This window comes from Heloderma suspectum, chromosome 13 (genome assembly GCF_057233095.1).
Source record: "Heloderma suspectum isolate Gila_16-S chromosome 13, 16-S_ref, whole genome shotgun sequence".
Lineage (NCBI taxonomy): Eukaryota > Metazoa > Chordata > Lepidosauria > Squamata > Helodermatidae > Heloderma > Heloderma suspectum.
This window is the reverse complement of record NC_139470.1, coordinates 10,177,663-10,466,020: the sequence shown is the minus strand read 5'-3', so window position 1 is coordinate 10,466,020 and position 288,358 is coordinate 10,177,663. Positions and strand designations below refer to the sequence as shown.

Sequence of the window (288,358 nt, the reverse complement as noted above, 5' to 3'; positions counted from 1 at the left end):
CTTTTACTCTTTTCACAGAGGAAACTGAAGCAGAACACAGCAGGGTAATTTGATAGCTCATTATCTGCAATCTATTTAAAAACAGAATAAAGGGCATTTAGTGCAGGAGACGCCTTGAATGATCACGGCGTCATGTAAAGAGCCCACAAACTTCCGTGAAGGAGCGATCTCTATCACAGGATAAAAGCTCAGTGTGAAGGAGCCCTTTATCTTTGTGCTCTGATTTTCCCTCACCCCTCCTTGACTTCATTGGCCACTGCTTGCTGGGGAGCAGACAGGGCAAGGAAACTGGGGGCAATGATGTTACGCATTTTCTCTTACTGGATGTTACTGCGGGACTGCTGATTTTGCTGGTAGACACGTGGCCATTATAACATCTTGTTCGGATCTTAGAACAGGGCTGTCGCCCGCTTTAGACAAGTCACCACAAAAAGTGATCAGCCAATCCAAAGTCAACTTTCCAGCTGCTTGACCAGATGTGGGGAACCTTTTCCACTCCAAGGGCCAAATTCCAATCTGGGAAAGGTGTTAGGGACCACATTCCATCGGTAGGCAGGACCAATGGCAGAGCAGGCAAGGCCAAAATGTGATTCTTACCGGTTTTAAGCCTGCTCAGATGTAAGCAGGACAGAAATAAGCAGGGCAGCTGATCAGAGATAAGAGCTTCTCCCTGCCAGGAGAAGGGGTGGGGCCCAGGGAAGACATTGGTGAGCCAGATGGGGGACCCCCATGAGCCATATCCAGCCCATAGTGCTTGAAACCCCCCATGTCTTTAGGAACATAGGAAGCTGCCTTATACCAAATCAGACCATGGAACCATCTAGCCCAGTATTGACAATAGCAACTGTCAACGGCTCTCCAGGGTTTCAGGCAGGATGTTTTCCTGCCCTACCTGGAGATGCTGGGGATCAAACCTGGGACCTTCTGCATGCAAAACATGGGCTCTACCACTGAGCCACGGCCCCTCCCTTTGTCATTCCAGACAGGCGGTGAAAACAGGCTTGTTGAAGACCTGGTTGCATGGTGGGCTGTGTTCACCTTGGCGAGACACAAGTTGCTCAGAACTGACTTCCGGAATTCACTGCAACAGGATGTGGTGATGGCTGCCAGCTGAGGACCAAACTAGGTGTGATGTTAAATACATTTAATGTGCATGTGTTTTGTTAGATCAACAGCAGCCTCAGGGAAGCTTGACTGGTCTTGGGACGTTGAGGGTGTGGTGGTGGTGGGAGAGGCTGAACTATTTCTCTGCCTATCACAGTCTCAGTCAAAATCACCTGTTGGAAGCTTCTCTTGGTGCCAGTGGAGGCTTCCCTTCAAATGACAATGGTAGCTTCCAAGAGGCCATTTTGTCAGGGCTGTAACAGGGAGAGAAAGAGTTAAACTTCCCCTCCCCGCTCCCCATGGTCCCAAGGCTGCTCAGGCTTTCTCTCAGCTGCTATTACATAACAAAATCCTGACACATTAATTGCATTGAAGCAATTAACTTCATGCCTAGTTTGGCCCTCCAGTGGCTTTTAAAAAGGATTGGACAAATAGATGTAGGACTTCTACTAACCATGATAATTATCACTTGTATGTGCCGGGGACACCTCTGAGTATCCCGTGCTGGAGAAAAACAGGACCGCCATCACAGGGCTCCTGTGACTTTTAACAGCTGTTGGACAAATTCAACAGCTGAATTTTCCCCAGCACTGCATTTAGGGGTGGAGCTGTATATTCACCTGTGACATTTTAGGAAGAAAATAGTTCTTTTTTGCAGAGATTTCACCTCAACTTCCCCTTGCTTGCCTCTTTTGTTGCTGTTCACTGCTCAGTCATGAGCAACTTTAAAATAACAGCAACAGAGCTTAATAGTGATTCCCCAGTTGGCTATGTCGCCGTGTGATGATGTCACAAAATAACTAAGCTAATTCAGAGCGAGGTCAATGCCTGTATCACATTGCCCTTGCCTTGAATGGATACTGGGGGGGGGGAAGGGGTGCTTGGGGGCACAGGAGTATGGCCTACCATGCTACAAATACTTCCCCCCCCACCGCACCCTGAAATCAATAGGGTTTAGGGTTTGTAAAGCCAGCCTGATACGCTTCTTAGGTCTTGATTGAGTATGTGCGTGTGTAGACAGACGATGAAGGAGGTTGTGTGGAGTCAGGCATCTTTGTAGGCAGAGTTGGATGATGGGGAATCCTGATCCTTCTGGTTTCCTTTCTCACAATGTTGTTTGTGCAAATAAGGGTCCCTGTAAAACCTTTCACCTTGTGGTTGCAGAGCTTCCCTGTAAATATTTAAAATCACAGCTCAGCTTTCAGCCTGACTATACCAATGACAAGAGAGCAAACATTTTTGACCTTTTGTTCATCTTCATTGTGAAACCTGATTGAGGCCGTTGCTCTACTTTGATGCTTAAAGAAAGACCTGGTATGTTGGAGAGGGGGGTGGCCTGTACTGTGGCCAAGGCAGCTTTCACACAAACAAATGCACAGAGAGCATTAGGTGATCCAGAAGTGGACGCACCTAGCTTCTGTAACCCAAGAAATGCAACCCGGTTTGGTTTTTGTTGGGTGTTGGTGTCACCAGATTATCTGTATGGAATCCTTGTCCCATAACCTCATAACGCTTTGGTGGTTTTTGGTTAGAGCTCTTCTCTTTGTGTGTGAACTTCTGCCTTTAATTCCTCCTTACATCCTCTTGTCCTCCTCTCAGAGCAGAAGCAGAAACCCCTTCTTAAGAAAATGCCTTGCAAAAGCACATTCCATCTCTCATCTTGGGGCCAAACGAGATGAGAGGAGAAATATGTGATTGCATATCACATGTCCTGTGTGGTTGTTGTGGTTAGCTTTAAAGAAATGGCAGTGTGCATTGGGCAGCAGCGGTTAAATATTCTGCGCCATGCTGCAGGCCTCATGAAAATCACCCCCTTGTCTTGGAGAGGGTGACTTTTATTAGGACTACTGCCTGAGGCAGAATGGTTCCCACCCCTCCCCCAGTGCAACACAGTCCTGATACTGCCCCCCCCCCCGGCCCCATTTCCTGCTATTTCTTTGAAAAGAAAAAGACCATGGATATGTTGTTTGTTTGTTTGTTTGTTTGTTTGTACATTCAAAGCATTTTTATCCCACTCTTTAACCAAGGGTTTCCAGAGCAGCTTACAAAGATCAGAAATAAGACAGTGCCTGCCTGCAGGCTTACAACCTTAGAGACATGACACAAAATGAAAGGGGATTGGGAGAAAGGAAGAGGGAGAGAAAAAAGGCAAAGCACTAGAATATTAGTTACAAAGTTCAAAGTTATGTAATTCTGCTTTAGGTGTACCCCCCCCCCCCGACACACACATAGACACCTTGTCTAGACTCGGGGTCTAACAGCATGCGGGTGCATTTATATGAGTCCATTCTAGGCACTGATTCTTTATCTAGGTGCTAAAAATGCTCCAGAGAGTTCTAAGCATATTTGACCTGGCTGATTTTCATGGTGTGTGATTACAATCAAGGAGAGTGAAATGGAGAAGGAGCAACTCTCATGAATGGAATGATGCAATCTGCTGAGATCACTGGAGCTTTGTGCAATAGTATGAGATGTGTGTACATCTGATAATGGTAGCTTAAGACTATCCTTGCTTAGCCCTTCTCTTAAGAAGATGCTAGACGCTCACTGATACCAATGGAGCTTAAGCGTATTGTTAAAATAGGTGGGTCAAGACCTTTGATAAATAGAGAAAGATTGCTGAACTGGTATCTCTGGAACTAAATTTATACATTTGTTCCTACGGAATATCCTTTTTACACTTCTAGTGTAATGCTGATGCTAGTGTTTTATAGCTATCGATGGCCAATTCTAATACATTTTGAAGTTGTGGTGAAACCTTAATCTTTTATGTCTAAAGTAGTCATAAATAAAAACCTTGCCCTGATAAACAGGAGATAATAAGGCTGACCTATCTTCCAGGGCTGGTGTGAGGATTACTGAAGTCATGTATTTGAAGTGCTTTGAATACTTCGAAGTGCTTTATACATGCTAAATATTATTGTTCAGTGACAGACTTATTGAATGTGCATTCAAATTTAATTAATACAATTGTCTCCTATTCCTTTGCATACTCTTGGTATTTGGTGTTTAACATTTCCAGAATGAAAAGTCTGGTCCTTGCTGTAGAATCTCAAATATTTACATCAAGGGTGTGCAATGTGCAGCCCAGAGCAACATGTGCCTCCCGCCCATGGCCTTGAATGCGGCCCCTGCTGCCGCCCCCACACTCCTACCACTGGACGGCTGAAATTCTGCAGTGCAGCAACAAAAAATTTGGCATTTTGCTGCCCCCCCAAAAATTGAAAACAAGCTATATTTGGCACTTTTGAATCTCCGCAGTGTTTTGCTGCTGGTTTTTTTGTGGCAAGCTGCCGATTTTTTGCTGCTATGGAACTCTGCTCCCGTGGAGGTACATGGGGGCCTGTCGTTGCAGGACTTCAAATGGACCCTAAAGACCCTCTTGTTTACTTTGGTGTTCTCTTTGTAAGGCTTTTACTGGTTTTACCTGTAATTTTGCATTTGATCTTGTTGTTCTTTTTTTAACTGGGCTACATATTATTTGCTTTATTGCTGGTTCTTAGTTGATTATGATGATGATAATGGTATTTTATGCTTCCACACATTTATTGCGTTTATATATTGTACATTTTGATTCTGGAAGCTGCCTTGGGAGGGCTTTACCCTAAAAGGTGGCCTACAGATATTTAAATCAGATAAATAAATACCATAAGATGTAGTGATAGCTCTTAAAAGCAAGCAAGCAAGCAAGCAAGCAAGCAAGAAAAACAGATCTATCAATGGCTATTGGCTGTGACAGTTAGATGGATCTACTATTATTACTAGAGCTGTCCCCTGATTATTTATTTATTTATTTCATTTATATCCTGCCTTTTTCCTCCTTAAGGAACCCAAGGCAGCATACATAATCCTCCTCCATTTTATCCTCTCAACAACAACCCTGTGAGGTGGGTTGGGCTGAGAGTCTGTGACTGGCCCAAAGTCATCCAGTGAGCTTCCATGGCCAAGTAGGGACTAGAACCCAGATCTCCTGACTCCCAGTCCAACACTCTAGCCACTGCACCACACTGGTTCTCAATTAAAATGGATTAAATCTGCATATGAGTATAAAGAGTGCCAGGTCTAGATGTGCCCAGCTGTTCTTCCTCCTCCTCCCCATCTGCCCCAATCCCACTTCTGCCACTGACCATTCACTTGCCCAGTCCTCACCACCTCTCAAACGGAGAGGACAAGGCTCCTACCATTGCTTGCTCACTTGGAGAGGGCAGGTGAACAGGTAGGAGCTGCATGGAGGAGTAGCAACAGCACCGAGAGGCTTCATGGACTGGCAGTGGGGAAGGCTGATATGATGTGTCCAAGACTGCCGACCCCTTTTGCTGGCCCTGAGTAAAAGCAATAGTCCCTTGTTCTTAGATGATAGATGCTTGTGACAGAGGAAGCATCTTAGAAGAGCCATTCTCTTGTGTATGGAAGGGGAGGGGTGGATTTTTAAAGAAGGGCTTTCCCACCTGCACTTTTTTTGTATAAATAATTTTAAGAAAACTGTATGAAGATAAGGAAACTGCTCCCCCCACCCCCTGCAGCTGCCACCATAAACTACCTGGTTAATCGATTAAATGTTGCAGCTTTAATTTTACCCAGGCATTTCTAAGTGTTTAGTTGCCACCGCAATCCATCTCGCTGTTGATCGGTTTTATTACATCGGCCTTGCCCCACCGGATACCCTTTAGTTGTTTTGGATTCCTGGTATTCCTGATCATTGGCCATGCATGCTTGCTAGGTCTGACGGGAGCTGAAGTCCAAAATGTCTGGAGGGCACCAGGTTGGGGAAGGCTGATTATATGCTTTTGGGGGGGTATTTTTTGTATTTTAGTGCTTTGGTTTTAACGCTTTTGTTAGCCAACTTGGTGTGTGTGTGTGTGTGTGGGGGTGTATATATAATGAAGGGTGGGATATAAATAGACTTGAAAATAACTAACTATGACATGTTTATTTCACTGCCGAGCATGTCTGCAGACAAGTGACCCACCAAGTTGGATGGAGCTCACTGAAGTGGCTTGCGTGCGGCCTGCCAGCGGATTGACACCCCACTTCATTTTTGCAGTCTCCAGTAGGTAGCAGTTTGTGCAGATTTACTTCTGATCACAGAAAGCACTTTACTGCTCATATCCATTCTCCCAACTCCTGTAGGCTAGACTGAGGGTGGTTTTGCACAATAGGAGATAGTGAATGTCCCTTCCTCTTTGGGGCATGTCGGGCTTGCAACCTGCCGTGGCCCATGGGCCGCATGCACTCCCTCCTGGCCATTTTTGGGGCCCATGCCACCACTGCAGCTTACGCTGTCAGGTGTGATGTGCAGTGGGGTGAGGGGAATCCATGCAGTTTCCCCACAGTGAGATGTGGCCCTGCCAGTTGAGAAAACCACTTGGTGCGACTCCCTTGCGCTTTTTTATTTATTGCATTTATATCCCACCTTTTTTCTCCTTAAGGAACCCAAGGTGGCATACATAATCCTACTCGTCTCCATTTTGTCCTCACAGCAACAACCCTGTGAGGTAGGTTGGGCTGAGAATCTGTGACTGACCCAAAGTCACCCAGTGAGCTTCCATGGCTGAATGGGTACTAGACCCCGGATCTCCCGAGTCCCAGTCCAACACTCTCGCCACTACACCACACTGGCTCTCTTTTTGACATCGGCGAGTGTCTTCCTTTCTCAGGCTGTCTTCACAAGGCCACACAATGAGCTTGCTAGTTGATCTGGGATTGGAGCAATCACCATAGACCGAACCCTGTATCTACCACATTCTCCTGGGGAAGGGCCATAGCTCAGTGGTAGAGCCCTTGCTTTGCATGCAGAAGATCCCAGGTTCAGTTGCTGGCACCTCCAGTTAAAAGGACCTTCAGCAACCGGGCTGAGAAAGGATTTGGAGAGCTACTCCTGAACTATTGGTGACAATGCTGGACTAGATGGACCAGTGGCCTTACTTGGTAGCTCTGTGCAGATGACCATTCTGGAGATAATCACTGGATGGAGTGGGGAGTGGGATCATAGTCACTAGCCCCACCACTGGCCTTTACACGTTGATCACCTCTTTTGCACAGAGCCTCCACTTGATCACCACTCCACATTGTATGTGTATGTGCTTGAGTTTTATGCAGGAGAGCCTATAAGTGGGTACAGTCCTGCTCTCTGTTCCACAGTTCCCAAGAATTGTTATCTGCACTGCGCTATAATGTAAAGCGGATTCATATATCTTGGCTGGCACCAGTTTCATGGGTGTGATTCAATATCTGGAGAACGTGAAAACAAAACTCTGAATGATTAGTTTTCAAGTTCTCCCTTGTACATTTGATTAAAAGTGTGAGAACGTGCCCCATTATTGTCAAACTAATGCTGCTTCTGTCTTTTAAACCTCAGGAACCTTCTTATCAGCCAGAGGGAATGTATACTTTGTAATGCAAGTTCTGCCTGTGTGTTTTTGGTTTTAGCTTGAAAACATTTGCTGAGTTCATTGAAATGAAAGGGCTTTTTTTGAGGGGGGGGGGAGTCACGAAAATGCTGCTTGAAATCTCTTAGCTATATGCCTCCCAAGGATAGTGGGCTCTTTCATCCATTACTAGTGGATTTTCACTTGCCCTTTCTTTATTTTTTTTAAAGGAAGGGAAAAATGATCTAGATGTAATGTGAAACGTGTAAACAATTGCTTTGTCTGAAAATGGCTTTTCTGTCTCTGCTCTTCCTCTTTTTGTACTTAATATATTGATACTTTTGCTTAAGGGTAGAAGAGAAATAGGCATTGGATTGGTGGCAGTGCTGATCTGGGGTTTGCAAAAGATGAGATTAAATTTGGGCTTTTCTGGCCAAAGGATTGAGGTCAGGATTTATATAGAAGCAAAGTGATATTTTTTTTTTAGGAAGGCATCCATAATAGGTTTGAAAAATGCCAAGAACCATGAGCAATGCAGACTGCATTCTAGCATGTGTACAGAGTGGTAAGCAAAAGACTGGACCATAAGAACGTCTCGCCAGGCTTGTAAGACTCGGGACCCACCATGTCACAAGACGCACAGTCGTCAGCCCTCAGCAAGGCTCAGGACCCAGGCAGTTGGGTTTTGGGAATTAAGGGATGCAGACTCTCGATCCAAGTGGGCTGGAAGCAACCGAGTACTCTAAAACAGGCAGGGGTCAGGTTCCAAGTCAGTAATCAAGGAAAGGAGAACAGGAACCTACGTGGTGTCCTCATACCAGAGACAAGTTAAACAGAGGAGTGATCTCTGAGGCTGGGGCTTTACAGAAGCTGGTGGGCAAAGATTGATCCTTGTGGAGTGGGGCTCATCTAATGGAATGCTGGAACTGCGTTCCTCTTGAAGAACCAAGCTCAGTCTGCCAGGCTCGCAGTGGTAGCGGGGCGCCGGTGGCACAGGAGATAAGGTACTTCAAAGAGTTACAAATGGGACCTGCAACGAAGTGTTTCAAACAAACCTCACCCCCCATGAGCATGCTCAGTCCTCACTGAGCTGTATTTCTCCCCCCATCCCCCATCTCCGCTCTGCATATTTAAGCAAAGCAACCTCACCTCCACTTCCCAGATATGCAGATTGGAACCCAGTTATCCTTTGAATTGTGTACTTGGAGGAGCCGAGGAGGGCTTCAGATGTTGATCACCTTCTGGGACTCTGCTAATTCCTTTACCAGTGGGTCAGTCTTCCCCAACCTGGTGCCCTCCAGAGGTTTTGAATCTCACCTCCCATCACCCCCAGCCACCATGGCCAATGGTCAGGAATGCTGGGAGCTCTAGTCCGAAACAACTGGAGGGCACCAGGCTGGGGAAGCCTGTGGTAGGTGATAAATTCCAGGTTCCAGGCTCTTCCCTCCAGAGACAGCAGGAAGATGAAGCTGCAGATAGATGCAGGAGCTGGTTGCTGGCAAAGATACCAACACAAAGAATCAACCCTTCTGCATTCAGGTGGCCCCTGGTCCCTGCATAGGTTAGGGATTGCATCCTACCTCTAGGACATGGGTGCAGAACGTCTGGCCCATAGGTCTAATCTGGCCCTGCAGCCTCTTGGGGTTCCTTCAGGGGGAATCCCCTCAGAGACACACACCCCGCCCCCGCTTGGATTCCCAACCCCTGGAAGAATCCCCTCAGAGAACATGCCCCCATGTGCCAGTGGAACCCCCACTATTATCTCCAACCAGAGAAACCAGCGGGGATGTGGGGTGCCTGGCATTGGGATTGGACCGCACTGGGGAGCGTCTAGGAGACGTGCCAGACATCATCAGGGTGTGTATTTTTTGGCTGCATATAGTGACATAAAAATAATAATCAGGAAGGCCTTTACAAAACACGATCAGCTGCTTTAATTAGGATTTGCTTGTTTTAAATTTACCAGTAAACTGTTGTGTTAAACCCCAGGTGTCTGGAGTGTCGATCACCCCACATCTACAGCCTAAACCCCAAGTGACGGGAAAGGGGAAATTTAAAAGAAGGAAGGTGGGACTCTTAAGGAGGCAAGAGATCCATAAGGAATTGCTCAGGGCGTCCAGCTCATAAGGGGAACCCTGACAGAACCACACAAATAATATTTATCCTCCCCCCCGACACACACACACACTTCATTCCATGCTCTACGACTGCTTCTAGATTCCTGATATGTTAGAACAAACAAACAAAAAAGAACTTTTGCTATGATTTTTTTTAAAAAAGAAATGGTCTGAGCATGTGTAGTTTCACATTTTAAACTCACTTAAATCTTAGCAGCACCATGACTGCAGGAATGTAATGGAGTTTGTTTCTGCTGCCCTGATGCTGAGCACATTTTGTTGCACCATTTTGTTGCAGAAATGGATAATATATATTTAAAGTAACAACAGTAACATGCTCATCTGTAACCAAGTACATGCCTGGACACCTACCCCCTGAGTATAAAATGGCTTTTAAAAAAAAAGTAGAAAGAAAGGATGCTGTGGTGAGCAGCATCAGCCCTAGTGTGGCAAAGGCCTGTTTGCCACTTCCCCATCACCTGCCACTCTGTGAGTGATCATTGAGGGGCGTGGGGTGTCCCTGGGCTGTAGGGCCTGGAATTCTACCCCGTGGCCCAGTCCCAGCTGTACCATTGTGTTTGTTGTGTGTGTTTGTTCTTTTTAGTCACAGAGATTTCTAGCCAAGTCCTGACCTGAACCAGGGGTCTGCAGGGTTTGGGTTTTAGCCCTGGATTCAGTCCTGAATGGGGTGATAAAGACACCTTATGCTGGTGTGCAGAACATGGCATGTGGCTGGTAGGAGATGGTGCCATTCTCGGTTTTTGAGGGCCCTTGGGCAAGGCACCCTCATGGGCCCCTACTTGCTCATCACCATGGTCCCCAGCTGCTCTTCCTCCTCCTCCTCTCTCTCATCATGGCTCCCACTTGCTTGCTTGCCAGGCAGAGAGCCAGGGAGAAAGCAGGCCATGGCATCTACTGCTCCTCCTTCTCACCACCAGCATGGTCTGGGCCAGAGTGAGAAGCAGGTGAAGAAGCAGATTGCAAGGGTGAAGAGGAGAAGCAAGTCCAGGGGGGTCTTGTCAGCGGGCCCCTGCTGGTGTGTGGGCCCTTGGCAGGTGCCCAGCTGTGCCTACCCTTGACGCCGGCCCTGGTGCAATGTGCAGTTCACTGTGGAGAACTGAGTTTCAAGACAGCTGGGGACAGCAGAAGGATTTATCAGGTGGGAAGCTTTGACTTCCAGGCACATTTAAACCCCAGCACATCTCTCTCTCTCTCTCTCTCTCTCTCTCTCTCTCTCTCTCTCTCTCTCAATTAAGTAGAGCTCCCAGGGAAGGGGATTTGGATAACAGCATTTCCACCCAGTATGCATTCATTTCCCTTACGATGGCACCTTTTCACAATGTAATCAGTTTCTGCCAGTAGCCACAGCTGTTTGATTTGTGAGCTTTAACTTGCGGTTCAGAGGCATATCCCATTAGTATTGGGAGCAGAAAACACACTGTCGAATGTTGAACATGGTTGGGTGGGAATGAAAGTGCCTGACTTGGATCAGTCATCTCTTCCCTTGGTGGCTTGTGGGGCTTTAGTCAAATATGTATGAAGATGACTCCACTCCTGGCTGCTCCCCTTCCCTGAAGGCTTTCAGAAAAGGTTTACAGTCAGGTTTAAGCCTTGCCTCTGTGGCTTTGGTTGTGTAGTTGTAATTGCCAATTGTGGTGGATTTCACACAGATGGACAGTGGAAGCCCATGGGAGTTGAAATGTGGAGCCCTCCCAGCTAGGATAAAGACAGATGGCAAAATCCAACAGGTGCAAAAATATTTTATTGCTAAGCGAGCACCTGACATGTTTTGGATGTGACAGATATTCCTTGGGGCAGGTGGGGAGAATTAAAGCAACCTTAGGTTTAAACTCTTAGCCCAGGCTTGTAGGAAGCAGCTTCTGTGTAAACAGCAACGTGGAGCAGAATGCTGTCCTTGAATTTACTCCATTATCTGTCAAACTAGTTTATCTACTTGGTGGGATTTGGCAAACAGTAAAATCAGACTAAGGTGATACTCTACAGCAGGGATGGGGAAAAGGTGGCTCTCCAGATGTTGCTGGGCTACAACTCCCATCATCTCACTTGTCGGCTGTGCTGGGTAGGGTTAATGGGAGTTGCAGTCCAGTGGCATCTGGAAGGCCACGCCTTCCCACCCCTGTTCTACAACCGGGGAACCAGAATACCTCCAGAATTGCCTTCGCTTATACGGACCTGCCTGAGTATAATGGTTTAGTTTGCTCTGTGCCTGGACACAGTCAATTGTTTGGTGGGCAGGCACAGAAGAGTCATGAGGGGCAAGCAGCCTGCTGCTCCCCCACCCCACCCTGCAAAAATCAGTCAGGCTCTTTGAGTGGTCCTCTGTTGAAAACACTTGAGGGGGTTATGGACCATTCACAAGCACACCTGAAGTATTATTCTGCCACCTGCTACCCCATCCCTCTCCCCCCCAAGGGGAAAGCAAACTCAATTTGGCAGAGGGGAGCAAGGTAGCAAATGGTGGAGTGAAACTCAGGTGGTGCCTCTCTCCTGAAAGCATCTTTTCCTCTGTGGATCTTGCAGTTCAACTACAAATCCCATGGCTCATAGCAAGCAATGATGCTGTCAGATCCCAAGAATTCAAGCACCCCTGTTTGATTTCCCATCATACCCCTACAAGAGTTGGGACCTGTTTTTGCAGTGGCACCTGAACTTTGGAACAACGCTCCAAGGGGAGTTTTGCAGAAGTACCAAAAACAAAACAAAAAGCCTATGGGGGCAATCCCTCCCCCAAAAACCTCCAACCAATTGAGGACTGAGCATGCTCAGTCACCACGCAACACTGAGTGTCCATTGGAAAAGAAAAGTGGAAAATCGGTCGTGGGGCTGGAATGGAGTATTTTGGAGGAGAGCATGGCTGGCTTGCTGGCTGGAGCCCTGAACATGAGCACGCCTATTTCGAGGTGAGGACGGATGGCAACAGTTTGTTGCAGGTCTCTGGTCTTGCCTGCCTGCCTGCCTCTATGAAGAACTAAAATCTCGAACCAATGTGATACTTATACCTCAAACCAAACCCATAGTTCTTCTGAGTGGTTCTGTGACATTTATTATTGGTATTGGTTTTGTTATTTCAGCTTATAAGTTGCCCTATGGCTGAAGCTCTCAGGGCAACATATACAATAAAAACAAATACAACAAAATCAATAATAAAACTTATCAAAGGAGTTTTAAAACAGTTTTAAGAGCAGCAACAATATTTCCAAATAATTTAAAAAGAAGAGACAAATATGCAAGCAGCTTAAACATGGGAAAAGAGTATTTTAAAGCAAAGCATTAAATGTATCATTAAAAATAAAACAAGCAGCAGTTTGAAAATCTTTTAAACAGCCTGGGAGTATCCTTCTGCAACCTGGTGCCCTCCAGATGTGCTGGGCTGCAGCTCCCATCATTCTCAGCTAACATCGGTAGTGCTGGCTGGGAACTGCAGTCTTCCACATCTAGAGGGCACCAGGTTGGATAAGGCTGATACGGCATGCATATATATAGCTACTGCTGTCATCCGTTTTCTGAAAACTGGAAGTGCTGTATGTGATGATAATACTGTGCTATCAGTTAATTATGATTTGGCATTAGTGACTGTTTTTAATTTAATTATTAAATATGGAGTCAGCAATGTTACGAGACAGAGTCATGTTTACACTTGGTCGCTACGGTTCCTTCTTTCATACTGTACCTGCTTTGCCCCACTGTTGTGGGGAATGGCTGGATGGTAGCCAGGCTTAAAGGTAACACCATTTCCACTTCTAATCTCAGAAGAAGCCTGGCTCTGGGAAGATACAGATCCTTTTGTCCTACTCCAGAGGCAGTTCATGAGGCCCCACCAGTACATGGTATTGGTTGCTCCTGGATCTTTAGCTGGTAGGACAACCGTGAGCTCTGATGCTCCAAAATAGGCACTGGAGCTCACAGGGGTTGTTTTGAGAGAGATCTGTGGTGTGCTGTCTTACCTGTTACACTGCTAGCCTGAATATACGACTCTTTCATTGAAAGATATTGTTGTACAAGGTAAAGCATGAATTAGTGCTTCTCAACCTCACTCAGATTTTTAGCTTCACAGTTCAAATGGTTGTGGGGTTACCGGGCCAGAGGGGGGAAGCCCAAAATGTGTACAAGCAATGTGTTTATTTGTTGAAGTTTGCAATATCAGTTGGGTTTTGTCTGTGTGTGACGTCCTGAAAAAGCAGGGTTTTCTTTTTTTTAAATGGCATTGGCATGTTGCTGTAAAACAGTAACTACAAAGTGCATTTCATTCAGAGAACCAAAAAACAAACAAATTGCTTTCAAGTTCAATGTATCTTTCCCTTTTGATGTGTTCCTCAATGATGTGTGAGATCTGTGCTTTGGTCTTCCCTTTTTTCTTTAAATCTCTCCCCCACCCAGTAGCATGTTGGTTCAGAAGTGTATTAATTCTTAACATTCCTTTTAGTTGCTGGGATCAGACAGGAACCAAACGTCATGGGAGGTGGGGTAGTACAAACCTCAGCCCCCTCCAAAACTCATACCATAATGACATAATCTCATTCCACAGATGCAGTCTCATGATCTGTACTTTATGCTGAACGTATGGATATTTTTGGCTGGTTGAAGAGGGTTTTCTTGTGTTAATTCCGCTGTTTTAATGTATTTATCTGTTATATATGTAAATATTCTGCTCAAGAACAAGAGTTCTCTGGGAGGATGGCATCATACTGAAATAATAAAATGCACAATAAATAACAATAATCCGCACAGGAGATAAAACAAAATATAAAGCACATAAAAGCAGCAATCCTACGGGCACATAAAAATTCTGTTAAATCTAACATCTAAAATGGCTGGTGTTTTTATTGTGTTTTATGGTTTTGAGGTTTTAAATTTTGTATGTTGCCTTGGGTAGGTTTATTCAAAAAGGCAGCTTATACATCTTTTAAACAAACAAAACATAATGACACTGTTGCTGTTTAATTTTATGCTTGTACACTTCCCTGGACTGGCTTCTGTGGATGAAGGGCGGCCTAGAAAGTTTAAAAACAAATTATTCAGCATGACTCTTCTTATGTCATTATTGGAACCTAAACTTGTGAGTGAACTCCACTTAAAAGTGCTATGTGTGAAACTATATAAGTGGCCTGATCTGCAGTATTAGATGTGTGATTAGCCTGTTCACACATGCAAGTTATTGCTGGATGCACGCATTTGTGAACCAGGCTAAATTACTCCATGCATAGGAGACATGGAACACAGTAGGACATGCAATATATCTTTCAAGTCAAGTTTAAGGTTTAAAAGTTTAAAAAACAAACTCTGGGCCTTAATTTTAAGCAGCAGTTTCAGCAAAGGCCACTCGTTTGAATGATCACTTCCAGTATTCAAGATAAAAGATAAATGCAGAATAAACCCAATAACTGGCACCTGCCCCATCATCCCAAACATTTTGAGACACAACCCTGACAATGTAAATCCAAGTGTCACAATGCACCAGCTCCAGTCATACTTATTTAAGGGACCAGCTCCTCCAGAAAAGTTTACACTCAAAAATGGCTGCCCTGATGGGGAGACTACAGGGCAAACATAAGTTGCTTCCACACTAGCACTTTTTCCTCACTCATTTTTTACGTGAAATCCAGACATCGTCATTGTCAAATTGTTGCAATCTAGTGTTTTCTTCATTGTTATTTCAGATCTGATTGATGTTGATTTTTTGTTTGGTTTTTTTGGCAACAACAACAAAACTTGAAGTACACCAGTCTGCTCAGTACGGGCAGGCAAAAGCACTATGGTGGTTTTAAAAATGTCCTGTGCCTTTGGTTAAAAGCTTCCTGTTTTCAGGTTGTGGAATTTTTTTTTTGTCCTGTCCTTGATGAGCAGCCCAGTGGCTACAGCACTATGGGCGGCTTCTAAGTGAGCGATTTGATCTGGCGAAGTCTAGGGGGAACTGAAGACTTTTAGGCTCCCAGGCTCTCCCCTGTCTGTGAGGAATGGTAGGCTTAATGGGGCAGGCCTCTGGCTTGGAGCCTAGCACTCCTCCTCTGTGCTGACAGGTGCCAACTCAGGCATGTTGGCTGAGTTGCTGGGATGACATGGGGATGCAGGTCCATGGCATGGACTGGTCTGGTTCCTCAGGGGTTGTAGGATCCATACGTACGTACCCCAGAGGTCCTAACTCAGGGTTCTCATCTCAAGAACCCCTGATCCACTGGTCTTAGGCTACTGCTCTGGATTGTCCTCTAGTGCTGCTGGACTGAGAGATTGGACTGGCCTCTCCAAGTCAGAGTCAGAAGCCAGACTGCTACACTGGGAAGAGATCCTGACATTTGCCTCCATTACCACTGGGTGATCAATCTGCCCAACCCGTCCTTGTCAGAGGCAGAGGGTCATAACAAATGTATTGCTTCCTGCGCAGCTGAGAGATTAGTAATGAGTGAGCTCTTAATTGCCCCTTGAGCACCCTCTCTTAATTGCCCAAGAGTCCATTTCAGTTCCCTCAGGGGAGACAGAAAACCTTTCACTATGATTTCCGGTATTTTTTTTTCTTGTTTCTTTCTTCTTCTTCTTTTTTTTTTTTTAAACAAAGCACTGTTTCATGACAAGAAAGGTTGGGGGATGAATTAAGATTCTTAGGACAATAATATATTCTTCCCCTGTTCCTGATAGTGCCACATTCCTTCTCACATTTTAACATGTATAGTGGTATCCCACACATTGTATTTTGTACAGTTTGCATTTTGAATGTTTACAGCATAGACTGTGGAAATTAATTTGAGCCTGCAAAATAGATCTCTTGAAATAACAATGCCTCTAATCCCACCCCACCCCTGTTCCCCTTCCAAAATATAAATCTGATTTTAATTTTTTGTTAAGCTACTTGAAATGGATTATGCAAGTAGTCAGTGACATGTCTTTGTTTTCATGTTCAATTGTGTCTTAAATGTTCTCTGTGCATCACCTAAAGAGCTTATGAAGTGTTCTTCCGTGCTTGTTTATTAATTTTTTAAAGACATATTGTTGTTGTTATCAACATCAACATTATCGCTTCTTGCATTTGTATCTTGCCCTTACTCTAAGGAGTACAGTGCAGTAGTTTTAATCTCACAACAACCCTGTGAGGTAGGTTAGTCTGAGAGGTGTCAACTTGTCAAAGGCTATCTAGCATGGCTGAGTGGGGATTTGAACCTGGGTCTCTTTCAGTGCTAGTCCCAGGATTTGGGGGTCCAGCAAATAAGACAAATTAGTGTAGTCCCTTAACTGGCAAAGGATGGAGGTGGAGGAAGAAAACAATCAAAACTAGTGTGGTGTAGTGGTTAGAGTGTCAAATGAGAGAGTCAACAGTTAAATTCCCCATTCAGCCATAATGCTCACTGGGTGAAATAGTCATATTCTCTCTCAGTCTAACCTACCTCACAGGTTTATTGCAAGAATAAAATGGTGGGGGCAAGAACTTTGCATACTGTTATGAGCCCCTCAAAAAAGGGAGGGATAAACATGAAGTGAATAAATAAACCAATGGAGTGCCTTAATGTGCTTTCCCCCAGCCATTCACCTGGGCCTGGTTCCAGTAGGATGCGAGAAATCTGCACACTTTTCAACACCGCAAAGGAATTGGAGGAAGGAGTGTGTGTGTGGGGGGGAGACCTTGGAGCTTGAAGAAACCATATCTTGCCTCTTCCCTCTCTCCTGGACTCTCAAAAGATCAGAGCAACATGAAGGAATTTTATTCTGCCTTTGACATCGGAGGGAACCTAGTAAAAATGGCTGGTTCAGTGAGACCCCTGCAAGCCTTTGGGCCTTAGCTAATGTCTGCCCTCAGCACGATACTCCAGCCCAGACTTCCCCAACATGCTGCCCTCACGATGTGTTGGCTGGAAATGATGGGAGCTGCAGTCCAACACATCTGGAAGGCAGCATGTTGGGAAAGGCCATTCTAGCCAATGCACCATAATTGTTCCCTTTTTATATTTCTCCTAGGAACTTGAAGCACAGGAGGATTCCCAGGTGTCTCCCCTAAAAACCAGGAGCCAGGTGCAGATCTGCTTAGCTTCAGAGAGGTGGTGATGGACAGGCAGATACAGGCAGTTGGGTCTAATGTTACTGTTTGGTGTCCTGTCTCAGCCATCCAAGCCAGGCAGGGGAGCTGTCCAGCAGTTTCAGCAATCGAAGCTTTCCTAGTATTGAGGAGGGAAGGAGCTGTCCAGAAGGTAGCTAGGCTAGGAGGAGGCCAGGAGGAGAGGCAGTTGCATCAGCAGCTTGCCCAGAGAAAGTAAAGGTTTAAGTACACAGCCTGGCTGCCCCACCCTTTGTGGTAGTGAGTACAAGTGGGGCCCTGATCCTGATTATACTTAAGGTCATGGGTCCTCTTCCCAAATAGGACTCTGTGCCAAGTGGGCATTTCACTGTTGGGACCAAGCTTCAGTTCAAGTTCATTACCATCTCTTTTCTTGAGGACCTGGTGGCAATGGTTGTGGAGGATTCAGAGTCAGGGGAGTTCAGTTAGTGTACATTAGGTTCCCCTTTAGGTTCCTGGGTGGGATGTTGACTTGGGGCAGGGTCTCAGGGGTTCCCTCTGGATGCTCCATCTCTCCTGGTCCTGATTCATAATGGGGATCATGGTAGGGTCTTCTCTGATGAGAAAGTCTTATCTGACTCCAACTGTGAGAGCTGGTAGGAAGCAACCCATGTCCGCCCTGAAGTCCCATGTTAATGGAACTATTTTTGAGAGTCATATTTTGCCTGTAGAGGTGTGAGTGGAGGTGATGCATTGTGACTGTGGGATTCATATTGCCTGTGATGTATCTTGGAATATTTGGGATTATTCCAGTTGGCAAGAGCCAGACAGAGATAACTGTGTTTATTTTGAACTTATCATTTATCTGGAATATTGAAAGTGATCAATAAAAGGAGTGGCCCTTTGCTGAAGTTGCTGCTAAAATTAGGACCTGAAATTTTGTTTTTGAAGAGGACTTTAAACTTGAGTCGAAAGATTTATTATATGTTATATTGTGTTCTTGTACACCATTAAACAACTGCATGAGATGCATATTTTCCATATCACTCTACCTTCCAGTCTGTGGAAAGCCGCATTTGTTGAATATATGCCTGCCATGCTGCTGGAAAGCACAGGAAGGAACCACATCAGAAAAAAGGGTGGAAACCCTCTGCAGATAACACAGTTCCTCTTCATAATTGTGTGACTTGTTTTAGGTCGGATGTGTGGTTCTCCCCACCCCCCCTCAACACGCAACATTTTTTTCCTTTAATGTACCTCCATAATGAGTGGGTTATAGTCTGTAAAACAGATGAGAGATAAGAATTAATTAAGAGTTACAACAGAACCGGGGGGAAGAATTTGTATCGGAACAGGGATTGTGATTTGAAAATGAGTTTTCATGATGTTAATGGTGTTTAGGAAATTATCTGGATATCCCAATTGGAATTTCCAGGCTAAAGAAACCTTTCCCTTTATGCTCTGCATTCAGTGCTCGAATTTTGTCATTTTGTGCCATTGTGGGCTCCAATCCAAATCCTTTGGAACTGCCTGAAGAATGCTATAGTTGGTGCCTCCCAGACACTAAGGGTGAGGGCATTCCACAATGTGGGTGCCACCGTGGAGAAAGCCCGCTTCCGTGTTGCCACCAGATGGCAATCTGCAACACCTCCTCCAGTGATCTTGGCAGTCCCATGGAACCTTCTGCATGCAAAGTTCATAGTGCTTCCAGTAGCAACAAAGGCTTAGTTGGCATCATTCATTCATTTTAAGTGTGTGATCGGGGTCCGGGTCTGGGGGTGCAGGGGTGGGGAATAATTGAGGTGAGCTTTGGCTGTGCTTTGCAAAGCTCAAGAGAGGTGATACAAGCAAGATTCATTCCCATGTCTTGTTTTCCTGCAGACGCAATATTTCCAGAAGTGCCTGGTGGATTGATAGCTTTGTAATTGCTGACATTTTTTGCCTGCTTGGTTGAACATTGTTCTCTGTCTTGTTCTCTGGCTACCGATTTCCTCAGCTGCGGTGCATTTGTCACTGTAGGAAGAGCAAATGAAAACAAAAAAGGCAAAGTGCTCCCCGCTAAATTGTATTGGAGATTGCCCAGTATGCAGCAAGATGGCAGCACTCTTCTATTAAATTCCAGGGCACTGTGCTGTAACACAGCCCCCTTTGAGAAATACTGCAATTAGGGTTTTTGGGGAGCTACGTATATCATTTTGTCTTCAGAGTTTCCAGAAATATTCCCCTGGAGACTTCATAATTCAGCATGCCAGAGAGTAGGGATGGGGGAGAATTTCTCCCTGAAACTTCGTGGGGCAGAGTGCCAATGCATTTGGTCCTCCGAAGGTTGTTCGGGGAGAAATTCTCCGCCCCCCCGCCCCCCGCGCCCCCCGGGATGGGACTTACCTTTCACGAATGTCCCTCCCGGCGGCGGGTCCCGGTGGCGGTTCGGCAGGTCTTCGTCAGGGGCGGGGGCAGCAGCCGGTCTCTCGACCGGCTGCCGCCGCCGCCATTACCAGAAAAGTAAAAAAAAACAAAAACGCCCCTGTGATAGGCTACGTAACGATTAACGTAGCCTATCACGGCTAGATTTGCAAAGTCAGCCGTGATAGGCTATGTTAATCGTCACATAGCCTATCAAGGGTGACTTAAAAAAAAAAAACGCGTACGGCTAATGGCGGCCCCCATAGGGAGCCGCCATTTGCGTTCCTTATTTGGTCCCTGTAGTCTACGTAAAGATTTACGTAGACTACGGCGAAAATAAGGACAACGCAAATAGCGTTGCCCTTATTTTCGCCGTAGTCTACGTAAATCTTTACGTAGACTACAGGGACCAAATAAGGAACGCAAATGGCGGCTCCCTATGGGGGCCGCCATTTGCATACGCGCTTTTTTTTTTTTTTTCCAAAGTCACCCATGATAGGCTACGTGACGATTAACGTAGCCTATCATGGCTGACTTTGCAGATCTAGCCGTGATAGGCTATGTTAATCGTTACGTAGCCTATCACAGGGGCGTTTTTTTTTTCTTTTGAAGTTCGCGGCCGGGGAGACGGGGCGCTTCTACCCGGCCTGAATTTTGGCGGGGCGAGGCAGGAAACCTCCCCCCCAGCCTGAATTTCGGCCGGGCGAGGAGGGAAGCCTCCCCCCCCCCGGCCTGAACTTCGGGGGGAACAGCGAAGTGCCTCCCCCCCACCGCGAAGCAAGCTGCGAGACCAGGTAAGTGACTTTCATGCATCCCTACCAGAGAGAAAAAAAGCAACAGATCCTCCCAAAAGAAAGAAAAGTCCCTGACAGATACAATAATCTGCATGGCAGTGGTGGCCCCATCGCAAAGAGAGGTGAGGTGGCTACCTCTGACAGTTTTTGAGTGTCATTAAAGATGCTAGAATAAGGGACAAACAGATCTGGCCCATACTCAGGGCAGGGCTGTCACCAAGGGTAGGCATGGTTGGGCACATGCTAAGGATCCACACCTCAGCAGTGGCCCACTGACAAGAGCCTCCTGGAGTTGCTCCTCTTCACCATTGCAACCTGCTTGTTCACCTGCCTCTCACTCTGGCCCGAGCAATGGTGGTGGTGAAAAGGAGTAGCAGGAGATGCCACTGCCTATTTGCTCACTGGCCCTTTATGTATCAAGCAAGCAAGTGTTAATGATGTTGAGAAAGAGGAGGAGGAGGAAGTGCAGTTGGTGACAATGGAAATGAGAAGGTAGACTCACTGAGAGAGGTGATTCATTGTGGGTGTCTGTATTGGCCCCAGGAGTGTAACCAAGTCACCTGTAGTGTTAGAGGGGCCTAGAGATCCATAATGCCTTGCTTAAGTTCATTATTAGTGCAATTCCCTTGCTAGTAAGCCTCTGAGCATGTGAAGATGAGTCGAAGGGACAATAGCGCAGCCTAGCACATTCCATACTAATGAGGAGAGTATCTAATCAAGGTGTGCCTGGGAAGTGAAGTTTGTTTATCTTAGGTAGCTGTGCTGAGAACCAAGCACTGCCGGTCTATGCTGGGAATGAACCATAGTTGGCGCTTGCTGGTGTCATGCTGCCTCATTGTTAACATGTATTGTATAAAACCCATTGTACTCCATGGCTCTGGGTTCAGAGAAGCTGTCTGATCCAACCATTGAGTACACCTGTGTTCTGTAAGTTACTCAAAGAAGTACTCCCTGTAAGTAAACCTGAGTCTGATTTATCACTATATTGGTACCTCTAAATTAAGTGGTCGAAGCCCACAGCCGGGGCAATGCAGTGTCTTCCTCAAAGGCCCTCCAAAACCTGGAGTCAGCACCGCCCAGCCTGGGCACAATCCATCATTGAAATGATGGGGAGCTGTGTCATAACAACATAAGAACATAAGAAGAGCCCCGATGGATCAGACCAAGGGTCCATCTAGTTCAGCATTCTGTTCACACAGTGGCCGACCAGCTGCCCATGGGAAACTCACAAGCAGAGCTTGAGTGCAACAGTACCCTCCTGCCCTTGTTCCCCAGCAACTGGTGTACATAGGCATACTGCCTCTGATACTGGAGGTAGCACATAGCCATCAGGACTAGGAGCCATTGGTCGCCTTCTCCAGTAATTTATCTAACTCACTTTTAAATCATTCAAAATTAGTGGCCATCACTACATCCTGTGGTACTGAATCTCATAGTTTAACTATGTGCTGTGTAATAAAGTCCTTCCTTGTATATGTCATGCATCTCTCTCACCAGTCAGCTTCATAGGATGACCCTGGGTTCTAGTATTTTGAGAGAGGGAGAAAAATGTCTCCCTATCCACCTTCTCCACACCATGACCATGCATCATTTTGTAGACCTCGATCATGTCTCCCTTCCCCCCCTCCTTTCTTCCAAGCTAAAAAATCCCAGCTGTTGTAACCTTCTCTCCTAGGGGAGATGCTCCAACCCCTTGATCATTTTAGTTGCCCTTTTCTGCACATTTCTGTGTCATTTCAGTTAGGTTTGCATAGGTGAGCTTCTCAGTTCATTGTGCCCCATATTCATAATCTGCCCAGAGAACATTTGTTATCAGGTGGATTAAAAATACAATCTCTCTCTCTCTCTCTCTCCCTCCCCCCTCTCTCTGTCTGTGCGCACACGCGCGTGCACGCACACATATGTGTAGGGAAGAACAGCCTCAGGCACCACAATATCTTGGACATTCTGTATATGCTTGTGTGTGTGTGTGTGTGTGTGTGTGTATTTTGATCCCCCCCTTTCCTGGCACTCAGATCTCTCGGATTTGCCCTGCTATGTGGAATGCTAACTTTAGATTTGGGGATGAGTTTGGCTTTTAGAGAAGGCAGAAGAAGACAGCAAAGAGTACGGGAGTGGATAAGTAATAGAGCTCTGCCAGCTGGGGAACTGTGGACCAGAGTTCACAAAATCCCATGTGAAAAGCAGAAGGCTGCTGTCTCCTGAATCAGACCCTTGGTCCATCCAGCTCAGTATTGTCTCCACGCATTGGCAGTCGCTGTCCAGGTATTAAGACAGGAGCCTTTACCTGTCCTTTCTGGAGATGAAAGCAACTGAACCTGGGACTTTGGGCATGCAATGCTTGTACTGTACCACTGCGCTACAGCTCAATACATCTGGTACGAACATAGGAAGCTGCCTTATACTGATTCAGACCCTTGGTCCGTCTAGCCCAGTATTGTCGACACTGGCAGCAATGGCTCTCTGGGGTTTCAGGCAGGATTCTTTCCTAGCCCTACCTGGAGATGCTGGGGATCAAAATGTGGACCTTTTGCATGCAAAACATACTCTTCCTCAGAGCTACAAGGAGCTAAGTATCATGCATTGAACGAAACAGCCAAACATTTGCCTATCAATGTCTAGTTTCAGAATATTTAATATCACCAGCTCCTGTGTCATCGGAGTTCCTTTGGTGCTGCATCTGCCTCCCCACCCCCCTAATGTTTCAGGTAAAAGGACACTATTATTGCTATGAAAGTAGTGTATCTTTATCTGAATGTTTCATTAGGCCTGAATGGATCCTGGAGATCGGATTATGGTCTTTATTAGAGGACACAAAAGCAGCCAGTGGTACGCCAATGAATAAATGAACAACCTTGCCATCCCATGTTTACTGTGGAGATGGAACAATATTATTAGAGGAGCTGATCAAAACTTGGCAGGGTCATCCAAACTCAGCTGGAACCAGGGAAACGATCTCACATGGCCGTTGGGTGCCAGGGTGTAAGGTCACCAGAGCGATGGAATAGGGATGTTGTTGGTGGTGGTTTTGCTAACTAGCTACGATTTATGGAAGGAGATATCCAACGTATGTGTTTTTCCTCTGGTGGTCATAAACCTCCAAATGTTCCCAATGTTTCAAGTTTTTCTATGGAATACTGATGGTTATGGGCAGACTGTTGGTCCCTTCTGGACTTGTAAAATCAAACCCTGTTCTCTTTTGTGGAACTCTCTATTACTGGTTACTTCGGATGCATCGAGGCCAGCATTTTTATTTGTTCGTATGCTCTGTTGTTTATAAAATTTGGCAACTGACTTTCAACAGGGGCCACCTTTTGAACTGAGCAAAAGTTGAAGGGCTGACAGCATTGGCTCCACCCACTTACTTGCTCATCAGGACCTATGTAGACATTCCTTCCTGGTAAAAGCAATGTGTAATATGCCGTCATTACACTCAGCATTTCCCTGCCCCTGCCCAAAATATAGAGCAGAGGGCAGGGAAATTTGGAGCATGATGCCACCGCATCATGGGTTTTCTTTACTAGATGTTACCAGGGAGACATAAGCAGGGCAGATGTGGGTTGTCAGCAGCCACATGACCCCCCTCCCCAACACATGTAGTTTAAACTCTCAGCTGCTCAGTCCAAGATACTCCCACCAATGCTTTCCTCTTCCCACAAACTACTTCTCCCTACTTCTTTTTCTCCATAAGAAGCTGCCATTAGTCCATCTAGCCCAGTATAGTTGACTCTGATTAGCAGTGGCTCTCCTGAGTCTCCAGTGGACAGGGAGAGAAGCATAGAATCATAGAGTTGGAAGGTACCTTGGAGATCATCTAGTCCAGCCCCTTGCTCAGTGCAGGCTCTGCACTGCATGGTGCAGCTACAGCATCCCTAGGATCTTTCCCATCACTTTCTACCTGATACTTTTAACTAGAGATGCCCGACGTTGAATCTGGGGTTGTCTGCATGCAAAGCAGGTGCTCCCTCCCCAGAGGTAAAATGTCCCTTGTCATCCCCCCCTGCCCCCGCTAGCAGTTTCACAGGGATTTGAGCCAGCAGTCAGAGAACATAAATGGCCTGATCATGTGCCACCAGGGATATTGTGTAAAGTTGGACAACCCCCACCAGGAGAAAACACTGCTGGAGGTGAGCATTTTGGAGAAGGGAAGCATGGGCAAGGAGAGGCACCTTCTCCCCACTCATACTTTTAAAGGGCCCCCATTCTCTTTTATGGTATATTGGCATAACTTGCATGTGTAACACAGGATGTGCCATCATAACATCTAGTTTGGCTTCCAAGTAACTTGTTTTTTCACCAGAAACTAAAACCAAAGTGCTTTATGATCCCAGAACCCAGCAGCTTTACCCAATCCTGCCTTTAAAATATTCATCTAGGCTTCCCTGACTTGTATATTGTCACCCCCCACCCCCCGCCCTCTTCTTCATCTTTCGGATAGAGACACACATGGGTGCAATGGTGCAGATTTAGCATCATTTTGTAAGGGCGGAAGGAGTTGAAAACTCAGGGTTGCAATTCTGGGAGGGGGAAATAGGTAAGAGTAGCAAATGTCAGAAGATTTTGGGAAGGGGAGGGACAGCAGGAAAAAAAAAAGAAAGAAATATGACAGGAGTGCTGATTGCAACACAGCCTAAATAGCTAAATACCTTTGACAGTTTAAATGCCATTTTTTGTTTTTAGGGGAGATAATCACCAGGTCTCCTAAATATCAAGACAGTGACCTAGACTGCTTGTGCTTGCTTGCCTAGAGGCTGTGAGGCCCATACCAGGCCATGGGTGACTGCTTGAAGAAGTCGATGTTTGCAAACTCCATTATGAACTGACCTGATCCGTGCCTCCCACTTGGACATAACTATCCATTCGATTTTGCACTTCTCTGAATGTTGCGATGCAGTTCTCTGCTCAAAGAACCTATTGAAATGCATTTAAAAATGTGTATTTTGAGTTAAATTGTGTTTAAACCATGTATTTATTTAACTCTGAATTTGTAAGGATTAAAAAACAAATACATTCACAGAATAACGCATGGAATGGATTTAGGACTGAACACATTGGGAAGTAACACACAATGGAAATAGACTGATTTGTCCTTCCCAACTGGTTGTCTATACCAGGAATTTGGAGTTGGGATTTGAGGTGGAACAGGAGATAGAGCTGGAGATGAGAGGTCATCTGGCAAGAGCATATACTTCGACTGTCCCAGTTTACCAGGGATTGTTCCTTTTTCTGGTCCCCATCATGGTAAATTGCTGCCCCTATTTTTGCCTTTTAGGGGGTAGGGAGATTCCTTATACAATCATAGAATGTAGAATCAGAAGGTGCTTCAAAGATCATTTTTTGGTCTACAGGTAGGCCCAGCCATCAGCTGGGCAGTGGGGAACAGATCACTGTTCTGCCACTGCTATTAGGAGTGGGGAAACAGCAAAAGAATAGAGATTTTGATGAGGATCACTGGGAGGGAGAGTCTTTAACTTACCCCCCCCACACACACACACACACAGCGATCCCTGGAGGCTAGGGTGTATTCTTTTTTATTCAATTTTTATTGTGAATTTTAACCAAAACAAACAAACAAACAAACAAACATTAAAAACCATATATATATACACACACACACACACATACATACATACACACACACACACATTCTAAAATCCTCAGTTTCAAATATTACAATATTCTAAGGAGAGAAAAAGAGAAAAGTGGTTATACATAAACTTCAATGAAAGCAGACCAGATATCCAAATATAAGTCAATTTGGAAGTTACGCCTAGATACCACTCTTTCAAATGTTGCTTAAGTCTTCAATCCATTGCATTATAGGCAGTGAGCCTTTATCCTTCCAGTATCATAGTATCAGTCTTTTAGCAACCACAAGGGTGCAAAAGATCCATTTAGGCTGACCATGTGTCACGTTCCAAAAAACAGGTGAGTAATTTAAGAGAACATTTACATCAGTGAATATTAAAGAGCTTTCCAATACAAAATGTATCTGTATAATAACTTCCTCCCAAAATGAGGCTACTATTGGGCGTTTCCAAAACATATGAATCGGAGGAGTGTTGACTACATTACACCTCCAACAATTAGCCAGACTTGACAAGCCTTTGTTAAAGAGACGTGGCCTCCCATAGACCCGAAACAAATGTTTTTGCTTAATAAGGCGTAACTGAAGATCCACAGAAATATCCTATACAGACATCAAAATGGCGGTCCATTGATTAAACAAAACAGGACATCCCAATTCCCTATTCCTGCTGTAAACTGCATGTATCATATTTATTCATTGATAATAAATATTTATAAACATGAATCATAGGTCGATATATCTGGTCAGCTTCAATAAGTATTTCCAGTAATGAAGGAGATTCCAAAGCAGTAAAAGGAGCAGGACTGAATCTAGATACTAACAAATGTTTCAATTGCAAATACTGCCATTGTTGGACTGGGAGCCGGGAGATCCGGGTTCTAGTCTCCACTCGGCCATGGAAGCTCACTGGGTGACTTTGGGCCAGTCACAGACTCTCAGCCCAACCTACCTCACAGGGTTGTTGTTGTGAGGATAAAATGGAGAGGAGGAGGAAGATAATGTAAGCTGCCTTGGGTTCCTTGCAAGAGGAAAAAAGGCGGGATATAAATGCAATAAATAAATAAGTAAATAATTCCGCTGTAGCAGGCAAACCAAATTTATCTCACAAAGTTGAAAATAGCAAAAACTCATCATCAACACCCACTAATTGATCCAGGGTAAAGATCTTTTTATCTGTCCAGGTCCGCCATAAAAACATTTTCTTTCCAATTCTTAAACCTGGATTTCCCCATAAAGTCAATTTGGCATAGGAAAATGGGTCAAACTGTAATTGGCGTGGCATTATACGCCACACATCTCTGACTGCCAAGATTCTGGGAGGAGATCTGTCTGCATTAATATGCCGAGAACCTAATGCCATCCATTTAAAGAGAGGCCCCTGATAAGACGATTCCAACACTGACCAAGGTGGAAAATCAAATCTGACTGGAAAAGACCAAAATTTAGTACAGGTCAGCAAATAAGCCTGATGGTATGTAGGTAGATCCGGAAAACCAAATCCACCTTCGTTAATTGGAAGTTGCATCCTTTTCAAAGATACTCTTGGTGGAAAGGAACCCCAAAAGAATTTACGAAACAAAGCATTACGTTTTTGGAAATATTTGCCAGGTATTAGTACAGAGATCCCACTTCTAACATAAATAATTTGAGGTATGGAACGTAACACAAGGCTAAAATAGATGACACTGGAAGATGAGCCCCTCAGGTTCTTTATAGACCTAGTGTAAATTTATTCAATTCATTTTTTACCCTGCCTTTTCACCCAAGGTGGCTTAGGACAAAAAACCTACTACATCTAAAACAGTCCAAGTTAAAACCAGTAACAACCTATTAAACCATTATGATTATGATTAGGATTTCATAAGCATCATATATAATTTGTTTTTTTGTGGTAATGTAGAGGGAGGGAGCCCCTTAATGGATCACTGCCTTGTTGTGGTGAAGGTGCTTGAGTAACTCAGTGAAGCCATAAGCTATGCCGTGCAGGGCCCCCCAAGACGGACAGGTCATGGTGGAGAGTTCTGACAAAATGTGGTCCACTGGAGAAGGAAATGGCAACCCACTCCAGTATTCTTGCCAAGAAAACCCCATGGAACGTATCACAAGGCTAAAAGAGATGACGACGGAAGATGAGCCCCTCAGGTCGGAAGGTGTCCAATATACTACTGGGGAAGAGCAGAGGGAATTTCCAAGTAGCGCCAGAAAGAGTGAAACGGCTGGGCCAAAGCCGAAAGGACACTCAGCTGTGGATGTGTCTGGTGGTGAAAAGAAAGTCCGATGCTGTAAAGAACAATATTGTTTAGGAACCCGGAATGTCAGATCAATGAATCAAGGTAAGCTGGAGGTGGTCAAACATGAGATGGCAAGATTGAACATCGACATCTTGGGAATCAGCGAACTAAAATGCACAAGCGTGGGCAAATTTAATTCAGGTGACCATTATATCTACTACTGTGGGCAAGAATCCCTTAGAAGAAATGGAGTAGCACTCATAGTCAACAAAAGGGTGGGAAAAGCAGTACTGGGGTACAATCTCAAAAACGATAGAATGACCTCAGTACAAATCCAAGGCAAACCATTCAACATCACAGTAATTCAAGTCTATGCCCCAACCACTGAGGCCGAAGAAGCGGAGGTTGATCGGTTCTATGAAGACCTACAACACCTTCTAGAACTAACACCAAAAAAAGATGTCCTTTTCATCATAGGGGATTGGAATGCTAAAGTAGGAAGTCAAGAAATCACCGGGATAACAGGCAAGCATGGCCTTGGTGTACAGAATGAAGCAGGACAAAGGCTAAAAGAGTTTTGCCAAGAGAACACGCTGATCATAGCAAACACTCTTTTCCAACAGCACAAGGGACGACTCTACACATGGACATCACCAGATGGTCAATATCGAAATCAGATTGATTATGTCCTTTGCAGCCAAAGATGGAGAAGCTCTATAGAGTCAGTAAAAACAAGACCTGGAGCTGACTGTGGCTCAGATCATGAGCTGATTCTTGCAAAATTTCAGCTTAAATTGAAGAACGTAGGGAAAACCACTAAACCATTCAGGTATGACCTAAATCATATCCCTGATGAATACACAGTGGAGGTGAGGAATAGATTTCAGGGATTAGACCTGATAGACAGAGTGCCTGAGGAACTATGGACGGAGGCCCGTAACATTGTTCAGGAGGCAGCAACGAAATCCATCCCAAAGAAAAAGAAATGCAAGGAAGCCAAGTGGCTGTCTGATGAGGCTTTACAAGTAGCTGAGGAAAGAAGGGAAGTGAAAAGCAAGGGAGAAAGGGGAAGATATATCCAACTGAATGCAGAGTTCCAGAGAATAGCAAGGAGAGACAAGAAGGCCTTCTTAAATGAACAATGCAAAGAAATCGAGGAAAACAACAGAATGGGAAAGACTAGAGATCTCTTCAAGAAAATCGGAGATCTCAAGGGAACGTTTTGTGCAAAGACTGGCATGATAAAGGACAAAGAAGGCAGGGACCTAACAGAAGCAGATGAGATGAAGAAGAGGTGGAAAGAATACACAGAAGAACTATACAGGAAAGATCTGAATGTCCCTGATAGCCATGATAGTGCGGTCACTGAACTTGCCGGACATCCTAGAAAGTGAAGTCAAGTGGGCCTTAGGAAGCATTACTAACAACAAAGCTAGTGGAGATGACAGTATTCCAGCTGAGCTATTTAAAATCCTAAAAGATGATGCTGTTAAAGTGCTGCACTCAATATGCCAACAAATTTGGAACACTCAACAATGGCCGCAAGACTGAAAAAGTTCAGTTTACATTCCAGTTCCAAAGAAGGGCAACGCCAAAGAGTGTTCAAACTACCGCACAATTGCGGTCATTTCACATGCCAGCAAGGTGATGCTCAAAATCCTACAAGCTAGACTTCAGCAGTATGCGAACCGAGAACTACCGGAAGTACAAGCTGGGTTTCGAAGAGGCAGAGGAACTAGAGATCAAATCGCCAACATTCGCTGCATCATGGAGAAAGCAAGAGAATTCCAGAAAAACGTCTATTTCTGCTTCATTGACTACGCTAAAGCCTTTGATTGTGTGGATCACAACAAACTGTGGCAAATTCTTAAAGTGATGGGAGTACCAGACCACCTTACCTGTCTCCTGAGAAACCTGTACGAGGGTCAAGAAGCAACAGTAAGAACCAGACATGGAACAACCGATTGGTTCAAAATTGGGAAAGGAGTACGACAAGGCTGCATATTGTCACCCTGCTTATTTAACTTATATGCAGAGTACATCATGAGAAATGCCGGGTTGGATGAATCAGAGGTCGGAATTAAGATTGCTGGGAGAATTATCAACAACCTCAGATACGCAGACGATACCACCCTAATGGCAGAAAGTGAAGAGGATCTAAAGAGCCTCTTGTTGAGGGTGAAAGAGGAGAGTGCAAAAGCTGGTTTGAAACTCAACATTAACAAAACGAAGATCATGGCATCTGGCCCCATCACTTCCTGGCATATAGAAGGGGAAGAAATGGAAGCAGTGATAGATTTTACTTTCTTGGGCTCCAAGATCACCGCAGACGGTGACTGTAGCCATGAAATTAAAAGACGCTTGCTCCTTGGGAGGAAAGCTATGGCCAACCTAGACAGCATAGTAAGAAGCAGAGAAATCACCTTGCCGACAAAGGTCCATCTAATCAAAGCTATGGTTTTCCCAGTAGTAATGTATGGCTGTGAGAGCTGGACTATAAGGAAGGCTGAGCGCCGAAGAATTGATGCTTTCGAACTGTGGTGCTGGAGAAGACTCTTACGAGTCCCCTGGACTGCAAGGAGGTCAAATCAGTCCATCCTAAAGGAAATCAACCCTGAGTGCTCATTGGAAGGATAGATACTGAAGCTGAAGCTCAAATATTTTGGCCACCTAATGCGAAGAGAAAACTCTCTGGAAAAGACCCTGATGCTGGGAAAGACTGAAGGCAAAAGGAGAAGGGGACGGCAGAGGATGAGATGGCTAGATAGCATCACCGATACAATGAATATGAACTTGAGCATAGTCCGGGAGAGAGCGCAGGACAGGAAGGCCTGGCGTGCTATGGTCCATGGGGTCACGAAGAGTCGGACATGACTGAATGACTGAACAACAACATTCATCTTAAGTGTATTAAGCTTACCCCATAAACTCAACTTTAAAGAGGTGTGGATGTACGTGTGTGGATGTGCGTGTGTGAATCATGTGTGTTCCACTGTCAGACAACTTGTACCATGAGGAATCTCTTGCTAAGGTTAATTCAAATCCCCTTTCTTATAATTTGAACCCACTGGTTTGGATCTTTCTCTCTGGAGCAGCAGAAAACAAATGTGCTCCATCAACCATGTGACAGCCCTTTGGATATTTGAAGATGGCTATCATATCACCTCTTAATAATCTCTTCTCCGAATGTGAGTTGTTAGCATTGTTCTACAGGGTTCAGCTTCCTGCCACCCCGCCTGGTCTCTGGAAATTAAATTTTGGAGTATGGATGCATCTAGTCACGAGCGCACATCTACATAAATGCATGCAAGGAAGAACGCTAAGGGCACAATCCTATACATGTTTAGACAGAGAAAAGTCCTACAACTGTCTAAACAGAGACTTTTCTCTGTCTAAACATGCATAGGATTGTGCCGTGAGGCACTATCCCCTGCCATTTTTATGCTGTCATACGTGGCTGGTGGTAGGCTGTATGAAGCTCGCTGAGTACCCAAGCTGAGCAGGCCGGAGCTGAGGAACGGCATCTCTGCATGCTTTCAATCTTGGCACATAATCCTTGGTGACTGAGGAAGGAAATCTCTCCCGTATTACTTAACAATATTACGGCTTAGTCGGCTAATTAAAAAAGCGTACCCTTAGTGCTGCACCGTAGCCACCCTATCTTGTATGAGATAATTACACTACATGGTTGGTTGTGTTGTATGCTAGTTTTTAATTTGTTGGGGATGCCTTGCAAATAGTCATGTAAAACATCAGAGTCAACTCTGCCTTCATTAAGGAAGGTATCTTACATTTGGGAGGAGTCCTATCGAAAAATGGATACATTTGGAGACACACGTGAACTTCAGGTTCCTTTGGTCATCAACACTTATTCAGGTTCTCTAGATTTGTCCATCTAGCCTTGTATTGTCTACTCCAGCCTGCCCCAATTTGGTGCCGCTTAGATATGTTGGACTACAACTCCAGGCATCCGCCTGGCTGGAGCTAATGTGAACTGTAGTCCAACACATCTGGAGGGTTCCAGGTTAGAGACAAACTGGTCTACTCTGGCGGGCAGCAGATCTCTAAGGTCTATGGTGGAAGTATTTCTCATCACCTGTACCTGAATATATTTTTAACCAGAGGTGCTGGGGCTTGTTGAAACTGGGACCTTCTCCATGCAAAGCAAGCTCTCTACTGCTGAGCTATAGCACTTCCCTGCTGTAAGTTATGAGGTTGTGGTCATATTTTGCCTAAAGCAATATTCAGAGTGAGCTCCTTGGATGAAATAACAGGAATCTCTGGCGGGGGGGGGGCAAATGAGTAGCCCCAGTTCTCTAGGGAAGGGGGCACGTCTCACGTGTCACCACTGGAAAGGCTGCCCAGCCGATTCCAAAGCATTGGAAACAAATGCTTTGTTTCCAACAAAACATCCTTCAGAACTTGTGAATTCAGCAGATGTTCTGCACACCTTTTCAAACCTGTCATTGCAATCTTCAGGGATAGAAACTTGATATTTTTACTGGGGCGGGGAGGTGAAGGGGGATTTCAGACATGGAATATGAATCAGTTTGAGTTTGTTTTGTTTTCTTAGATAGGTGCAGTGTGAACTGTAAATCTTCGATTGGCTAGAATGTACATTTGATATCCATCCGCCTCGAATGTATATTTGATATCTTCACTTTTGCTCCCACATGAACATCATTTACCAGTGGCAGAAAGCAGGCGAAAGAGGCACAAATAGCTTTTTAGCATTATGTGTGAAAATAGCGTAAAAGTGCATCCAAACCAGCCCTTTTCTCGGGTATTGACCATACGCTCGTTCAGTTATTCCTGCGAATCCAGATGACGTGTTTCCAAGAGAGTTGATTTCCATTCCTCTCCCCAGGTTCCCCCCTCCCCCAGTTTACTTATTTGTTTGTGGCACTTTCCTTGCTCTTTTGGTGCTTCTAGTGTGAACTGACACAGCCCCATTGTCGTATCCAGTTTGCCGAACACCATTTTTGATCTGTTTCCAATGACGTACACATGTGTGATGCCAAAGCAGCCTCTTCTGCCACCTGAGGCAGGAGAGCACATCATGCACGCCAATGTCCTCCTCCCGTTGCCACTGCTGCTGCTTTACCATTGCCACCCCATCATCCCTGTTGCAACCCCCCCCCTCACTGCTGATGTGTCCGGCCCCTCACCCAGTCCCCAGGTATTGCTGCTGCTTCCGCTGCCTTCTGCCCTATGGCTCACCCTGAGAATCCTCTCAGAGCGAGCCAGAGGGCAGGCTCTCTGAAGAGCCGCACATCACCTGCTCCGATCAACAGGTTCTTCAGAGAGCTGGCCGCAGCCAGGCCCAAATGCTCGGCTCTGAGGGGGTCCTTCCTCAGAGCCAGGCATTGTGGGAGGGGTGTCCCAGGAGATTGCCTGTATCATGGGCAATCTCCAAGGACAGCCCTCCTCCCACAATGCCTGGTGCTGAGGAAGTTCTCTCTCAGAGCCAAGCATTTGGGCCTGGCCAGCTCTCTGAAGAGCTGTGCCGGCTGCTTCCTCAGCTCTGCGGAGAGCCCACCTTCTGGCTCAGTGAGATTCTCAGAGTGAGCCTGAAGGTGGGTGGGTGGCTGCTTCAGAGAGCCCCACTGGTTGCTCTCCTTCAGTGGCATTTGCAGCAGCAGGAGAGTGGGGACAGAAAGGCTCTTCAGAGCTGCTGCCCACCCAGCTGTAGTGCTGCTGGGCAGGTGGCAGCTCCAGAGAGCCCTGCTGGCCCCACTCTCTTGCTGTGGCAAATGCTGTAGTGCGGGTGGGTGGCACTCCTGGCAGGTGCAGGGGGGCATGCAATTTGCTGCTCCCCTCCTATGCCATCACCTGAGGCAGGGGGTTCACCCCACCATATGAGAGGGGTTGGCCCCGCACATGCGCATTGATAAAACACTGAAACAAAATGATCTTGATGTGATCATACACCTGATTGCATCCAGATAGATCCTTTTTGTGCGGTGTTTTTACTAATGCACATGAACTCAGTGCAGATTGCTTCTGAGTAAACATCATGCGTAAGTTACAATCATATACAGACTTTCCCTGGAGTAAGTCCCATTCAACTCAGTGGGGCTTACGTCCGAGTACAGCAGCCTTGTAAATGTCTACAAAAATTACTAGCCAGCAAAATGTGTTACTAGCTTGCTGGGGGATAGCAGCTGAGAGATGGAGAGTTGCATTTCTATGCTTGATGTGGAGTAGGAGCTTCCCTCCTCTTGTAGCCCACTTGGTTTCTATGCTGGGTGAGCACTCCATCCCTCCTCCACCAGCCCACTTACTCAGCTGTATATAATTCCTGGTTGCCTGTGGCTACCAGGCTAATGCCTAAATACAAGTTTGATCTATAGCAGGTGAGGCAATTTGTGGCCCTTCAGATGTTTTATCCTACACCTCCTAGCAGCCCTAGGCAGCATCACCAATAGTGAGGGATGATGGGAGGTCTAGGCCAAAACATCTGGATGGCCACAGTTGTCCGCCCCTGACCTGCAGGATTTCACTGTCAGGTTTGCACTGTTAATGGAATAATGGAGGATCCTTAATGCATTTTTTTTTTACATTGATATCCTACCTTTCTACCATCACTCAAGGTGGCTACATGTGGTTCCTAGGTGGTCTCCCCTCCAAGCACTGACCAGACCCAAACCTGCTTAGCTTCAGCAAGGTGGCTGCCTCTTGTGCCTTCAGACTATGCCCTGGGACTATGTCATGGGATGCATTTCAGAAACAAGATCAAAACTTCCAAAACATGGGGAGAAATTTTGTATGAGGATAACTTGTCTTTTCATGCATAGTTGATGAGAACATTCCCCATCCCCATTGCTTGTAATATATTTACAAGTACACATGGTATTTAAAAGCACTTTATGAACTATACTGTTGTTAACCCTGCCCCTGAAAAGACAACACAATGTTCAAGGTTATTACAATTTCTTAAACTGAAAATTTGACTCTTATTTCCCCTTCCTTCCTTCCTTCCTTCCTTCCTTCCTTCCTTCCTTCCTTTCTGTCCCTCACAGTTTGGAAATGAACTTCTACACTTACAACCTGCAGCACCACAGAAAACATTTGGTCGGATCTGTTTTTTAGAGGAGAAAACTCAGGCTTTTCAGTCTAATGTCACCGCATTAAGCCAAGAAAATCATCAGTGGAGCTTTTTAGTAAGTAGTTTAAATGTTCTTTCCCAGGTTTTTGTTGGCTTGCTTAGAGGTAAATGTGATTTTCCAGTTCAGGAGCAAACTGTCAGAAATCTTACTTCGCGTATACCTTTCTGCCCCCAACAGAAGTGTACAATCTTTTGATTCCTTGTATTTCTACTAGAGGGCATATAAAATGGAAAGGTTTAAGGCTGAAATATTGTTTTATTGTGTGAAAGAGCACCTCGAATGCTGAACTGTAGCAATTAATCTTTTCCAGTTTTCAAACAAGCTTTCCTATCACCTCTACTTCACAATATAACATCTGAATTTGGGATATAATTCAAGCCAATGTAGTAAGAGTGGAGTTTTCCAGGTTCAATTTGCCACTCAATTTACCCTATGTGAAATCTGAACATTAACATGATTTTACTCATGGCAGAAACCAAATGAAAGAGGACCAATAGCCTTTTAGCATCATGTGTGTAAATTGTATAAAAATGCTTCCACGTCAGTCTTTCTCAGCTGGAAGACTCCCGTTTTGACTATGGAGATTTTGGGTATAGCATGTAGTTCTGCCCTGAGGGATCTTGCCCCAGATCTGCCAGTGGATTTTGCCACTGTCAAGTGCATTGGCTTCTTGTCTTTTGAATATCTGTGCTGTGATTTAAGTTCTCTGCGAACCTCAAGACTAGTTAAGTGTATTGGTAGGTTGCTGTTCAACCATGAAATTGGTGAGAAACCCCATTGATTTTGGCATGGTCAGGATTCCTCTTACCTATGGTACAGTTTTATGGAGTTCAAGAATTTGGGAGAAGAAGTGCCTTCCTCCACGCCACCCTGCAATCAGAGTAATCAGAAACTTTGGAGAAACCGAGGTGCTGTTTGCAAAGGAACTGAAAGTGGCCACAGGCTGCCACAGTTGGAGAGATGATGTTGTGTAGGATGGACAAGTGGCCCACTAAGAGTTCTGTTGGGTTACTCATTGGATGGGGTTTTTTTCATGTTGTGGGGGAGGCTAAATAAACCATTATATGCAGAGTCAGGAAGATACTTTCTTCCACCATAGTTTGGGTAGTGACTTAAAAGTGAGAAGGTACACTTGCCTTCTGCATGTGGCTTGTCTCATTGTCTTGGGGTGATGTGCAAGAGTTGTGATGGGGCACTCCTTATTCACTCCAGCTTTCTGTTTGTTGTATGCTATAGTTTGGCCAGTCAATTTGGAGATATTACTGATGAGTTAAGTGACATATGTGCTTTGGGCTGAGGTGTTGGACTGGTCGATGAGAGTCCCTTCCAGTTCCATTTTAAAGGGTCTAATGAAATGCCCAACAAATGGTCAAAATATAGAGAGAACACTTGTGCTGATCACTGATCCTTTCTGCATACCAACACTGGTTCTTGACTTTTCACTTCTAGGTCTGTGCAAGACTACCATAATTGCCTCTTTATGTGAGGTATGTTGATTGCTAGACAAGCAAATAGATTTGAGATGAGGGTGGGGATTGGTCATTCTGCTGATTACTTACTTCTTTATAAAGGACATTTTTAACCTGCCTTTCTCAAGGCAGCCAACACAGATAGTAACTTTTTTAAACACAATACAAGAAACAGTTGCAATAAAATTAAAATCACGGTACAATTCATAGCAGAATAAAAACAGTAGCAGTAAAACTTTCATTTCAAAAACCAGCATCTAAAAAGTGTACTGCAAGATCAGAAGGGGAGCAGTGATGCAGCCAGGCTAACTTCCTTGGTGCCATCACAGAGAAGGCCCTGTCCCTCATCCCTATCTGCGACGCTCCCAGTGGTGAGGAAACTCAGGGGATGATACTAAGCGTTGGGTAATTTTAGACTCTAGACTTAATGGTCTTATGCCACCCCCCACCTACTGCACTGAACTTTAGCTGGTAATATATATTACTTCACTTACTTCAACATGTGGTAGCCCAGCAGTGCTGCATTTTGAGTCCCCCATTCTGCTGAGTGGGAGCCTGGACTTCTGTCCCAAAGTCCCATCCTGACAGCACCACTGAATTCCATATGGATGAAGGGAACTCTTAATATGTTACAGGGCATTGATAAGAACATAAGAAGAGCCCTGATGGATCAGACCAAGGATCCATCTAGTCCAGAATTCTGTTCACATAGTGGTGAACCAGCTGCCCACAGGAAACCCACACGTAGGACACAAGTGCAACAGCACCTTCCCACCCATGTTCCCCAGGCACTGGTGTACATAGGAATACAGCCTCTGATACTGGAGGTAGCACATAGCCATCAGGACTAGGAGCCATTGATAGCCTTCTCCTCCAGGAATTTGTCCAACCCCCTTTTAAAGCCATCCAAATTGGTGGCCATCACTCCAACTTGTGGTAGCAAATTCCATAGTTTAACTGTCCACTGTGTGAAGAAGTCCTTCCTTTTATCTCTCCTGGATCTCCTACCAATCAGATTCATGGGATGACCACATTGGATTCTAGTATTATGAGAGAGGAAGAAAAATGTCTCCCTATCCACATTCTCCACACCATGCATAATGTTGTAATTATTTTTGTAATTATTTTGTAATAATTATTTTTTTGTAATTATTTTGTTATTTTGTAATTATTTTGTGTTATTTTGTCATTATTTTTTGTAATAATTTTTCATGGATTTTGTGCACCTCAATCCTGACTCCTCTTACCCTCCTTTTTTCCAAGCTAAACAATCCCAGCTGCTGGAACCTTCCCTCATAGGGGAGATGCTCCAGCCCCTTGATCATTTGAGTTGCCCTTTTCTGCACTTTTCCAGCTCTACAAACCCCTTTTTTTCGGTGTGGTGACCAGAACTGGACACAGTGTTCTATGTGTGGTCACGCCATAGATGTTTTTCTAAGTGTGGTCTAAGTATTCTAAGTGTGGTTGCACTGACGTTTTTCTTGAGTGTGCCATTTTCCCCTTCAGTTCCTAGGATGAAGAGGCTGTAGCTCAGTAGTAATGCTTTGCATATATAAGGTCTTTATGCATGCAAGCCTTGGCACTTGTAGATAAAGAACCCCAAGTTAATAGGACTCAGAAAGACCTGAGATTCTCAGAAGCGACCACCAGTCAGGATAAATAGCACCACCCGAGCGGCAGCAGTGGTCTTGCTCGGTATAAGACAGCTCTGTATAAGACAGCTCCTTATATTTTATATATGTTACCACTACCAGCACCAGAGGCAGTAAGCCTATGTTCACCAGTTGCTGGGTAACATGAGCGGGAGGGTGCTGTTGCACTCATACCCTGCTTGTGGATTTCCTGCAGGCAGCTGGTTGGCCACTGTGTGAACAGAATGCTGGGCTAGATGGACCCTTGGTTTGATCCAGCAGGGCTCTTCTTATGTTCTTATGTTCTTATACTACACACCTCCATGTGTGTTGTGGGTAGATTGAATGAAGTCTGGTTCCATTGTAACATTTGACATTCACATGATGATGATAGTATTTAAAATTGACCTTGTCGAGTGTAGACGGAAAGCAGTTCCCATACATTATCAGATCGATCAGGTGGATGCTTACTCAGTAAGTTGTATTGTCTTGAGTGGGACTTGGCCCCAGGTAGCTGTGCATGACTTGCCTTCTGTCTCATAAGGTACTCCTCCTTCTAACAACTCAGTAGCCTACTATTATCATTGTCCCAGCTGCAGATTTGGGGGCTGGGCTGTGCCTAAAACAGACTGGCCTTCCCAAGACCACCTAGAGCAATCTGGTGTCCCTCAGAGGCTTTGGACTGTGACTCCCATCAGCCCCAGCCAGGATGGCTGGTGCTTGGGGATTATGGGAGTTGTAGTCCAAAACCTCTGGAGGGCACCAGTTTGCCTACCTCTGACCTAGAGATTTTTGTGGTGGAAGTGAAATTTGAACTGGTGACTTCCTGCCTAATGACCCTATACCACACCAGCCCTCATTGCTCTCTTTTTCTACTTTTTAAGTGATCCCTGATCATCTCATGTGGTAATGTTGTGGTGGCTCCACTGCACCCATGTGGTGAATTTGCCCTCCCCTTTTAGCTGTCCCCTGGCATTGGCTGGATATAAGTGCATGGGGTCCACCCTTTCTTCCACTTCTCCTCGTGACAGCAGCCAAGCATTGTGATGTGTACAAACTGATGCTGCGGCAGGCCACAAGACGCATACTGAGCGCTTCTCCCGCCCCCACCCGCCCACCTCTGCCTGCTTCTTTCCAAGTAGAGAATAAAGCTGAATGAATGCATATTAAATAAGCTAACGAGGCAGCCTTGAAATCAAAATCAGCAGTTTCCCAAGTTCCAGATGCAGCTCAATATGAATAGCTTCTCTCTTTCTCTATCAACTTTTGCATTTTCTCTGCAGAAAGCACTATTTCTGCTTCTGATTTTGTGTGCGTGAAAGAACCTTGGCAAATGACACCTTTTGGCTTGATGTTGGAGGAGAGGAATACAATTTAAGTTTGGGGAAATTATATTGCAGCTCCAACCCTAATTGAACAAGTTGACTTAGCTGAAATTCTACATGGTCAACTTTCCAGCAGTCAGTGCAGCCCAATGCCTGGGGAATTAGGCTTTCCACACTCAATAATAACCCTTAAAAACTTGCCACTTGCCAGAGATAATGGAGGCCTGTGATTTTGTAGGTAGCCTTGTGTCAATGGGGCCATTACATTACATGGGTCTGATTGCTGTTTGAGGGAGAACAAATGAGTATGCCTTGTACGGGAACTTAACTCCTGGTAGTTTGCAGGGCTGTTTAGCTTTTTCGACAGGCAGATGGAGGAAAGTGGAGCAGAAGCCTGAGAAATGAGGATTAATGCTTTATATTTCTTGGATAAATCTGAAAGGCTTTGAAGAGAGCTGCTGCTGTGGGCATGATTTGTTGTCAAATATCATTATATGCCTTCTGCAGGTTTCTATAATTCATGTATCTTTGCTGAAGCGTGAGGCTACTTTGCACATCAGATTTAACAAAGGAAAGTTGGGATTCTCTCTCCCTCTCCCTCCCTTTCCCTCTCTCTCTTGTGGACTTATTACACACATACTCAGCATGTTATATGCTATATTAAGGCTGCAGTCCTATACACACTCTCTGGAGACTAAGATCTACTGAAATATAAATATATAGATATGCGTATATGCCTTCAGTATGCATGGCATCTAACAAAATACAAAAGGCCTGGAGATACGTTCCTATCTTGAGCACCTTGCTATCTACATTATGATGCAGGGGAAACAATAAGGGGAGGAAGGGCAGACATTAGAACATAAGAAGAGCCCTGTTGGATCAGATCAAGAGTCCATCTAGTCTAGCATTCTGTTCACACAGTGGCCAACCAGCTGTCGACCGGGAACACACAAGCAGGGCATGAGTGCAACAGCACCCTCCCGCCCATGTTCTCCAGCAACTGGTGTACATAGGCTTACTTCCTCTGGTACTGGAGGTAGCACAAAGCCATCAAGACTAGTAGCCATTGGTAGCCTTTTCCTCCAGGAATTTGTCTAACCCCTTTTAAAGTCATCCAAAGTGGTGGCCATTACTACGTCTTGTGAAAATGAATTCCATAGTTTAACTATGTGCATGTGAAGAACTCCTTCCTTTTATCTGTCCTGAATCTCCCACCAATCAGCTTCATGGGATGACCCCAGGTTCTAGTATTATGAGAGAGGGAGGAAAATATCTCCCTATCCACCTTCTCCAAACCATGCATAATTTTGTAACCCTCCATCATGTCTCCCCTCCTTTTTTCCAAGCTAAACAAGCCCAGCTGTTGCAACCTTCCCTCATAGGGGAGATGCTCCAGCCCCTTGATCATTTGAGTTGTCCTTTTCTGAAGTTTTTCCAGATCTACAATATCTTTTTTCAGGTGTGGTGACCAGAACTGCACACAGTATTCCAAGTGTGGTCGCACCATAGATTTGTATAGGGGCAATGTGATATTGGCAGCTTTATTCTCAATTCCTTTTCTAATTATGATTCTCCCCACTACCACCCCAATTACACATAGTTAGGTTAAGTTATAAGGCAGCCTTCCTCAACCTGGTCCCTCCAAATGTCTGGGCCTACACCTCCAATTAGCCCCAGCCAGCATGGCCAATGGTCAGGGATTATGGGAATTTACTACAAAGCACCTGGAGGACACCAGATTTGTTTGTTTATTTCTATGCTGCCCGGTAGCTGAAGCTTTCTGGGCAGTTCATAAAAATTAAAACCACAAAGTACAACATAAAACAATATAAAATATGAAAGCTTAAAACTACAGTATAAAATTACAGCCAGAATAAAACCTAGCCGCATTGCAGAGATTGAAAATACAGATTGAAAACAGCAGAGCTAAAAGACTAGAGTGCTAACATGCTGAGAAAATAAAAAAGTCTTCACCTGGCACTGAAAGGAGTACAATGTAGGTGCCAAGTGAACCTCTCTAGGGAGCTCATTCTACAGCTGGGGTGCCACAGCAGAAAAGGCCCTCTTCCTTGTAACCACCTGCCTCACTTCCTTTGGCAGGGGCTCCCAGAGAAGGACCCCTGAAAATGCAGGTACAAGTCTGGGCAGGTAACCAGGGTGCCTACCCCTGCTGTAGAAATATGGTGCCTGTGTATGGTGTGCCTACTGCAGACTGCACTTCAAGCTCTTACAGCATTTACAGCCTCCAATTCTAGCAGCTGGCCACTCTCAGGGATCCTGGCCTGGAGGATGTGGCCTCCCAGTTCAAATCTGGGTACAGCTGCTTATGATCCCCATTTGGCCCCAACAATCAGGTTATCTCCCTGCATGGGCAAGTCAGCTTTGCTCCCTTGGCTGTTGGCCTTTTGAGGTTGTGCTTTTAGGTTGCAGGCAGCAGAGGTGAAGTGATCTCTCCCCCCATCTGGTTGAGCTTGGCCAGGGTGCTGAGTGGCCGTCCTGTTCTGTGCTGAGGAAAGAAGCATGCTGCTTCCTTTCCACCTGCATTGTTGTGGGGAAAGTAAAGTGTGGGGTGGAGGGAAGAGTTCCATTAACCAGCCACCCCTTCAGAAGAGTCTAGCATTACAACTGATTTAAGAATGAGGGGCGGAACTTTCCCTGTCCCTCTGTTGTAGCATTGCCCAGCCCTGTCCTTTGGTCAGACTGGAATGTGACCAAGAGATGCTTAGGCGCCAAGTACATAATAACAATAATGAAAATAATAATGAAAATGGTATTACTCATAGTAATATTAATAATACTAGATTCCACTCGCAAATATGTATACTTACCTGCGTGACCTATTAATTCTGATTACTTACACAGAAATGTGTCTCATGTTGCATCCTTACTCACTGTTGTCCTGCTGGTCAAAGATATCCTTTGTAATTTAATGCAGACTAAACAAATACTGCTTTCTACAGTGAAAGCAGGATGCAGGGAAGAATCATTTCAAGCTTTTCATGTAGGATGACCTTCTTCTCTTTTGTTGATAGGGATTCTCTTGTCTTTAAATGGTCTGGAAAGGTTCTCTAATGTTGGAGTTAGGTCTATGCTGTTACAGAACATTTGCACTGTCTCTGGAGAGGATTCTGTTTCAGTGGTGTCTGGCTGAAGAGAGGTGGTTGTATTTGTACAGATCAACATCTTCGAGACTGCCAGTCCTTGCCTACTTGTTGCAGAATCCCTGAAGGCTTCTGTGTTTGCAAAACAGGAGCAGGAGTGCAATCCAGGTTCATTTACTTTTAAAAAGTGTATTGTATTTTATCCTTTTAAATATTTGTATTGTATTTTATGTTTGTATGGCATTTTTGCTTTTTAACTTTTAAAAAATCTGCCCAGAGAACATTGGTTTGGGGTGGATTAAAAATAAAATAATAAACAAGGGCATTCTGCCATTGGACATAAGAAGAATCCTACTGGATCAGACCAAAGGTCCATCTAGTCCAGCATTCTGTTTCTGACAGTGGCCAACCAGATTTCTCTGGGAAGCCCACTCACAGGACATGAAGTCAACATCTCCTGTCAGGGTCCTAGAGAAACCTCTTGAGTGGAAGAGGCTTGGGACTCCACAGAGAAACCCTCTTCAACTGAAGACCGGGGGTAAGCTGCAGCAGCCCAAAGGCAGCCTGAAGAGCCCCATCTTGTTATGCTCTCTGGCTTTGATCCCCCCTCTGGCTCAGATAAGGGAGGCTTCACCCAGTAGCCCATCATCTGCTACTCCTGAACCTTCCAGGTCAGACAATGTGGCTTTACCAGGCCCCTCAGAGGGCACCCCTCTGATGCAGCCCTTACCAACCCATGCCGTAGGAGCCAGTAGCCACAGAATTGGGCAATAGATCTTTAAGAAGCCGACAGCTCAGAAGAGGGGGCAGGTTTAACAGTAGATCCAAACCAGCAAGCCTTCATAAGGCTTCAGATGGCCTCTGCATGTTGCTCAGACAGCTGCTCTTCTTGAGTGATTTCCACCCATACCTGCCACAGCAATCTGTCCAGGGTCCTGACAGGCCTGGCTTATTGGATGAGATCTTACAGAATCATAGTATCATAGAATAGTAGGGTTGGAAGGAGCCTACAAGACCATTGAGTCCAGACCCCTGCTCAATGCAGGAATCCAAGTCAGAGCATCCCTGACAGATGGCTGTCCAGCCTCATCTTGAATGCCTCCAGTGTGGGAGAGACCACTACCTCCCTAGGTAATGCCTCATTGGATATTATTTTGCCTCATTGGATATTATCTTACTTTACAGAGGTGATCTGGCCCTTCCGGTACCACAGCTGCAACCCATTCTTCCCTGGGAGCTGTAACACTGGCATTGGGGCAGCAGCATCTGCCATCACACCTGAGAGCAGCAGGCTAGCTTTGGGAACCCACAGCTCTGTCCTCTAATACCCTGCTGTAGCTCCCTGCCACATACCCCTATCTGCCCCCTGAGGCAGCTGTATCATTTTGCCTAATGGTAGGGCCGGCCCTACGCAGAGACACCTTTCAGGCCCATAGTATAGCTCACTATGCATTCTCAAGGAAAGTCAACTATTTAACCTTTAGTTTCAATGAACTGTAAAAAGCTGTAGCTGCAAAGGCTGGTTTATTCTCCAAGATTGGTAGGTCAGAAGGTCTGAGTACGGCATGTCCCTCTTTCCCGTGGCTTTTTATTTATTTAGACACCTGTTCGGAGAAAAGCAACTGTGCTTTATCATGATAAGGAACGCTGCCGCACTCACTCTGAAGGCAAACATCCTCTTTGTCCTCGGCCATTACGCATGCAATGTGCATAGATCTGTTCCTGGCTTTTGCAGCCCTTACCTGTCAGTTACTAAGCAACGGTGGCATTTACCACTGGCTACAGCTGTCGGTAAATGGCACGTAAGTCTAAGCGTAAACTGAATCGCCCTGGGTTTGCAACAGATGCTGATAAAAAGATCTGTTAATGTGTGAGTAAACGCTTCTTTCATAACCGGGAACAACTGGGAGCAGTGATTATGTCCTTGAGGAGACTGGACAGAGCACTACACCATGCTTTGTCCTCCTCCAGGACAATTCTCTACTTCACAGCCCTGCTACTTTCCTCTGACTTCTAAAGGCTAGGCAAACTGTTTCACCTCTCTACAGGGGTGTCACCCAATCTGTTCCTTTATCATTTCATAGGTTAGCTCTGCCATGCATTCTATTCCTCACAAATTCCTGTTGAATTGGAATTTCAGAAATTCCAGATAGACTTTCTAAATGTAATTCCAGAATTGGAGCATGCACAGTTTTCAGCTCTTCACTTCATTTGTATCTTCTCCCTCCCTCTTTTGTTCAGTCGTTAAGTCATGTCCGACTCTTCGTGACCCCATGGACCATAGTACGCCAGGCCTTCCTGTCCTCCGCTGTCTCCTGGAGTGTGCTCAAATTCATATTCATTGCATCGGTGATGCTATCTAGCCATCTCATCCTCTGCCGTCCCCTTCTCCTTTTGCCTTCAATCTTTCCCAGCATCAGGGTCTTTTCCAGGGAGTTTTCTCTTCGCATTAGGTGGCCAAAATATTTGAGCTTCAGCTTCAGTATCTGTCCTTCCAATGAGCAGTCAGGGTTGACTTCCTTTAGGATGGACTGATTTGACCTCCTTGCAGTCCAGGGGACTCGTAAGAGTCTTCTCCAGCACCACAGTTCGAAAGCATCGATTCTTCGGCGCTCAGCCTTCCTTATAGTCCAGCTCTCACAGCCATAAATTGCTACTGGGAAAACCATAGCTTTGATTATACGAACCTTTGTCGGCAAGGTGATGTCTCTGCTTCTGACTGTGCTGTCTAGGTTTGCCATAGCTTTCCTCCCAAGGAGCAAGCGTCTTTTAATGTCATGGCTACAGTCACCATTTGCAGTGATCTTGGAGCCCAAGAAAATAAAATCTGTCACTGCTTCCATTTCTTCCCCTTCTATATGCCAGGAAGTGATGGGGCCAGATGCTATGATCTTAGTTTTTTTAATGTTGAGTTTCAAACCAGCTTTTGCACTCTTCACTTTCACCCTCAACAAGAGGCTCTTTAGATCCTCTTCACTTTCTGCCATTAGGGTGGTATCGTCTGCGTATCTGAGGTTGTTGATAATTCTCCCGGCAATCTTAATTCCGACCTGTGATTCATCCAACCCGGCGTTTCTCATGATGTAGTCTGCATATAAATTAAATAAGCAGGGTGACAATATACAGCCTTGTTGTACTCCTTTCCCAGTTTTGAACCAATCGGTTGTTCCATGTCCAGTTCTTACTGTTGCTTCTTGTCCCTCGTACAGGTTTCTCAGGAGACAGGTAAGGTGGTCTGGTACCCCCATCTCTTTCAGAATTTGCCACAGTTTGTTGTGATCCACACAATCAAAGGCTTTCACGTAGTCAATGAAGCAGAAATAGACTTTTTCTGGAATTCTCTTGCTTTCTCCATGATCCCGCGAAAGTTGGCAATTTGATCTCTAGTTCCTCTGCCTCTTCGAAACCCAGCTTGTACTTCCGGTAGTTCTCGGTTCACATACTGCTGAAGCCTAGCTTGTAGGATTTTGAGCATCACCTTGCTGGCATGTGAAATGAGCACAATTGTATGGTAGTTTGAACACTCCTTGGCATTGCCCTTCTTTGGAATTGGAATTTAAACTGACCTTTTCCAGTGTTGTGGCCACTGTTGAGTGTTCCAAATTTGTTGGCATATTGAGTGCAGCACTTTAACAGTATCATCTTTTAGGATTTGAAATAGCTCAGCTGGAAGACTGTCATCTCCGCTAGCTTTGTTGTTAGTCATACTTCCTAAGGCCCACTTGACTTCACTCTCTAGGATGTGAAAGTAATTTTCAGAAAGTAGAGGAAGGAACTAGAGGATCGGCTATCCTTGACTTGATCCTAACCAACAGAGATGACTTAGTGGATAAAGTAGCAGTTACAGGAACTCTGGGGGAAAGCGACCATGTTGTACTTGAGTTCTTGGTTCTAAGGGAAGCAAAAGCCGAGTGTACTCAAACGCGTACCCTGGATTTTAGGAAAGCTGATTTTAATAAACTCAGAACAATGATCAGTAAGGTCCCATTGCAAGCAATGCTAGCGAGAAAAGGAGTCCAAGATGGGTGGGAACTTTTAAAAAAGGAAATTCTCAAGGCACAATCACAAACAATTCCAACAAGAAGAAAAGGTGGAAGACAACAGAAGAAGCCAATGTGGCTTCACAAAAAGCTTAGGGATGACCTGAAAACAAAAAAGGACACATATAGGAAGTGGAAAGAAGGCCAAGTAACAAAGGAAGAGTACAGGCAGGTAGCACAGAATTGCAGGGATGGCGTCAGGAAGGCTAAAGCGGAGAACGAGGTGAGGTTAGCGAGGGATGCTAAAAACAACAAAAAGGCTTTCTTCAGCTACGTGCATAGTAAAAGGCAGAGGAAAGAAATGGTTGTTCAGCTATTAAATAAGGATGGCAAAATGATAACAGATGACAAAGAAAAGGCAGAGGTGCTCAATTCCTACTTTGGCTCAGTCTTCTCCCAAAAGAGGGTCTATGACCCCCCTGGCAAAGGCGAAGTACAGGCTGAAGGGGCAGGATTGCAGCTTGAGATCGACAGGCATATGGTCAAGGAACACCTCATTACTTTGAATGAGTTCAAATCTCCAGGGCCAGATGAACTGCATCCTAGAGTCATAAAGGAACTGGCAGAAGAGCTCTCAGAACCGCTGTCTATTCTCTTTGAGAAATCATGGAGGACCGGGGAAGTGCCAGATGACTGGAGGAGGGCTAACGTTGTCCCTATCTTCAAAAAGGGTAAAAAGGAGGAACCTGGGAACTACAGACCAGTCAGTCTGACATCAATCCCTGGGAAAATTCTGGAGCAGATCATAAAGCAATCCATCTGGAAGCACCTTGACAACAATGCAGTGATTACTCGAAGCCAACATGGATTTGTCAAAAACAAGTCCTGCCAGACAAATCTGATCTCATTTTTTGATCAAGTCACCTCCCTTGTAGACCGTGGGAATGCTGTAGACATCATATACCTCGACTTCAGCAAAGCTTTCGACAAAGTGCCCCATGATATCCTGATGAGCAAACTAGCTCGAAGTGGGCTAGATGAAACAACGATCATGTGGATCCACAGTTGGCTACAGAATCGGACTCAAAGAGTGCTTATCAATGGGACCTTCTCAAGCTGGGGAGAGGTAACGAGTGGGGTACCGCAGGGCTCAGTCCTGGGCCCAGTGCTCTTCAATATTTTTATTAATGACTTGGAGGAGGAGGTGCAGGGAATGCTGATCAAATTTGCAGATGACACAAAATTGGGAGGGATAGCTAATACTTTGGAAGACAGAAACAAAATTCAAAGTGATCTGGATAGACTGGAGTGCTGGGCAGAAAACAACAGAATGGCATTTAATAGGGACAAATGCCAAGTTCTGCACCTAGGAAAAAGAAACCAAATGCACAGTTACAAGATGGGGGATACGTGGCTCAACCACACTACGAGCGAGAAGGATCTTGGAATTGTCGTCGATCACAAGCTGAATATGAGCCAACAATGTGATGTGGCTGCAAAAAAGGCAAATGCTATTTTGGGCTGCATTCATAGAAGCATCGCTTCCAAATCCCGGGAAGTACTAGTTCCCCTCTACTCAGCACTGGTTAGGCCTCATCTGGAGTACTGTGTCCAGTTCTGGGCACCACACTTTAAGAAGGATGCAGACAAGCTGGAGAGGGTTCAAAGGAGGGCAACAAAGATGATCAGGGGACTGGAAACAAAGCCCTATGAAGAGAGACTGAAAGAACTGGGCATGTTTAGCCTTGAGAAGAGAAGACTGAGGGGAGATATGATAGCGCTCTTCAAGTACTTGAAAGGTTGTCACAGAGAAGAAGGCCAGGATCTCTTCTTGATTATCCCAGAGTGCAGGACACGGAATAATGGGCTCAAGTTACAGGAAGCCAGATTCCGACTGAACATCAGGAAAAACTTCCTGAGTGTCAGAGCAATACGGCAATGGAACCAATTACCTGGGGAGGTGGTGGGCTCTCCCACACTGGAGGCCTTCAAGGCGAGGCTGGACAGCCATTTGTCAGGGATGCTCTGACTTGGATTCCTGCATTGAGCGGGGGGTTGGACTCGATGGCCTTGTAGGCCCCTTCCAACCCTACTATTCTATGATTCTATGATTCTATGTCTGGCTCAAGATCAGTGACCGCACTATCATGGCTATCAGGGACATTCAGATCTTTCCTGTATAGTTCTTCTGTGTATTCTTTCCACTTCTTCTTAATCTCATCTGCTTCTGTGAGGTCCCTGCCTTCTTTGTCCTTTATCATGCCCGTCTTTGCACAAAACGTTCCCTTGAGATCTCCGATTTTCTTGAAGAGATCTCTAGTCTTTCCCGTTCTGTTGTTTTCCTCGATTTCTTTGCATTGTTCATTTAAGAAGGCCTTCTTGTCTCTCCTTGCAATTCTCTGGAACTCTGCATTCAGTTGGATATATCTTCCCCTTTCTCCCTTGCTTTTCACTTCCCTTCTTTCCTCAGCTACTTCTAAAGCCTCATCAGACAGCCACTTGGCTTTCTTGCATTTCTTTTTCTTTGGGATGGATTTCGTTGCTGCCTCCTGAACAGTGTTACGGACGTCCATCCATAGTTCCTCAGGCACTCTGTCTATCAGGTCTAATCCCTGAAATCTGTTCCTCACCTCCACTGTATATTCATAAGGGATATGATTTAGGTCATACCTGAATGGTTTAGTGGTTTTCCCTATGTTCTTCAATTTCAGCCAAAATTTTGCAAGAATCAGCTCATGATCTGAGCCACAGTCAGCTCCAGGTCTTGTTTTTACTGACTGTATAGAGCTTCTCCATCTTTGGCTGCAAAGGACATAATCAATCTGATTTCGATATTGACCATCTGGTGATGTCCATGTGTAGAGTCGCCTCTTGTGCTGTTGGAAAAGAGTGTTTGCTATGATCAGCATGTTCTCTTGGCAAAACTCTATTAGCTTTTGTCCTGCTTCATTTTGTACACCAAGGCCATGCCTGCCTGTTATCCCGGTGATTTCTTGACTTCCTACTTTAGCATTCCAATCCCCTATGATGAAGAGGACATCTTTTTTTGGTGTTAGTTGTAGAAGGTGTTGTAGGTCTTCATAGAACCGATCAACCTCCGCTTCTTCGGCCTCAGAGGTTGGGGCATAGACTTGAACTGTGATGTTGAATGGTTTGCCTTGGATTCGTGCTGAGGTCATTCTATCGTTTTTGAGATTGTACCCCAGTACTGCTTTTCCCACCCTTTTGTTGACTATGAGTGCTACTCCATTTCTTCTAAGGGATTCTTGCTCACAGTAGTAGATATAATGGTCACCTGAATTAAATTTGCCCATGCTTGTCCATTTTAGTTCGCTGATTCCCAAGATGTCGATGTTCAATCTTGCCATCTCATGTTTGACCACCTCCAGCTTACCTTGATTCATTGATCTGACATTCCAGGTTCCTAAACAATATTGTTCTTTACAGCATCGGACTTTCTTTTCACCACCAGACACATCCACAGCTGAGTGTCCTTTCGGCTTTGGCCCAGCCGTTTCACTCTTTCTGGCGCTACTTGGAAATTCCCTCTGGTCTTCCCCAGTAGTATATTGGACACCTTCCGACCTGAGGGGCTCATCTTCCGTCGTCATCTCTTTTAGCCTTGTGATACGTTCCATGGGGTTTTCTTGGCAAGAATACTGGAGTGGGTTGCCATTTCCTTCTCCAGTGGACCACATTTTGTCAGAACTCTCCACCATGACCTGTCAGTCTTGGGGGGCCCTGCACGGCATAGCTTATGGCTTCACTGAGTTACTCAAGCACCTTCACCACAACAAGGCAGTGATCTATTAAGGGGCTCCCTCCCTCTACATTACCACAAAAAAACAGATTATATATGATGCTTATGAAATCGTAATCATAATCATAATGGTTTAATAGGTTGTTACTGGTTTTAACTTGGACTGTTTTAGATGTAGTAGGTTTTTTGTCCTAAGCCACCTTGGGTGAAAAGGCAGGGTAAAAAATGAATTGAATAAATGTACACTAGGTCTATAAAGAAACAGTGTTCACCAAAAATTCATGAAACTGACACAGTAATTAAAAGATGAAATTGTATCCCACCCACCTCAAGCTTTGCTGAATCATTTTTGATGATTCATATACACGTTTACTTGGGAGTGGGTTTCATTGAACTCAGTAGGGCTGTCTTCTGATTAAGCATGCATAGGACTGCGCTTTTAATCTCTGATTCCCTCTCCTCCCACCCCTACAAAAGAAGCCAACGTGGGACATTTTTTTAAAAAAAATGCTTGGGTGTGCTTTCAAATAAAGCACTGTGGGTTTTTCCAGGAACTTCTTATCTATTTATTTTTAAATCCATATGAAAAAAGATAAGATTTTCCTAGTAGTTCAGGTTTAAAAACAGGGTTGCATGAAATGACACTCTGTGATTTTACATTTTTAACAAGTCTGCTTCAATCACTGCTCTTCCTTTGGAAAGGTATTTAGCACTTGAATAAAATGACCTCAAGGGGGAACAATCTATCCACTCCCTAAGTATTTTTCTGTTTATATTGAACTGAAGTCCACTGTAATGGTGACTCTCAGACAGTGGGAAAGAAGGCAGCCATTGTTGTTCATGGTGGTAGCCATTTTAATGCTGCCAAATTCAAAAAGCATCTCTGAACAGGGTTTTTTGGTGGGGGAACAAATGGCGGCTGCTCTAATTCTCTTCCTCGTAAAAAGAATTTCACCTCTGCCTCCTGAAATATATCTAGGGGACACCCCCCGCTGCCAATTCAGTACAGGTGAAATGGCTAAGAACTTCTCTTTGTCAATTCAATATAGCCCTAATGCAGAAACAGTCTTGTTCAGTTGGCCTCCTTGCTAGATGGTGGAAGGCTTGGGCTGTTAGGTTTCCCTTTCCAAGCAAGCCATCAAGGCTCAAAGTCCATGCACACTTATGTCTGTGTTTATTCAAGATCGTTTTTGGCTTCTGTGAAATATTGTACAATAGCAGATGTGTTCTGTGTTTACTCTAGCACATAGTAAATATTTGGTCCGTTCAGTTGGATGTATTGAAGCAAACCCAAAATAGAGTCAACCTGTAAACACTTCTTTTAAAAATGTTTACGCACACATTTCTTTGCCAGATTTTCAGAAAACAGGACTTGAACGGCCCTGTATAATTTCAACAAGATGAGTATTTTGGACTGGCACGTCTTCAGAACTCTGGGAAGTGCATAGCCAACAGCATTATGTGATCACAGGTCCTGTGGCTCACCCAGCAGCAGAATCTCAGTTTACTCCCCTCATAAATAATAGGGGATATTCACATAAGTGGGACTTCCATGTGACCAGCTGTTTGCACAGAGGCCCCACTTCACGTAGGACATTAGATCTTTGTGGCCTTCTGCTCTTCCACCATAGAATTTCAGCACCATCCCCAGCAGAATGTGTGAACATGGGCACTGTGTCGGAGGCACACCCATGGCACAACACCTCTGAATTTTGTCTACTTGAGCCATGTCTGTCTGACTGTGACTTGCTTTGCTGTTCTGCCTCCCAGCTGCTTCATCCTTGACCTTCTTGGGGAGGGAACATAATTCAGTGTTAAAACACATACTTTGCATGCAGAAACTCACAGATTCAGTCCCTGGCATTGCCAGTTAAAAAAAGGATCAGGTACCAGATGATGAAAATGGCCCTTGTCTAGATGAGCTAGATGGATGAACAGTCTGACCTGGTGACCTGCTCTAGTGATTCCTTTTTCTCCTACATATCTGTTTGTCATGTGTTGGAATAAGTCAGGGCCAACTCTACCATTAGCCAGAGTGAAGGGGCTGGCTGAGGTGACAGATGCTAGGCAGCAGCTCCCTGCCCAACCCCCCTGACCGCCTATCCCAGGTGTTCACATCCCTCTAAGCTTCCCAAGCAGTTGCAGAGGTTGCTTGTAGCTGGCCTTGATCCCAGCCACGTGACCTGTAAGATAGCCTGTGGTCATCGGGTCTGGCAGAGGATGCTGTTCTTTTTCCAGCGTCTAAGTAAAGTTCAACTACCAGTTGTGGAATGGGGATGGCCGCCATTTTGACCTTTGCCTCAGGCAACAAAATGTCTCTGGTCAGTCCTGGAACAGGATGAATTTTAATCATGAATGAGAGCTGATTCACTTAGGACTGGACACACTCCCCCCCGCCGCCCCAAACACACATCTCCTCACTTGACATCTCTCTGAATGGGAGAGCTGTTTCCATCGGAAATATTGTGTATATGGAGATGTCTGGTTGGTACAAAAGCTCTGTCAGTGGCGTTTGTTTCTGGGATGGCTGTTTGATATATGCTAAGCCTGACTTCAATGGTGGCCTCCCATGGGTCCCAAGAAGGTCACGCCCCCTTCCCTAGACTCACCCCATTCCCCCCAACCACCAATTATTTGGCAGTCTCTGGCTTATGTGCACCCCCCCCCCCCAATTCTAAAAGGTTCAAACACCTCTCCTAAGACTTAGTTACTGGGAATATGAGCTTTAAGCTAAAATACATGGGTACCTTTTTTTATATTTTTGGCCCCACCACTTTTGCCTTCATCCCTGCCCACAACTGGAATGCAGCCCCTGAGAGAGTCTTTGAAATTGAATTTGGCCCTTGGCAGAAAGAGGTTCCTCCCCCCTGCATTAAATGATGACAGATACTGAGGGATGTGAAAGTACAACAAATCGGGAAACCGGTCCATGCAGTGTGAGTAAAAACTTTTTTAAACAAAAGTCTAACGTGCGCACATTTTAAACTATACTTGTCTTCAGGATACTTTGAACAAATAAGGGAAATGTATGAACTTGGCATTCTGGAGAAAAGGTTTTAAACTTAATTTTAATTTGCTAGCCACTTCCTTCACAAAATGGCCACAGATGCTTCAAAAGTTTGTCTTTCTGTCAGTGTCAGATAAGTTGCCCGGGCAAAGACAATTTATTCTCAGTTTGTATGCTGATGTCATGTTGGATGTATTTATTCAGCTTTGGTAAGCTGGCTTTTCTTGCATGCACTGATTGCAATGAGTGGTGATTCTGTGTGTGTGTGTGTGTGTCTGTTTACTCACTACAAGTGTACTGAAATACTGAGCTTTTTCACACATGAGGCTTAAATTACCATTTATTTTATTTATCCATTATTCTTCGTCCCATTGCCTTATATCCCATGTTTTCTCCATGAAGCTCAAAGAAGTATACATGGTTCCTCCTCCATTTTATTCTCACAGTGACCCTATGAAGTAGATCAGATAAAAGAGAGTAAATGGCCTAAGTTCACCCAGTAAGAGCCTCAGGATTGAGTAGGGATTTCAACCTGGGTCTTCCCTAGTCCACTACTTTAACCATGATACTATACTGGCTCTCTGAATCTGACTTGCAGCCACAGGATGGGGGGACTGACTCGGGACACTTGGGGACGGTGGGGAAGCTAACCATTAGACCCTGCTCCATTTTCTTGGTGGAAATTCCACACACACACTAAAGCTGCTAATAGATTCACCAGTGAAAAAAGGCAGGCCCAATACAGGAACCAGTTTCACCAGATGGTGAAGGGTTTCGATTGGGAGAATTGAAAGGGGGGAAGAGTTAAACTAGATTGCATTGTGTGACGTTTGGCCCATATGCTGTTGACCTCAACTTTGGATACTTGCTCATGTGGAAGACTACAAGTATGTAGAGCAGGAATGGGCAATGTGTGGCCCTGCAGATGTTGAGCTGTAACTCCCAGCATCACCAGGCAGCATCGCCAATAGTGAGGGATGATGGGAGTTGCAGTCCAACAACATCTGGAGGGCCACACCTTCCACATCCGTGATGTAGCGGATGAGGATGCAGAGGGGACGCCATTGTGGCAGTCAGAATAGCTGGGACCATTGCGGTGTGTTGTGGAGCATGGCCTTATCTGTCTTCCAGCCCCCCCCCACATGTTTTCCTGCTTTAATTTCTCACCAAGTGGATATGTATCGGACTTGCTTTATTTAGAATTTTGTCTCTCTCAACAGGCCTCAGAATAGATCTGGCTTCCACCACTGGTTCTTCAGGAAGTCATCTGTTTGAGGAAACACTTTTTTTCCCTTCCTTTTTAGTGTTGCTAGGCTGGAAAACTGTGAACAGATTATTTCTGAGTTCATTTGCTAAATCTGGAAGGAGAGAAAATGTGTCCAAGCAACTGGATAAAATCCTGACAAATGGTTGTAATTCGGATGATGATTAGAAACAGTCCCCTATCTTTACTTAGAATAATATTAGAAATATATTTCTGAAGGGTGTTATGCCTTTTCTCTTCTTGCCTCCCATCATCCCCCCCCCCATGGATTGAGACAGGCCCCCATCATTGCAGGCTTTTAGGAAGGGTCTTCCCCTGCTTATGTTTTATTGGACTGGGTTGTGGCTGCTTTTGTTATGTGGTAGGTTTTGTTTTTATGCTGTTTTCTTCCTGTTTTCTTGCTATTTTTTTTAGAAAGTTTGCTGTTGTTACTGCTCTAGCTGTTTTTATCACTGTATCAATTTTTATTATGCGGGTTTTATTGTTGTACTGTTTTTAATGTTTTTAGTATCCTATCGGTTTTTATTAGTGCTGTGCCAGAAATGTCTCCCACATTTTTTTGGACCCTTCTCATTCAATTTGATAGGAGAGAAGTGGCTCCTGAAAAGAAATTCAATGGTGAAGAAATTTCAGAGATATTCTCATGGATTAGGTTTGAGTTTCTTGGGTTTACCTTACGTAGGAGGTGGCCGAGGAGTGAGCACAAGTGTCCTGTTTTTCATTGTACAATCATCTCTCTGGGAGCCTGTACCCTCCTTAGCTTCCTACACTTCAATTAAAGCCCAACGGAAGGCAACATGAGGCAATTCCTCCCATAGGGCTTTTTCAGATCAGGACGTGCAGGCAGCTTGGGAGGCCGGCTGTGATTAAGTTAGCTCAAAAACACCACAAAAATAAACTATAAAACATCCTTAATGAGGCAGAACATTTGATGCCTCTTTCACGGGAGGAGGAAATTTGGAGGACAGCACTATCTCCACCTCATCCCTGGAGCTAGAAACAAGACTGCCCCTGCACTGCCATGGATCCAAACTGGGGGCCAGCCTGCCAAGACTGCGGATGCTGTTGCAGAACGAAAACACCCCAAACCCTCACCAAAAACGGAAGAAGCAGTGCTACAAGACCTGCCAATGGGGAGCCCTAGCGGGGAGAAATGGTTGAGAATTTCTCCTCCCCCTGGAGACATTAGGTGAAGTCATCTCCCAAATTTCTCTGCCCACTAGTGAGGTGGGGAATCTCAAGAGGCTGTCTGTGCACAGCTCTAGTTTTTATTATGTGAGTTCTATTGTTGTATGCCGCCTTGGGAGGGCACCTTGCCCTGAAAGGCGGCCAGGAAATATTTTAAATAAATGAATGAATTGAAGCTCAGACCCACAGGCCAAATCTTCCTGGGGTCCCAATCCAGTCTTTCAGGATTGCCCTGGCCCCACCCTCTTTCTCCCGACTGCCAATCATTTAGTGGCTTCCTGACTTTTGCACAGTTCCCTCCGCACCCAGTTCTGAAAGGTTGAAATGCCTCTCCTAAGGCTTAGTTACTGGCAGTAAGGGCTTTAAGCTACAATATGCTGGTATTTTTGGCGCTACCCCTTTTCCTTTCAATCCCACCCATCACTGGAATGCAGTCCCCAAGAGTTTCTCTGAAATTTAATTCAGCCCTTGGGCTGAAAGAGGTTCAACACCTCCAGATTAGGATAATAATTCAGAGACCAATTTTTGAAGGGGTTTCGATGAGATTTGTGCAAAATTCGGGAAAGTTAGAAAAATGGTCTGCAAGTCTGCAGAATCCATCTGATGGGGGCAAAGCCAGTCTGCTGTGGAATGCATGGGTTGGATTCATCAAAATCCGAACTCATTTGGTCCCATTGCAGATTTCTTTGACATCCTGCAGGGCTAAGACTGGAAGTGGCAGGGGCCTGAGGAGGCAAGAGCAAAAGAAAGCAAGTGGGTGGGGGGGAGGACACCTCAGGGTTGTAAGGTGGAGTGGACCAGAGGAATGTAAGTAAGAAGGAGTGTTCTTGAAAGAGAAAACAAGTCTGGAAGACAGAATGAAGAGGGACGGAGAAGTGAGGAGCCAAAACCCCAGCTGAATATTTTGAGGGCAAGTTGCATATATAATGGCCTAAAATTAGTATTCTTACCACTGCCATCCCTTTCTACCTCTACATAAATAGTTATTCATATAAGAAATGAAAAACCCACCGTTATGTGGGCAAAGGACATGCAAAGCAACAAGCCGGATCATCGGTCCAGCCTGCTGTGGCATACTGATGTGCAGTATGGGCCACTGCACATCAATCCTATTATCCCGAGGTTTATTAAGCTGTCTTCCTGATAATACAAGGTGTGTGTGTGTATGTGTGTGTGTGCATCTGTGTGATGTATGTATAATGTCGCTCAAACTCTATTCATTGCATTCTGTTTAAATAATCAACACTCATCCATGCCTGTTATTGAATTTGCTCCTTGCATAAACCAGGTCAAAACACATCCTGCCCTGCCTCGAGCAGGAGAGAATCAGATTAAATTATTACAAAATGTAATTGTATGTATTTTTTCATCGTATGCACATTTAACAGGATGCAAGGACTTGCATCTGCAGATTTGGCTGTTCGCTGAGTTGCAAAACAATCATTCTTTCAAAGGTTAGCAGCATTCATTTGTAAGGGGTAGCTCTTACCTAGAATTTCTTTTCTTTTTGAAGTGGCTCTTATGTTCTTTTGATCTATAACAGAAACAAGTGGAAATGGAATGGTGTTTGGCCCTGCTGGGAACCGCATCCATGTCTCCTGCCTGTCCATCTTATATGGGTCCGGATAATTTTATTCTGGCATTTAATCTCTGAGATGCCCACTTCTTACCAGCTAAGTTCAATACCATACCTACACTAGGGGTGTTGAATTTCAGGCTTGTGTGCCAAATCCAGGAGACCCAGTCCAGCCCTTCGGTGTTCCCCTTGCAACACATTTAGTGTGTGCATGGAGGAAAACACCGGAAAGTGCTCATGAATGAGTCTGTGTGTCCAGAGGCAGACTGCCATATCCTCCAGGATTTCAAAGGTATAAAGACAGGGGCACTGTTGTGCATTTGCAATTCCACTATGTATTCTCATCTCAAGCATTTCTGTCTGTGCATCCCCTCCCTCCCACACAAACACCATCTTAACACATGCCAACGACTCTCTTTTCACCCACCATATGCTGTGTTCATTTCCTCTGAAAGTGCCTGTTCTGCACTTGTTTTCAAAGCAAGGAGGATGCTTGTTCATTTGCTTCAAAATTCCAGGGTTAGTCCAACATAGTCCCAGAGGGAGAGGAATACAGGAAGCTGCCTCATATCAGGTCAGAGTATTTGTCTACTTAGCATGGTAGTCTACTATTGTCTACTCTGATGGACAGCCGCCCCCCTTGGTCTCAGGCAAATCAAGATCTTTCTCGTTACCTACTACGTACTCCGTGTAACTGGAGATGTTGGGGATTGCCCCTGGCACCTTCTGCCTCTGAAGCGTGTGCTCTATCGCTTAGCAATGGCCCCATCCCCAAGCACTGATTCATAGGGGCATTGTATGTATGGCTTGGCCCTTCGATTGGGCAAACATTTGTCTGAGCACTGTGTGTGCATATACAGGAGGGTTATTGAGTAGCCAGCCACTTCCTGGCTCCAGTGACATTAAACTGATTATCCTGTCACTGCCCCTCAATTCTGTCAGTAAATCCAACCTTAATTATTATTATAATTATTTATACACAGCTGCAGTTAAACAAAGAGCCTTGTGTGGTGCAGAGTGGTATTTGTTTAATCTGTACAGTCCATAGCCTCAAGAAATGTGCATGGCAGTGCTGTGTGCATCACACAGTGGAAAGACTAGACATAACAGTCAAAACAAAGCCCTATGGCTGTACGCTTTCAATCAATGTGAAAATAAAGTGCATCTAGCCTAAGGATTGGATTAGCTCTTTCCAGTAACCCATTAAACAATTTTCAATGAAAGATTGGCCCATAACTTCCTTGAATGCGTTTGATAAACCTTGTAAACCATTCTCTCTGTATACTAATAGCAGTCTCAGTTGTGCATATGCTGGTCCTTATGCAGCCAAAGCAACACCATCTACACACAAGGAGGCATGGACAGGCTTGGGGGGACCGCAAGGTTTTCAGGAGTACCAAAAAAAGCTTTAGGGGAAAAAACTGAAGGGGTGGCAGTGGAACCCTAATAAAAACAGCTCAGTGAGGACTGAGCATAAAATGTTGACTGGCTGTCAGGGGGCGGGGGGGGAGAAAACTGGAGTGGGGGAGGGAGGGAGAATGGAATTGAGTATTGTGACTGGAGGAGTGAACAGGAGCATTCCACGCTGCGATATTTCATTGCAGGCCCCATTTCCCCTTCTATTTCTGATGTTCAGGATGTGAGTGCCATTGCTTATCTAGTAAAAATGGCACCACCTACGCGCAGGAGGGACAGTATTAGCAGGCTTGGGGAAACCCCAAGATTCGCAAAACATGCAAAAATGTTTTTAGAACAATGCTGAAATGGAGAAACCAGCCCAAATCGATGACGGAGCATCCTCAGTGGCCTCAAAAGGCTGACTGACTGTAGTACAGAGGAAGGCATAGCTGACTGGAAGAGTGAAGAGGAGCACTCCACACTGCAACATTTTGTTGCAGGCCCCACTTGTAGCCCCACTTGTAGCCTTCGAGTTTCATTCCATAGTTTTTTCCCTACGGACGACTTAAAACAAAATGTTCTGTAAGAGCTGCGTGCAACAGAGATTGAATTGGTGGGCAGAGCTGCTTGGTTCCCTCTGGAATGGTGGTTTTAGATGGAGGATTCCTAGTGCTACCAGTCAAAAGGCATTGTGCAGCTATTCCATCTTTTCCTAAACATCAGATTTTTTTTTTCTTTGTAGGAAAAAAGATGAAAGAAGTGGTTAGAAAACGGGGGATAGTTACAAATGGGAAGGTGTCATCATCTGGACCTCTCATAAAATTTCATAAGTGAAGCCAGATATAGGCACAATAAAAGTCTCATCTGGAAGTGCCGGATGGGTTTTGGAGGCATCCGCTTTTTGCATCTGGATGTGCAAAAATCTGGGATGGCCTTGATTCCACGATGGACCTCACAGAATGACCATGAGACCTCTCCATGTATGTGAGAGCTCTGACATGAAACACAGGTTGGCAGCCCTATTTGGTGTTGCTGGTAATTTTGGAGGACCACACAGCTCTCTAAAGCAGGTGTGGGGAACCTTTTTCCATCTGAGGGCCAGATTGCCACCTGAGAAGCCTCTCAAAGGCCGCATGCTAGCAGTGGGTGTCTCTCACACAGGCACCATTCATGCACACACGCAAACACACCCACACGCCTTTCTCAGCCTCCCTCCTCAGTTGATCCATGCAGATCAATTAGTAGGAGGGGACAGTATTTTCATCCCCATTGCAGCACACTGGATAGGTGTCAAAAATGGATTGTCCTTTCCCTTTGCAATCAACACCACAATAGACAAAGCTTCAGGTGAATATGACTTTATTCTGCTAGAGCCTAGCCTCTCTACAAATGCAGATTCAAGGAAACTCTCAAACTGCCCCAGCCCCTAAACAACTAATCAACAATCTCTAAGCAGAGGAGATGAACCAGAGGGTAGAGCGGTTTGGGCGTGAACCTCATGGCCAAGCTTGCTTCGCAGTGATGCCCCTCCCTTAGGGTGGCTCCTTCCTACGTTGGTTTCCAAGTGTGGCTATCCGGGTGGAACATCTGAGCCCTGCTCCCAACTTTTCCCACTTTGCCTTGCGATGTGCCCTAGTGTCTCTCAAGTCAGTCCCCTCTTCCTCCTCCTCCTCCGAAACTTGACTTCCGATGGTGGAGGGAGAGGGCAGGGACTCAGCCTGGCCCATCTGCTTGTCAAGGCCTTTGGAGGAATCCCTCCAAGTGTCTAGGTGTTCTAGGGAGGGTTCCTCCCCCAGGCTTTGATCTAGCAGTTCTAACTCTGACTCAGAATTGGAGCTGTCAGACATCTGAAAGGGCTTGGACTCATCCCTGACATCAGGAAGGTTTAAAACTCCCCCATGCAGCATGCCATGATGGGAATGAAGACCATGCTGAGGGAGGGGGCATGGTTGGGGGTGTGGCCTGGGAGAGTCCTGCAGGCCAGATTAGGGAGGATGGTGGCTGGCGTTATGCCTGCAAACCAGATGTTCCCCACATTCCCCATCCCTACTCTAAAGAGTCCATACCTACATTACTGTCCCATTGTGGGTATTTCCCCCCCTCTTAACATCTGGTACGATGGGACAAGGAAGTGGTGTCCATATCAAAGGGAGTGAGTGTGCAATCCCAGACACGCCTTCCTTATACACAGCTAGACAGTTGCACACTCTGCACCTTTTTCTTCAGAGCTATCTAACTGTTGCTTTTCATCGGAGTTGCAACTGCTTCATTTATTTTTTAAGTGCGTGATTATCAGTTGTCCTCCATCTGACGTGAAAACACTTTTACTTGATGAGCCCATCAGCCGCCTAACCCCTTCTTTTACGGATCACACCATTAGTCTGTGACATGTTGCTGTCTCCAGTGGGACGCAAGAGACTACTGAGCCCAAAAGAAGCTGTGATTAACACATTTTAAAGTTTTTTTTCCACCCGGTGCTTGGCTGCTTAAATAAATTTGCATTAATGAAAAGATCAAACCCTTCACACAATCCTCCCTGGGTAAACTAAGGCTAAAAATATATTGCTTAGACTTTTGGCTATTTTTTAAAAAAATGAAATCTGACATTTTTGGAGGGAGTGGTGGGGGTGGTGGGATAATGTTAGTTAATGAGTACAATTTTAACTTTTTAAAAGCCATATGGATTGGGAGCCTAGAATAGGCTCAGTTGACATATTCTAACCAGGATGTCTGTGCATATTCAGTCAGGGAGGGAGAGGGGAATGTTTACTGTACATGATCCTTGGCCTTGGGCTGTAGAGGCTGCTGGCCCCGATGTCAGTGGGGCAGTGAACCTGCTCCAGGTTTCAGCCAGAACCAGTCAGAACTCTAAAGGAGCTATCCAACGTGCTTCTGCAACTTGGATAGCTCCTTTAGAGTTCTGTCTGGTTCTGACTGAAACTCGGAGTGGATTCACCACCACGCTGGCATCAAGCCACCAGCCTCTGCTGGTCTTGGGCATGTCCTATTGGACTCCTGTCCAGGTGGCACTGAGGCACATGTGAAACAACATGAAGGCAAAGACAGCTTGTAGCCATTACAAGCAACTGCAACAGCAGAGCCTCCCTGTAGCTCATACTGATGAACATGTCTGGCCTTCCCTTTTATGGTGGCTCTGTCTTTATCACACAACCTTCTCTGGTCTATTGCTGTCAATGATGATTCTTTGCTCATGTGACTGGCTGCCCCATAGTTCCCTGTTATGGTCCCAACGTGGCGATGTCATCTCACATTCCACATACTCCATGCTCATGAGACCTACTTGTGGGCTCGATTCTCGGTACCTGGAGATGTTGGTTCCTGCCAGCACTGGAATGCGGACCCCCCCCCCCAGCTCCATCTGTTTTTGACATTTCTCGCTTGCATTCCTCTCACCTGCTAAGCTTTTATTGCCCCCTTAGTTTGGACTGCAGGAGAAGGAAATGCTGACAGAGTTGAGGTGTCTATTTAGAAAATGGTGCATCAGGAATCGGACGGAAGCTACAACTGTAGGGGAAATGGCAATTAACTGGCCACTTACCTGAGTGGACGTTAGTTGTCTCCTGAACCAAAGGCTTGGTGAGTTCAGTTTAAATGAAATTAGTCTTGATTTATTAAATCTCAGAATCATACAGTAATTTTCCTGCATATCTTTCTTCTTTCTAAATGAACTTATTTTGTGGGGCTTCATAATGAGAATTCTTGACATCCAAATCTATGGTGCAGGCTCACACCTATGCTTCTTAAAAGATTATCTATCTATCTATCTATCTATCTATCTATCTATCTATCTATCTATCTATCGATCTAGAATGTAAATTTGCTTAGCAGGAGACTTACTCATTCAATCAGTTCTGTTTGGGTGCTATCTGCATTTACAGGGATCTTTGTCATTTGTGTTGTTTTTGCTAGAACACAGTGTGTATATTTGCACAGAGGTAGGACTGATTGCTCCTTCTTAGGTAATCTTTGTAGGCCCTCTTCTGAGTACCCCCACTGAAGGAAGTTACGCCGGTAGATATAGGAGAGAGAGCCATCTCAATTTGTAACACCCCATTTATGGAATGCCTTCCCCATGGTGTCTGTTATCATTTTTGGTGCAAGGCAAAGAACTTCCTTTTTTCCCAGGCATTGTAGAGTTTAGTTTTGTTTAGATTTTATGGCTGTTTTTATATACTTTATATTTATTCCTGTTCTGTTTGTTTTGTTTTGTATTGTTTTAGTTGTTGTAATCTGGCCAGAGAACATCTGTTAAAGGGTGGATTGAAAACAAAACAAACAATTAAACAAATCCTTCCACACAGAAAAGTAGCTTCCCCCTGACATTCTAGTTTGCATGCTAGTGCAAAAATTGGGGGTGGGTGGGGGTATGGAGAAACATTCAATCATGTGAGCCCTGACTTGGTCTGAAGTGGTATACCCCAGGCAGAAGGTTGACTACCTCTCTGAGACGGCCACCCCAGGCAGAAGGTTGACTACCTCTCTGAGACGGCCACCCCAGGCAGAAGGTTGACTACCTCTCTGAGACAGCCCTGGTCCACAACTAGTTTTTAGGGCAGGGCGCTTTGAGGAGAAAATGGAAGGTGGGGGGTCCCACCTTTTCTGCTACTTCTCCAGAGTGGACTGCCAGGAAGACCTCTTGTCCCTGATTCCCTCCACATACTTCTCTGCCTCTGATTTGACAGCTGGCAGGAGAAGGTTAGGCATTCTCCAAGGGGATGGATTTGGCCCTGGTTTCCCCCAGTTGCTGATCTATACTACACTCATTATCCAGCTACGTTTGTTATGCACATGGGAGCGGGGACCTATGTGTGTAAAAGGGCATGCACAGTGGAAATCACTATAGTATACTTTAGGCAAAAGCATACTCTCAGGACAGTGGTGGCTGCTATTTTTAGTACTCTTGTTAACTACCAAGGTGGGCAGACTTCGTGTTTGTGGGCTCTAATTTGTTTTTTATTCTAACCCTGATCTCGGCCACCAATCGAGAATCAGAAACACTTGCTGATCTACTGCAAATCACCCAGAGTTCCACTGGTAGATCCAGATCTATCTTCTGCCCACCTCTGGTTAGCAACAGCAGCAATGTGTTTTGGGAGGAAAAACGTGATTAATCTTCCTCCCCCACACACTCCCTTAAGCAGGATTAAGAAATTCCATCACACATACAACGTTATCTCTTGGTGTGTGTGTTTTTTTCCTAAGTTGGGTTTCAGCATGGATAGCAGCTTTCGCAAACAGCAAGGTGTTCGTTTCTTGGCTGTTTTCCTCTTGCCGCTAAACAGTGTAACAGCTGAGCAACTATTAGCAACATCCTGGCTCATTAACAGCACTTTGGTTAATGTTCCAAGCATGGCAGGCCTCTAAGAGCAGCAGTCGGGAGCCCTGATGGTGCGAACGCCCCATTAGCTTGGTCTAAAACGAGCAGTCAGCAATTGGCACCAGAACACAGTATTGTAATGTTTTGGAATGCAGGTGGTAGATCAGATGATCAAATGTTTTCCCCCATATCATTATAAATTAAATTGAAATGTGCCCAGCACATAGAAAATGAACATGTCAAGGAGAACAGTCCTTGACTGTTCTCCCTGAGAACACAGCACAGTCCTTGCCATGATGTGTTAGCTTTCCATGTGCAGGGAGCCTTTGATGCACAGAGCTTTTGTCCTGCTGTTGAGGTTGCTCACTCGTGGAAGTTTGCAGGGCCTTTAGATGACGCCGTGAACCTCCTGGGCGTCTCTTGCACTAAATGACCTTTATTCCGTTTTTAAATAATGAGGTATCTAGTTACCCTGCTTGCGTTCCACTTGAGTTCCCTCCATGAAAAAAGAAAAGCCGCAAGACGAGGACCGAGATCAATGAAAGATAATGGAAGACTCAATAAGGCAAAGAAGGAGGGGGAAAGGGGAAGGGGGGAAAGAAGGGCATGTCAAGGGAGTCCGCTGTGATCCTGTGTTTAAACAGAAGCAGAAAGACCCATTTTAAATGCGGGATTATAGGCTGGTGTAGAGATGCTCTGACAGCTCTGCCTGTCAAGCAAGCAAGTGGTGGTAGTGATGAGAAAGTGGATGAGGAGCAGGAGCAGCTGGGGACCATGGCAGCGAGAAGGTGGACGCTGAGGGAGAGGGCCTATTGGGGGCGCATTGCACAAGGGCCCTCCAAAACCTGGAGCCGGCACTCTGCAACACTGCCTCCCGTTCTCTAAAAAGCTATTGTCTGTACATAGCCATAATCCTATTTATTTATTACATTTATATCCTGCCTTTTCCTCTAAGGAGCTCAAGGTGGCATATATGATTCTCTTCCTCTTCATTTTATCCTCACAACAACCCTATGAGGTAGGTTAGGTTGAGAGTCAGGGACTGGCCCAAAGTCACCCAATGAGCTTCATGGCTGAGTGGGAAGTAGAACCTGGATCTCCCGAGTCCCAGTCCAACACTCTGACCACTACAACACACTGGCTTCTGCCTTCTCCATGGCAGAAGGGGTCTTGGAGTCAGATTTTCTAGCTCAACCTGGGGAAGGTCACTAAGCAGAAAAGAAGGGTGATGAGCAAGCGAGTTTAAGGCCCCGTGAGCATTTTGTCTCATGAAATGTTGTCTGCGTTTCCCAACTGATGTCTCATCCGCATTGTGTCGCTCCCCCCCCCACACAAGTGTTATTAAAAATTCAGCTGCCTCTTCAACTGAGGCACTTTGTCATTTTGAAAGCCATGGTAGCTGTTAATAATTGAAGGCAATTAAAAAAGTGCGTTAAAAGTCATGTAATTTTGATAGACTGGTTTTGACGGAATAACGGATGCTTCCTAGGTTGTCTTTTGGCTCACCAGGAGGTTACTAAGGAAAGCTTTCTGTGCTCTTTGGTGGCTTGCAGGCAACACATTTCTTTCTACCCATCCATCCATTTTGGAGTCGGGTTTATTCATTTATTTCTTTAGAGTATGTTCATTCTGCTCCTCAGCCAAAAAGGTTCCCAAAGCGGCTTACAAGAAATCAGTAGTATATTGGACACCTTCTGACCTGAGGGGCTCATCTTCCGGCATCATCTCTTTTAGCCTTGTGATACATTCCATGGGGTTTTCTTGGCAAGAATACTGGAGTGGGTTGCCATTTCCTTCTCCAGTGGACCACATTTTGTCAGAACTCTCTGCCATGACCTGTCCATCTTGGGTGGCCCTGCACGGCATAGCTTATGGCTTCACTGAGTTACGCAAGCCCCTTCGCCACAACAAGGCAGTGATCCATGAAGGGTGCGACGGATCCTAGCATTCCTCAAGTCACGCTCCTCACCCTCCTCCTTGTCTGCAACTTGAGTTCTCAGGGTGGAAGAATGGGGGAGCAGTTCACCCTGGGCCATCTGTGTGTCAAGGTCCTGGGAAGAAAGTCTCGCCATATCCGGGCTTGCAAGGGAGGGTGCCTCCCTCTGTTCTGACTGTTCCCATTCTGATTCCGAATCTGAGATGCCAGAGATCTCCACATGCTCAGATTCATTCCTGTCAGATTTGGCCCCCACAATGGTTGGATTTGGCCCCTGGGCACTCAGTTTCCATCCCTGCCCCAGCGTAACAGCCCCAATTGGTTCTTTCCCTTCTGGGATGCTTTTAAGTAAGTAAGAAATAAAGAAACCTGTGGGCGATTCAATCATGGATTTTGTGTGGTGTGTGTGTTTTTGTATGTGAATAAACAGCCTACATTGAGGGGTTAAGAGGGCAAAGTATATGTGAACAGCTCAGTTTTTCTGCTAGGTATCCCCCCCCACCGCTATTTTTGAGCTTGTGGGATTTGATACAAGCTCCTCTCATATACACAGATGCCTTATGTTACTTTACCTGTAATCTGCTTGCATGTTTCCCCTGCCCCCTCCCTCCCTCCCTCCCACTGTGTGTCAAACAGATGTTTCAAATCCTTCTTTATTCTGTAAAACTGCAGTAATACACAAAAGCCAGGAGTTTCTTTTGTTGAAGACCCTTTTTGAGGGATGTCTGCCCTCAGCAACTCCCATGCTTTTGATATAGTGCCATATCAGCTTTCCTTCATGAGTAGATTTCTCTCATGCAGCATGCCTGGAGACCACTGGAGAACAGTAGCAACTTTATTACTTCCTGTAAATATGGCTTGAGTATTCCTCCCTTTTTAAATCTAAGCAGTGTCAACCCGTAACTCCGAGACCAGAGGCAATGGGTGATTTCCGCCCCACACCTTCCAGGAACGTAGATGCTTTTATTCAGGGCACCCGACCCACATGTGTTGCACAGAACCACAAGTGTAGCCACATTGACCTGAAGAGAGGTTGGATGGCTACCTATCAGTGATGCTGTACCAGTGGATTTCCTGCATTGGCAGGGGCTTGGACTAGAAGATGAGGTTCCTTACAACTCTGTGATTCGATTAGTCTTCCTAGCTGTTAAGATCTACATCTGAGGCCCTGCTCATGGTCCTGGCTATTTATGAGATCAGGGCCTTTTCAGGGGTGGCCTCAATATTGTGGAATACCCTCCCCTTGAATATTTTCTGGTCTTTTAGCATTTAGGACACAATCTTATACATGTTTAGTAACAAAAAAGCTCTGCAACTTCAAGCATTGCCCAGCTCACCTTTTTTTAATATCTAAGCATGCATAGGATTGTGCAATGGCAGCCCAAGACCTTTTCCTGCCGGAGGCAAAGGACAAGATGGCAACCCTCCCAATCCATGTGCAAAAGCTAGCTGGACTGGCAGATAGATCTGTCTTCAACACTGATGATGGGACAGTTTCCTCCACTAACCCTGAAGGCTGCAGGCTAACTTGGGGGGGGGGGGAAGCAGGCCATATGGCCCATAGCTGTCTCCTCCAACACCTTGCTGCCACTGCCCAGCATCTCCTGCCTGAGGTGATGGCTTCACTCTGGCTAATGGTAGGGCTGGCTCTGGGATAGTGCCCTTAGGCACTTATTTTGACAACCTGTTTCAGCACGGCTTCAGCATCGTAGTTTTCTGCTATTGAGGTGCACTTGCTTGGCTTTCAACCTGGTTTTGTCTGCAGCGATTTCTAACTTGTTGAATTCTTAGGATCAGTGGGGGTTTTATTGTTTAAATGGTCTTTTGTTTTTAACTTTGTAAGCCGTTTTGTGTATCGGTGGATGGGCAAATGCAATAAAGTACGAGGGAAATGAAGTCATGTATCTCCAGAGTTTGCTTCCGTCCCTTCTCTCTCTTTTTAAAGAGCAACTGAGATGGAAAGATAAGGAGGAAACCGTGGGGGGGGGGCAGAGATCTATATGGGGATAAGGTAACAGTGTTACAGACTAAGGCAGGAGTCCCCAACATTTTTGGACCTGTGGGCACATTTGGGAATTTGAGAAACTGCTGTGGGCACCACCACAAAATGGCTCCCAGAGAGGATGTGGTTAGTCACATAATGGCTGCCATGGGGGCCTGGCTAGTCAAAAGTGAGCTGAAGAGGTACGGTGGTTGGGAGAGAGAGAAATAGCAACGCTAGGGGCTGGGGGTGTGGGGCGGGGGGAAGCAGCCAGGTAGAGGGGAGAGAAAGAGCAAGGCTAGAGGCTAGAAAGGCAGAGAAAGAAGACGGCTATGGATATGGAAGGGAGAGAAATAGCAAGGAAAGAGGATGTGGGAAGAGAAATAGTGAGACTAGAGACTGAGAGTGGGGAGACATTGACCAAAGGGAAAAGTATGTGTGGGTGGGAAAAGATTGGGCAGGGCTTCTCTGCTTGCCCACCAACAGCTGATCTGCAGCAGGTGCAGGAACAGGAAGGAGAACTTGGCACCCTAATCTTTTTCCAAGTTTTTTATTTAAAATAATTTTTTGAAGGGGCAGGGAGTGGAGAGCTTCATGGGCACTGTTGGAGGTCCCCGTGGGCGCTGCATTGGGGACCCCTGGACTAAGGGTTAAAAATGGCTCCTGCAGCTACAAAGGTTCAAGGTGATAGCAGCTATTGTTTCTGATCAGTTGTGCACATAGGTAATGTTAGACTCTGGATGTAATGATCTTATGCGTCTTCAGATAGTAATGTGTGTGTTTCTTCCCTTTCTTCCAAATGTGCCAATCCAGCCTGCTGCATTTGGGGGCCCTCCTGCTCATTCTGGGGCCCAGGACACCTGCCCCAAAGTCCTGCCCTGGTAGCACCACAGTTTCTCATGTATACTACAGTCAGCTTGAGAGCCGCATTCCAGCCCCTGCCTCAGCATTGATGCCACCCCACCTACTCATTGGCTCACTCATTCACCCTTCAACAGTGCAGAAATTCTTCTTGCAATGGCAAGGTGTTACACTTGGCTGGAGGCATCTGACCATGTGGAGATCTTTTGGGGCCTCCTGTGTGAGCTAATCCTTAAAAAAGGAGCCCTCCCTATAGATGGAGTGGGTGTGTTTACCTGGCTACGATGTTTCTGGAAAGTAACTCACAGAAGTGTTAAAGGCACCATTTTGTCTTTGTTGGGGTGGTGGTGGTTTTGTTTTTGTTTTCAATGTACTCCACCCTTCCCCTTCCCGGTGCCCTCCAGATGTGTTGGGGTGCAAGTCCCATTCTCAGCCACCATTGGGCCATGCTAGGCACCAGGTTGGAGAAGGCTGATATATGCCTGTTGCAAGACAATGTGTGCTCTGTTTTGGCATTGCTGCCTGTGACAGCAAGTTATTTATTTTTTTGCTGCTGGGCCAAAATCTGGACTTGAGGCACACCCCAAATTGGGCCCGAGACTCTCTCTCTCTCTCTCTCTCTCTCTCTCTCGGGCCTGAGACTCTCTCTCTCTTTCTCTCAGTCTCTCTCTCAGCAAGTTGCCTCTCCATCTCTAAGCCTTTCCTCCGAAACCTTTCTGACACTTTGCATCTGCCCTGCTTCCTTAATGGCATGCAGTTCAGAAGAGAGCTGAACAGAATGGCAGGCCAAAATATATTGCCCAGTGAGAGTTCTTTGACAGGCACTTAATCCCATCCTTTCCATAATGTAAGCAGTGCCCCCGGACAACCTCATTTCAGAACATTGCCTTGTAAACTGTCACAACCAAGGACTGATTCATGCAATTGTCATTCCTTGTGCATAACTGTGATTCCCAAGTGGCAGATGGGATCCTCCCTACCTGTCAATGACAGGCCTCCTTCCTCTGACCTGGGTGGTCTCACAGGACCTTTGGAGTGGTTGGTTTTCCTCTCCCTCTGTCCTTGGTGGCTTCTCTTTTTCATTAACTGCAAAGAGAAGATAAAGAACTTTTAAAAAGTGTACAGTGGAAGCCGAATTGGTGTATTTACAATTTTAGTAAGAAAGGGGGAAGTGAACAACAGCCATCCACAGCGCAAAAAGCCTTAATGTTATTCAAGCTTTTCTTTAAAGTTCAATGTACAAATGAACATTTTCAGGGAAGTAAATTCTCAGGGGTGAGAGTTCAGACAGAAAGAGGTTACACAGCTTAAGAAAATATGACGCGGCCATGTACCAGGTCAGACTATTTGACCATCTAGCCTGACTGGCGGCAGCTATTCTCTGGATTCTCAGGCAGATAATCTTTCCCATCACCCAAGACCTGATCCTTTTTAACTGGAGATACTGGGGATCAAACCTGGGACTTTCTGCAGGCAAAGCATGGTCTCTACTCCTGAGCTATGGTCCCATGCTGCTGGGGCTTTCTGTCTCATGCAATGACAGAGGGGCATGTGGTTTGGAGGAGGAGGCAGCTGGGGAGATGATGGGGAGAGTGGGAATGGTGATTGATCAGTATTCAATTTGCAGATATGCTAGAGGCAGACATCTATGTAGAAACAGGGCTTGTAGCACATTAACAGGCTTGTGAGATCTCTCTTTATATGAACATGCATCTTCATCCTATTCATTTATTTTAAACTTCTACATCCCATTTTCCCATTTCTTTCAAAATGGCCACCATGGCTAACGGTGATGACAGCATCAACAAATAAGTAAAAATAATAGCAAATTAAAACAAATTTAGGCATCACAGACAGAAGCAGTAGATCAGGGGTGTTGAGCCTCAGGCTCATGGGCCAAATCCAGCCCTCCTGGGGCCCCCAGAGGGCCATGTCCCTTTCCTCCAACCACCAATCATTTCCTGGTTTCCCAGCTTTTGTGCATTTTGTCCCCTATTCTAAAAAGGTTGAAAGGTTGAAATAAAGCCTCTCTTAAGGCTTAATTACTGGCTGTAAGAGCATTAAGATAAAATACGCTTTAATTTTTTTGGTCCCTGCATTTGCCCCATCCCTTTAAAAAAATAAATAGCCCAAAATACTAGTATTCAATAGGGATGTACGGATTGTGTAAAATCCATCGTGTCTGTATTTTGCAGATTGTCAGGCACCTTCTGTTCCTCAGCCCACCCATTGATGGAATCATATTTTTTTAGTTCCCGAATTTGCAGAAATCCACATGTGCAAAAATGCTCAATTTCCCCCCAAATTTGCATTTTTGCACTTTAGCCTATGGGGAAATGCACATTTTTGGCCTTTTAAAAAAATGTGCATTTTTCAATGGCGAAATTTGCATAACATCGAGAAAGTTAGAAAAAACGTTCCACAAGTCCACAGAATCCACCCAACAGGGGAGAAGCCAGTCCGCTGCAGAATCTGCTGGTCCAATTAATCAAAATCTGAACTCATGTGGTTCCATTGCAGATTTCTCTGACATCCCTAGTATTCAACAATGGGATAGTCCAGTAGGGAGGAAGCCAAATGGATTTCCGAAGGTAGGGAGCTCCACATCTTGGGTGCTGCCACCGAGAAGGCTCTGTCCGGTGTTCCTGCCAACTGCAGCTGAGGTGGAGGCAGAATGAACAAAGGGGCCTCTCCTGCTGACATAAATGGATGGGCAGAATAGTACTGAAGGAGATGGTCCTCTAAGGATCCTGCTTTGAAAACAGGGCTTTAAATGTAATAACCAGCATTTTGAATGGAGGCTAGAAGTGAAGTGGCAGCCTGTGAAGTCAATGCAAAGGAGGAGTCGCATGTTCCAAGAAAGCTGAAACCATATAAATATGCATTATATGAATATTTCTTTCCTGGAACCAATAGACAGACACTTTGAAACTGTGTGTTGAGGTTTGGAGTAAAGAGGAATCATTTTGGTGGCGAGAAGTTGTGGCTCGGTGTAGCTGCAGATACACTTCTTCTAGACAGATTTGTATTGCCTTTTGAAAAATGTGAAGGACAATAACTGTTTGTTGTTGCTGTTTTTAAAAAATCCTTAAGGTAATTTAGTAGCTGGTGCAAAACAGGTTTGTGCGAAATGAATCGACCCAGCGTAGAGCAGTTGGGAAAGAGCCTTCTACAATATGTAACGGTGTGGCAGGAGGGCGAGCGTTTTCAGCCCTGATCCTCCAAGTGAAAATGGAGATGGTGGGAGGAGCCACAGCTCAGTGACAGAGCACATGTTTTGCATGCAGAAGGTCCCAGGTTCGATCCCCGGCTTCTCCAGGTAGGGTCAGGAGAACCTCCCTGAAACCCTGGAGAACTTTTGCTGCCAGTCAGTGTCAACAATACTGAGCTAGATGGACCAATGGCATGACTTGATGTAAGGCAGCTTCCAGTGTTCCTGTGTATACAAGCATGTCCATATTTTACTCTGTGAAATGCTGGATTCGTTGGAGATGGCACAGATTTGAAAGACAGAATGATTTCAGTGGAAACCACTGCAGTGCAGTAACATTTTTGTGAGCTATTTCTGTAAGTGACACACATACACATGCTCTGCAACTAAATGGAATTGCTGGTCAATGGAGATTCCAGTTCTGCTTTGTCAGTGTTCCCATTCAGTCAGTGTGGAGATGGCGAATTGACCACAGGGTATCTCTCTTGGCCGCTATTTAACGAAGGCCAGTTCTTCACCTTGTGTCTTGTTATTACGGTCCCAGTCATGGTAACGCTACATTCCTCTTGCGCATTCATACATCGTAGGACACACAGTGACATTTGTTGCAGTATTTTGGATAATGTGGAATAAAAAGCAGGAAATAATACTACTGTAGTGGTATATAGAATGTGTAATGTGTCCCCACAGTTATCAGAGTGGTTCAATACTACTATAAAGCAGTAGCGTAGATCTAGCTGAAGTCTTGTTTTGTTGCCATGAGCTGGATTTCAGTGCAGGGCTCCTCCTTTGGTTACAGAGAGATTGTTTTGGTATTCCAGTTGGTGCTCAGATTCAGAGGGTGGTAAATTTGCACAGCGGGATTCCCCGGGATTTTTACTGAGCCATGCTTGTGGATTATTTCTACAGTTCTCTTCCATACCTGTTTCCTAGCCCCCCTTGGCCCGCTGTCTTCCAAAGCCCCTGCCTCCTCCTCCTATCTTAGGAACTTGCTTCTGCTACCCCTCTCTCCATAGGTCTTTCCATGGGCCCTGCCTCACTGTAGCATCAAAGCAACTCAGCTAATCACAGTCAGAGTCCCTTCTGCTCCCTGCCCCACTTTTGTCATGCCCTTTGGCCTCAATTTCCCCTCTGGCTCAGAGGAGGATTCAGAGGGGGAGGAGGCATCATCTGGTGAGCCATCGCCCGCTACTTCAGGGCCTTCCAGGCCAGAGGATGTGGCTTTACCCAACTCCTGAGACTTGGAGGACACCCCCACCCAATGTAGTCCTCACTGCTCCCATGCCATAGGAGCCAGCTGCATTAGGCAATCATCCTTTAAGGAGCGCAGACAACTCCTCAGAGATTGTGGACTTAACAGCAGGTCCAAGGCAGCCAGCCTTCAGAAGGCCTCTGTATGTTGCTGAGACAACAGCTCCCTTTGGGTGATTTCCAGCAATCCCAGTGATCTGTCAAAAGTCCTGACTTCCCCTACCTGGCCTTGTCTTACCTTGCTCTTTCCAGTAAGTGCCAAACTAGGATGGGACAACTTTCTGTAACTTAAGGGCAGCTGTGCCAGCCAGCACCACCATCTGTATTTCTGCCACCAGCTCAGAATCTCTTACTACTACACAACATAGATTCTCAATTACTGTGTAATTTCTCATTAGTTCAGGTACATGGCTAATAATCTCTCCTCCTTACTCCCCATCCACCTTTCCTCCCTCATAGTTTAGAAGTTAGGAAGTGTTATCTGATCCTTTCATTGATCACTGCTTCTGAGTATTTTAAAGAGGCAAACAGCAAATTCTAAATGTGCTCTCCCTTTTGAATGTTGCATATTTTTGTACTTGGGCAGATGAAAAATAATATGTGCAAAGATGAAAGGAGTGTGTGTGTGTGTAAATGCCTTTTCCACATATGGTTTACTAAGCTCAGTAAGGTCCTTTTGGAAATGTGTGTCTCCTTGCCTCTTGTACTGACAGCCCTTTTTTCCTGAGTGCAGTAGACATCTTTTCTGCTGTTTTACATCCACGTGGGTTTCTAAATAGATTTGCAAATGTTGAACCCCTTTCATTATCTGCAAATTGGATTTTTTGTTGCGAGAAACACAGTAGTAGCATCGGCAACAACATTGGAGATGGATGGCTGGTGAATGTGCCAAAATTTGTTCTATGTGACCCACCATCTGTGCTGGTACTGTTTTCAGGTTTGAGCTTAAGCCTGTTGTCAGGGATAGGAAGTTATTTTTTTGTTAATGAAAGCATTGCAGCATAAAGCAGTGGTTTTCAAAAATTTTACTGCTAGGGAACCCTTTTTGCCTGTTGGAGAACCCCCTGTACATCCAGTGTGATATAGTGGTTTAGAGAAGCCTTCCCCAACCTGGGACCCTCCAGATGTGTTGGACTACAACTTCCCCCATCCCCAGCCAGCATGGCCATTGGGAAATACAGGAGTTGCAACAGGGTAGAAGCTGAAGCATTGGAATTAACTGCATTGTGTGGGGGCTTCTGTTGTGTTTCTGCTTTAGGAGGATAATTGTGTTTGGCTGTGATTACTGGGGATAACCAGATTGCAATTTTAATGTTACCGTCGGCTCTATGGCAGGAAATGAGAATATTGATTTTTCAATTACCAGCCAGGGAGTTGGTGCTGGATGAGTAGAATTTTGAAGCATTTGTTCTGACAAATTGGCTAAAATTTGTTCCTCCCAGTTCTCTCTCTCTCTCTCTCTCTCTCTCTCTCTCTCTCCTGGTTTGGAGCTTTTGTTCTGGGAAAAGCAACAGGAGGTTCTTGAGGGACTCATTTGAAGAAAAATGATTATAAGCTGAAACACAAGGGGTGAGAGTGGCCAAACCTTTTCTAGCTTCTCAGTGTGGGCATGAGATACGATACGATACTTTATTGCTTAAAGCCATAGATCACCACAATGTACATTAAAAAAGAGAGAGCGAGAGAGAGAGAGAGAGAGAACGAACAGTACAGTCACATATTTGTATATACATAAATTCATACATCCAACAGAATCATCCCTAGTAGGCTGTTCGGGCTTTGGCACATATTTTCCTTGCTGCCAAGGCAAATTTTGCTACCTGGGCAGTGGTGAAAGCATCAGTGCCAGAAAGAAGGACACATATATGTTCTAAAGGTGTTCTATTTAGGAGGCTCTGGGAAATAATGGCAAGAAATTTATGCCTAGGATGGCCATAGAGAGGGCATCTTAGTAAGTAATGAGAGACATCCTCAACCTCCCCAGACCACAGATACAGAATCTCTGATGGACTGGGGTATTGTCAAATCTTCCCTCCAAGAAGGCAGAAGGCATGCATTGTAGACGCAATGCTGTAAATGATTTCCGTAAGTGAGGCACAGTCAGAGTTGTAAAGTAACTCTCCAGACCAAATGATGTCTTATATAATGGGTACCAGCAAGAGTAAGGCATTTGTGAGATTGTAACCAAATCCATCCACTTAGAATAAAGATATTTTTTTTTTCTTTAAGCCTCTTCTTTACTCTATCAGAAGGGAAAGGAGGAAAGGACTCAGTATCAATTCCATAAGCTTGCAACATAAGTTTGGTCAGGTTTACCCAAGACTTTTGGGATGGGGTCTGAAGTTGCTCTTGAAAGCATTTTTTTGGAAGGCGGGAATCGCTCATATGGGCGATTACAAACCGCTCATATGGGCCAATACAAAGTGAGAGCAGCGTAAATAGATGTTTTAACTGAAATCAATCCTACTTCTGCCCTTAGAAGGGCGCCAGGTGTACTCCGGGGGACAGTTAAGAGAGATCTCATAAAAGAGTTCTGATGAACCACCTCAAAAATAGAGGCATTCGTGTATCCCCATACCTCAGCCCCATACATCAATTGTGAAACTACCTTCTTCTGAAATAACTGCAGGGGCAACCAAACTTCCCCCTTGTGATTGAGAGAACTGAAAGAGAGATTGAGTAGACTGGGTTGATTTCAGCTTAATTACATCTAGATGTTGTCTCCACGAAAGTCGGGCGTTGAAATTAAGGCCCAAATATCTAAAGTTGTTCATTTGTTCAATGGATTTTATGTGTCTTAGCATCTCAGTTTCAAGAAAATAGACAGAATGGATTTTCTGTGTCTTAGCATCTCAGTTTCAAGAAAGAGAGGTGTGGGAAAGAGAATGAGATTGCTTCTGTGGGTTGCAAGTGCATCAAGCCCAAAGGATTATATATATGGGAAAACTCATTTCAGTTAGTTTGCACTCAGAACTGTTTATTGTTACGTGATAAAAAGAGCTGCCTGGACACTTTACTTGGAAATAAATTCAACCCCTGATTGGTTTGCAGCAACCCATGTGCCACGAATGCACTGCTCATCTGGTACAAGAATAAATGAATAAATAATCCCCAAGCTCAATGAGACTCATCCACAGGGGAGGTTCTCTGCTGTATCTCTGCATGATTAACACCCTTGCCTTCTTCTAATCAGCCTCTGTTGACAGCAGCTAATTTGCTGTGTGTGTGTTGGCTTTTAATGAAAGAAGTTGGAAATAAAACTGCCAGTATCCCAATGCCCTTATACATACATACATACATATATATATATATATATATATATATATATACACACACACACACACACACACACACAGTTTATTGCTTTTTAGCCAATCAGGCCATCCGCACACAAAACAAATAGAATTCTCACATCAACCCAAAAGGGAGACCGAAGTACAAATTATTAATAAAATAACTAACAAGAGCAAGTTAAAAACATTTTAAAATCCTAAAACAGTATCTGCCAGAATGTTATTACCATGTTTACGGATTTAGTTTTTTTATAACAGTCAATGACTTTCGCCTCTCCAGGGCTTGACTGACAAACTTAGCAGTCCTATATGATGTATAATGATCTGTTCCAGCTAATAATAATCGAGTTATGCTTGCACCAGAAGTATCCTCAAGCACAGCTAATAGGGGTTCAAGGTATTGCTTTCTCAAATCGATATACAATGGGCATTCTGCTAGAAAGTGTACCATGTCCTCTACCTTGGGGCAACCAGCTGGGCAACCTGCACTCATGCCACGATGGGTCCTATAACGTGCCTTCACCTCCATCAATTGGAGTGAGTTCAGTCTACACCTCGTCATGAGCCATCTCAATTCATATGAGGTGATGGAAATCAGATACGGGGGAGCCTTCCCCGGCGAGGTCATGATGCTTTTGTAGATCTTGTTAGAGTGACTTTCAGCAGCAACAGCCATTGTTGTTTGAATATCAACATCCTGTAACCTCTTTGAAATCTCCTCCATAGCCCCTCGCAAGCAAATATGATTGTGAAAAGCCCAACTCAGAGATAGATGTGGTTATCTTGTCTGCCCATGAGCCCCTTCCCATAGCTTCATATGCTAATAAGACCAAGGGGGAGGCCAGTTGGAACACTATCTTTAACCAGAAGAAAGTGGCAGCTTTTTGGACAAGCATTCCCACTGAGTGACAAGCTGTTTCTAGTCAGACAATGGCCTTAGAAGTGGATCTGGGAACCCCAAGTACTCTGGATAGAAATTTATGCTGCACTGACTCCAATGAAGCAACGTTAGAATGGGCCCAGGCAGGTGCCCCATATAATATTTGGGGAAGTAATTTGCCCTTGTATAGCTCTATTAAAGGGGCCACCTTCTTACCACCTGGTCCAGCAGCAAAACGAAGAATGGCATTACTAGTTACATTAGTTGTCAGGACTATTGCTTTCAAGTGCTCCGACCAAGATCCTGAACTTTGAAATGTCACTCCTAGGTATTTATATTTGTTGACCTGATCAAGCAGGTGGTTATCCAGCTGCCATTGGTATTTTTTCCTCCTTTTGCCAAAGACTAAGATTTTAGTTTTTTCGTAGTTGACCTGAAGGGCTTCTCTCACACAATATGAGCTTAGGGCTCTTAAAAGCCTACATGCATCCCCACCTGGGTGTATGACAGGAGAACAGCATCATCTGCATATAATAACACTGAAATATTCCTGTCTTTTAAAAGAGGTGGGAAGAAGTCTGGATTAGATAAGTAGGGAACCATATCATTAAGATATAGATTGAATAACAGAGGTGCAAGCAAACATCCCTGGAGCACTCCTTTGTTAACAATAATGGGGCCTGAAAGATCCTCTCTCACACGCAAGATAGAATTCTCATACAGCCCCTGTATTCTCCTGAGCAATTTATGATCCACATTTAAAAGTGTAAGCTTCTGCCAAAGGCGGGGTCTAGATATAGAGTCAAGGGCTGCTCGAAGGTCTACAAATGCAGCAAAAAGTGAGTGATAAGGGGGAGATGTATATTTCCCAGCCAAATATTTTAGTAGAAAACGATCGTCTACTGTAGATCTGCCACATCAGAAGCCTGCTTGTTCTTCAACTAGGAGATTCTCCCTGAGCACCCAATTTTCCAGCTTATCTAAAAGATGTCTTGCATACAACTTACTTATAACATCCAGGAGACTTATAGGGCTATAATTCTTAGGGTCTGACCGACTGTCCTTTTTTATAAATAGGCACTACAATAGCTACATCCCAATCTTGGGGAAATTTCCCAGTTCTATCAATAAGTGTAAATAAGGTTGCTAACATTGGGATCCACCAATGAGGATAATCGATCAAGAAATCTGGTGAAATGCCACTCCTTCCGGGGGCCTTTCCGTGCTTCAACTTCCGTATCAGCATAGCTATTTCCTCACAGGTGACTGGGGGCCAACTAGATGATTCTGGGTCTTCCTCCTGCAATGGGGGAAGACAGACCATCTCATCATAAAAGAGGGAATGGAAGTGTCGTTCCCATTCATGTGTTGTAATAACAGAGTCAATGGATGGAGTCCCAGAGTATCTTAAGTCTGAAGTAAGGTGCCAAAATCTAGGTCTATCATTTCTTTCGAGTGCTGATGCTAGTTCCACCCATTGCAATCTAGCATGCTCTTGCTTTTTTTCTTTAATTGTATTTTTATATAATTTACACAGTGCCAAATAGGACTGTGGTAAAGGGACTATACCTCTGTCTCTTAGGAATTTATGTTGTCTTTTAATTTCCTGCTTAAGTTGCCTACAGTCCATGTCAAACCATGGATTGCCCTCTTTTGGCCTCTGGTTCTTTGACTGGCCTTTCCAAAATAAGAGAGGTTCGACTGCTGCTATAATCTGGGCATAACATTCTAGTACTACTTCCGTCTCTTTGGAAGAGGACAGGGTATTCAGCAAGAGTTGTACGTTCTCAGAATGCCATAAGCATTCCAAAGCATTTAAATTCACATTTGCCCATTTATGGTGGTATGTTGCAACCCTCGTGCTTGGAACTGGGAGCCTATTTTCTTGATTTGCCTGGGCATTTTTAAGACATTCTAACTGGACAATCAGTGGTTGGTGATCACTACATGGATATGAATCTACTCTAAAGAGTGTAATCAGCCCAAACACAGCTGGAGGAACTGCAATATATCAATTACACTAGCCTCAAGATGGTTGATAAAGGTAAATTCCCCTGTCAAATCCTCAGACAGAGAGCCATTCAGAATGAGAACTCCAGATTGAAAGATCATTTGAATAAACAGCTTCCCTTGGGTGTTAATTGTGTGATCCTTTGACTGTCTATCCTTTATCAGTGGGAAGTCATCCAGGGAAAAATAGGAGACTGGCTCTATTGCATTCTAGTTTGGACCAATCCGGGTATTAAAATCACCAACTAATATCAAATGGGCTCCAGATAGTTGGGTCTGCAGGCCAAGTATGTAATCTGTAAGGCTTTCCCAAACACTTTTGCTGTGATGAGTTGATTTCCAAGGAGGAATATATACATTTACCATGATATATTATGTTAAATTAATTTTGAAAAATATAGCCAAAGCCCAGGACTCCAAATTACTGATGAGATAGCTTTCGCCTTTCAATGAAGTTGATATACAACAGGCTAATCCCCCCCACGGGCGTCCCATGCCTCTGGGGATACTTGCAGGGACTTCATAGGTTTTGTAATCACTCAGAAAAATTTCCCCCGTGCACCATGTTTCCTGTAGGAATATGATATCAAAAGATCTAAGGTACCTTCTGAATGAACCATCTGCCCTTTTATTAGACCATCCAGAGATGTTCCAGGAGACACACTTAAGTGAACTCCCCAAAGCCTTATTTTGTCAAGAGGAACAATCTAATGTAATTTGATCTATTGAGGGGTCAAGCTGCACGGCACCATTTAAGCGGGAAGTGGAGTTCTGGATCATGTGTTTCCTTTGAGAATTATTTGCTGTTGGGACTACTGTGGTGTTGATTTCAGCCACCACTGTTTTCTGTTTTTTTTTGCGGTATCAACTGAAAGTTGTCAATATAAGAATTAATTGCAGTATTGGTTAAGAGAATTTCAGTGTCTAACAAAACATCGTTTTTGAGTGGGGGACTAGAGGGACACAAAGACCTAAAGTTTGTTCTCTGAAGGCCCTGATCAGTGGACTCTATATCCATGGTCCCAACATCTGTCTCCTGAGTTGTAAAATCAATGAGCATTTCAGTGTTAGACTGCTTTAGAACATTATGTAGTCGACTTGCTTCTGGGGCATACTGATCTATGGGTTTCCTTCTAGATATCTGCTTAAATAGTGGTGTTAATGAAGAAGTTTTAAAGACCCTTCTAGCCCTTACTCCATATTTACCCAGTTGGAGCCTCGCAGCAAAGATTTCTTTAACCAACATTGGTGAGTTGAAAGTTATTATACATCTCTGTAAATACAGAGAGCCTGGAAGTGTGTGTACAGATCTAATATTTCTTATATGAATTCTTAAGTTCAACAATGCATTAAGATTATACACAACTCAGTTTTTCCCCCACCAACTAGGCAGAACCTCATTTGATAATGGTGATATTTCAAAGGCCACTTGGTCTGGGACTAAAATTAAGTTCCCCTTAAAGTCCCAATTCTTCAGTTCAACAAGTTCTCCACAGTCTGCAAGGTTCAAGAAATTTGAACGCTGGGATACAGTTGAAGGAACCAAAGCCTGTACAGGTTGTAAAACTGAAAGTGTCATGTCTTTCTGATTTACTTCTGGATTCACGTCTTGTTTTGTTCTGGTATCCTGATCCCTGAGAAGTTGTATAATCTCATCAAGTTGCTTTGTATATCCAGTGATAGGAGTTAGTTTATCATTTATAGCTCCGACTGTCCAAAAAATATTAATTAGAGTTTTAAAAATTAACAAGCACTGTTCTGCCATGGTATCAATAATTGCCATGTTCACATCTTCAGGCTTCAGCCCGATAGTTGCCTGTTTCTCCTCATTTCTCCATTCCTGGGAGTCCTCAATTTTTCCTTCCCAGGACTCATCATTTTCCCCCAAAGGGGAGGCCAGGATTGAATATCGATTAGTAGTAAGGATTGGGAGTCCTCCAGGGGTATCAGAGCCACCGAACATGAAGCTATCAATTTTAGATTGTTTTGAAACAGGGAAAGTTGGAGGCTCTAGTTGGTCTCTCTGTCTCTTTTTCTTACTACACCTTGCAAACAGAGGGTAGAAAAATCAGGTAGCACCGCTCCGCAAGCTCCTCCACTTGATAAATGCTTACAGAAGTCAGCAAAATTGGCATAACAATGAGGCAGGCGTTCACATATGCTTCTACGGCTTGTGTGTGTATGTCAGGATATTACCTCAGGAGAATTCAAATCATAGTCCAAACACGGAGAGCTCTCGCATTGCCTCCTCACAGCTGGTAAAAACTTGAACAGATTAAACCTTAGGGCAGCCAAAACATTACAGTTGCCTGGCGTGCACTACAATAATAGAGGTTTAAACTGGCAAATTAAAACTTAAAACACATTGTGACAATTTAAAACAATTAAAATTTAAAACAAACAAACAAACCGAGGAGCCATGAAATCTGCCGCTGCTCGTGCTGACTGGAACCGGAACTCAAACTCTTATACAAATATATGGTGTGACCACATCAGGAATACTGTGTACAGTTCTGGCCACCACATCTCAGAAAAAGGATATTGTAGAACTGGGAAAAGAACAGGAAGGGGCATCCAAAATAAGCAAGTCCCCTATGAGGAAAGATTATAATAATGTCTGGGCCTCTTCGTCGTTTAAAAAAAGCCGAGTAAAGTGGAGGGGGGTAAGATAGAGGGAGTAAGGTAGATAAAATTATACATGGTGTGGAGAAAGTGGATCACAAGACCCTTTTCCGCCTTCAGTCATAATATTAGAATTTGGCATCATCCAAACAAAATTGATTGGTGGGAGCACACGTCACTCCTGCAGATGGTGGAACTGGAACAGTTCATCCTAGTGGAATTTTATTTAACCGGCATTTCAGATACACCTTGTCTCTTGGGGTGCTCTTATTATCTTCAGGCAAATCCCACTCTGCATAAATCCATTTGTGTCTGTGAAATGGGTGGGTGAGGAGTCTTACTTGGAGTTACTGAAAGGGCTGGATGCGCCCGATCTCTTCTGATCTTGGCTGCTAAGCAGGGTCAGCCCTGCTTAGTACTTGGATGGGGGACCGCCTGGGAATCAGGCTTCCTGTACTGAGCAGGGGGTTAGACTCGATGGTCTCGTAGGCCCCTTCCAACCCTATGGTTCTCTGATTCTGTGTATGAGAATGTTGTTTCTCTTCACAAATCATGTGAACGTGTCCCCTCCACAATCACAAATGTGAACACGAAGAGGAGTGCTTTCTTTTTTTTTTGTAAGAAATGTTAACAAATTTCCAAATTGGTGCTTGTTTTTGAAAAATGCATATTTTTTTAACAATGCACCCTTTGAAATGCACATTTTGCAAAAAAATAATAATAATACACATTTGGAAGTGCACACTTTTGAAAAATATGCACAGAAATGCACACATTCCCTGTGCAAATGAGCTGAAAGAGAGGTAAAAAATGAAAACAAGAGTGAGCCAAAATGAGATTCAAAGTGATTTTTGGAGAATTTAGGCAAGCTTGAAAATAGCTGTTTCTCACATTCCTAGTCCTATCACGTTGAACTCTTGGCAGGTATAATAATCCAATTATTTGGCCCTGGGGGTACTGCTGCATGCTGATCCTCTAGTCCCACTATCTGATAATGAGAGGAATAAATATATTTTAAAAACAGAGAAGCAACATTTCTCCCCACCCTTCTTTTCTGTATTTTTCATATCTATCAGCCACCTGCATTTTCAAGTGCGAAGGGCAAAGATCATAGACAGAAGTCTGTTGCTGATTGTCAATTGTTTTAACAGCCTGTTTTTTAAATTGCTTTGTGGTTGAAATATGTTGTCCCTCCTTGGATAACTGAGGGTGGCTGAGTTGTGAGTTTCAGCTGGGGATGAATCTGTGATTGTTTTCTACACAGAGAGAAATGTTATATGAAAGACTAGGGAGAATGACACCTTTTTAATCTGTTCCATTTCGTACAGCATGTTGTTTTGGTCAGACATGACATCTTATATCATATTTTTATTCTAGGCTGACTAAAAAGAAACAGTCTTATCATTTATGACGGGGTTTAATTTAATCTGTTCTATGTATTCCTTTTCTCGTTTTTCGTAATTGCCTCTTTATGTCTATCATGATTAGCTGTGATGGAGATGAAGGGAAGAAGAACCCACTGGAAGGAACAACTTCTTTATACTGGGGATTGCCATAAGCTTTATCATCTACTTACATACAAACAGTGTGATTTTTTTCTTCCCACATCACTAGTAGTAGGAACACATTCCTACTACTAGTGTGGTGTAATGGCTAGAGTGTTGGACTGGGAGTCAGGAGATCTGGGTTCTAGTCCCCACTTGGCCATGGATGCTCACTGGGTGACTAAGAACATAAGAAGAGCCCTGCTGGATCAGACCAAGGGTCCATCTAGTTCAGCATTCTGTTCACACGGTGGCCAATCAGCTGCCCATGGGAAACCCACGAGCAGGAAACGAGTGCAACAGCACCCTCCCGCCCATGTTCCCCAGCAACTGGTGTACATAGGCTCACTGCCTCTGGTACTGGAGGTAGTTCATAGCCATCAAGACTAGTAGCCACTGATAGCCTTCTCCTCCAGGAATTTGTCCAACCCCCTGTTAAAGCCAACCAAATTGGTGGCCATCACTACATCCTGTGGTCGCAAATTCCGTAGTTTAACTATGTGCTGTGGGCCAGTCACAGACTGTCAGCCCAACCTACCTCACAGGGTTGTTGCTGTGAGGATAAAATGGAAAGGGGGAAGATTAATGGATTCCTGCATTGAGAAGGGGGTTGGACGCGATAGTCTTGTAGGCCCCTTCCAACCCTACTCTTCTATGATTCTATGATTACATGTTCCTTAAGGAGGAAAAAAGGCAGGATATAAATGTAATTAATAAATAAATAAATCATGCACGTTATTCACACACAGGTCATCCCAGGTTCAATCCTGGGCATTAGCTGTTAAAGGATCTCAGATAACGGGGCTTGTGGAAAAAACTCAACCTGAGATGAGGGCCAAATTCATTCTTTGAGAAGTTCTCAGGGGCCGCATTCCAGTGATGGGCAGGGGCCAAAGGCAAAAGGGGATGGAGTCAAAACATCAGAAATACCAGCATATTTTAGCCTGAAGCTCTTATTGCCAATAACGACGCCATAGGCATGTCAACCTTTTACAATGGGGAAAAATGCTGCAAAAAGCCAGGAAACCATCAGCTGACTGGTGGTTGGGTGAAGGGGTGGGCCAGGGGATTGGGGTGGTCTCCAGTGTGGGAGAGCCCACTGCCTCCCCAGGCAATCAGTTCCATTGTCATATTGCTTTAGGTTAGATTCATTTCAAGTGGGAAGAGCTGCCGGTAGCAAAGCAATTCTCCCTCCTCCCTCTAACACACACATACATCCCACCCGCGCAATTTAGCTTTCAAATTATTAACGACTATAAGGCACTAGAAGTGATTGAGCCAAGAGAACTTTCCAAAGAGGCTGGTTCTCTTTGTGTCCATTTCTCTGGCTTGTATAGCAATCATTTCCCTAAATTTAGAAGCTATCCCCCATGAGATCATTATTATAGCAGCCCTTAGACAAGCTGTGTTCGGCCTTTTGAACTACTCCTGTAGGTTCTTTCTCCTAGCCCAAAATACAGCTGTTGAAATAACATGGTTTGATGTGAATTTGTGGAGAGGCATTAAACGCACACACAACCAAAGACATTCTTTATTCCACGAATAGAGATAAAGAAGAAATTGGCAGATTTTCGCAAAGCTTCTACAGGGAAGGGAAATGTTTGATTCCACACCTATGCTTTGCAAGATAGGTTTTCTTCTCCATTGGCTTGACTATTGATAATAGGCAGGAGCCTTATGGGGAATGGTATCCTCTTACAGCACAATCCTATACATGTTTACTTAGTTGTAGTCCCATTGAATGCAGTGAGGCAGATACCTGAGTAAGGATGCATAGGATTGTAGCCCTAGCCATGGATTGCAGGTTTCCACACTCAGGCACCAGACACCAGATGAGCAGTAAACCTGTGTGTCTGCACTGTAGCCCATTCGAGCTCAGGTGGGATCACACAGGATGGACTGTTCCCCCATCAGGGGGAAAAAGATCCCTAGGCATAGGAAACCATCATGTCAAGGAGAAGTCTAGGATCTGCATGAAGGGATTTATTTATTTTTGAATGGAGGAGCACGGGGTCGTGTGAACCCTAACCTGCATTCAGAAGTGATTAACTGCTTGCGAGAACTCTATGTCTTTAAAGCAGGGGTGGGAGAGTCAAGGTGACATCTGAAATCCTGGTCGATCTTGTACCCTGATTCTTCCTAATGCAAAATCTGGAGATTGAGATTGTCAAGACAGAAGCACTTTTCAGAACCATCCTTTTGTGTGTTTTTCTCAATCTGGGCTGCCTTCATTCATACTATCATGCTCTTTCTGTGTACTGCAGTCTACAGTTGTTTCAATGATGTAACATTTTACTGATGTTGACATTCTTATTTTCATTATGTTACGGTTTTGTTGTTTAAAATTGCTGTGCACTGCCTTGGTGGCTTTTTAGCAAATAAAGTGGTATATAAATGTTAATAAGAAAAAAGAAAAAGAAAGAAAGAAAGATCTTACCTCTATTGCATAGGTCGAATTTTAGATTGTGAGCCTGCAGCTAGCGGATCATCTTACAGTGCCTAGTAATTTTAAGCACTGACAAAGTATTACAATGATGCAGTGTGACTGTGACTGAAGCAAGCATGCACAAGAACACCCAGGGCCTTAGACACAACATATTATTGGCCAATATAACTAAAGAGAATGTGAATTAGTACTATACATGGTTTAACTGTTCTGACACATATGTACTTTGCTCATAGTTGTACTGCATCATAGGTACTGTAGTTTCCCTTGGAAGGGATGGAAATGTGAAGCAGGCCATTTTTGACATTAGGGCTGCAATGGAAAACATGCTTGGGGCCACATCCGATGAGACAGAATTCCTACACCGAAAGCATTTCCATGCAACGAAGAGGGTGCAACCCTCGTTTAGATTGTCACAAGTGGCAGTTGCACGTGTATGTATTCAGCTGTATGAAGCAAGCTGGGCAGTGGAGGCTGAAATGGCAGCTGATCTCATGCACCCTGTGTACATGCCATAACTGCATGTGACATTCCATGTTGAGATTGCATGCCATTTTCTGCACTGAGGTGCATCTGTTGTAAGTTCATAATAAGTAAAATTTAGGGTAGCTCTTTCAAGTGTTCAAGGAGTTTCACATGTGTTATCTAGTTGTAACTCTTATAACAACCCTAAAAGGTAAGCCAGCATTGTTATTTGCCATATTGCAGGCAGAGGAATTGGGGCTGAGTGGCATTCATATGGTCAGCTAGTGAGTGTATGTTGTTGTTGTTCAGTCGTTCAGTCGTGTCTGACTCTTCGTGACCCCATGGACCATAGCACACCAGGCCTTCCTGTCCTGCGCTCTCTCCCGGACTATGCTCAAGTTCATATTCATTGCATCGGTGATGCTATCTAGACATCTCATCCTCTGCCATCCCCTTCTCTTTTTGCCTTCAATCTTTCCCACCATCAGGGTCTTTTCCAGAGAGTTTTCTCTTCGCATTAGGTGGCCAAAATATTTGAGCTTCAGCTTCAGTATCTGTCCTTCCAATGAGCACTCAGGGTTGATTTCCTTTAGGATTGACTGATTTGACCTCCTTGCAGTCCAGGGGACTTGTAAGGGTCTTCTCCAGCACCACAGTTCGAAAGCATCGATTCTTCGGCGCTCAGCCTTCCTTATAGTCCAGCTCTCACAGCCATACGTTACTACTGGGAAAACCATAGCTTTGATTAGATGGACCTTTGTCGGCAAGGTGATGTCTCTGCTTCTTACTATGCTGTCTAGGTTGGCCATAGCTTTCCTCCCAAGGAGCAAGCGTCTTTTAATTTCACGGCTACAGTCACCGTCTGCGGTGATGTTGGAGCCCAAGAAAGTAAAATCTGTCACTGCTTCCATTTCTTCCCCTTCTATATGCCAGGAAGTGATGGGGCCAGATGCCATGATCTTCGTTTTTTTTAATGTTGAGTTTCAAACCAGCTTTTGCACTCTCCTCTTTCACCCTCAACAAGAGGCTCTTTAGATCCTCTTCGCTTTCTGCCATTAGGGTGGTATCATCTGCATATCTGAGGTTGTTGATAATTCTCCCGGCAATCTTAATTCCGACCTGTGATTCATCCAACCTGGCGTTTCTCATGATGTACTCTGCACAGAAGTTAAATAAGCAGGGCGACAATATGCAGCCTTGTCATACTCCTTTCCCAATTTTGAACCAATTGGTTGTTCCATGTCTGGTTCTTACTGTTGCTTCTTGACCCTCGTACAGGTTTCTCAGGAGACAGGTAAGGTGGTCTGGTACCCCCAACTCTTTCAGAATTTGCCACAGTTTGTTGTGATCCACACAATCAAAGGCTTTAGCATAGTCAATGAAGCAGGAATAGACTTTTTCTGGAATTCTCTTGCTTTCTCCATGATCCAGCGAAAGTTGGCGATTTGATCTCTAGTTCCTCTGCCTCTTCGAAACCCAGCTTGTACTTCCAGTAGTTCTCGGTTCCATACTGCTGAAGCCTAGCTTGTAGGATTTTGAGCATAACCTTGCTGGCATGTGAAATGAGCGCAATTGTACGGTAGTTTGAACACTCTTTGGCGTTGCCCTTCTTTGGAATTGGAATTTAAACTGACCTTTTCCAGTGTTGTGGCCACTGTTGAGTGTTCCAAATTTGTTGGCATATTGAGTGCAGCACTTTAACAGTATCATCTTTTAGGATTTGAAATAGCTCAGCTGGAATACTGTCATCTCCGCTAGCTTTGTTGTTAGTCATGCTTCCTAAGGCCCACTTGACTTCACTCTCTAGGATGTCTGGCTCAAGGTCAGTGACCACACTATCATGGCTATCAAGGACATTCAGATCTTTCCTGTATAGTTCTTCTGTGTATTCTTTCCACCTCTTCTTCATCTCATCTGCTTCTGTGAGGTCCCTGCCTTCTTTGTCCTTTATCATGCCTGTCTTTGCACAAAATGTTCCCTTGAGATCTCTGATTTTCTTGAAGAGATCTCTAGTCTTTCCCATTTTGTTGTTTTCCTCAATTTCTTTGCATTGTTCATTTAAGAAGGCCTTCTTGTCTCTCCTTGCTATTCTCTGGAAGTCTGCATTCATTTGGGTATATCTTCCCCTTTCTCCCTTGCTTTTCGCTTCCCTTCTTTCCACAGCTACTTGTAAAGCCTCATCAGACAGCCACTTGGCTTTCTGGCATTTCTTTTTCTTTGGGATGGATTGAGTTGCTGCCTCCTGAACAATGTTACGGACCTCTGTCCATTGTTCCTCAGGCACTCTGTCTATCAGGTCTAATCCCTGAAATCTATTCCTCACCTCCACTGTATATTCATAAGGGATATGATTTAGGTCATACCTGAATGGTTTAGTGGTTTTCCCTACGTTCTTCAATTTAAGCTGAAATTTTGCAACAAGAAGCTCATGATCTGAGCCACAGTCAGCTCCGGGTCTTGTTTTGACTGACTGTATAGAGCTTCTCCATCTTTGGCTGCAAAGGACATAATCAATCTGATTTCGATATTGACCATCTGGTGATGTCCATGTGTAGAGTTGCCTCTTGTGCTGTTGGAAAAGAGTGTTTGTTATGATCAGCATGTTCTCTTGGCAAAACTCTATGAGCCTTTGTCCTGCTTCATTTTGTACACCAAGGCCATTCCTGCCTGTTATCCCGGTGATTTCTTGACTTCCTACTTTAGCATTCCAATCCCCTATGATGAAGAGGACATCTTTTTTTGGTGTTAGTTCTAGAAGGTGTTGTAGGTCTTCATAGAACCGATCAACCTCAGCTTCTTCGGCCTCAGTGGTTGGGGCATAGACTTGAATTACTGTGATGTTGAATGGTTTGCCTTGGATTCGTACTGAGATATTCTATCATTTTTAAGATTGTACCCCACCCTTTTGTTGACTATGAGTGCTACTCCATTTCTTCTAAGGGATTCTTGCCCACAGTAGTAGAAATGATGGTCACCTGAATTAAATTCACCCATGCCTGTCCATTTTAGTTCGCTGATTCCCAAGATGTCGATGTTCAATCTTGCCATCTCATGTTTGACCACCTCCAGCTTACCTTGATTCATTGATCTGACATTCCATGTTCCTAAACAATATTGTTCTTTACAGCATCGGATTTTCTTTTCACCACCAGACCTATCCGCAGCTGAGTGTCCTTTCGGCTTTGGCCCAGCCGCTTCACTCTTTCTGGCGCTACTTGGAAATACCCTCTACTCTTCCCCAGTAGTATATTGGACACCTTCCGACCTGAGGGGCTCATCTTCCGTCGTCATCTCTTTTAGCCTTGTGATATGTTCCATGGGGTTTTCTTGGCAAGAATACTGGAGTGGGTTGCCATTTCCTTCTCCAGTGGACCACATTTTGTCAGAACTCTCTGCCATGACCTGTCAGTCTTGGGTGGCCCTGCACAGCATAGCTTATGGCTTCACTGAGTTATGCAAGCCCCTTCACCACAACAAGGCAGTGATCCATGAAGGGGAGTGAGTATATAGCAGAGGTGATATTCGAACCGGGGATTTCCTGATTCATAGCACAGTCTCTTAGCTGCAATGCTGCGACAGCTCTTCCAAAGTTCTGTTGAAATCACAGGGACTTTCTTTTTCCCCTCTGTTCTGCAGAGAAATCCAGTGCTTGTTTCTTCGTTCTGTTTTGTTTAAGTTGAACAAAGTTTTGCCAGAAACACATGGGCAATAAGGACTGCATTAAGCAGATAATCTCTCCCTGCTTCCACTTCAGAAAGATCAGAAGCACGGGACGGCTTGCTGAAATTAAACAACAGCAAAGCAGCAGCTTTGTGCTGGAGAATTTCAAAGAAAGCAAAGGATGATCTCCTTCCTACTTGTTTGGGCTTACAATGGTAATTCATTTTTCAAGTAACACATCATGCTAGAATCTCCAGGTTAAGACAGACATGGTACTTTAAGAGCAGTAAAGTCAGTTTCAAAACACTCTTGCTGTGTTCCATGCACATGTATCTTTTTCTGACCCAGAGCAAACTCTGAAAACCAGGTTTTGCAAGCTTTTAGCACAGTTCAATTTGAACCAGGGGGAAAAAATCAGCTGTATAGGGGACTGATTGCCCAGCGCCTGTGGTGTGTTAAATGCAACTTTGCAGTTTTTTTTTCTTTTTTAAATGCAAATTGCATCAGCTTGAGAGAAGGGAGTGATAATTAATGGGATCAGTGCAGGTAAAGCGAGGGAATTTAAGCCTTCCCTCCCCTGCTGCAGTTCTGAGGAAATTATTCCTCTAAAGCTAGTATTTGGGGGTTTCTTGTGTGTGCATATGTGTGTGCTTGGGGAGAATCCTCCATTGGTGCCAGCTGATAAAATTTGCAATGAAAAAACACTGCACATTAGGGAGACTGAACTCGACATGATGTTAAAAACAAAGATGCTTGTAATGTCATGTCTCATTTGCTCCCCTCCCCCACATGCACATTAGAATGTACATTTTTCACAATTAGATGCTACAAGTTTCTCCATTTTAATTGTTGTGGTACATCTCACAATGCGCTATCAGGTCCAGAAGAATTTAGGATGTGTTAGTGGAGCTGTGTATAGGTCAACCTTCCCCAACCTGGCGCCCTCCAGATGTGTTGGACTACAACTCCCATCTCAGCTGCCAGCATGGTCAATAGTCAGGGATGATGGGGGTTGTAGTCTGAAGCTTCTTGGGGATGCCAGGTTGGGGAACAGTGATGCAGATATTCCATAAAGTATGTTTTTATAGCCACTGCCTGCAAACCAGCCGTGTTGAGTAGGAGGCAGTGGGCCATGCTTGTCAGCACGTCTTCCTGATCCATTTTCTTCCTCTTATTTGAAGTGGCTGGTGATCTGGGGAGGAGAGAGGGGTTGGCAATTGTGTGTGTGTGTGTGTGTGTTTGCTACCCACTCTTTAAGGTCTGGATTTCACCTGGAGCCATCTGGTTGCTGACCCCTCCTTTTTAAACCCATACATCACTTCTCATTCTTACCTTTCTAAATCTGGTAAAAGAAAAATGGTTAAAAGAAAACAGAGAATTCCCCCAAAGGAAGATCAGTCATCCAGAGAAGACAACAATAAACTGGAGCAGAGACTGTTTTCTCCATGAAATACAGCAGTAATCAAAGATTACATAAGAGAGAAGGGGAAAGGGGAACTGTAATGCTGTTTTCTATCAAATTCAATTTCATATTCCTTTAGGAGGAGCTGTCATTAGGGAGGGGAAAGGATGCTGTAGATTCCCTCAGGGTGAGGAAGAAAAATTGGGGTGAATGTGGAGGTAGTACCTGAACAGTTAGTGGTTTACATATTGTGCCAGAAGTCCCATAGCTATAGTAGTACTCCTAAGCTTAGTAAAATAGTTCTGGTGCCCCGTACTTGCCCATTCCTGTCTGCCTTTGCCACTGGGAGCAAAGTTACATGATCACCAGCTTGATGTGACATATCTGATGTGTATCACTTCAGACTGCATATAGATGGCTGAATGGTTGAATCGCCAAAATGATAGGCAAGACTTAAGAGGACTGTATGGAGGGTGACGGTTGAAGGCAGCCTCCCCCCAAGCTAGAGCCCTGCAGATGTCTTGGGCCACAACTCCCATAATTCCCAGGCAACATAGCCAATTGCAGTTCAACGCATCTGGAGAGCACCAGCTTGGAGAAGGCTGGTTTAAGGCAAACAGTGTGCCTTCAGGAATTTTTTTTTTTTTTTAATCCTGTGTCTTGCAATACTGGTCGGCTTAATTACGATGCCAGTCAGCCCATCGACAGAGAAAAAAGTCTATGAGCAGTTTGGAAATGTGAACTGTGAATGAACAAGAGAAGATTTCTGCTGGATCAGACCAAAAGTCCATTTTATTGCCTTGTTTCTGCCACCACTGCTTAAATTCCTGGTGTCATTAGCACAGCCAAGGAGCTGTCCAGCAGAGTAAACAGCAGATCCCTGGCAAAGCTGAAGCAGCGGAAGGGGAGCTGTCCAGCCAGGAAACCAGAACTAGCACACAAAAGGCCAGGGCATCCTTCCCCAAGCTGGTGACCTCCAAATGCTTTGCCTACAACTCCCAGGATTCCTGGCCATTGGCCGTGCTGGGTGGGGCTGATGGGAGTTGGCGTCCAAAATATCTGGAGGGCACCAGCTTAGGGAAGGCTGCACTGGGAGCAGGGCAGAATCAGCTCTTGCAGAAATGAGAGTAAGTGAAGGGTTTTACAGCTGGCCTTGTTGCTCTACCTCTGCCTAGGACATCAGTCAAACTCACCTCAGGCAGTGATACTGCCTCCCGAGTAGGACTCAGAGACAAGACTTGGGGCTGCCAGCTGTGGACTGCACTGTCTGGTTTTGGCTTCCACTCAGAAGCTGTCTCCGCCTCTGGGTTCTTGGGATGATTGTGGAAAGTCAGGAGCAGGGATCCACCAGGATATGTTGGGTCTCCCAACTCCATAGTGTCCTGCAGTGGGGCTTCTTTTAGGACAATGGACTCAGGATGCTTGTCAGGGTCTGCAGCGTCCCCTTGGTCCAAAGACATGCTGGGGCCATTAGTGGGCCTTCCCCCTCCAAGGAGGCCTCATTCAGTTCTGGTTCTGGGCTGGTCCTGATAAGGAGAGATTGGGACATGACTTCTCTAGCATTCTATACTGAACAGCACCCAGTGAATCCCACATGTTAATTGTGTGCTGTGTGAGACAGACAGTGCTTCTTTTCATTCACCCCAACTTTTGGCGACCCTGAATTTTGGCATTTGAGAGGGAGAAAAATCTGTCTACCTCTCTCCCCACCATTCTTAATTATATAAACCCCTCCCCTATCATCTCTTAGTCATTGTTTGTGCTTTAGCCTTCCCTCGTAGAGACAGCACCCCTCGATCATTTTGGTTGCACCTTTTCTGAACCTTTTCCCAGCTCTATATCTTTCTGAGATGGGACAACCAGAACTGTACTCTTCATTCCACTGGCTTTGTGATGAACTGTCAAAGTAAGCCCTAGCAAGTTTTTAATACTTTCCATTTGCTTTACCAAGGTCATGAATCTACCTTCCTTCCTTCCTTCCTTCCTTCCTTCCTTCCTTCCTTCCTTCTTTCCTTTCTTTTTAAATGTATGTATTCATGCTGGAAGCAGAGTTTGCTGAGAAGCTGTGTTCTGCCCTGCACTCTTTTCTTTTTCTGTCCCCTGCTCGCGCATGGATATCACTTACTGCAAGGACCTTCAAAACGGTTCTCATAAAAGTGCATTCTTGTCAAAACATTTATATCAAAGACAGAAGCTGGTTCAGCACTGGAGGGAATGAAAATGCCTTAAATAACAGGCCGGCATCAGGAAAGGTCTGGAGAAAAATTCGCGTTGTAGGTGTAAGTGTGCTGATTAGAGTGACAGACATTTTGATTGCCGGTGGAGGAATGGGATATGCACACAGCACCCCCTTGCATATCTACAGGGGTGGGAGAGAGATGAAAGAAGCTTCCTACTCTTTCATTTACATGTCACTCCTCATTAGAATTGAGGCTCTCATTTGAAACTCCTACTTATGAGTAAATCCTATGGCATCCAGTACAGGCTTTATGAGATGGGAGAACTCCTGTCAAATTAAGCATGCCTCAGTCAAGAATAAATGTGTACAGAATTAGAAATTGGAGACTGGGTCAGACATTACTGGCCCTCCTATGCATAGTGGGAATGTGTACAATGTGCAACATCTTATGCATTAAGGAAGACAAACATATGTACATACCGATGTGTGCATGATTTTACCAATTTTCTCCATTTCTTTCCCTTCCAAAAGGAGTGGCAGGAAAGCCAGAGAATCCCACATATGTATCTCTTTAATGCAGTGGTGGGGAAATCTAGCCCTCTCTAATAGCAACTCCTCCAATAACAGCCACAAGCCAGGATATCCATGCAGGATGCACGCAAGTCCCACAATTTTCTAAGGGGAACTCCCCAAAAGACTTATCTGAGGATCAAGATGAGTTCCCAGATCCTGGACCCAAGATTAGCAGCATAGCATAGGCAATGAGTTTGAATGAGCCCATCAGCCTCTCCAAGGCTGTTAAGCTCTCCCAGCTGGAGTTGGGAGAGGACACATTCCGTAGGCAGTCAATATTTCAACAGTGCTCATCTCTCAATCTGCCCCCCTAAATTCCCTGCAACTTCCACCGTAGAGGCTGTGGTCATCATCTGGCTCTGGTTTTTGATATCACCCCCCACCCCTGCTGAAAGACTGCTGTCCCCCCTCTATTTTCCCCATCCCCTTTTCCTTTTGTGTCATGTCTTTTTAGTTGTAAGCCTACAAACAAGGACTGCCTTGTTTCTTTTGATTGTATGTAAGCCAATTTGGGAGCCTTTTGGCTGGGGAGCAGGATAAAAAATGCTTTAAATAAAGTATTCAGTTGAGCACTGAAACTTGTCTGCTCAGTATTTGCCTCCCCCTGGAGCTCTTTTAGATCCTGTAGGCCCTGACTGCTGCTGCTTCAAACTGCTGTCTGAGTCCCCTCTAGGACAATTCCTTCAGAAACTCAACCAGGGCTTGCTTAGTGTACCATGGGCTCACAGCTTGGCTGGAATGGATCATCCACAATCCACTACGTGTAGGAGGTCCACCAGGCCAATAAGAGCTGGGACTTCCATAGTACAAAAAGGGAAATGCAACATCATAGTGGGGTGTCTCCCTGAGTCTAGAGTAAGAAAAATAAGCAGATTTTGTGAGAAATGTGTTGTGTGAGTGCCACTTTGCATGTGTGTGTAGAGGGGGAGGTGGGCTTGTGCTTTTCCTTATTGACGTTCATCTTCTCTAAGTCTCTTTGAGTCATGTTAGGCTGGAAAGTCACCAAGAAGGGAGGTGGAGGATACAACTGTCTAGCCTGTATTGTCATCTGGAAGGTCGTCTGAGGAGGAAAAGGTTGCTGAGCTCCCATCCCACTGGAGGCTCATTACTTTTTCTAAACTTGGCAGTGAGAAATGTCAAGTTGCTGTGCTCCTAGCATTTTTTTTTCCTATTGAGGATGGTGTGGCTGAGTGGGAAAAACATTGACATCTTTAGGTGCACTCCCCTCAACATTGTACTGAGGACATGTGGGGGTGTTAGATCTGGCTTCTCTAACCTGGTGCCCTCCAGATTTTTTGGATGACAACTCCCTGCATTCCTGACCATCAATTTCAGCAAAGCTTTCGACAAAGTGCCCCATGATATCCTGATTAGCAAACTAGCTAAAAGTGTGCTAAATGAAACAACCTATCAGGTGGATCCACAGTTGGCTACAGAATTGGACTCAAAGAGTGCTTATCAATAGTATCTTCAAACTGGGGAGAGATAATGAGCAGAGAACTGCGGGGCTCAGCCCTGGGCCCAGTGCTCTTCAACATTTTTATTAATGACTTGGATGCGGCAGTGCAGGGAATGCTTATCAGATTTGCAGATGACACAAAATTGGGCAGTATAGCTAATACTCTGGGAGACAGAAACAAAATTCAAAGTGATCTTGATAGGCTGGAGTGCTGGGCTGAAAACAACAGAACAAAATTTAACAGGGATAAATGCTAAGTTCTGCACCTAGGAAAAAGAAACCAAATGCACTGTTACAAGATGGGGGATACTTGGCTCAACAATACTACAAGAAAAAGAGACCTTGGAATTGTTGTAGATCACAAGCTGAATATGAGCCAACAATGTGATGTGGCTGTAAAAAAGGCAAATGCTCTTTTGGGCTGCATTAATAGAAGTATTTCTGCCAACCTAGCAGTTCAAAAGCAAGAAATTGCAAGTAGATAAATAGGTACCGCCTCGGCGGGAAAGGTAGCAGCGTTCCATGCACCTTGGTGTTCAGTCATGCCGGCCACATGACCACGGAAGCGTCTTCGGACAGCGCTGGCTCTTTGGCTTAGAAACGGGGATGAGCGGACACGACTGGTTGGGGACACCTTTACCTTTTACCTTTAATAGAAGTATAGCTTTACATGAAGTACTAGTTCCCCTCTACTCAGCACTGGTTAGGCATCATCTAGAGTACTGTGTCCAGTTCTGGGCACCACACTTTAAGAAGGATGCAGACGAACTGGAGAGGGTTCAGAGGATTGGAACAGAGATGATCAGGGGACTGGAAACAAAGCCCTATGAGGAGAGACTGAAAGAACTGGGCATGTTTAGCCTTGAGAAGAGAAGACCAAGGATAGCACTCTTCAAGTACCTGAAAGGCTGTCACAGAGAGGAAGGCCAGGATCTCTTCTCGATCATCCCAGAGTGCAGGACACGGAATAATGGGCTCAAGTTACAGGAAGCCAAATTCCGGCTGAACATCAGGAAAAACATCCTGACTGTTAGAGCAATAAGAGAGTGGAACCAATTACCTAGGGAGGTAGTGGGCTTTCCCACACTGGAGGCATTCAAGATGAAACCATCCGTCAGGGATGCTTTGACTTGGTTGGATTCCTTCATTGAGCAGGGGGTTGGACTCGATGGTCTTATAGGCCCCTTCCAACCCTACTATTCTATGATTCTATGGCCCTACTGGCTGGGGCTGATGGGAGTTGAAGTCCAAAACATCTGGAGGGCACTAGATTGGGGAAGGCTGTGTTAAATTGTTAAAGCTAAGCAAGTCTCACCTGGGCTGTGCCTGGATTGGAGATCCTTTGGGAATGAGGTGGAGAACAGCCACAGCTCAGTGGTAGAGCAAATGTTTTGCATGCAGAAGATCCCAGGTGCAGTCCCTCACATCTACAGGTAAATCAGAAAAGACCGCTCCCTGAGACCTTGGAGAGCCAGTGTCAGTCAGTAGTATAGACAACCAAATTAGATTTACTGATGACCTAAGGCATCATCCCATATTCCATGTACCAAAGCCCAGTTTTCAGCAAAATCTTTTTCTCAGCTTAGGCTGATATACTAATGGTGACCCTATCTAGTAACTTCTCCATGCTCTGATAACCTCTCCTTTGGATTACTGCAACTGAATATAGATGGGACTGCATTTGGAAATGGTCCAGAAATTTCAGCTGGTTCAAACCTGAGTGGCAAGATTGTTCAGAGGAATAGCCAGTATGATCACATTACACCAGGGCTTTGATATTTGCAGTGGCCACCAGTCCATTTCTGGACCCAATTTGAAATGGTGGTATTAAGTTTTAAAGCCCTAAACAGCTAACAGGTTATTTGAAGGATAATCTCCCCACATATGTATATACCTATCCAGACACTAAGAACATCTTCAGAGGCCTTTCTTTGCATCTCCCACTCCCGCATCAAATGAATTGAGGCAGGTAGCTACTAAGGAGAGGGCCTTTTCAGTGGTAACATCTCAGTTCTGAAATGCCTTTACCAGGAAAGCTTGTCTGGTGCCTAGGCTGTGGTCCTTTCAGCATAAGGTGAAGAGATTTTTATTTTCCCAGGTTTTTAAGTTTTAAAAACAAGTTTTAGTGCTTTTTTTTAGATCTTTGCACTACTGCTTAACTTGTTTTTGATTTTACGTTCATGTTGTATTTTTATACTTTAGGGTTTTAAAGTGAATTTTGTAGACAGCCTAGAGAAATTATTGTTAATGGGTGGTATAAAACTGCTGCAAATAAATAAAAGTTGAGCCTCTCACAGGAAGAGTGAAATAAAATAAATAAAAAGAAATGAGATTGGAAACTATTTGTGGAGTTGTAGCCCCAGAAGACTCTAACCATTTCTATCTTGCCTTCAAAATGGTATGATAAAAAATGAAGAGGATGTTGTCATGTGATTTCAAAAAAGTGTTCTTTTTTGTTGGTTATGCAGTTTCAGTTTGTAGCAGCTGTCTTTTTCTGTGTGTGAACTATACATTCATGCTCATTATAACGTCTCATTAAAATCCTGACTCTCTTTCACTAGTATTTGTCACTTTCCTTTTTAGAATGTGCTTTCATAGACCACAACTACCATTTGTCCCCTTGGGTTTCATCTTGTCAGAAATGGATTGTCCTTCCCCCTTCACAATCAACATAACAAGGAGACAAAGCTTCAGGCTAATACTACTTTATTTTGCTAGAAACTAGCCTCTCTACAGATGCAGATTCTAGGAAACTCTCAGACTGCCTCAGGCCTCTAAACAACGAATCTGTGATCCCTAATTAGAGGAGACGAACTGGAGGGTAGTGAAGTTGCCAACAGTTTGGGCGTGAACCTCATGGCCAGACTTGCTTCACAGTGATGCCACTCCCTTAGGGTGGCTCCCTCCTATGTTGGCTTCCAAGAGGAGCTATCCTGGCTGAGTATCTGAGCTCTGCCCCTAACTTTTCCCGCTTTGCTTTGTGACATGCTCTAGTGTCTCTCAAGTCATGCTCCTTTTCCTCCTCCTCCTCCTCCTCCTCCTCCTCCTCCTCCTCCTCCTCAGAAACTTGAGTTCTCATGGTGGAGGGAAAGGGGAGGGACTTAGCCTGTGCCATCAGTTTGTCAAGGTCTTCAGAGAATTATTTCCCAGCATCTTGGCTCTCTAGAAAGGGTCCCTCTCCCAGCCCCTGATCTAGCTGCTCCAACTCAGAATTGGAGCTGTCCGATATCTCAAGATGTGTCATCCTTGACCCATCTCATAGCTGTATTAGTAACTGGGCAATATTGAGTGAATAATACCCTGAGTTCTGGCCGAAGACATGCCATCATTTAGCTAGGTTGACTGGTCTTGGTAGATTTGAGCATGTGTTAAGTACTGGGCTGGCCAGTTGGGCTCCACTGCTACCGACTGGGGAAGACCCGCTGGAACTTTGCCAGGCAAAAATGGGTAGAAGTAAAGTGGCACCAGCTGTTTGTAACCAGCAGCAGAAACAAGTAACATATTTCAGTAAGATACACTCTTGCAGAGAGAGTCTCTGGTCAGGCACAGGATCTTACAGGACCATGGACAGCTCCACGATGCAGCCAGCCCACAACTTGTTGGTATGAATCAAAGGTCCTGGATTAACAGGCCATTTCACATATTACATTTCACATATTACATTGCATCTTTAATGAGATTCCGCCATGCATTGAAAACTTGGTTGTTCAGGAAGGCATTTGGGGTGGGTTACCATATTTTTAGAAAATGAAGTTTTAATGTTTAATTTTACTGTTTTAGATTGTACTGCTGTACATCACCCAGAGTGGCTGGGTGACTGGCCAGATGGGCGATTATTAAATTTAATAACTAACTAACTAACTAACCAACCAACCAATCCAGTATCCCCCTGGGTGTAGGCTCAAAAAGGAGCGGCAGCCAATCATAGCTCTCCAATTCCACAATTATGAAATTCATTACCACAAATTTGTGGCAATGGTTGTGGGCTTAGATGGCTTTAAAAAGGCTTTATACAAACACATGGCAGAGGAGAGGTCTATGAATGGCTATTAAACATCTGTCCCTCTAATAACAAGCTTGGGTGGTGAGTGCTGACAGAACGGGGTTCAAACCAGGGCCACTAAGAAAGAGGTAACAGCATGCTCGTGGGGAGGTTTCTAGAACTATAAAAAGAAAACAGTTAAGGTAACAAGCCCCCTGCCCCCAACACTCCAATGGGGGCTAAGAATGCTCAGTAACAGCAGAATGTTAAGTGTCAAAAAAGAAAAACTGGAAGGGGGGAGTTGAGAGTGGAACACTTGGAAGGAATGGTTGACTGGAACCCTGAACAGCAGCACTCCTGTTAGGATGGAGTATTGTCACTGAAACATTTTGCCACAGGTCCCACTTGTGATCACTAAATGGAACCCCCAGCTTCAGAAGCAGTCTATCCCTGAATACTAATTTTTGGCAGGGGACGTGCAGCAATGAAGGAGGGCTTTTCCCTTCATGCCCTGCTTGTAGGCCTCTCAGGAGCATCTGGCTGACCCCTGGTGGGAATTCAGAATCTAGATTAGATGAACCCTTGGTTTAAACTCCCAGGGCTTTCTTTACTTTCTTAAACTGTATGAATACAGCTGTTTTCAAGTGCATGTTTGTTACATTAACTTCTCAGTAATCTCAAGCCCCAACTTGGTGCCCTCCAGAGGTTTCGGACAATGTCTCCCAGCATTTCTGACCCTTGGCCATGCTGGCTGGGGCTTATGGAAGTTGAAGTCTAAAATTCTGGCAGGCACCAGCTTGGAGGAGGCTGCCCTAAGCTCTGCCGAGCCTTTAAGATGGCATTACAGAAGTTGCTACCCCACAAACATTTCTACTAGCCTGCTTGCTCACACACTGTTTGTGATCTAAAGTGGTGTGTACAGCTCACCAAGATGTGATTCCTACTTGCCAGAGGCAACCGGGCAAGCGATTCATTTACAGCCCTGCTTCCACCCCTGTGTTTTGTCTGGTTTGACCCTTGGAATGTAGGATGCTGCCTCACATCGGACCAGACTGCTTTGTCCATTTAGGCCAGTATCATCCACCCTGATTGTCAGTGGCTCTCCAGGGTTTCAGGCAGAGTGCCTTTTCCCATCCCCTGCTACCTGATCCTTCTAAATGGAGATGCCTGGAATTGAACCCAGCACCTTCCACATGCAAAACCTGTGCTCTACCACTGAGCTATGTAACCTTCCTAGCACTTAAAGGTGACAGACTTAATCACTGGTCCATCTAGCCCAATGTTGTCTACTCCGACTGGCAGCAGCCCTCCAGAGTCTCAGGCAGAATCCTATCACCTGCTACCTCACCCGTTACAAGGGTGTGCATGTGCTCTATGAATGAGTCATGGACCCTTGTACCTCCTTTGACCCTCCAACCCTGCATCTGGCTTACCCTTGCAATTCCATGGCCTTAGCATTCCCTAGATCAGCCTCTCCCAACCTTGCACCCTCCAGATCTTTTTGACTACAGCTCCCATCCTCCCTGGCCATTAACCATGTTGGATGGGGCTGATGGGAGCTGTGGTCTGAAACACCTGGAGGGTACGAAGGTTGGGGAAAGCTGCACTAGGATCACCCATAACTGGGTCAGCCACGGATGCCTGAAACGAGCCGGAAGGAAATGATCTCCCTTAAGTTCCCATTGCCTTCAGTGATATTATTAGATTATGATGCTGTGGAAACAAGTTATTTGATCAGTCTTTTTACCCTGAGTCCTTAATTCTTTCAGGTTGATGGTTTTATTTTATTTTTAAACAATTAACACTTGACAGTCTTTTCCCCGGGCATTTTTCATTACCCATTTGTTTCTGTGCTTGCAGTTAAACTGGAGAAGGTTGTTAGAGAATTTCAAGAGGGCTCCCAGTTTTGAGAACGGACTTGACAGTCTCTATGATGCAAGGAATGCAACCAAGCACTAAATTTGGTGACGCCTCCCTAAAGCCAGATGGAATTAACCCCAGAATCCATTTATTTTCTCTTTGAGCTTTAACTCACTCTGAACAGCAGCAAAAACTCTTATTGATAAAACAAAGTCTAGAGGGCTACTAAATAAAACTAGAGCCTGTCACCCAATTAAAGACCGATTAACTGATTAACTGTAAGAGCCTAGTTGCTTCATTGGTTATTTCATCTCTTAAATCTGCACAAATTTGCATAGGAGATAAATAGTTCAAAGGGGAAGGGAAGCATACTTTGTTTTCAGATGATGCACACACGTGCTGTACCCAACAGACACTATCAATGGCTACTAGTCATGCTATGGCTATGTGCCACCTTCAAATTCAGACACAAGACCCCTCTGCACAGGGATAGATGAATCGGTCCATTTTGCTTTCTCCCATATTTGAATTCCATCCTGTTTATGGAGAAACGTGTGACTATTAGTAAGTTCTCTTCAAAAAACAAACCAAAGGAAATCCTCATCCATCTGCACCAGATACATTCTTTAGGTAGAGCTGTTTGCATCATGGAGAGGGTCATGTCATACCTGCCTGCCATATTGCTGTTAAGGATGAGGAGCCTGTCAGAAAAAAGAGGTGGTAACCCTAATTCAGCACCACCACAAATACGGCTGAATAGGAACATAGAAGGCTGCCTTATACTAAGTCAGACCCTTTGTCCATCTAACCCAGTATTGTCGACAATGACTGGCAGCAGCTCTCCAGAGTTTCAGGCAGGACTTCTTCCTAGCCCTACCTGCAGATGCTGGGGATTGAACCTGGGACATTCTGCATCAAAGCATGTGCTCTCACCAATGAGCTACAGCCCCTTCCCAAATACACAGGGATTCAAACTCAGACTTTGAAGAAATATGCACCTAAAGCCTTTGCCTTGATGATCAAATCATTTGTTTTCTCCCACATCCCCCTTTAAAAAAAACCAAACACTCAAGTTCTTTCTGTCCTGTTTGTGACAAAAATTTGTGAATTAAAAAATGAGCCCAGCAAAATTCTCATCCTTGCCTACCACCTTGTGCGTTGGAGGTGTGTGTGTGTGTGTGTGTGTGAGTGAGGAATAATGGGGGAGGGCTGTGAGATCCATGGTGTGCAATGTCAGAGGGTATGCAAGGTTGTGGCGTTGCAATGGTGCAGGACTTCAGAAGAGTGCAGCTCTATCTGTATAAGATTGTGACTTCAAAACCTGAGGACTAGGGCCTTGAATGGTAGAAAAATATGTAATCCTGCAGGCCTGAAAGGCAAATATCTGCCGAAACAGAGAGGAAACGTTTATCGACATCCTTATAGTTGCCACACATCCTCAAAGAAGCAGGAAGCTGTATACAGTGTCTGCACTCATGCAAGTGCAATCAGTTGTAGCACCCCAATGTTTTAGGGGTGCTAAGGAAGCAGCATCCTGGATGAGAGTTGCAGCCCAGAATTATCTGTGGCATTACAAGGGATGTTGTGCGGCACCTGAGTCAGATTTATGGGCAATGCACCTGCTTGAGCCAGCCAGATGCCTGGGAACTGTTGCTTTTAAAAATGTCTCTTTTTCGTGTGTGCTGGACATCTTGCTTCGACTGGTACAGAGGCTCAGGAGGTGTTGCTCTCTCTCCAAGGCCCCACCTCTCCTTTCAGCCCCCAGGGGAGTGATGTTCTGTTTCCAGGCACTCGCTGGAAAGGTCAGCACCAGCCAGCAAGGAAGATTAATTTTAATTGAACAGCGTGAGCACAACACAGGAGGAGGAGGAGGATGGGACTCTGACACTTGGGTGCCTGTTTAAATGGGGCAAACGATGTGGGCAGCAGTGCTACGGATGTGGGGCTGCTTTCAGAATGGGTCAGCACTCTGGGTGTGAGAGATTATTTAATGCCCTGATCTTCAGGACCCTGCTCATCTGACACGTCATGTCGGCTTGGTATGTTTGGGGATTCATTTTAAGCATATAATTTCTCTCTATATATTTGGGGTTGGATCCAGGATCTGCCTTCTGTGAGAGGAAGAGCTCTGCTCGCAGAATGTCTTCTCTGCTCAATTTGGGGGGACCCCCTCCCCCCACACCACAGCTCACCACATTCAGCAGGGTCTCCTAACTCTCTGTGTGGCATTTTTCAGGTGGTGGGAGGGATTGATCTGGGAAGGAGGAGGGAGGGAAGTCCACTTCTGCCAGCACCATTGATCTACCTCAGACCTGGATCCAACCCTTGAAAATGTGGTGATAGGTCAGTTGATAAGTCTGCATCATATTTATCCATGTATTTACCTACCTGGACAGTAAGATAATCATCTGAGGCCTTCCCCCAGGTGACTTCACCCAATAAGGTGAAGCATGTGGCTACAAGAGAGAAGGTCTTTTCAGTGGTGGCTCCCCATTTGTGGAATACTCTCCCCAGAGAGGCTCATTTGGTGGCTACATTATGATATTTCTTGCACCAGGTGAAGACCTTTTTATTCTCCCACACATTTTAAGAACGGTCTTTAGTGCTTTTAGTACTCTGTTCTGCTGCTGGTCTTAATCTGGTCTTCGGATGTTGTAATAGTTTTATTCTTTGTGGCTTGTTTTGTCTTGGTTTGATTTTGCATTGTTTTTAATTGTTTTAATATTTTTTTAATTGTTTTAATATTTGTACTGTATATTTTTAATGTATTGTACACCGCCCAGAGAACTTCAGTTGTTGGGCGGTTTAAAGGTGTAGGACACGACTGAACGACTGAACAACAACAACAACAAAGTAAATACATAAATAAATGTTACATTTAGGGTCTGCCTTTCCTCTGTGAAACTCAAAGTGGTGTTTACAGGTTTCCCAGGCAGTCTCCTATTTGGGACCTGCTGCCCAGACCAGCTTAGCTTTCGCATGCTTGCTGTGTTGTCTGCCCTCAGACCATGCCCTGAAGAGTTCTCCAAACTGTTGACCATGTGAGTAGTGTTTTCCTTCTTGGATCCCCAGCCCACCCCATTTTAAGGATGGTGAAGAGCTCAATATGCTTTCTTGGCAGCATTGTGGATAAGCTTGCCTTCTACTACTACCTGACCCCAAAGCCCTAAGGAGCCATTTAGATACTGTTCTCCACTCTCTCTCCCTCTCCCCCATCCCTCCCCACAGATACATACAATAGTCCATTTATTTCAGCCACAATGGCTGACTCTCTGTGGATCTGCTTTGGAGGAAAAGTATAATGCACTTACTTAACACTGTGTTGGATTTCCCCACGATGTGGAACTATGCCATGCTGATAGTGCTGATGGATAAGAAGAATAGGCTCAGGGGAGCAATGGTCCAGCAGTTGAAGTTTTGGGGGGATTGGACCAGTTCTCTGTCTTTATTCGCTTGGAAGACCAAGGCAAGTCTCTCAGCTAGGGAGGAGGCAGACTTCTACCCTGAACAGAATCTAAGCTGGCTGAGGCAGAAGCATTTTCAAAGTAGGGCCAAAGTTCTGGAGGGATCCAGGCTGTTCCAGAAATATACAGAAGGTGGGTGTAGTATGGCCTGGGGTGTCCCAACCCCTCACTGTAGCCATCTATCACATCTGGAGAACTACAGTGTTCTGAAGGGATAGCAATTTCATGGCCCCTAGGCCATACTAGACCTTCATGCCCACTTTGAGGCCTCCAACATGCCAAGGTGATTGCCTTCTTGGTGCATTGGAGGCCTCAGAGGTGACGGGGGGGGGGGCTAGAATGGCCCAATGGATGTCCCCAGGCTGCGTTAAGGCTCCCCTTGTCTGCTTTGAGAGATGGCCCATTCTGTATGCGGGATGTCCCTGGGCAGGCACAGAGCAGCCTAACTGTGCTCAATCTCCCTGCACCTGCCCTGAGCGGATTGCGACTCTGTTCTGCATGCTGCCACCCATTGGTTAGGTTCTCTGCCAGAACATTTGGGAATGAACTCAGCAGTTCTGCTTATCCATACAGTCAGCCCTCAGGGTGCCATCAGTAACTTGAAAAATGTGTTTGAATGTTCCTCTGTATATTAAAAAAAAGGTTTGTGTGCATAAAAAACTAGAAGTTAGGGAGAAGTAGCCTGGAGAATTAGCCCAGGCATCTCTCTTTGGCTATGCCATTGCATTATGGAGTCCTCTACTTGCAGTCAGGAAACGTTTCACTTCTTCCTCTGCTGTTCCCATGAATGGAGAGCCAAATTATGTGGAGCTTTACTGATGCAATTTGGCCCTTAACTGCAAAGTTGTTTTTCACAATTACCAGCCCAACCCAGATTGGGGAGGGTGTGTGTGTGTGTTTTTAACTCTTTGCCACCTACTGTGGTCACAATATGTATTGCGGGGGGGGGGATACCTGCAATTTGCATTGCCCCCCCCCCAAAGTCCCATTGAAGTCACCAGTGCTGGGAAGGGGGGACACAATTTGGATTGAGACTGCAGGTGGCAAAGGGTTAATGCCCATTCTTTCTTCCATCCTAGGGTCCCGATCTGGTGACAATTTGTGAAAAACAACCTTGTAAAATTCCATGATTACATATAATTTGACCCTGAGCCACAGCACACAAGTATGTGCTAGGTTCTCCACTCCAATATGAGAGTTGCTTTGACAATTTTTGGAGCTTTTCAAAAAGTTGTAGGGTAAGTAAAAACAACACCCAGCCTCCAAATTCCTTCAATAAATTATGAGTCTGTGTGTTCATAAGTCTTCCGATTGTTGTTGCGTATTTTACCAGCCATTCTTACAAAGAAAAACTTTAACTTGCTGAGAGAGTGGTCTTTGGTTTAACTGAACAGGCTTCCTTCACAAAAGTCATCTTAAATTTAAAACAAAATGGAGGTGTCGGTGGTACTTTTGGAAGTGGTCCATATTATTTTGAATGAAAGTGATTCAGGTGTTCTCTCTCTCTCTTTCACTTCGTGTGTGTGTGTGTGTGTGTGTGTGTGAAACTATCTTTATATCTTGAGGTTTTAAAACATCTTTTATTAATAAAATATTAGTCTGGATCCTCACAGCTTGCTCATTAAGTAAAGGGCAAGCCACAAGTTTTCATCCCTAGGTGTGCAATTGTTGAACATAGCAATGAGGAAATGCCACACAGCAGCACTCATATTTTGTCTCCGAAACAAGCCAAGAAGCTTTGGCTGCCATATATCTCAATTCAGAGTTTTTAAAGGTCTGTATGAAAATCTGTAGGTATTTTTGTGTGCATTTCTTCTAATATTTGCCATTTTGTGTGCACTTTTCTTAGCGTGTGCACTTTTTGCAAGCAGCTTTACCCTGATACAATACATTTTTGTGCATACTCCCCCCCCATATGCACATCTTTGTATATGTGCATACATTCTCCTTTAATACATACATTTTTCTGTGCATTGTTTTACTTGAGGGATCTAGTACTAAAGTACAACCAGAGAAACAACAGGGCCAGGAATTAAGATGGCCACTTGGGCAAAGATAAGGAACATCACCCAAAAAGAGGACATAGATTGGCATAAAATGTTTATATGTTGTTTTATATGCATATATGCAAATTTAGAAATCATTACTATAATTTACAATAGAAATACAATACACCCCACTGTTGTGAGGAAGATCATCCCAGAGTGCAGGACACGGAATAATGGGCTCAAGTTACAGGAAGCCAGATTCCGGCTGAACATCAGGAAAAGCTTCCTGACTGTTAGAGCAGCATGACAATGGAACCAATTATCTGGGGAGGTGGTGGGCTCTCCCACACTGGAGGCATTCAAGGTGAAGCTGGACAGCCACCTGTCTGGGATGCTTTGACCTGGATTCCCGCATGGAGCAAGGGGTTGGACTCAATGGTCTTCTAGGCCCCTTCCAACCCTACTATTCTATGATTCTATAAGACTGTAACCAGGTTTCCTGCTCAGTCTGCTGTCCAGGACCTGCTATCTCTGGATGGACAACTCTTCCTCACACTCTCTTCTTCTAGTTATCTGTCTGTAAACCAGCTTTGGATTGGACAGCCCTTCAAATAAAAATATGTCTTCAAATAGAGGACTGTCCTCTGTACAGTAGGACACTTGACACCCTACCAGGAATGGGGACTGTGGTATGGCCTGAGGAGCACTGCAAGAAAGGCCTAAGTAGGCTGCTCCCCCCGCTTCCCCAGAGCATCATGGGAAGGCCACTGTGTCCAGAGAAATGACCAAAAACTATTCCAGCCCTATGGGAATCGAGCTGTCACTCTTCTCATGGTCCTACAGAATAACCAATGCGTTTTTATTTTACTTAATTTTTTGCTCTTTATAAATGTGCTACAGGATAGATATTCCTCACCTGCTGGGCCGCGTTGCCATGACAACTGCTGATCTTCCCCGTTTGCTCTCTCTCTCACACCCACCCCACTCCTCCTTTGTGTATTGCAGTAAGGCGGACTTGTTGGGAAATATTCATAGATGCTGATTCTCTTAATTAAAACGTTCACTCTTTGCAAGAAGAAAGGGTATGGGGATACAGTATTGAATCAAGGCTGATACAACTCTGGTTATCATGCCAGCCTCTGCAGTTTTAGCGGGTGGTATTTTAATGCACACTGTGTTATGAATTTATTTTTAGTGTGAAGGAAGTCCCCCAATACATTCACTGTCTTTGGTTGGCTGCTTCGTCAGAACAGTGGCTTCTAGTTAGCACCCAGCTTCAACATTTGTCACATGAAAATAAGATATATATTTCTCTCTCTCTCCCCCTCCCCATGATACAAATGAATAGCTCCTCATAGTGGGATAGAAGGCAAATAGCAAGAACAAAATGTGGACTTCGATGGTTGTTGACTGGCACTGAAGATGTTTGGGAATCTAAATTTCCAAGTATACATTTTCCCAATTCCATTTAGCACATAATTTTAACATGTTTCGGGAGGCTTAAATGTATGGTTCCACAATAAAATCATAGAATAGTAGGGTTGGGTCTATAAGACCATTGAGTCCAACCCCCTACTCAATGCAGGAATATAAGATCCGAAGTTAGCCCCCCTCCCCCATGTTGTTCAATGTAGAGAATTACAGTACAACTGTTAGATTCAAAGCCAAAGCAAGAAAGTAGGCACTCTTTCAGCCAAATAAGTGGGGTTGGGTGGACTGCTCCAGTCATGGGCAGCCCATGTGTGACATGGGAGAAATAAGTGGTGTACAAGGTGAAGTCTGTAGCACAGGTGTGTGTGTGTCATGGGTTGTGTAAATAGCACCATTGTCGACTCTGATAGATGGACATGTTTTGGTGCAAATTAGAGGTGTGCACCAACCCCCAGCTTCAACTCAGACCCTGACTCAGCTCGGACTGTCCACTTCGACTCACTACCAAACCCAAGTTGAGGTTCAGAAATTCGAGGCTTCAAGCTTCCCATTGACTATCATGGGAAATAAAAACAAACAACTATAACTTTCTCGCCACCCACCCCAGTCAAAATTGGATGATGGTTGCAGGCATAGTAGTGCCTTAGGAGGGGATTGCACCTGCCAAATGTCACACAAATAGATGCAAGGGTTTTTATGCTATGCACCTTTATATTTTGATTTTTATTTTTTTTTAGGGAACTGCTGGTAACTTTATTTTGTGGCAGAATTAGATGAAAAATTGAATGCACATCCGTAGCGCAAATTAAAGTAAACTAAACAAGATCAGTGTTCTCAGCTTCAGTAGCAGTTCAGTGGAAATTAGTCTGGACATGAGTGATCATTTGTTGTTGTTACGATTTCCCATATTGTTGAAGACAGCCTGAAAGAGAGATTGCTATTATTCATAAATATAGGAAGCTGTTTTATACTGAGCCAGACCAATGAACCATCTAGTTCAGTATCAGACAGATGGGCAGCAGCTCTCTAGTGTTTCAGAGAAGGGTCTTTCCCAAACGTACCTGGAGATGCTGGGGATTGAACCTGGAACCTTCTGCAGGCAAAGAAGGTGCTCTACCACTGAGCTACAGCTGTTCTTGAGGGTGGTGGGTTGTTGGGTTTTTTTGGCAAGTCTGTGCATTCTTCTTTTTAAATAAGCAAAATCCCTTTGACCAGAACTGTCAGTGGGACCAAAGAAACACATCTCTACACCATGAGAAGTGATGCCTCCTCTTGGACCGCTTTTAGCTCTCTTTATTGTTTGCTCCCCCAGCCCAAGGAAGCCTTCGGATTGGCAAATAAAAGCTAAAACAATTGTCGAATGAGCCTCTGCCATGGTTGGATTCACATTTTGACCCATCATGTTTTGGTGCTGTTTCTCCAGGGACAGGTGGAAGAGACAGTGCTGATGGCTGGGAGCACAGTGTAATTACTTCTATTCATCTGGGGTGGGGGGAATCGTTGGAGTTTTCCAGAGGCAGCAACTTCCGTCCTTCCTTACCCAACAACAGGGAATATGGGATAACTTCTCTTTTTATTCTAGGCAAGGGCTGAGGTGGGGGGGGGGGTAGAGAAAAGGAAAGAAATACAGCACTTGCTTAATGCCCACCGTGTATGCAGTGGCCTAATGCTGGGGAAATCGGCACACAATTTGTAGCAGAAAAGACTTGAGATGTAAATGAGAAAGCTTATGGCTCACTTCTTGCCTCTGAATTGGATTCACTCACAGCACAACCCTATTCAGGTCTACTCAGACATCTCTCAGGTGAGTGAGTATCGGTGACCCTGTGCAAGCCTCTCTCTGTGTCTTAAGGCTAATCCAGTGGATATGGAGAAAGATGTTAGGGAGAGGCTTTTCCTCCTTCTTCTATAATACTAGAACCCAGGGTCATCCCATGAAGCTGAATGGTGGGAGGTTCAGGTTCAGGACTGATAAAAAGAAGGACATGTTCACACAGCACATAGTTAAAATGATGGAATTTGCTACCATAAGAAGTAGTGATGGTCACCAGCTTGGGCAGCTTTAGAAAAGGGTTAACCTGATCCATGTAGGATAATGTTACCAATGGCTACTTGTCATGATTTATTTATTTATTTTTGTTGCATTTCTATCCCGCCATTTTCCCTCCAAGGAACCCAAGGCTGCGTACATAATCCTCCTCCTCTCCCTTTTATCCTCACTTCAACAAACCTGTGAGGTAAGTTGGGCTGAGAGTCTGTGACTGACCCAAAGTCACCCAGTGAGCTTCCATGGCCGAGTGGGGCCTAGAACCCTGATCTCCTGGCTCCCAGTCCAACATACCAACCACTACACCACACTGGCTCAAACTACTACACTACACACTGATGGCTGTATGCTACCTCCAGCATCAGTGGCAGTATGCCTCTGTGTACCAGTTACTGGCGATACAAGTGGGAGGGGGCTCCTGCCCCCATGCCCTACTTGTGGATTTCCCACAGGTAAGCTGGTTGGCCATTGTGTGAGCAGAATGCTGGACTCAGTAGTAGGGATGCTGGAGAAATCTGCCACAGACTCAAATGAGGCCAGATTCCAAAGAATCTGAGCTGGTTCACTCACCTCCATGACTGCAAGAGTTCCCATGGGGCAGCCCTCCAGCTTTCTAAAGAACACGATACGGTAATGGCAGCTGCCCATAGCTTATTGCAGGAAAATTACAGCTGTAAATGGCGTATTGTACACCATTTGCGGCTGTAAAGCACTTACTTTTACATAAATCCTGCCATAAACAGCTGCAATTTATGTAAGAGTAAGTGCTTCATGGTCTCAAATGGCATACAATATGCCATTTATGGCTGTAACTTTCAGCCGCCATTAGCCTATTTGTGTCTTTTAGAAAGCTGGAGAGCTGCTCCACCAACTCTGGAGGATGTGGCAGGGCTCTGGAGAAATCTGCAGGGCCCCAAGCAGCCTGAATTGCCCCACAGTGGATCCCTCCCCGGACCAGATGTTGGGGGATTTGCCCATCCCTACTCAGTAGGCCTGGGTTCTTAACCACATATGATATGGGAGACCAATGCTAAGTGTCCTGAGCTCTTTGGCTATGTTTGTTTGTTTACCTGAAGTGTATCCTTGAGGGGAAGGACTGTGAATTAGATGACAGCTATGGCATTGGGTGAGAGAGTACTTCACCTTTCTGCCATGGGCCATTTTTTTATAAACAAAAATACCCCCCCGCCACACACACACACACACCAGCTGCTTTCCCTCCCATTGGAAAAAGTTACCAAGTCCTGCATCTCCCCCCCCTCCCCAAAGAGTGATAAAGCAGCTCAAGCATGAGTGATGTTGGTCATAGGAATTACCCCCAAATTAAGTACCCTCTTCCCCACTACTCCTGCTGCAATCAGATTCCCAGCCCACACTTTGTATTTCAGATTTTTTTTATGTTTGATTCATTGATTGTATTTCTGTACCACTTTTCTGAAGCCAACCAAGGTGGTTTACAAGAATATCAGAAAATTTAAAAAGATAAATAAAAATACAGTAAAACATTAAAAGCAACCAAAACAACAATTTAAAAAGCCAAATGGGGTGGGGGTGGGGGACACCAACTGGAAGAAGTCTCCAGTGTGATATGCAGCTTGACCCACAGACCCATATCTACAACAGGTGGGATAAAATCCTTGATCTCCCTTACAGGTGCTTTTGTAGAGATTACCAAGGTAATTATGTGAAGTGCTTTGAAGAATCTAAAGCACTTTATCAACGGTAAATATAATAATTATTTAGTCAAGTTGTGGCTGTTCCTTTGCAGAGAGATGGGCAGATATAGAAGCTGCTCTCTCAGAAAGAACAGCAGCACTGCTACTAGGAATGGACAAACCCGTAGATCTCCATCCCATGTCAATTCTGCATGTTTCTTTTTTATCCAACATTCTGATCTGTTCTCTTTTTCTGCATTAATCTGTATTTTTAAAGTCTCAAATTACCTATTTCAGTCTGCATTTTGATATTTTTAACTTTTAAACTGCCAAGAGCTGTGTTGCATCATTCATAGAAGTGTGAAATCAGTGGATACTTGGGCTCTGATATACACATTGGTTCAAATCTTGTAGATCAGTTTCTTCTGTACAGGAATTCACAAAGGTCGGATTTCTCTAGCATCTCTAAATGTAAAATGACTGCTTCTGTTTTGCATGTAAGAAACCTGCGTGCCTTTTTTTAGATTTTCCTGGGGGAGTGTTCCTTAGGGTCACATCTTCTAACATCTGAGTTCTCTGTTTAGCAGTAACCCCCATTTCATTTATGAGACGTACACGAAGGAGGGGGGAAGATGATTCCATTTTTTATTATTTCTCTTGGCTTCCTACACGCAGCCTCTTTGGGAGCCCACATGGTCAGAGTTACTTTGAAATGTAACAATTCCATTAAGTGCATCGTCAATTAGATTAAGGGCTGAGAGAGCCCCTGAAAAGGTATTTTCAACAGCAAGGGAAGTAAATGCTTTTCTTGTCTTTAAAATGAAATGCCCCCCCCCCCCCCCACACACACACACACAAATACCGCCCTCCCCGTTCCAATCTCCAGGCTGCTATGCAGCCACATTGAATGTGTTTTCATCAAATATTGTTCTTTTTGAAAAAAAATTAAACAGGCTAGTTGTATCCCATTTGAAAGAAATTCACGACAGTGGAGTTTGGAAGTCCCGTGTTCAGGGGTTGGTTCACACATGTGAGTACATCACTTGATTTCTTTGTCAGGGCTGCCAGTTTTCAGGCAACCAAGGATGGGCTATCCACAAATGGCTCAGTCTGTGTCTGAGCAATGAGATACTTAGACTGGGGAGCCAGGAACAGAGTCAGAAAATTTATAGAGCCAAGTGCAACCCTATTGGCTCCCTGTGTCAGCTGACCCCCTATTCAGCAGGTAATTGCAATGCCACCCCCTGGCCATCTGTTATGGCGGTGCTGTTGAGGGCTCTTTCAGAAATCTGTCTTGCGGGGTTCATGTTCTCATAATTAAATAAATAATGCAGGCTATTATGTAGTTGCTCCTGTACTAGAGCAACTACAAGTTTGTGTGTGTGTGTGAGAGAGAGGGGGGGGGGAGGGAGAGAGAGAGAGAGAGAGAGAGTGGGGGGGAGCGCAACTGTATTCTTTATTTAGCTTTAGGTGTGTGGCATTCTTTTGTCCTGGGGCGGGGGGAATGATTCTCCCCTACACACACACACACACACACACACACACACACAGGATCATCTCTGATTGTACTTAATTAGCCATCTAGATGACCAGCACACTGCAGGTAGGAAGACCACAGCAGCCCTACTTCTGTCTCTCCAGAATGGATGTGAGACTGTGCTATGAATGCTGCAGAGGAGAGTAGGTGGTTGTGTGGTGGGTGATGCCTCTGCCTGTTTCACTCTTCCGCTGCCTGCCTTTCCCCACCACTGCCGTAATCCTCCTCTTAAGAACAGGCAGCAGATGCAGATTAGATTTCCAGGCTGTTCCAAGGAGGGCCCCTACCGGAGCCAATTTACATGCTGTTGTTGTGGCTGGAGCAGTTTCCTGGGCACATCACTTAAGGACCTTCTGTTGGTGGAAAACTCCCCCAGGCAAAGTTTCTCTCTCAAGTTTTCTTTTTTTTTTTAGAGCCCAGGATCAACTTGATTACCTTGTTTTGGACTAGGAAGCAAGGAAATGGCTTTAGTGCTTTGGATGGGGCTTACGCCCCCATGATTGTATTCCTTCCCCATCCCCAGTTCCTGCTGGCTGCCCTTTTCTCACTCCAGTCTCCAAGTTCTTTTCTCGATTTCTAAGCCCGCATTCCCCAACCTTGGGTTGCATGTAGGAGTCAGCCCTATTGAATTCAGTGGGGCTTAGTTCTGAGTGGACATGTATCAGATTGCAGTGTAAGGAAGTTGCAACAGCCTTTCCCACCTCCACCCTGGATGTTTTGGACTACAGCTCCCATCATCCCCAGCCAGTATGGCCAATGGCCAGGGATCTTGGAAGCTGTCATCCAAAAGATTTGGAGGGTGCCAGGTTGGGGAAGGCCACAATCTGTAAGTCCCATTGAACTCAGCGAGACTTACTTCTAGTAAATGTGCACATTCTTTATTTTATTGACCCTGTTTTTATCCCACTTTTCAGACAATTATTGTCTCCCAAAGTGGCTCTTATCAATAATAAAAAAAAGAGCGAGGGTCCTTGGGGGGTGTCTCTATGAGTGATTTACTCCAAGCTGGCTGTGCTTGGAGGTCATTAGGGATACATGAGGCCGTTGCCATCCAGCAGCCACCTCGGAGCTTATCAGGGAAAAACCGGATTTCCTGAGACTGCTTGAGGTCTGATTCTTTTCCTCAAGTCGGGTTCTCCATGGTATAGTTGTTGTGTGCCCCAACCCCCACAATTACCTTGGGTATGCTAGCCCTGGCCTTTCACCCTGACCCTGGTCAAGGGGTGTTTCCTGTGTGTTTCCCGTCCCTGCACAAACCAGTTAGTGTCTACTCAGAAGTAACTCCCATTGTGCTCAATGAGGCTTGTCCCCCGAATGCCCACATCAGAACATACAGCGATCCCCCTCAATTGAAATGGCACAGTTTAAAGCACAAAGCCCTTAAATGCTCTAAAGCGCGATCTCGAGGCTCCAATTCTCTGTTGTTTGGTTTATTGCCTTAGGAAGCAACTACTTTAGTGGTGGACGAAAGTCACTTACCTGTCCTCGAAGGACGTTCGCGGTGGGGGGGAGGCGCTTCGCTGGTCCCCCCGCGAAGTTTAGGCCGGGGGGGAGGCTTCCCGCCTCGCCCGGCCAAAATTCAGGCCGGGGAGGAAGCGCCTCGCCTCGCCCGGCCGCGAACGCGAAAGTTAAAAAAAACAAAAAACAAAAACGCCCCCTGATAGGCTACGTGACGATTCACGTAGCCTATCACGGTTAGATCTGCAAAGTCAGCCGTGATAGGCTACGTCAATCGTCACGTAGCCTATCACGGGTGACTTTAAAAAAAAAAAAAGCGCGTACGCGAATGGCGGCCCCCATAGGGAGCCGCCATTCGCGTTCCTTATTTAGTCGCTGTAGTCTACGTAAATGTTTACATAGACTACGGCGAAAATAAGGGCAACGCAAATAGCGTTGCCCTTATTTTCGCCGTAGTCTACGTAAATCTTTACGTAGACTACAGCGACCAAATAAGGAAGGGGAATGGCGGCTCCCTATGGGGGCCGCCATTATCCGTACACACTTTTTTTTTTTTTTTTTAAAGTCACCCGTGATAGGCTACGTGACGATTGACGTAGCCTATCACGGCTGACTTTGCAGATCTAACCGTGATAGGCTACGTGAATCGTCACGTAGCCTATCAGGGGGCGTTTTTTTTTTTCTTTCATTGCAATGGCGGCAGCGGCAGCCGGTCGAAAGACCGGCTGCTGCTCCCGCCCCGCTCGAACACCCGCCGAACCGCCGGCCGGACCAGCCACCGGGAGGGACATTCGGTGAAGGTAAGTCCCGTCCCGGGGGGGGGGCGGGGGGCGGAGGATTTCTCCCCGAAACTTGTTCGGGGGGCCGAACACGTTGGTGCTCGGCCCCCCGAAGTTTCGGGGAGAAATTCTCCGCCATCCCTACTTTGCACCTTTGATACAGAGATCCTGTGCAGCACTGGGTTAGAAAGGGAGCTGGTTTCCCATCCCTGTGCCCCCCCTTTCCCAGCACAAGCATACGTGTGTCTACGCAGAAGTAACTCCCATTGTGCTCAATGAGGCTTGCTCCCGAAATGCAGGTGGATCTGGAGCTTCCGGGGAAAGAGAGATGGGGAAGCCTCTTGAGCAGCCCCTGCAAGTCAGATGACATTCACTCCAACCCTCACCCAGAAGTGTGATCTGTCATCTGTGAAGCGATTTTTACTGGTGCGAAGCACTCACTCGTGGAGCCCTGCATGGACCAAAGTGCAGCAAAGGTGATTCCTTTTAAAAATCCAATACTCCTCCATTCGCTTTTCTTTCTGTTGTCATGGAAACACCCCCTTTGCCATCAGGCTTACAAACTAAAATGACAAGACACACACAAGAAGGGAAGTGGAGGGAAAAGGAAAAGGAGGGCGACCCATTTTTCAAGGCCAGAACAAGGTGGTGAGTTATAAGCGGGCAGTGGAGTGCACTGTGAGCCATGCTGATCTTCCCTCAATGGCATTGTTGGTTGGAGAGCAATTGGTGGGTTGTGTTCCTTAGGCCAATGGATGGGGCCAGAGCGTTCCTCTCCCTGTCCTTCTGCAGCCCCAGGGCAACTGTGTTCTTTCCGGCACAGCCAGAAAGAACACAGAGCGAGCTCCCTGCAACCGCGCCTTCTCTGGTTGATGGATGGCCCAGGTTGGTCTCCCCTTGGCTTGAAGTTATCCCTGGGAAGCAGGGGCTACAGTCCCCCAGTAGCCCTAGACCCCCTGGCTGATGGCAGAAGCCAGAATTTGCTTCCCTTCTGCTCTCCAGTCCCACCAGGGCAACTCAGTTTAATTTTTAATTTATTTTTTGTTAAGAAACTCTGCTTCAAAGGCACAGGCTATTGCAGAGGAAATTAATGCAGTGCTCAGCAGGCAGAGAAGGGAAGAGACTTCAGCCATATTTCGTTGAGGGGTGGGGTCACAAGATAATAATGCTCAGGATGAGGACAGGGGTGTTTCAAGGCACAGAAGAATTAGCCCTATTTTATTTTATGAGACATTAGTGGAAGGTCTGCGGACACCCACCATGAGATGTGCTTTTTGAAGAAGTGCCACTATTAATGGGCCTGGACTTTCTCTTCCCCATCCCTGATTTAATGGAGAAAGGAAAAGAAAAGAAAAAGGGGTGGGCAAGGGATGAGAGACGAAGAGACTCCCAAGGTACCAAGAAACATATGGTGCTTAGCAATTTAAATATGAAAGCATGAGAGCTTTTGAGCTGTATTTTTTTAATAGCCTGCACAAATTTAATCTTCTGCTACTGTACTTTAATTACCTGAAAGTGAATTCCCCCGGCCCCCACTGCTCACAGTTCCTTTTATGCTGCAAAGGTATGACATGTTAAGTTTATTGCTGCAGTTCTGTGTGCCTCCACTGAGATCGCCACTAAATGTGAGAAGTCTCTTGGCAGGAAGGGTGTTTGGTACCTTGAACAATCTCCTCTTTCTTCTATAATAATATTAAAAGGGATGTCTGTCTGTCTGTCTGTCTGTCCATCCATCAGTTCCGTAGAACCTAGGCCATGAAACCTAGACATCTGGAACTTAGCATGCATGCTAAGGGCACCCTAGGGGAGTGCAATTTAGGATTGTTGTGTGTGTGTGTTTAAGGCATTCTTTTTAATTAATTTAATTTAAATTTAATTTAATTCATGTGGTTGAAGCCTGCAGTAACTTCTTCAGCCACAAGAGTCAGGCTTCTCTAACCAGCACATAGCTTTGCAGTCCATACATTTTGAAGCCAAGGGAGGTTAGTAGGCTGAGAGACACAGTTATATGCCTGCCCCCTCCAGCCTCCTGTGGGGCAGCCCCCTCCCCTGGGGGGGGAATGAAGTGGAGAGACCTCTCCCTTAGGGGGTGGCTATAAGGGTGCACCATAGCAGGGGCCATCCCTAGGGTTCCCAGCAAGCGTGACTTCACTCAGACTGGGCAGGCGCAATGTGTCCAACTCTGACATCTGCATACATTTGCTGGAAGGTTTTGCTGTATGGAGCTAAGGGCTACCCGTACAAAGCTGGGTCTGTTTCCTAGTTAAAGGAACCACCAGCAACAAAAAGTCAAGTTCCTTGCCCTCATGAATGTGGAGAAAAGGCTGAGTAGAAAAAATATGTTGGGGTTGTCTGATAAAATGGACATTTATGGTCATAGAGGTACAATTCCTTGTCCAAGCTGGAAAGTTGTACTATATGAGACACAGAGTTTTGAATATCCCCTGATGATTCCCAACCATCGCTGAATTTGTGTTGGGATTTGGTATTTAGCATTAAATCTTGGTAGCCACTTTTTGAAGAAAAGATTGTTGCTGCTCGATAACGCGAGCTTACTCTTTTTGCTTAACTTGCTTGCCATTACAGACCGCTCAGTCATTCCCAATCTCTCTGTGGCCTACTCAGGGTAGCCATAGCCTATGTGGTTATTTCCAAACCACTTCAGATAACATGAATATCATCTGCCCATGTGGACCAGGGGAATCCCATAGTTACAAAACAAGGAAATCCTGCAAGACACTGTCAAGAATTCCAGTGTGTTTTCGCACCCAGTTCAAGGTGTTGGCTTATAATGCCCTAAACGGCTTGGGATCAGGATATTTGAAAGACTGCCTCCTCTTGCATGAATCTGTCCATCTTTGAAGGCCTTTGGCATTCTACTACCAAGGCAGGTGTGATTGGCAGGAAGGAGGTGCAGGGTCTTTTCAGTAGTAATACCTTGCTTATGAAAATCCCTCCCCGGTTAGACTGGCCCCTTCTCTGATACACTTCAAGTGGTTGTATAAGACATTTCTATTCATATATTTTAATCTTTCCAGCAAATGGGTTTGTTTTATTTGCTTTTAATCTGGCTTTTTAATGCTCTGTGCTTTTAATTTTATGGAGATTTTAATTGTTGTAAAGCACCTGGATTTCGGGAAGCAATTCCTGTTTGCACAGAAGGAGCCCCATGCCTTGGGTGGGCGCTTTCTTTCTTTCTTTCTTTCTTTTCACAGGTGCTATTTTTATGACCTGTATTATCAGATGATGCACTATCATTAAGGAACGAGCTTCAATTGTGTTGTGTTGATCCTCTTTTATTAGGATATGTTTTAATTTGCATCTTAAAAAGAAACCCTAACTGTGGAACTGAGCTTATTTAAAAACTAGGATGGTTTCTCGATGATGATGATACCAGCAACAACAATAACAACTTGCTCTGTGGCTTAGCTGACTTCTCAGTAGGCTTTTCACAGCAAAGGCTTTGAAATGTCACCAGCTCCTTGTCCTCTGGTGGCTTAGCCCACATTTCACACTTCCCCAACCCAACCCAATTTAAATTTGGTAGTACTGCAGGCAGTGCTGGATCCAGGTTTTGGAGGCCCTTGGGCAAAACACCCTCAATAAACCCCCTCCCTCGGGGAGTCTGCCTTCTCGCCTCCATTGTCCCCAGCCGCTGTTGCTCCCCATCCTCTTTCTCATCACTGCCTCAACTTGCTTGCTTGACAGGCAGAGAGCCAGGGAGCAAGCAGGCGATGGCATCTCCTGCTTCTTCTTCTTGCCACCACCATTGCCCAGGCCAGAGAAACAAGCAAGTCAACAAGCAGGTTGTAATGGTGAAAAGGAAGAACAACTCCAAGAGCTCTTGTCAGTGGGCCTTTGCTGGGTTGTAGGTCTTCACCAGGTCCCCGACCACACTTACCCTTTACACTGGCCCTGCAGTTCAAATCCAGACAGCATCATAAACCAAGGCGTGGTTCTCCCTGCAGAGGTAAACCTGTGTCTGAGCACTATTTCAGGGGCAGACTGCAGGCAGGGCCTCATGTGACCAAACGCTCCTCCATTTAACATATATTTAACATCCCTGCACCTAGAAAACTAGCATGGCAGGGGAAGCCTAGGCTTCCAACATCCTTGCCACCTAATTTTCTGTGTGCAGGGAGTTCTATTGATGTATTTAGAACCAAGCTCAGGTCAGGAGGTTGTTCATTTGCCAGTGCTCACTGCCCCACCGTCATCTATCACCATTCTCCCTTTGCATGGAGCACCCCAGTAGCTCCGAGGCGTTGCAAGAAAATTCTTGCTTTGCACATGCTGTCTCTTCCAGGTGAAGGGGACCACTGAGGATGCCTTGCCTGAAGGGCCTCTGAAATCTTTGAGCCAGTGCTAAACTAAGTGGAGCAAACTGTTGCTCCACAACCATCAAGGTGGCAATCCTAAACACACACTTACTAGGGAGAAAGCCCCACTGAACACATCTGAGTAAAAATGTAAAAGATTGTGCTGAGTGCCACAGTTAGAAATTCCCTGGTTCATATCTAAGATTATCCATGAACTCACAAAGAGACTTCAAAATCCAAGTATAATTCACTCACACACAAAGGGATATTTATTTATTTATTTATTTGGAAGATTTATTTTTAATACCATTCTTCATTAAATGACCTCTGGGCAATGTACAATAATTCAAACAATGGAGTAAATTATATAATCAAAAATAAATACACTTTACAGAGGACTGAAGGGGACAAGAAAAAAACTGGAAAGAACAAGGTAGGTGTTTGCCATGCCCCAGTTGAAGGAATCCTCCTCTGAGGAGCAGCTAGAGCTCCCAGAGGAAGTCAGTGCCAAGGAGCCACCCCTGTCAGGAGATCTGGGGGAGCCTGGGCCCTCAGATCAGATCACGGCTAGTCCATCCCTGCAGGAGGAGGGGAGTTCCACCTCTGAGGCAGAGACTGGGCAACCATCTCACCCCCGAGAGTGCCTCTTCCTCAAGAGCCAGTCCAATAGGGCTCCTCTGAGAAGGAGTGCTCGAGTACAAAAGGGGACTCCTTGGGAGCAAGGCCCTCCTTCCGAGTAAGACTTTTGCCAGAGGGCCTGTACTGCCCTGCAGCTGAGCCCTGGGTGGGGCCCAGAAAGCTCTGGCTAAATAGGCCTTCACTTTTAGCCTGGTTAGTACTGGAACAATGTTGTTGATCAGCTTTTGTGCCTTGTACCTGTCTTTCTGGACTTTGCCTTCTGATCTGACTGACCTTCTGTGCTACTGACCGCGCTCTGTTTGATTCTGCTCCTGGATTGTGTATGGTAACTTACTGTTTAACTGTGCTTTGACTGTGGCTTGTATCTGGACCACTCCTGCCTTTGCCTGATCCCACACTGGACTGGAACTTTTGTTCATGAACATTTGCCTGTTTTGTTGCCTTGCCTCTTGGATTGTGCCATAATTTGCTCTAACACTGAGTCTGATCCAGCCATAGCAGGGCAGTCTTCAAGGCTGCAATCCTATAACTGCTTATCTGGGAGTAAGCTCCATTGAACGCAGTGGGACTTTCTTTTGAGTAGATATGGGACTGCTCTGTCAAATACTTAAAATGCATGACACACCTACAAGGACTTGGAGAATAGAATAGATGTTGGTCTAGCTCCTGAAGGACAGCAAGGAAGGTGCTAGGCAAATCTCTGGGGTGAGGGGGCAGGGGAAGTTCACCACCAGGCCCCACACCAGATATTATTTGCATGACTTCCTGGATTCTCGTAGTAGGGAATCTAGTTATAATAATACCTAGTATTCATGTAGCACTTTGGAACATCTGCACACACATTAGCTCAGTAATCCTTACAACAGCCATGTGATGTAGGTCAGTATTATTATCCCTGTGTTTGTCTCCTGGAAGGGGTTTTCTTGCCTCATCCATTGGCCAGTGAATCAAGGGCCAGTAGGGGGCTACTGGCCCTTACACACCTCAGGAAGAACATCCCAGCAAAGGGGAAACCAGCCTAGAGCCTGCAGGGACTTTATTTTGTCCTTCCATGTCAGAAAGAAAGAACACCTATAAGAACTGTACAACTAAGAACTGGTTCCTGAGTTTTGCTTCTCCCCCCCACAGTCCCTTTTCCTGTTGTGTTTGTGTTGTATCTTTTAGATTGTAAGCCTGAGGGCAGAGAGTGTCTTATTATTACTCTTTGTAAGCCACTCTGGAGCCTTTTTTGGCTGAAGAGTGGGCTAAAAATGCTGTAAGTACATAATACATATATAAATTTTGCTCAGGCTGCAGGCAACCAGGTAAATGGGTATATACAAGCCTGTCCAGGCTGCAGTTTCCCTCAGTCTCTCCTAACTTCTTATGCCCCGCCCTACCCTGTGTTTGCTTGTCTTTAATCTGCTGCCTGCATGGCACTGCAAAAAACTAAAACACACACACAAGTGGTAGTGGGGTTGCCAAGCATCCAGAACGCTACGATATGTGGTAAGTAGACTGCATGGACCCCGCCAGATCACCGGTCATTGCTGCCTTCCTTGGGGGACTGCAGGAACACCGCTCTGCCAGATCTCGGTGCAAAGGCTGTTATGAACCATTGAACAGCATGTTAAACACAGAGAGTTTAGTATGTATGGAAAAAGACGATAGCTCCCAAAAGGCCACTGCCTCTCCACCTCCTCCCCCCCCCCGCCCACCAAAACTAAAGCACACTGAATAATTTTACATTCCAGCAGTGCACAGATTTTGTTTTTAAAAATTGATGCATGAGCTAACTACAACACAGGACAACAGATGCTTCACTCCAGGCAGTGTAGAACCTTGCTACATAGACAGTGGTGTCAGATTGTGTTAAATCTACCAAAGCCATCACCCCACTGTGATTGTTTTGGAGTCAGCTGGCCTTGTACTCATTGATTTTTTTTTTTAATGTCACATTTATTTCAAACCTCGGAAGATAGTCCGGCTTTCTTTCTGCAAAGATGCAACTGACCTATAAGGTAACTTCTTTTTTTTAAGCATTTGTTCACGAATGAGCTTGCATTTCACCTGCAAGGTATTACTGAATGCAAGCCGGTTAAAGCCATTCAATGGCCTGACTTCCTATTAAACTGGAACACTGCTGCCCAGAAGATGGAGACGGTCACTTTTCTGATGAATCACTGCATTTCATGAATGCCAAAAAGTTATTAAAAATATACAGCTGTGGGGGAAACTTGGACTTTACCTCTCCTGTTTTCAGCACAGATTTTATCGAATATTGTTGGCATTCATTTGATGGAAATTGTTTTTTTGTTTTTAAGGAGTTTGCTCAAGGAACTATGATTTAAAGGTTAGCTTTGGAACATATTCCAAAAATATTCTGGATATGGAACAACAAGCATTTCTATATCATGGATTTCTGTATCATATGGGTGCCTCTAGGTTTTGTGTTTTGTTCCAGCCCTGATAGAATTTCTTAAGGTGGCGATAAAAGAAATGTCAGCTCAGAATTTCATTAGGAAAAGTTACTGAGCCGGTTGGGTTCCCTTGCATATTTTAATCTTGTTGATGCTAATAAACTCATCAGCGTTATGGCACCTGAGTTCATTTCCTGTGCAGAATTTTATTTTTAAATTCAGCCTCCCTTGTTTCATGCGTTCATCTCTGTTTATAAAAATAGGTGTTTGGAAGCAGTTTCAAGCACATAAGTTTTTATTGTATATTTGCTTAAAGAAGAGCTGATAAAGTCACATTAGCTGGTGATAAGTGAAACCTTATTGAAGCCTGGAAGACTACTTGCATGTTTATTTGTTTGTTTATATTCATGCCAGCTTGAGAAGGTTTATGCAGTATTGCTCTTCTCAAAGGGGTTGTGTCCTGTGGCTTGTATTGGCTGTGTTTTTGAGGTTTTTGTCTTCGTCAAGCAGGGGCAGGAAAGAGATTGATTTTGAATAGGTTAAACCAGACTTCCCCAACATGGTGCCCTCCAGATCTTTTGGACTTCAACTCCCACCAGCCCCAGCCACCATGGCCAATGGTCAGGAATGCTGGGAGCCATTGTCCAAAACAACTGGGAGGGAGGCACCAGGTTGGGGAAGGCTGCTTTAAATGGGGTAAACCTTGCTTGACCCTGTAATTGTATGCAGATATGATGAGCAATAATGAATGTCCTGGAAATAAAATGGACCACCGTTGATTATATGCCATTTAGGAACAGACAAGACGAACGTCAACGTCTTTTGAAATAAAAAAAGGGGTTGTTCCTGGTTTTTTGAGTTTTGTGATGCATTTGAGAGTCCCTTTGCACATTAATCCAGCTGTGCAGAGAGGCCATGTGCTTTTCACAACTGGCACATGGTACAGCTCCGTACCAAAAGTTGGATCATGCGTGTGGTCGGCAAACGTTCACAGAACCTGCTTCTGATGAGCGTTGGGGCAGTCACAGTCAGGTTTTCCCCCAAATGGTTGGACCATACGTTGCTGCTGATTTTCTAAATGCCTGGGTCAGAGGCTGCTCCAGATTTTCTCCTGGTGGGCAGCAGGGCTTGGCCCAGCTGCAGACTTACTTGATGACAGTAGTGAATGGCTATGAGCTGCCATTTGTTTGTTTGTTTGTTTATTTAAACATTTTAAAACTGCCCTTCATCCTTGGGGATACCAGGATGGTGTATGAATATAATTAAAAACAAAAATACATCAGGTATAGCCCAGTGGGGAAGAGCGCCTGACTGCACAGCCAGAGTCTGTGAGTTCAAATCCCCTTAGGTGGAGTAAAATTTGCTTTTGAGAACCAGTGTGGTGTGGTAGTGAGACTATTGGACTGGGAGCCAGGAGATTCGGGTTCTAGTCCCCACTTGGCCATGGAAGCTCACTGGGTGACTTTGGGCCAGTCACACACTCTCAGCCCAGCGTACCTCGCAGGGTTGTTGTTGTGAGGATAAAATGGAGAGGAGGAGGACCATGTAAGCTGCCTTGGGTACCTTGGAGGAAAAAAGGCAGGGCATACATGCAATAAAATAAAAATCATAAGTTAATGACAAAGGCAGCAAATACAATAAAATAGACAAAATCAGCCAATTTAAAATGTCTGGAGAAACAAAAAGATATTTTGAGCTGGCACTGAAACAATTGCAATGTTGGCATCAGCTACACCTCTGTGGGAATGGGTATTCCACAGGTGGGGTGCCCTCACTGAGAAGGCTCTGGCTCCCTCCCTTGTTGCTCCATCATGTATCCAAGCTAACTGGAGAAGAGCTTTCCCTGACAATCTTAAGTCACAAGCAGCCTGGTATAGGGAGAGGCTCTCCTGCAAATGCTTGGGTCCAGAGCCATTTAGGGCTTCAAAGGTGAGTGACAACACCTCGAACTGAGCCTGGAATAGAACGGACATCCAGTGCAGCTCCTTCAGATTTCCCATAATGCCCTTGATGTAGCATCAACCTGAGGCATTGTAGAACATTTCAAAGGGCAGTTCACAGAGCCAGGCCAGATGTCAGCAGTAGCGGGCCCTCACCATGGCACTGGGGCTCTGGTGGCTGTTTGGGGATGCTGTGCATGGAAATCCAGGCTGCTGTGAGTGGTGCTGGCTGCAAGTCGCGAAACACCAACTTGCATGACCACAACTCCTCATCCTGCATGGCAGGGAAACCCCGTATTGTGTATAATAACAGAAGAGGATGTGTGTCTGTCTCTCAGCACTACAGCTGCAAGACCATGAAACCTAGACACCTGAAACCTGGCATGCGTACTAAGGGGACCCAAGGAGTGAGTACCTCAGGGTTATTTGATGGTTAAATACCTTAATTAATTTAATTAATTTAAACATGTCAGTATTTGAAGCTTGCAGTACCATCTTAAGTCACCTTTGAGGCGGGGGATTTATTTCTGCATGTTATCTGATGCATAAGTTTTCTTGTGAGGTCTGTTGACTGGATTAATGAATGTATTGATTGAATTTGGTGTTGGACCAGGGAATGAGGTCAGGGATTCTGCTAATGTACTGGCCACCCTGCTGCCCATCAGTCTCCCTGCCCAAGCTGGACAACATAATGTCTGGCATGATGTTGGATTGCAACATTCACCTTGGATCACCTTAGTTGAGCCCTCCTCAGGATTTCATGGCTGCTGTGACAACCCCTGGGCTGTGTCAATATCTCATTGGCTTAATGAAGTTCCAGAACACACCATTGACTTAGTTTTCCCTACTGAACAGGAGGCTGGGGGTCTGGAACCGGAGGAGTAGGGGTCTGGAACCCTGTAGCATTTCCTGGTGAAGTGTAGGTTGGCAGTCGCTTTCCCCCTCTGCAGGACTGGTGGACGTATTCAGCTGGTCTGCTCTTGAAGAAAGATAGGATCCAAAGGAGTCTTGAATGCTCTGGGAGGATTTTCTTGTTGTCAGGGTTAGTGCTCCTGACAGAGTCCTAGTCTTGCTTTGGAATTGTGAGGGGGAGAGACATGTATTTATTTATTTGTTTGTTTGTTTATTTATTTTATTGACAATATTTATCAGTTTGTTTATTTATTGACAGTATTTATATACCACTCCACTTCAAAGTTTCAGAGCAGTGAACAGCAAGATAAAAGAATAAAATGTTTAAAACATTTTAAAAGAAGAGATTCTGAACATAATAAACTGTGGCTGGTCACTCAGGGAAAGCCTCTCTGAATAAAGTCTTCAGTACTCTGAAAGCAACACAACGTTGGTGCCTACCTGACCTCCAAAGCTAGGGTGCTCCACAGGAAGGCGGCCACCACGCTGAAGGCTCTTTTCCTGGTGGACTCCAACCAGGCCGTAGGTCCATGTAGGACCTACCAGGAGCAAGTTGCTCCAAGCAACTTCTCCTGTACTGTAGAGCCAGCTAGCTCCTAATTTCCCAGTGTGTTGGACGGGGTCGGGTGGGTGGGAGGGGATGAAACAAGCAGAACAACGACTAGAGTGCCAATGGCACAAGTTCCATAGTGGCTTCCAGCCCAAGTAAGGACACATTTTTGTGCCTGCTTTGTGGTGATGAGGGCAGTGAAGCGCTTCCTCCTCCACCACCTTCATGTCCTCAGGTAGCCATCCAGTAGAGCTTTTTTGAGTGTTGAAGGTGTTATTAGGTCTAGACGCTGGGAAAGATCCCTGGGGGCCTGCTGGGGCAAGTTTGCTAGGCAGTTTGAAGGTAAACTCAAGCCCGGACCAGCAGCTTCCGAATTCACTATTCAGTTTGAAACTGATCGTGAGCTTCTGAGCATGTGCACTCTTATCAAAACAGTGCCATTTCTGGGCATGCGCCGTGTTGGTTGGATTAACCCTTTCCACTCCTGAGCTGGATCTGCTTCTGTCCTCTCCACTGCTGCCACTCTGGCTCTTTGAGAAGGAGGAGGACTGGTTGGCACCCCCACCCCTAAATTTTAGTCATCTTACAGTCTCCTTAGCAGCTTCCCTCATTGTTCTTGGCCCCACCGCAGCTCTGGCTCTGAGGAGGCACTGTGTCATTCCAAACCACAGCTCCCAAGATGCACTTTGATACCGCACACGTGCAAAAGGTCATTTACATGAAAAGAGTGTTTGCTTTGAGGGAGAATTCTCCTCTGAGCCTACATGGGTGAGTTCGTTATTTTCCGAGTAAATAATGAACTCACGTGGTGTAAGTTTGCCCATCACTAGTTTGGAGTGAGATGTCATCAGTACGCTGATGATGCTTGGCTATATTTCTCTTTATCATCTGAATATCTACGAGGTTGTAGAGATATTGAACCACTGTCTCAGCATAATAATGGGCTGTATGAGGACTAATAAACTGGAGCTGAATTCTGACAAGTCTAAGGCACTGTGGGTAGTGGATTCTGGGTCTGGGTAGTTGCCCTTCCCCTGAAGGAACAGGTGCACAACTCAGGGTGATCTTTGATCCAACATTGTCATTAGCGATCCAGGTGACCTCAGTGGCTCAGAGTATCTTTTATCAGCTTTGGTTGATTCTCCAGCTGCTGCCTTTTCTGGGTAGGGATAGCCTTACTCTGGTAGCCTCCAGGTTGGATTACTGTAATGTGTTATGTAATGTGGGGCTGTCCCTGAAGATAGTTTGGAAGCCTCAACTAGTGCAGAATTCAGCTGGTAGGATTTTGGCTGTTTTGCCTGGGGTCATGTTATATCAGTGTTGAAAGAATCACATTGGCTGCCAATGCAAGTCCGAGCCCAATCAGATTGTAGCCCTAAATGGCTTCGAACCCAAATACCTCAAGAAATTCTTCCTCCCTTACCAACCTGCTCATGCATTAAAATGATCAAATAAGGCCCTACTCCAAGTTCAAGCTGTAGGAGTAGTGTGTTGTACATCCACAAAGGGGAGGGACTTTTCAGTGGTGGTTCCCCAACTCTGGAATGACCCCCACAAAAAAAGTACAACTGCAGTTGATACAGTATCCATTTCGGTTCCAGGTCAAGATGCTTTTATTAGCCTAATCGTTGATTGCATGGTTTTAATTGGATGAATAGTTTTCTACTTGTTCTTTTTATTATCCATTAGTTTCATTGTTTACAATATTTAGAGAGCAATACTATGGCCGCTAGACATTGTCTAGAGGGCCATAGGATATGCTCATTTCCGGGAACTGACCTTGGAGCTCGTGCCCCAAGGTTGTTTCCTGGAAAACTGACCGCCCCTCTTGTCCACACTGCCTCAGAGGTAGTGCGGAGAAGCCCTATCCTCCACACTCGGAAGAGGAGCACAGAGCAACCGAAAAGGGGCAGGGCTGGGGGGCGTTCCAGGGTGGGGAGAGTGGAGCTGCATGTATGACACATCCAATGTGTCATACAGCAGCTTCCTCTCCCGGTTGCCCCCTCCCCACTGCTAGACAGCCGAAAATGGCTGTGTAGTGAAAAATAGCAAGGCAGGAGAGGCGCGGAGGGAATGATCCCTCCCGTGCCTCTCCTGCCTTGCTTTGGATAGGCGGATGCCTCCCAGGTCAGAGGTTGCCACCTATGTAGTTAGGATTGTGCCCTTAATGTATATTGCAGTTTTAGTTTTACATTGACGATTGAGGTTTTATGGACACCGCACTGGAATCCAACTTTCTGGATAAAAACATGGTACAGAGTTTAAAAATAAACTAAATGCTCACCAAACTACAGATCCCACAATGACGTACATATATCAAAGGCATACCCCACTGGTTAATTGAGGTAGTTAAATAAGATGTGCTTCAGAACTTTTTCTCTTTCATTTTAGGAAAATGAACTGAAGGATGCTGTGTACGAAAAGAATCGCCTGAGCCTCCAATATGCGAGCATCTCCCACAAGGCACGGCAGTATGACCAGGTAATATCTCAGGAGGCAGATAATGAACCCATTCTTGTGCTTCATTTATCCCTGTGCCTCAGATTTGGTAAAAAAAACAACCATGGGGATGAATCACCTGGCTTCTTGGCCTGTGCTCAGGACTTTATTGATTTTACGTATCCATATACTGATTTTCAGTATTAATGTTTCCAAGGCAGCTTACAAAGAAATGGATAAAAGCATGCACAGTGCAACAATGATATAATCAAAGGGCTGCGGATAAACGCAGCTTCAAATAGCACAATAAAATTTTGTTTGAAGGCTTAGGGAAAATAAGGGTGCAATCCTATGCATGTTTAGACAGAAAATAAGTCCTATATATTTTTTCCAATACAGAGATAACTTGGTAATTCAAATACTAACCTTCAGTGTGGGAGACAAAACATCTCTCTAACCACAGAATTTATCAGCGTTCTATTTTTTTTCCTACTGTCCTACAAGAAAAGAACATTAGCAGCATCTATGTATTATTTCTAAGCCAAAATAAGAAAAACTGAAGATCCCACATTGAAGGTTAGTATTTGAATTACCAAGAATTATCTCTGTCGATATACAGATGCTGTTAATGTTTTCTTCATTACAGCTTTGTTTGGGGCAAGAAGAAAAAACAAAAGAACCCTGGTAAATTCTGTGGTCAGAGTTTGTTTTTTTTTTTTTTTTGAAGACTCATGAGTGGTATGTAAGAGGCATATCATAGGCTGGAGGAAGAATTCAGCTGCCCTTCATGACTTAGAAATGTTGTTTCAACAGAGGAATTTTTGTTGGCTCTAAGATGATTTTGATGAAGTAATGAAATGGGTATAATCTGGAGATCTCATCAACAAATAATACTAACTATTTCACCAGTTAACAACAATCATAACTGTTGTTTCATAAAAAATGCACTATATTTATATTGTTCAATTACAAATATACCCACTTAATAACCAATAACCTTTATTTTCTGCATGGACTGTGTTTTGAGAACCTTCTCCTTTGTGTTAATTGTGTTCTTTTCTATCTACACATGCATAGGATTGCACCCTAAAAAAAGGTCTTTGTTGGGAGCCAACAAGACATTGGAGCCTCCTTTGGGGGAAGCACTCCATAGGTGGATGGCCCCTTTCCCCCATCACCATCTGCCTCATTTCAGATGGCAGGGGTACCTGGAAGAAGGTTTCCGAAGATGACCTCAGTGTACAGGCAGGCTTGTGTTGGTGAAGGTGCTCCAGTGGCTTAGAAAGGTTTGCAAAGTCCACACTCTGCAGGATGCCAAAAGGCAGTTGGTGTGGCCTTCATTGTGAAAGTTGTGCATTACCTTCACTGACAACTACAGTGGGAAGTGTGGTTGTTTTGGGATGGGGGTTTGGAGCCTGTCAGGAAGAGCTTGGAATAAATGGAGATGTTTGCTTGTCCACGTTCTCGGTAACACTTCTGAGCCCTGTTTCACAATCTGCGTGCTGATAGCTGTGGATGAGAGAGGAAAATTAATTATCAGGTTTCTTAATTATATATAGTCAGAAATTGTGTGTGTGTGCGTGTGTACCTCTCTCTTCTCCTTAAGTCTGCCTGGAACTAATTGGTATTCAGATAGAGGCTGGCGCAGTGACTTCCATTTGGAGACTTACAGACACCCTACCAATCAGGGCTTCTATCAGCATAATTGTGTGTGGGGTAGGGATGTACGAAAGTCACCTTTTTGCAGCTTGGATTTGTGGTGGGGGGGAGGCGCTCTGTCCCCCCCCCCCCGGAATCCTCCCTGGGCCGGCTCTGCTCCGCGGCAGCTCCGCAGAGCTGCCAGCCAGGGCTGTCCGCAGCCAGAGTTCCAGCCATGGCCGGCTGCTGCAGATGCAAATGGCGGCCGCCGTAGCGGCTGCCATTTGCGTCCTGCCAGGCTGCTGTGATAGGCTACGTAAATACTTACTTAGCCTATCATGGAAAGAGCAGTGGCGCAAACAGCATAGCGGCTGCTGTTTGCGCCGCTGCTCTTTGCCGTGATAGGCTACGTAAATACTTACGTAGCGTATCACGGCAGCCTGGCAGGACACAAATGGCAGCCGCTACGGCGGCTGCCATTTGCGTCCGCAGCTGCCGCCGCCGGAGCCACCGCCACTGGAACATCCACCCCAAGTAAGCTTCGTCCTGGGGGGGATTCCGCAGGGTGGCGGGGGGTGGGAGGCTGTTCTGCCACAGGTTTCGGGAGGCCGAATGCCAGTACATTCAGCCTCACTGAAATCCGTGGCGGAATTCTCCGCCATGCCTAGTGTGGGGGAGCCTTTTTTTTGCTCTTGCTGTTGAACACTTGGGAGTCAGAAACTCTTGCCGATCTATTGCAAATCATCCAGTGATCTGCCAGTTCATCCCAGGCTAATTTCAGCCCATGCCCTGGAGTAGCTTATAGTTTGACGAGTGTACTACATTTTTTCTGTTAAAAAATCCCTAGCCATTTTTAGACAGATCTACAATTCCCAGGATTTCTTGAGGAGAATGACTGACTATGAAACTATAGAAACATAGACTCTGGGCGGGTGCTCAGAGGCTATCTAGTCCAACCCCTGCTTGTTGCAGCAGACCCAAAGCTGGAACATCCCTGACAGATGGTTGTTCAGCCTCTGCTTCCAGACCCCAGTGAAGGAGAGCCCACCACCCCTCTGCGTAATTGGTTCCAATGTTGAAGTCCCCTTGCTGTCAAGATGTTTCTCTTAATGCTCTACCAAAAATCTACCCTCAGGTAACTTGAGCCTAGTTTGGAAAATCTATGGCAGGGGTGAAGAACCTCAGACCTTGGGGCCCTCTTTCCCCCATCATCAATCACTTGGAAGTTTCCCAAATTTTGTACAATTTCCCCCCATTCTAGAAGGTTGAAATGCCTCTCCTAAGGCTTAGTTACTGGCAAGCTAAAATATGCTGCTATTTTAGACCTGCCCCTTTTGTTTTCAGCCCCATCCACCACTGGAATGCAGCCCCCAAGATTTTCTCCAAGCCAGAATTTGGCCCTTAGACTGAAAGAGGTTCAACACCCCTGTTCTATGGTGTGGGTATGCCATTAGGCAAGCCCCATGGAACTCTGCAACCATGTTTCTGAACATCTTGTTTTAGATTTGCTGAATGATGTATTATCCCAGAGTAAATACAAAAAAGAATCTCACGTCACCTTAAGGGCTAACAGATTTATTGTGGTTTCTCGTTTCTGCCATGATAAATCTGGTACTCTTCATATTGCCTGTGTGTGTGTGTGTGTGTGTGTAAGTTGGGTGTAACAGGCTGATATAGCTACACTTTTGCAGTTCATCCCAGAGCAAAGCATTATCTAAGGAGGAGGACAGTATCTACTAGTCCTTCAAACTAGGTCAGCCATCCCTTTCTGCCATGATGTGATTTTCATTTCATGTATGCCCCATATGTTCCTTAGATAGCAGCTTGCTGAAGCCATCATTAGATCCACTCTTATAAACACACATCAATGCGATTGACGGGCTCCACAAGCATATTGCGTATGGGACAAACTAAATAGGTTGCAGACGTGCACCCAATTCAGGGCCAAAATCAGAGGAGAGGAGAAGATAATAAGTTTCTATTGGCTGTGTGCTGTGTTTAAGTGCCAACCAGCACAGGGCGGCGGGGGGTGGGGGTGCCCCACTGTGCCAAATAAATGAATTAAAAAATTCAGATTCTGTATGAAAGAAAACCAAATTCTGAGCTCAGACACAGCAGTTGCATATGTTCCAGCTATCCCTGTTTAATGGGTGGTGGTCCTATTCTTCAGTACCTGTCCCTGCATAAATCAATGTCCTTATTCTGTCCCTGTTGTTTGCCTTTTGTGGGATGGCATGTTCAGATTTGTAGTGTGAGTTGCTAGAACTGCCATTCTTCAGAGCTCAGTTCCCTAGAAATTGAAGTGCTGGAGCGGATGCAGGATGCATTGGCTCCAATGCCAATGGATGTGCATGATCGCTAAGGCAGATCCTTCTCACAACTGGAAAATTTATTCAGCAGTTCCTCTGGCTTTCCAAGGCATTGCCTACAAATGTTTGAGGAAATCTTTTCTTTTCCAACCTTAAGGGCTAGAACACTGCTGCTGTTGTTTTTAATTTAGCTGAGATCATCGGGAAGCTGAATTTTGCACCCATGTTTGGCATTTTTTTTCTGTGTCCCTAAGCAGTGCTGGCTCCAGGTTTTTCAGGGCCCTTGGGCAAGACACCCTCAATGGCTCTCCTCCCTCACTGAGTCTACCTTCTCTCCATCACTGTCACCAGCTGCTATAGCTCCTCATCCTCTTTCTTATCATTGCTACCACTTGCCCGCCTAAGAGGCAGAAAGCCAGTGAGCAAGTAGGCCATGACATTCTCATTGCCACTATCATCTGAGCGAGAGGCAGGTGAACAAGCAGGTTGCAAGGCTGACAAGGAGGAGCAACTCCAGGGGCTCTTGTCAGTGCATCTCTGCTGGAGTGTGGCCCTTGGCAGGTGCCTGATTTTGCCTACCCTTGATGCTGGCCTGAATCCTAAGAGATAGTGTGATTCATACATCAGTGATGTCATGACCACTCTTCAGTAGGCACCCATGATGTTCACACAACCATATTCTGACCTGTGCCCATGTAACACATTTCTTCCAGGCTATCTATACCCCCCCTCCTGTGTATTCACCCACTCCTCTACCACATACATAGGATCACCAGCTGGGTGAGTGAGTGAACTGCCCCAAAGATTCTTGGGTGATCATAGGATCATAGAATAGTAAGGTTGGAAGGGGCCTACAAGACCATCGAGTCCAACCCCCTGCTCAATGCAGGAATCCAAGTCAAAGCATCCCTGACAGATGCTGTCCAGCTTCATCTTGAATGCCTCCAGTGTGGGAGAGCCCACCACCTCCCTAGGTCATTGGTTCCATTGTTGTATTGCTCTAATAGTCAGGAAGATTTACCTGATGGTGAGCCAGCATCTGGCTTCCTGTAACTTGAGCCCAGTATTCCATGTCCTGCATTCTGGGATGATCGAGAAGAGATCCTGGCCTTCCTCTCTGTGACAACCTTGCAAATACTTGAAGAGCGCTATCCTATCTCCCCTCAGTCTTCTCTTCTCAAGGCTAACCATGCTCAGTTCTTTCAATCTCTCCTCATAGGGCTTTCTTTCCAGTCCCCTGAACATCTTCCTTTCCTTCCTCTGAACCCTCTCCAGTTTGTCTGCATTCTTCTTAAATTGTGGTGCCCAGAACTGGACACAGTACTCCAGATGAGGCCTAACCAGTTAAATCGTTTTGGGGAACAATAATTAATCATATAGTTCTTCTTTCATGTTGAAGGAGTCTGTTGAAAGGCAGCTTTATGGACTCACAGTTTTTTTTTCTCTGTTGTTGTTTAGGCAGCAATTTTGTGCTCTCATGGTTTTTCCTTTCGTTGTTTTTATAGGTGAAAACAGACTATGATCAGCTTAGAGAAACCCTCGCCGCAGTGACCAAAGAACGGGATTTGGCTGTGAAGGAAAAACACCAGCTCCAAGCCAAACTGGAGAACCTAGAGCAAGTCCTAAAGGTATGCAGAGAGATAATTGAGAAAGTATATGTGAAAGTGGTTTGGACTCTCCAGTATGCTATATAAATGCCTGTTGTTGTTAGCAGGATGCTCAGCCAATTAATAGCGGTAATGTTTAAAACACACAGAAGGCCCAGCTTGACACTGAGTGCGGAGTCTTGAAATATTTCAATAGAGGGGAAGGCAGGGCAGAGCCCAAGCATGGGGTGGTGGTGGTGTGTGTGTGTGTGGGGGGGGAGTACAGTTTACCATGCCTGGAGACCCAGGGCAGAGGTGTTGGCCAAGGATGCAACCCCTTTACCTTACAGAAATAAAATGGGGACTAAATTGTAGATCAGGCTTGAAGATATTTATGGAAACTTATTCAGATAGGCAACCGCCTCCGAACTTGGAGGCAGCCACCTATCCGATGAAGGGCAGGAAAAGCACGGAGGGGATCGTCGCTGTTCCTGCCCTTCATTTTTGGCTAGACAGTCGAGCAGGGGAGGAGGCTGCTGTATGACACATTGGATGTGTTGTACAGGCGTTTCTGCTACCCCAGAACACACCCAGACATGCTCCTCTTTTGGCTGTTACATGCTGCCTCCAAGGCAGCACAGAAGTGAAGGGAGGTTGGTTCTCCAGGAACCAACCTCGGAGTGCAGGCTCCAAGGTTGGTTCACAGAAAACAACATATCCTATGGCCATCTAGCCACTGTCTAGCGGCCATAGGATTGCTCCCTCCTTTATCTACTTATCTGTTATCCAGATCTTATGAGATTTGCTTGAGCCAATCAGAAGTGATGTTAGAGCAGAACCAGCAACATTCTGAACACTGAGTTGCTGGCCCAGCCCTTGTCTAGAATAAAGTGTACTAGTCTAGAATAAAGTGTACTAGTCTAGTGTCCACACGTACACATCTTACAGCCACATCTGGCTATAAATTCAAATTAGGCAGCCAGAAACATAAGAAGGTTACAAAATCATTCATGAGAATGTATGTATGGGAAAGGAGCATGGTATGTGTGTGTGGAAGGGGGCCTGTGTTACAAGTTTGGACTGGGCCCCTCAAAATAATGCTTGGGTTTCCAGGGCTGGATTAGTCTATTGGGTGCTGATGTCACAGCAACACTTAACTTTCCATTGGCCAGTCTTCACATATGCATTTCCTTTAAATATACTTCAGTAAAGTACAGCCAAGCTGGGACTCTTTGCACAGACATTGTGTGTGTGTCTGTGTGTGTGTGTGTGTGTGTGTACATACATACACATTCTCTCTCTCTCTCTCTCTCTCCAAGTAGCTTTGTTGTCTTTTCTGAGACCTGATCCTACATCCGCTTAAATCAAAATTATATTAACTGTGTAAGTTCTGGTCCTTGGAGGCCCTGTGTTGCCTACAGCTTCAGTCCTTCTCATCTATTTATTTATTGCATCTTTATCCCACCCTTTAGCCAAAATAATTCCCAAGGCCAGGTATATTTCTTAAGACACTCCCTGCCCACAGGCATACAGTCTAGGAAACATGACACAAAAAGAAAGGGGATTGGGAGGGAGGAGGAAAAAAGCCATTTCAGGCACTAGATTCTTAGCAGGTCATGGACACAGTGGAAGGGCTGCTGCTTTCTCTCCTTCTGAATCTGATGGCCTCAGCAGTGACAGCTGGTAGCAGGAGGGAGAGGGCTCTCTCAGCTGAATCTGGATCCAGGCATGATGGAGGGGATCCTTCACAGCATCTTATAATCTGCCTCTCCCTGCCTCCAAAATTTATTTGTTTGCCTTAGTATTCCACCATGCTTTGTCTTGCAGTGGCTTCTAAAACATGCAGTTTCCCTCTGGGCTTTTTGCTACTCCAATCTCAAGCGAACCCCAGGAACAGAATTGGTTTGCTTTCCCCTCAAATTCCCAATAGTGTCCCATTTAAGAGGAGTTCCAGCATACCACAGGTCTGACATTTTTTAAAGTAAAAAGCAAAAAAGTAATGACTCATTTGCCAAGGAATGTTCTGAACGATCTGCATTCCTCTTAAATCTCTTCTTCTGTGCTCCTTACCTCTGACAAAAGGGCCAAATGGCATGCTATGTTAAATCGTTGATCACATTTAATATGTCTGTCTTTGGGAAGAGGGCAGGCAGCTTTGGGGGCCCTATTCAGGACCATGGTGAGTGGGGGGGGGGTTAACCATTAGCACTGATAGTAGTTTCCTTCCCTGAGCAAATAGCATTTGCAACGGGATGGGGGTGGGGACACAGATGTGTTGGGATGGTTTTCATTTGGATCGTGTTGTGCAAGGAAAAGGTTAACATACACACCACAGATGAAAATTCTGATCTAGAGGCTCCTTGCAGTGTGAAGGAACAAACAAGGCCATTTTGGGGCAGACAGATGCAGAGAGTTAGCTGAAATCTGGAAGCATATTGAGGTGCAGGGGTATGTGTCTCTCACTGGAGAACCGACATGATGTGTGGTAATAGATCTGGTGCCTGGTAGAAGCGTACATACTGTTTGTCTCCACTCTTGCAGCTAAAGTAAATATCCTTGTCCCCCTCTAAATGTATTTACTATAGTTCTGTACCAAAAATTTATCCCACATTTTTTGCAACCATTCTCATCTAATTTGATAGAAAAGAAATTGCTTTGAAAAGAAATTCAAAGGAGGAGAAATTCTGGAGAAATTCTTATGTGTTGGGTTTGGGGTTCTTGTGCTTACCTTACTTATGTGATGGCTGAGGAGTGTGCATGAGTGTCCTGTCTGTCATTGTTCAATAATCTCTGTGGCAGCCCACAGCCTCCTCGGCTTCCGGCAATTCAGTTAAAGCCATCATGAGGTAATTCCTCCCATGGGGCTTTTTCAGTTTAGAAGGTGCAAGGTGGCCTGGCAGGCTGCAGAGCAATGGAAAGATGTGTGTGTGTGTGTGAGAGAGAGAGAGAGAGAGAGAGAGAGAGAGAGAGACCGAAAAAACACACACACAGCACCCTCGGTCACCTTGCAGTGATTAGGTAAGCTAAAGAATACCACCAAAAGAAATTCAAAGTTCTGCCTCAAAAAGTGGGAGCCTCAGCACAGTTGATGCTGTTGCCTCCTACAGAAGCAGTGCAATAAACCAAAAACCCTGAGGAAAAAAAGAACGAACCTGTGCAACAGCCCCTGCCAATAGTGAGCCCTATCTGTGAGAAACTGTTGGAGAATGTCTCCTCCCCTAGGAGAAATTTGGCAAAATTGTCCCCCCAATTTCTCTGCTCACAAGTAGGCTGGAAAATTTTGAGAGGCCCTTTGCACACATCTCTAATTTATTCCATTGATGCCCTGCCTTTCCTCCAAGGAACTGAAGGTGGTGAACCTGGCTCTTCCCCCATGTTCTCCTCACAACAACCCTGTGACGTCAGTTAAGCTGAGTGAGTGTGACTAGCCCATGGTCACCCCGTGAGCTTCATAGCTGAGTGGGGATTCGAACCTGGGCTTTACCAGCCCTAGTCCATCACTTTAAGCCAGCCTTTCCCAACCTGGTGCCCTCCAGATGTGCTGGACTGCAACCCCCATCATTCCAAGCCAGCAATGGCCAATGGTGGCAGTTGCAGTCCCACACAACTGGAGAGCACTAGCTGGGGGAAGGTGTCTCTAAACACTCCAAAAATGCCATAAGCCTCCATAGGCTCTTTCTTGCAAAGGAAGCCAAACCCAGCTACCTCTTAGCTCTCAAGGAAATGGGAGAGTATGCACTGGTCTGGCTGGTTTCTCTGCATTTCCCACCTTTGGCCTGAGGTCGGCAGTGGCACAGAGACTGAATCCCTGCGAGATACCCCACAGATCTCAAGTTCAAACCCTGCAGTAGGCTCCAGTCCTGGCATCCATGAGACCTCTGGCTCCAGGCCAGCTATGCACTGAACCCCATAACCTGTGTCCCTTGTCGGGCTCTGTGCCACAGGTTAGCCACCCACACCTTATAAAAACTTGACCAGGAGAGGGGTGCTTGTTTTGTTTTGCTGTTGTTTCATCTTTGGAGCATAGGGTCCGGGGGAGCAACCCAGCTGCTACATTGAGAAGGAGTGGTTTTAATTCGGTCTTTCATCATATCTGGACCTATTAACTTGGCAGAAGAGCCAGGCCTGAAATGCGCTGAAACAGCTTAATACCCTGAAAAGTTAAATATAACATCTCAATGGAAATAGCTCTCTCTCTCTCTCTCTCCCCTGCCCTTTCCTTTTGCCCGATGCGTGCCAGCAGCCTGGCCCCCTGTCACTGTTGCAGCATTGGAGTCATGTGTGCTGATCAGGCGACAATCCCCTTTGATCGCCGTGTCCTAGCATGGAATTAAATTTGAGTCGCTTTCCATGCCTTGTCCCAGTTATCTTCCTGGGGAAAAAAAGCAATGACATTCAAAAAGCCATTTGAATTGCAGTTAATGTCGACAGTAGGAGATATAGATACACATGCGTACACACTTGCATGCATGTGTGTGTGTGTGTGTGTATACACACGCATGCACACAATCTCAGAATTTTAAAAAATAAGTCTATTCCTGGGGCAGTTAACAAAAATAAAATAAATCTCAGTGGTCCCCTTGAAAATTGTTCCTGGGGTCAATCTCATCCCTTGCACACGTGTTGGAGAGAAGAGTAGGGTGGAAAGAGAGATGAATACCATGGCCAGCCTTCCAAGTGATGTGCAGATCCTCCCCACTGCCAATCCTCCCCCAGCTGATCTTGAAAACCATTGGGATTATGTAAGTAACCCTGTCGAAAACTCAAAAGAACTTAAGAAGAGCCACACTGGATCAGACCAAAGGCCATCTAGTCCAGGCAGCATTCTATTTGCACAGTGACCGACTAAGTGCCTATGGGGAGCCCACAAGCAGAACAGGAGGGCAACAGCACCCTCCTGCTGGTGTTCCCAAGAAGTTGTACTGAAAGGCATACTGCCTCTGATACTGGAGGTAAACCCCATTTTGAGCTGGAACCAGACTCAAGCAGGCCTGGGCCTGACTTGAAATGGCCTAATCAGAATCCTTGCCCAGTATCTCCCAAGGTCACCAGTTCAAGACTAAATGGGCAAGCAAGTGATGTCCGCATTCACCCAGATTCTCCAAACACCTACTTTAGGCTCATCTCTCCTTCAGTTTCCGTGAGTGCTAGTGATCACTGTTTGATTTGTGCAAATGGGAAAATTGATCAGCCCTTCCTCTCCCCACAAATCCTTTCAGTTGTTGCCAACTATTCCCATCAAACATACTGACAGGAAGTGGTGCCTGCCCAAGGACTTCAGTGTGGACAAAAGGGCTGATGAATCTTCATCATTGCTGCATGTAGGCCAACTTTCCATCTTGGAATTGCCCAGCAAATAAAAAATGATTGAAGTGGAAAGTTGTGCAGAAATCTGAGTATTTTTCAAAGTTGTGCAACTTTCCCCCATAGACTAAAGTGTGAAATTGCACATTTTTAAAATTGTGCCATTTCATACTGCTTTTTCTCTGAAGTTTGCACAATTTTCAAATGTGAGTTCGAGAATTTGCGAAACTTTTCGGAGAATGCATTCTCCTGCTCATATTCGTGGTTACGAACAGGGCATGCTTGACTCTTTTGAGAGTGCGAACAAAATTCTCATACATCTCTATGCAAGAGCCAACAGATAACAATAAAAACCAGGAAACCCAAATGTCTGCCATCATAATAAATTATGCAACTAGAATATATTTCCATGTGCTTGTTTCGCTTTTGCAAAAAATTGTTCCATTCTGTGGATAGTATCCTATGCTGCCTCTCAACTGACACCATTGGCATTGCACTGGCATAAGCGATCTCTAGTGCAACACCAATAGCAGAAATTTCCTGGAAAACAGGAGCATGCGGTCTTGGTGTTGCCCTACCCTAGAGGTCACTTACCCTATTTCTACATCAATAGCATGAGTGGAACAGCAGCTTTATGAACGCTCTGTCTCTTGGTTTTTTTTTAATGTTTTGGCAAGATTTTTTAAAAAATTAATGAAAGAGACTTTCCCTACAACTTTCTCCCAACTTTTGCTTCAGGCACAAAGGCTGGAAGCCTGATTTAAAATAAGCAAGTAAATAAATAAACAAACAAACATAGGGATGTGCAAACTTACCCCGTCTCTGGGTTCTCCGGATGCCACCCCCAGCCCCTGTCCGCCAGTCCCCAGACCATGCTCGAGCTCCTCCCACGCTCAGTGAGCAGCCCGCACTTACCCCAGCAGCCTCGCCGAGCTCTGCGGTTGCCATTTAAAAATAAAATGGCAATCGCAAAAATGTGCATGTCTTTGTGTGTGCGAAAATGCTCATTTTGCGAATGCGCATATTCTCATGTGTGTAATATGCATTTTTGTGAAGGTGCATATTTGTGTGTGTGCAAAAATGTGTATATGTTGAAAATGCACATTTTTGTGCATATGCGAATATGCACATTTGCAAAATGCATGTTTTCGCATGTGTGCAAATATGCACATTTTTGTGATCGCCATTTTATTTCTCAAAATGGCGACCATAAAGCTCAACAAGGCCACTGGGGTGAGCGCAGACCATGTGCTGAGCATAGGCAAGGGGCTCCGGGGCTCCGGGGTGCAGGCAGGGGTGGTTCCACCGGCTTCTCAGCCCGCGCCATCCCTAAATAAACATGAAAGCTGAGATTCTCTGCAAGCTAGTTAGCAAATCCTGCACTTCTGTAGCAAACCAGTAGACATGCAGAGCACACTGACATGCAAGTGTAGAACTAATAATAATAATAATAATAATAACAGGATTATCTATTTCTAAGCCTACAATCCTAAATCTGCTTACCTGGGAGGAAGTCCCGTTGAACTAAATGTGACTTACTTCTGAGTAGACATGTATAGGATTGCACTGTAAATTGTTGATGCTGGTCTATACAATGTTTTGGGGTATGTTTGTTTTCTAAAAAAATCAACCATGTAGGAGCTTCATTCTTTTGCTGGGCTCGCCCCCCCTCCTGCCAGTTTTGTCAGCTCACTGAACCACAGCAAAGGCTTCTGTGGTCTCTCTTAGAGCAACGCAGTGAAGTTCAAATGCTGCTTTACAATCTTAACTTTGTTGGGCAAGCAAAATAGGAGGCCAAGCCCAGCATGTGTATTTCAGGGGGAACAAAGGCAGACAAAGGAATTCTTCCTTTCTTTGCTTAAAAACTAAAGAAAAACCCATTTGCCAACATCTGTCCCCTGCCCTTTACAAGAAAGAAGGAAAGAAAGAGAGAGAGAGAGAGAGAGAGAGAGAGAAAGAAAGAAAGAAAGAAAGAAAGAAAGAAAGAGAAGCTTTGCCAAGCAAGCATGGATACTTCTCATTCCTATTTTAGTCCTTCAAAAATAGGCATAATAATAAAGGTTTCTTGCTGCTTTTGCCAGCTAATTCTGGACAATTCCAAGATGGAAAGTTGGCCTATTTGCAGCGATGATGAAGATTCATCAGCCCTTTTGTCCACACTGAAGTCCTTGGGCAGGCACCAATTCCTGTCAGTATGTTTGATGGGAATAGTTGGCAACAACTGAAAGGATTTGTGGGGAGAGGAAGGGCTGATCAAACCATTTTCTGGGATGCAAGCAAAGGCCATTTGCTTAGTGGATGAGTGGGACCTGCAACAAAATTCCAGCCACTGCCATCCAGCCTCACCCAGTGGTTGTCTGTCTCCCCCCACCCCCAACAGCATTCCATAGCCACTGAACACCCTCAGTCCTCGGGGGGGGGGGGAGTTGCCCAATTTTTCTCTTCTGCAAACCTTGGACTTCCCCCAAGCCTACTGATCTCTCCTGCTTGTGCATGGATGGCGCCATTTTGGCTACATAAGCAACAGCACTCAAAGGAATATAGGACAATCAAGGGCTGTTGGCCATAATATCCTAAACAGAACTTCCAGTGCTTTGTCCCAGGGTCTCTGATAACAGAGGCATCTTTTTATGCACCGATGATTTATACCAAGCCATCTGTTTAGGAGTGGTGCTTTGCAGAGTAAGATAGGCAACATGCACTGGTCTCTGCCATCAAGGAGCTTACAATCTGAAATAGATGCTGGTGAAACAATACAGGGCAGGGAGGGAGAGGCAAGAGGATGATGAGCTGACTTTGGGGTAAATGCCTCTGCCCATAGTTAAAGTTTGGCTGCGGTTAGGGAGGGCAAATCTATCCAGTCTGTGTCACTTCGCCTTGTTTTTACCCACAGCTGCTTTCCATTCCATTTTCTAATCTATGATATACCAAGTCAGAGCCTTTGTCCATCTAGCCCAGAATTGTTTGTTCTGACTAGTGCCAACTTTCCAGGGTCTCCAGAATCTTTCTCATCACCTGCTACTTGATCCTTTTAACTGGAGATGCTAAGGACTTTCTGGAGCTTTCTGCATGCATAGCATGTGCCTTGGCACCAAGCTATGGTCCCTGTTGTCACTTTCTGTACTGCTTTGGCTCTGTGTTTGTGGCTTTCCAACTCACTATTTGTGGCCCCACCTGTCAGATGTAATACTTAATGTGTCCCATTGCTTATTCAAAGGTTTTGACATTTGTCAAGAATATGAGCAATCCGAAGCCAAAGGCAAAACAATCACCTATTAAACAATGTGATTTATTCAGAAACACACTGAATATCTCCAAGCATTTCAAAAAGAAATATTTCTTTTTTAAAAAGCTAATGCCATAATTCTGGATAGATATTAGATGGCAGGAATTAGAGACCATTTATTAACTGTTACAAAGGACCTATTATAATTTGGGAGTCAGGATTGGCCAGGAAGTGGGGAGCAAATCCAGTAAATAAAACTTGACCTTTACAAAATGCTTTGGACAGTGTGATGAAATTCCTCTATGGAACTCCTGCCGGGTCTGTGTGATTTGCTGCTGGAAACCTATCTTTGGCAACAGTATGTACATGTACTGAGTTGTTGGATGGTTAAATTTCATACACTCCTCAGATGTCTGTTACATTCACTTGGCGTTGCTCCAAAGGTTTTTTCCCCCTGTTAAAGATTAGCATTACACGCCTAAGCATTAGCATCCTCATGGAAGGAAGCATACAACTGTTGCTTATCTTGCCTCATGGGTTGCTTTTCTTTCCCACTCAACAGCATATGCGAGAGGCTGCTGAACGGCGGCAACAGCTGGAATTGGAGCATGAGCAAGCCTTGGCTGTTCTCAACGCAAAACAGAAGGAAATTGAACTCCTGCAGAAGGTAAGGGGGGGAAGGAGAAGAGCGAGCAACAATGCAAACCCACAACAGAAAAGGTGGAACAGATTGGTGTTTCAGATTTAGCAACACAATTTCATAGCCTCTTCTTTAATTTGGATGGGTGCCAGAGGATTAAGCATCGGCTTAGGTTTAGGATTTGTAAAATCAGGGTCCCTGTGCAGTAACAGGGGCCTCAGTAAAACTTAGCTTGGGCAGACAGACTGAGTGGTCAGCCAGGATGGCTTGTCTACTGTCTTTGCGTATACTGTGTGGATGGGGAGCTGTTTCAGTTTCACATGAGGTTAGGGTTAAGCCTAGGGTTAAGAAGATGACTTTTCTCAAAATGGGTCCTGTAAGTTGATTGGCAACGGGTAATATTATATTACATGCCCATTACATTAAGGAAGGGGGGCATAGGTCAGTGGTAGAGCATATGCCCTGCATGCAAAAGGTCCCAGGTTCAATCCCTGGCATTTCCAGGTGTGCCAGGAAAGGATCCTGACTGAAATCCTGGAGAGCCATGGCTAGTTAATGGAGACAATACTGAGTTAAATAGACTAATAATCTGAACATAGTTTCCTGTGTTTGTACTTTAACATTGATTGAATGGGGCTGTACATGATAATGGGCCACCATACATCTTATGGCAAAGCCCAAGTTCCAGATATATTGGCATCTGCTTCACCTCTTGGTTGAGCCTGTAAAGTCAAGAGGAGGACTCCTGGCAAATTTATGGGTTTGCTTAACATACCAATTTAAATAATTTTTTTTAAAAATTGTCACAGTTTGTAACCAAGGAACCTTGGGGTTGGTATTTCTGTAAAGATACTGAGGACTTTGACTCTCTCCAAAGAGTAATTCATGGGATCCTTTGAGGAACGTCATGATGTCCCAGCCAGATTGAAACTGGTTTAAATTTGCAATGTAAATGGCCCAATAGGGTGTATCTACAGTTATACACCATGGAATTAAACTTTTAAATAGATTACTTGGTGTCATAAAGTACTTCTGTAGGCCAGCTACCCACACGACTGCATTGCATCTGGAGTCAGGCTTCATTAACGGAATGTGTCTTTAAGAAAGACTTGGAAGAAGAGAAGATAACGACATGGTAAATAAGATAGTAGAAGGCTGTTTACAGACAAATCTGTGACTGTTTAGAGACACTGGTGTCTTTTCTGCTACTACATTCAATGGGGAAAAAACTGAGCACTGTAAGTCATATAAATAGTGCAGGTATAGATGTTGGCAGACTTAGAGAAGGGGCGAGCAATACTCAGGCCACATGCAACCCCCACCCACTGGTGCAGTCTCTGCCATCTAACTTGCTCCAACTTGCAGTGTCCGCAACAAATAAATAAATAAATGGCGGCAAATTTCTACAGAGGGTTAAACATGACAAATTGCAAAGTCCAAACAACATGATAGTGGAGGCAGCCATATCAATGTGTAAGGCTGGTGTAGACTTTGCCCCTGAAGCCACCACTGATTTTATGAGTTTCCAAAGCTTTCTTCCCCACAAACAAAGGTAATAACCACTAGCTTCACCTTAGCCCCCTGATAGTGTAATCAGGAGCGATTGTATTTCGGAATATATGAAACTTTTCTCCCCACTCGTGCTCTCCTACCTAGCCTCCCAATCACAGAAAGAAGAATGTAATATTGTCCTCCCAGACTCTAAGCTGATAAGGAGATCCAATAAAATAACCAAGTTTCCCACGAACCTAGGTTTACAGCGCAGATGTATGTCTCTTTCTCCATCTTTGTTATGCACCTGAATTCTGGGAAGATATATGCTATTATTAAGCCTGCAATGATAGATAAGACAAAGGCTTCTTATTACCTGCCAAGGTATTGTTTGCACTCTAGAGATCAATTTTGTTTGGTGAATTTTTTTATTATTATCAGATGCCAGTAGAAAAGTATATTAGTCTAATACAAAAAGCAAACATTACAGTTTTTTTAACTTGACTGCACAAAAGGATACTTTTTGCACACTCCATTTCCCCAAGTAGTCAGAGACTCTCAAATAAGGATCAGTTTCTTTAGGAGGCAAACAAATGCAGGAGGTGTGTGAAGTTGGCCAGGAATTGATGAAGCTTCAGCCAAGAGCCCCTTGCTCTATGCATGGGGCCTCTTTCAGCTGCAGACTGAAGAAAGAATGGGCCATTCTTGACTTTCAAGTTTTCCGAGCCTAATTCCAGGTGCTGGTTTTGACCTATAAAGCCTTAAGAGGCTTGAGAGCACAATACCTGAGGGAGCGCCTCTGCCCAGTATGCACCTACCCATATGCTGCAATCTTCCTTGGTAGATTGCAAGGTAGGTTCAGAGGATGGCAACAAGGAAGAGGTCCTTCTAGGTGGTGGCTCCCTGATTTGGAATGCTCTCCTCAGTGAGGTCTGCCTGGCACCAACATGGTCATTGTTCTGGTGCTGGGTTGGCTTCCTTCTACTCCCAGGCATTTGACAGCATATGATAAGATTTTTAATGGGTCCTGGGATTTTTATTGTTGATTGTACAAAATTGTTTTAGATTTTTGTATGCAATAGGAGTGTCAGAGAAATCTGCAACGGAACCAAATGAGTTCGGATTTTCATGAATCCCACCCACAGATTCCGCAGTGGCCTGGCTTTTCCACTGTTGGGTGGATTCTGCGGATTTGCGGACCAGTTTTCTCTCTTTCCTGAAGTTTGCACAAATTTCATTGTATAAAAATCCATGAAATAAAAAAAAACCAGCCAAAAATGTGCATTCCCCCCATAAAATGCATGAAAATTTGCATTTGGGGGAATTTGCAAATTTCTGCAACTGCGCATCTGTGCAAATGCAAATTTGCACAAATTCAGAAACAAAAAATCCTGACAATCCACGAAACACAGATGGAATGGATTTTACATAATCCTTATATCCCTAGTATGCAAAAAGTTTTCTATTACGTTTAATATTGTATTTTTAGGGTTTTAATATTTGTCAACTGCCCCAGGCTTTTTCAGCTTCCTTGGCCACCCGCTGGCCTGCTTTTTTTTTTTGCTCATTGCTGCTGTCCTGTAAGATCTGTCCCAGCTTTCCATCTCAATTGCAATACTAATACTGGTGGGAGATGGATTTCCAGGTCTCCTGTGGGTTCAACTGACCCAGAGCTGAAAAGAACCTTAAAAAAACGCAATCATTTATTAACAAACATAAAAGTCAGTATGCACCATCAGAGTAGCCTCATCACCTTACTACACAGCAAGGAATTCTGGAATATGTGGCCTCTAAAATTCTGTAATGCAGCCTCTTTGGGTGGAAAAGTATGTTAAAGGCCCAGAATATGTTAAAAACAAGCCAACCATGAAGTTCATAAAGATCTGTATATTCTAGGATGACAGGAATGTGGTGTAATTTTCTTCCTCCATTTCTCTGTCTTTTCAGGCTCAGGTTGAAGCTAAGAAAGAACATGAAGGTGCAGTTCAGCTGCTAGAGGTAAGCAAGACCTTCCTTACCTCTTAATGATATCATAATTAAGGCTGCAAGCTGTAGTCAGTTGAACTGGTAGATTAATCAACTGGTAGATTAATCAACTGGTGGATTAATCAACTGGTAGATTAATCAACCAGTAGAACAGTGAACTCGTAGATTAATGGGTGAAGGCAGGATTTCTTTTAATTGATCAGGATAAGAGTTAAGAGCATGCTAGTTTATGTACTGAGGCTGTTCTTGTGTGTTACTGTAAGAAGGAATTTTAACATAAAATAATTAACAGTGGCTGCTCCTTCCAATGATGAGTGGTAGGTTTGGTTTACCATCTTACAACTCCTCACACTTCCCTCTTTGCATCCAGCCCAGAACGCAGGGAAAGAGACTGAAATGGGAGAAAGAGGCCAAAGGGACTGACAGGAAGGAACTTGAGAAGAGGAGAGCTCAAGTGGGCAATGAAATGAGCCATAGCTCTGTGGTAGAACCCAAGCTTTGCATGCAGACAGTCCCAGGTTCAACCCCTGGTATCTCCAGCTAAAGGAATCTTGGGGTGTTCATGGGTAGCAGAACTGGGAAACACCATTAGCCAGGCACCCTGGATTACTGCTGACAAGTCAGAATAAACAGTACTGGGCTAGATGGACAAATGAGAGGGATCAGCATGATGAGGCAGTTTGCATATGAACATCAGGGATTGGCAGAAGGAAGGAAGTCAAAGAGCTTCAGTTGTAGTGATGGCCCCCAATTTGGATGGCTTTAAAAGTGGGTTAGACAAATTCCTGGAGGAAAAGGCTATCAATGGCTACTAGTCCCGATGGCTATGTGCTACCTCTGGTACCAGAGGCAGTGAACCTATGTGTACCAGTTGCTGGGAAACATGGTCGAGAGGATGCTGTTGCACTCATTCCCTGCTTGTGGGATCCTGGTCAACAGCTGGTTGGCTTGGCCACTGTGTGAACAGAATGCTGGACTGGATGGACAGCCCTTGGTCTGATCCAGCATGGCTGCTCTTATGTTCTTAACATTCTTAAAGAGTTCAAAGAGGCAGCTTCAGCATAAAACAGAAAAGGATAATGAGGGACAGGCCAACACAAAAATTGAGTAGGTGGAAAGTGGAAGCAGAGACAGGTCTGGGAAGGAGGAGAGACACAAGCAAGGTGTACTCATGCAATAAATGGTGTTAACAGTCATTCCTTCTCCCTGGGGAACTGTAGTTCTGTGCCATGGGACTGGGGATCTCTAATGGAGAACTCTCAACACCATCACCGCACTCTGATCCCCAGGATTCTTTGGGGGAAGCCATGGTGGTTAAACTGGTGCACAAAGCTGATTATTGTGCAGGTGTTCAAAAATTGTCTGCATCCTGCATGTTGGTGACTTTGAGGTGTGTGATTGAAGGAGAGAAGGGCAGCATAGAAACTCATTCAGATTTGTTGCAATGGATGTCAGAGCAGCTCAGAAATCACTCTTTTTGCAGGGGAGAAAGATTGCTGCATTTTTTCTTATATGTTCCTGAGGGCCTCATAAACCTAGCCATAAATAAGGTTGCCACACCAAAAGAATATTGAGGGCCGAATCCAATAGTCTTTCTGGCTCAGTCAAAACCAATTAACTTCCCTGTAAATACAGCCAGTGCCCAGAGAAGTAACAATCTATATGTCTCCACTGGCTTCATTAACAACTTCTAATAGCAATTATGATCTTTGATGCTGGACATTTCCTGGAAATTAATGACTGGGTGCATTTTATCGACACAAGGATTGCTCCTCTTTGCCTTCCGGTCCTCTGAACTGGTCATTAATCCACAAGAAAGGCCCATTGAGTCAATTTGGAGTGGGGCGGTGGGGGAGGTGTTCCCCCTGCTTAAAAAAAGCAAGCATCGCAATCCTTTTCTTCCTCTTACAATGCCTCTGTTCAGCTAAAAGGCACAGAATTCAGACCCCCCCAGGAACGTTCCCTCAAGAACTACAATTGGCCCTCAGTCTCTTGGCATTTAGAAAGGGACACTTTTTAAAAATGTAACCTTTTAAAATATGCAGTTGTTTTAATGTTTTACAATTTTAATGTTCTAATTATTGTTACGGTTTTATTGTTGTAAGTTGTTTATCACCACCTTGATGGTCTTTTAGCAACTGAGGTGGCATATAGATACATCGTCATCATCATCATTCCTCCTCCTCCTCCTCCTCCTCCTGGACCATGTCCATGGTAACTGGGGCTGAATGCTAAAGAATGGCAAACGTAGCAACTCACAGTACCAACACTTTAACGAAGCATCGAGGCAAAACCAGGGATTGCAATGAATGTGGATAGCAATTTACCAGGATCGTAGACTAGAAGTAAGGATTTCCCCTAGTTAATTGTTGTCCCTATATTAGGCCTTTGAAGATTCATATATTGTCCTTATATTTGGCCTTAGAAGATTTGAATTTGTGAGTGTGGATGTGAGTTACTAGACTGGCCATCCTTCAAAGTTCTGCCCCCTCCCACAAATCTATACAAGTTAAATCTCTGAGCTGGGGATCTTGACACAGCTTGACTTTAACAAACCTGTACTGTAAATGCACACACATAAACCACTGAGAAGGGCATCTTTTGTTTTTCTATTGTATCTTGAACCACAAGTTCATGGTTCTTCAAATAATGCAGGACAGGCTAGTGCAGAGTGAAATTAATACTGCAAAGAAGTGCAGATGGAGTGAAGCTATCAGCAACGGGGGGCGGGCGGGGGAGACCTCAAACAGAAATGGAAGTCAACAACTCTGGTGTATAATGAGGAGAACTCTGCCAAAGTAGGTGCCAGAGGAGAAGAGGGATTGAGAGCCGCTTAAGTTTTGGTCCACATAGGCAGAACTAACATCACTGCCTGTGCTTGCTCACAAAGGGTTAAGGTTTTTCTTCCTACCGCTAGAAGTTTTTATGCCTTCATGGAAAAGTGTTATCTATGAGATTTCATTGTTACCACCAAAAGTATTAAAATTGTTTTTGTGTGTTTTTTAAAGTCACCTCATAATAAGATAACAAACCTCCAGCACATGCTAGAGGAAATTAGTTTGGCTGAAGTGGAAGGGGCTATAACTAGGAAAGCAGCCTTCTTGAAATTCCAGTTTTACCTAAATGTTCTGCTCTTTCTTGCCTTTGTGATTCGCTTATTGATCTTGCATTGCCTTTGAGCCTATTAATTTTTCCACCGTATGTGTTTGTTTAATTGGCCTGTTGAGACTGCAAATCAGCAGCAGTATTGATTTTTTCGAAATGTATGCCTAATGTGGTTGCTATTAATGCATGGGTTTTTTTCCCCTTTTTCTTTTTTTAAGTGTGGTAAGTGTATCTGCAGGCATATCTACGTTGCTCACATAAAACCAGTTTCAACCTTGTGTTCTACCCTCTTATCTCCTTATCAAGGAATTTGAGTAATTGTGGGTCTGTGTAGCTAGGGTGGCCATGTGTGCTCTTTTACAGAGGACAATCCTCTATGTGAAGGGCTGCCAGAGGACCATCCTCTGTCTGAAGGGCTGTCCTGTCCAATTCTGGGTTAAAGATGAAGAACCATCAGAACCGTTGCCCATCAACAGCCTGAACAGCAGACTGAGTAGGGAGGCGTATAGGTCACCTGATCACAGACTTCCACACTACAATGCAGGGGTGGAAGCAACATGCGGCCTTCAACTCCCATCATCCCTCAATTGGCTATGATGGCTAGGGTTGATGGGAGTTGTAGTCCAAAACATCTGGAGGGCCACAAGTTGCCCGTCCCTGTCATAGTGAGTTGTACTGTATTCCTATTTAAATTATAGTAGTAATTTCCAAATTTGCATCTATAACCAAATTTGCACCTATAAATGAACTCATGCAATTTCATGCAAATTGGTGTCCTCTTGCAGCCTCTTTTTTTTTTTTTTTTTTTTTGGCGATTCAGAAGTAGCCACACTAGTAGCTACACTTTCTGCAAGCTGTGAAACTGGAAGGGCTTCTTGGCAATTCTATTGATGGGGTGTGGGGAACAGGAGAAAGTTGCAAAGTTTTGGAGGGCAAGGGTTTCATGGTAAAAGCAGCAGAGGTAGCATTTCCCCCCACTCCTCTTGCATTAAACCAAACTTTTCCCACAGCTTCAAGCGGCATGAAACTGTAGGCCAGGCTGGCTGCCATGCCCACCCCCCATGCCCGAAAAATACCACATCATGGCTGGGGGGAGGAGGAAGATGGTGACTCCCACTGGCTAGTGAGAGGCTGCCATGTTTTTATTCTAACAGTGCCTCAGTAAGAATGACACTGTGTCATCTCATAGTGTTGTTCTGACTGAGGCATTCTGGGGAAACCTGGCAGCCCACCTGAACATTGATTGTAACAGCTCTGTGCCACTTGAACAGGTAGGGAAACTTTGCTGTCAAGCATGAATTGGAGTGGATGGGGCGGGTGGGGAGATGCTGCTGTCGCCGTTTCTACCAGTAACCACCCCATCCCCACAAACATTGCAATTTTCTCCTGTCCTTCCTCACCTGCACCCTTCAAGATGCCTCAAAGTTGCTAGGAAAGTTTCCGACAAAATCTTTGGGAGCACTACTAGTTCTGTGGAGGTTCTGAAGACTTTGAACAAAGGCTCCCCAATACTCTTACCAAACTGCCATTCCCAGGATCTTTTGCAGCAAGCTGCAATATCTAAACTGGATCTGAAACAGGTTTACCCATGTAGCATAGATATGCTCGACATATGTATCAGTTTGAAATGTGCAAAAGAAAAAGTGTTTTCTAATCTGTTGTTGTTCAGCGCTTTTTTGGTTTTGTTGTTTTACAAATCTTTCTTTTATTCCACATCTTTTCCCCCTGTGTCTTCGTGTTTGTGTATATTGCTTTGCTCTTCATCCAGACCACCTTGGACAGCATGCAGGTATTTCAGACCGGGGGGGAGGACACCTCCCTATCCTTCACTCCCGCTCCAACCCTGCACCAATTGCTAATGCTAAATGAATGTAGCCTACCTTTGCATGAAATGCCCACAGTGGAATCATTGTTACAAAAGCATGCTTAGTTACTGATACGGATGCCTTTGGGAGGGGGTGGGATCAAAGCCAATGGTATATCCTTCTGTCCATGAACCTTGGCACAAAGAGTGATTAATGAATGGCAGACTCTCCAGGCCCACATTTTGATGTCAATGACCCGTCTTACCAGCATGCCCAGTAAGAATGGTTCAGAACCTTCATGCAAAGCCATAACTTTCAGGTTGCATGTGGATTTGAGATTACTTGGCTGGCTAGCTGGCTGATTAATGGGAAGACAGCGTTTGGTAGTCTTCAAGTCCGCAATTCTTCCTTTGTGAAGAGAGAAACCCAGAGGCTTTGTTTTGTTTATTACACACCCTGCAATTGGAGCATGGGGCAGTGGCCAAGTACTTAAACAGATAGTGTTTTTAAAGCAGCAGCATCCCCCCCCCCAGCCCCCCAAAAGCAAACAGAATGCATTAGCCACACACACACACACACACACACACACCCTTTTGCCAGCTTGATATAAAATGCAGGCGTCTCTTTCCCCTTCAATGGTCATGTTCAAAACTGCCAAACTATTTCTCTCCAGCCTCCACACAAAGAAGAGGAGTGTGTTCAGTAACTAATAGCCAATGCAATAATCAAGGCTTCTTTAGGCAAGCACAGGATGTGGGGCAGAAAATTGTCCATAAAGGAAAATTTTCCCTGCTTTATTTTTCTGCGCAAAATTTTCCATTTTCTTAATTCATTCGTAACAAATGGATGCCAATTGGAAATATACAATATTAGGCAAGCTTGGCAGTTTCAGAGTTGCAATTAATGTTTTTCAGGTGATTACCCCTCGAAAGTATATGAGATGTGCATTTCAGTGGCATATATGTATCATGTGTCTCAGTGTGAAATGGAGCTAATAAGTAGGGACAGCAAAACTGAAGCTGCCCCAGCTGTGGAAACATGTTGAACTCTGTTGAAATAGATGAGTGGTTGTTAACAAATCATGCATATCTTTGGGTTGCTAAAATTTATTAGTGCATCAACAGTTTTCAGTACCTCCCCCCTTAAATGTAAACAATGTAAAGGAATTGCATGCTATTGCCTTTCATGTTTACAAGTATTCCAATAATAATTTCTCCATAATATAATATTTAAATCATATTGAGTGCGCTTTAATTTCCCTTCTCAAATGTTTGCAGTGTATTGGGACAAAAACATAAGAGTCCTTTTTTTAGCTTTGATTACTATTTTTTTATTATTATTATTATTTCATTTCTATACCACCCAATAGCCGAAGCTCTCTGGGCGGTTCACAAAAATTAAAGCCAAACGGCACACAATAAAACAATATAAAATATATAGAACATTAAAACCACAATATAACAATACAACCACAATAAAACCTAGCAGCAGTGCAGGAATTTAAAATACAGATTTAAAACAGCAAAGCAAAAAGTCTAGAAAGCTAAAATGCTAAAATGCCTGGGAAAATAAAAAGATCTTCACCTGGCGCCGAAAGGAATACAATGTAGGTGTATTACTGAATATAAATAAAGTAACCATGCTAATTTAGATCACTCTCTAGACCATCAGAACATTTTCTGATGCAAACTGAAAATTTTCTTATGCAAATTACCCCATACAAATTAGCCTAGTTTGCATAGGAAGATCTTCCAGAAAATGTTCCAGAATGTTGTCTGGAAGGGTTTGCGATTCAGAATTTTCTGGAAACCCCTCATATCACTGGGCAAGTGACTACCAGCCGTCAGTGCCAATTCAAAAAGTGTTTCTAGCTTTTAGTTAAAGGCCTAGAGAAGATGCCTCTTCGTCTGAGGACCATAACAGTTGTATCCACATATATTCTACCACAGTTGCCTTTTACAGCTGATGTGCATAGAACTATGTCACGGGTGTGCAAATTGGGTTGAATAACTCCATTATGTCTGTGGACACATGGCAGGTAATAGTCCTTAGGGCAAACATTTGTAGCCTGCCCCTGCTCCAGAAATCCACAGAATCATCTTATCCACTATTAGAGCCAGAGAGTTTTGAAATCCTCACAATGGTTGAAAAGAACCCCACCCCAATCACACCCATAGGTTGTATGCTGAAGCCACAAACAGGCTTTTGTAAATGCTCATCCTTCCTTTTCATCATCATGAACAGGAATGCTTGAGAAATTTGAATGTGGCAAATTCCAGTACAAATTGACCCAATCTCCACCTCTACTGACTAACGTGCAAATAACCAGAATTTAGTTGTTCACCAGTTTTCACAATTCCTGAACATTCAAAAAATGTGTCTTAGTTCAAAGATGTATCTTTTGAGAGAAAATGCATTTAAAAATGTATTTAAATATAATATTTAAATGAAAATTTTCATGCAGGTTTGAATGAATGAATGAATGAATGAACGAACGAACGAACAGGGAAGCCCCTCATCCCCAGAACTACAGTTCTCAAGATTCCCAGGGAGAAGAAAATAAATTATTAAAGCAGTTTAAGTCTTCCTTCTCAATACACCCTCAGACTATGTTGTGTGTATGGGGGAGGGGCATGTAGAATATGCTGGAACCCTGTTGGTAGTTTTCAACAATAGCCCAATATAACAGGGATAAGAATCTTTAGATCAGCTAGTCTGCTGAGAATGCTTGCTACGTAAAGAAGTATTTTTTCTTAACAACCTCTAGAAAGTTTTACCCTATGAATGTTTTTGCATCCGCAAAAAATATTAAACTAGCTGATAACTACCATGGTGATCATCTGTGTTCTGGGTTAAATAATTATAGCCTCATTCCCATCCCCTTCTCACTCCACGCTATTAAGATCCACAATCTTCAAGCTGTGTTTGAAGAGTGATCTTATTACTCCATCTACCGATGGGCCAGGTTCAGAAAGTACTCTGATCCCTGGGTTCTACTCATAGATCCACCTGAAAGCTTGGCTTGCTTTTCTGAGTCTGGAAACAAAAAAACAGGACTAGAATTCTTGGCATGATCCAAAGCCTTTCTACTTGAACGTCATTCCACTTCATTCCAGCTGGAAGTATTGAACAAACTATTTTGACAATGTCTGGAAGTTATTCGTGTTGTGTGTGTTGTTGTTTTTTTAAAAAAATGAGCTGTTAAATATTTTCAGGAATGCAGGGTTTTGAATATATCAGGGCCAATACACAGGACTGTTTTACCATAGCAAAGTTGATTACTGGACAAGTGGTGATCATAAGAATCACCATGCAGGATCAGGCCAAAGGTTCATCTAGTCCAGTACTCCAGCTGTGGCCAACCAGATGCCTTAGAAAGCATCTACAAAGCAAGGAATAGTGTGGAGACAATGGTCCCTTCTCATTTTGACCCAACATCTGGAAATTAGATCTATATTCTTCCTGAGTATGGAGGGTCCATTCTTAGCTAGCATGGCTAATAAACACTGATAGTCGTAATCTCCATGAAGTCATGATGATAAATTCTACTAGGCATTGATTTCACAGTGAAAAATGGTCATTTGGTTGCTTGAGCGCATATCCAGTTCACACGCACAACCTTCTCTTTTTGTGTGTAGTGGCATGGTGAGCTGCAATCTAGGAGCTTAATGGTGTGATCAGATTGCCTCTTCACCGTGGATTCAGTGTTCAGTAAACAGCACTGCTTTTAGAGCAGTAACTCAACAGCAGAATGTAGCATATCCTTTGCATTTATGAAATCCCAGTTTCCATTCTTGGCATCTCCATTTGGGGATCTCAGTTCACAGAGCTGGGGAAGACCTCTTCAGGATTGGCCAATCCAGAGTGCTTAGCCAAATGGACCCTTGGCCTCACTTGTTCTGAAAGCAAGTTTCTTACAACCAGGGCTGTGTGGGCTAAAACAAACACCCCCAAATTCTGCACCAATGCATAACTGAAAATATACAAAAAAAAAAAAAGGTGAATTCTATAACCCACCCAAATTACTTATTCCTTCACTTATTCATTGAGGTTTGTTCCTATACGCATTTACCTGAGAGTAAGTCCCATTGGACTCAATGGGACGTACTTCTAAGTAGACACATATAGGATTGCACTATTTGTTAATTTCCCACTGTTTGGACCCTGACATGTTCTCAATGTGCATGATTTCTTTTCTTTTTTTGCGTAATTTTTATTTTGCATTTTAAAAACTATATGGCACAATTTATTGAGTTTCTGCTAGTCATTGAGAAGAGGAACATAAAAACATCAGAAGAGCCCTGCTGGATCAGACCAAGGGTCCATCTAGTCCAGCATTCTGTTCATACAGTAACCAACCAGCTGCCCATGGGAAACCCACAAGCAGGACATGAGCGCAACAGCACCCTCCCGCCCATGTTCCCCAGAACTAGGAAGTCAGGATGTACAGATATTCTAAATATGTTTTGTCTATGTTTCGAGGATTGTCGTGTGTCTTTCTGTCATCCACTCATTGACGGTATCAGATTTTTTTTTAGGAATGTACAAGAATTTTGTTCCACTTGCACTAATGCACATTAGCGCAAATGTGAATTTGTCCAAATCCCCCCCCCAAAAAGTTAAAAACAAAACAAAACCCTGGTCCACAAGTCTGGGGAATCCATGCAACTCAGAAAAAGCTGATCCGCTGTGGAATCTACAGGTTGGATTCATAGAAATTTGAACTCATTTGAATCTGTTACGGATTTCTCTGACATCCCAACTAGGAAGGCAGATAGCATTGCAGCCCCACCTTCTATTCCTTGAAAATCTTATTCAGCCATTCTCCAAATATTTGAGGTTTCACTAGGCACTGCCAGTGCTATTCATTCATTCATTCATTCATTCATTCATTCAATTAATCAATCAATCAATCAATCAACATTTTTACTTCATGGAGTTCAAGGCAGTATACATGGTTCTCTCCCCACTCCCCAGTGTTAACCTCACAACATCCCTGCAAGGTAAGTTAGGCTCAGAGACAGTGACCCAAGGCTAGTGAGCACTAAAGCTGAATGGGGATTTGACTTTAGCTCTCCCAGTCCTTGTCTGATATCTACATCACACTGGCTTCCACTACACCATGCTGGCTCCATCTTACCAATCATAAGGTCTAGAACCTTTAAAAAGAGGGAGAGCACTAGATTTTTCGGGAAGATGAATTCTGCTCCCAACAACACAACCCACAACTTTGCTGTGCTCCTGCTGAATAACACCATGCACACAGCTCTGCTTATATTCTTTCATGTTGTCATATTAAAATGAGTATGTGGAAGAGAAACAGATGCTCTGAGTTTGCTCTTTGCAGTTTGGCCTTGGCACTCTTGATGGACACGGTTTACACAATACCTTTTCTGTCCATGGGCATGGTCTTGGGCATGCACTCATGTGAACAAATGTACTATGTAAACCAGGCGATAGCTTGAGATGTGTCCAGCAGTCTTATTCCAGGAGCTGTGATTGGCTAAGACCCTGTTCAAATTCTTAGTGCCACCCCATACAAATGTGCTTTTAACCCAGCCGAGATCAGACGGAGGTGCAGTTTCTATTAACTGCTGCTTCCACAGAGAGATTCTGGGCATCAGTGGTGTGATTAACATGATAGCAGCAGCCCCTCTCAAGCCAAAACGTTGATCTCACACACATCACAATAGTTCATACAATCCTGGCACCTTGGTGCATCCTTTCCCAACCTGGCTCCCTGCAGAAGTGTTGGACTACAATCCCCAGCATCCTCCAGCTGACATGGGGAGTCATGCTGCCTTCATTGAATTCTGGCTGCATTTCCATGAGTGACTGCCTGTGGGCTGCTGAGCATTTCAGCTGGGCTAATAGGCAGAGATCTCCAAATGTACATATTACATTTGATCCTGTGGATATAAACCTAGGAATGGCCACGTGGACAGGGTGTGTGTGGGAAAAATGGGGTGCGCCAGCCCTTTGGAACCCTGAGGAACATGATGTGCATACCTCCACATCCTGTGCACCCCTGCATCTCTTTTCTGTTCTCGATTTGCCCAGGCCAAGGTTCGTGAGCTAGAGGAGAAATGTCGGACGCAGAGCGAGCAGTTTAATCTCCTGTCCAAGGAGCTGGAAAAGTTTCGGAAGCAAGCAGGGAAGATTGATCTCCTGAGTAGTAACGCGTTGGCATCCGTGGATATCCCTGCCCCCCCAAGCAAATCCCTGTCCCAATTAATGAATGGAATTGCCACATCCTTAGGCAAAGGTAAGAGTGAGCACTTTGGTTCAAAGCTGTCCATAGAATGTCTAGAAAGTTCTGTTCAGTTCTGGAAAGTTCTGGAAGCTGGATTTGGCAACTTCGTTCATTACAATGATTAGGATATTCATGAGTTGTGGCTTTGTTTGGAATGGACCACTTCAGACTGTAGGAAGAGGGATTTTTGTGTGAAGCCTGCCTGCCCTGGATAGATGAACTTGGAGGGGAGGAGGAATTCGGAAGTTCCTGCATCAGGGGGAGGACGAGGTTAAAATTTATTTCCCTGAATTACCAGGGAATATTTTTACATCAGAGAGTGTTTAGGCTGGCCTTTGCTAACCTAGGTCCTTCCAGATATTTTGACCTGCAACTCTCATCATCCCTGACCATTGGCTATTCTAGCTGGGGCTGATGGGAGTCACTGGCCAGCACATCTGGAGGCACCCAGCTTGGGGAAGGCTGCTTTTAGCATGTATATCCCCCAGCAGGCTGAAGTGGTGCAGTCCCAACAGGGATGTAACATGATTAGTGTGTAGATTGGCTCTCAGATGCACTGCAGGAAAGGGAGTTGTTGATTTAACATTTGCTTTTGTATAACCAATGGAGCTTGCATAAGAGAACGTCCTGGTGCATTGGTCCCTAAATCAGCCCCCCTGCAATCCCTACCTTAATAAGAGAGACTTAAGCCCGCTTGAGTACATTCCAGACGTCCTTGGCTATGAAAAACAAAACAAAACAACCTGTGAAATGTCTTTTCACTTTGCTTTTTAAGGCATCGGAGGAAGTAAGGATCTAGAAATTAAAGAAGGTGGTTGCAAAATAATTCCAGACCCAATTCCTCTTGCCTTTCTGATTATAATGTTCCTTTAGGCTGTGTGTTTCCCAAACCAACACATAAAACTCCCCCAAGGGAGCGGGGGAGCTGGCTGTGGTGGTATGGCTAGGCCTCTTCTGTTTTGCCAGTAACAGCTACCACTAATAAGCTGAGCCTTGGCTTGCTAGTTTGCTTTTAGTACATAAATAATTTGCAAAGGTCACAGCAGCAGCATAGACTGGAGGTCACCCGAGGACACTTGGAACAGCTCCGGCATGTTGATTTGTGCCCACAATTTTGCCTAGCATCGCTCTTGATCCTCTGTTGAGCTTTGCATTGGCAAGTTGGGCCAATTAAGATGTTGACTTAGGACCAGACTAGAAATGTGGGGTGAGGGAGTAGCTTTGAACGCTAAAAAGAGTGCACAGGGGATGGGAGTGAAGCCCGACCTAGCCTCTGCTTTATCTCTTCTGACAGAAACGCTTCTCATTTGGCCCTTACATGCTGTTGCAGGAGGGAATCCTCATTTATGTGTATACAAGGACAGCTAATTGGGTTCAGTCCAAAGCCCAGCAGACACAGAGATCTGAGCAATCAAGATTTAAGTTTAATAGAATTTTACCCAGCCATTCAAGTAAAATTTACCAGGCTGGCTTCCACACTATAAAAATACAATATAGGAATGTTATATCAGACAAAAGTTAAAGGCATCAGATAAAAGCAGCATAAACCTCTATCTGCTTATGGTGAAAAGTTCAGTGTTATTAACATGAGCATGTCCTTGTTGGATCAGACCAAAGGTCCAACTAGCCAAGCATCCTTTTTTCATCAATAACCAGCCAGATGCCCTGGAAAGTAGAACATCCCGATGAGGCTCATCTCCTGTTCCTTGTTCCCAGCATCTGGTGCTCAAAGGCATATGGCTAGAGAAGATGGTCATTTTTTTTGTCAGAGTTGAAGACTGTTTGAAAGAGGGATTGTTGCTCATGGTATGTACACTCATTTTGCTTTTGCCTCTGCTTAAACAGGTTTTGCAGGGTTTTGAATGGTTTTTAAAGCCTGCATGACCTGTTTGACCAGAAGCAACAGTGGGAGAAAATTTGTGTGTGTGTGTGTGTGTGTGAGAGAGAGAGAGAGAGGGAGAGGGAGAGAGAGAGGCAGGCAGGCAGGCAGGCAGGCAGAGTATGCACACTATGATTTTGGCCTACAGCTCCCATGATCCCTCACCATTGGCTATGCTGGCTAGGACTGATGGGAATTGTAGGTCAAAACAGCTGGAGGGCCACAGGTTGCCTACCCCTGCACTACATGGGAAGTGATGCCTCTCTCAAACTATTTTCAACTCTCTTAAAACTATTGCCTGTATCCAAATTTCTGCTCCTGAAAACAGTTGTTCTGTTTTCATAGCCATTCATAGACCTCACCTCCATGACTAACATTATATTGGGGAGAGAATTGTTCATGCAGTGGGGGAACAGACACAGGGCTGTCCCCAGGGCAAAGCACTTCAGTGCAACGTTAGAGATACTGCTGCATTTGGGCTTTTTAGTAGGGCTGTGCACTGCTTCAGCCCAAGGCCTGAAGCCCAAATCGAAGTGGGCCACTTCGAGCCCCTCCTGAGGTGAAGCGGAGGGGGCACGAAGCAACACGAACAGCTATTGCTGCTGCCATTTTAAAATGGCGACTCCCTGCAACAAGAGCCGGCAGGCATCCAGGGCTCAGGAGGTGGCAGCAGCAGCAGCAATAAGGATAAGGAGCTGGGGGTTTGTACAGGGGCGTCAGGGAGCCCCAGAAGTGGGATTCGGCCATCTGAATCCCGCTTCGGGGTCGGGGGGCCCTGAATCAGCCCGAGCCAAATCGGGCCAGCCTCAGAAGCCACAAAGAGGCTTCTGAGGCAGATCAGGGCAGGGGTGTCCCTGCACAGCCCTACCTTTCAGAAAAATAAGGTGAAAAAAGAGGGGAAGTAGCCACTTAGCATTATTGCTTTAGCGATAACTGAGGAGAACATTTAAGTTGTTGTTGTGTTTAAAACTGTCTCTCAAAAGAAAATTTCAGGTGCAACATTTTCAAGGGACCAAAGTTCTAAAAGGCAAATTCTGCCATGCTGCCGTGTTTAGTCTTCGTATGCGAATTGTACACATCTGACGAGTGTTTCAGCGGTTGTGAAGATACAGAGAATTTTAAAACCAAACCAAACCTTGCTCAGGTTGGATTAGATTGTACAACTCAAATCCACTTGGAAAAAAAGATATGTCTTCTAACTTGCAGCCGATGGAAATCTTTTCTGGAAAAAAGGATAACTGGCTTCCCGGTGAAGCCAATCAATAAGATTTGCAGTTCATCCGATATGGAGGGCAACGTAATGCGCTCTCTCAGGCATTCAGAATTGTCCATAATTGATCAATCAATTGTATGAATTCTCTTGTGCAAATGGTCTTCAAGTGCCAGCAGCTAATTTGTGCTCTGAGACCTTTAAATTAAGAAGTCTGTCACCCTGTAATGTTTCCTTCTGGGGAACACTTTTATTCTCCACGGGGCTCTTGCCAATCAGGGTGAGCAGGATTTGTTCCAGGAACTGAAGCAGAACAAGGCTCATAAAGTTGAGCAAGATTGCCCAGGTCTTGTTTAGGACCATTCCATGCATTACATGGCACCACCTCAGGTTTGCTGTTGACAGGGCTGGCCCTGCCATAAAGCAGTGAGGGAACCGCCTCAGGTGGCAGACGCCAGGGGGACAGCAGTGGCAGCTCCCCAGCTGTTCCTCCTGAGCCCCTCAACTATTCCCCTCTCTTGGAGGACAGAGCAGTGTCTGTCCCACAGCCTGTCCTGCACCCTCTAACCTTGCCTGCTGCCCTCAGCTGTGTGAGAGGACTCTGTCCCAGGGCTGAAATAAGATTCAGCTGCCCGTCCACATGGCTTCTGCATGTGGATTGGAGGGGGCACCATCTTGGCCTTGGCCTCAGGCAGCAAGATGTCTTGGGCTGGCCCTGGCCAATGAGTGTCCACCAAAGCCCTATTTGAGAGCTCATTAATCATGCAGTTCCATTTGCATGAGGGCAAGAGTGGGGCTGTGCCCACCAGCCCCACTGCCTCTGTCACATCCCCGGCAGCCCAACCCCCATGTGGAAGGTTCCAGAAGCCGAAGGAGATAGACTGAGCCAGACTGAGGGAAGCTCTGTGTCTGTGTGGCAGCCTCTGAGAAGCAGCAAGCAGCCACCCTGCACTTAATCTCCGTGTGTGCCTTGCAGGAACAGGGAAGAAGTTATCGGGGATCAGAATCCCAGGCAGATGAAGCAGAAAGCCACACATTGATTATTTCAGCTCTCAGTCTACATGTAATTCCATTATTTTCTTCCCCAAGGGCCTTTTAACAAATTAGGTGAAGCAGCTGCAGATTGAGTGGAAAGACCAGCAAGTGCAGGATGGACTGTTTCACCTTTTCTTCCTCAGGCATTTGTCCACTCCGCCTACCTCCCCAGGTGCTTTTCTCTGCAAGAGATCAAAGTTATGGAGATGCTTGTTATCCACCGATCGTCAGCACTTCAGACAAGACAGGATGTCCAAATCAAGGGAGAGGCAGAGCATTCACCCTTGCATTACAGAAAGCAGCTCCAGGGCCGGCCCTACCATCAGTCAGAGTGAAGCAGCTGCCTCAGGTAGCAGTTGCCGGGGGGCAGGGAGGGACAGTCAGATGTTCAAGGACAAAGCTGTGTGGGGCATGTGACCTGCCTTGCATCCCCTAAGCATCAAAATAAGGTTTGACAGCCTGTCTGATCAACTTCTGTATAGGGGGACCCTGTCATTTGCCTTAGGCAGCCAAATGTCTTGGGCCGGCCCTGGCTAAAGCACGATTTGAATGCAGTTCTCCACAATGGAGTCTTGGATATGGCTCTGTACAAGAGAGCCAGCCATTGTTTACTGTTAGGTCTTTGGCTTGGTCCTCATGCTTATGGTGTGCTGTTGCGTTTCAGGTAGGTACAGGGCAGGTTGAGAAAGCCTCATCTCTCAAAGGTCTCGATCAGGGTTGTGGAACGTGCGGTTCTTCAGATATCGTTGGTCTGCAGCTCCCGTCATCTGTCACCATTGGCAATCCTGGCTAGGGCTTCTGGGAGTTGTAGTCTGACAACATCTGGAGGGCCACATGTTCCCCATCCCTTACTGAGGGAAGTGCCTAACACAGTACCATGAGTCCAGGGGACTTCGAGGATTTCATCCAGGAAAGGGTTACGCAAGGGTAGGCATGGCCGGGCACCTGCCAACGGCCCCCACAGCAGGAGGGTCCCACTGGCAAGAGCTCCCTGGAGTTATTCCTCCTTGTCACCATTGCAACCTGTTTCTTCTCCTGCCTCCTGCTCTGGCCCAAACAATGGTGGTGGTGAGGAGGAGGTCGATGCCACTGCCTGCTTGCTCGCTGGCTTTGTGCCTGACAAGCAAGCAAGCAAATGATCCAGGGGCTGGAGCCTCTCCCCTTTGAGAGAAGGTGGCAATGGCTGGGATTGTTTAGCTTGGATAAAAGGAGGGTCAGGGGAGACAGGACAGAGGTCTCCAAAATGATGCATGGTGTGGAGAATGTGGATAGAGAGACCCTTTTCTTCTTCTCTCAAAATACTAGAACCCAGTGGGGTCATCCTATGAAGCTGACTGGTGGGAGATGCAGGGCAGATAAAAGGAAGTCCTTCTTCACACAGTGCATAGTTAGACTATGGTATTCGCTACCATAGGATGTTGTGATGGCCACCCATTTGGATGGATTTAAAACGGGTCGGACAAATTCCTGGAGGAGAAGGCTATCCATGCTTACTAGTCCTGATGGCTATGTGCTGCCTCCAGTATCAGAGGCAGTGAGCCTCTGTGCACTAGTCACTGGGGAACATGCATGGGAGGGTGCTGTTGTGCCCATGCCTGCTAATGTGTTCCTGGTCGACAGCTGGTTGGCCGCTGTGTGAACAGAATGCTGGACTAGATGGACCCTTGGTTTGATCCAGCATTTCTCTTCTCGTGTTCTTATGCTATTAAGCGGTGGCAATGATGAGAAAGAGGCTGAGGAGTAAGAGCAGCTGGGGACAAAGGTGGTGTGAAGGTGGACTCCCCAAGGGAGGGGGCCCATTGAGGATGTCTTGCCCAAGGCCCTCAAAAACATGGAGCTGACACTGTGCTTTGGAGTAATTAAAGCCCATTGTGGAAGATGCGTCATACGTTCAGCCTATGGAGCCAGCTGCTTATGTGCTCCACGATGGAGTCTGGGGTTCAAAATGGAATCTGAGGAACTTGGGTCAATTAGCAGGCCAAATGTGCCCACGCCTGAACCTGGGAGGGGAGCAGCCCCATTTGTCTTCAAGCAGGAGGGTACAGTGGCTTTGTCTATATTCAAGAGGTTGGGTCCCGTATCATTATCTGACACAGTTGTCTTTTAATCTGCATCTGTCGCTGTTCAGTATGCACAGGATGAGTCCCTCAGTGCTTAGCAAAGTTCAATATATGCCGCAGCGACCTGCCTCTGCAAGATGGCATTTTGGAAAAGTAGATGGGGGTGGGGTGGGGAACATGGTGTACGATATTTTCCCTCACACTGCACTTTTGTTTCCCTGGAAGCTGCAAATACGGAAGCAGAAAATAGCAAGCACAGCTGTAGCAAAGCCAGAGAGTCCAATTTAGGACAGTGCTGACCTCCTCAGATATCGGAGCCACTCTGCCTTCTTCCCTCTTTCCCTATAATTCATGTAGTCTATAGTCTTACTTTTCAAAACCGGGATCTGTGCATGAGGTTTAGGGTAAAAATCTGGCTTATATTAATTTACAAAGCCACTTTGCTGTTACATTGTCTGCACCCACCCATGCCTCCCTAGGCTATTTTCTACCCTCTGATACCCCGTCCACCACTGGAACGCAGCCCCTAAGAGCTTCTCCAAAATGGAAATTGCCCCTCTGGCTTCAAGAAATTCCCGTCCCCTGGTTTAGAAGGAGACAATAGGGGATACATCCACCACCCCCCTTTAGAAGTGTGGGCAGATACTATTATCTTTATTATCCCCTCTCTCTTTCTGGGAGGGGCACATTCACTGCAAATCCAATAACAGCTGAAAGTCTGTCATATCTTTCTCTGTTGAAAAATGGCTGCCAGGCATCATAAATAGTCTTGCTGCAGCCTGTCTGGTGGAGGTCAGTTAAACTGTAGCATTACCACCATGGTACAGTCGTTCCTGGCCAGGAAGAAAGATCTGGGCTGGTGTGGATATATACGTGCCCAAATTACACGGTGAGCCATTGCATATAAAAACTGCTTACTGTGTGAAAGCAATTGCTGTCACGGATCTCTCCACATGTTTGTTTTCTTCCCCTCTTGTACACTGTTGAAGACTGTTGAAGTTAATAGCTGGAAAATGTAATGTGTGAATGAGACAAACAAGTTGGAAAATGTGTATCTTAGAGGTGAACTCAAGAAAGCCAGGACTGGCTGAAGCTTCCCGTCAAGTGTATATTTGGCTATAAATACCTGGGTTTCCTGCATGTCATGTGTGGAACAGCTTGAAGTTGGATGCAGTGACACATATGCACTGATTCTTAGCAAGTTCCTTTTCCTCCCTCTTTCTGCTTGATATCCAATCCACCAACATTTCCTTCTCACCCCCTGAAGTTCTAGCCTACGAGCCATCAGCCGTTGTGCAACCATAAGCAAGGATAACAGCTGGTTGTGCCGGGAAGCCTGCAGTCTACACTCTTTATCCCAGCGGGGTGCTCTCTGTCTACAGTAGAAGCAATTTCTTAGAGCAGCTGTAAAGTGATGACTGTGTTTCAGAGACACTATATATCATAACGGTTCAGATATGTCATAGACTATTAATTTCCAGGTGGTGACGTTCTGAAGAAAAGAGAGCAGTGTCACCCGCTGGTGCCAAAAGTCATTGGGTACAACCCTCAAAATGCCCTCCAAAATACCCCAAACTTTTTGCGTGTGCAGCTGTCTCTGTTTAGTATTCTTCTCCTTCATATGTTTCCAGCCAATCAGGGATCACCTTGTGAACAAGATTGCATCAGGTTGCCAATCAGGTAGCCTTTAGTAGTTCTTCTCTTCTTATGTTCCCAGCCAATCAGTGATCACACTGTGAACATGATTGAATCAGGTAGCCAATCAGGTTTGGCTATGTGACAGTGTTAGTACATCACCCTCAGTCTGAATGGGTTGGTGTGTGTGTGTGTGCGTGCGTGCGTGCGCACATGCGCACAGAATGCTGGATATGTATTCTTCCAAATCTCCTTCCTCCAGATTTAGTTCACTTGGGCAAGAATGGCTGTCTTTTGATTACAAATCTTGTTCCACAGTGACAAAGTGGTTTCTGCCTTTAATGGATAAGACTTAAAGAAGAAACGTCAGTAAAGGAGCTGAATTGATTTTACCATTAAGACTTAATGGTTGGCTATCTCTGTGATAACACTAAGAAAATATAAGGGTTTTTTTAAAGCCCAGTTGGAACAACCCCAAGACAGTGTTTGAATAATAGGGATGGGGGATTCTAAGGGGCCCTTAATGAAATCCACAAGCCCCACACCCTAACTCCCACCCAATTTGACTAAATCATACCCCTTCCTGTAGCCTTCTAAAAACTGAGAGGGGTGTTACAAAGGGGCCCCAGCCCTCACTGCCTCCCCCTACCTTGTAATTTCAGAACTTCATCAAGATTGCCACCAAATTTGCCAGTTTGATATCCTATGATGTTCTTCCATTTCTCTTTTCCACACAGGTCATGAAAGCCCCTCTGGAGGCCACTGTGTGATCTCAGAGTATATACGACCCCTGCAGCTATCTGGTGACAAACCGGAGCAATTGCCCATCAAGCCAACTTTCCTGTCCCAGTCACAATCTGGCAGCCCAAGATGCAGATTTGAATCAGACGTAAGTTAGGAATGAGTTGGGCAAGCTTGAGTCTTCCTTGGCTGTGGTGGAGGCTACAATCCTATACACACTTACCTGGGAGTAACTCTCATTGAATGAAGTAGGACTTACTTCTGAGTAGGCAGGCATAGGATTGGTCTGCAAGCATGCTGCAAAACTGGTTTGACCAGAATTTGCAGCAGGGCAAGAAAAAGGTATGTGTGTTCGGTTGGCAGAGAAAGCACTCTCATACTCCTATTGCTCTGAAAGTATGGTGCTGGTACAGAGAACCAGGGTGAGTTTTCAACAACTATGCTTTGCTTCCCTGGCAGAGCTCTTTTTAACTGAATTGCTCATTGTTCGCCTTTTGTATTTGTAATTACGGGGTGCATGCATACCTCCTATGAGAATTTGGCTCCAGGAATGTTCAGCGGTTTGGTACCCAACATCTAACAGGTCAGAGAGTTACATTGTGTTCGAGCACTTCAGGAGAAGTCAGCCTTTGAAAAGTCAAACCAACAAAGAGGCGCTTGACATGGCAATTTCTGAAAATGCAAGCGGGCCTTGTCCATTCGACAAAGACGCCATCCATTTACTGTCTCATTGATTGATAGCAAGGCGGGGAGGAGGATGGAAATCGACTCCCAAAGTAATCATTATGGGTTCAGTTATGAGTTCTTTTGCATGGCAGCATAGTGGAGGGAAAGGGCTGTGTTCTTTTCTCTGTGGACTACCAGAGCATAAGACAGAAGAAAGCCACAGTCACAACATTTTTGTTTTATGAGGAGGTGGGTGGATTGAGAGTGGGTGGCCGGAAATAATAGGCCCAGGAGTGGGACAGGTAGAGCTGTTTATGCAAGCTGTTTTGCTGCTTCCAGTGGCTTCACAGCTGAAGAGGAACTTCATGATAGGTTTGACGGCATATCCAGATTAGGGATGTCAGAGAATTCCGTCCGGATTTTAAATGGGCTCAAATTCTGACAAATCCAGTCCATGGAATCCTCCTCAGAATGGGGCGGCCAGGTTGACCTGGACTGGAGCTGAATTGGACCCAATTTTTTTTTCTCCACCAAAGGGCAAATTTTTCGAAAATAATTATGGAAATAAAAATGTTAATCGTAAATGGAGGAAGAAAGATCGCGAGCAGCTTTACCCTTTTTACAAGGCATTTTCCATATGCTTTCTTTCGCTGGGGCTGAGTTGTCCACATAAATCCTCCATCTTTTCTGTTTGTTGTCTGTGGAGGTCAGGTCAGGTCCGGTGAGGTGAGGTCAGGTCAGGTCCAGTGAGGTCAGGTCAGGTGAGGTCAGGACAGCTCCGGTGAGGTCAGGTCAGGTCAGGTGACTGGAAGTTAGGTGGGGAATCCCCGCGAAGGGCTTTACTCTTACAGAGACGGAGGGCGTGCGGAAAGGATTTTTTGGCAGGAATTACGGAAGTATTTAAGTAAGTTCTGGAGCTGGGATAAAAATGGGGGGGGGAATCCGAGGCAGGCGGATGGTGGAATGGGGCGGCCCTCAGCTCTGTGACATCCTTGCGGAGCCGCTCCACAAGGATTTCGGGGGGGAGGAATGGATCCAGATTGGGGAAGACAGCCCAGTGGTACATGCTTTGTATGCAGAAGTTCCCAGTAGAGCTGCTGCCAGGGGTGCTGAATCTCAGGCCTGGAGTCCCTTTCCAGCCTGCCACATACCCTCTGGTGTGTTCTCTGCCTCTTGTGCAGTGTTTTGTGGTTTAAATTTCTGTGAACTGCCCAGAGAGCTTCAGCTATTGGGTGGTATGGAAATGCAATACAATAAATATTTTCCCCCATTCTTAACAACTGAAATGCCTCTCCTAAGGGTAAGTTCCTGGCAGTAAAAGCTTTAAGCTAAAATATGCAAGTATTTTTGGTGTGTCTGCCCCCTCCCCCTTTGCCTTGGGCACTGCTCACCACTGGAATGCAGCCCCGAGAGCTTCTACAAAATGGAATTCAGCCTTCAGGCTGAAAGAAGTTCTGCACCCCTAGAGTAGGCACTACCGTGTGAGATGGACACATAGTCTTTATATGCAGAAGATTCCAGCTACGCGCCTCAGTACTTTCTGTTAAAAAAAAAAAAAAAGGCCTTGAGTAGGAGAGCTTGGAATGGTCAAAGTGGAGGAGGAATCAGAAATTAGGGGTCCCCTGGGCCCAAACCAGTCAATTGAGGGCTTCCATCAGAGCTAGTTGCTGACAAGGGTAGGCAGTTAATAGCTAAATGGGCCAGTGGTCTGCTTCGATGTAAGGCAGTCCCTTAGTCTGTAATATGTCCATTTGTCTCTCTGGCCTCTGAGATTTCCCCAGGCATGAAATGCCTATTTTCAGCACTCATCCTCTCAATCTTAATGGCTAGAATAGTGATTGGGTTTTTAATGACCACGTGATTTTGCACAAGGCCGGATGCTACACCCAATGCCAGTTTTTAGTACATTGTTCACATCTGTCATTGTGTTAAATCCCTGATGCTTAGTATTACACACTTTCCTAAATAAATAAGATGGTCTGCAGACTTTATCTGGAGGGCGTGACGTGTGTGTGTGCATGTGTGTGTGTGCGCGTGCATGCACACGTATGCTTGTATGTGTAAATCTCACATGAAGGACTGTTTGTGCTCCTTGAGTTTAAGGTATCCCCCCTCCCTTCTTGGTGCTGGCTGATGTGTGGGGAGGTGGAACACCCACCCCATTTCCTACTTCTTCTTGCAGATGGATAATGAACAGAATTCTAATACCTCAAAGCAGAGATACTCGGGAAAAGTCCATCTTTGCATCGCCCGATACAGGTAATTTCAACTCACCAAATAACTTTTTACATGAACTATATCCTTGAGCTCCCTGATACAAACTACCAGGAAAATGTGAGGTGACAGGCCTCCTTAAGAAATCGTGAGTAGTTCCAAGGGGAGCACTTGCCTGCCTGGCCATCTGTCTGTCCTGTACCAACCACAGGTACTGAACGAGAGGCAGGGAGCTTTACTTGCTGGCTGGACACTTTGAGGTTCTGGGACGGATGTGCAACAGTGCTTTCTCTTGTGCCCACCCAGAGTCCCACTGTCAGTGTTGTCATCCTTGTTGTTATTACTATTATTATTAACATGTATATTTTGCCTTATTTGCTAAAAAGCCATCACCTTGTAGATTTCCCACAAAGTAAAAAGTCATAGCAACCGATCCTTTTATTGTGTGTTCGGGGGAGGGGGGTGAGCAAGGATCATGCCCCAGTCATAAAGGCTTCAAAATAGCAAAGGGCTGGATGTGTCTGATCTCATCTGATCTCGGAAGCTAAGCAGGGTCAGCCCTGGTTAGTACTTGGATGGGAGACCGCCTGGGAATCAGGCTTCCAGCATTGAGCGGGGGGTTGGACTTGATGGTCTTGTATGCCCCTTCCAACTCTATAATTCTATGATTCCCACCATCCCTGACCATTGGCCATGCTTGTTGGAGTGGTGGGAGTTGTACTCCAACATCACCCTGGGAGCAAAGGTTGGGAAAGGCTGATCTAGCCAAATACAGTCTACTGTGAGAGGCTGTGGTTCTTCAAGGTCTCAAGTACTAAGGGGGCTTTCCCAGCCCAGCGACTGAAGACTGTTAAGGGCTGGATGCGCCTGATCTTGGAGGCTAAGCAGGGTCAGCCCTGGTTAGTACTTGAATGGGAGACTGCCTGGGAATCAGGCTTCCTGCATTGAGCAGGGGGTTGGACTCAATGGTCTTGTAGGCCCCTTCCAACCCCACGATTCTATGATTCTATGAATAAGTATGTTAGCAAGATCCAAACAGAGGGGTGAGAAGAGACTGAGCCAAGGGAGGTGAGGAGCCACTGGCAAAGGCTGAGTGAAATGAGGTGGGGCCAATCCCACAGTGAGCTGAGTCCCTGTGCTGCTGGGGCGGAAGGAAAAGGCCCAATCAAGAGTCTCCCGAGACTTGCCTTTTGGCGTACTTTGCAGGGCCAGCAAGACACCCTCAACAGGTCACCTCCCTCCGTGTGTCTACCCTGCTACTGCCGCCAGCTGCTGTTGCTCCTCATCCTCTTTCCCATCATTGCTACCACTTCCTTGCTTGATAGACAGAAAGCTAGTGAGCAAGGAGGCTGTGGCATCTATTCCTCCTCCTCCTCCTCCCCACCACCACCATTGTCTGGGCTGGAACAAGAAGCAGATGAACAAGCAGGTTGCCATAGTGAAGATGAGGAGCAAGCCCAGGGGGCTCCTGACAGTGGACTCTTCTTGGGAGGTGGGGTCCTCAGCAGACGCTGGACCAGGCCTGCCCTTGGGGCCAGCCCTGTGGTAAACCCGACTGCCTCACCCAGGGCCTAGTATTTTGAGGGTGTTATACACCCTGCCATATCCCCAAGGTTCTGGCTTGCTAACTTCGCAGGGAGGAGTCAGGCTGTGGCGTCCTATGAGCATGGGACCACCCAGGTGACCAGGAATGAGCGGGAATGCTCTCCTCCCCTCCCCTCCCCTCCCCTCCCCTCCTAACCCCATCCCGCAATTTTTGGCAAATCACAAAAATTATGAGGAAATGTCACTATCTGTGTTTCTGCTGCAGTTACAACCCATTCGATGGACCAAATGAAAACCCCGAAGCGGAGCTCCCCCTCACAGCAGGAAAATACCTCTATGTGTATGGAGACATGGACGAAGATGGTTTCTATGAAGGTTTGTTTGGAACTGTGTTGCCTTCCGTCAGCTTTTCTTTGGGAGGCATGGGAGCTTTCCAGCCTACCAGTTTAGCTTTGCAGTTCTAAACTCAGAACAACATATTGATTTTAAAAATAACCAAATAAACAAATATTTATTTTATATCCTACCTTTGCTCCAAGGAGCTCAAGGCACCATACATGGTTCTTCCCCACCCCCCCACCCACCCATTTTATCTTCACAACAACCTTGTGAGGTAGATGAGGCTGAGAGCAAGAGGGACTAGCCCTTGCTCAGCCGATGAGCTTCATGACTGAGTGGGGATTTGAACTTGGGTCTTCCCGGTCCAGGTCTTCATTCCTCAGACCACCACACCACACTGGTTTCGACCAAGTCCTTTAAGCACAATGTAGGGCTTACTTTCTTTATCCGAACAAAAGAAGATCCATCTAGTCCCCTAGAGGGCTATCTCGTCCAGCATTGGGTTTCTAACAGTAGCCAATCAGTTGCTTTCTGGAAGCCCACCAGCAAGGCATCAAGGCAATAGCATCCTGATGTTCTTTACCCCAACCAAATGGCATTTGGAAGTATGTATACATGGAGGTTCCACAGACCTGTCTTAGCCAAGCAGACCTATTTCATAGACCTATCTTCTTCTAGGTTGTTGCCCATCACCACTTCTTATGGTAATGAATTCCAGTTGATTTACTTAATACAATAACCAACTAGGGGTAGGCCACGCAGTGCCCTCCAGATGTTTTCTACTTCAACTCCCATAAGCCCCAGCCAGCATGGCCAATAGTCACAGATGATAGGAGTTGCAGTCAAAATATCTGGAGGACACCCAGTTGCCTATTCCTGGTGTAAGCTTTGGCTAGAGGCTGGGGAGGAAGACCCAAGGCACATACTGCATAGCACAACCCACAGAGGTGTCTTCATCAAACTTTCTCTCTCTACTGCAAACTATTTCAGGACAAGCCAGGATGGAAGGTGAGATAGGCTGTATTTCTCTTTAAGTGTGAACACAGATGCAAAAGTGTGTCTTTCCTGTGCTGTGGTGATGCAGGCTATATAGTTCAGTTCGGAGCATTAGTGCCACCTGCCTCCCATCTTTTACCTTTCTCCACCAGGTGAACTTCTAGATGGGCAGAGAGGCCTGGTCCCTTCCAACTTTGTGGATTTTGTGCAGGACAATGAATCCCGTTTGTCGAGTGGGTTGAGCAGCGAGCAGGACCAGAATTACATCAACCACATTGGTCACGCGTTGGATGGAGACGGTCTTTTGGAGATCAACCCACCGAGCCACTTAGAGTCCAGTGTCATCAATAATGGTGCTGGGACCCTGGATGTGAACATTGATGAAATTGGAGAAGACATTGTGCCTTATCCTAGAAAAATTACCCTTATCAAACAACTAGCCAAAAGTGTTATTGTGGGCTGGGAGCCTCCGGTCGTGCCACCTGGATGGGGAACCATTCATAGCTACAACGTCCTCGTAGACAAAGAAATACGGATGAGCGTATCCTTGGGGAGCAGAACTAAAGCTCTCATAGAAAAGCTTAACATTGCTACTTGCACGTATCGAATATCAATTCAAAGCATAACCAGTAGGGGCAACTCTGATGAGCTCCAGTGTACTTTGTTAGTCGGGAAGGATGTCATTGTAGCTCCCTCCCACCTTAAGGTGGACAATGTCACCCAGATTTCTGCTGAGCTCACTTGGCTCCCAACGAACAGCAATTACAGTCATGTGATCTTCCTCAATGAAGACGAGTTTGACATCGTCAAGGCTGCCAGATACAAGTATCAGTTCTTTAACCTGAAGCCCAACATGGCCTACAAGGTGAAAGTATTAGCCAAGCCTCACCAGATGCCCTGGCAGCTCCCATTGGAGCAGCGGGAAAAAAAAGAAGCCTTTGTAGAGTTTTCGACTTTGCCAGCAGGTGTGACTCTATTTTTACCACTACGGTACTGCTATTCATGATTAATTATTACGTATATGGCACCGTTACTATGCAGGATGGTTTGCACTGGAGTGTTGAACTTCAGGCCCTCAACCCTGGTTTTTTTTTATATTTCTGGAATGCTGGCCCCACCCACCACTGGGGTGTGGTAGCCAAGAGCTTCTCCAAAATGGAATGTGGCCCTCGGCCTGAAAGAGGTTCCACATCCCTGGTTTACGCTGAGTACAAGAGGATGAAAATGATTAACCCAAAGTCACCTTAACGGTTGTGTAGAAGAAAAATTGGCCTTCAAAGAGAAGTGTGACCCCATCGCCCAGCACAATTTCTCTGAGATGGCTCTAAGCTTAATACATTGGTTTCTGTTATAATGGTGCCCAGTCTCCATAGTTGTTCACAGTGGAGGGCAACAAGGGTGGGAGAGTCCTGATTCAGACAGCTGCGCTGTCAAAAGTGCCCTAGCGGCCTCTTTCAGTACACTCCAATAGCCAACTCAAGACACAGATGAAAGGATTCTTTTCAAGGCTTTAATCCTTTTACAACTTAATGACTCTTTCAGATGCTAATCACCAGCGACTAAGCAAGGAACAGCAGAGTGGCCTATGCTCTGAGTAGGCAGTTGGTCCCCGTTTGAAGGAGAATCACTTGAAGACCCTGAACCTATGGGCTAGGGAGAGATCCTCCCTCTTTCCCTTGGGTCCACGGGACGCGGCCATTGCTTGCGTGCCAAATGGGTGCTACACCTCTTTTCCGCGCCCTCCATCGCTCGTCACTCCCTGCATCTGCGTTGAGCATCTAGCAAGGCCCCCTCCCACACTCTCTCACTGCCCGGGTCACTATCTATCTCAGGAATGCCGGCAGGAGGAATCTCTGCCAGCTGCTGTGCCTGTGAGGGATGAGCTGGCTCCTCTCCCATGGATTGCTGATCCTCCTCAGAATCAGAACTGCTCTGGGGTTCTATCGGCTCAGTTTCCACCCTGACACACACCTCCCAAATGGCTCAGTGGCATTTTCAATGCTCAGAGTGGTGGGCCATCCATTGGGCAGGTGTATGCACAGAAACAGGTTCCAGCAAAACCCCATAGCACATTCTGGTGCCCTCCAAATGTGTTGGTCCAAACTTCCCAGCATCCCCCAGACAGCCATGAGTTGTAGCCCAACACAGCTGGAGGGCACCAGGTTGGGGAAGTCCATCATAGGGTTAAGCCTCAGGTTAGGGTTGGGAAAACCTGGGTTCATGTGTAGGAACAGGGGCCTCAGTATAGCCTAGCTTGGGCAGACAGACTGAGTGGTCAGCCAGGACGGCTTGCCTGCTGTCTTTGACTATACCGTGCAGATGGGGAGATGTTCCAGGGTCACCTGAGGGTTAGGGACATTCGCATGTGTTTTTCAAAGCACACTTCAGCATAGATAGATCTCATCCAGCAATCTGATCTAGGTATGAAAGCCTGCTTTGGTTCATGGCTCACCTTCATGAAACCAAAGTTTGGATGGCAATTCCTGAACATGAATCAATCCACCCCTTCCAGGGATGAACTAAAATGGATAACTGATATACACGAGCCCACTAGAAAAAAGTGTATACCTTCAGCCCCTGGAATCAGTGTACTTTTTCTCCATCCTTAAGAGGTTTCTGTTGTCTGGCATGAAAACGTGGAAATGCTGTGGGCTGTCCCAGCTTTGTCATTACAGCGAATTGATTGTTAAGTTGTTGTTGGGGGGTGGGGGGTGGTCCTTTCCTTCTGAAAGCTTTTTTTAGTTTGTTCTGTTTAGCTGGTATGTTGCTGAACATGTGACAGAACTCATGAAATATACATGGCCTTAATAATGGCAGTGATATTTTTAGACTTTAGGTTTCCATCTAGCCCGCTTCTATTTATAGCAAATTGGTTTTAATTAGAGATGTAGCAACTGCGCTATCCTGATAACAGGTTTTCACGGCCTTCAACTGAGGAGACTTTTACTCAGTTTCGGGGGAGATTGCTGCACGCAGCCCAGGTTTTGGAATAGATCCACATTTCCCCTCCAGGATGCAGGGAAAGAGGATGAAAGCTCGTGCTGCGGCAATCTAGCTGAAGCTAAACAGATCTAAGTCAATGTGTGGATGGGAGACCCTATAAGAACCAGGGTGGTTGCGGTGTAGTAGTTAGGGTATTGGCCTAGGGCTGCCTTTACATTAAAGAAAAACCCCACAGTCCTCCCATTGTGAAGCCTTCTGTGTTTACAGTGGTGGCCACATGATTGCTGAGAGGGGAAGCTTTTAATTTTCAAGGTTCCATAGAACTCAATGAAACATCGCCATCCCGACTTAAGCAGATAGTTCATTATTTCTGGATCTTTTTGAGATGGAAAAACCAGGAAATACCTCTAGATGTGCCCTGGAGGTTGGCGACGTCATGAAAAGGACCCACACACTTCCGTGAGTGAGCAATCTCAATAGCAGGAAAAAAGCTCCGTGTGAAGAAGCCCTAGGAGTGAGGAGACCCAGGTCAGCTGCCCACTCAGCCAAGAAACCCACTGGGTGACTCTGAGCCAGCTGTCATCTCACAGCCTAACCTCAAGGAAAAGAGAGTTATAAATTAAAAAATATGTGTGGCACCTTGGGGAGGGGATGGATGGGGGCCCATGAAGAAATGGCAGGATACATAACAAATAATATAAGGCCACCTAATATTAGGGGGTTTCTAGATGAGTGGAGAATTGAACTTGGGTCTCCTAATCCTAATTAGTTGGTCCTAATCCAACACCTTAATCACTATACCATACCTGGATCACCTTGCTGAAAGACATCTACCTATGCTAAGGAGTGCTTTGAAAGACACATGCATGATGTGCTATGGAAGCCTTTCCCAGCTTGGTTCCCTCCTAATAGTCTAATACAGAGGTAGGTCATGTGGTGCTGCAGGCACCAGTGCACCCACAGACACCTTTGTTGGCACCTGCCAAGGTGTCCTACCCCTCACATGTTTGGGGTGTTTGTGTTTTTTAAAAAATTAACCCATTTTCTTATCGGCACCTGGGATCGCTGTGAAAGAGGTTTCTGATGGTGCTGAAATCTGTGAGTTAAAAAGAGTTGTTTAGTATGTTGGGGCTCATACCCCACCCCTGCCTTGTACTCAGCGTTTTGGGCAGATGACTTGTAATTTGTGGCTAGCCACACCTCCCGTGGCAGCCATTTTGTAGTGGTGCCCATGAGAGTTTTTCCAGTTGCCAAATGTGCCCATGGCCCAAAAGGTTGCCTGCTTCTGTAGAAGAAGCCACATATCTGTTGTTTGAACAATGACAAAAGGCGTGCATGTATCATTGCTACTCATGTGTGTGTACATATACATAGATCAGCCTTGCATTTAAGCAGTAGCCTGGTAGCTAAATGTGAACAGGAATTCTGTGCAGGTGAATGAGCAGGCTGGCAGAGGGTGCCCCATCCCTCTTCTGCATTCAGTGCGCAACCAAGTGAGCAACCAGCTGAATAAAAATGCAGCAGGCTGCTGCAGGAGGGGTGGGATTCTCTGTCCCTCCTCTGCCAGTGCACTGGGCTATTCTTTTAATAATTCAGAGTAGCAACTTTTGCAGACATATTTACAAAGCTGCCCTAGATAGAGAGCAACACAAGCTGGCACCCTCCAGGAGATTTGGACTGCAACTCCCATCATACAGAGCACTGACCATGATGGGGCTGATGGGAGTTGTAGTGCAAACCACCTGGAGGACAGGTTGGGGGAAAGCTGATACAGATATTAGGGCTGCAGTTGTTTACTTAATTGATCAGTTAGATGAATGGATTTAAAACACTTCGGATGAATTGTAGGTGAGGGGCTGAGGCTGACAGATCCATGGCTTGCCGAACAGTGCAATCCCATATATGTCTACTCAGAAATAAGTCCCATGGAGTTCTGCAGGGCTTACTTCCAGATAAGTGGTTACTGGATTGCAGCCTTTAGTCATTGGTATCAAAGGCAGCCTCCCTCCCGGGGCAAACAGATGTTTATTTTTTTAAAAGTCTACATGCCACCATTCAGCAAACCTTCCAGGGCAGTTTACGAAAACAAGAGAAAATACAACAATAAAATGCAATGAATAGCAGCATGTTCAAGACAACGTTAAAAGGCCTGGAAGAATACAAATGTCTTTGCTAGGCACTGTTGAGATAACAACCTCAGTGGTGCTTGGCAGGCCTCCCTGGGGAGGGAATTCAACAAATGGGGCACCACCGCGGAGAAGGCTCTCTCTCTCTATTCTCTACCCACCTCATTTCTGATGGTGGGGGCACCTGGAAGAGAGTCTCCAAAGAAGAGCTCAGTACACAGGCAGGTTGGTATGGGAGCCGGTGGGGTGGGGTAGGGTGGGGGCAATCTAGATTGGTTCAATCCCTTTTTCCCACTGTGGTGGTCCGAGTCTGGATATCTCTGCCACTCCACCCCCTTCCTGGTTGTTATTCAGTAAACAAAAAACAATCACACTGCTGTGTGATTAGCAGTGTGTCTAGATACTACACCACCTCAGCTCGGAAATGACAAGATGTTGCACTGTGAGGTGCCCCTGTTCAGTGTTCCAGCCCGTCAGCCAGCTATGGCTGCTGAACACACACAGGCCTCGCTGGGCTGTTGTTTGGGGGTGTGGGGTGGGTCCTCCTTTAGATGTTTTTTCCCTAAAGTTAAAAAAAAACACTTGTGGTTCTCCCGCTGGCATCAAGGGTAGGCATGGTTGGCACCTTCTGAGGGCCCACAGCCCAGCAGAGGCCCACTGGCAAAAGCCCCCCGGACCTGCTCCTCCTCTTCGCCCTTGCAAGCTGCTTGTTTACCTGGCTCTAGCTTGGACAACGGTGGTGGTGAGAAAGAGGAGCTGGAGATGCCACGGTCCGCTAGCTCCCTGACTCTCCGCCTGTCAGGCAAGCAAGTGGCAGCCATGATGAGAGAGAGGAGGAGAAATATTGAGGAAGCCAGTAAGAAGGTAGACTCATTGCAGGCCAGCCCACAGAGGGTCTCTTGCCCAAAGGCAAAAAACCTGGGGCTGGCACTGGTGGCTGGCGCCATTTTGGCTACGTAGCAAGCCACACTCAACTCTGAGTTACAAGTGTAAAGGGAATGATAAAGGACCCTGCTGGCTGGCCGGAGGTCAGTTCACACAGTCATGAAAACGGAATGCTATAGCCCTTCTTGGACTATACTACTTCAGGTTGTGGGTGAGATGAGTTTCATATCTGAATGCTCTGCCAGAAGCCGGCATGGGAAACTAGCATGTTGGCAAGGAGGATTCGCCCTAGCCATTTCCTGATGTGCTAGTTTTCCATTTACAAGGAGTTGTGGCCAGTTTACAGGATTCTGTTAGGGTGCAATCTTATGCATGTTTAGACTGAGAAAAAGCCTACATCTCCCATGCTGGGAGTTGTAGGCCTTTTCTCTGTCTAAACGTGCATAGGATTGTGCCCATAATGTACGTCCCCCTCTGATTCCCTCTCTCCCAATTGCTGCAGGCATCGCAAAAGACATTATACAGCCTGTTGTATGGTGTTTCCCTTCCTCTTGTCCCAGTGGCCAGTTAAGCAGACAGTTATTATTCTGGCACTGACTTACCACCAAGACCACAGCAGAAAGTTGCCAACAGACCATTGGCCTCGGTGCCATCAGGTTCCTGCATGGTCCCTGCAGGCCTTTGAGCCTGCAGTCACTGCACTGCCTCCTTCCAGTTCTCTCAAGGAAATTCTGAGACCAGGGGCTGCCTTCCCGGCTCTCCCTCCTCCTCATCTGGTGGTTTCCTCCTGAAGTTGCTCTGCAACATCGGTATGCAGAAGTGCGTGCCAAAATGTTTCTGAGAGCAATTTGTGAGGTTGGCCTACCGCCTGTGCCACCAAGTTTCTATACTCTTGAATGACTCCATGGCAGATCGCTTGCTTTCTTGACAGGCTGACCTTCTATTCTGGCTTGGGCAGTGGGACTGGAATAGGTTTAAGAGGATTCCTCTCACTCCCTTTCTTTAGTGTGTGTTTCCTTGCGAGTTCTAGGATGTGTGTGTGTGTAGTGCATTAGTGGTAGAGGATCTCTTGCATTTTGTGTGCTGGAATGTGAAATTAAATATATTTTACCATTATTGGTAAAGAATAATGAAGGTAAATATATTTTAGAAGCTAAATATATTTTACCATTATTGTCAGAAATTAGAAGGGGACCAGAATCGTGTGAAATCAGCTTTTGTCTGGTCAGAGTAGATACATTACATTTAGAACAGCATCATTCGTTGTAGCTGCATTAGCAAAACGTTCAAAGATTGTTTGTTCTAGGTAAGGCCGGATTTGTGGTATTTTCAGTTGATTCCCATGCCCCCTGCACTGCTGGTATTGAATATAATAGCATTTGTAACATCAGCAAATCAGATCGACTGGCAACTCAATCCTGTCTATTTCTTCTCAGAAGTAAGCCCCATCGATTTCCATGGGGACTACTCCCAGAAAAGTGTGTCTAGGATTGCAACTTAAAGCTACAAGCCTGTACCCACTTACCTGAGTGTAAACCCCACTGAACTGAATGGGATGTACTTCTGAGTAGACATGGATAGGATTGTGCTGTTACATGCCAATCCATCTATGCCTACTCAGAAACAAACACTGTTGAGTTCAATATTGTCTGCTATGAATGGCAGCCACTGCCCATGGTCTTAGGCAGAGCCCTGATCCTGCTACTGTCTGGATCCTTTTTTAAAAAAAAACTGGAGATGCCATGGATTGAACCTGGGACCTCCTGCATGCAGAGCAGATGCTCTACCACTGAGCCACGGTCCCTTCTGCCATGATGCATCTCCTCCGGAATTTCATCCCAGAGCCCTGGGACTATGGGAGAGAAGCCCTCCCTCCCTCCTTCCTTCCAGTTGCCATCCTAATGGCATCCATGGCCATCCATCCCGTCCTACAGACATCTATAGCCTTATTAGCAGTGGGGTTCCATACACAGGGCAAAAGGAAGGAGCTGGCTGGTGGTCACTGAAGCTTGCTTCTTATTCTAGGTCCTCCGGCTCCCCCTCAAGACGTTAGAATTCAGGCTGGACCGACACCAGGAACCATCCTGGTTTCTTGGAAGCCACCGATCCTCACGGTGACAGGGACCTCCAGTGGAGCCACAGTGACTGGCTATGGCGTTTATGCAAAAGGTCAAAGGGTAGGTGTGGTTTTCCATGTAGTGAGTGATGATCCAGATCTGTGGTTGGCGAACCTGTGTCATTTCATTGAGTGATGGATGAACCTGATCCAGGACAGTACCCTGCTGGTGCTGAGGCCTTACCAATTGTTTCAGAAGGTGTTGTTAAGTTCTAAAACCTCTGAGCATGTGCTGAGTGGCCTTCCATCCCCACTGGAGGGGCCAGTTATACAGCTGGCAGAATCAAGCCCTAAAGCTTTTCCTGCACTGAACCGCTTCAGGTTGCGGGTGGGGAGCAGAGCAGTGTGTGTGTGTGTGTGTGTGTGTGTGACATATTTGAATATACTCCCCCATAAAAAAAACTAAACACCTCTCCCTGCATTTATGAAACTAGAATGACAGGCAGAAGGGTTGGGCTGAACCTTCTCCCTGCTGTGCTAGTTCTCTGTGTGCAGGGAGCTTGTATTCATGGTGGAGGATTCAAACGGGCAGCCTAAAGCAGTAGTCCAGGGAAAGCTGCAACCAGTTGATGAGGTTGGCATCATGGGTCAGCATTGGTGGGCAGTCGCCAAGGCCCATACCCTAGAAGTGGGTGCACTACCAGTCCCCAGAACCTCCTGGCTTTACTCCTTGCTGTTGCTGCCAGTTCTGTGCCAGTTTCAGAGCCCTTCTCCTTCCCTGCCTGCCTGCCTGCCTGCCTGCCTGCCATGTTTTGAGTCTTCATTCAGGGAACTTGGCTTTATCTCATTGGTCTTTGTGTTTAGGTGGCAGACGCGACCTTTCCTACGGCAGAGAATACCATGGTGGAGCTAACGAGAATCCGGAACCTGGAAGCAAAGGAGGTTCTTGTCCGGACACTTTCTGCCCAAGGGGATTCGGTGGACTCGTTGAGTGCTGCCATTCCACCTGACCTACTGGTGCCTCCAACCCCTCACCCCCGGCCAGCTCCCAAATCTAAGCCATTACCAAGCGCTGGCATCCCAGATACCAAAGACAAACATTTATGTCCACATGTAAAAAGGGATGAGTCATGGGAGCAGGCCCATGTGGCATCTCCCATCCACGGACACACCCTGGAGCCTCCCAACTTCCACAGCCCGCTCCAGGGGAGGAGGTCTCCCTCTCCAAATCGGATACTCCCTCAGCCTCAAGGCACACCCATCCCCAACACAGTAGCGAAGGCCATGGCCAGAGAAGCTGCTCAGCGGGTTGCAGCAGAGAGCAACAGGGTGAGTAGTGCCACTGCTTCTGACCTGTAGCTTGGCAACGAAATAGATCTCAGGCTGGTTCCCATGTGCATGTTCTTCACTCGTTGGTGCAACTTGGAGTGATGTTTTGCATGTGTGAATGGCCCGTTGCAGGCTGGGCCCACACATGCAGGAGAATGAGGTGGTGGAGTCGTAATGCAGTAGGATGGCCTGTATCACTTAGGAGCATAGGACACAGGATGTCACTACCACAGGATGTAGTGATGGCCACCAATTTGGATGGCTTGAAAAGGGGGTTAGACAAATTCCTGGAGGAAAAGGCTATCCATGGCTGCAAGTCTTGATGTCTATGTGCTTCCTCCAGCACCAGAGGCAGTGAGCCTGTGTACACCAATTGCTGGGGAACATGGGTGGAAGGGTGCTGTTGCTCTCATGTCCTGCTTGTGGGTTCCCCGTGGGCAGCTGGTTGGCCACTGTGTGAACAGAATGCTGGACTAGATGGACCCTTGGTCTGATCCAACAGGGTTCTTCTTATTTCTTATGTTCTTATGTTATAGGAAGCTGTTTATACTGAGGCAGGCCATTGGTCCACCTAGCCCAGTTTTGTTGACCTACCTGGAGATGCTGGGGATTGAACCTGGGACCTTCTGCTTGCAAAGCAGGGGCTCCACTACTGAGCTATGGACCCTTGCCCATAAACTCCCTAATGGAAATAAAGGGGCTGCTTGGAGGAAAGACTGAGTGAATCTTGGGGAGACATGACCAAGGACCTCTACTGTAAAACGCTCAGGGCCAAGCTACATGTGATGTTAAATGTGCCTTTGCATATAATGTACAGTCTTGTTGTTGCTTTAAGAAGTGCTAATTACATCAGCTAGTAAGGAGCTGATCATTATCAGGATCACAGTAGGTAGGGAGAGGGAGTTTAATCCTTCATTTCCCTGCTGTGGTCCTGAGGAAATTCTCTCCTCTAAAGATGCTATTTGTGTTAGGACGAATTCCCCCATTAGCACCGATGATTTCTTCTCAAAACAAATATTGGCTTCAGAGGAGGTATTTTCCTCAGGACTGCAGCAGAGAAGGAGGCAGTTAAATTCCCTCTCCATACCCAACTGCTCTGATTAGGGATGTACAAGAACTTCATTCCTGTTCACGAATCATGCAGACATATCCCATTCACAACCCTGAGCGCAATCCTCAGGAAATTTTTGCTTTCAAAAGTGTGCTCTTCCATAGGTGCAGACTTCTGAAAATGCACACACATGTGCACACACAGAAGTGTGCACTGTCATGCATGTGCAAATGCACATTCCCCCCCCCCTATCTATTTTTACACTTCAGCCTATGGGGGAAATGTAGGGATGGACGAAAGTCCCTTACCTGGTCCCGCAGCTTTTTTCGGTGGTGGGGGGGGAGGCGCTCCGTTTCTTCCCCTGAAATTCTTGGTGGGTGGGGAGGCGCCCCGTCCCTCCCCAGCAAAATTCTGGCTGGGGGGGAGGCGCCCCATCCCTCCCCGCCGAAATTCTGAAAAGTAAAGTAAAAAAAAACAAACGTGATAGGCTACGTAAAGATTTATGTAGCCTATCACGGCTGACTTTGAAAATCTAGCCGTGATAGGCTACGTAAATCTTTACGTAGCCTATCACGTTTTTGTTTTTGTTTTTTTACTTTGTAATGGCGGCAGCGGCAGCCAGTCAGAAGACCGGCCGCCGCCGCCGGGACCCGCCGCCAAGAGGGACATTCGCACAAGGTAAGTCCCATCCTGGGGGGGGGGGGGGCGGAGAATTTCCCCACCAATTTTGGGGGGCCGAATGTGTTGGCATTTGGCCTCCCAGAGATTCATGGAGAAATTCTCCGACATCCCTAGGGAAATGCTCGTTTTCGATCAGGAATATGTGTAATTTTTTTTTCAGTCGGGAAAACGCGCACTGTTTAAAGTATGCATTTTTCCCCGATTGAAAACCTTTCTCATGTTCCGGAACATGAGTGAGGTGAAACGAGCTTTGAGGAAGAATATGGAAGACTTCAACAAGCTCAAACATCACATGTTCACCCATCCCTAGTTCTGATCCTGTTGATGATCACCCTTCCCTGAGCTGATGCGCTTTGCGTTTGAAAAACAAACAAAGCACATGTAGCTTAAATGCAAAGATGCGTTTGTCATGTTCAGTTTGGCCTTTAGATCCACAGCCCTCAAATGCAACTTCCTGCCCTCCTTGCAGTGAGGAGCTTTTTCTCACCCTCTCCCCTGTTCTCATGTCTGCAGCTGGAGAGGAGGAGCATGTTTACCGAAAGAAGCAATGCTGTACACTACGCAAACTCTGATGAAGAAGAGGACGGCTATGATTCGCCGCGCGTCAGACGGAAAGGGGCTTCGGTGGATGATTTCTTGAAAGGCTCTGAGCTTGGGAAGCAGGTAACTGGCGCCAAGCCTGCTGCTTTGAGCACGCACCATGGCCTTAATGCAAAGAAACCTGTTTGTTTGTTTGTTTGTTTGTTTGTAAATGAGTACTGAGATTCTCAGGATGGTACATAACCTGCAGCTGCTATCAGGAAGTCCATTCGTTTTGTGAATACCTGCAGCTCCGGCTGTGGTTCTGAGGCTGTTGGGAGTTACCCCACCTCAGCCTTTGAGGCTGGCCTTGATTTTAATTTTGAAAGTCCACCTTGCTTTGTTCGCCCCTCTTTCTCCCTCTCCTCCCTCCAACAGCCCCACTATTGCCATGGGGAGGAGTACCACACTGAGAGCAGCCGGGGCTCCGACCTGTCCGACATCATGGAAGAAGATGAAGAAGAGCTGTACTCAGAGATGCAGCTGGAGGAAGGAGGGAGGAGAAGAGTCAGTATAACATCGCGTAACACGCTCAAGGTAAAAAGCGGCCGTGAGACGGGCAGTCCTCTGTACTGGAGGATAGGTGAGAGAGAGATAAGCCCCCGGGTTGCTTGAGTGTAGACTTGGGTGTTCCACACATCTCATGGACCAGCAGCATCTTCAGACTCAGCTGAACATCATCAGGGCCTTCTATCCTCTGTGCTTTGAAAATAAATAAATAACCAGAATCGTCCCAACAATGACCTAATTTCTGAACAAGGAATTCTGTAACCTACAAGCACACACACACACACAGAGTAAATAAATAACCAGAACATTCACAGATTAAATAAATAACCAGAATTGTCCCAACAGTGACCTAATTTCTGAACAAGGAATTCTGTAACCTACAAGTGCACACACACACACACACACACACAGAGAGTAAATAAATAACCAGAATATTCCCAGATTAAATAAATAACCAGAATCGTCCCAACAATGACCTAATTTCTGAACAAGGAATTCTGTAACCTACAAACACAAACACACACACACACAAACAGAGTAAATAAATAACCAGAATATTCCCAGATTAAATAAATAACCAGAATCATCCCAACTATGACCAAATTTCTGAACAAGGAATTCTGTAACCTACAAACACAAACACACACACACACACACGCACACACACACACACACACGAGTAAATAAATAACCAGAATATTCCCAGATTAAATAAATAACCAGAATCGTCCCAACAATGACCTAATTTCTGAACAAGGAATTCTGTAACCTACAAACACACACACACACACACACACACACACACGAGTAAATAAATAACCAGAATATTCCCAGATTAAATAAATAACCAGAATTGTCCCAACAATGACCTAATTTCTGAACAAGGAATTCTGTTACCTACAAGCACGCACACACACAGTAAATAAATAACCAGAATATTCCCAGATTAAATAAATAACCAGAATCGTCCCAACAATGACCTAATTTCTGAACAAGGAATTCTGTTACCTACACACACACACACACACACAGAGTAAATAAATAACCAGAATCTTCCCAGATTAAATAAATAACCAGAATCGTCCCAACAATGACCTAATTTCTGAACGAGGAATCCTGTTACCTACACACACACACACACAAATTAAATAAATAACCAGAATCTTCCCAGATTAAATAACCGGAATCTTCCCAACAATGACCTAATTTCTGAACAAGGAATTCTGTAACCTAAAAGCGCACACGCACACACACACACACACACACACACACAGAGTAAATAAATAACCAGAATATTCCCAGATTAAATAAATAACCAGAATCGTCCCAACAATGACCTAATTTCTGAACAAGGAATTCTGTAACCTACACACACACACACAGATTAAATAAATAACCAGAATCTTCCCAGATTAAATAAATAACCAGAATTGTCCCAACAGTGACCTAATTTCTGAACAAGGAATTCTGTTACCTACACACACACACAGAGTAAATAAATAACCAGAATCTTCCCAGATTAAATAAATAACCAGAATCGTCCCAACAGTGACCTAATTTCTGAACAAGGAATTCTGTTACCTACACACACACACAGATGAAATAAATAACCAGAATCTTCCCAGATTAAATAACCGGAATCTTCCCAACAATGACCTAATTTCTGAACAAGGAATTCTGTAACCTACAAGCACACACACACACACACACACACACAGAGTAAATAAATAACCAGAATATTCCCAGATTAAATAAATAACCAGAATCTTCCCAACAATGACCTAATTTCTGAACAAGGAATTCTGTAACCTACACACACACACACACAGATTAAATAAATAACCAGAATCTTCCCAGATTAAATAACCAGAATCTTCCCAACAATGACCTAATTTCTGAACAAGGAATTCTGTAACCTACAAGCACACACACACAGTAAATAAATAACCAGAATATTCCCAGATTAAATAAATAACCAGAATCGTCCCAACAATGACCTAATTTCTGAACAAGGAATTCTGTTACCTACACACACACACAGAGTAAATAAATAACCAGAATATTCCCAGATTAAATAAATAACCAGAATCGTCCCAACAATGACCTAATTTCTGAACAAGGAATTCTGTTACCTACACACACACACACAGATGAAATAAATAACCAGAATCTTCCCAGATTAAATAACCGGAATCTTCCCAACAATGACCTAATTTCTGAACAAGGAATTCTGTAACCTACAAGCACACACACACAGAGTAAATAAATAACCAGAATATTCCCAGATTAAATAAATAACCAGAATCGTCCCAACAATGACCTAATTTCTGAACAAGGAATTCTGTAACCTGCAAGCACACGCACACAGAATAAATAAACAACCAGAATCTTCCCAGATTAAATAACCAGAATCTTCCCAACAATGACCTAATTTCTGAACAAGGAATTCTGTAACCTACAAGCGCACACACACGCACACACACACACACACACAGAGAGTAAATAAATAACCAGAATATTCCCAGATTAAATAAATAACCAGAATCGTCCCAACAATGACCTAATTTCTGAACAAGGAATTCTGTTACCTACACACACACAGAGATTAAATAAATAACCAGAATCTTCCCAGATTAAATAACCAGAATCTTCCCAACAATGACCTAATTTCTGAATGAGGAATTCTGTAACCTCAATATCTGTCTGTCTGTCTGTCTGTCTGTCTGTCTATCTATCTATCTATGCGCCCTGAGATTACCTTTGCACAATCATACAAGTTAATTGAATCACAGAGTTGGAAAGAACTCGCCGCACACACACTTTATCTAGTCTGCCATGTGCCATAAAACATTTTCTTCAGGCATAAATGTTCAAGGCAAGGCAAAAGAAAGAAAAACCCAAGAAAACAAAAAAAAAAGGTGTTAAATCATCCCCAAGCTTGAAGGTTAAGCTACTAAAGTTGGGTGTTCTTCAAAAGAAAGGATCACAAATATTGAAAAGCAAATGCCTCACCCATCTTGGAGCTCTCCGTGGTGCTGATTCTTCTTTCTTCCCTACAGCAATTTCTCTAGCATCTGGTAGGTATCGATATGTGTTTTTTTTTCCCCTTAAAAAACTGGTGGCCATAGAGTTTATTTGGTGAGTCAATTCATAAGACACCCTTCAATATGGGGTTATGTTTAGACAGGCACAAAGCTAAACAGTAAGACGACAATACCCTCATTGATTTCCAGTCCATTTCCCCGTTTGTCAATGGAAAAAGAGCATGAAGGTGCCTTACAGGAACCATTCTCATCATAGAAAGTCATGCTAGTGGGAGGTTTTTTCTTCATCTAGCTTCTTTTAAAGAGCGAGGAGATGAGATTTTGCACTGAAATAATAAGTCTCCTGAAAAGAGCAGTCTGTACATTGATAGAGAGAACAGAGGGGAGGGTTCAGCTCCACACAAATGCCCCCATCCTCCCCACATGCCAAGGAGACCTCTTGTGCGGCATCAGCCATCTTGTTTCAAGTACCTGGGTGTGGTTCTCATCAGAGCCCAATGTACCAGCCCGCTGTACCGACATCCTTGCGCTATGTACAACACAGGGCAACTTCCTAATCATGTCTTTTATTTTCACAGATTGCCATCCAAAGCATGACATCTTTCTTCACTGAATAAAAACTGCATGTTTTCCGTTAGCCATTGCTCTAAAACTAATTCTGTCTTTATTTTTTTTCTTTCCTCCCCCCTTCCTCTTTTTTTTTTTTTGATCGCACACTGTTTGTTCCCCTCGCCTATACTTTTCTTTCTTTCTCTCTCTCTTTTAAAAAAACTCATATGCTCAAAGGAATGTTATAAGAATAAGACCACTGAAGCTGCCTTTTTGGAACAGCCTGATTTTGCCCAGCAGATTCACCACAGCAAAAAGCTTTTCAGTATCCCTGAAGTTGCTGAAGAGGATGGAGAATATTCTGAACTGTTGCACAAGCAGGGTTTAAGGATGCCCCACAAAATCAGGCATGCAATAGCTAGAGAGAATAGATGGGCCAGGGCCTACAATCAAGACCCACAGCATAGCTGCTGGCACCCAATGAAACAGCGGATTTTGGAGGACTCGGATGAGAGGAGCTACAAATTCAGCAGGTCTTCCACCAGGAGCCCAGACAGCGGCCTGGACTGTGGCAGCGAAGAAGAGGAGTCACGCTTCAGCTTCCGCAGCACTTGTGACACAGTTTCCGCCAACCTCGCGCCCAGCTGTTGCGCTGATGGCGGGAGCTGTTTGTGCAGGAAGACACTGCGGCCGCTGCTTGCACGCCGGAGGACTCTGACCAGGCAGAGCAGTGTCGAAGAAGACTTTGGGGACCCCATTCCTCCACTTCCAGAAACCCAAAGTGAGGAGGGCAGGCCGGATTATTATGAGAGAAAGTATGAACCTCAGAGGTGTAGTAGAGCAAATATTTTGCCGCTTGAAGATTTTCAGGGCAGCTGGAGCAGCCCCTTAAGAGGGAATGGCTTTAGGGCATCTTCCATACCACTTTCAAGGTCATCCTACCGAGAGCCCAAAGACCCTCTGGTGTGTTGAAATACAAACTTCCTTCTAACATTTGCTTGCCAAATCTCAACCTCTTTCCTTCCTTTTTGTCCTTTTCTTCCTTTTTTTCTTTTTCTTTTTTCTTAAAAAGACCATCCTTGGCATGCCTCTCTGCTTTTTTCCTTACTTCTTTTTCATTTTCTTCCCTCATTTTCCCCCATGTATTTAATTTCTTTATTAATCTATGTTGCTTCACAGGCTTCTTAATATTTCTGTTTTATTCCCCCCCCCCCGGTGCCATACAAAAATGGGATTAATTTGCTTTACAACAATGTTGTTTTTAGCCCCTGTAGGCAATAAATAAATCAGTAAATAAAAACTGGCTGTTCCCACCCACCCCCTTCTTTCTTTAAAAGGACAACTGAAACTAAATTTTAATTAAGGGTTAGCTGAACTACCATTTTCCTAACATTTGGGGTTGTTCTTTTCTTTTCTTTTTCTTTTCTTTTTTGTGATTTAGTTTTGAATATGTTCCTTAGGATATAACTGTAAGATACATTATTTCTAACCTGGGATTTAAAAGCAAAACACAACCAAATAACAACTTTTATTTCAACCTTTCCCTCCCCTGTTTGTTTAAGGTCTGCTTTAAATATTCCATCTTGTCATATTGTTTTTGCTTCCCTCGCTCCCAGATTTTCAAGGAAGAATTCTCTTTCTCTTCAATCCTTATCTTTGGGCAAGTACCAAGAACAAATCCCCCCTCCCTTTTCCTGTCCTGTAGTGACAGTGACCTAGGATTTTGAAGTTACAGGATTCATTGTGTTTCTATCATCCACTTTTCTTTTCTTTTTGCTACCCCCCCCTTTTCTTTTTTAAAGAAAAAACCATCTCTTCTTGCCTTTGAAGTTGCAAACTGCATCTCAGAATGCAGGAGAAGCCCTCAGCATTCCCCCCCCCCATACATCCAAGGACGATTCGTGTAGTTCCATATTTAATCCACGAGAGGGCCCGCTATGCTTAGAAAGCCTGTCTAACCCATTTCATAAACCTCCCTGACCCAAAATACAAGCATGGACAGCTCATTCACCCTTTAGGACTGCAACAAACCAGAGAATGGACATGTCGGAAAATGTTCCATCTTACACGATGCTAATAGATTCACCACCTGCTTGTCTCTGCATTAACTAAGCCAGCTGTTTATTCTCAATGGATACTTTCTTCTTGCTCTCTCAATAATAATAATAATAATAATAATAATAATAATAATAATAATAATAATAATAAAATCTTCCATAAACAAAAACGATGCCAAGTCTCTTTTCCCCTCCTCTCCCATTTCACGCTGGTTGTGGCAAAAAACAACCCCCGAAGAGCCTTAGGATGTGGCGGCATTTCCAGGAAACTAGGAAGCAGAGCACGCATGCCGGCTGTGCAATTCGGACAGGACAGTGGTGGGGAAATAAATAAAGGCATCCAAGAAGGACTTGGGATCCTTCCCTGCAAGTCTTAAATGACTTTTAAAAGCCTAGAGGCGGCCACAAACTGAGCCTGTAGGGGGAAGATACGGCAGGAGATGGATGGCGATGCTGCAAAGGTGACAGTGTTCTGGCTGGAGCGAAATGAGTAAATCAAATAAAATGCACAGGCAAAATCCACTCTTTACAGCTCTGGGGAATGGCCATGTCGTTCCTCTTCGAGGAGGACTCAAAGGGACCGGAAGCATGTTTAGTGGCAACGACAAAGGCAAAAGAATGTCTTAAACTCTCTTTTTCTGTTCCAATGTGTGACCGTTGTTTGCAAAGTATGTACCACATCGGACTAGCAAACGTTTCTCTTTTTTGTTTCGTTTTGTTTCCTTTTCCAGGTTTAGTGGCATCCCGTCCGTCTCTTTTCAGCTAACCTTTCAGTTAAAAACGAAGTTTAGTTGCCTTTAGAGCTTTTGACAATGATTGACTTGATTTTCTGTTAATTTCCACACACCTTGCCCTTTCCCCGCTCCCACTACCCCTCACAGTGTGCAACTGTGTAATTTTCAAACCTGTCTCCCCCTCCCCTTTTTTCCCCTATTTGTTTTGGTCTTTAGCTCTTGGGTAACCCAGCCTCCTCTGGACGACCGGACAGGGTGGAACACCCAGGGCGAAGAATATCTCATGGAAGCCCAGGACCACAAAGGTCACGAACCATGCTGGTTCCTTCTATTGGTTAGTTGGCCTGATGGGTGCATTTATGTTGCTTGTGGAGACCAGAGAAATGGAGTGGGTGGTAGGGAAGGCGAGTTCCTGGAGGAAGGCCCTTCGCCCCAATTTAGATACGATGGATGTAAACCATTTATGTCTAGCGTACATAGGAATACAGGAAAGTCCTGCTGGAACAGCAACTCACATAGTCGAGCATATGAAATGCCATAACGGCACAACTAGGTTCATTTGTTCATTAAAAAGGCTGGTGGAAACATCCTTTCAGGTTTTGTACTTCTGTGTGCTACAGGAGTTGTGTGCCTGAATGCTTCCCTGTGCCAGTTTCCCCCTGCCCAGTAAGCACATCAGGGAGAAGGTGACGCAGCTTTCTTCCCATGTGCTAGCATGAGCACGGATATGGGGGAGTGTGCAGACATGCCGCTCCACCTTACCTGCTTGCATTCCAAAGTGATACAATTCCACGAGGACGGTATCTGAACTGGCTTTTATTTCGGGTGGGGTGGATAAAGGGGTGCAGTGCCATTCCTATTGGCCATTTCTCAGCCAGTTAGAATTGTGAAGCAACCCTGCTCTGCTTTCCCCCTTTTAGTAAGAAAGGGTTTGTTTCAATAACGGGAGAGCTGAAAGTCAGTGCGCTGGTTGCCTAGATGGGAGGATGTCTTTCTGGCTGCCACAGATTTGCACATTTGCAGCACAGCAGACCAAGCTGTTGAACTGGATTTGATCGCCCAATACATCCCACCGGAGTTTTTCCCATCTAATTTGCTCTTATCCTTTGCTTGAAGCTAGCTACAGTTTTTAGTCTGTGTTGATGGACACTGAACTGGCTGAAAACCAGCTGTCATGATGTTGTGTTGCTGCCTTCCCAACCAGGTGCGCTCCCAATGTTTTGGATGACAACTCCCAGCATTCCTGAGCAGTGGCTGAGCTGTCTGGGGCTGATAGGAGTTGAAGTCCAAAACATCTGGAAGGCACGAGGTTGTGAAGGGCTGTTGTATTGGGTGTTCCAACAGTACACATTGGGTTCGATCCAGATTTATGCTGGATCAACTGTGCTGGCAGAAGTGGACATCCCTGCTCTCTCCTTTCTATGGCTGCCCCTCCAGTCCCCTGAAAATGCTACACAGAGAGTCAGAAACCCCCACTGAAGGGGGTGAGCTGTGGTGTGCAGTGGAAGGAGGGATCCCAAAATTCAAGCAGAGGGACTTTCCATGAGTGGAGCCCTTCCTCTTGCAAAAGGCAGATCATGGCTCCAACCTGTTAACACTAGATTAGTGGGAAGTTCTTTGTCCCCTTTCTTTCAGGAACCTACATCTGAGAAAATGTAGTTTTATGAGGAGGCTAGAGATCTGGAAAGAAGGAATTCTCTGCCTCGACACACTGAGCAAACTATTAGCCAAACTAGTTGTTATGTGCCAGTTGCATGTTATCCCCTCACCTTAATAAGAAAAACGCAAACAAACCTCGATGCAGTTTCGATAGGCTGAAGATCTGAGTGGAAGAATGGAAGGGAGAGGGGCCACTTAGAACCAGGGCTGTGCACCACTTCAGCCCAAAGCCTGGCTTCCTAGCTGACGTAGGGTGCTTCGGGCCGCTTCCGAGATAAGGCAGAGGGGGCATGAAGTGGCACGAAGGGGGTTGGGTTGCTCTGAAGCACTTTGGCAGCACTTTGGAGTGAGCCAAGAGCCCAGCCATGCCACCGCCCAACCCCCAGGTCCTTACCTGGGCCCTCTGGGCACACACCCACCATCGACTTCTTATTCCAGGGAGACACCATTTTTAAAATGGCGGCTCCCTGTATTTCTGGAAATAGATCCTAGGCAAATGGAACAGGAAGACAGCTGCCAGCGCGCGTCCCAAGGGCCCAAGAGCTGGCAATGGTGGCGGTGACAACTCCCTGGAACAGGAAGCAAATAGGGCCTGCCTTGGAAGCCCCAAAGCAGCCTCTGAGGTGAATCGAGGGGGTCCCTGCAGAGCCTTACTTAGAACTTCCTCCTCTGGCTATTATTCAGCTTAAAATCACATATATACCAGCTGTTTTTCACCTGCAGGGGAAAAGGAATGGGATGCAACAAATACCCTGTGTATATTTTCCCATGGGTTAAAAAAACTGGATTGGGAAGGCGATTTTAAACTGGAAAATAAATGGGAAATGTTGAAGCAGCCTCCCTGCCCCCCCCCCCGCCTGTCTGGTGGCCTTTCAGGGCCTGTTTTGCTATAAAATAAAAAGCAGAGGTAAGTCCTGAACCCCTCTCTGTCACTTTTTATTTCTCCTTATAATTCCCAAGATTGTCTGGGGGAAGCCGTGATACTTAAACCAAATAAAGGTTTGTAGATATACCTGTTGTTGAAATGAATTGCAACTGAATTGCACTCACCTTACTCATTGATCCATCCATCAGTCCATCCATCTTCCTGCTCATCCCTGTGTTGGTGCATTTCATTTTCCCTACATATTCTTCACTTGTTGGGAGTATAGTCAAGAGTACCAAAGACTATCCAACAATCTGAGTGAGAGAAATGAAAAAGGGCATACATCTCCTGTGGTGTACATTCCCTTCAGTGAGCCAACAATCTTTTTCTGCTCCCCAAAAGCATGCATCCATTTGAGATGGCGCCACCCCCACCCCATGCCTTTGGCAGGGCCACTTACGTGTATGGGGGTGTGCCTTTGCTATTAAAGTGATTATCCTATAAATTGAAAAGTCAAGCATTTGCATCCCTGTCATTTGAAAAGTGAGACCTGGCCCACCCCACAATAATAATAATAATAATAATAATAATAGATAATGCAATGGTTTCTACATACTCAGGAGGCTCCTTAGGTATGCAGAAGTATGTATTTATTTTATTTATTTAAAATATTTCTTTGCTGCCTTTCAGGGCAGAAGTCTTTCCAAAGCAGCTAACCGCAATAAAATACATAAAAAGTACACGTTTGTAAACTAAAAGGAATACACTTTAAAAAAAAAAAAGTGAAACCCTAAAGTGGCCTGATAAAGACCTGTAATCGACCAGACCAAAGTTGATGGCAAATTAGCCTAGAGAGGAACCCATGAGGGTCTAAAGCAGGGATGGGCAACTTTGGGTGGCCTGCTGGGGGCCAATTTCCAGCTCTGGACCCGCCCAGAGGCTGCAGCCCTGCCACTGTGCTGCTCATAGCAGCAAAAACCATGGTGATTTGCTGCCCAAATTTAGCGGTAAACTGCTACAGAGACAAAAAAGGGCTAAACAATCTAATTTTTGCACTTCTGAGACTCTGTAGTAGTTTGCCACCAAATGTTGGTAATTTGGTGGCAAATGTTGGTGGCAAACAGCTGTGGGTGTTCCTTTGTTGTTGTTTTTTACTGCTGCACCACCAAATTTCAGCAGTGCAGGAGCAGTGGCAGCAGCAGCGGTGGCAGGATCTGCACTCAAGCCACGAGGGGGCTGCCTGTTTCCCATCTCTGGTCTAAAGGAACTAAGCGTCAGGAGGACAGTGTGAGTCTATCAATGGGGAGAGCAACCCTATGGCCACTAGACACTGTTGAGAGGGCCATAGGCTTTTTCGGTGTCTGGGGACCGAACTCAGAGCCAGGTGTCCGAGGTCAGTTCCCAGAAACCACACTCCCCCTTGCCGCCGCCCCCCCATAGCTGGCATGGTTCTCTCTGAGCCAGCTGCTTCTCTGTGCTCACAAATAGAGCGTGGAGAGGGCAAAAGGGGGACGGTCCTGAGGGAGGGGAGGAGACCACAGGCTGTTCTTTACAAAGCTTCCCATGTGCCACGCACCCTCCCCCCCCGCTCTAACATCCCTGGTTAGACACATGAAACCTTGCGTCTAGCCGGAAATGCGGGGCAGCCAGAGCATGGAGGAGGGGATCCCGTCCATGCTCCAACCGCTCTACAAAGGGTAGTCACCAGCCTTGGAAGCTGGTGACCATCTTCATAGGTTTGCGCCTAAGTCTATGGCTAAGACTCAGGGGCTGCATTCAGACCGACACAACCAACAAAAGGGAAAGACACTGGATGACGCACAAAAACAAGACGGAAGTGATTCTCAAAGTGCCTGAAATATTTCTTCTGCCCAGCGCATTTATACAGTTCCTTCTTTGGGGGCTTTCACTCATCTTCCCACAAAGATTCAGCAATGAGTCCTTCTGCTCTGTCCTCTGCTGAAACTGATTTCCCCCCAATTAGATTCAGCAGAGGAAGGAGCATAAGGGCTAGTTGCTGCATCTTTGTGGGAAGACGAGTGAAAGCCCCAGAAGAAGGAACTGTATTTCTGAAACACGCTGGGCAGAAGAAATATTTCAGGCACTTTGGGAAGCACTTCTCACTTATTTTTGTGTTGCGCTCGGACCTAACAATGAATGATGGTTTATCATTACATGAACGAGCCTTGGGCTCATCAGCTCTCCCCTCTCCTCCTATGCGGGAGGAGATTGGAAGTGTTCACATTTGTTTTTAACTTTACACAATTTAGCATTATGTTTGAATCTGAGCAAACTCTGGTTAGTCTTAACTATGCTTTACTGAAGCAAGCCAATTTCAAACTGTAGTTTATGAAGCTGACTTGATTCAATAGACCATAGTTAAGATTAACCAAAGTTTAGGGCCTGAATGTAACACACAAGAATACAAATGCTTGAGAAAATGCAAGGAATTTGAGGCAGACGGCATCTCCTTTCAGTGCTTGGCTACATCCCAGAAATTTCAAAAATTTCAAAAATGAAGTCATTGTTCTCTCTTTGTTCCCATGCCTACAGAAGCCTGTTTTTATGTTGGTCCTTGACTGCCTGAGCTCTGTGAAGGGCAGATTTATATAGGATTAAGTGTCTTCCCCCTCCCGTCAATTTACACATCATAAAATTGCCTTGTGCATGGTAAGACAGCAAAGTACCATATCCTGAAAAGAAAAAAGAAAAACCTATGCATCGGAGCTCAAGGTGGTGTCCATGACTCCCTTCCATTTTATCTTCACAACAACCCTGTGAGGTAGCGTAGGCTGTGAGACAGTGACCAGTCCGAGGTCACCCAGTGAGCTTCATGGCTGAGTGGGGATTCAAATTCAGATCTCCTGGGTTCTAGTCCAGTGCTCTAACCACTACACTACACTACCTCTTTTCCATGTGGATTATTTCACACACACACACACACACACACACATGAGACTACTTCATCTCATTAAACTGATGCAAAGAGTCACCTTGTGGTGTGACCATTCTGCCTCCCCCAAATCCCTGACTTGTGTAAATCAGACCGTTCAGTTTAGGTAAGGTGATATCGTTCGTTAGATTAGCATCTACTGTTTGGAAGCGAATGGACTTCCAGTTTTACACAGATCTCTTCTATGTAAATGTGTAATTCTTTTTCCAAGTCTTGTATCATTCTTTAGCCACTGTAAGAGTTCCCCTTAACTTTTTCTGTGTCTGCTGGTCTCTTCTTGAATCTCTAATCATCCGTGAAGGAGTAGACAAAACTTGGCCATGCGGTCTGAAATCAGAATTACCAACTGTGGTGCTCTAACCTTACCTCTCAAGTGTTCTTTACTACAATGGACACCCAACATTATTTCTCATGCCTGGCTTCAATGGCTTTGCAAAGTCTTGTGTACTCATGCATAGGGATGGGTGAGAATTGCTTGGGCCAATTTTCAAATCTCTTCATAAGTGGGATGGAAAGAACTTGAGATCTAAAAAAAATTGTATGTGGGAGAAACCAAAACTGAAAGATTTGTCCATCCTGGCCCAGGACTTAGTTCTTAAATGTCTGGATTTGAATCCCTGTGTATTCAACCATATATGTGGTGTTGCATTAGGGCTGCCACTTTTTTCTGATAGGTTCTTCATCTTTAATGGCTACAGGGCAGGCAGGCAGAATGTGACCCTCTCCATGCTGGGATATTGAATTTGATCCATGGAGATAGGTGATCATTCTGATTGTTTCTCTTTTTTAAAAAATGCAAACTTACCAACATTTGCCCATTTCTTCACAAATCAGATGGAAAAAACTTGATATTTTTTTTAAAAAATGTGGGAGAAAATAAAATGGACAGATTCGTCATCTTGACTCATGACTCTTCACCCACCTACCCTGTCAACTTGTCCGTGCGTTGAAATCTCAGGCAACATGTAGGGTGGCCCCTCCAGGTGTGAAACACTTGAGTCATTCACTGGACAATGTCTTATTCCAACAGAAAACAAAAGTTGGGCTGAGCCCTAGCCCTTTCGAAGCCTTCGCAAAGAAGAGTGTAAGTCATGTTTAATAGACCATTCCGTTTTTCTCCGTAGAGATTACAATGGACAGTAACAGTGAAGGCGCTTGGTCTCGGTCAGGTAGTGAGGGAAATATTTCCCCCGTAAAAGAAGAAGCTTATTATCGCAGCATTGGTGGACACAGGAAATGGTGCCGGCAACGTACCGTGACCTCTGACTATAGATACGGTATGCCAGAACCCTTCTTTGTCCTTTGTGCCCCCACCCAAAAAACCCCCCCAAAGCCGCTTTTCTTAGAGCTGGATGTGAAATGAGCACCATTACTGTATGTCAACGTTGCATGCCACGCCAAATGCCGAAGCGGCTGCCTATCTTTCTAAGATGAGTCTTGTTCTGCTTTCCCCCCCCATCTCCCCTCTCAGAAAACAGGTAAGTTTTGCTTAGGCTCAGCCGTCAAAGGAGAGGAAAGCTTTGGGTTCTCCACCCCACTTCCCTGCCATGCCATCCAGCTTTCCATATTGAAACAAGTCAAAGCACCACTCATCGCATGAAGCCCTGCCCTTCTCTTCCTCCTCCTTCTTCCCCCCACATGGCTGCACAGTCCCTATGAACATTGGCCACATCACTGCTTTCGTACCCTCATCCTTGATGCTTCTGTTGCAACTTGGCTCACAAATACAGGACCCCAACAAGGGAACCAATAAGCAACCATAGGACAATATAATTTGGACTATGGGTCCATGCCCAGACACTTGGGAGGGCATCCCATGAAATTCAGTGGAACTTGCATAGGATTGGGCTTTCACTCCAGGAGCTACACAATTTAGTTAATTTCTGAGTCCAGCAGCAGCCTTTTCCCTACATCCCATAGATCAGGGTGGTCAACACATGGCTTGCAGGCTGCGTGAACCCCATGCCATTTTTTGCACCCCACGCAACCCCAAATGGCCGCCATCTTGCCGCCAAATTTCAGCAGTGGTGGTAAAAAATGCCATACATTTGCTTTAAGACAAGGCCTTTTGCATTGAAGGAAACCCTCTGGCACCTTGCTTTAAAGCCAAAATACAACGTTATTCAGTAGTGGTGATTTTGGACTGAGGGTGGGGGTTGTGGAACAAAACAGGGAAAGCCCCTTGCATAGAATCATAGAGTCATAGAATAGTAGGGTTGGAAGGGGCCTCTAAGACCATCGAGTCTAACCGCCTATGTCATCCCTAGACATAGGCCAAGACGGCCAAGTACAACTTGCAGCATCTTGCTACCCACTCAGTTTGGGAGAGCATTAGTGGGAAAGCACAGATACAGGCCAATACATTTGTTTGTTTAATGAGTGGGCCTAATGAAGGCTGCTTCCATGCACCTAGAGCAGCCTTTCCCAACTTGCCACCCTCCAGATGTGTTGACCAGAACTCCTATCATCCCCAGGCACTACAACTCCCATCATCCCCAGTCAGCTGGGCTTGGGTGATGGTAGTCCAAGACATCTGGAGCATGCCAGGTTGGGAATAGTTGACTTAGCGGCTTCTCTTTTTCCTACTCTCTCAGATACATGTGTGCGTGTGTGCATGTGTGTGTATATACAGAGAGAGAGGGCGACTCTTGCTTCCTTCTGCCCATTTTCCCTCTGTCCCGCTTGCTGTCTTCCTTGTACATATTCCTATTGCACCTTTAAAAGATATACATCTAGGGCTTTGGGGGCTGGCCTGCCTTCTCCTCCTTGTCCGACTGCCACGGACTTTGTGCACCCCCCTTCCAGTGTTCAGAAATGACATTTCAATACCTTTCCCCTCAAAGGGTGGCGTGCCTCGAAATGTGTTGTTCTGCTGTGCTGAACTAAATGAGAAAGGTCACTGAAGATGATGCCAGTGGTGAACTTTGACTTTGGCCAAGTAAAGGCTGGCACATGTCACTTGCTTGTGGCCGCTGCTGCTGTGTGTGAGTATGGATGGCAATGTGGATGGCTTGCCTTGAACAGGATCACCATATACCACCTCGATGTGGGTTGAGTGGTGGCAGTATTAAAGTTTTTTGTCCTGGAAAATGAGTTAGACCCTCTTTACACAAATTTCGATTGGTATGGCTGACGCTGCCTCCCACCACTGTTCCCATGCCAGTCTCGGTAAGCATAAAGGCTTACATCAGGAGTAAGCAACTTGTGGCTCTCCAGATGTTTTGGCCTACAGCTCCCATGATCCCTCATCACTGGCTATACTAGCTAGGACTGATGGGAGTTTTAGTCCAAAACATCTGGAGGGTCATAATTTGCCCACCCCTGCTCAACAGGAAGATCACTCACGGCATTCAAGCTTTCCTGAAAGACAGCTTGCTTGCTACAACTGATCCTTTCCTTCAGTCCAGAGTTAATCCAGGTTGTGGGGGAGGTGTTAGGACAGTGGTGTCAGAAGGCAGACTGGGATCTACTGGTAGATCTCTGGGGGATTTGCAGTAGTATATTGGCAAGAGTTTCTGACTCTCAATAGTTGAACACTAGCAAATAAAACTGATTTTTAAGAATAATTTCTGCCATGGCTGACATGGTGCTAATCGCTGATCTCTCAGCCTCAGTTATCCTTTCCTGTAAAAGGTAAGCACCACTTGGTTGCCTTTGGCTGCCAGCTCTTTGTGCAGCTCTGGTGGCTGATTTTAGAGTTTTGACTTAGAATCCTTGACTGGATAGAGCTGTTTTGGCCTACGACTCCCATGATCCCTCAACATCAGCTAGGCTGGCTACAGCTGATGGGAGTTGTAAGCCAAAAAATCTGGAAAGCACAAATTGCCCACCTTTGGCTTATACGAACATGCAAGGGAGACCAGCTACGTGGACAGAAACCTTTCCACGTATCCGTATTCCCTACAGAGGTGGGAGAAACCACTGAAACCAGTGGCAGCCATGCCACTAAAAGTACATGTAAACTAGGGTGGGTTTTATGCTATCCACTCCACCATGGGCAGAGAAAGTTCAATTGCAGGACCTAGAACTACACCTGGCATGGGATGGGATTGAGAGAGCATTGAACTGCAGAGAGGATAATTACATTCCTTTCCAGAAAAACTAACCTGTCAATCATTTGTGATGTCAAGAAATAGCAGCAGCTAGCACAAAGCATGTGGATAATTTAAACAAACTGCAGTTCCCTGAATTCAGACGACGAGGAACTAATGGGTTTGTTTATTACTGAAAGCTCTGGATCACTTCCTTGTGGCCGCAAAAATGAGGGGCTCATGTGATCCTGAGGCTGGTGCACCCTTGTCCATGTAGTAGGAAACCATGGCTTCCCGTTACATCTGAACTGGATGCGGAGCCTCTTCCCCTTTTCTTTGTTTATTTATGTGCCGCTTTCTGGCCCTAGCAAGAACTCTCAAAGAGGCTCAGATGGAAACAGGTAGAAATACCATTGAGCCCATATTAAAAATGCAATAAAGCTGTGAACGGAATAAAACAGTAAAGCATAATCGGCAAGGAAAGAGAATGATTTTTATGAAGTAAAAGCTAGGCAGTTTTTTAAAAGTCATAACAGCTCACCTAAAGCTTAAATGGTGGGGTGGGGGAGATCTCCCCCCTGGCTGCCAAGATTTAGAAGAGGCTGTCTGATATGCTAAGCAGCTGTACCTCTGAAGGGTGCCAAACAAGGCCTCTGAAGCTGAGTGGAGCAGGCAGTCCTTGAAATATCCTGGTCCCATGCCATTTAAAGGGTCCTTGCTTGCTATAAAAAAGAGCTGCCAACCTATTTAAATATTTTGGTTGATTAGTCACCTGACTTTCAATCAAATAAAATGTAAATGAGTTTGCATATTGTCAAAATCTTTTCAGCCATACCAATTAGCATTTGCATCTGTCATTAAAATCCTTGCACCTGAAAATATCTCCTTCCACAATTTGGAATAGTCTCCCCCCCCCCACCCACTCCCGCTCCTCATCTGAAGGTCTTGTTCTATTGCTGCTCTGGGCATATGTTCTATATAAGCCCTGAGGTGGTTTGTGTTCAGGAAGTTCAGGGTGGTATAGTGCTGCTGGTCAGGACCAGCCCTCCCATTGTGTGGAGTGAGTCCCCCACCTCAGACAGCAGAGGGGTGGTGAATCCCCCCCCCCCGCCGCACACAGGAAGGCCCACCACCACTTGGCCACACTTGCTGCCCTGCTGCTGCAAATGTCACAGCAGCAGAGCAGCCAGCAAGGCTCTCTGGAGTAGCCGCCCATCCGGTATCTTGAGCTAAGGGGTTACTCAGAGCAAGAGATCAGGGAGATGTCCTCCCTGGACAGCCAACCAGGCCCCAATTGCCTCATTCTGAGAAGGAGGCCTTCCTCAGAGCAAGGCCTGTAGGGCTTGGCTGGCTCTCCAAAGTGCTTGTCCACCTGATCTCCTACTCTGAGGGAGTCCTCAGAGCAGGTGGGGAGGGTGCACGCAGAGGCAACAGCAATGGGGGAATGGCTGTGCGCATCCTCCCACCTCAGGCTGGGGGCATCTTGAGCCACTGCTGCTGTTTGCTGTCTCTTGGTGCATGTGGAAGCCAGTACCAAGACAAGTTGCACTTCAAGTGGTGGAGCTAGGTTTTACTCTACAGCAAAATATTAAGCCATAATTCAGCAAGGACATCATTTATTTATTTGTAATATTTGTATACCACTCCATATCTAAAACCATTTTCGCAGCAGTGAACATAAAGGGTAAAATAGTAAAAGGATAAAAAGATTAAAGCACTATATTAAAATTATGCTTAAAAAAAAAAAAACAGAATGCCAATAAAACCCGTTGCTAGTCGGTTACGGAATGCCTCCTGGAACAGTGCTGTTTTTTCAGGAGGTGCTAGAAGCAACAGAGTGTTGATGCCTGCCTGAACTCCAGGGCAGGGAGTTCTGAAGAAAGGGGGGCCACCACACTGGAGGTTCTTCTTCTGGTGGACTCTGGTCGGGCCATAGGTCCATGTGGAATCACATGGCAGAACCCCAGCATTACAACACTAACTACAGGGGAAAAAAGAAAGCAGCCTCAACCCTCCAGTCCTCCGGAGAGGAGCTATGTTTAAACAAAAGTCTGCCTCCTAATACAAGCTATCAGCCATAGAAAGATGACCACTTCACACTATAAACTCAATGTGCAATCCACACACATGTACCTGGGAGAAAGTCCCATTGAGCTTAATGGGAGTTACTTCTCAGTAGGCATGTATAGGATTGTCCTATAGATATTGTGAGAGAGGCATTTGTTTTGCCCGGAATGGCTTTCCAGGGATGGTGTTGGGGGAGAAGATAAAAGTACAATCCCTACATCAGGCAGAGAGGATTGTATTCCTCTGGATTTCTGCTTTGTAGCTGTTTTGTTGACATCAGTACGACTATGGAAATAGTATGTGGAAAAGGACCTACTTTCTGCTGACAGCAAATAAGACGTCTACCATGCACCACATTTAGATGCATGCAAAGTGGCTTCGCAAACAACGAGGAGAAACTGAAGCATGAGACGAAACTGCTTTGCTGAACCTGATCTCAAATGCACCTCTGTGGCTTGTTATTGGGCACAGGCAGTATCTGCTACTTTTCATAGCTTTAAGGCTCCAATCTGACAATGCATAGCATGTAGCCAGGAATCATACTATCTGCTGGATCAGGGTGGTGGCTGTTGCTATTATTAATTGTTTTACTAATTATTTTTATAGTCTATATAGCACGTTTAATATACAGTGTGCTTTACAGTTTTCATCTTGTCCATCTCGCATAATAAAGAAACTGTTGACTCTCACAACAACCCTGTGTGGTAGCCATTCTACAGAAGCCCAAGGCTACCAATGGCTGGGATGGGATTCGATCCCAGGTTTCAAAGTCTGATACTCTATCCACAAGTCCAGCAGGCCTTTATGGGTGGTGGTTTATGCAAAACAAACATGAACAGTAGCTCAATGCAAAAGCCAGGCTTAAGTCTCTTAGATTCCAATAGGGAAAGAAGCATGCATAATTTGTCATGGATTGTATCCATCATGTGAAACGGGGGTGTCTCCACCCTCAAGTATGGTCTTGTGTGCATAGACTAGTGCTGTGCCAAAAATTTCTTCCACATTCTTTTTGACCATTCTCATTCAATTTGATAGAAGAGAAATTGCTTCCAAAAAGAAATTCAATGGTGAAGAAATTTTGAAGAAATTCTCATGGGTTGCGTTTGGGTTTCTTGGGCTGACCTTGCTTAGGAGGTGGCTGAGGAGTGAGGACAAGTGTCCTGTTTTTCACTGTACAATCATCTCTCTGGCTGCCTGTAGCCTCCTTGGCTTCCTGCACTTCAATTAAAGCCCGGTTAAAGGCACCATGAGGTAATGCCTCCCATAGGACTTTTTCAGATCAGGACGTGCAGGGAGCCTGGGAGGCGAGCTGTGGTTAGCTAAGCTCAAAACCACCACAAACATAAATGATAAAACATCCTGAATGAGGCAGAACAATGGAAGCCTCTTTCATAGGGGGAGAAAACTTTCAGGAATTGGAGGACAGATTTTGGCAAAGCACGAACTCCCCCTCATCCCTGGAGCTGGACACAACACAACACTGTCCCCACCTGCATGGCGGTGGAGGCAAAGTGGGGGCCAGCCTGCCAAGACAGTTGATGCTGTTGCAGCATGAAGACCCCCCAAACCCTTAGGAAAAAGGAAAGAAGCTGTGCTACAAGCCCTGCTAATGGGGAGCCCTAGCTGGGAGAAACGGTTGAAAATTTCTCCTCCCCCTGGAGAAATTCAGTGAAATTGTCTCCCCAGTTTCTCTGGTCACAAGCAAGGTGGAGAATTTCAAGAGGCCCTTTGCACACAGCTCTATCACAGACCATCCTTCCCCAACCTGGAGCCTTCCAGGTGTTTTGGACAACCTGGAGCCCTCCAGATGTTTGTTTGACAACTCCCAGCCTTCCTGACCATTGGCCATGCAAATCAAAACAAACTACCCAGTTCAGTAAATCATATCTGAACAGCACAGTTAGTGCATGGAGTAGTAATGATGCTTTCCTTGATTTCTGACCTCACTGTTTACAATCCCCACCTCTCAGCCCTGTGTACCTATACCCATAACACTTCATGCGTCTGATGAAGTGGACTCCAGTCTGCAAAAGTGTCTGCCATAATACTTTTATGGGTCTTTCAGGTGCCACAAGATTATTTGTTGTTAAAGTTACCATTGAAACGGGGATAGATCCATATGCATGGCATAGTCCTCTCTGGCTGGAGATGATATAGCTCAGGTTCCAGGCTCTTGGGAGGGCTGGGGCAGAAGGATTTGCAGGCAGATTCAGGGGCTGGTTGATGGTAAAAATGCCGACCCACAGGAACAACTCTTCTGCTGACCTGCAAACTCTTCTTGCGGTTGGTGACACAGTCTAAATTCCAGGCCCTTCCCTCCAGATGGAATGAGCAAAGGGAGTTGCTATTTCATCCGTTAATTTATTATTGGGGGCAGCCTGTGGAACTGTAGAGTCCCCTTTTTGTGCTAAATTTGCCGATCGCAATCCATTTTGTCCAATGGAAGAGGGGAATGATATCAAAAGTGGCATAGCCCCTGGAAACAGCTGTTGCTGCTAGGCATGTTTACTTGTGTGCAGGCAGCATTAGCAGCTGCCCAGCTCAATTGTTTCTGGGAGGTGCTGTTCAAGTCCAACATTTCTCATTACATTATCATAGAAGTACAACTTCATTAACCCAGACTGGGTAACAAGACAGCCTTATTTAAAGAGAGAGAGAGAGAGAGAGCAGCCAGATGTAGAATTTATATAGCCCACCCTTAGTTCTTCAAAGTGAATCTCATCTCTGTTATCCTTAAGAGAGCTCAGCATTATCTCCTTCTTGCAGCTGACGGTGAGTGATTGTGGTTTCTCTTGGACTGCTGGGCGAGTTTATTGCATGTGGAGTAATGGGCACTCGGCATGAAGATGCACTGTTCCCATGTAGCAGGGATTGAATGTGTGGACTCAGGACTGACGCCCAGGGTAGGCATAGTTGGGTGCTGCAAGAGCCCCCTGGAGTTTCTCCTCCTCTTCGCCATGCCCACCTTGCTTGTTCACCTGCCTCTCGCTCAGGCCCAGAAAATGGTGGTGGGGAGAAGCAGGAGCCCTAGATGTTATAGCCTACTCGCTCACTGGCTCTCTGCTTGTCAAGCAAGCAAATGGGAGCCATGATGAGGAAGAGGAGGAGGAGCAGCTGGCGACTGGTGGTGAGACTTGTTGAGCGAGGGGCCCCATTAAGGGTGCCTTGCCCTCAAAAACCTGGAGTTGCTGCTGTATGGACTGAGTCCATCTGACCCGCCCTCCCCAAAAAGCCTCATATGGATGTCCCCTAATCATGCTGTACTGAGGGGTGGGAGGACTGTAGCCCAAGATAGTGTTTCCCAAATTCTGGGGCAGAGTAGGTCGCTTGCTCAAGGACTGCCTCCTGCCCTGTTGTTCGTAGTGGCTGCCTTCTCCTGGCTACTGGCAGTGCATACATCCACATGACCCTGAGCAGAAGAAGAAAACCATGGTATCGACCAGCACCCCCAAAGTTTCTGTGAGCAGCGGAGTAAAATATAGAATTGGGAGGACACGGACGTTGGCCTCTGTGGTTACAAAGGGAATGTTCTCCTCCCATATGATTGGAACATGGGGGAATCACCTAAGACCATTGGGTTGAATCCATTGGGTTGGATTCAAATGTGCTGGTGGAAGTGGACTTCCCTGTCCCCCCCTTTCCACAGCAGCCCCTCTAGCCCCCTGAATATGCTACACAGAGTCGTGAGACCTTGTTGAATAGGGTGAGCTGTGATGTGCAGGGGGAGGAGGCGGAGGGACCTTCTGTGAGCAGATCCCTTCCTGCCACGGAAGGTCCCTTCCTCTCCTGGAAGGCAGATCCTGGATCCAACCCCTTGTTTGGCAGGAGAGTCAGAATGTGCAAAAGGACATACTTTTACATACAAACCGTAATTAAGGAATTCATCACCACAAGATGTGGTGCCGATTACTACATGATATGGCCTTAAAGGGGGGATTAGACAAATTAATGGAGGAGAAGGAGTGGTCTATCAGAAGCTATCAGCCATGATGACTAAATGGATCCACCATGTTCAGAGGCAGCGTTAGTCATGATAGCCAAGTAAAACTGCCATGCTCAGAGGAGCTGTACCTCTGAGTACTGGCAGTAGGGCGTTGTTTTCTTCTTGCCCCTGCTTGTGGGCTTCTTAGAAGCATCAGACTTTGTCCATTAATGGAAACAGGATGCTGGACTAGGTGGAATTTTGGCCTGATCCAGGAGGTCTCTTCTTAACTTCTCTGTCTTTCTTGAACTCTAGGAGCAGGTTGTGGGCTTTACTAAAGAGGTTAGACTTCTCAGAATGAAATTTTAGAGGTACCTGCAGGGAGAGCTTTTAAAACTCAAAAAGCTCACAATGAGATGAACGCTGTTGTCACTGAATGTTTCCTGGCCTCTGGTGTTGATTTTCCAGATGGATACTGTAGCCGGGAACGTCTGTCACCAGAGATCTATGAAGAATCGGAAACCGATCCTGGTGCAGAGGAGGTCTCCACACGGATCTTTGTTGCCCTTTTTGACTACGATCCACTGACAATGTCTCCTAATCCTGATGCAGCAGAAGAAGAGCTTCCATTCAAAGAAGGGCAGATTATCAAGGTATGATATATAAATGGAACAGGCCCACGCTCCTGTAGGCTTAGAACTTAGAGTGGGCTTAGAACTTAGGCTTAGAACTTAGGCTCAATGAGGCAGTGTTTCAGTCTTAGCACTGTTAAGCGCTCCCCACTTCTTTGAGTGGCGAGAAATGCCAGGGACAGCACTACAGAGTCCAGTTCCCTTTGGATATGACAGCACTTGGAACTTAATAGTGTCTTTTGCCAGGTAAGGTTCCACAACCCCAAAAGGCCCTGCAGAATCAGAATGCATAAAGTTCCAAAACCTGTATTCATGATAGGAGATGGCATACATGCCCCCGAGCCTCATGGTATGAACTGGCCACGTCCTGTTACGTGGGTTGAGGCCCGTCATCCTTCAAGATCAGCTATTGGTCTTACCCTTCAGAAGTTCTTATTACTCAGTAAACCCGAGTGATTGCTTTTTTCTTCTTATCCTTGACCAATGTCAGGTTTATGGTGATAAAGATGTTGACGGGTTTTACCGGGGGGAAACCTGTGCAAGACTGGGACTTATCCCTTGCAATATGGTCTCTGAAATCCAAGCTGACGATGAAGAAATGATGGAGCAGCTTCTGAAGCAAGGGTTTCTCCCTCTGAACACCCCTATAGAGAAAATAGGTAAGGGCACCCAGCTGTAGTCTCTACCACCACGTGTGGGACCGCTCAATTTGCCAATCCTTTCTTTGTTTGTTTGTAATATTTATAAACTATTCCACTCCAAAGGTTTTGGAGTGCTGAACAGCAAAGATAAAAGAATCAAACACCATTTTAAAACAATTAAAACATTTTAAAAGGAACAAGTTCCTCTTTTTTGAAAATATATTTTTATTTATGTTATCTTTATAAATGAAATAAACGATACCAAAAATACCAACAACCTGATCAATACTACAATTTCCCAGCAATACAATATTCTAATGAGGATACCGCAATAACAAAAAGAAAAGGAACAGGGGGGAAAAATGGAAAAGAAAGGAGGAAAGGAAGTAGAGAAAAAGAAAAGAAAAATCTTTCCCCTTCCCTCCCCCTCTCCCTCCCCTTTAAAGGATTAAGTTTAAACTCCAATACCCCCTGGCTTTCAATGCCATTCTATTTTAAAAACTATATCTATAACCTTAACGATCTTACAGTTTAATAAACAACCTTACATTTCAATATCATATCATCAATCTTATATCAAAGAAACAGGTCTAACAGTTCATTCCCAGTAGCCTATATTAATAATAATAATAATAATAATAATAATAATAATAATTTCTTTAAAAGAAATATAGTGTTATATAAAAATAAAACTTAAAATAAACCTTCAACAATCAGTACTATATTTTATACTAGATATATAAGTATATATGCACAATACACCCTCAAGCAATAAATGTAAATACAGCATATCATATCTATTTTGAAATAAAAAGAAAAAGAAAAGCAAGAAAAGAAGAAAGATGAAAGAGAATAAACGAATATATGTATAATCATTTATCTTCTGACCTAACCTGGATCATGTAGACTAAACACAAACAGTTAACAAAGCTTGTTTAAAGATTCCAGTTGATGGGGTTGTAACAGAAATCTCACATTTTTATGTTCAGCCATGCCTCCACCATTTCATGATTTAGAAACTTCTTTATCTGACCTTCAGATACAATACACAGTGTAGCAGGATATTTTAAGTAATATTGTAAGTTCATTTGTTTTGCCATGTTTTTCACTTTAGTAAATTGCCTTCTTTTATTCGCCACCTCTTTGATGTAGTCTGGAAATAACATAACTCTATCATGTTTCCAGGAAAGGCTTCCACACTCTCTTGCCAAACGCAGGATATAATTCTTTGTGGAGACTTTTGCAAATTGGACCATGATCGTATAGTCAGTCCCTTTAGCATTTGGCACACAAAATGCCTGCTCAATATCAAGTAAATAATCAGATGGGATAGGGAGTATCTCATGCAAAAGTTTATCCACAAAAATAGGCAATTTTACATCATTAGACAGATTTTTAATCCCAATAATACGTACGTTAGATCTTTGCGTGAAGGCCTCCAGTTGAGAAATTCTGTCAGAGGCATTTTTAAAACAAACTTGTGTTGTAGTTTCATTTCCTGCCACTCGGTCTTCTAGCTCATTAATTTTCATCTCCATTTTTTGCCATGACGCATTAATTATATCCACAGCTCCTTGCAAGGTGGTGATGGAATTTTGGATTAAATCCAACCTTTTGGCTTGCTCCACAAATTGCGAAGATAAAGTCTTTATCAGAGTAAATAATTCCCCTATATCTTCTGTTTTCAAAACTTTTGACACAGGAGGTACGGGGGGAGTTGGCTGTGATGCCAGCCCCTTTCTTCTCCTCGGTGTAGTCATGTTTCTCTCAGACAGATCTTGCAGGTCCTCAGATGTTCTCAAATATGGTTAATATTTCTTAAATCATCCCTCAGGAGTTGTTGATATTTCTTAAAGCATATATTATTATGGAACATGTCAGCCCTGTTTTCTCCTATGAGATAGGAGTTTCAGAACAGCTTTTTGCATTGGTAAAGCTCTGGGGAGATAATCCTGGAATCCAGCCCCCCCCCACACACTATCTCGTGGGGGGTACTTTTCTCCAAGATGTTATCCAGAATGCTGCCTTGCCCCCCCTTTTAATTCCAGGGGGGAGATGAAAAGGTTTTTCAACCTTTAAAAAAGCTGTTTGAGAAACCTCCCACGGAGAGCCCATAGGAAGCTGCCAGAGCGACATTGGTTCCAACCGGAAGTCAAAAGAAACAAGTTCTGATAAGACCAAATTTAATAAACCGCAGCTGATATAGATATTGTGAGAGAGGCATTTGTTTTGTCTGGAATGGCTTTCCAGAGATGGGGTTGGGAGAGAAGATAAGGTACAATCTCTACATCGGGCAGAGAGGAATGTATTCCTCCAGCTTTCTGCTTTGTAGCTGTTGTGTTGACATTGGTACAACTATGGAAATAGTGTGCGGAAAAGGACCTACTTTCTGCTGACAGTCAATTAGACATCTACATAACGTGAACATAAAAAGGTAAAATAGTAAAAGGATAAAAAAGTTAAATCACCATATTAAAATTATGCTTTTAAAAAACAGAATGCCAATAAAACCATGGCGGGGTAGGTAAGGAATGCCTCCTGGAACAGTGCTATTTTCAGGAGGCACCAGAAGCAATACAGTGTTGGTGCCTGCCTGACCTCCAGGAGCACGGAGTTCTGAAGAAAGGGGGCCACCACACTGAAGGCTCTTTTCCTGGTGGACTCCATGGGTCCATACGGAACCACCTGGGACATGCCCTCTGGTGACCTCAGTGACCAGGCAGATTGGCAAGGAACCAGGCACTCTCTCAGGCATCCTGGTCCCATGTTGTTTAGGGCTTTGTACCCTAGTTGTAAAACCTTAAACCTGGCCTGGTAGCGAATAGGCTCTCTTTGCGATAGTGGCAGATGTTTCTCAGCACGACAGCAGGTCTCCTATCAAGTGAGATAAATCCCCTGTCCATAGCTTGATTACAGCATACAGGAATGGAGATAAAACAAAACAGAAGCAAAAATTGAAATATTTCTTCCTGCTACTAAGATCTTTGAACCAACCAAATTAGGAGGGCTTGTGTTTGTTCCAGAAAAGATGTTGATCTTCTGAAAGAATACCGTGTGCATTGCACATTCCGTGCTCCTGCTTGTTCACAGGAGAGCCCCTCTCCGATCCCATCCTGAATTGCACAGGCAGGCTGCAGCCACATGGGAAACAAAACTTCAGGGGCACATAAGTCAACAATAGAAGCATGTTGGCGCTAGTTGCATGGATGCCATTAATTTGCACACTTTTTGTTGTGTAAATAGCAGCTGTGAGGAAGCTTGAGCAGCTGTGGGATCATGGAGTGTGTGTGTGTGTGTGGGGTGGGACTTTAAGTCTTTCTCGCCATGCCATGATCCTGATCAAAAAATCACCTCTCCGGAGCTGCTATTTGCATGTCAGGGGAAGCCTCCATTGGCACCAGCAGACGTTTCCCTTGAAACTCAAACAGCAGCTTCAGAGGGCTGATTTTTGTCCAGATCATGGCACCCACCCCCCACAGTCCTAAAGCAGAAATGAACAAAACTAATCTGCCAGTTTTGCTTTCTCCTGCGTTCACATTTTTTAAAACCTCAATTTCTTTCCATCCCAAATATGAAAAACATTGCAAATGTGGGTAAATTCTTATTAAAATAAATAAATAAACCCAAACAAAATTTTCACCGATCTGCATCGGCCAAATTCAATCAGGTCATTGCTACTCCCAGCATTGAGAGGACAGTGTTGTGCCTGCCTGCCTGCCTGCCATGTAGCTTTTAAAGATGGAGAGCCTGCCTGTCAGAAAATAAGAGAGAGATGACAACCCTGATTCAGCACCACAAATGTGGGTGAATACACAAGGGTCCGAAGCCGGACTTTTAAGAGCTAAGCACTCAAAAGCTCTGGGCCTGGATGGACGAATCTGCCCATTTTGCTTTCTCCCTCATTTGATTTTTTTTTTTTAAATCTCAAGTTCTTTCTGCACCTGAATATGAAGACATTTTCTAATTTTGGTAAATTCTTATCAAAAATGAACTGAAACAAAATTCCTACCCGTTCCTTATCCTGCAGCTGCTCAGACTTCCCTGTGGCAGTTCACAGACCAACAACAAAACGTTCGCGTCAATTGTGTTGATACAATTGACATCAAGTCTAGTTTGGCCCAAAGTCTTCTGTGTACATTTTATTTTTAAAAGCATAGAGAGAGAGCCAGTGTGGTGAGGTGGTGAGAGTGTTGGACTGGGGATTGGGAGATCTGGGTTCTAGTCCTCACTAGGCCATGGAAGCTCCCTGGGTGACTTTGGGCCAGTCACAGACTCTCAGCCCAACCCAACCCACCTCAAAGGGTTGCTATTGTGAGGATAAAATGGAGAGGAGGAGGATAATGTGAGCCACCTTGGGTTCCCTAAGGAGGAAAAAAGGCAGGATAGAAATCTAATCCTACCTTGAAAGGTAAATGTTAACACATCCTTCCTGCAGTTCACGTTTGGAGCAGATTTAAATGTGATTCAGAGCTTCTGTGTGTGTGAATTTACCTGTGCAGGGTCATGCATGGCTAGCATCACATTTACCACCACAGGGGACTGGATCTCTGCACCCCTGCTCTGTGATAAAATCAGTCACAACCAGGCAGGATTATTGACATGAATGCGTTTCAAACTCTTTGGTGCTGCGCTCCCATCTCTTGCTTAAAGCCCACGTTTAAAAAGAACAAGAAAGAAAGAAAAGTAAGACTTTTTGAATGGCTTCACATCTTCTGCTCTTCTTCTGTTTCTATGTGCTTCTTTTCCGAAGTCAACTGCAACCGTTTCAAAGAGAATGCGCGCTCTGTACCCCGCAGATCCAGAAAGTCTAAAAGAGGTCTGTGCTTTAAAAAACAAGAACAAAAAACCAAACCCAGTAAACTCATTCAAGCTGTTGATGAAGCAAAGTGCTTTGAGCTGTCTTGTTTGATACACCTTTTATGCACTGGGTCAGATACTGGCAGCAGAAGATAGACTGGGCAGAATCCCTCCATCACTAGACTTAAGCACCACCCAGGGCAATGCTACTACCATGGCCATGGACTCTTCACCAAAACAACAGCAATCAAAATAGCACACCAAAGAATGCAAAATCATGTGATCTGAACACATGATTATGCCGATGTGCTCAATTTGCATAGGGCAGTGGTTTCCAAAGTTTGCTGTGGGGAACTCTGCCCCCACCCCCCGAATCTTATCAGGTGTTCAGGAAATATCCAAGGCAGGCTAGGTTCAACAATCAGGAATTTATTAAAGCACATCACAGCTGTGGGAGAGTCAGTCGAAACTGAGTCTCCTCAAATACAAGAAGCAGGATGCATTTATACAGACTGTTAGTTGGAGAACAAAGAAAATACACTATACATGCTCAAGAGCTAATGTAGCTCAGCAACAGTCTTATCAGCACAGCTGCCTTCTTATCTTCAGGTATGACTGGATGAGCTACTTTGGTGGATAGGAATTTCTTAATTATAATGAGCAAGTTACTATTACCTTCTCATGGTCAGACACATACATATTTGCTCAATCCCATCAGGCACCTTGCCTGAACCAAACTACTAACAAGGCCTAGTCAGGCCTACCATCACACAGGGGTTCTTCAATAGCAGGGGTGGGCAACACGTGGTCCTCCAGATGTGTTGGGCAAACTCCCATGATCCTTCACCATTGGCTATGCTGGCTAGGACTCATGGTTTTTAGCCCAAAACATCTGGAGGGCCACAAGTTGCCCACCCCTGCTCAACAGGAAGATCAGTCGTGGCATTCAAGCTTCCCTGAAACATAGCTTGCTTGCTACAACTTTTCTTCAGTCCAGAGTTAATCTGGGGGAGAGGGGGGTGTCAGAAAGTGGTGGTCAGAAGGCAAACTGGGATCTACTGGTAGATCTCTGGAGGATTTGCAGTAGTAGATTGGCAAGAGTTTCTAATAGTTTATTTTGTTGATTTTAAATAGTTGATTTTAAAGTATATATTTGCCAGGGTGCTAATCACTGATCTCTCAACCTCAGTGTTCTTTACCTGTAAAATGTGTGCATTGCCTTTGGCCAGATTTCTGTATAGCTCTACTGGCTGATTTACCCTGATTAGGGCTGTAAATATTTGTGGGTTGTCTATAGCTGCAGGTCATCACAAGTTAAACAAAATGCAAACAATAAAATGTTTGTGAGAGAGAGATATATATATATCCACACACACACACACACACACACATACATATACATATACACATACACATATATACATACGTGTGTGTCTGTGTGTGTGTGTGTGTGAATTTAGTTTTAAAATCCCAGCCTCACTAAGACGAACCACCAGAATTTAAACAGCCTCAAAAATGGTGGTTGTTTTTCAGAAAACTCTCTCAAATCTTCTTCACTGTGAGGGTATAAGAAGCTATATTATATGAGCATCCCACAAAAGAACTATTATAATAGTCCGTACTAAACTGACAGACATTGGGACAGAGATCTCCCTACCTGGGAGTTCTACACAATGGGGAAAAAAGAAGATGGTGAGAAAGGGCTTCAACTTGCCCTGCTTACACACGTTTGCTTGTATACCCAAGTTATCCCAGTGTATTGCTCATGGAGTGCAATTGGTAATTGATTCTGCCCCTGAGCCATCGTTTTGTGTCCGGCTGTCCCCCCACACCCATAATTTTGCTCCTGGTTCTGATTGATGGGCCTTGGGTTTTAGTAAAAGTAAGAGAGAGAGAGAGAGAGAGATCTTGCAGCCTGCTCACTCCCATCCTAGGGCACAACTCTTGCTTCATGTGGGGTACAATGAGGATTCACCCCATCTTAGAATATTCCCCCAGAATCCTCTTCAACAGGGGTGTGAAACCTCTTTCAGCCTGAGGGCCAGTTCAGCTTCAGAGAAGCCTTCGGGGTCCACATTCCAGTAGTGGGTGGAGCCAAAGGCAAAAGTGGGCAGGGCCAACACACCAGCATAGTTTAGCTTCAAGTCTTATTGCCAGTAGCTAAGCCTTAGGGGAGGCATTTCAACCTTTTAGAATGGAGGAAAAAAGGTGCAAAAGCTGGGAAATGACCAAATGACTGGACATCTGGGTGAAGAGGGTGGAGCCACCGGGGAAACCTGGATTCCAGATAGTCCAGGTTCAGGCTGCAGGCCTGAGATTCAGCACTCCTGTTCTACCATACACAGGGTTCTATGGAGATGCTCAAGGGTTCTTCATCAGATCAGTGGATGTGGAAAGGGCTCTCTGTGTGACTGTGTGAAAACCACTGCCCTAAGGGATTCTGTTTCTCCTAGGCCAGAGAGATGGAGCTGGGGTGGACAAATGGACACTGGAGCTTCCTCCCAGCCACCAGCATGATGCTGAATTCCCCCCCTCCCCAAACATACACACACTTCGACTTCTAAATTTTCACCAGGCACTGATCATGTCTGCAATAGTGAGGACTAAAAACATTTTTTGAAAAGGAAATTGAGATTCTTAGAATGCAGAGCCCAACCAAATACAAAATTATGGGTTTCCAAAGATGGATATTGGAAATACACACAGCCCTGAGGATTATGGTGGAAAAGAAACCCAAGGGGAAAGTCAAAGTATCTGACTTGCATCTTGATGTCTCACAGGTTGATCCCATACACCCCCCTGAAGTCTTGTGGTGTCAGGGGCTGCTGATCAAAAAGGGCACAAGCCTTATGCACCTGTGGCTTCGTGGAACTAGTTTCATGTTTCTAGCCTTCATCTTCAAGGCAGATCATCCCCAGACAAGGAACAATGCAAAATGGGATGAGGAGCAGAGTCCTAAACCTGTAAACCCTACCCTTCATTCTGAACCTCCACTTCCCTTCCCTGCATTTTTTGTACACCTGAGACTGGTGATTTCTCTCCATCATCTGTGAAAGTGCTAAAATCAGCACATCAGGCCAGCTGAAATATTGTTTCTGTTTTGGTTTGGTTCAGAAACAAAATGGTCTGGAAGTCCCATTTTCATTCCAACTTGGAGATCAGCTTTGGATAAATTATCCTTCCCTAACCTGGCTGGCTAGGGATGATGGGAGTTTTTATTTATTTATTATTAAATTTATTAATCACCCATCTGGCTGGTCACCCAGCCACTCTGGGCGATGTACAACATACAATAAAAACAGTTTAAAACAATAAAATCCTACCATAAAAACATTTTCTGAAATACCCTAACCCACCCCAAATGCCTGCCTGAACAACCACGTTTTTAATGCATGACGGAAGCTCATTAAAGAGGGGGCATGACGGAGTTCCCTAGGGAGGGAGTTCCACAGAGTGGGGGCCACCACAGAAAAGGCCCTCTCCCTCGTCCCCACCAGTCTAGCTGTCCTGGCTGATGGGACAGAGAGAAGGCCATCCAAGGCTGATCTTGTTAAGCGGCCTGTCTGGTGTTGCTGGAGGTGCTCCTTAAGATAGGCTGGGCCAGAACCATATAGGGTTTTAATGGTCAAAACCAACACCTTGAATTTGGCCCGGAAAACAACTGGTACCCAGTGCAACTCCTTCAGCACTGGAGTGATGTGATCTCGCCGGCGGTTGCCTTTAATCAGGCGAGCCACCGCGTTCTGTACCAGCTGCAGTTTCCGAACTGTCTTCAAGGGTAACCCCACGTAGAGCGCATGACAGTAGTCTAAACGAGAGGAGACCAGGGCATGTACTACCGATGGGAGCAGATGGGCGGGAAGGAAGGGGCGCAGCCGCCGTATCAGATGGAGTTGATACAGCGCTGTCCGGCTCACAGCTGACACCTGAGCCTCCATGGACAGCAGGGAGTCCAAAATGACCCCCAGGCTGCAGACCTGGTCTTTCAAGGGTAGCCGTACCCCATTCAACACCAGGTCAACATCCCCCAGCCTCCTCTTGTCTCCCACCAAAAGTACCTCGGTCTTGTCAGGGTTCAGCTTCAGCCTATTCCTCCCCATCCAGCCACTCACCGTCTCCAGACATTTGGACAGGGATTCTACGGCCAACCTTGGTGAAGATTTAAACGAGAGGTAGAGCTGCGTGTCATCCGCATATTGATGACACTGCACCCCAAACCTCCTGATGATAGCCCCCAGCGGCTTCACATAGATGTTAAATAGCATCGGGGAGAGGATGGAACCCTGTGGCACCCCACAAGTGAGTGGCCATGGGTCCAAAACCTCCTCTCCCAGTGCTACCCTCTGGTACCTGCCGGAGAGGAAGGACCGGAACCACCACAATACGGTGTCCCCAATGCCCAACCCCTCCAGGTGGTCCAGGAGGATACCGTGGTCAACGGTATCAAAAGCCGCTGAGAGGTCGAGGAGAACAAGGAAGGAGCATTCACCCCTATCCAGAGCCCTCCTCATATCATCTACCAAGGCGACCAAGGCCGTTTCTGTCCCATGCCCAGGCCTGAAGCCCGACTGAAATGGGCCTAGATAATCAGTTTCTTCCAAGTGTGCCTTCAACTGCACCGCCACCACCCGCTCAATCACCTTGCCCAAAAATGGGAGATTCGAGACTGGGTGAAAGTTGTTCAGAACTTGGGGATCCAAGGAGGGCTTCTTTAAGAGCGGTCTTATCACTGCCTCCTTGAGGGCTGATGGCATCACTCCCTCCTCAAGGGAGGCATTCACCACCGCCTTGATCCCCTCACCCAGTCTCTCTCTGCAGCCCATAATGAGCCAAGATGGGCAAGGATCAAGTAAGCAGGTGGTCGGCCGTACCGATGAAAGCACCTTGTCCACTTCATCAGGAGGAAGAAGCTGGAACCGATCCCACAAAACTGGTTTGCCACAGGCCGCCTCTTGCTCACTAACTGTATCCACAGCATGCAGAGTAACACTCCTAATCTGATCAATTTTATCTGCAAAGTGCCTTGCCAAGGCCTCACAGGAGGCCTTAGAATGCTCCAGTGGTTCCGGAGCCACAGGACCAACCAGGCTCCGGACCACTTGGAACAGCCTCCTGGGACAGCACTCTGCAGACGCGATGGAGGCAGCATAATATTCCTTTTTTGCTGCCTTCACTGCCACATGATAGGCTGAAGATACAGCTCTAGCCCGTGTCTGATAGTCTTTGGAGCGAGACTTCCGCCACCGGCGCTCTAGCCGTCTCACCTCCTGTTTCAGAGCTCGTAACCGCGGATTGAACCATGGTGCAGTCCGAGCCCTGTTCAGGGGGAGAGGGCGTTTCGGAGCCACCCGATCTAATGCCCCAGTGATTGCGGCATTCCAGCCACCCACCAGGGTCATGACCGAGTGGCCGTTGGCATGCCCCAGAGAATCCCCAAGCGTGTTCAGGAATCCATTTGGATCCATAAGACGCCTGGGGCGGACCATTTTAATGGGTCCTCCATTAAAGCTGTAGTGCAACACATTTGGAGAGTGCCAGATTTGGGAAGCAGTAAAGACAGCCAGGCAGGCAGGCAGGCAGACAGATAGAATTAAGAAATGGATTTAATTCGGGCAGAGCTGAAAATGAATGGGGTGGTTTTTGCAAACAAGGCAGCAAAACATGCCCTCTTTGGCAACTTTTTTTATAGCAGCAAAGGATGCCTGTTTTGGCAACTTTTGAGGAGTTTCTCCAAAATGGGATGAATATATTTGCCCATTCAGAGGGAGGGCAATGCTGCATAATGAAACATTACCCTCACTCTGAAGTGGCTTTAAGAAATAATTTTAGTGGATTTTAACAAATGATTATAGACAGTATAGCAGTAACATACAAACAAACACAACTGGTTCCTGTTGTACATTTATCTCCAGGATGATAGTAGAGAGACATGGTACCTTTTTGAAAGACTGTTCAAAGCTGTTTGGTGCTGCTTTGAAATCGACTGGAACCACAGTTCAGTTGCAAACCAATTTCAGACAGTTTGAATCCATGACTTTGATCTCTTCCAAAGAAATGTCAGCTTCCAGACAGTGTGGTCAGAGTGTACCATTCCTCATCCACTGGATGTTCCTGGTCTGTCAAATCCAGAGTCCCTATATCAAGTTTCCTCCATCTATTTTCACAACATTCTTCAACAGCTCTGCTCCAAACATCCTTCATGAGATGTTGACGCTTAACATGCATGGCTTCTCTTGCCCAACTAACCGGCTGCAAGTACCATGCGATCCTCCTGTGGATTGGAAGTCAAAGGCCGTTGCAGAACTTTCCCTGTGTGAAATGTTTAACACTGGTGTCTAAACATTGCTGACTGTGACTTTTCCCAAGTGGTAATTGCTCAAACCACATTTGCTTCTTCACTCATTGAGAAAATGTGTATATTTCTGGTATAAATAAGGTTTCTGTAACTGCAGAGAGTAGCATAAAGTTTATGAAAGAGTCTTCTCTTTTTCAAGCAGAGGAAAGTGCAACAGGATTCCTGAAAAATAGAAGACTCTTTCATAACCTGTCAGTTGATTAATTTTAAATCTATGTACGTTTAGATTTAAAATTAATCAGTTGCACTGATTATGCACTGATGGAGGGTGTGTGTTTTTTACCTGTGGTGTAGTTATAGTTCCCCCACCATTGCCACACCCAAGAACTGTGTGTGGTTCTTTCTGGCTCCTAGAGGCTATAAGCATATGTTGTATGTTGCTGACAGAGAATGTGTTCGGGTGGTCATCTGAGCAGCCTTATTGTGCAGGCAGTTGCCCAGTGTCTGAAATGGATATGCATTTTATGTGCACTTGAGGTGGTAGTTCTAGAGTTTTCCAGAGTTCTTAGGCACATAGGAAGCAGCTTTCTTCCAAGACAGACCATTGGTCTATATAACCTCACTGGTCCATTTAGTGTCTGTACCGACTGGCAGAGGCTCTCCAGGGTTTCAGGCGGGATTCTTTCCCAGCCCTACCTGGAGATGCCAGGACTTGACCCTGGGACCTTCTGAACGCAAAGCAGGTGCCCTACCATTGAGCTATGGTCCTCTCCTGGTTTAAATGTGGCCATTGAAATGGTGGGATCCTTCCAGCCAATGAGAAGTGGGGGACTGGGAGCCAATCAGGCTTGAGAAATCCCTGACGTTCCCTACACAAACCATGTTGCCGTTTGCTTGTTAGTGGTACGCCTAATTTGGCTTTTTCAAATAAAAAAAAGAAAAAAGTGTACACCTAAAAATGTAACCTGTGAATAAGTACGGCAGTCGGAAATCCAAGTTCGGCTGCCACTCCCTGTTGAGTAGGCAGTTGATGGCAAACTTGGGTTTGCCACTATGCAATGTGTGAGTCAGCCCTGCAGGAGCAAATAAAAACAGGGGAGTTTTGTGGCTCCCGAGGCCGCCTCTGCTAGTAGCAGAGTGGCTGCGGGTGCCATCTCTTTACCCAAAGGAGAACGTTAGAAGGCCGGCATTATGTTTCTCTTCCTTCTATGCTTGCACAGTATAATCCCCAGCGGGCAGAATGATGCCTGGTGGTGAGCTTATTGCATCTTGCTCTCTGCCACCATTTGCAGGCTGTCAGTCCATTCCTCAGAAGTACTGTTTGGATGCAGAAATGGCTATCTACTAGCCAGCCATTTTGACTAGATGGAATGTAAGACACCCGGCAGTTTGAATAGTTCTATGAAAAGGCAAGACCAGCTTACCAATTAGAACCGTACTGAAGAAGGTCTGCATTGCTTGCTCGTTTGGTTTAAAAACAAACAAAAACAATGGCAATTGACTGGTCTGCTGTCAAGCTTCGGACCAGAAAAGTTCTTGAGCTGGTCACTCCCTTGTTCAGAGGCGTTGCGCTGTTGACATTTATTTGAAAGTAACTGCGATAGCTTTCCCTCCTTTTGGTCGGAACAGAAAGGAACCGAAGGAGCTGCCGTCAACCTGTGGCACCAACGAGAAGAATGGTGGCGTTATATGACTACGATCCGAGGGAGAGCTCTCCTAACGTTGACGTGGAGGTATTCACTGAAACAAAGCCAACCACTTCTTGAGCACTGGAACTGTGAATAATGGGGAAATTGCATCCATTTAAGGCAGATTACGCAACGTTTGGGGCCCTAAAGGCTACAGGAGGTTCTGGCTTGGAGGTTGCAGTCGGCATGTGCACGTGCACTCAGAGCAATCCTGATGCAGTTCACTCTTTCCAGCGGAGGAGGAGCCATTTCTTTGAGGATCTCTGGGGGAGGGAGTGGAGAGCTTTCTCTCCACCCCCTCCCTCAGCAATCCTGATCCAGAGCACTCTTTCCTCGCTGGTAGCAGTGGCAGGAAACCTGAGATCTGTATCAGGATCATGGGAGAAGGGGGGTGAGAAGGTGGTGCAGTTAAGGTCTTGGGGGGGGGGTGCACACAGCCCATGGGCCACAGGTTGTGCACCCCAGGTTTAGGTGATGGGAAGTGTAATTTTGTACCTAAGAACATAAGAAGAGCCAAGCAGGACCAGACCAAGGGTCCAATTCTGTTCACACAGTCTCTGTTCAAACAGTGGCCAACCAGCTGCCCACGGGAAACCCACAAGCAGGACATGAGTGCAACAGCACCCTCCCACCCATGTTCCCCAGCAGCTGGTGTATCCTCTGATACTGGAGGTAATATTTCACCATCATGGCTAGAAACCATTGATAGCCTTCTCCTCCAGGAATTTTAAACCCCTTTAAAGCCATCTAAGCTTGGCACAGTCCAGAACAATCACAGCACTTTTAAAATATCTAATGAGGGGCAACGTTGGCGGCATCAGCTACAGCTGTATCGAAGGACTTCATCTTGTAGAAAGTGGGCAGCAGCAGTGAGGCAATGCTAAGTTGTGCAGCGGGGGTGGGGGGGTGTTAATAAGAGGCTTGGACCAATTCTTATCCATGGCCTTTACTACTGGCTAAATGGAACCTTTGGGTTCACATGGGAAGATGCCTTTGGCTATCAGTTGCTGGGGGAAGGGGAACAGCGGGGAAGGGTTGTTTGCTTCTTGCTCTGCTTCTTGGAAGCATCTAATTCACTACAATTGGAAATAAGATGCTGAGTTAGATGCCCCTTTAGTCTGATCCAGCAGAGCTCTTCCCATGTTCTACATTTTTCCGGCGGGGGGGGGGCAGGGGGGCGGTAACAAAAAGCTATTGGCAGTGGAGGAGAAGCAGCAGTGGGGGAGTGACTGCTTTACCTCCTCCCTTTCCACCATTTTACAGTTCAGTTGGCAACCTCACCCCACAGCTGCTTTCCCACCTGTGGATAGCAAATGTGGTCTCTTATCTTTTCCCCAGGGGTGGACTGAGTGGCATGGTTAGGTCATTTTAGACTCTGGACTTATGGGTGTGGGAGATGGGAAGGCTGTTCAGGTGGTCGTGTTTATTTCACTTACTTCAAAATGGAAACCAACCCTGTTGCCTTTGGGAGCCATTCCGCCGAGTGTGGCCCTGAACAAGTCCTTCCCTGACTGGTTTGCATAACAGCTGGAGGGGGAGGGCGTGAGCAAACTGTCGGAGGAAAAGGGCCACAAAGCAGCATCCCCCATGCTTTTCCCATTGAAACCGGGAGCCTCCCAGAGGGTTCACATGTCTATTTTCCACACCAGTTTGCTCAATAGCAGGAAAGAGTAACTTGTATTCTTGTTCAAAAGTGGAGAAGATGCACTCCACTTTTCTCTCTCCCTCACCATGAAGGCAGTACAGCACAGACTCATCCCACCCAAAATAAATGAGAGTGTTGAACTGGGAGCCAGGAGATCTGGGTTCTAGTCCCCACTCGGCCATGGAAGCTCACTGGGTGACTTTGGGCCAGTCACAGACTCTCAGCCCAACCCACCTCACAAGGTCGCCGCTGTGAGGCTAAAATGGAGAGGAGAAGGATAATGTAAGCCGCCTTGGGTTCCTTGTGAGAGGAAAAAAGGCGGGATATAAATGCAATAAATAAAATAAATAGTATCTGTCATTATACATCAGGATGGGCATAAAACAGAAAACACACACACACAACCCATTTGCAGAGTCCCAAGAAGTTTATGGCTTTGCGCTTTGTCCTCTTCCTACAGGCCGAGCTAACATTTTGTACAGGAGACATTATTACAGTCGTTGGAGAAATTGATGAAGATGGTTTTTATTATGTAAGTGCTTTATTTCCTTCCGTCCCTCTGTTCTGATTGCAGTATGCGGAGTACTTGCATAAACAGGTCGATTTCCTGCTTTCAGGGAGCAGCTTAAGTAATTCTGTCACCTTCTTCCAGGATGTCACTGTCCAATGAAAACAGTAATGGGTTCTGTAGGCCAGGCACAATTTTATCATGTTATAAATATTTCCCTGGAACAAGAGACTCTTCCTAGTGCTTGCATGTGCAAGAGTCAACGGGTTGGCTCTCTGACTTGGAACTGTCTCTTTCAAAACCAAGAGCCCTTTTCCAGAACCAACCAGTGAACACCACAGCAAAGAAATTACAATTGCAGTGGTAATTCCAAAAGCAAAGAAGTGGAAACAGCACAGGAAAACACATGCACAGGCCCCATAAAAGCCTACCAGAAGAACTCAGTTTTAACTTGGCACATGAAGGGCAAACCTGGGCTGGGGCGTGGGAGGGTGGGCATTGCACGAGGCTGGTACCACAGCTGAAAAGGCCCTGCTCCTAGTAGACACCCACAAACTTTGGAGGCTTCTGGATGGATCAAGGCCTCAGGTATTGAACTGAGCTCAATGGGAGAAGGCAGTCCTTGAAGTACTTGGGCACCAAGCCGACGAGTAGGCATTTGATCATCTGCTACGACTTTCTGCAGTCCTTCCCCTCAGTATGGACCTGCTGTGGTTGACTTGGTGAGCACGTGTGCAAAAGTAGCATTATCCCCAGCCCAGTATGACTCTGAAAACCTTGATTCTTTGCTGCTGTATCATTAACACTTCCACATTAATACCCCATTTCAGGGTGAGCTTGTCGGCCAGAAGGGTTTGGTTCCTTCAAACTTTCTTGAAGAAGTGCCTGATGATGTAGAAGTATATTTATCCGATGCCCCCTCACGATATACTCAAGATACTCCAATACGTACAAAAGCAAAAAGGGTAAGCAAGCATTGAAAAAAAAGCCATTGTTCTGTTTTGTTTTCTCCCATACACCATTTCAGATTTAGTTTGAGTATTAGTGTTTGGGGGTTTTTTTTTACTTTTAAAAATTATTTTTTTTTGTTTTTAGGATAAGCTGGAAAAAGGCCAGTTAACACAGAAATAACTTCTTCCAGTAGCATGTACAATATCATGAACATTTAGAGTTATGAACCATTTTTGGTTCAAATATAGCATCACAAGCACTATTTACCTTGCACAGGTTTGTTTACTTCTGCAGAATGTAGGTATGCTAAGGATTTAAATACAACACAGAACAGGGGGAAACCTTTCAACTCAAACCCTTCCAAGCTTTTTTTGGCTGCCAGGAAGTGCCCCACAAAGATGCCACCTCCCAAGAAAATGATTCAAGTGTAGTATCTCTTATCTTCTTTCATCACTGCAGTTTTATATATTATATTTTATGTATATTTTTATTTCTTTGCTCATCTGCTTGGGAACAGAAGAAGAGTGTTCATTTCACACCTTAAAAAAAGGCAATGTAGCCTTCACGTAAGTGAGCAACTGAAGATACCAATAGAGATACCAATTCAAGCTAGCTGGCATTTATCTAATGCAAGCCATCTTGGCACCTAAATGTGCAACAAGAGAAATATGTCTCCAAACCATTAGCCCTGGTTGGCTGCAGACTTGCCTTGTATTTTTTGGTTGTTGTTTTTTTTTTTTATCAACTTCTAGGGTATTATGTAGTCGTAAAATGTCAACAGAATTGACTTGTTTCATGATTTTCTTCCTCCTTGTATTCAGGGTTCATGTTCATAAAGAAAAATGGTTTAACATTTGGAACATATTTCTTACCAAACTTGATATTTGTTTGCATAAAAAAAATGTATCTAGTGTCTAACTCCAAAGAGTAGCTGCATATTGCATTGTTGGCCAATCTGGGAGGAAAGCGTGACCTCAGAGTTTTTTTGGGGGTAGTGGAGGTGAGCATAAAACAGACCCACCCTTGAATGATAAAGCATAACATTGTAAGCAGATAAGTATGGTAGTCAAGAAAAAGGATATGGTTGCTTCTGAAAAAGTATTAACCTCAAATATCTGCTTAAACTGTTTGCCTTAAAAGTCTCCCTTCTAGTCAATAGTGCCCCAAGTTTGCTTATGGCAGGATCTACTCAACAGTCCTCATTCCGAATCATCTAGACCCTCCAGTAGCACAGTTCTACACTAACGTTTGAAAAACACTCAGCAGCTCTGTGGTTTATCAATGCAATAACAGTTGACATAAAAACCATGCAGCTCAAATTCCATGAATGAATGCATTAGAGCTCAATATATGGTATCTTCAGGTGTACGTTGGGGGTGCTTTTGCGAAGCGGGGTTTGGGTTTTTTTGGTTTGGTTCGTTTTCTCCATTAGACGGAGACCTTGATTTGAGATCAAAGTAAGCTTGCGACCCCTTTGCTTTAATTTCACCTTCGTTATCTAAATTGAGCTTGATCCAGACACAGCAGGAACCATCCAAGTATCACAGCTGCTAAAAAGACACGTTGGCCAACTTACGGTATCAAGCAGGCACTGGGATTGCTAGGGGCTCACTAGTTTTCACTCTTAAAATGGCTCTCATAGCAACGCATCTTGCACTTTCTACAATGATTTCTTGTACTATTCGTTGTACAACCAACCATACTATACGTATGTCATATGTGTAGTAAATCATATTGCCACACAGATCAAAGGTCTTGAAGCTTTCTTTGATTACAATTAAGGTTCATTTTAGCGTTTTTTCTTTCAACCAGTGTGCCATCTTCTCAAAATATGTATATACAGTATGCTAAAAGAAACCAAATATTTAATGGATCACAAGAATTAAAAGACTCCAATTTCATTATCTTCACAATTGGCGATTCCTTCTGGAAACTGGCTGGTGTATATAGAACTTGCTATTTGTAGTACTTAGCCCGATTTCTCACATCCTCAGGGTCACCGCTAATGTGAAAAGCAATTTGAGCTTTGCAAAATCCAGTTCTGGGTCACTATTTAAAACAGTTTTAAGAGGTTATTTAAAAGAACCCCACCAAACCTTCAGCTGTATATGCTAGTTTCTAACTTATTTTGGTAAACCAAACCAATCTGTCGTGTGGCATACTTTAAAGGAAAAAAATGGATTGTCCAAAAAAAGGAAAAAAGTGGGTAATGAAAAAAAATGTTACCAACTTTCTTGTTGTTGATGGCTTTCAAACATTCAGTAAACTGTCACAATGTACCTACTAGGTTCCTCCTCAGAATACAGGTACCTCACCAAGGAGAGCGCCATCTCCCACAGTCCATCTCCATTCGGGGTCACCTACGTCATCTGTGGGTTCTGGTAGTCCCGGGAGAGGCAGGGAATTATCCTCGAAAAAGAAAAAGGGGCTGCTGTCCAAGGGGAAGAAACTTCTGAAAAGGCTTGGTGCAGTGAAATGATTTCGTGTTCTTCTGGACAACCTGTAAAGCTTCAGATCTATGTATTTTTTTTACAAAAAAAAAAAAAACCTTCACAAACTAGGGCTTTCATGACTATATTGAACATCTTTCTAGAGAACCTAGCCATTTCTTAGCACATTCTAACATCAGCAGAAACCTGACTGGTTTGGTCTTTAAGTAACTTAATCAGATGGTGAGGAGGGGGGGAAGTGTACATGGCACTGCTACTAAAAAGAAGCTACCAATGTGCATTTTTAAAAAAAATAAGGGGAAACCGAAGGGATTAAGGAACATCAAAAGAACCCACCTTCTTGTGACAAGGCAACTCCTCCTGTTAATATCTTTTGATACATTTCCCTCCCTTAAAGCGGAGAAAATCTTGTTCTTTGATCCCTCTTCTATCATTTACATACAACTTGACACATAAATGGTCTTGAAACTCCTAGTTTATTCCGCCTTGATGTTTGCCTTATTAATGCACAATGATTTGTACTGTCTAAACTATACAGCGTATACTTTGTATGTACTGCGTATTCAACTGTCTTTCCATCCTCACTGAGACATTGGTAATTCAAAAGATCAAGTAATTGGTGTTGCTGACTCCGTGCAATGTCTGACGTAATTCTTGGGAGTCTGAAAGTGTTGTGAAAGACGCATTTTTAAACATCTGTATGAGTTCTGCTAGTCAACCTCTCAAGTACATTAAAAGCCAGATTACTGCATAAAAGTATCAAGAAAATGCACACCTTCAAGCCATTTAATATATATAAATATATATATATTTCTGTAGGTTCTGGCACTGGTGAAAGTTTTGGTATTCCAACAGCCGGACACCTTAAAAAAATGTATCTTGAAATGCAGATTCAAGCTGGACACCATTTTTTTTTTGTATTGTTGATCTCAAAGTATGCTAGACACAAATGTGAGGAAGTACTACAATGAGAAAGTTGCGTTATTCACTGGCCATCGCCAGCAAGAAGTCACTAAAAATAGTATGTGGCAAACTTAGCACTCTATGTCCTGTTATTGGCATTGTGATTTGGGAGAAAAATACATACACAAAAACAACTATGTAGTTACTGGCAGACATATTTGGCTGTTACTCTTTTGTAACCTGTCCATTTGTAAATTCTTTTTACTGTTTATACATACTTTTCAGACTGCCTTTCTTTTGTAATTGATGGAAGGTTTATAATATGAATGATCAAAGCTTTTCCCCATTGTGTCTTCAAAGAAATATAATGTAAATTCTTGTAAAATAATCTAGTGTGCTAGATTTATGAAATTAAAGAAAAATACTGGCCTAAATTTGTGGTAAAGTATTGTGTGGGCGTGTGCATGTGTACAGTTGTTCATGTGTAAAATATTTTATATAAATAAATTTGATATTTTGTAGAAGGGTTCGTCTTTGTTGCCTCTTAAAGCACAAAATAAATTTAGGCAATACAACAGCACACTACGTCATTCCATAAGTATATTTTCTACAACAGACAAGAGCATCCTTGACAGTAGTCTCGATAATATGCAAAACATTTTGTCTAGCTCTCATCACCTGGGACGAAAAGTTTAAATAGAAATATATTCAACATTAAAAAAAAAATCTACTGAAACCGAGATTATAAACAATTTTATTTTCAAGCAGGAACCAGAATCCATTGTTAAAAAAAAACCACACAATTTTCTTTGCCAACAAAACATTAACACACCCCAGTAAAATTTATCTGGCTGGTAACTAAGACACATAATACTTCTAGGTAAGTGAAACAGCATAACACGATGAAGCCTACATATAGTATTTAAGCTGACGCCTCCTCCAAGGAAGACAAATCTGTGGTACACGCTTTCTTCCCATTCTGCACTTCATCCTCTTCTGTGGAATCACAGGTAATATAGATTCTCCGATAGTGACAAGTTCGGTTCTCTGTGAATGCTCTGACCGACAAGGAAAGCCAGTTTATGGGCATATTGGCATGGAGCAGGCACTCTAATAACCCCCTATGGATAAGACAAGTTACATGTACCAGCTTGTTAAAGATTGTTTTTAAAGTAGTTATATTAAGTAATGTACATCAAGCTGGTTCCATTATATTAGACAGCTGCTTTTTGGCATTCAAGTGCTCCCAGAGGACAAATATGATTGGCAGTCATGGCTTAAGATGGCAGAGTTATCGGTAAGATGTGCAATTCAAGTCATAACCTGGTTTGCACGTAACGACAACCATAGTATGGGTTGTTGAATCATGGGCTGTCGTTCTGTGCAAACCCCAAAGTATGGATTAATTATGGGTTTGATTTATTTATTTATTTAATAAATAAATAAATAAATTAAGTACCCACAGGTACTTAAGGCGGGGCTGCCAGAGGCAGCGCCTCGGCGTCGCGCCAAGTGCGACGCTAAGTGCGCACGTAGCGTCGCACTTGGAGTCGCGTAGGACCTGAAGATCTACCCACCTGCCTCTCCAGAGACACCAGCAGCCACAACACCAGCAGCAAATAGCAGCAGCAGCAGAGGGCAGCAGCTTTAAAGACCAGGGGAAGGGGCAAACGTGGACTATCTGCTCCTTCTTAGCTGCTGTTCTCTTTTATATTCTTTTAAACTGTTGTGTATTTTATATCTTAATATTTTAATATGTGCCTGGGAGAACTATTGGGCAACTCAGGGGGTGGGGGAGGTGCCACCATAACTGTGGTCACGGGCAGGGGGAGGTATGGCGTTGGGGGATTAACAGGCCAGCTGAGGAGAAGAGGGGCTAGGCACCTTACAGCTGTCCCCTCTTCTGGTTCTTCCCCCAACCTGATGGTTCCTGGAAGCCTTACCAGTCTGCCCTCGGGTCTGGTGGTGCTGCTGCTGAATGCCAGGTCGGCCCAAAATAAGACCTCCCTCATCCATGATTTGATTGTGGATGAGGGGGCTGACCTGGCATGTATTACTGAGACCTGGGTGGGGGAACTGGGAGGGGTCACTCTCTCCCAGCTGTGTCCTCCTGGGTACTCGGTGCAGCACCAACACCGACTTGAGGGTCGGGGAGGGGGGGTTGCCGTGGTCTATAGGAATTCAATCTCCCTCTCCAGGCTTCCTGCTCATTCGAGTGCGGATCTTGAGTGTCTGTACCTTGTGTTGGGTACCCGGGACAGATTAGGGATTCTGTTGGTGGGCAGCCCACCCCGATGGGCAGCCCACCCCGCTGCCCATCAGACTCCCTGCCTGAGCTGATAGAGGTGGTCTCAGACTTGGTGTTGAGGACCCCCAGGATGATGGTCCTGGGGGATCTCAACTTCCATGCCGAGGCCGCTGTATCCGGGGCGGCTCAGGACTTCATGGCCGCCATGACAACCATGGGGCTGTCCCAACATATCATCGGCCCAACACATATAAAAGGACACACGCTTGATCTGGTTTTCTCGACTGGGCAGGAGGATGGTGATCTGAAAGTGGAGGAATTAACATCTGTCCCTTTGTCATGGTCAGATCACTTCCAGCTGAGGTTTAGACTTCTGGTGGCCTTTCCCCTCTGCAAGGGTGGGGGACCTATTAAAATGGTCCGCCCCCGGAGATTAATGGATTCCGATGGATTCCAGAGGGCTCTGGGGGATTTTCCTGCTGGTATGGCTGGTGCTCCTGTCGAAGCCCAGGTCGCTCTGTGGAATGCAGAGATGACTCGGGCGGTTGACACGATCGCGCCCAAGCGCCCTCTCCCTCTGAGCAGAGCCCGGCCAGCTCCTTGGTATACACCTGAGCTGAGGGAAATGAAGCAAGAGGGGAGACGGCTAGAACGCAGGTGGAGGAAAACTTGTGCTGAGTCTGACAGAACACAGGTAAGTGCCCACTATCGAGCCTACTCTGTGGCGGTGAGGGTGGCAAAGAGGCAGTTCTTTTCCACCAGCGTTGCATCTTCTCAGTGTCATCCGGCGGAGCTTTTCTGAGTGGTTCGCGGCCTGTTACATTCTGGGCCAGGGAGAGAGACGGTGGAACCCTCGGTAGCACGCTGTGACGAGTTTGCGCGGCACTTTGAGGATAAAGTCGCTCAGATTCGTCATGAACTGGACACCACCATTAATGCAGTTCCATTGGTAGAGGCGTTCAGAGCACCGTCTGGTCCAGTTTTATTGGATGAGTTTCAGTTACTGAGGCCTGAGGATGTGGACAAGGTGCTTGGCCAAGTCCGATCGACCACTTGTGTGCTTGACCCTTGCCCTTCATGGCTTATTAAATCAAACAAGGAGGGGTTGTCCGGCTGGGTCCAGGAGGTTGTAAATTCCTCCTTGAGAGAGGGAGTGGTGCCTGCTGCTTTAAAAGAGGCAGTAATTAGACCACTCCTGAAAAAGCCTAACCTGGACCCAGAGGATGTTAACAATTATAGGCCAGTGGCCAACATCCCCTTCCTGGGCAAGGTGCTTGAGCGGGTGGTTGTAGGACAGCTCCAGGCACTGTTGAATGAAACGGATTATCTAGATCCATTTCAATCGGGCTTCAGGCCTGGTTTTGGAATGGAAACTGCCTTGGTCGCCCTGTGGGATGACCTCTGCCGGGAGAGGGACAGGGGGAGTGCGACCCTGTTGATTCTCCTGGAACTCTCAGCGGCTTTCGATACCATCGACCATGGTATCCTTCTGGATAGGTTGTCTGGGTTGGGAGTTGGAGGCACTGCACTACAGTGGTTCCGCTCCTACTTGGATGGCCGATTCCAGAAGGTGGTGCTGGGGGATTATTGCTCTGTGCCATGGCAATTGTGCCATGGGGTTCCACAGGGCTCTATTTTATCCCCCATGCTGTTTAACATCTACATGAAACCGCTGGGGGAGGTTATCCGGAGGTGTGGGCTGAGGTGCCATCAATATGCGGATGACACCCAGCTCTACCTCTCTTTCTCATCAAAACCAGGTGAGGCAGTGGCTGTTCTGAACCAGTGCCTGGGCACGGTAATGGACTGGATGAGGGCTAATAAACTGAAACTCAATCCAGACAAGACGGAGGTACTGTTAGTGGGTGGTTCGTCTGCCCGGCTAGGTGATATTCAACCTGTTCTGGAGGGGGTTGCACTCCCCCTAAAGGATCAGGTTCGTAGTTTGGGGGTGCTCTTGGATCCAGAACTGTCACTTGAGGCACAGGTGAACTCAGTGGCACGGAGCACTTTTTATCAGCTTAGGCTGGTATACCAACTACGCCCTTATCTGGACAGAGATAGTCTAGCTACAGTTATCCATGCTCTGATAACTTCTCGTCTGGATTACTGCAATGCGTTATACGTGGGGCTGCCTTTGAAAACGGTCCGGAAACTTCAGCTGGTCCAAAATAGGGCAGCAAGATTGTTAACAGGGACTGGCCTGCGAGCTCATATTACGCCAGTACTTTTCCAGCTGCACTGGCTGCCAGTCCATTTCCGGGCCCGATTCAAAGTGCTGGTGTTAACATTCAAAGCCCTTAACGGCTTGGGGCCAGGTTACCTGAAGGATCGCCTCCTCCCATATGTGCCTGCCCGGACCTTAAGATCATCCTCAGCGGCCCTTCTCCGTGAGCCCCTGCCAAAGGAAGTGAGGCGGGTGGCTACTAGGAGGAGGGCTTTTTCTGCTGTGGCACCCCGGCTCTGGAATGAGCTCCCTAGTGAGGTTCGCCTGGCGCCTACATTGTACTCCTTTCGGCGCCAGGTGAAGACCTTTTTATTTTCCCAGGCATTTTAGCTTTCTAAATTTTTATCTTTGCTGTTTTAAATCTGTATTTTAAACTCTTGTACTGCTGCTAGGTTTTATTGTGGTTGTATTGTTATATTGTGGTTTTAATGTTCTATATATTTTAAATTGTTTTATTGTGTGTTGTTTGGTTTTAATTTTTGTGAACCGCCCAGAGAGCTTCGGCTATTGGGCGGTATAGAAATGAAATAAATAAATAAATAAATAAATAAATAATTTCTGTACCATCCCAATAGCCGAAGCTCTCTGGGTGGTTCACAAAAATTAAACCATGAACAACCCAGGAAACACCCATGGTTTGTTGTTGGATTGTGAATGCTGGGTTGTTTAAGCCATATGTTGTAGTTAAATGTGAACCCAAAACTGTGGGTTGTTCGTAGGTTGTTTCACCAGGCAATAGAGGCGGCAGGCAAAAGCAGTAAAAAAAAAACCTAGCCGCTCTACATGCCAATACTATAGCGCCACAAAGGCATTTGGGAAGCAGGGAGGGAGAGGGTGAAGGGGGCAGGAACAAACAACCAAGGAACTGACCAAACCACCAGTCATTTTCACAATCATTTGGCAGCCAAATTGTGCATTAGCTCTGGATAAGGCAACAACCCCTGGGTTAATTAAACCATGGTTTGTTCTTCCATGTGAAGACCCTGTTTGCACATAACAGTAGCAAACCATCAGTTAATCAACCCACAATTTGCTGGGGTATATGCATGTGCCTTTTTGAGTATTCAACCCCGATCAGGGAGTGCTACATGATATAGGTTAATTGTAAGTTAAGCAACGCATAGTTTACCTGACTACTAATTGTAGGTTAACCGAGTTGTTTAATTCACATTTAACCTAATGTCCACCAGGTTCAGACATCATGTAGCAACACCAATCGGGGGCTGAATATTCCAAACGGAAGCAAAACATGCCTGGCCCATGCTACATCGAATCATGGGTTCATTAGCCCATGATTTCTCACCATTACATGCAAACTGGGTTTTGACATCCTTCAGTCACCCTCTCAACAGGAACATATCCAATACCATTTCAGCTACCCTCCCACTCATGGAAGGGGATGAAATCAAAGGAATTAAATCCAGAGAGCTGGGAATACTTTTGTCCATTGCGACAAACCTCAGATTCCCCATGGTTCATCCAACTCTGAAACCATATTCTTTAATGAAAGACTATACCTCAGAATGTCAGTAAAAATTCAAAAGGTTTCTTATTAGAAGCCAAGGGTTTGCTGCATCCACCAACAGAAGCTGGACTCACCTACACAGTTTGCTTTTAAGTGTCCAAACCGTAATGACAATTGGTGTTGTTTTTTTTACATTCAAGTAGCATACATAAATCCTGAATCTATTTGAGTAACAACTATTGTGTACTATTTATACCGAATGGCCATTCACTTTTGTGATGGTCCTCAGGTAAGGTTCTGCGCAGAAGCTACTGTATATAGGCAAGTACACCATTTTCATTCATTCTCAATAGCTGCATTCAGACTATCTTCCAAACAAGTGTGGTTTTGAGAGCTCATCAAACCAGAATTTCAAACCCATGCCTTGCAATAGTTTACTGGTTCAGCTATAACTGAAGTTATGGTATGGTTAGATTTGGAACATAACACATTATGCAGGAGGAGGAAAATAAGTAAACCGTTTGAGGATACGGTCACCCACTGAAACAGAAGTGCACTCATCGCGCAAGCAAATGCTTACCGGCCAGTTGTAATACATATGACAGAGCTTGTACGTTAGTCGCTGCATGTAGTCTGGCTTCAGTGCACTGTTGTCATAGATTACGTTGTAGTGGGTTGGCGAAACAGTGCCACTTCTCACAGACTGACTCACAATAAAGAAATCATACCTATAGCAGGAGGAGGACAAAATCCTATGAGTTCTCCTGTGGGAAGGATCCCAGAAGAATGAGGAAGTCAGGCAGGCAAAAATCACCTCGGGGCCCTGCTTCAGCTGGACGGTCCCTCCCTCTACCCACAGGGCTTTCCTACCATCAGCTGCCCTGCGGGATGGATCCTTAAGAGCTATTTTCCATACTGTTTTTAGTGGTTGTTAATGTACTGTTGTTTTACTTGGAGGTCGCCTTGGTAGGATTTTATCCTGAAAGGCAGGACACCACTAATTTAAGTAAATAACGAAATTAAAAAGCTAGTCCTACAAAAAATTCAAGCTCAGACACCTTTATCCTATTCGAATGATCAACTGGATGGCCAAAGTTCACCTAGTCCAATTACTGAATTGGCTGGGAGCATCCGATTCCATACCACTGCTTAAGCGAACAGTGTGTAGGTCCAACCAATGCCTGGATGAAAAGACCGTGGAGAGCTCGTAATATAAGGTAATTTCTCCAGTAATTCTAGTTGTTCCTTGAATTTGTTTAAATGTGAGTAAGTTCCCAATGCTAACTGCACATCATACTCCAAATTACACACAGCCAAACCTCTCCTTGACTGTGTCTTATATACCCAAGTACTGCATTTGACATGTTTTGCAGCTGTAAAACACTGTGGTTAAACTTGATGGTCTGGGACGCCTCTCCCAGCCTTTGCATTTAGCTCCTGTAGCACAAGCTGTCTAATCCACTTCTGTATCCCCAGGTGAATGGATCCACTCTCCAGCATCAGAGGGACTGGTAGGGGAAAGATCCCAACTTGCACCTGTTTTGACCAGTGCTTAGCAGCCTTTGTGCTCTAAGGATCTCTCCTGTCCAAGCAGCTTGGCACTGGTACAGCACAGCTATCCTGCTCAGGAGGTCAGCTACACCATCTAGGCTCTCCCCTCCATCACTGGAAACAACAGCTCTCGAGGAAGCAGTGCTTGCTGCTTGGGGGTTGTTTCCTCCCTCCTTGCATGGCCTGGGAGCTCACTTCCTGCTCAAGATCCACAGCTTCAAGCACTCCTCCTTAAAGAACACACAGTTGCCACCGAGAGCCCGACCCACTCTGGCCAAATAGAAATAGGAGGGGACAAGATATGAAAGCAAAAGGGCCTGTGGATTATGATGAAGGCAGGCACAGAGCTCAGCTAGTGCCCTTGCCTTGGAGCAGAAACTGGGTGGGGACTCTCTCCACTCAGGATACATATGAAGCAAGTTTCAATGGCCTAGCCTACCCAAGTGACTGTGAGGAGTAACCCATGCAACGATACCTTCCTCCACTGAAGCATAATTCGCCTACCCAAGTGAATGTGAGGAGTAACCCATGCAACGATACCTTCCTCCACTGAACAAGGACCACTGCAAAAATACAGTTATTACAGTGGACGATGTAAGCAGTGCCTTTGCTTTCAGACACATGAGGAATACAGTACCATCTCAATTATCCCTTATTTGCACAAGCCGTAACCCTTCTACAAAAGCTGTATTTACTTTTTCTAATAACTTACCACTCCGGTCTGGTAACCTCTAGATCAATAACTGTGCCAGGTGGTGGATTCTGAAGTCTTCCATCAATCTGAGCGAAGAATCTGTTATTCACACGCTTCTTTACCACTATCACTGTTAGTTTGGGGCTTGAGAAGATCACAGGAAATGTTTAGCGTTATACTGCTAAAACAGACAAGATTTTAGCAGACATATATTCCATCAAGGTGGGAGTTAAGTCCAACAGAAACATTTTTACTGAAGTTAATAGCCTCTGCTATTGTTGAAGAATCAGGCTGGGTAACAATTCACAGAAAACATACAAATTAAAAATAACAATGAATACAAATCAACCAGATTATGCAAAGATACTCATAACCATAGCCAAACCCCACCTGAACAGAAGTCTTGATTCACCTGGGGATCGCCACTGCAAGTTAAGGAACTGTGAAGAAGCATCTTGACACACCTTGTTTTAGCTCTCAACACAAAATGTTATCAAGAAATCCCTGCAACGCACAGAGGGCTCAAAGTACCCACCAATTATTTCAAGTGGTCACAGCCATTCAAGGTTTTAACAACTTCAGAATCCCATTTGGCCCAGAAAATTAGGTAGTGACGATTCTCCATAAGCCTGCTACATTCTATACTGCTGCAATCTCCAAGGGAAACCATCTTTAACACTAAGATATTGAACCATTAAGAGCTTAATGTTAGCATTAAGAGCAATCAAATCTTGACGCATCACTGCTTTCTCCAGCCGAGGAAACCTTTTTCTTCAGGCACAAATGAATAGCAGTTCAAGGTTTCAAGGCACGCATTCTGCTTCACCAATGAAAAATGGTTCAATACAGCTTTCTTTGGAGTATGTCAAACTACATAATCAAGCTACCTTTCGTTGAGCCAAAGCACACTACTGATGACTTATAGTGTCACACCACTGACTTACCTGTAGTCTTTCCCAACAGATTTCAAGCACTCCAGAAATTGAGGGACTTCATAGCTAACCAACGTTTTTAGCTGACCATCTCCAACACCATCTCGATACACAATAATTCGGGAAGGCATGTGGTTGTTGTAGGTATACCAAGTCCTTAAAGCAGCTTTAGGAGAAAACAGCAGAACAATTTAAAAACTACTACAGTGTATACACCTTTGTGGACAAGACAGACTCCTGTCCAAAGAGTCCACTTGCTCACAACCGCCACCAGCATTGGTTACGTAAGGAATTAGTTTCTTGCCTTACTAGCATACTTACTCTTGTGTTTTGAATATGGTGTATTAAGGTCAAATCATTTCCACAGACACATTGAACTCGCCTGGAAGTCAGCATCAATCTTATTACAGTCATGGACCAGCAAGTGGAAGTCAGTATTTGGAACACACAATGAGCCATTTTCTCATAGAAAACAGATGATTTTAGTAGGAAAATAGGGTTACGGAGAACACACTGCTATTATGACTCTCTCCTTTAATAAAACTTTTATAACTAAACTTGTTACAAACCAGCCGTTTGTAACAAATTGTATAACAATTGTATAACTATTTGCTCAATTAAAAAGCACCATAAGCGTCATCTTCTCATCTAAAATGCTTAACGCGTTCCAACTGTGGGGGTTTTTTTTGTTTTTGTTTTTAAGTTGAGCATGATCCAGCAGCCCCAAATAAATAAGAGACTTAAGTTTGCATGAAACAATAAGCCAGAGTTACTGAGAATGGTGTTCACAAGCAGCCTGTTGGTCCATGCTGCCAAATCGCTCCAACGTCGCTCCACCCACTACCAGAAGTATTTAAGCTAACCAGGAACTCACCAGGCAGCAAAAGCTTAGGGTTGTATCCAGGCCAGGTCTTTTTGGAGCAACAAGCCAGGAATCCTGTTCTGGTCACAATACTAAACTTTTGGTGCCTGGTGAGTTTAACTGCTCTCACTGGCAGGAGGAGCTCATTAATGTTAAATAGGGCTTTGCATGGACCCCCCAATCCGACATGGAAGCCACTTTGTGGCGTTCAAGGCAGGCCCGATTTGGCTCTGGCTGATTTGGGGGGGGGGGGCCTGACCCTACCTGAGATTTGGCAGGTGGACACCCCTCCATGGGGGCTGAGAGCTCCCCAGTGTTCATGGGTGTATCATGAAAACCGAAAAGGTTATGGCTGTTTGTGTTTTCCCATGCAAGTCAATGGGAAAACATAAAAAAATAATGATTCGGATGTCCTAATCTTCACTTCGGATTCAGATCCAAGTCGAAGCAGATGGGGTCCGAATCAGCCCAAAGCAAGGTGGGGCCGCTTTGAAAGGTCTGAAGCGGCATCTAAAACAAAGTGGGGGGGGGGGTCTGTGCAGAGCCCTACAATATACAACCTAGGTTAAAGTGTACACCAGGTAGGCATACTAGGTAACTATGCACATTTCTCAGCAAACACTTTAATCGCTGCTGAATTGTGACATATACTACACTTCATTTGCGCCAATCCTCCAAAGATGCTAACAGCCACTGATATTGTCACTCTTCCAGTGGAGTAATGAAGCGACTACACCCTAGAATCCTCCAAATTAATACAAAATACATTACATTGCTATAACATGTCTGGTTCACTGCCAACACTGACAGCCCTTGTTACTGAACAAAATAAGTTGTAACTCAAGATTTAAAGCGAAAAAATCCCACACAGCAAAGCTGGCAAATTAAATATCCAGTTTACCTTGCAAGCACACTTTGAGTCCATCCACAAGTTCTTGTCCACGATCTTGAAGAACACAGCGTGAATACCAACTATTGAGAGAAAGGAAAATACTTCAGCCTGCACAGACTTCCCTCATTGCTGCCATTGTACATAAGAGTGACAGATGTCTTTATGACAGCAACTGCATAGTAACACAGACCAACTAACTGAGGCAAGTGACAGAAAAGAGGTCTCGTATAAACAGTATCATGAAGAAAAACGCTTAGAAACAGAATTTAAGCAAATAGATTTTAAAAATGTCAGATTATCTTACCGTGTCATTCCCTGATTCAAGCTAGCAACAAATCCTGCAATTGACCGCCGGCCAGCAGTAGTGTCATGGTAACAGTCGATTCCCACAATCATGAGTTGTTTCAACTTGGATATATTAGAGAAATAAAGAGTAAGCTACAAACGCTAAAACACAGATAGCAGAGAAGTTCCCCACATGTTTACAAAATTAGGTATTGCACTCAAAGGTTATGTCCCAATTACATCAGTAAGACAGCAATCCTATGCCCCCTAAACAGTGTCTGGGGGGACATAAGATTGCTCAGTTTCTGGGATCCAAGGTCAGAAACAGGGCTCAAGACATCGGAGCCCAGAAAACACGCTCTGTGAGCAGAAAGTATTACATACCAGTTCCTAATTCCAAGAATTAATTTGCTATAGGTCTAGTAAGATCAGTATTACCCTTACTCACTATATAAAAACCAATTCTACTGGGCTTTAAAAACCTGGATGTTCAGGAAGGCATTTGGGGTGGGTTAGGGGTTTTTAAAGCAGTGGTCTGTTATGTTGTTTTGTTCAGTTGATTATGTAAATTCATTGTATTTCATGTTATTAGTATTATACACCGCCTAGAATGGCCAGGTAGTCAGCCATATGGGCCACCAATAAATCTAATAAATTAATAAATCGTTATGAAAACATTAAGTCTCGGTCTAAAACAACAAACAAGGAACTGAACGTTTTTGTAGCCCAGAATTGTTGGATGTTATCATGTGCTCTGGTATGCTCACCTTTTCCATACTCATTGTGCCCCGTGGCTTTCATAACTGAATTCCTCTCTCCCTAGCAGACCGTAGCCCTATGCAAGTGTTCAGCCTCCTCACATGAAGTGGGGAAGGGACATGACCATGTAAGCAAGACCCCGCCCCACCTCCCCAAGCTGATGGAGTTTCTACTGATGTTCAAGAAAACATCAGCAGCAGCCCCTTTCAGACCACCATGCTCAACATGGGAAGGTTGAAGACTGAGGGGATGGGTAGATGGGGATGGGTAGATGGGGCAGGACATACATGTTCCCTGCTTGTAACTCTTACCTGAGCAAGGTGAACATCCCCACAGGGCTTGTGCCCACTATTCATGTGCCCAACTTCCCCACTTAACCTTGCATCCCCACCCCCGCCTTATCCTTTATGTCCCCCTCTGACCACACCACTGAAAATCATTAACGGTGCAATCCTATGTATAATTAGTCACAAAAAAGTCCTACAACTTCCAGGATTCCCCCTAGCCAGCACAGCTGGCTGGGGAATGCTAGGAGTTCTACCACTTTTTTTCCTGTCTACATATGCATACAATTGCACTTTTAATGATTTTCAGTGGTAAAGGAGGGGGACGTAAAGGATAAGGCAGTGGGGGACTGGTGGTACAAGGTTAAGCGGAGATTTCCTATTCCTACCTCCTCCCTTCCAGTAACTTCAGGAAGCCCTGGGTCATGCAGTCAGTAGACAAAAATGTGGTACTTCTCTTAATGTGTAATATCCAGCACCTCCTGAAAACATCTTTATTTCAGGAAGCCTTCCTCGACTGACCAGCCATGGTTTTTAATCAGTATTGTTCTATAATAATATTTTTAATGCAGGATTGTATTTTTATCTTATCTATCTACAGCTCTGGAATCTGTGTAGGTGTGGAGTGTTATATAAATGTTGTAAATAAATAAGACAAAACACTGAATCGGCACAACGATTCAAACCATGTTGGTTATATTGGCTACTCCTCCATTTTCTAATTCCCTTTTGTTCTCATATCAAACCAAGCAACTCTAAGAATAAGGTGCCATAAATCAATATTCATTTGCATTCAATATTTATGTGGGGTGGTTGGAATTGCTACCAAGCTGAATATACAAGAAAAATTTACTTGGGGAAGAACTACTTACTGGTATCTCAACGCTCCAGAGCTCTCCACCCATCTTACAGTTCATCTGTAACGCTATTTTTGTGGCTATGGCCATTACTGTCTGGGGCTTGCTTAACGTGCGAGCAAGCACACACTGGCTTGGAGTGGGGCAGTCGGTACACAAGTACTTCTTGATTGCATCATACTTGTCTTTACGGTTGCTAGACAGGAGGCAAACAACCTCGAAAAAGGAGAAACCTTCAATAAATCATGATTACTATTGGAAACGTTTCAGACTCTCCATCTAGCCTCCCCTATAGCTTGAGTTTCCTCTGTTGTATTTAACGTTCCTTGGCCCCTTAAGTGCATTTGACACAGCACATCTTGCTTGCTTGCACCCCCATCTGTGACACACTAATACAGGAAGCATGGGCAAAGTTAAAGGAATTAGATATGGAGAACTACTCTGCCTCTGTTCAGTTGACTGGGCAGGAGAACCCTTGGTAGCCGTACATCTTATGATCCCATCCCAGTCAGAGACACTCAAGCTAACACTCATCAAGGGGAATTTAGATGCCAGGCTTTGAAGGCCACACTCTATGAAACGCCACACTGTTAATGGTTTCTGTGCTTCTGCATCAGAAAAGTATAACCACTTTCAAAACAACGCTAAGGAGCCAGGACTCTGTAAAAGTCCTGAACGTCAACTCCTAGGGGACAAAAAACAAACAAAACAAAATTATACCTACTCAAACCTCCAGTGACCTGATACTAATAATCATGAGAGAGTGGTATTGCAAGGGTAGGATCTGGCAGGTGGTTCCCAGCCCACATTCTGAATAGCAAAGTACCAAAGACCTTTTATTCACCTTCCAAGGCATTTTTCTTATTTTAAAGAACACAATTATGTTCTATGCATCTTCTTTTCAAATAAATTAACCCAGGGAACAAAATTTGAGTTTTCCCAGCATGAATCAGAAAAGCTGTGATCACTGCAGCATGTTTCTGAATTACAACTTCTAAGTAGTTTGATACATACCATCTGTGTATCTGAAGCGACTTTTTGCTTCAACATTCTCAAGTACGCTTCTGTTCTGTCCTCTACCTCAACCCTATAAAAGGAAGGTCACATGTTTGTTTTTTCATCCCTCCTTCCAATTTAAGAAACTCAAGAACATCATAGTTGCATAAATGTCTGAGTTTAACATTGCATTATCTATTAATCCCAGAGACATCTAGAAGTATTTCATTTTGAGATAAGACAATATTGACTGCTCCAGACAGTGTCACAAATGCAATCTCCTAAACATAGCCATACTTTTAAAGAAGTGTATTTATTGGGAATTTTGTCAATTGCCATGCATTTACAAATTTTCTTGATTTAAGCTGCCTGGTACAATTTCAGAAAAAAAACAACCCATATAATTCCTGGATCATAACATGGTCTCTGGAGTACTTACATTATTGCTTTGTTCATTTGTATGCCCATTGCTGGTGTGACTTTGAAGAGATTTTGAACTAATATATTAGCAACATCATAGTTTCGGCGTGCGTATATTAACAGCCAGTTATCCAGTGGCTTAATGCTAATGAGAGGTGCTCCCCTGGTTTCTTTAGACCAGTCTGCAAGTTGCGGATTGTAGTCAAACTGAAAAGAAGATTCTGAAGTAAGCACCTAGCAAGGAAATAGAGCCAGTGTGGTGTAGTGGCTAGAGTGTTGAACTGGGGGCCAGGAGATCTGGGTTCTAGTCTCCACTCAGCCACGGAAGCTCACTAGGTGACTTTGGGCCAGTCACAGATTCTCGGCCCAACCCACCTCACAGGGTTGTTGTGAGGATAAAATGGAGGAGGGGGATTATGTACACTGCCCTGGGTTCCTTAAGGAGGAAAAAAGGCGGGATATAAATGTAATAAATAAATAAACAAACCAAGTCTCACAAACTTTTTCAAATGCCTTTCCTTACTGGACAACAACAACCTGTTCATAAGTGAGTTATAATTTGCCTACCACTTTTCCTCCTTGATGGATCTTTTCTGACTGAACAACTCGTCCTGAGAAGGAAAGCAAATTGGATTCAAAGCTTAAACCCCAGTCACGAAGTTCTTTCTGGACATTATCATCTCTGTTCAATTATATAAACAAAAGTCAAGACAATGTCGTTAGTGATGTTGCTTGAGTTGAACAGTATTCTTCTGACTAGCCATCTTATTACAACTGAGTTGATTACTAAAAATGAAAAGCTCCTACCCACAGGAAAATTTCAGGAACATACTTGTTAATGTAATCAATGAGCCTTCCGACTTCACGCATTCTTTGCTCTGGTGCAAGTCTTGTATGGACTGATAAATCCTTCATTACGCCGAAATCACTTCGCATCTTATCAGTAAGCCCTAGAGATATGACAAGTGTTTTAATGCCAAGGAAGCACGGTGCCAAATGGAAGTCATTCTATATTATTCTTCACTGACCCAGGGAACAATTTACAGAATTGATCTCTTGCACATACACACCCTGCTCGTCCCCCACCCCCATCCCATTCCATTATCCAACTGCTAAACACACAATAGCGCAGGATAAACACGAAAGCCTTTTGAATGTACTATACCTGTAAGGTAGCAGAGCTCAGGAATAAGTATTGCTGGTCCTGCCATGACACCTCCTGGGCCTCTCCTCTTTGGCTGACTGATCAAAACTGGTTGATTCAAGTCAGTGATTTCTTGGCTATATTGCTGTATTAAAAGCATAGAATGTCCTTGAGTAGGCCACTTAGCATATATGAAGACATTCATTTTGCAAAACTTTTGACTATGAAGTCAGAAGCAGCTTCATGATATAGAAATGCAAGAAGGTTTCTAATTCTAAGGGATGCTGCATTTTGAGCACAAGGCATATTGCTGTGGCACACCTGGTGGCTTGCCGTAAGACCCACATTATTGGAAGAGAAGATAAACTTATTTAAAAGGTTCCTTTTTAAACTGAGGATAGAACCAGTCAGTCAAGGTTTTTCCCCACCCATCCCATTCCCTTGCAGCACTTTTGCAGCTGTGCATCCTTTGCAAAAATCAAGTGGAAGAGGATTATTGGAAAAGGTCCAAAATTCCATAGCCAGCACTGTTTGGTTTTAATGCCTTTGAGATACAGTGGAATATCAAGTCCACATAAAAACTGAACAGCTGTACAGTTCTATGGCAATAATCTCCCAAATCTTCAGTCACTAAAAATAATTCTGCCATCATACCATTAGGGATGGCGGAGAATTCCGCCATGGATTTCAGTGAGGCTGAATGCACTGGCATTCGGCCCCCTGAAATCTGTGGCGGAATGGCCTGCCACCCCCCGCGGATTCTCCCCGGGACGAGGCTTACCTGGGGTGGCTGTTCCAGACGGCAGCAGCGGCTCCAGCAGCTGGTCTTTCGACCGGCTGCTGTGGCCGCCATTTGCATCCTGGTCTTTGCCGTGATAGGCTACGTAAATACTTACGTACATCCCTACATACTATACACATTCAGCATATTCACTGGTCTTATAATTACCCAAAATACATCATTTGTGTATGTATTGAGAAGGACCAAATTGGTGTCCATGGAAAAACATCCTAGGATGCAGTTCAGCTTACTTCATGTCCTAACATCATGCTGAGTACCCATGGCAGAAGCAGTCCATGATGTGGAGCAAGGGAACACTCAGCATATTAACACCAGGACAAACGGGAAGTTGGAACATTCCAGAGGATGACAGAATCTCAACACAGGACTGCCATTTTTGGTAGCAGTCCAATGCTTTTGGCAACTTTGTACTCATCCAATACTCCTTGGTTTCTGGTTTAGCAACAGACACTGCTCCGATATTTTATTAAGTTCTACAAATTTGAGGGCTAGGTATTCACTTTTTGCCACAGTGTTATGATTAAGATCTTTCAGGGTTCTCCAGCTCAGAGAATACAGAGACATGCATCCCTTTTAGCTTTAATTTATGCATTCTTATAGAAATAGTGATGTCACTGAGGTCACAAGTATTTGCCTACAGTGGGTATTGTGTAGACAATCCTAATTCGCTGTATTTAAAAGGCACATAGGGAAACCCCTAATATAATATACTAATATAGTATATTTCCAAGTCCCTTAACCTGCTTAATAAACCTAAAAGAAATAAATTTCAACACACACTTTGTTACCATTTCGTACCATTTTGTAGTAATCCACAAAACTGATTTCAGATCCATCTGCTTTCTTGAAGACATCTTGGGGATTGGAATCCCAATCAATATCATCAACCCGGTATGTTTTGTTGTTATACCTGGCCAAGTTTTGAAAAGTTCTGTTAATCTTGCTTCCTTTTTAACAATGCCTGATTTTATTTCAACTTAACCATTTCTGGAAAAAGGCTGGAAACGATACAAAATGATTCTATGTCACAAGGAAAGTGCCTTCAGTGCCATATGGGCAGGAGACAAAGCACTGGTTTCAGAGTCCCTCACTTGGCTTGAACCAAAGCCTCCCCCAACCAATTTTAGTGTGTTTTTAAAGAAAAAGATGGTCAGAACTAGTGCTGTGCTGAAAATTCTCTTTTTTGACCATTCTCATTAAGTTTTATAGAAGAGAAATGGCTTTTGAAAAGAAATTCAAAGAAGTTCTCATGGCTTGGGTTCAGTGTTCTTATGCTTACCTTACTTATGAGGTGGTCAAGGAGTGTGTGCGAGTATGCTGTCTTTCACTATGCAATCCCCTGCTCAGCTTCCCACACTACAACTGAAGCCCAGGGGAGGACATCATGAGGTAATTCCTCCCATAGGGCTTTTTTTTGATCAGGAAGTGCCGGCAGCCTGGAAGGCTGCAAAGCAATCGAGAGATGCAGAATTGAAAGAAAAAGCACAAAGTGCCCTCTTGGCCGCTACCAAATTTTTGTGGTGGCGCTCCCCCCCCACACACACACTATGCCCTTGAATGACACTAGGTATGGGGCACGGTGAAGGATGTAAAACAGTGACCAGGCTGCCCACACATCTGCTGATGTTGCCACTTGCAGTGGCAGCACAAAAAAGAAAAACCCTGAGCAAAAAAGAAAGCTGCGCTAGAACCACTGCTGATGTTCAGCTCCACTTCTGAGAAACTGCGAATTTCTCCTTCCCCTGGAAAAATTCAGTGAAATTGTGTCCCCCCCTGCCCTTCTGATCACAAATAGGGTGGAGAATTTCAAGAGGACCTCTGTTCACCACTCTAGTCAGAACGTTAACTCCAGCTAGAAACACTAACTAAAAAGATATGGCGCTCTGAAAAAAAAAATATTCTGAGTAGGCAGGAGTGGAACTGGGAGGGGGAGAGCATCACATGAAAGGAACAAATCTTGCTTAATTTACAAAACCCAAGTCTCTAGACTGAGTGGGAGGAGATAACCCACTGTGGATGTTCTCCACCACCAATTGAGAATTACCCTGAGCTAGGCTAGGGAATGATATAAGTAATGTTAGAAACAGCATTTCAAGCCAGCATCCCATCTCTAGTTTAACAATGTGCCCAGGAACAGTGATATATATTTATCCTTTAGATTATTAACTAGGGCATGGTCTGAAGGCATGTGAGGCAGCCACCGTGCTGAAGCTTAGCAGGTCTGGGTCTAGCCAGTGCTTGGGGGGGAGACTACCTAGGAATCCCATGTGGCCACTTGGAGTTCCACAAATTAAGTTATTTGAAACCAGTGTTTTTCATTAGGGATGGACGAAAGTCACTTACCTGTCCTTGAAGCTTGTTCGCGGTGGGGGGGAGGCGCTTCGCTGCTCCCGCCGCGAAGTTCAGGCTTGGGGGGGGGAGGCTTCCCGCCTCGCCCAGCCGAAATTCAGGCCAGGGAGGAGGCGCCTCGCCTCGCACTCAAAAGTTTTTGGTTTTTTTTTAAACGCCCCCGTGATAGGCTACGTGACGATTAACGTAGCCTATCACGGCTAGATCTGCAAAGTCAGATCAAATAGCGTTGCCCTTATTTTCGCCGTAGTCTACGTAAATCTTTACGTAGACTACAGCGACCAAATCAGGAACGGGAATGGCGGCTCCCTATGGGGGCCGCCATTATCCGTATGCGCTTTTTTTTTTTTTTTTAAGTCACCCGTGATAGGCTATGTGACGATTTACGTAGCCTATCACGGCTGACTTTGCAAATCTAGCCGTGATAGGCTATGTTAATCGTCACGTAGCCTATCACAGGGGCGTGTTTTTTTTTTCTTTGATTGCAATGGCGGCGGCGGCAGCCGGTCAAAAGACCGGCTGCCGCTCCCACCCCGGACGAACACCCGCCGGCCGGACCCACCGCTGGGAGGGACATTCAGCAAAGGTAAGTCCCGTCCCGGGGGGGGGGGGTGCGGGGGGGGGAGAATTTCTCCCTGAAACTTGTTCGGGGGGCTGAACACGTTGGCGCTCGGCCCCCCGAAGTTTCGGGGAGAAATTCTCCGCCATCCCTATTTTTCATGCAGTGGGCTTCGTGCCTTCTATTCATGATACAGCATGCTTACATCAGGCCTTACTAGAAGGCCTTTGGAGTACAAGACCATATTTCAGGTAATTTCTTATTTCCTCAAGAGTATTCTTTGAGATCTGGATCAGTACTGTGCTTTAAAAAAAACCCTTCAAAGCAGGTAATCCTGTTTTGCCATCACTGCTTTCAAATATGTAATACCATAAAAAACTGGGCATCTTTCCAGGATAGAGGAATCCTGCGCCTATCATATATACTACTATGTTTAATGGTATAGTATCATATACTAACAGCCAACTCATTCTCTAAATGAGAATTTTACATGGCCAGAACAGCACTATCCTCACACAAGAGGGAGGAATCAACAGGTTTGCAAAAGTACAAAATGGTCCCATGAGAATTGAGCATGCTGACTGTTTGGGGATGGGGGTTGGAAAACTTCGGGGGAGGGGGGAGTGAGAATGGAGTGGTTGGAATCCTGAACAGAGAGCACCCCGCACCAACATTTTGTTCCGAGTCCCGCATGTTACAAAACTGAGTGTCATCCCAAAATGAAGGAGCCCTATTTATCAACTACCAACTATCTGCCCACAGTCTAGACAGTGACAGGTGCTGCAAACATGGGTTCAACCACCTTCAGTAAGATTAAAATAATCATCAAAAGATCTTGCCTTGTAAGAACGATCAGTCCAACCAGTTCTTTAGCACATATTTCCCTGAACCTCTGTTCTCCCATTTGTTCATACACCGAGTACATAAAATCCAGAACAGTTTCACTCCTGAGAACTTTGTGGCTCACATCTGTGCAAAGCATGATGCTTGTTTCATACTGCAGAATGGAAGTTGTAAAGCCTGGCCAAATCATCAGCCTGCCAAAGAAAGACAACAGAAATTCAAACCAATGTCACCTATCACAAATTGCCACTCAATATTCATTTGAGGTTACAAACATGCCATTCAGCATCTGCAACTCAAGCACAAAGTAACAGAAGAGAAAGGCATTTTAGGCTAACTATTCTCTTTTATAACAAATACACACAATTTTTATTTTCTCCCCTTTATCTTTCCAAGTTAGTTATCTAAGGTCATAAACCAAAGTTGGCTTGCTTTTGGAATCCCAAATCTTAAGAGATTAAAATGTGTCAGTCATCATAATCAGCCCTCAAGACACAAAAGCTTGCTTCCAATGAACACAGCTGTGTACAGTATTTCCAGAATTTTCTAAACAGGCTTAAGGAGACGGTCCCAAAACAAAGAATTTGTCTTACTAGTGAATTCTTCTAGTACTTTCTTCACACAGCAGTTCCTCACACACTGGCATGCTCTCCACTATGCACAGCATGAACTTCTTAAATTGAAGAAGACTTAAATTGAAGGGCTTGGGAGGCACCTCCTAGACCCTGACAATAGATCAAGACCAGTCCCCCTACAGGACCACTGCCTGGCAAACCATTAGCGAGAGAATTCACAGGTAAGGAAAAGGGTTGCATTCCCTCCACTTGGTGTCATGCAGTGGTCCAGGCACTGGGGGACAACAAAGCAGTGCTCCACACATATTGGGGCGGGGGGGGAGAGCAGGGTCTGGACTTGTGGCTTAATTATATATTAAAGCGCTCTGCGGACAAAGCCTGCCTCAGCAGAATCAAAACCATCAAGCCTGTACTGCTTAGTGAAAGTGCAATGGGAGGACCGATTTGCTGTCCTGCGCACCTCTTCAGGACAGGATCTAGACAAAAGGTAGGCAGCCCGGCTGATCTTAAAGTGCAGGCAGGCTGGTATGGGTGAAGGCGGTCCTTCAATTTGGCCCCAAACTGTTTTAAGGATTTAAAGGTCAAAACCAGCACTTTAAACTGGACTTGGAAACACAGTGGTAACCAGTGCAGCTGAAACAGTATCAGCATTATATGAACTGACCAACTTGCCCCCATCAACATTCGGGTAGCTGCATCCTGCATTTGCTGAAGTTTCTGGACGGTCTTCAGAAGCAACCCCACATATCGTGCATTAAAGTAGTCCAGCCTGGATGTCACTAGTGCACAGATAACAGGCATGGTCAGTTCTCTCCAGATAAGGGCCAGTTAGTGTACCAGCTTGAGCTAGTAAAACGCGTTCCTGGTCACCACAGTCATCTGAGCTTCCCCCGTTAGTGAAAAGTCCAGGGCAACTCCCAGGCTATGCACTTAGCCATTCAGGGGGCGTGGATCCCGATCTAAGACCAGTTGTAAACCTCCATCCAGAGTAGTTTGTTTCCCAAACCACAGTGCCTCCATCTTGTCTGGATTAAGTCTCAGCACATTCACCCTCATCCACTGCCAAAACAGCCCCCAGACACTGGTTCAAGATTTCCACAGCCTCCTTGGGATGCGTAGATGGAAACACATGGCACACAGAAAGGTTTAAGCCTCACTTCATTACCTGTGTTTAGGAATATTGATTGGGTCACTTGGATTATAATAATTTCGTCCAATTTGCTGCAAGTTCATTATTTTCAACAATCTGAAAAAAGAAAAAAATGCTTTTTCTTCTTCTGGAGAGTCATTACACAGTGCAACAATCCAGAGCATAGCAGATGAGAAATTGACTATGCCACGGCTTGGCTAAGGCTTTTCCACTACAGCTCTCCACTTGTCTGTGTAGAGCAGCTTTCCCCAACTTGTTGGACTGCAACTCCCATAACCCCCAGCTGGTGTGGCCATGATAGCTGGGAATTATAGGAGTTGCAGTCCAACACATCTGGAGGGTGCCAGGCTGGGGAAGGCTGGTCTAGGGAAACACACCACAGTACATGGAGAGTGTTCCAAGACCATACGTACTGTCATGATCCCTAACTTCCTAGGCAATGGGGAAGTTAGCACATTATTGGATGCCTCCACATATCAAACTGAGAACCTCAAGAACCACCTAAGCAATTCAGATATAGCTCCAGAGTATTTTTCCAGTTGATTGTGCTGAATAAAGACCACCACCACCACACACACTATGGACGAAGACTTGCTTTACCCCTCCATCACTTCATCCCAGCACCGGGATATTCTCAACAGAACTCTCTATTGCCTTTGGCATCTTACGCATTAGCATGCGGCTGGAACATGGTGATGGGTTATCCGCAGTGTGTGTGGTGATGGTCCTCTCAAAGATAAACTAGCACTGACTGAGCAGGAGTTCCACAAAACCCCTACAGCTATGAAGCAGGAAGGATGAGAACCGGGGGAGAAGGGGCTCCTCCCAACAGATGGGGGGAGGAGGAGGATTTAGTATGGTACTGCCTGAGGAGGCGGAGAAGCAACTGCTGGAACCTAAAAGATTTCAGAGCAATAAATCTAGCAGGGTCTCGGTGCATAAAGAAACGCAAATTGTAAGACTCAGCCACAAAGAACAGATAAACGTTAACTTTAACATGCTGCTGTCCCACCTAACAATCAATAAATAAATCTCAAAAGCCAACCTTCTAAAAATAATGTTGTAGAACTGTAAGCATGTAGGTGAAGTAGATGGCAGTTCATTGGTTAGGGTGACAGTAATCTTCACAGTCTCCCCCTGCCGGGTCCGACTGAACACTTCAGTGACCTATGAAAATTAATGGCAGTTACATCTGAAGTGTGATTTAAGTCCCACAAGATTTGACTAGCTGAACAATTTTAAAGCATCCTTTATAGGCGTTGTAGTCCAACACATCTGGAGTTCTTTTAAGTTGGAGAAGGCTTCCTTAACAGCCCTGATCCCTTAAAGTGATGAGACACTCAGAGACAAACTACCTACCCATCTCTAGCTACAAGTCTGTTGCCAATTCCCACCCTAAAGGGTCCAGGAAACACACAGCACCTACTATTAAGATTTTACTTCTAAAACTTTGAACACTCTGTCTCTCTCTCACACACGCACATGCGCACACACACACACACACACACACACACACAGTGCAGAGCTTTCTGAACTATTCAAAGTATCACTATGTAGCAACTCTTTTTGCGTCAGACAGCGTCAGCAGGATTAGATTCTAAACCCTTGGGGGAACACTACCTTGTTCTCCAGTTTCTTTGGTAAAAACAAAATGGTCCCATCAAATGCATGTGTCCTTCCAATTAGGTCCTCATGCTGAAACAGCAAAGCTGAGCGAAGACGCCGGGCTTCCATTTGTGGATTGTAGTCAATGTGATACTGATACAAGGCCCATTGTGGACGAGAAGTCAGCCGAAAATGATTTGTGCTTAACCTTATTAAAGTACCTGAAACACCTGCAGAAACACATCCAACTGCTATCAACTGTCTCTTAACAGATAGCATTTCAACAGCTTTGCAACCAGCTGTATATAGGCATTCATATAAGCTAGAATTACTCATGGAACAGATTGTTGGAACTTTCCATGGAGGTTCCTTCTGGTTTGGTATGACAGAGGCATACAACAGTGGGTTAATTCCCTTAACTGCCCAGGAGGTCAGGGATCATGTGACCTAAATTTCTGATATTGTTTGGTATTGCTAGACTCCTCCCCATTCCTTCCTGTGGTTGAGCCTGAGACCAAGCATAACTGGAGTCCATAAGGAAGGGAAAACAGAGAGAGGCATCACCTCCCTGATTAGGCCTGGCTCAAGCTGGAGTACATAAAGAGGAGAGAGGGGATTCTGTTCACAGAATTCCCTTTAGAGGCTGGAGTGGTTTGCATTTTTCAGAATGTGGACCTGGGGCTTTCTTTGAAGATCAGCTTTTGATGTTTGTAAGCTTGTTCAGTTTTCCCATCAGAGCCAAGATTAGAGAAAGAGAGAAGAGACAATAAAGAGAAAACTTAAAAAACTTAAAAAAACAACAACTAGGGAGTACACAGCAGTTTAACATTTTGAGAAAAGATCAGAATTAGGAGAAGGTTAAGTGCATAAAAGAAGCTAAGAAAGAGTGAAACCTGAGTTGAATAGCAGGTTCCTGGGCAAGGCAGGGTAAGAACTGGACAGCAATCTAGCAGCACCAAGCCTGGTGACCAGAACTAAGTCACATGATCCCCGCCTTCCTGGGCAGCAGTAGGAATTAACCCATTGCTGGATGCCTCCTCACACCAAACAGACTAAGACACTTTAAGAGCTCCATGAGAATATAAGACAGGGATGGTGAACCTTGGCTCTCCTTTCCTCTGCCCCCCTTTGCCCTCCATTTAGCGTGGTCCTCACTGCCATCTTGGGAATCTGAAGTGTGGCTTGGTAATTAGGCAGGGCAGATGCTAAATTAGAAATGGATACAATATTCTCACTTGTTAACTAAATACATTCAAAATAAGCTTAAGAAAAATTACATACCCGTTTTGGATTCTTTAACATGTTCCATTGACTGACGAGTGTTTACACCAAGGTCATGGTAGTCCCTCCGGCGGCCACCTCTCTCCCCCAGCGTCATTTCTTGAAAGCCTGCTGAGATCTGAAGTTCTGAAATTTGAGAAGACATAGTTATGACGTGTATTGACTGATCATCTGAGATCAAGACAAAATGAGCAGGTTACCATCCCTGAACGGAAACAAGAAATGCTGGTCAGCTTATCAGAGCTCTCACTTTTTGGCAACCCAAAGAGCTGAAGTAGTCTCAGTGTGAGGTATACTACAGTACTAACACCATTTCTATTGCTCCTTGAAGCAAAAGGACAAGTCTTACAGCAAATGAGTGCTTAGGACAGAATGATAAATGGGAAGATCACCAGCTCTATAAAGGACACAATGCTGACACTGCACTAAAGCTGTACAAGTACTGTAGGCAAATGAATGTTTACAAAATATGGAGTGTCAGGGAAGAATTTAATTCTCTGAATTATATTAAGATTGCAAAATACATTAATAAGACATTCTACTTCAGAATTACATAAGGACTTAAAACTGAACTTTCCCTCCCATATGATGGCAGCAAATATAACATGCAATATGACAGCAGTTAGTTTGTCAAGAAATGTTTCTCCTTTGTCAGTGAAAGCTAAAAGCTAGTACCTTGAACTGGATCTGCATTTGCTTCAAATGTTTCAAACAGTGGCTTAGCCGTAATGATTTGAGAAAGAGTTCAGGTAAATGGGCCTCTTAGAGTAGTGCTGCTCTGCTGCACTGTCTTACCCTGTGATCTTGGTGCTACAGGCCCTTTTCTTTGCCGCCCACGTCCAACCAGCTCTCCTTCTGCTGGTGGCTCAGCCTGAGGTTTCTGGGGTCTAGTTTGTCCATAGTCAGGTAACTGAACCTAGAAGATGTAATCAAAATTAGAAATCTGAAGACCTGGGACTCGGGGGAAGTTTAGAAAATTTAGGCCAAAAAATTATATATGGAAAACAGGAAAAAAGTTCTTAGGATGTAATTTATTTCTGAATGATAAGTACTTTTTTAAAGCAGTGACTTAAAGCATTAAAGCCAATTCATGCAGAAGCAAGTTTTGAACCCAAGATTCAAATATAGTAACGTCAATGACGATATCACCGCTACTGACTAGATTTTTTAAGCAACGCACTTTGGACTTGATGTTGGAAAATATTTTTAAGATGTTGCAGAGCCTAATATATGCTCTACAAAGCATATACTCTTACAACATGATGGAAAAGCTCAAGAACAAAGATTCCCAACTCCTTTTGCTTCTAACCTGAAGCATCAAGTGAAAAAGTGATGTTTGAACACACACCTCTCAAGAAACAAAAGTTGAAATCTTGTTTCAGTTCTTCCATCCTTCCCTTTTCCAAAGTCCTTAAAGCTCCAAGTTCAGAATCAGAAATTATGGAATTTTCAGACAGATTCCCATTGGAGAAATAGAATAATTTCACTAATACTTGAGAAGGTATTTAGTGGGATGGAGCGAGATATAAATAAACTCAACCAAATATGAATTGAGGACAGTCAATAATGGCTGAATCCAGACATCATGCCAAGCCTAGGGAAGTTGAGGTATGGTTTAGTGTGAGATCTGAACTGACAAGTGAAGCTTTGTGATTATCTGGCAAACCGCAAGCTGATACCATGGTTTGAAAACACCAGTTCATGTAGCGCCAAGCCGTGATTTGGTGTTACATTTTAATCATCCCAACGCCATGGTTAAGCACTGTATCTCAAATGAGACTTGGTAAAGTAGACAATGATACTTGCAGCCCACTCCCATGTATATTTACGTAGTTCAATAATGCTTACTCCCAAACATACATGCACAGGACTGCAGTCTGTTTATGATTGGAAGGATACAGAACTGAAGACTTTGATGTCGAAAGTAAAAGGGGAAGCAATGCTATTCAACTAAAATTTTATATGTTCTTTCTTAAGCTATCGTCACTTGAATCCTGAAAACTGTAGTTCAACATGCATATCAAAGCCTGGAAGTGAAAAATAAAAACACTTCACTACGTTGTATCTTCGGCACAACACTCATGAGCAAATTCCTTATTACACAAATTCTCTATTACACAAAGCTTTAATGTAATTATTTTTCTGTGTGCAATTTTTTATTAAACAGTCAAGGAAATGCGTGGAAAAGTTTTAAAGGAAGACTAAGCAACAGAATATAAAAATACTAAATAAAATAAATAAAAATGCACATGAATCGCTACCTCCACTTCAAAATCTAAAGCTTTTAACACTTACAGTTGCTGCTCCCACAGTGGGTGTAGTAGTGTCTTGGCCACGGGCCCTTCCCCTCGCTCTGGCTCTGGCTCTACCAGACATTGTCTCTCAAGAGAACAAGCTGTAATTATGAGACAAAACACACGAAAGAATTATCCACCAAAATACAGTATTCAATAAATTAAAACCACATCACATCGGCTTTAATCAAACCATTGGATGGCAGTGCAAGGGATATCTCAGAGTACTTCCAGAAAATGCAAAAATATGTATATACATTGAAGGTTAAGGCCAAACCAGACATTGCCCACGTTCCCATGGAATGATAAGGCAGACTTGAGAATCTTACCTTTCTGTTCACAAGCTGTACAATTGCTCTCACCTGCCTCCCTTCCTACCAGCAAGAGCAGCTGAACTATCCAGGAATTCAAAGGTTATACCTTGCTGCCTGAAACGGGGCTCCTAGCGTGTTGTGCCCCTCAGAATTGCAAAACTCAGGTTGTTCTCATTTGTGATTCTTGGCTTGTTGGTAAGCCAGACAAACCAGGACCCCAGTTCAGTAGATATGGTACGCTTTGCATTCCTGATTTAGCCGCTCCTGCTGGTGGGAAGAGCCAAATGGGAGTGAACAGGCAAGTGAGCACCAGCTCTCTCCTCATGAACCATTATGCCAGGATTATTATGGTTGCATGGCTGTTATATGCAGACCCATTTTTCTTTTCTCTAACTTTAAAATCACACAAAACAGAACATAGCCTTTGAGGCTGTGGGTGACGGTGGAGGAACGGAAGGAGGGGCTGTTTAACCATTTCCCTATAGCTGTTTTCCCAGACACACCTCGTGGGTTTTAATCCCATGAGGAGAAATAACGTACAGGTACGTGTTTGTGCCCTAGGAATATCCTAGCACATACTGACTTCTATTACTAACCTTACTTTAAAGAAGCTAATCACCCTTCATAAAAATCTGCAGAGAAAGTGCAGGCTGTTTAAAAAACACCTTCAAGTAAAATTCACGGGAATTTTTTTTTGCTGTAATAGTCAAATCTAGGCGTATGTAGTTGGAAGTCCTTTTGCATCTTACGGGGCATATAAAATTGCATCTTAAGGCTATAGCTATTTAGGAATTAACCCTACTGAGTAGAAATGAATAGGGTCAGGCTCACTCTGAACAAGCCAAGCAAGAGGTTTGGAGTTACCACTGGCCTTGACACAAAGGATTACAACCCTGGTTTTACACAGGTTAGGGCACAATCCCATGCATGTTTGGACAGAAAAAGAAGTCCTGTAACTCCCAGCATGCCCCAATCAGTCAAGCTGGCTGGGGAATACTGGGAGTTGTAGGCCTTTTCTCTGTCTAAACCTGCATAGGATTGCACTCTTAAAGCCTCAATCGAAATAGTAATGGGCAGTCATATTCCCCCATCCACCCACCGGTGTGGCCTAACCCTACAAACACCTCCAAGCCCCCATCCCCTGAAAAACTCACACAGGAATTGCTACCTAGAACCACTGGGAGAAACACACACCACTGGTCCCAAAGTGAACATACAGCTTACTGCACAATTGTGGTCATAGGCTGGTTTCTTGGTCCATTCCTCCCACCTTCTCCACACCTTATTTTTCTCCCCTTGTTTAACCACCCTCTTTTGTACCCTGCTTTTTTCAGGAGTTCCCCCCCCCCCGCCCCACCTTCCACAGGTCCAGTGTTATTTGCTCACCTTCGTCTAATTATATATTTATAATACACATACAATACAGGTATAATGTGGAAAGGAGAACCACATACACCATCTTGGGTTCCTTGCAAGAGGAGAAAAGGCAGGATATAAATGTAATAAATAAAATAGTGTATCAACATCAGAAGATATCCTTCTTTGGAATAAGCAGCAGCAACAAAAGTTAGGGAATGGATAGAGGTGATTATTGCTGGACTGTCCTGTTTTGTTTTCTCAAGCCATCCAAGCTTAGCATTTATGAGTCTTTTGGGGACACTGGTAGTTACTAATGAAATTGCTGTAAGCTGTCTTGAATTCAGAGACTAGGGCCAGAGCATAAATACTGTAGTTATTTGCTTTGAATATGGTCCCATAGGAAAGCAGGACGCAAATCTATTAAATAAACTACATTACAGAAATATACAGTACTTTCAGTACTAGACACATACACAATATTAGTTGGCCCAATATAGATACTATCCTAATATGAATTCTGGAACGCTACAGCTGCAATCCTATACATATTTACATGGGAATAAGTCCCAATGAACTCAATTTGCGTAACTACGCATAAGTTTGTGCTGTATAATTAACCATACCTACATTATACATCTCACACATACACACCGGCATGTAATATGGTCACTAATATATCTATCTATATGTAGTATACATACTTTGATTTTTCATTTTATCTTACTTATTTATACTGTAGCCCATTTTTAAAAATAAGGCTTTCCAAAGCAGCTTACAAGGGGCGGGGGAAGAGAGAGGGAAGACTTGTGACCTCCATAATACAGCACAGGTTAAAAATAAATCAAGCACACACACCCCGCCCAAGCATAAACATAAAAAAATGCACCAGAGCTTCAAATACACAACGCAAACATTCCCACAATTACATATTATAGATTCCATAATATATAGAGAGGTATTATAGGTTCGTAAGGTATGTATTTTATATATCTATAGCTATATATATCTATATGTTTCTTCCACATATATAGAAACAGAGATATATGTATTATATAGATAGGTAAGACAGGTATTTTTTATATCCATAGCTACATCTATAGATTGATATGAGAAAGAGAGAATATATGCATTATATAGCGATATTATAGGTTGGTAAGGTATATATCTGATATATCTACAGGTATAAACATACACAGTTATGCTTCTTACATATACAGAAACAGACAGATTATCTATTATATAGATATATAGACAGGTAAGACAGGGATTTTCTATATCTATAGCTATATTTATAGACTGATATAAATAGGTTTTCTAGAGAGCGAGCGAGAATATATGTATTGTATAGAGAGATATAGGTTGGTAAGGCATGTATTCTATATATCTATATCTAACGGTATAAACATATACAGATGCTTTTTACATATATAGAGACAGATTATCTATTATATAGATATTAGATAAGTAAGAGGGATTTTATATATCTATATCTATAGATAAGATATAGAGATACATTTCTCGTGTGTGTGTGTGTGTATATATATATATGCAGAGAGAGAGAGAGAGATTTTATATATATATATATGGTCCTAGTACAGCACACCTATTGATGAGGGCAGAAGCCAAAACGTTTAGCTATACATACATATATACACACACACTTTGCCCTTTGTGTTTCTATCTCTCAGATTTGTTTCCTTAATTCTGTTACCCTTATTTCGAAACAAAATAAAATTTCATAAGGAAAAATAAATAAATCGCGTAGCGAGACCTTAATCTACACAGGCCCTACAAACAACTTCAAAAATAATAATAATAATAACACAGAGGCAGGCACTCTGCACGTGCTCAGAAGCACTCTAGGGGCCTGAAGCAATGCTTTCGAATTCGAAGCGGCCAGGGCCAGGGCCAGGGCCAGGGCCAGGGCCAGGGCCAGGGCCAGGGCCAGGGCCAGGGCCAGGGCCAGGGCCAGGGCCAGGGCCAGGGCCAGGGCCCCCCTCTTCCGCCTGCCGCCGGCTCCGCCCTACCCGCGGGGCTCGCCAAGCCGGGCGCGACCGCCGATCCTCGCCCGGCCTCGCCGCCTCCTTCCGCCGGAGCATGCGCCGGCCCCGCCCACCCGCCTTAAATAGGCCCACGCGCTACAGAGGTCCGGCGCTACGCCCTAACGGCTTTCTGGGGAGCCGCCTCACGAGGCGCGGGGAATCGTTCCGCGCGGCACGTGACCGCCTCTCTGAACCCGCTCCCGCCAGCTGCCTCTACAAAGGAACCTCTTTTTCTTCACAGCTTCTCCAATACGTTTCTCTCGTATTAGCTTCGCGTAGCAATTTTTTTCTTTTTTTTTAAAGGAAAAAAAAACTAGGACTATTTTTTCTCGCACCCCTCCATACCCCCTCCGCGCTCGCCCTAGCTCGCGCGCTCTCTCTCTCTCTCTCTCTCTCTCTCTCTCGGAGGAACACGACAGGCCGAAGCGACGCTCGTGCCGCTTTGCGCCAAGCAAAGGCGCGCGCCGGACTCTGATTGGGCGCTCGTCCCTCGTGACTCGCCTCTTGCCGCCCCGCCCCGCCCCCCGCTTTCGTCCTAGAGTTTGCCGAACGTTTCCGAAGGGAGGAGGACGAGCGTAGCCGACGGAGCCGAAAGTTGCCGAGGAGTCCCGAAAGCTTCCGAAGCCATTGAAGGCTTTCTCATGAGAGCCCGCGTTGTTAGCAGCGCCTGTTTTATGTACAGAAATGTATAATCCGCTGAATTAAAATAGTAGCAGCACCCAGTATATTAGTACAGCGAGCTGGCCCATCGCAACTGCCCAAGAGAGAAAAGATAATAATAATAAAAAAAAATCCCAGATATGCAGAATTTAAAACCTGTGAACTTTAAAACTAACAGTGAAATTCTATATATGTCTACTCCGAAGTAAGTACCATTGCTTTCAGTGGGCTTACTCCCAGGTAAGTGGCTATAAGTTTACAGCCGTACAAACAATGAACAGGGTGATAACATTTTTATTAGGCAGTTTCCCTATTTGTTTATTTATTAATTAAACTTTTTTTTTTAAAAAAAAGAAACATGCCTCCCTGCAATGAATCTGGATATTAACAAAGTGGGGTTGTTTTTAAAATTTTAATGCTGTATTTTAGCTGTGAATTGTTGTGAACCTCCCAGAGACCTTTGGCTGTTGGGCGGTATAGAAATGAAATAAATAAAGTGTTTTATTATTGTATGCTGCCTTGGGAGGGTTTCTGCCAATCCTATGCCTGTTGAGATAGTAAAAAAAGTCCTACAACTCCCAGCATGCCCCAGCTATGGCAGGGGAGTGCTGGGAGTTGTAGGACTTTTGCTGGGAGTTGTAGGACTTTTCTCTGCCTAAACATGCATAGGATTGTGCCCCAAATATTGCATATCAAACTAGAACAGCCTCCCGCAATTTGGCATCCTTGAGATGTGTTGGATTGCAGTGCCCATCAACCCCGGGCATCACAGCCTGTGCTGGCTGGCTGCGATGGGAGTTGTAGTCCAACACTTCTCAAAAGCGCCAAGTTGGAGAAGACTGAACTAGAAGAAAAAGTGTTGCCTCTTGTCTAGTGATCTAGCCCATCATGTTATAAGATCTATAAAGCCTAGACTGTGCTTGTGAGCATGTTCAGAGTGCCTTTCCCTGACCACCTAATCGCATCATCATTCTTCCCTCCCTAAGGCATCCTGTATGTTGCCGGCTTGCTTTACAGACATGGAGAGCCTGTAGTTTAGTGGTACTGCATCCGGTGGAGGCTGGTCCAGTCAGAACTCTAAAGGAGTTATCCAAGGTGCTGACCCTATCCCCAAAATAGGTTCAGCACCTTGGACAGCTCTTTTAGAGTTCGGGCTGGTTGTGAAACCCAGAATGGACTCACAGCCCCACCGAAAACAGAGCCACCGGGTGCATCTCCTTTCCATGCTGACGGACCCACAGTCACTCCCTTGTATCTCCATTTGTTGTTGTTTTAAGTCTGCTAGCAGGTGATTGGAAAAACCTTGCTCTGCCTGAACTAGACAGACTCTGCCATGCCGAACAAATAAAACTGCACTAGACAGACCAGAGCCCACATCTGTTTTAAGGCAGCTTCCTATCTTTAGCCAGAAATTCAACAGGTAAGACTCCCCCCCCCCCATCACCAGGTTTCCGTGCTTGGGTAACCGGGCCTTCGTGCAGCTGTTTTATTACATTTCTATACCATCCAATAACCAAAGCTCTCTGGGATGCTCACAGCATGGTGAAACATAATATAAAACCAAGTGACATCCGCAAGTTTAAAATGGTTTAAAAACAAGTTTAAAACAATTGACAATAAGACTACCAGCAGGACCTGATTTTTTTAAAAAAACTAAAAGGCCCCATCATATGCTGTCAAATGCCTGGGGGTAGAGGAAAGTTAGCGTCAGGCGGACCTCACTGGGGAGAGCGTTCGACAGTGGAGGGGCCACCGCTGAGAAGGTACCTCCAAACCTCTCACAGCTAGTAATGCATATACTAAACTGTGGAGAGAGCTTCAGCTGTGGGGCGGTGTAGAAATATAAACAAGAAATACATAATGTGCTTAGGGTGTTCATTCCCAAAGATGGCCTTCAGTTAATAAAATAAAGGGAAAGAATTAAATAATGTAGTGCCCGTGGGAATGGCTCCCAAAGGAGGCTCTCCAATATGTCTCTGTGTGGACCGCATTTGCCTCCTCCCAGTCAACCTCCTCTGGGGTTGAGTAATCCTGTGGTTCTGCAGGGGGTGGGGGTTCAAAATGCATTGAAAGAATGGTTGTGGGGCCACCTGGGCTAGCCCTGCCCCCACTGTCTGCGCATTTGGGGTGCGTCACAAGGAGCTCTGTGCACGTATCGGTGTGTGTGCATTGAGCTCCTGCATGTGCAGGAGGATCGTGGTGCAATCAGGACTCACCCCCTCTCCTGGAGAAGCTCTTCCTGCATAGATCAGGTTGCGCTTGGAGCCCCCTTCTGATGTGCTCCGAACGAGTGGATGGCGGAGCTAGTCCTCATGCATTCTTTCACTATGCAGGGGGAGGGGCCATCTGAATGACTGGCCCTCAGAAGTAGCCCGTTGACTAATGCAGAGACACAATGGACAGACCCTTCTGAGGGCAGGCTGCCCTAAAAATGGACTCGATGGTCTTATAGGCCCTTTCCAACCCTACTGTTCTATGATTCTATGAATAAAACATTTTTGAGCTGTAAGAGTGAAGGATGATGCCTCCCATTTTAATTGGGGTGAAACCCATGCTTCAACAAACAGGCTAATCTTGGGGCAGGTGTGTGTGACTAGGAAGCAATATGTGCGTCTCCCAGCAGATGGAGCAGCGAATCAAGAAATCTTCTCGGTGACCACTGACCAGACCACGACTCTGGGACAAGGATAGGTGACAGGGTGAAAAACTTTCCTGGCCAGAGCTGTCAAGCTCAGAACAGGTAGCTACTATCATGAGTGCCTGTTGCAACTGCAAACTGAAAATGCTCTGAGTGTGCACTGCACCAGCTTTTCTTAGGAAGTATCTCCCACGAAATGCCAGTTTTGACCTATTATTATTAAATATATTTATATACCACTTACCATATTTAAAAAGTATCTCTAAGCGGTCTACAGGGAAAGATCATTAAAAACAATCAACCCGTTAAAATACATTTCTAGAAAACATTTAAACTAAATACTCACAGTGCTGTAATATACAAACAAAGTGGGCAGCGCAAGGAAAGCCCTTACATAGCCATGTCCACCCTTGAATGGCAAGCAGGGCTAATCCGAACTCCCGAACTGCTGTCCCTTGGCCGTTAATATGTGTCTGTACACATGTACGTGTTGGCTTCACACCACGCTAGTTATTTGTAAAGTGTCCTCTGTGAACTGACTGTGGATCCTAGCACATTTCCCAGAAACCCCTGCAACACCCAGTTCGGGAGTTCCAGTTTGGGGCTTCCTTGGGAAACAGGCTAATGTGGAAAATATTTCCCCTAAAAGCCAGACATTATACAAACAAACGCTGTCCTCCTCGATCCCTCTGTGATATTAACAACATAGGCTAACAGCTGTCCTCTGGTGCAATTCCTGGCTCCCATGTCCTAAAGATCAATTTCCTGTTTATACTTGCACATCAAATGGACTTTTCTTTTCTTTTTTTTAAGTTTCCCCGATTTCCTTTTTGTTCTGCTTTCTTTGTTCTGTTGCCATACAGTCTTCCCTTCCCTCCTCCCCGTTCTCTCTTCTCTGGAGATGACATGTATGGGAAATGGCTTATTGTAAGCAACAGGAGGCAGAACTCACCCCCCCACACACACGCACCCCCATCACCTCTTGCATGCCCATCCAGTTGCATTGGGGGGGGGGCAGGAAGAGAACAAACATCAAAGGAAAGCACAGGCTAGTTCTTTCTTTTTTTTCATACAGGATACAGACGATGAGTTTATTGATACAGTTTGGATTCTTGCCACGTTTCCAGAGTTGTGTGCGTACCACGGTTCTCCGCACCAAGCGCTTTGACGATTGCTTTGCAGTTCACAATTCGGGCTCCTAAGCGCTTTGGCTTTCAATTTGTTGTTCAAGGAAGTTTCTAGTCCCTATGACTGCATACAAATAAGCGTGAAAGTGTAAGGGTACACCTCAGTGAAGTCTCAAAAGTTATGTTTGGTGGGGAGGGCTGAGCTGAATTGTTGTTGGGCAGGCAATGAAGGAGGGCGACAAAGATGATCAGGGGACTGGAAACAAAGCCCTATGAGGAGAAACTGAAAGAACTGGGCATGTTTAGCCTTTAGAGGAGAGGAGGACTGAGGGGAGATAGGATAGTGCTTTTCAAGTACCTGCAAAATTGTCACAGAGAGGAAGGCCAGGATCTCTTCTCAATCATCCCAGAGTGCAGGACACGGAATCATGGGCTCAAGTTACAGGAAGCCAGATTCCAGCTGAACATCAGGTACAACTTCCTGATATTAGAGCAATACGACAGTGGAGCCAGTTACCTAGGGAGGTGGTGGGCTCTCCCACACTGGAGGCGTTCAAGACAAGGCTGGACAGCCATCTGTCAGGGATGCTCTGACTTGGATTCCTGCATTGAGCAGGGGGTTGGACTCGATGGCCTTGTAGGCCCCTTCCAACCCTACTATTCTATGATTATACTAGAACCCAGGGTCATCCCATGAAACTGACTGGTGGTAGATTCAGGACAGATAAAAGGAAGGACTTCTTCCCACAGAGCATAGTGAAACTATGAAATTTGCTACCACAGGAAGTAGTGATGGCCACCAATTTGGATGGCTTTAAAAGGGGGTTGGACAAATTCCTGGAGGAAAAGGCTTTCAATGGCTACTAGTCTTGATGACTATGTGCTCCCTCCAGTACCAGAGGCAGTAAGCCTATGTACACCAGTTGCTGGGGAACATGGGTAGGAGGGTGCTGTTGCGCTCATGCCCTCCTTGTGGGTTCCTGGTCGACAGCTGGTTGGCCACTGTGTGAACAGAATGCTGGACTAGATAGACCCTTGGTCTGATCCAGCAGGGCTCTTCTTATGTTCTTACGTTCTTAACCTATTAAATTCACAGCTTGAATTTCAGCAGAAGGATTAGGATTTCATTTTAATTTTTCTCATTAATTAATTTATTTAAAATATTTCTCCAACACCATTCACCCAAGTTCCACCCTGTTTTACAACAATTAAAATAACATTAAAAAAAAAAACCCAGAAAGGATATAATACAAAGGAAAATAGAGGCAACAAAGTTTTGACTGGTCTGCAGAAAGCAAGGAGGAGGCTGTTCAAATTTCCCTAGGAAGGGAATTGTGTAACTATTGGGACTCCTACTGAAAAGGCCTTGCTCCTGCTGGGGGGAAATCCCCCCACCCACAAAGATGGAATCGAGAGCATGGTCTCATCCACAGATCCTAAGTGATGAGGAGAGGCTTCCTTTCTGGAAACACCAATAGCTTCCCTGCCATTGACTGCCCCAGCTGTCACCACCTTTGGTAGCCAATGAAAGTCCTGCTGCGCCAGCAGATTGGAGAATTACCACCATGCTAAGTTCTGGGATGACTCCACCGCTGGTGATTTCTGAGGCTGACAACATCTTGGCAGCAAGAGATACTCCTATAGTTCCTCCACTGGTGAAGTCTATTTTTCCTAGCACCACTGGAACACCAAAGACCACTCCCAGGTCTTCTCCAATAATAGCTCCTTTGCCCGTGCTGTCTTCCATATGCCTCTGATGTCTGCAAATATTTGCGATTCGCTTCTTCCTTTCTCCCCATCTTGGCAGTAAATCCTTGTGCAGTGGCCAAAACAAAGTGCTGTAAGTTTGCAATAAGCATTCTAGCTGTGATGGACGGCAATTCCAAATCAAACTAGAGCCATGAGCATGTGTTCTCTGTTTTGCTCAGGAAGGAAATGCCTATATTCAAGTAAGAAAAGATTACTTTGTAAAATCAGAGCCCTAGCTATCACGGCTGTGAAGGCGTTACTATCTCAGGGATATTCTACACCCCTTCCCCAAATTTTCTAGACTTTTTCCCTGTGGAGGTATAAATGTTCAGGGGTTACAAAATGCTGAGTGTGTCTGCTGGGGGTGGGGGCAGAAAAGTGTGGGGAGGGAAATGTAATGGAGTAGCCTGGAAAAGATCATGGCTGGCTGGCTGACTAGAACCCTCAACAGGAGCTCTCCACATGTTGTTGTAAGTACCACAGTATTGTATTGTTGTTAGGCATTGGGGTTTTTTATGCTGCCTTTCCACTATACGATGCCCAAGGGAGCTGACGAAAAAGCATTGTAATAGCAGGTTAAAACAACCCAATGCATCTCGACAGTATAACAACATCAAAGCAAGCAATTAAAAAGGGGTGGAAAAACAGTCCAACAGATTAAACAATAAGAGAGGGGGTCCAGATGGCTCTCTAGGGACAGCAAATACTACAGTCTGGACTCTGCTTCAGAGAAGGCCTTGTGCTGGGACTCCTTCACGCCGAGCTTTTATCCTATGATTGCGATTGCTCCTTCACAGAAGTGTGCGGGCTCTTTACACGACGCCGTGATCGTTCAAGGCATCTCCTGCACGAAATGCCCATTGTTCCGTTTTTAAATAGATCGCAGATAATGAGCTATCAAATTACCCTGCTGTGTTCCGCTTCAGTTTCCTCCGTTAAAACAGTAAAAGCGACAAGAAGAGGAGCGAGTTCAGTGAAAGATAATGGAAGACTCAGATATGGAGAGAAGGAGGGGGAAGGGGGTGGGGGGAAAGGAAGCACATGAGAAAGGGAGCCGTTGTGATCCTGCATTTAAAACAGAAGCAGAAAGCCCTGTTTTAAATGCAGGATTTTGGGCTGGTGTAGAGATGCCCTTGCTCTCCTACCAGCGATACCTCAGAAAAAGGCGGGGTGTGCAAAGCACCTTATAGCTCAGGCAGGCTTATATGGGAGGACATTTGGAAAACCCACACACTACCAGCCTGTTCTGCATAGCTCTGGCCCATTCCTGTCTGACCTGGGCTCAACTTTAAAAAAAAAAAGGTTGCCCAACTTTTGCTGGAGGCAAACTTCATTTTCACTTCTTGCTGTTGTCGAGAGCCCAGCTGCATCTCATAAATATCAGGAAATACCCAATGCCACTGCAAGGATTAAAGCGTTGATATGAACCTGAGATCTCTGCTTTAAAGCCATGGTGTAGAGTGAATCTAGCGATTCTAGAGTGAATTTAGCAATTAGTTTCCTCAAGAGTAATTGCCCCAATATTTTTTTTAAGTTGTTAAAACTCACATATACACTTTGCTTTGAAACCTCTGCTGGTGGCGTGCGTGACACGAACACCTTGGCAATCGAACAGTTATCTAGAAAGAAGAGTTAGCAACCTTAAGGTACCTTTCAAGGGCTCATCCAAGGTATCCTTTGTTTGTTTGCAGTACCCTGAAATAGCAGGGATGTGTACAGAAAAATGATACCATAGAGCCCACATCACTTCTCAACCGACCTTGGGTGCTTTCAGACAACACTTTTATCATGCAGTCGCCCTGACTCAGTCACAGAATTTTACCCGGGGGGGGGGGGGAGTTTCCAGACAATGTTGTCCTCCGCTTGTAACCCTCTCATGTTTGTTTTCCCATCGCTTCTTCCACTTCTGTTCTTTCCACAAATGTATCGATTAATTTATTCATGTATTTATTTGATTTGTACCCCACCTTTCTACCAAGAAAATGGCACTCAGGGTGTACTGGGCCATCTCTCAGGCAGGAACTGACCATAAAACAGCCGGCGTACACAATAATGTATTAATCGGGGGTGCAGCTCTACTTGCAATATTGTGTTCAGTTTTTTCTTCATGTAACGTACAAATAACATACGAACTTTGCTGCCACGAGATATCATGATGTGTATGAGGAAAGGGTGAAGGCTAAACTAAGGACGGGTTCCCTCCCAACAGGACATGTGACTCAATTACAGGGCAGGAGTCCAAAGCCTCTTTGGACTTTCAAAGTCTAGGCCCTCTGCAAGGACAGAGATATAAATCAGCCCCTATAGAGTGAAAAGTTGTTTGGGACTCAGGTATCATGAATATGATCCCCACATGTAGCTCTACGGGACAGTTGGCCGGCTTTGAGAATCCCATTTTTTCCACACAGGAATAACCCACCCAAAACCGAAACACAAAAAAACTTCTCACTCTTTTTTAATTATTATTATTATTATTATTATTATTATTATTAAACTTGCAGTATGTTTGAAAACACCTCAGAAAAAAGGTTGGCAAACACAGAATGACTCCTTTTGAAATCCATTCCTTTGTTAAATGCCTTTCCCAAGGGGAAGGGCCGTAAGGGTAGAGAGAAGTTTTCAAACACCTGAGGGCAACAATGGACTCTTCTCACATGGCCTAATAAATTCCCAAAGGCTTACAATAGTTGATTTGTCATCCTCTCACTAATCAGCTCTTTGCAGAGCTCTTGCAAACTGGAAACAAAAACACAGCCACCACCATTTCCACCACCACCACCACTCTGCCCCAGTAAATCATCCGCTTATCCTCTTTACTCTTTGGAACGTTCCATAGGAACTGCCTGGGACTCTTGACCTCTTCTGTTGCAGCTGATTTAATTTACTTTATTACTGTTGTTGTTGTTTAGTGTGTGCAACAGAAAAGGGGGGACAAAGCATTTAGGGTGATGACAACGAGGAGAGGAAAAGAAAATAACTGGAACACGCAAAACATGCAGAAGGGAGTGAGGAATGTGGGCAAGTATCCCACTTTACAGAGTGCTGGCATCTGTTTGAAGGGAGGGCAGAAGACAGTACTCTCTTTTGAGGTATGCTCTGTTTCAAGGGCTGTCCGCTCCAAGTCTGGTTTAAAGATAAAAGGACCATAAGAAGGAAGAGCAGAAACCCTGAAGTTGCCCGTCAGCGGTAAACTTCTGGACCGCACAGTAGTGCCTCTACGACTGGATCACCAGGCACAGATCTGGGCCCTGCAGCCTGGAAGGCCCCCAGATGGAATCACTATGGTAAAACAAAGTTTCTTAAAAAAAAATATCAGAAGAGCTTTGGCATGCTGTGGAACGAAGCTGCAATCACACTTGGCATCTTCATTTCTCCGGAGACCATTTGCGGCAGTGGTCAGCAACACTTGGGGTTAGGATGATTAAACCCTGGATGAGGTAATTACACAAGGTAAGTCTCCAGACAAGGGTTTTCTTCCCATGGAGCTTTTATCCTGAGATTGAGAGTGCTCCTTCACAGAGGTTTGCGGGCTCTTTACCTGACGCTGTGTCCCTCCAGGGTGTCTCCTGCACTAAATGCCCTTTGTTCTGTTTTTAAATAGATCACAGATAATGAGCAATCCAACTGCCCTGTTGCGTTTCGCTTGAGTGTCCTCTTGTGAAAAGAGTAAACGCGGCAAGAAGAGGAGTGAGATCAATGAAAGGTAATGGAAGACTCAGATACGGGGAAAGGGGAAGGGGAAAAGGAAGCGGGTGAAAAAGGGAGTCGTTGTGAACTTGTATGGATCTGGGAGAAGGAGGGGGAAAGGGGAGGGGGAAAAGGAAGCGGGTGAAAAAGGGAGTTGTGATCTTGTATGTATCTGGGAGAAGGAGGGGGAAAGGGGAGGGGGAAAAGGAAGCGGGTGAAAAAGGGAGTCGTTGTGATCTTGTATGTATCTGGGAGAAGGAGGGGGAAAGGGGAGGGGGGAAAGGAAGCGGGTGAAAAAGGGAGTCGTGATCTTGTATGTATCTGGGAGAAGGAGGGGGAAAGGGGAGGGGGAAAAGGAAGCGGGTGAAAAAGGGAGTCGTTGTGACAGAAGCATTTAAAACAGAAGCAGAAAGCCCCATTTTAAATGCAGGATTTTAGGCTGGTGTAGAGATGCCCAAGAGGCTGCGGTGGCTTAGTGGTTAAGACACTGAACTGCAGACCGGAAGGTCGGCAGGACAGCAGTTTGAGACCCGAGTGCCACGTGATGGAGTGAGCTCCCGTCTTCAGTCCCAGCTCCTGCCAACCAGCAGTTCAAAAGCAAGAAATTGCAAGTAGATAAATAGGTGCCACCTCGGCGGGAAAGGTAACAGCGTTCCGTGCACCTTGGTGTTCAGTCATGCTGGCCACATGACCACGGAAGCGTCTTCGGACAACGCTGGCTATTTGGCTTAGAAACGGGGATGAGCACCGCACCCTAGAGTCGGACATGACTGGTTGGGGACACCTTTACCTTTTTAGAGATGCCCAAGATGTAGTAAACTGGAGTGGGGGGGGGGAGGCAAGAATCTCCTTCCTTTTTTGACATTCTATTTATCCTAGACACCATGTCGTAACCTATTTTTATACCATTGATAACTCTTGAGTTTTTGAAGTATCAAAATGCTCGTAACATCCCTGTATGTGGCTCCTGAAAATATTATGCACTTTGAACAAAGCATGTGTCTGAGGGGATGGACTTCTACTTTGTAGTACATTTTTACAACTGTGAAAAACCAAAACCACGTCAAAATCTTGCTAAACAGACACTCGGGTTTCTAGCTCTCTACCAACTCCTGTTTAGACTAAATGTTGGTTTTCAAAAAGACATTAATAATTTTAGTTGCAATTGCAGAATTCAACATAATTGCTATGGTGTAACTATTCAGCAACAACCCCCAAAGGAAAAGGATGCTCTTTAAAAACAGAAAATATGTAGCCACCCTGATATGGGGGCAGAGCTGTTTCTTGAGTTAGAAAAGGCAATTTCATCCCCAAATTTCGTCTGTTCACTCGGTTAGTTGTGGTGGTGGGTTTGAAAGCCAAGAAACATAGTACTTCATCAGGAACATTCAAAGAGGCGATGCATTTTTATCCCTTCTGGATGGTGTCATTCCAACAGCTTTCGTGTCAAAGAGCTGTGTTAGCCCGGCAGGCAAATGGTGAATGTGGCTCAGTTTTGTGCACTGTTCTAGTAGCCTTTGCATTGGGGGAAAGGGGAGGGAGAGGGTACAGAGAGAGGAGGGGGGGAACTTTGTGAAAAAGGAAAGTGAGGAGGGGGGATAACTTAAAAAGCAACTCTGAACACTTTTGGAGGTTATACAAGGAAAGTGAGAAACGCTCCCCCCTGCTGGGGTAGTTGATGAATAATCCGCAGGTTTCAAGCTGAGTGCTCAGCTCAGAGCGGCTGGTATTCCATACTAACACTAATCAAGCGGTATGAAACATCCATTTTAAACGCAAAGGAGGAATTGGGGTTGGGGGAGAGAAAGAACCCTTTTCAACTGAGATCCAAAGATGAAATTGGAAAGGGGTGGGGGTGGATGGGTGAGTGGGAGAAGAGTTCAAAGCTCAACCCAGTTCCACCCTTCCCCTTTCTTTACAAAATAGAAATATGGCTGGTGATTATCTAAGTTATTGTAATAATTATAATAATACTTTTTTTAAAAAAAGAACGCTATGCTTATGGATAACACTTAAGCCCTTTTCCGAAAGATGAGCTTAATGTTAAAAAAAAAAAGGAGGGTGGGTCTTTGAAAATAGACCTTACAAGTAGGAGCTGCAATAAATTGCTGCAGCGTGGACCGCTCTTGTTCAGGGTTCCTTCCAGTCAGCCATGCCCTTATCCAAGACACTCCATTCTGTTTTCCCCTCCCAATTTACTGCCCCCTTACTGTCAACCAAAATTCCATGCCCACTGAGCATGTTCAGTCCTCATTGGGTTGTGTTTTTTTTGGGGGGGGGATGTCTTAAGATGTTTTTGTACTTCTGCAAACTTCAGAGATTCTTTGCCCCTGTCTGCTGATACTTCTGTCTTGTGTGTGGATGGTCCCATTTAGCTACATAGAGACAGATCCTGCCCCCAAAGCTGCTCACCAACGGCAAATCTCAACCTTTTGTCCTCTTCACAGGCTACTTTCAAAACCAGACTGAATGGGTATGTTCAATCGCTATTAGCCACCAGCCATCAGAAGCCACCAACACTCATTTAAACAAGCATCTCCTAGCTGCCGATACTCATTAAAGGAACATCTATAGCTACCAACTCTACCAAAGGCCATCTCGAGAACTGATAGGTGTAACGTGGGGTATAGATGTGTCAAGAGCTGTTGGGGGTCGAACCCCATGGCTCTGTGTGGATCTGCCCTGTCAAAGGTTGAAGTCTCTCTGCTCACCCAAGCTGGCCATCAGTTCTCCTGAACAGCAAGAGCTATGAAGGCTTCCTATTTAGGGTGGGACTTACTCAGGCAATTATAGTCATTCCTGGCTTGTTCTGACTGTTTGCATCGTTCCTTGGCTTGAACCCTGCTACAATTCCTAGTTCAGGCTTGGCAAGAGCTTGCAATTTTCCAGCCATCATTTGTGCCACTGAAGCCCTGCAGAACTTGGAGCGCTCTAGCATGCCTCTCTTGTGCAAGGCCTTGCAAAATTCAGCAGTGCCAGATCAAACTGCAGTTAGGACCACTTGGGGGTTTGTGACATGTACTACTGGCACAAGGGTAGGGCTGGCGTCAAAGTTAGACGTGGTTGGGCACTTGCCAAGGGCCCACGCCCTAGCAGGGGCCCGCTGACAAGAGCCTCCTGGACTTGCCCCTCCTGTTCATTACTGAAGAGAGCCAGTGTGCTGTAGTGGTGAGAGTGCTGGCCTGTGACACGGAAGATCCACGTTCTAGTCCCCACTTGGCCACAAAACTCACAGGGTGACTTTGGGCCAGTCACTGACTGTCGGTCCAACCTACCTCACAGGATTGTTGTTGTGAGGATAAAATGGAGAGGAGGAGGATAATGTAAGCTGCCTCGGGTTCCTTGCAAGAGGAAAAAAAAGCAGGATGTAAATGCAATGATGATGATGATAATTGCACCGTGCTTGTTCTTCACCTGCCTCTCATTCTGGCCCAGACAATAGTGGTGGTGAGAAGGAGAAGCAGTAGGAAATGACACTGCCTACATGCTCTCTGCCTGTTCAGCAAGTGAGAAGGCAATGATGAGAAGGAGGATAAGGAGCAACAGCAGCAAGTGAGAAGGCAGACCCACTGAGGGAGGGGGCCCATGGAGGGTGTCTTGCCCAAGGGCCCTCAAAAAATTGAGGCCAGCCCTGCACAAGGGCCTTCACATCAGACCCTTTCCATACGTTGCTTTGCCTGGGAACATCACAGACCTCTAGGTCTGGTCATGAGCCTTTGAGACGAGATCTGAAAGCGGAGATCTTTCAGGCCAAATTCATCCCATTTGCGGGTGATGCCCGGACCCTCCCAATTGCCAAGCCAGAGGCAAAAAAGGGGACTTGCTGATCAGTCACTGGTAGCCGAGGATGGGGAGCTGTGGATGAAACCTACTGTATGGGTCACCAGTCTTTCCTTTTTCAAAGCAGCCCTCTGACCAAACTAGTCACTGGCAGTGCTGTTTCATTTTTAGCAGGAGTTGACCCAATATTAGATTGGCACACGCCAAAACTAGATAATCCATTACAAGTTTTTATAATCAGCGCAACCCTCAGTACCATTAAATCTGTGTAAAATGTTTCTAAAGATATAATGAACTGGATTGGAATGATCTGTTGTGTCTGCTTACGCATTTCACAAACAACTTTTGAACGCGTTAAAATACTTCAGTGAATGGATCATTAGAGACAGAGTAATTCCTGCTGTTTTGATTATATTTAGGTTTTGTGCTCCATTTCATTTCACGGTCCATTACATAATGTATTGAGGGCAATCCTGATTTAGTCACATATTAGTATTAGCTGAATAATTCTCAAGTATCACTTATACTTATACTCTCCCTAACATCTTCCTATTCCCGCTCCTTCCGAAACATTTCACACTTGGGATGATACATAGGTAGGTAGGTAGGTAGGTAGGTAGATAGATAGATAGATAGATAGATAGATAGAAATCAACATGTTACTTAAGCCATATTTAAAGCCAAGTTTGTAGACCTATTTACATTATAAATGTATATCAGTTTTAACTCCCATGGCTTTCTCCAAAGGATTCTGGACACTGTAGTTTGGTTCTAGCCATGTCCCCACAGAACTACAATTCCCAGGTTTCCCTGGAAAGAGGGAATGCCTGTTAAACCAGTTGAAGTCTGTTATGTGGAAATGCCCTCTTGATTCTTGCAATTCCTATATGAATGCAAATGAGCCCTATAGAACCCTATGGTGCTTCCAGTTAGAGGGCTCCTAAAGCCATGCACGGTGTGGAAAAAGTGGATAGGCCTCTGCCATAATAGAACAGTAGGGTTGGAAGGGGTCTACAAGACCATCAAATCCAACCCCCTGCTCAATGCAGGAATCCAAGTCAAAGCATCCCTGACAGGTGGCTGTCCAGCTTCAACTTGAATGCCTCCAGTGTGAGAGAGCCCACTACCTCCCTAGGTAACTGGTTCCATTGTCATATTGCTCTAACAGTCAGGATGTTTTTCCTGATGTTCAGCTGGAATCTGGCTTCCTCTAACTTGAGCCCATTCTTCTGTGTCCTGCACTCTGGGATGATCGAGAAGAGATGCTGGCCTTCCTCTCTGTGACAACCTTTCATGTACTTGAAGAGCGCTATCCTATCTCCCCTCAGTCTTCTCAAGGCTAAACACTCCCAGTTCTGTCAGTCTCTCCGCATGGGGCTTTGTTTCCAGTCCCTGGATCATCTTCGTTGCCCTCCTCTGAACCCTCTCCGGTTTGTCTGCATCCTTCTTAAAGTGTGGTTCCCAGAACTGGACGCAGTACTCATGATGTGGCCTAACCAGTGCTGAGTAGAGGGAAACTAGTACTTCACGTGATACTAGAATACTAGAACCCAGGGTCATCCCATGAAGCTGAATAGTGGGAGATTTAGGACAGATAAAAGAAGGACTTCTTCACACAGCACAGAGCTAACGATGGATTTTGCTAACCCAAGACGTAGTGATGGCCACCAATTTGGATGGCTTTAAAAAGGGATTAGACAAATTCATGGGGGATAAGGCTATTAACAGCTACTAGGCATGATGTTGATATATTACCTCCAGTACAGTCTGGAGGCAATATGCCTCCGTATGTCAGTTTATCAGGTGCTGGGGAACAGAAGTGGAAGGGTTCTACTGCATTCATGTCCTATTGTGGGCTTCCCATAGGCATTTGATTGGCCACCGTATGAACAGACTGCTGACCTAGACAGGCCTTTGTTCTAATTCAACATGGTTCTTCTCATATTCTTATGTACCAACCAAAAGGTGTGGTGTCCCTATTTCATCTTTCCCTCCTTAACCAATATTTTTCTGATAAGAAAAAGACAGAAGAAGCAGTGCAAAACCACAGGAGGATTACAAATGGAAGGTGATGTTATCTGGGCACCCATGCCACTAACATTCCATGGTTGAGGCAGGACGACTGCAGGATAAAAGCCTTGTCTGAGAGCACCCCTCACCGCAGAGCTTGCTACCTTAAGCTGAACAATGTGTCTCGTCTAAGCTCTTGCTCCTTTTTCCGGATTGCTGCCTTGGATCTGACCTCTGCCTGTTTTGGATTGTCCACTGCTTCTGGACCACTTGGACTAAGAACCAGCTCGCTTCCCCCAGCACACACTGCCCTAGAACAGAATTGCCTCTAGATCCTGACCCTTAGTTGACATGGGTGTCTCCTCCCAACAGCCTTTGGTATACATCTGTCAGAGCCACTGGGGACTGAATCACAAACCTCCATTCTGTGTGCAGCTGTTTCCCACCAAAGTTACAGTCCAGAGTGATTTCTTGGACACTGAAGTCTTCTTATTCTTTGGACTGGCCCTGCCCAGCCAGGTTGACCATTTGGCCTTCCTAGATGGGAAGGCCTCTAAAAGGCTTCCTGTTTGGGCTGGCACTTAGCCTAAGCATCTCTGGGCACTATCCAACTGTGTCACTCCATTAGTGAAAATGATGTTGTCCTAGCGAAACCTAGGTTCTGAAGTATGCGCAAAAGAAGGACCCAACTAAGGTTACATTTGCGCAAGCACGGTTGTGCAAGCAGTTGTGCATTATGCTTGTGCAACCCGCTGTGCAACCCATTGCACACGTGTAACGGACCACTGCTTGCACAATGGAAAGGTTCAGCAGAGCTCCGTTAGTGCTATTCGAGTTTGCAGAATGACACCGTTGGATACTACCCAAGGTCTTCCTGTCTCTGGTTTGTGTATGTTTCAGACCCTGTGCCCCTTTGGTTCTGGCCCCTTGGCACAACTCCTGGCGCTGACAATAGTGAACTGTTTCTACTCTTTCGTGGTTCAGGGTGACTCTAATCATCCAATTTTCCTTTCCAGTATAATAGACAGCATAAAGACAGAGAAGACCCCTTGCAGAGAGGTGATGGAATGGCACTAGAACCTGTAGTAGGTTATGGCAATAATTGTAACCCCCCACCCCCCCAATCCAGGCTCTTTTTTTTTTTTTTTGTATATTCTCAGGAGACAAAGATGAGTGAGCATCAAAGGCAGAGGAACACAGCAGGACTGTCGTAAGCCTGAAGTTACAACTTAGACATGCAGTAGAAAATATCACTTGGTACCTCTCCAACACGTAGCCTCCAGAAATTAAAAACTTGAACCCTGCTGTTTTATCATCTCATTAGCAAAGGGGGGGGGGCACATGACTTTTATCCTTATTTGTCACGAATCAAACATACTGGAGGAACTCTGATTATAAATTGATGAAAGTAAAACTTAAACTTTTAAATAAATGGAAGCTGTTTCAGTTCACAGTGTTTTTTTTTCAAAGTTGTTTTTTTTTTTTTAAGGAGGGGGGTGATTTTATCATTATTTTTTGTTCCTCCAGTAAAATAACAATATCCAGGTCCAGCTTGAAATAACAAAAGTGATTGGCAGACAAAGGACATGAAAAGTCCACATACTTTAAAAATATTTATGATCTCAGAAAAAATACTAACCCCTACAGGGTGAAAAAAGGGAGAAAACCCAAAAGCTGGGTTGAAGTGATATGAAAAAGTACGCCAACCGTTAGATGGAGTTGAAAAACATAACAATATAAAATCTTCTGTTTGTGTCAAGTATCTAAAAGGGTTTTCTTTTAGATGTGTGGTGGCTTTTGTGTGAGAGGCAGTGCCACTAAAGCAATGAGGACACATATTTATTTATTGGTCATATTTATATCCTGCCATACACTTACACACACACACACACACACACACACACTCTTCCAAGATGGCTCACAAAATCAAAGCAAAGCAGCACAAATGAGGCAGGATGTAACAGAGCCTTCTCTTAAAACCAAAGGCCCTCTAGAAAAGCAGTCTTTTCTTCCATCTCAACATCAACAGAGAGGAGGCAGAGATAACTTCTCTGCTAGGGAGGGAGTTCCATGATTTGGGGGCTACTGTCAAAAAGGCCCTGTTCCACACACATATACAAAAGTTAGTTCCTGAGTGATGTCTGTTCGTCAGAGCTGTGTAACTTTGGAGTTCTTCTGAGGGCATGCAAACACCCCCTCCCCCCAAAATTTTCCCCCTTGATGTAAAACTCAGTTTGGTTCTTATTTTGCATATGGATTGCATTTTATACCCCACTTTTCAAGCCAACAGTGGCTCCCTAAGTGGATTACAACAACTAAGATCTATCACAAAAATACAACAGAAGCCTATCAGGGATATGTAGATGCGTTTAAGGCAGTCTCTTCTAGCCCTCGGCATTTGATGACACGGTCCAGGTCCAAGGCTCTTCTCTCTGATGGGAGGAGCCAGGAGAATGCGCAGGGGGCCTGGCAGGGGCGCAGGGGAATGAGAACGACTGGTTGATGGTAAAGAGGGCAACTCACAAAAGCAGGACTTCCACTGATCTGCAGATTGTTCTGGCCACAGAACAGATTGTGTCCACCGCATTCCTTGCGTCTTCCCACTGTGCTACCCCTGCAAGTCCTGGCTGCTATTCAGAAGGAAAAGGCAGCCAAAAGAAGGGGAAGGAAAAATACCAGGCAACAGAGATCTACTGTGACAGAGTCCAAGAAAGTACCCCAGAGGAAGCCATGAAGTGAGATGAACCTGCGTGACATTTTCTCCTGAAGGAGACAGTCAACGAATCCCACTGGGGAGTTACCACTAACTCACTGTGCTTTTGCTTGCCTCTACATGGGCAACCGAGAAGCCAGCTATGATGCAGCAGCAGGCCAGATTTTTTCCCTGGGTCTTCCAGTTGCTGATTGCCAAAGTGTTCCATCTCCATTTTGCACCATACTGAACTCACCCAGGACCGTGTGCACTTCTTCATAGCAATGCAATGCAAACTGTGTAGAAAGGCAGCTTCTGGGGACACTGACATTGCTTGCTTCCCCAACGTCTTCAGTTATAGATGCTGCAAGTCCGAAATTCAACTTCCATTCAGTAGTAACTCGGGGTAAACGCCCATTGCAGACAGGCCGTCAGAATCAGGCCAGGAGGGATTTGAAGGGATTTCATCAGTCAGACGTCTCCTCTGGTCTCCGAATGAAGCACTTGCATGTCACAGAACTGGGTTTCAAAACGCCGCACACTTTTGCAGTGGCGTATGATCGGACCGTTCTTAAATCCCATTGAAGTCTATGGAAATGCTCCTGTGGACTTCAATGGCCGTTTGATGGTTCCCCTTAATGAGGGATCTTCTGAGGCGAGCTGTTCTTTTTTCCCCAAGGGGGTACATCTCAACTTCCAGAAATGACACCACTTGATTGCATTTTAATGAATCGCTGACCTGAACAGAGGTGTTACTCTTGAACTGGGTAGAGACAAATTTGGTGGGAGCGAACAAACGGGAACGCTGTTTCACTTTTGTTTCACGCTGTCTGGAATCGCTTTCTTCTTGCACTTGTGAATCTCTTTCCCTCTTCTTTCTTCTTCCCCTTCTTTCTCCTTAAGGTCTCTGGTTGGAGTCTAACAACCTCGAAAAAAGAAAAAGTACCCGAACCACTGACATTTATTAACACGCTTAAGCCTAATGATAATATTTTAGAAGAGACTAACCAGGACCTCACTTCTCTTTTAACAGTGATAATACAACTTCCCTTGATGATGGAGGTGATTATGGGCCAGGAGAGAAATCATTATTTCCTAGACAGTGAATCAAAAGTATGGCAGTGGAATAGATTTTCTTCGTAACCTGGAACGAAGACAAGTCCTTGAAGGCAAAATTGACTAATCAGGAGCTCAAGGCCTCATTTCATGTGAATAAGAAGAACAATCTACAAAAGCGATTAGACAAAAGCGGAAGAAGATAGGGCAAGTCATTATTTTACTGCCGTTACTCAGCAAGAAACAGCGTTATCAGATTTGGGGGGAATTTATTAGGCTGAAACATAGAATATATGAAAGACATTAGAGAATTACATGTTTAGCAAATAATTTCATTTATTTATTTAAAATATTTCTTGGCCATCTTTCAGAGCAGGAACCCTCAAAAGGCAGCATTCAGCAATAAAACACATAATAAAAACCGATACAGAAGTAAAAACAGCGTAAAAAAAAAGACATTGTAAAAACAGCAACAATAGCAAACATTCTAAACAAACCAACAGTGAACACCAGCATAAAATAAACCTTAATAGAGATAACTGGAGCTACAACCCAAGCTAGCAAAACATAATCAGGGGAAGGCCAGAGTAAAATAGGGCCTTCTTAAAAGTCTACAATGATGGGGCCTGGTGGACCCCCAATGGCAACTTAGTCCTGAGCTGTGGGGCCACTGCAGAAAAGGCCCTCTCTTGTGTAGTTACCCATGTAACTGCCTTCATAGGTCGGCAGATGCGAAGGGCTTCTTTTGCTGATCTTAAAGTGCAGGCAGGCTGACATGGATGAAAGCCGTCCTTTAAGTAATTTGGTCCCAAACCATTTAAGTCATTCAAAAACAGCATTTTAAACAGGGCTCCTTTTGCAGAAAAAAAATGCCTCTTTAAAAATATTGTTCTCACAGCTGATAAGAGAATGTTGCTTAAAGACTCTGTGATTGGTATGAAATTCACGATTAGTTCAGGAAAAAAATCATGTTTCAGTTATCAACTTGTTGTACAAGTAGCAATGAGGGAAAGTATGTGTATGCATTGCATACATGACTCAGATTGCCTAGTTGAAGGAGGAATTCATGGTCACTCTGACTGAGTAAGGTATTCATGGGGGCATTAAAGCACACTCACTCCGGAGGCATGTAACCCTCCAGAAACTTCTTTTGGTCCAAAATGTGGCTGCCAGGATATTATTGGAGGCGGCCAGTAAAACTTTCTCAGTGTGCTGGGTGTCTTCAAAATCACCTTCAGCAGTGCCTATTCCCTCATCTCAGGCCAAAGTATAGTGTCCACATTCTCAGTCTGAGGAAAAATCTAGAACAGGTTTGTCAAGCTGGTCGTCCCTGGGCCTTATGAAGGATTCCAGCCATGTCTTGTGGCCTAACAGGTGTTTGATAATCACTGTTGTTTCTTGTCTTTTTTTTCTCCTCCAGCTTGCCTGGCTACACCAGCAGGAGTTTTTTGAGCACCTGATGAGCCATGGTCCACGGCTGATGAGCCGCTTACGCCTTGGGTCCTGCCATGACTTTGCCAAGGCCGTGACTAGATTACCATGCTGGCAAGTGAAGAGAGGAGAAGAAAAGGCAGGGTGCTGTGGACAGCAGCGGGGGAGATGGACACATTTCTCTGTGTCCACTTTTGCATATTTGTATATGGATGTTGGCAGATGATAAAACACAGCTTATGGGTTTGGGATAGGAAACAGCCAAGGCAGGGGAAAGCCTGTTTGGGACCTGAGGTGGAAAATCCAAATGTGGCAACTCCTGTAGTAAATAATAACAACAGAATGAATTAGAACACATTGCTGCCCTTAAATAGCATGCATTGCCTAACCTAAGACAGTTTCCTCATGGTAGGCCCAGCCTTTGATGATGATGATGAATATTATTATCTTTCTCCAAGCAGTTGAGGGCAATATACACAGGAATATTGTATCTTCATTTTCACAACACCCCCTGTGTGGTGAGTTAGGCTGAGAAAAACTGACTGGCCCAAAGCCATAATACATTTCATAGGTGAGTCAGAATTTGAACCCATGTCTCCATGATCAAAATTAAAAACTTTAGCCACTACAGCATTAAGGATATGGGGAGTGGAGGCAGAAGACTAGACTCCCTTATTTATTTATTTATTTATTTATTTATTAAATTTATTAATCGCCCATCTGACTGGTCATCCAGCCACTCTGGGCGATGTACAACCCACCATAAACAATTTAAAACAATAAAATTTTACCATAAATTTTTTTAAAAAAAATACCCTAACCCACCCCAAATGCCTGCCTGAACAACCACGTTTTTAATGCACGACGGAAGCTCATTAAAGAGGGGGCATGACGGAGTTCCCTAGGGAGGGAGTTCCACAGAGTGGGGGCCACCACAGAGAAGGCCCTCTCCCTCGTCCCCACCAGTCTAGCTGTCCTGGCTGATGGGACAGAGAGAAGGCCATCCGAGGCTGATCTTGTTAAGCGGCCTGTCTGGTGTTGCTGGACGCGCTCCTTAAGATAGGCTGGGCCGGAACCATATAGGGTTTTAAAGGTCAAAACCAACACCTTGAATTTGGCCCGGAAAACAACTGGTAACCAGTGCAACTCCTTCAGCACTGGAGTGATGTGATCTCGCCGGCGGCTGCCTTTAATCAGGCGAGCCGCCGCGTTCTGTACCAGCTGCAGTTTCCGAACCGTCTTCAAGGGTAACCCCACGTAGAGCGCATTACAGTAGTCTAAACGAGAGGAGACCAGGGCATGTACTACCGATGGGAGCAGATGGTCGGGAAGGTAGGGGCGCAGCCGCCGTATCAGATGAAGTTGATACAGCGCTGTCCGGCTCACAGCTGACACCTGAGCCTCCATGGACAGCTGGGAGTCCAAAATGACCCCCAGGCTGCGGACCTGGTCTTTCAAGGGTAGCTGTACCCCATTCAACACCAGGTCAACATCCCCCAGCTTCCTCTTGTCTCCCACCAAAAGTACCTCGGTCTTGTCAGGGTTGAGCTTCAGCTTATTCCTCCCCATCCAGCCACTCACCGTCTCCAGACATTTGGACAGGGATTCTACGGCCAACCTTGGTGAAGATTTGAATGAGAGGTAGAGCTGAGTGTCATCCGCATATTGATGACACTGCACCCCAAACCTCCTGATGATAGCCCCCAGTGGCTTCACATAGATGTTAAATAGCATCGGGGAGAGGATGGAACCCTGTGGCACCCCACAAGTAAGTGGCCACGGGTCCGAAACCTCCTCTCCCAGTGCTACCCTCTGGTACCTGCCAGAGAGGAAGGACTGGAACCACCGCAATACAGTGTTTCCAATGCCCAACCCCTCCAGGCGGTCCAGGAGGATACCGTGGTCAACGGTATCAAAAGCCGCTGAGAGGTCGAGGAGAACAAGGAAGGAGCATTCACCCCTATCCAGAGCCCTCCTCATATCATCCACCAAGGCGACCAAGGCCGTTTCTGTCCCATGCCCAGGCCTGAAGCCCGACTGAAATGGGTCTAGATAATCAGTTTCTTCCAAGTGTGCCTTCAACTGCACCGCCACCACCCGCTCAATCACCTTGCCCAAAAATGGCAGATTTGAGACTGGGCGAAAGTTGTTCAGAACTTGAGGATCCAAGGAGGGCTTCTTTAAGAGCGGTCTTATCACTGCCTCCTTGAGGGCTGATGGCATCACTCCCTCCTCAAGGGAGGCGTTCACCACCGCCTTGATCCCCTCACCCAGTCTCTCTCTGCAGCTCATAATGAGCCAAGATGGGCAAGGATCAAGTAAGCAGGTGGTTGGCCTTACAGATGAAAGCACCTTGTCCACTTCATCAGGAGGAAGAAGCTGGAACCGATCCCACAAAACCGGTTTGCCACAGGCCGCCTCTTGCTCACTAACTGTATCCACAGTGTGCAGAGTAACACACCTAATCTGATCAATTTTATCTGCAAAGTGCCTTGCCAAAGCCTCACAGGAGGCCTTAGAATGCTCCAGTGGTTCCGGAGCCACAGGACCGACCAGGCTCCGGACCACTTGGAACAGCCTCCTGGGGCAGCACTCTGCAGACGCGATGGAGGCAGCATAATATTCCTTTTTTGCTGCCTTCACCGCCACGTGATAGGCTGAAGATATAGCTCTAGCCCGTGTCTGATCGTCTTTGGAGCGAGACTTCCGCCACCGGCGCTCTAGCCGTCTCACCTCCTGTTTCAGAGCTCGTAACCGCGGATTGAACCATGGTGCAGTCCGAGCCCTGTTCAGGGGGAGAGGGCGTTTCGGAGCCACCTGATCTAATGCCCCAGTGATTGCGGCATTCCAGCCACCCACCAGGGTCTCGACCGAGTGGCCATTGGCATGCCCCAGAGAATCCCCAAGCGCGTTCAGGAATCCATTTGGATCCATAAGACGCCTGGGGCGGACCATTTTAATGGGTCCTCCACCCCTGCGGAGGTGTTGTGGAACCGAGAAGTTCAACATCACCAGATAGTGATCTGACCATGACAAGGGGGTGGTGGATATACCCCCGACTTCCAGATCACTCCCCGCTTCTCCAGAAACAAACACAAGGTCTAGTGCATGACCGGCTACATGGGTGGGCCCAGTTAGAATATGGTGCAGCTCCCAGGAGGCCATGGTCTCCATGAAGTCCCGAGGTGCTCCTGTGAGGATGGCCTCCGAATGTACGTTGAAGTCCCCCAACACCAGTAAGTTAGGGGACTGTACACGCACATCAGAGACCACCTCAAGCACCTCGGCCAGGGAGTCAGTCGTGCAGCGGGGTGGACGGTACACGAGCAGAATCCCCAGACTGCCCTTCGGGCCCAACCTCCAGTACATGCACTCAGCAACCTTGGTCTCCCGGAGAGGGGGTCTGGTGAAGACCAAGGACTCTCGGTAGATAACAGCCACTCCCCCTCCCCGATCCCCAGCCCTCGGCTGCTGTGCATACGAAAATCCAGCTGAACACATGGCTGCAAGGGTTGGAGCAGCAGCCTCGGCCAGCCAGGTCTCCGTAATACATGCCAGGTCTGCACCCTCATCCAGGATCATGTCATGGATGAGGGAGGTTTTCTGGGTAACAGACCTGGCATTGCAGAGCAGCAAACGAAGGCCAGAAGATGGGGTCACGCCTCCCCCAGCCATCCTTTGGCTCTGGACAGGCCCGGAGCAGGGGACAGATACTACACATCTCTCCCTCGTTCCCCTTAGCTGGCATGGCCTGCCCCTAGCGCTCCGCCAGCGCCTGCCGCCCAGCCTCGGTATGTTCTGGCCCCCAACACTCTCCCCACTGCCTCCATCAGGTGGACACATGCCCCCTCGCTCCCGCCTATCAGGCAGGCTACCCACCCCTAAGAACACAACAAAATCCCCCCCAACAAAATAAAACAAACAAACAAAACAATTAAAATCCCCTTAAAAATGCCAGGCAGGAGTCCACAGGGAAGGCCTGGTGGCGGTGGTAGCGGCGACGGCGGCAGCAGGCCCAGCGGCTGCAAGCACGCCTCTTCCCCGGTGGTGGTGGTGGTGGTGGTGGTGGTGGCGGCTTCTCCTGCAGGCCCTGGCTCTCCCAGGCCACCTCAGCCAGCCAGCTTATGTAGCCCCTCCAGGGAGGGGCAGGTGGAGCAGCACAGCTGGCTCGGTACCTGGGGGCCTGGTCCTGCAGGGACTGGCGGTCTGCCAGGCAGAAGTCCACAAGGAAGGCCTGGTGGTGGTGGCAGCGGCGGCGGCAGCAGCAGGCCCGGCGGCGGCAGCAGCAGGCCTGGCGGCGGCAAGCACACCTCTTCCCCGGTGGTGGTGGTGGTGGCTTCTCCTGCAGGCCCTGGCTCTCCATATCTTGAACAGTTGTGTAGAGGAGAATTTTTGTCAATGTAGAGGTTGTCATAAAGGGTAGCTTGCAACTGCAAAAGTTCTTGCGCACAACTATGTTGAGGGAGCCACCTCCATAAAATTCTGTGAATGAGGCGGGCTGGCTGCATGATGAAAGCTTTGTTTGGAAGCACCCCAGTATAGAATCATAGAATAGTAGGGTTGGGAGGGGCCTACAAGGCCATCAAGTCCAACCCCCTGCTCAGTGCAGGAATCCAAGTCAGAGCATCCCTGACAGGTGGCTGTCCAGCCTCGTCTTGAATGCCTTCAGTGTGGGAGAGCCCATCACCTCCCTAGGGAATGGGTTCCATTGTCACATTGCTCTAACAGTCAGGAAGTTGTTCCTGGTGTTCAGCCGGAATCTGGCTCCCTGTCACTTGAGCCCATGATTCCGTGTCCTGCACTCTGGGATGATGGAGAAGAGATCCTGGCCTTCCTCTCTGTGACACCCTTTCCAGTCCTTGAAAAGCGCTATCCTATCTCCCCTCAGTCTTCTCTTCTCAAGGCTAAGCGTGCCCAGTTCTTTCAGTCTCTCCTCATAGCGCTTTGTTTCCAGTCACAGAGGGGAGAAGTTCACAGACTGCAGTGCCCGCCTGCTGTCAGGGTTTGGCCAGGGGTGGTGCATTGATGTGGATCGGGCCCCCTGTGCTGACCATTAATGAAAGAAAAACCTTGCATTCGAGTGCAAAGCACACGACAGCCTTCCCCAATTGGCACCTTCCAGATGTGTTGGATTACAACTTCTATCAGCCCCAGCCAGCATGCCATGCTGACTAGGGATGATAGGCATTGTAGTCCAACATATCTGGAGCGGGAAGGCTGACTTAATGTATAGTTTGCCCCTTAGAAGCCAGTGGGCAGGAAGCAAGACACTAATGTGCATGTCCTTCCCTAATGCCAGTGAAAGCAGAATAAATTCAGCAAAACAGATGCAAATACAATTTATCTGCATACCTTATTCAGGCCACAGAATCCTGTTTCATTTCCCTCTTTATTAGAGCAATTGTACACATCACCCAAGCCCCATGTTTGAACTAAAAGAGTAGAACAAACAGGATCGATGCAATATAGATTTTTATACCATCCACATATCCATCGACAAGTGACTGGGGAATATCAAAGGAGTCCTTTTCCCACTGTCCACAAGTTCCCAACCCATTGGGTTTTCCTTTGGTAGGGCAGACAAGTAATCACACAGGGGAGAAGAAGAAGAAGAAGAAGAAGAAGAAGAAGAAGAAGAAGAAGAAGAAGAAGAAGAAGAAGAAGAAGAAGAACCCTAAAGTAAACTGCAATCTGGTTCCGAGCCAACAATATTAACGAAGTTCTTTTAGTGCCTTTGAAGTTAGCAGGGGGTATCCCGGCTCGCAGAGCAAAGAAAGAAGGATACTTTAAGTGATTCCTTTTCATCCCTTTAGCTTAATAAAAGATTAATAAGCTTGTTATTTTTGTTTCTGTGTTATTTTCTTTATTTCTTTTTTATTTTAAGTGGGGCTTTTTAGCACTTGTTGAAACAAAAACATTACTTATAATGATTTTTATGGTCACCAGCATGTAATTTTTACATAATAACACTGTGTTGTGGTGGACAGCTGAATGAAGATGTCAGCCCAGTGTGCAGCCGCTGTAAAAAAGACAAGCTCCACGTTAGGCATAATTAGAAAAGGGATTGAGAATAAAACTGCCAACATCATACTGCTCCTAAACAAATCTATGGTGCGGCCACACTTGGAAGACTCTGTACAGAGCTGGAAAAGGTGCAGAAAAGGGCAACTCAAAAGGGGCTGGAGCATCTCCCCTATGAGAGACGGTTACAACAGCTGGGATTGTTCAGCTTGGAAAAAAGGAGGATAAGGGGAGACATGACAGAGGTCTACAAAATTATGCATGGTGTGGAGAAGGCAGATAGGGAGACATTTGTCTCCCTCTCTCAAAATACTAGAATCAAAATACCTGGGTCATCCCATGAAGCTGATTGGTGGGAGATTCAGGACAGGTAAAAGGAAGGAATTCTTCACACAGTGCGTCGTGAAACTATGGAATTACCCCAGGAAGTAGTGATGGCCACCAGTTTGGATGGCTTTAAAAGCGGGGTAGATAAATTCCTGGAGGAAAAGGCCATCCATGGCTATTAGTCCTGATGACGATGTGCTACCTCCATTACCAGAGGCAATGAGCCTATGTACACCAGTTGGTGGGGAACATGGGTGGGAGGGTGCCGTTGCACTCATGCCCTGCTTGTGGGTTCCTGGTTGACAGCTGGTTGGCCACTGTGTGAACAGAATGCTGGACTGGATGGACCCTCGGTCTGATCCAGCAGGGCTCTGCTTAGGTTCTTACACTATGAACTGTGTTGTCCTGTTATTTAAAGCCTCCCTTTAATTTTGGCTTGATCATAAAGCACCACTGCTAATCCGTAGAAAACTGGTGACGCAGATCATCTCAACCCAACCTGCAGGACGGGTGGAGGTTGTGGCACTGGTTGGCCTAGCGTGGGGCCCAGACCCATAGGAGACAAATCAGCATAGGCTGATGTATATCTGTATATGAAAATTTAGAAATAAGGGCTAGGATTTATTCAAATTTCATAGGAGCCAATTCATTTCTCATCCAAATCATCTCAGATAAAATCAGTTCTTCAATTAATTTGCACGGGGACCCAGATGACCCCAAACCAATGGAAAATGTTTCTAAATTTAAATATGCAGGGGACATTTGGGGTGTGTGTGTGTGTGTGTGTGTGTGTGTGCGTGTGATGCTGCAGCATGTAGGAAGTGTAGAGTTAATCCTTCCCTCCCCAGCTGCAATCCCCCTTGAAAATTTCACCCTGCATAGCAACTAAGCTGGGAAAATAACATGCCTTTGGCACCAACGGACACTCAGGGCTCTGTGGCATAGATCCAGTGCCCTAGGAAATAGATGTAGGGCTGGGGTCCCAGGCCTAGCAACAACCCTGGTGGGGGGGGGCACAGACAGATGAACGTTTGGGGCTGGTTGGCAGTTTTGCTAAGAGATGTAGGATGACCAGGTGTCCTACTTTCCAGCAGACAGTCCTCTGTTTTGGAGAGCTGGCAGTCCTCTATTTGAAGGCCTATCCAGTTCAAGTCTTGTTTAAGGTCAAAGAACAATAAGGAGGGAGAACCTGTTGAATGATAGGAACAACTCCACATACCTCCAGACACTAGGGGGTAATAGACAATGTCCTGTAGCTTGATCCGTTCCTATTTCCTGCTCCTTCACCTTCCTCTTCCTTGTTCCTCCTCCTTCCTCAGCCTCTGAAACAGCAAGCACCATGCAGTCTCTCTGGAAAGGAAGCAAGTAACCATATCTCATGCCTTCACTTACTTACACTCACGCGCCCAGCTTTAAGGGGTGCCTGTAGTTAGACAGTGTTAGATAGCCTTCTCTGATGATGTGTATAAAAGCACTCATAGAGTTAGTTGATTTGAACTTCTAAACTGGCTCTAGACCGTGTTTATTGCCTCCCAAAGTAAATGCTGTGTTGACACTTGTCAGGAGCGGCCTCTATCAGTAGACTCCAATAGCCAACTCAAGACACAGATGAAAGGATTCTTTTTAAGGCTTTAATCCCTTTACAACTTAATGACTCTTTCAGCTGCTAATCACCAGCGACTAAGCAATGAACAGCGGAGTAGCCTATGCTCCGGGCAGGCAGTTGGTCCCTGTTCGAAGGAGAATCACTTGAGGACCCTGAACTTATGGGCTAGGGTGAGATCCTCCCTCTTTCCCTTGGGTCCACGGGAGGCGGCCGTTGCTTGCGCGCCAAACGGGCGCTACGCCTCCTTTCCGCACCCTCCATCGCTCATCCCTCCCTGCGTCTGCGTCGAGAGTCTAGCAAGCCCCCCTCCCGCACTCTCTCACTGCCCGGGTCACTATCTATCTCAGGAATGCTGGCAGGAGGAATCTCTGCAAGCTGCTGTGTCTGTGAGGGATGAGCAGGCTCCCCTCCCATGGATTGCTGATCCTCCTCAGAATCAGAACTGCTCTGGGGTCCTATCAGCTCAGTTTCCACCCTGACATCAGTCTTTCTCTCTATAAAGTAACTCTGCTGTAAGTCACACCAGACTATTCAGCAGAACCCAGGGGCCTTGAAGTTTCCCATCAGGAGTTAGCACTTGGGCAGCAGGCTGAGCAGGCACACAGGTCATCTGGTCAGTTTTCTCGGCTATGGTGAGATGCACT

The 288,358-nt window shown here is 45.2% G+C and overlaps 2 protein-coding genes across 10 annotated transcripts; one reads left to right on the top strand and one right to left on the bottom strand.

Moving 5' to 3' along the window:
* Positions 1–129,885: 129,885 nt before the first annotated feature.
* RIMBP2 (RIMS binding protein 2) lies at positions 129,886–228,654 on the top strand. 2 transcript variants are annotated; one of them, XM_084820015.1, is made up of 21 exons: positions 129,886–129,969; positions 135,380–135,502; positions 144,553–144,657; positions 148,069–148,119; positions 152,981–153,001; positions 159,078–159,282; positions 167,827–167,978; positions 170,679–170,755; positions 172,521–172,630; positions 173,743–174,555; positions 181,570–181,721; positions 182,465–182,929; positions 185,175–185,324; positions 185,619–185,777; positions 192,351–192,468; positions 208,100–208,284; positions 208,754–208,922; positions 221,626–221,729; positions 223,790–223,861; positions 224,668–224,802; positions 225,306–225,354. In XM_084820015.1, exons 3-21 carry the CDS (start codon positions 144,556–144,558, stop codon positions 225,330–225,332), a joined length of 3,267 nt encoding a protein of 1,088 aa, XP_084676141.1. In that variant the 5' UTR covers positions 129,886–129,969; positions 135,380–135,502; positions 144,553–144,555; the 3' UTR covers positions 225,333–225,354. The 2 variants fall into 2 exon arrangements, with proteins under 2 accessions (XP_084676141.1, XP_084676142.1); XM_084820016.1 differs by lacking the exons at positions 129,886–129,969; positions 135,380–135,502; positions 225,306–225,354 and adding exons at positions 189,581–190,306; positions 198,736–198,888; positions 227,076–228,654 and having other exon boundaries at positions 144,556–144,657.
* Positions 228,655–228,723: 69 nt separating this feature from the next.
* On the bottom strand, positions 228,724–259,429 carry PIWIL1 (piwi like RNA-mediated gene silencing 1). 8 transcript variants are annotated; one of them, XM_084820019.1, is made up of 22 exons: positions 258,916–258,987; positions 256,916–256,997; positions 255,217–255,316; positions 253,717–253,837; positions 252,922–253,047; positions 251,656–251,870; positions 251,081–251,202; positions 250,051–250,131; positions 248,307–248,504; positions 245,358–245,469; positions 243,779–243,902; positions 243,446–243,563; positions 243,181–243,295; positions 242,633–242,820; positions 242,212–242,284; positions 241,213–241,413; positions 239,317–239,420; positions 239,022–239,092; positions 237,271–237,424; positions 236,345–236,470; positions 234,662–234,809; positions 228,726–229,262 (listed from the first exon to the last, which is right to left on the bottom strand). In XM_084820019.1, the coding sequence occupies exons 3-22, from the start codon at positions 255,295–255,297 to the stop codon at positions 229,146–229,148; spliced, it is 2,595 nt and encodes an 864-aa protein (XP_084676145.1). In that variant the 5' UTR covers positions 255,298–255,316; positions 256,916–256,997; positions 258,916–258,987; the 3' UTR covers positions 228,726–229,145. The 8 variants fall into 8 exon arrangements, 6 of the variants coding, with proteins under 6 accessions (XP_084676144.1, XP_084676145.1, XP_084676147.1 ...); XR_014785764.1 differs by lacking the exon at positions 256,916–256,997 and adding an exon at positions 237,580–237,640 and having other exon boundaries at positions 228,880–229,262; XM_084820023.1 differs by having other exon boundaries at positions 228,882–229,199.
* Between the last annotated feature and the right edge of the window lie 28,929 nt (positions 259,430–288,358).

Coding starts and splice junctions, on each gene's coding strand:
- RIMBP2 (XM_084820016.1), top strand. CDS start 144,556: ATGCGAGAGGCTGCTGAACGGCGGCAACAGCTGGAATTGGAGCATGAG. Junction 182,930..185,174: donor TTGCAGCAGAGAGCAACAGG/GTGAGTAGTGCC, acceptor TCATGTCTGCAG/CTGGAGAGGAGGAGCATGTT. Junction 208,285..208,753: donor AAGAAGGGCAGATTATCAAG/GTATGATATATA, acceptor GACCAATGTCAG/GTTTATGGTGATAAAGATGT.
- PIWIL1 (XM_084820021.1), bottom strand. CDS start 255,297: ATGTCTGGTAGAGCCAGAGCCAGAGCGAGGGGAAGGGCCCGTGGCCAA. Junction 251,871..252,921: donor TGTTAAAGAATCCAAAACGG/GTATGTAATTTT, acceptor GTGTTTCTGCAG/GTGTTTCAGGTACTTTAATA. Junction 229,263..234,661: donor ATATGTATTACAACTGGCCG/GTAAGCATTTGC, acceptor TCTTATCCATAG/GGGGTTATTAGAGTGCCTGC.